This window comes from Ovis aries, chromosome 14 (genome assembly GCF_016772045.2).
Source record: "Ovis aries strain OAR_USU_Benz2616 breed Rambouillet chromosome 14, ARS-UI_Ramb_v3.0, whole genome shotgun sequence".
Lineage (NCBI taxonomy): Eukaryota > Metazoa > Chordata > Mammalia > Artiodactyla > Bovidae > Ovis > Ovis aries.
Window position 1 is genome coordinate 3,960,632 of NC_056067.1, and position 288,358 is coordinate 4,248,989.

The following is a 288,358-nucleotide window of genomic DNA, read 5'->3' on the forward strand; positions in this document are numbered from 1 at the left end:
TTCTCTGCCTGACACAAGGGGCCATATTGGGGTCAGTCACTCAGTTCAGTTGCTCAGTCATGTCTGATCCCATAGACTGCAGCTTGCCAGGCTGCCTGTCCATCACCAGTTCCTGGAACTTACTCAAACTCATGTCCATCAAGTTGGTGATGCCATCCAACCATCTCATCCTCTGTCGTCCCCTTCTCCTCCCTCCTTCAGTCTTTCTCAGCATCAGGGTCTTTTCCAATGAGTCAGCTCTTCGCATCAGGTGGCCAAAGTATTGGAGTTTCAGCTTCAGCATCAGTCCTTCCAGTGATATTCAGGACTAATTTCCTTTAGGAAACAGAATTGATTTCCTTTGGCTGGTTGGATCTCCTTCCAGTCCAAGGGACTCTCAAGAGTCTTCTCCAACACCGCAGTTCAAAAGCATCAATTCTTCACCACTCAGGTTTCTTTATAGTCCAGCTCTCACATCCATACATGCCTACTGGAAAAATCATAGCCTTGACTACATGGACCTTTGTTGGTAAAGTAATGTCTCTGCTTTTTAACATGCTGTCTAAGTTGGTCATAGCTTTCCTTCCAAAGAGTAAGCGTCTTTTAATTTCATGGCTGCAATCATCATCTGCAGTGATTTTGGGAGCCCCCCAAAATAAAGTCTGTCACTGTTTCCACTGTTTCCCCATCTATTTGGCATGAAGTGATGGGACTGGATGCCATGATCTTAGTTTTCTAAATGTTGAGCTTTAAGCCAACTTCTTCACTCTCCTCTTTCACTTTAATCAAGAGGCTCTTTAGTTCTTCTTCACTTTCTGCGTAAGGGTGGTGTCATCTGCATATCTGAGGTTATTGATATTTCTCCTGGCAATCTTGATTCCAGCTTGTGCTTCATTCAGCCTGGCATTTTGCATGATGCACTCTGCATATAAACTAAATAAGCAGGGTGACACTATACAGCCTTGACATACTCCTTTCCCGATTTGGAACCAGTTTGTCGTTCCATGTCTGGTTCTAACTGTTGCTTCTTGACCGGCATACAGATTTCTCAGGAGGCAGGTCAGATGGTCTAGTATTCCCATCTCTTTAAGAATTGTCTGCAGTTTGTTGTGGTCCGCACAGTCAAAGGCTTTGGTGTAGTCAATAAAGCAGAAGTAGATGTTTTTGTGGAACTCTCTTGCTTTTTTGATGATCCAGTGGATGTTGGCAATCTGATCTCTGGTTCCTCTGCCTTTTTTAAATCCAGCTTGAGCATCTGGAAGTTCATGGCTCACGTACTATTGAAAGCCTGGCTTGGAGGATTTTAAACATTACTTTGCTAGCGTGTGAGATGAGTGCAATTGTGCAATAGATTGAACACTCTTTGGCATTGCCTTTCTTTGGGGTTGGAATGAAACTGACCTTTTCCCATCCTGTGGCCACTGCTGAGTTTTCCAAATTTGCTGGCATATTGAGTGAAGCACTTTCACAACATCATCTTTTAGGATTTGAAATAGCTCTACTGGAATTCCATCACCTCCACTAGCTTTGTTCATAGTGATGCTTCCTAAGGCCCACTTGACTTTGCATTCCAGGATGTCTGGCTCTAGGTGAGTGATTACACTATCGTGGTTATCTGGGTCATGAAGATCTTTTTTGTACAGTTCTGGGTATTCTTGCCACCTCTTCTTAATATCTTCTGCTTCTGTTAGGTCCATATCATTTCTGTCCTTTATTGTGCCCATCTTCACATGAAATGTCCCCTTGGTATCTCTAATTTTCTTGAAGAGATCTCTAGTCTTTCCCATTCTATTGTTTTCCTCTATTTCTTTGCATTGATCACTGAGGAAGACTTTCTTATCTCTCCTTGCTATTCTTTGGAAGTTTGCATTCAAATGGGTATATCTTTCCTTTTCTCCTTTGCCTTTTGCTCCTCTTCTTTTCACAGCTATTTGCAAGGCGTCCTCAGACAGCCTTCTTGCCTTTTTGCATTTCTTTTTCTTGGGGATGATCTTGATCACTGCCTCCTGTACAGTGTCATGAACCTCCATCCATATTTCTTCAGGTACTCTGTGTATCAGACCTAACTCCTTGAATCTATTTGTCGCTTCCTGTGTAAGGGATTTGATTTAGGTCATACATGAATGGTCTAGTGGTTCTCCCTACTTTCTTATTGGGGTAACGTCATCAAAACGGCGTGTCCTGCCCCAGAGAGGCTAGTGAGGAGTTTGATAGTAATACTTGAAGGAGGAGCGTGTGATCAGCTCATGGACATTGTTCTGAGTGGTTGGTGGTGAGGCAGTGGCAGTCAGCATCATCGACCTTCTGGTTCCAACTAGTCTGTTGTGGGCAACTTATGGTTAACTTCTCCCACCCGGTGGGGGTTTTAAAATCTGCAAAACAGCCCAAAGATACTGTGGCAGTATATCCCTTGGGGGGAGCCAGTACCCCGCCCCTAGGCTGCACCCTTGACTCTCCTCTGTTTCTGTACTCCCTCTCTTCCCTGATTAGCAACTGTATGAATCTGACCTTTGGAACTCAGGGAAGGTCAAGGAGGCTGAATCCTTTTATCTGCAAATTAGGGAGACATAGAAAGGGTTTGTACCAGGGAGGGCCCCACAGGGCCTTGCTCCATTTCAGTTCCCTTTATTTAACTTTTAGTAAACCTTGGTAGAATGAAAGTGTCATGTTTAATGCTGATAATTCTAAGGACATGCATGTTTTAATTAAATCAGCAAACTTAAACTAGCTTTTATTTACTGAAACTAGCTTTTATTTATTTTATATACAAACTTAGCTTTTATTTACTGAATATCATCCTGGATCATATGAACTTCTCAAATATTTGGGTTAGTTTTATATTTCTGAGCATATACTTGATTTATACACTTTTTTCTCTTTTAGACAATTAAATTGAGCTACTAACAAACTAATTTTAGTAATACCATCCAGAAGTACAAAAAAGAAAATCACACATTTTATAACATACATACAGAAACCAACAGATGAAAACAGATATTTTGTAGGTTTTGTCTTAAAATTTTAGCCATGAGACAGGTACAGTAATGCAAAATCCACTTTTTTAAAAAGTTGATCCTAAATTGGTTCTGGCAAAGAGAATGAGTTAAGATTATCTGCTCAGTGTAAGAAACGCCACGGGAAGAAAGAGCCACCTCTATGGACCGTTGGTGAAGGCCTTTATTGGGCGGTCGCTCTCGGGCAGAACTCCTGGGGGCGGGTGAGCAGGGAGACAAAGGGAGTCTGCAAGGTAGGAGGGGTGAGGAATGGTTTTATAGCTAGGGCCGGGTTCCCATATAAGGAAGAAAGCTCGGGTTTCAGCGGTGTCTAAGGGCTCCGTGTCGGCTTCCTGATTGGATGGCTTGGTTGTCGGCCCGCCTCCTGGGCTTGTCTGCGGCTCTCTGCCGGGACATGTCCCGACATGTCCGACCTTGCCCTTAACTTTCATCCCGGCCTTTTTGATATAGGACAAGGGGCGCCGATTCTCTCTGGCTACTTCCTGCTGAACGGGGGCGACGAGGGGTAGGGTATGGCCGGGATGACGGGGGCGTCTGCCGTTAATCTTGCGATGGAGTGCTTATTGGGAGCCCTTGGTACTGCTGTCGCAGCACCATCAGCTGGACCGTGTTGAGCCGTTGTTTGATGAAGGCCAAAAGCTTATTTAGGATACAGGGCCCGAAAGTCAGGAGCAGCAGGAGAATGATGATCGGTCCCACTAGGGAAGATAGCAAAGTTGTCAGCCAAGGGGAGCTCTGGGAGCTCTGGGACCAGGATTCGAACCAGCCCTGCTGGGCCTCTCTCTCTCTCGCCTTTTGCCTTCCTTCCTGGCAGTTTCCGCCTTCGTCTCTCTCTCTTTTCCTTCGATTCTGTCTCTCTCTTCTGCTTCTCTGCCTTGCTTTCCTTTCTCTTCTGTCACACTCTCTAACTCCTTTCTGTCTCTCTTTCCTGTCACTCTTTCAGTTTCAGTCTTTCTCTTCCTTCCTTCCCTCACTCTCTCCGCCACTCTATCTCTCTCTCCTACTTTCTTTTGCCTTCTCTCCTTTTCGCTCTTCAACTCTTCTCTTTCCTTTCTCTGACTTTCTTTTGCTTTCTCTGACTTTCTCCTCTTTCCTTCTCTGGTTCCATTTCCCTTGGTTCTTTCCTTCCCTTGTCTTCCTTCCTTTTTCTGCGTCTCCTCCTCTCTGTCCTACTCCTTCTGTCCTCTCTCTCTGTTGCTCTCCCTAATGTCTTCCTCCCTCTCCTCCTAATAAAAGATTTGGATGGTGGTTTCTCAGTCACTCAGGAATCGGCGACAGAGGGGTTCGGGTAATGGTCAGTTTGGTCGGCCCGGTAGGAGTGACCAGGAGAAGGGGTCAGGGCCAGGGCCACCCCTGTCTCCGGGAGACCCGGGGGAGCTCGTCTAAGTCAGGTCAGGTGGTACCAGGGTTCGTGTCCCAGGAGTTTGGCTGCTGTAGGAGTGGTGAGGATTACAGTATGGGGTCCCGTCCAGCGAGGCTGTAGTGGGCGGGGACTCAGGGTTTTAGCAGTACCTGATCTCCTGGTGCTAGAGGCCGGGTGGGCCCCTCGTCGTCTGTCGGTTGTGGCAGGACCCGATCTGCGTGTTCCCTCAGCAAGGATCGTAGGAGGGAGAAGAGGGGGAGGTACCCCACGAGTCGGGGAGCCTCTCCCGCGGGGAGGTGAGTCAGGAGATAGGGCCTGCCGTAGAGCAGTTCAAAAGGGGTCAAACCTGTTTTGGAGTGTGGTGTGGTGCGGATGCGAGTGAGCGCCAAAGGAAGGAGGTCGACCCAAGATAGCCGCAGTTCTGAGGCTAGCTTGGTCAGATGTGTCTTGATGATGCCGTTCACCCGCTCTACCTTGCCTGACGACTGGGGCCGATAGGGGATGTGAAGATGCCAGCCGATACCTAGGGCCGCAGCCACCTGCTGAGAGATCTGTGAGATGAATGCAGGCCCATTGTCAGACTGGAGAGAGTTTGGCAACCCAAATCTGGGAATGAGATGGGCCGTCAAGACCTCCGCCACTGCCGCTGCCGTCTTCCCGGCTGTGGGGAAGGTCTCGACCCATCCTGAAAAGGTGTCCACCGAGACCAGCAGATAGCGGTAGGTTCGATGTTTGGGCATGTGGGTGAAGTCTATCTGCCAATCCTGCCCGGGCATATGTCCCCTCAACTGGTGAGTCTCCTGTGGGGGTCAGAGTCCTCCTTGAGGAAAGGTGGAGGCACATGTTAGGCAGGATCGGTGGACGGCATATATGGTCTGTCTGAGATGTGGGGGAGAAAAGACAGGGCTGAGAAAGGAAAAGAGAGCTCTTGGTCCAATGTGGAGGGTATTGTGGATTTGGGATATTATGGTCTTAGCCTGGCGCTCAGGAAGCACCAGTTTACCATGGAGTAGTATCCATCCCCACGGGTGCCTCTGAGCCCCTTCTTGCGCCAGCAAGGCTCTGGCTTCCTTGCTCGAATAATCTGGGTTGAGGGTGGATCTCAAAGTCAGCAGGGGCTCGGGGGCTTGTTGTAAGGTGATTTGTCGAGCCACTTGATCTGCCATGTTGTTACCCAGAGCGACAATGTCATGAGTATTTTGGTGTCCCATGCAGTGTATGATAGCGACCTCTTTGGGCAGGGATAGGGCATCCAACAGTCGAGTAATGTGGGGGGCATTACAGATGGGGGATCCTTTAGTGGTCAGGAAGCCCCGTTCTTTCCAGATTGCCACGTCAGAATGGGCAATCAAGAAGGCATACTTGGAGTCTGTGTAAATATTGGCCTTCTTTCCTTCTGCCAGGTGTAAGGCTCTAGTTAGGGCTGTTAGTTCAGCCTTCTGAGAAGTCGTCCCGGGTGTCAAGGGCTGAGCCTCCAGGACTTCCCGGGTGGTTACCACAGCATAGGCCGCCCTTCGGTTTCCATTGGGATCTCGCTTTGAGCTCCCATCGACGAACAAAGTTAGCTCCGGATTTGGTAGAGGTTTGGAAAACAGGTTGTGGGGTGGTTGCATGAGGGACTCAAGGACCTCCGAGCATGAGTGGGTTGGGGGTTCTGAGGAGAGAGAGAGTGAGGGTAGCAAGGAAAGCGGGTTTAATTGTGGGGAGCGGCCCACAGAAACCTGAGGATTGTCCAGAAATAACAGGTGAAATTGTTGGAGCCTGGACTCGCTGAGTTCAGAAAGAAATCTAGAGGCTAAAAGGTCACCGAGATGGTGAGGTGAGAAGATGGTCAGGGGTTGGCCATGAATCAGCTTTTTAGCATCGGCGTACAACATTGTCGCCGCAGCTAGTGGCCGTAGGCAGGGGAACCATCCCCTGGCTGTGGGGTCAAGTTGTTTGGATATGTAAGCAATAGGCAGCAATTCGGGGCCAATCGGTTGCACCAAGGCTCCAAAGGCTATCCCTCCCTTCTCATCAGAGTATAGATGGTGCGGATAGTTGGGATTTGGGAGAAAGAGAGGGGGTGCAGCCAATAGAGTTGAGCGTAAAGCGTGGAAGGCCCGAATTACTTTGGTGGGAGAAGACAGCGGCCCTGTGGGAGTCTCTTTGGCTGCCGCATATAGAGGTTTGGCCAGGGTAGCGTAATTTGGGACCCCGTGTTGGAAGAATCCCGTCAGTCCTAAGAAGGACAATATCTGGTCTCCGTTGGCCGGAGGGCAAATGGACCGGAGGAGGCTACACCGGTCGGCTGTCAGGGCTTTAGAGGTCGGAGTGATTTGGAGACCCAGATAGACGACAGAAGTCCGAGTCAGTTGGGCTTTGGATTGTGAGGCTCTGTAACCCTGGGAACCAAGGAAATTGAGGAGAGTTGTAGTATGTTGTCGGGAGGTCTCTTCTGAGGGGCTGCAAAGGAGCAAGTCATCTACGTATTGGAGGAGGGTGCTAGGGCGAAGCGGGCATCTGGCCAGGTCCCAGGATAGAGCCTGCCCGAAGTAGTGGGGACTGTCTCTGAACCCCTGAGGGAGTACGGTCCATGTGAGTTGTGTGGTCAGCTGGGTGTCGGGGTCAGTCCAGGTGAAAGCAAAGAGGAATTCGCAGTCGGGGTGGAGTGGGATGGTAAAAAAGGGCATCCCTGAGGTCAATAATGGTGAAATGAGAAGTCTGAGGAGGTATGGAAGAAAGGAGGGTGTAGGGGTTAGGGACAAGTGGATGGGCAGGGATCACCGCCGCGTTGATCAGGCGGAGATCCTGCACTAGCTGGTAGCCTCCTGAAGCCTTCCGAACAGGGAGGATAGGCGTGTTACAGGGGGAGGTCGTGGGGATCAGGAGACCCTGTCCCATGAGACGGTAGATGATGGGCTTTAGCCCTCTGAGGTTGCGAGTGGATAAAGGAAACTGGGACCGGGCTGGGAAACAGGTGGGGTCCCTTAGCCGGATGAGGACTGGAGGGTGGTGTCGAGCCACCACCGGGACTCGGGTGTCCCAGACCTCAGGATTAACAGAAGGGGTTGGAGGGTCAACAAGTAGCATTAGGAAGGCCCCTGACGTGGGAGCCGATCCTGGAGCTAGCTGAAGAGTGGCCTTCAGTTTAGCCAGTATATCTCTTCCCAAGAGAGGAGTAGGGCAGGAGGGGATAACCAGAAAGGAGTGGGTAAATAGACAGGAATCTAACCGACAGGATAGTGGCTGGGTTTGGAGCGGACACGAGGGTTGGCCGTCAATGCCCATAACCGAAACCTGGGAAGGACGTAAAGTGCCTCCGAAAGAGGGAAGGACCGAATAGGTAGCCCCCGTATCAACCAGAAAATTGATGGACTTACCCGCTACCTGGAGTGTTACCCTGGGCTCGGCTTGGGTTATTGGGGTCCCCGAGTCTGGGCGGCGTCAGTCACCGTCGAAGTTCAGCAGCTCCAAAGCCGGAGGAGGGCAGGAGGTCTCCCTGGGGCGCTCTGGTCCCTGGCCCCTAGAGGTCGAGGCCCGAGAGGCCTGGGGACAGTCACTAGCCCAGTGTCCTCGTCGTTTGCACAATGGGCACGGCTTGGAAGGAGGTCGCGGATTGGGGCACATCCTGGCCCAGTGCCCTTCTTGGCCGCACTTGAAGCAGGCCCCCGGAGGGGGGTTTTGGGGCCCCGAGCCCGCCACCGGCCGCAGGGCCGCTACCAAGGCCTGGGTTTGCTGGTTTAGGAGGCTTGCCTGAAATTCAGCCTTTTGCTTGAGCCTTGCCTTCCGGCTGGCCTCAGCAGTTTCCTCGCGGGCATGGTAGACCTTAAAAGCCATTTTTACCAGGTCTCGGATAGGGGTCTGAGGGCCGTCCTCAGCCTTGGCCAACTTTTTTCGGATATCGGGGGCAGACTGGGAGATAAAACGATTGGCCAAGGTGGCCGCCCCGATGGGGGACTCAGGTGACAGCCTGGTGTATTGGACGAAGGCCTCGCTCAGCTGATTAAGGAACATGGCTGGGTTTTCGTCGGGCCCCTGGGTCACCTCATCTAGTTTGAGGAGGTTTACAACCTTATGAGAGGACGTTTCCATCCCATCGAGGATACACTCTATCATATAGCGTACTTGCAGCTGGCCGCCACCCCTCTCCTGGTAGTTCCAATCAGGGTCAGTGTCAGGAACCGCCTGAGCCCCGGGGGGCGCTCGGGGGAGGGGTTGGCATAGTGCCACTGGTCGCCCTGAGCCTTGGCTGCCATCCAGATAGCCTGCCTCTCTTCAGGGGTGGTGGTAGACCCCAGGATGACATATATGTCCTGCCATGTCAAGGCGTAGGCGCGGGTCAGACCAGTAAACTGCTTAATGTACTGAGCGGGGTTGGAGGAGAAGGAACCCAGTTTGGCCTCAATCTGTGCTAAGTCTTGGAGGGAGAAGGGGACATGGACTTGGGCTAGACCCTCAGCTCCGGCTACTTGTCGGAGAGGGAGTAGCGGGGCTGGGGGAGGGGGAAGGGAGGCTCCGGGAGGGTTGCTGTGGGAGCGAGTGTGGGAGCTAACCAGGGAAGGGGAGTGACGAGGGGAAGAGGAGGATACAAGATAGGGCTAAGGGCCGGAGGATCCGGGACCGGCTGTGGAGTCTCGGGGGCGGGAGCAGAGGTTGGAGAGTCCGGAGTGGAGGGGGTGGTAGCAGAAACCGGAGTGGAAGGGGTAAGGGCCGTGGGAGAGGTATAGGGAGGAGGGGCCACCAGGTCTTCCGGGGGAACAGAGAAAGCAGAGGACTCAGAGACGGGAGGAGCTGGTTTGGCCCGGGAGGGTGGAGTCGGGGGAGCCATGGTGAGTAGGATTTGGCTGGGAGCGCATGTGGTGCACAGGGTGGGGCAGGAGCGCAATGCCCAAAAGGCCTGAACATAGGGGACCTCAGACCATTTTCCCGTTCTCCGGCAGTAATTATCCAAATCACGGAGGACGTCAAAGTCAAATGTCCCTGTGGCTGGCCACTGTGAGCCATTATCTAGGGGATACTGAGGCCAGGCTTGTGAACACAGAAAAGTGAGCTGCTTGGAGTGGATATCTCCCTTTAGTTTTAGGGTCCGCAGGTTAGCCAGCAGGCACTCTAAGGGGGTGGAATATTTGGGATCGGGTTTGGAGGCCATTGATCCCATGGCGATCACCAAACGGAGACTAACCCTCGCTGCTCGAACGTCTTCGGGTGCCAAGGGAAGCCGGGGATCCGCACAGCCTTTCGGAACATCTTCCTCCCGTACTGAGGGACCGAGGAAAGCCGAAGCTGGAGGGTCGGTACAGCCGTTCGGGACGTCTCCCTCCCGAGCTAGGGACCGAGGAAGGCCGAAGCCGGAGGTCTACACAGCCTTTCGGGACGTCTCCCTCACGAGCTGGTGACCGGGAGGACCCAGTACGTGGCCACTGGTTACCGGGTCCTAGGAAGTGGCCGCCAGGGAGGGCGGGCTCCAAAGCCGAAGGGACTTACCCGGTATCCTGCCGTCCGGGGGGTTGGTCAGCTGCCTGGGTCCGGGGGGGCTACCGCGGCGGTGGAGCTCGAGGGGGCCTCTACGGCGAGTGCCAGAAGCCCTCACCTCGAGCCCCACGTTGGGCGCCAGATGTAAGAAACGCCGCGGGAAGAAAGAGCCACCTCTATGGACCATTGGTGAAGGCCTTTATTGGGCGGTCGCTCTCGGGCAGAACTCCCGGGGGCGGGTGAGCAAGGAGACAAAGGGAGTCTGCAAGGTAGGAGGGGTGAGGAAAGGTTTTATAGCTAGGGCTGGGTTCCCATATAAGGAAGAAAGCGCGGGTTTCAGCGGTGTCTAAGGGCTCCGTGTCGGCTTCCTGATTGGATGGCTTGGTTGTCGGCCCGCCTCCTGGGCTTGTCTGCGGCTCTCTGCCGGGACATGTCCCGACATGTCTGACCTTGCCCTTACCTTTCACTCAGGTGGTTAAATATTTTTACTAGTATGTGTGGAACAGAAACTTTATTTTTCACTTTCTTAATTTCCAAATAGCCTCCTCCCACTCTTTACTCTTTCTACTTAGAATTACCTTCCTGAAGTTTGCATTTCAAAGAGATGGCCTAGATCAGAGTGCTTGGAGAAAATTGGTAGAACATTTCCAACTCTAAGGGGCATGGAGTAGTAATACAATTCTTCAAAGAAGGACTTCTCCTCCCTAAGGCCAGAATTTTTACAATATCTACAAGACTTTGGGGAGGACAGAGGAGCCTGGGGTGCTGCTGTCTGTGGGTTCACTAAGATTTGGGCATGACTTAGGGACTGAACAACAACAAGATGACTAGGGGAGGTTGGCAGATTGTGGCGCGAGTGTTAAAGAACCCACCTGCCAAGGCAGGAGACATAAGAGATGCTGGTTTGATCCCTGAGTCGGGAAGATCCCCCAGAGACGGGCATGGCAACCCGCTCCAGTATTCTTGGTTGGAGAATCCCATGGACAGAGGAGTCTGGAGGGCTACAGTCCACGGGGTCACTAAGAGTTGGTCATGGCTGAAGCCACTTAGCACGCACACACAACAGGATAGATGGGCGTTGAATTGCTTTCCGGGCTGCATTTCTTTTACTATAAAGACTCAGTCTTTAAGACAAGGACAGTTGTTTTTAATTCCTCAAAGAACATGGAGGACTTCAAAAGCTCCCTCTCCTTCCCATTCTAATTACTTCAGGTTGCTTCTTCATATCAAGCAGAAGATACATCAAGCTACTTACAAATGGAACTAAAATGGAACTCAACTAAATGGAACTTCAACTAAAATGGAAATCAAAAGATTGCCATGTTTTAGATTTAAAGTTTTGTCTTTGAAATGCTTTTCTTCCCCCTTTCATACAGTTGGATTAGGAGAGAAAACTTAAAACAATTTCCTGTCAGGCTCTCCTGCCGATTTTCCCAGGATCATGTCTGCAGGCTCTAGAGTGAGTGGAGTTTAAAGCAGAAGATAGCTCTGATATCTTCTAGAATTTGGCAAGGTTTTCCTTTAATTTTAATTTTAGTTTCCCCTCTGCCAGCAGTTTACCGGAGGATCCCTTGGTGTTCCATCATCTCTGAGCAGCCCATATGGAGCTCTCTGCAACGGTAGATAGGGGCTTGTCTGTAAGGCCACTAGCTTGGTGGATCTTTTTTAATGGCCTTGTAGTTTCTTCAAAGTGTAAAAGCAATTCAGGGAGAGGATTCATGGACTCTGGATATTCAGGTAAAGGAGACTAGAGGAGTATAATATAAGTCCTGTAAATCTGAGTCTTTTGTTTAAGTACCTCTTCTGTCTTCAGTTTTCTATTAGCATTTGCAATGAATCTTTCAATGAAGCTACTTTGGAATATTGAAGACTTTCAAAGCCTTTTGCATGCCAATTAAAATAGGTATCTTATGCTATTTGTTTGATTTGGGAGCCCTTACCTTTCAAGTGCACTTTTAAAATTGTCAACTTAAAAATATTCACAACCTAAAGGAAAGTTACAACCAACCTAGACAGCATATTGAAAACCAGAGATATTACTTTGTCAGCAAAGGTCCATCTAGTCAAGGCTATGGGTTTTCCAGTAGTCATGTATGGATGTGAGAGTTGGACTATAAAGAAAGCTGAGCTGTGAAGAATTGATGATTTTGAACTGTGGTGTTGGAGAAGACTCTTGAGAGTCCCTTGGACAGCAAGGAGATCCAACCAGTCCATCCTGAATATTCACTGGAAGGACTGATGTTGAAGCTAAAACTCCAATACTTTGGCCACCTGATCTGAAGAGCTGGCTCATTTGAAAAGACCCTGACACTGGGAAAGATTGAAGGCAGGAGGAGAAGGAGAGACTGAGGTTAAGATGGTTGGATGGCATCATTGACTCAATGGACATGAATTTGGCATGGACAGGGAGGCCTGGCATGCTGCAGTCCATGGGATCAAAAAGAGTCAGACATGACTGAGTAACTGAACTGAACTGAAAGGTTGAGAGTTATGTTTCATATGGTGGGGATTTTTAGGACTTAAGCCTGAGAGTAGCAGAAGTAACCCTGAGAGAATTGCTCTGAGGAGGTGAAGTGGAGGGGAGACAGGTTATATAGAAATTTTACAACAAAGGGCAGGTAGTCTGAACATCAAAAGATTATTGCTAATTAATGGAAATCAGATATCTCAAGTTAAGGAATTTAGCGCTTTTCTGTATATGGGAAGATGCAAGAGTCTAGGCTCACTGAAGTCATCCCTTTGATAGGCACCTCATCAGCATCCTGTGTTTTCACATCCCGAGTTCCCCCAGGGCTCACCGTAGGGAGTGGCTGCAGTCTGGTGGCTGCTGGTTGTCAGGAACTCTTTCCTCCCTGAGTTTCCCCAGGGCTCACTGTAGGGAGTGGCTGCAGTCTGGTGGCTGCTACACAGCAGGAACCCTTTCCTCCCTGAGTTCCCCCAGGGCTCACCGTAGGGAGTGGCTGCAGTCTGGTGGCTGCTACACAGCAGGAACCCTTTCCTCCCTGAGTTCCCCCAGGGCTCACTGGCTCACCATCTGTGGTGGCTGCAGACTCTGACGTCCTTTGTTTACTGATAACTCACTGTAATTCTAGGTTGTTTCAGTAAGGTTTTGTCATTGCTATAGACATCTAAGCTTCTAGGGCCACAGCTCTTAGATATAAAAGGAGCAATTGTGCCAGATGGTGCCCTGCTCAGTTCTTTGAAACTTGAGGATTCTGTTTCTGTAGCTAAGTCTTAAGTCTCTCCTAAGACAAATTGTTACCCGAGAGGGATGTGCCACTGAGCTCGGGATTGTTTTGATGTTTTACACTGTAGCTCATGGCACGGATGTTTTCATAAGGCAGTAACCAAGTGTCAATCCAACCTATCCCATGACTGACTTACTCTAGCATGGGAGTCGTAGAGTCTGGTGGCAGGTGCTACAACAGCTTTTACCTGTTCAATCCATGCCCACTGATTCTGTGGCTTTGGCTGCCGAGATTTCTGCTACAATTAGTGTGTTATTCATGCACCTCTTGTGCCCATAAACAGAAGTCAAGAGTAACCAAGGAAATGGAACTGCGGACCTCAGCAGTAGCTGAGGGGATGGCACTGTGGACTGGCCAAGAGAAGCCCTTATGTGCTCACCACCAATAGTTCCCAAAGTGGGACTATGGACTGAACCAACAGAACCCAACAGATGGGAGCTGTGGACCAGCCAAAGGCAGGGACACTTAGGTTCTGGGCGGAACGGTCTGCTAGCTCAAGCTCCCCCCACCCCCGAGCCCTGGACTAGGATGGTGCCCTAACCCAGGGCTAAGGACTGGTGCTGGATTAGAGCCGCCTGTCCGTCTAGACTGACTGGTTAACCCTGGACTGGAAAGCCAGATAGGTCAGGAACTCAATACACAGACAGCTGAGCTCAGCTCTAAGAGGAACTTACCCTCAGTCCTTGGACATAACAAAAAATACAGAAAGCTCAGAAGGTCCACTGGTACCAATGCCTGCATTTCTTGTTGTCCTCAAAGCCATCAGAAGTGTCCAGATCCCATCACTGCCACTAAACTGTTAAAAAAAAAAAAATCAGCCGAGTACATGTGAAGATTAGCTTTGCTCAGTGATTCTTGAGTCAGGTAGCATCTGATCTAGCAGACAGGAAGGAACTTCAGGGAGCTATACAAAATGAAAGACTTTCATAGGCAGAAGGGAGTGGGAACAAGGAAGTTCCACAAGACAGAACCGCTGCTTATTGGAGGGCCACTTTCCTTTGGTTACCCAACTAGTGCCTGTCTGTCAGGGTGACCCCTAACAGACTGCTGTAAGAGTCCAGTTCTGGGAGAGCCACAACTGTAATTAAGTTTCAGTTTGGTGCTGTGGGGCTTAGCGTAAACAACTGTGTTGAGCTTGTCTTGTCACAAGCTTGTGAGTAAAGATCACAATCCAGTTGACTTAGTTCTTCCAAGTTCAGTGGTTCAGCTTGCACTTGTTGAGTCTCCGCTACATCCCTCGCACATTGTGAGTCATCGGGAAAACAACAGAACATGTGTTAGTCACAAGTTCTGCTTTCAAGGAACTTACAGACTCACTGGAGGGAGCAAAGACTCATACAGTCAACAGTAGCAAACCCCTGTGGGGCAGAAAGGATCGTTGTTCCTCTTCCCTTCCAGGTTCTTGGCTGAGACACCCCCTGTAATAAAAGATCAACAGAAGAGAAAGAAGACGTTTAATAACATGTGTGCCTCCTGTATACACGGGAGATAACCTGAGTATCTCCTATAAATGGCCCATCACCACCACAGCATCTCCAACTAAAGACAAAGAAAGGAGATAAAGATTTTGTCTCTTACAAAAGGATAAGATCTACTCAGTTTCCAGAGCATCTCCTATTGATGATGAAGCTAGGTCTCTGGGTGCCGAATCAAATCTTAGAGTTTTGGGTGAAAGTAGAACATAAAAGCTTTATTGCTTTGCTGAGCAAAGGGCAACACAGCAGGCTTGTGCCCTCAAAAACTATGTGTCCCAACCTGGCGGGGCTGATTTGGTGAGGAGTTTTATAGTAATGGTTCAAGGGTGGGGTTGCTGATAAACTCCAGGGTGTATGCAGGGCCCGTTCTCCTTTAATCTGGCCTCAAGTGGTTTCCTGATGAGCTTCTGTGGTTCCTGCAGTTATCAAACTGTGACTTTCTCTGGAATGAGGAGCAGACAGAAAGCAGATGAACAGTAACTCATCTTCAAATGGTAGGCTTGGCAGCACCATTTGTCCCATGTAAGTCGACCTAAATTCATTTGGTGGTTGGAGTGACCCTCTTGTTAGCTAACTGGATTTATCCAAAGGGAAATCAAGTGACCGTAGGTTGTTTTGGAACAAGGCACCTGCTGAAGTCAGGCTTTAACCTTCTCACAGAAAATGGGAGCTAGAAGTGCTGTCTTCCTTAATGGTGATATTTCAAAGGGATGGTTCCTAGGTTCTTGAGAAAGACATTCCTGGGTCATAAAGGTGGTAAGAGTTTCTAGTAAGATATATATGCATTGCAAAGAAACAGAGTTAGAATGCACAAGTTTCCTAAAGTAGATGCTGAAGGAAGAGGCACGTGAAGTCTCTTTTCTTATTTTCAACAGGAAGACCTGAGCCTCTTATTTATTTTTTTATGACTTTCATGTTTATTGTCTGGAAGGATTGAGAAATAAAAGCAAATATTAAAAATAGGCTTCTGGAGGCTGATGCAGCCCAGAGGAAGCTGCTTGCTCCAGCACCGCAGGAAGGCCGTGTTCTCTCCCGTGCTCTCTTCGAGAAGACCTTGTGTGTTATTGTCTGAAGCGTTTACTGTGAAAATTTACAGTCCAAACTGAACTACGACAATGACTGGAATTCTGCCAAGATGTTTGCTCTGAAATGGTCAGAGCTATGCATTTACTCATAAGCTGGCGGCATCAACTTACATTTTTTAAAATTGTCGTCATTCCTCAGTCATAGGTCTTCTCCAAGGCAGGAAAGGCCTAGAGGGAATAATAACCGGCTCTGTCCCCGCCTTTGAGATTCATACATTATTGGCGGTGCCTTCCTGACAGGGAGCATCTGGATGAACGAGGACAATTAGGCATCCAGCTAGATTCGCAGTCAGTCCCCTGTAGGTCTGACTTTCCTTTTCCCGAGCCCTCTGTGTGCAGATGCATGACTGGCTGTTGGCTTGAGCGACACACCCAGCTTCGGGCTCTCAGGCGTGGAGCTGCCAGCTCTTTTTACCTGCTCTGTGGGCCGCCACGGGCTTAGCTATCTGGGTGATGAGCAAACACCCATCTCTTCCGTTAGAGCCTCTGGTTTTCAATGCATATTTTCCCTTACAACCTTTCATCAATCACTTCATTTTTGTCCACTTTTTCCTCCAATGTAGGAAAAAGGGAGGAATGCATATCAGCATCTGTAAACCACTTGCCCACCAAGTTTGAGAACTAGTGTGTTACCACAGGAAGAACTTCTGAATCCTTGTTCTTTGTGTATATTTTGTGGCAGGATGAATCATGATCATAATGATAGTGATATTAATAATGATGGCAGCCTTTGAAGGCAGAACATTTCAAGTCCCAACCTGGAATCCTCAAAACGAAAAATGTGACCCAGGAAAAATTATCTTCCTAATTTCTGATTGCCTCACCTATAAATTGAGATAGTGGTTTGAATAAAGTTCTTGTAAGGATGAGGTAGTGTCAGTTTACCTTCTATCCTTATCAAGGGGATCACTATTTCATGCAGGTAGATACGCAGTCTGTGTATTAATGGGAATGATAGGCATTTCTGTACTGCAGCTGTGAATACTAAACACATTGGTTAGGATGTAATACATTTATGTTTTATGTTTTGGGTAGCTCTTTTGATTTTTAGTTGAAGTATAGTTGATGTACAATAATGTGTAAGTTTCAGGTGTATAGCACCTGAATATATATATATGTGTGTGTGTGTATATATATATATATTCAGTTATATTTATATATATTTCAGGTTGTTTTCCCTTATAGGTCAGAATATAATATTCTTTATTCATGGCTGAGGTCAGTGTTTCTCTGACATGTGAGACTTACATTACCTGTGATCTGTGTGGCCCAGGTGACCCATTTAATAACATCGAGTCACAGGGTGGGGATGTTATTCCTTGCTTAGATGTGTTCAGAAGAGTTAAATACATTAAGGGAAAAAAAAAAACTCTTACTTTGGTTTAAAATGCCTAAAATACATCTCTAAAATGTCTAATGCTCCCCTCTTCTTCAATCAAGCCTTTGAAAGCAACTACATTGTTCTAGAACTTAGCATTTGTTTAGTTTCCCCCCTATTTATTTTTGTACTTTGTTTCTAAGGACAAATAGTGCTAGGTTTTCATTCATGATAGTAATAAAAAAAAGAGGTTCTTTTAAAGAATATTTGGGTTTCAAATTATATGTGGAAGTATATTTAAGATATATACATCAAGGTATATTTAAGTAAAAAAATGAATGTAAAGAAATATTTTAAGTGAGTGGGTCTACACTCATTTTCATGAGTTATGACCAATGAAGGCATGCCTGAAAATCAGCATTTTCCATACTTCAGGGATGGGAAACAGAAACCACAGCCTTTAACTTACAGTCACAGAGGAAGATGAGTAGATGGGGACTCTGAAAACAGAAGCCAGAATCAACCCCATTGTGGCATAATTGTGAATAATTTATATTCTGGCTGAAAGACCAGGGTCAGAATATAGAAAATTTCGTAGAAGTTCCTAAGGAAGAGATCTAGATTGCATAATAATGTTTATTAACCCTTTCAAGCCACACTTTTGCTTCTTGAAACACACTGATACAACTCTGGTGTACAGAAAAAGGAGACTGCTTATGCGGGTTTAGCCCTGCTCAGGGCATTTTCTAAAATTCTGATAAACTCAGTCGGAGATGTTATTAAGAAATAACAAAATTAAGCACATCTGAATAAGGAGAAGTACGATACAGATTTGAAATCTACACCATGAGAGTTGAGACTGGAGATCTTAAGAAAATTTACCCTGGTGAACATGGACATGGGAATTCTCTTTGACCTTCTCAACACATGATACATGAAAAAGGAGCCAGCTAGGCAAATGAGGACTTGAGAACAAACCATGTCCAACAGTGATAAGAACCCACTTGTCAACACAGGAGCTGTAAGAGATGCAGCTTTGATCCCTGGGTTGGGAAGATCCCCTGGAGGAGGGCATGACAAACCACTCCAGTATTCTTGCCTGGAGAATCCCAAGGACAGAGGAGCCTGGCAGCCTACAATCCATAGGGTTGCACAGAGTCAGACACAACTGAAGCGACATACCACCACCACACCAATGTCCAGCAGCAGAAGCAACATACACCTTGGGTAGTGAGCGCTCCATCTGCAGAGGTTATGAAACAGGTTAGGCAGTAGCTGATGAGTTTGCAGTCACAGATGTGTGCAGTTGGGGGATGTTAAGGTAAAATGCCGGTTTGGGATATGTTGTGTTGAGGGTGGGGGTTAGAAAGGGAGTTTGTAAGTGAAAAAGAACAGCTATGTTACAAGTTACCAACCAGTATTTTGGATCACCTGTTTTAGTGTATGAAGAACATTTCAAATTTACTTTAACACATGTTCAGTTCAGTTCAGTCACTCAGTCGTGTCTGACTCTTTGCCACCCCATGAATCGGAGCCTCCCTGTCCATCACCAACCCTTGGAGTTCACCCAGACTCACGTCCATCGAGTCAGTGATGCCATCCAGCCATCTCATCCTCTGTCGTCCCCTTCTCCTCCTGCCCCCAGTCCCTCCCAACATCAGAGACTTTTTCAATGAGTCAACTCTTTGCATGAGGTGGCCAAAGTACTGGAGTTTCAGCTTTAGCATCATTCCCTCCGAAGAAATCCCAGGGCTGATCTCCTTCAAAATGGGCTGGTTGGATCTCCTTGCAGTCCAAGGCACTCTCAAGAGTCTTCTCCAACACCACAGTTCAAAAGCATCAATTCTTTGGCGCTCAGCCTTCTTCACAGTCCAACTCTCACATGACTACTGGAAAAACCATAGCCTTGACTAGACGGACATTTGTTGGCAAAGTAATGTCTCTGCTTTTCAATATGCTATCTAGGTTGGTCATAACTTTCCTTCCAAGGAGTAAGCATCTTTTAATTTCATGGCTGCAGTCACCATCTGCAGTGATTTTGGAGCCCCCCCAAAATAAAGTCTGACACTGTTTAAAACCCCTTAATTCCCACCCCCAACAGCAACAACAAAATATTCACATAACATCAAAGCTTCAGAATCATGCCTCTTATACAGGGTTTTCAAAGATCAGTGGAAAAGCTAGGAGCACCAGCCATTTGCAAAGCGAAAGAGCAGAGGTTTGGGAAGGGGTAGGCCAACAAAGAAAGGCAATGCCCAAGAATGCTCAAACTACCGCACAATTGCACTCATCTCACATGCTAGTAAAGTAATGCTCAAAATTCTCCAAGCTAGGCTTCAGCAATACGTGAACCATGAACTTCCAGATGTTCAAGCTGGTTTTAGAAAAGGCAGAGGAACCAGAGATCAAATTGCTAACATCCGCTAGATCATGGAAAAAGCAAGAGAGTTCCAGAAAAACGTCTATTTCTGCTTTATTGACTATGCCAAAGCCTTTGACTGTGTGGATCACAATAAACTGTGGAAAATTCTGAGAGATGGAAATACCAGACCACCTGACGTGCCTCTTGAGAAATCTGTATGCAGGTCAGGAAGCAACAGTTAGAACTGGACATGGAACAGACTGGTTCCAAAAAGGAAAAGGAGTATGTCAAGGCTGTATATTGTCACCCTGCTTATTTAACTTCTATGCAGAGTACATCATGAGAAACGCTGGACTGGAAGAAACACAAGCTGGAATCAAGATTGCTGGGAAAAATATCAGTAACCTCAGATATGCAGATGACACCACCCTTATGGCAGAAAGTGAAGAGGAACTAAAAAGTCTCTTGATGAAAGTGAAAGAGGAGAAAGAAAAGGTTGGCTTTTACTCAACATTCAGAACACGAAGATCATGGCATCTGGTCCCATCACTTCATGGGAAATAGATGGGAAACAGTGGAAACAGTGTCAGACTTTATTTTTTTGCGCTCCAAAATCACTGCAGATGGTGACTGCAGCCATGAAATTAAAAGACGCTTACTCCTTGGAAGAGAAGTTATGACCAATCTAGATAGCATATTCAAAAGCAGAGACGTTACTTTGCCGACTAAGGTCCATCTAGTCAAGGCTATTGGAGAAGGCAATGGCACCCCACTCCAATACCCTTGCCTGGAAAATCCCATGGACGGAGGAGCCTGGTAGGCTGCAGTCCATGGGGTTGCTAAGAGTCGGACACGACTGAGTGATTTCACTTTCACTTTTCACTTTCATGCATTGGAAAGGAAATGGCAACCCACTCCAGTGTTCTTGTCTGGAGAATCCCAGGGATGGGGGAGCCCGGTGGGCTGCCGTCTATGGGGTCGCACAGAGTCAGACATGACTGAAGCGACTTAGCAGCAGCAGCAGCAGCAGTCAAAGCTATGGTTTTTCCAATAGTCATGTATGGATGTGAGAGTTGGACTGTGAAGAAGGCTGAGTGCTGAAGAATTGATGCTTTTGAACTGTGGTGTTGGAGAAGACTCTTGAGAGTCCCTTGGACTGCAAGGGGATCCAACCAGTCCATTCTGAAGGAGATCAATCCTGGGATTTCTTTGGAAGGAATGATGCTAAAGCTGAAACTCCAGTACTTTGGCCACCTCATGCAAAGAGTTGACTCATTGGAAAAGACTCTGATGCTGGGAGGGATTGGGGGCAGGAGGAGAAGGGGACGACAGAGGATGAGATGGCTGGATGGCATCTCTGACTCGATGGATGTGAATGTGAGTGAACTCCGGGATTTGGTGATGGACAGGGAGGCCTGGCGTGCTGTGATTCATGGGGTGGCAAAGAGTCGGACACGACTGAGCGACTGAACTGAACTGAGGCCAACAAAGATCCATCTAGTCAAGGCTATGGTTTTTCCAGTGGTCATGTATGAATGTGAGAGCTGGACTATAAAGAAAGCTGAGTGCCAAAGAATTGATGCTTTTGAACTGTGATGTTGGAGAAGACTCTTGAGAGTCCCTTCGACTACAAGAAGATCAACCAGTCCATTCTAAAAGAGATCAGTCCTGAATATTCATTGGAAGGACTCATGCTGAAGCTGAAACTCCAATTCTTTGGCCACCTGACATGAAGAACTGACTCACTGGAAAAGACCCCGATGCTGGGAAAGAATGAGGGCAGGAGGAGAAGGGGACGACAGAGGATGAGATGGTTGGATGGCATCACCGACTCAATGGACATGAGTTTGGGTGAACTCTGGGAGTTGGTGATGGACAGGGAGGCCTGGCATGCTGCGATTCATAGGGTTGCAAAGAGTTGGACATGACTGAGTGACTGAACTGAATTGAGATGGTCCCGGAGTATATTTGGAGGTAGTTGTGGGCCCTCTCAACAGCCAGCTTGCTTTTCCTTTGTGTTTTCACGCCTTTCAAAAGCCGACTTAGGGGCTTGAGATGAAAGGCCCAGCCCTTGCCCTGATGGCCTCTAGCCTGACTTGAAACATTCAAGAGTTGCAAATTGTGATTTTAACCAGCAGATGGCAGCATCTGCCTAGAGATGCACCAACCCGTGGGCCCCGCCTCACTACACCATGCAAGGCGTTTACGGAGCACTAGAGGGCGCTGCGCCCTCACCTCTGGTCAGAGACGGCTGGTTCAGAGCATCTCCTGTAGGGAACAGACTCCCCCAAGCCTCTACCCTCCTTTCCTTTCCCCCACTTACACCTGCTCACAAAGAGGGTTCTGTGGCTGTCTGCTCAGGAGTGACTATTCCACACACACACAATTTCCAACAGGACCAGAAAAGAAAAGAAAGAATGTGAAGTCACTCAGTCGTGTCCGACTCTGCGACTCCATGGACGGTAGCCTAGCACGCTCCTCCGTCCGTGGGATTTTCCAGGCAAGAGTACTGAAGTGGATTGCCGTTTCCTTCTCCAGGGGATCTTCCTGACCCAGGGATCGAACCCGGGTCTCCTGCATTGTGCAGACTCCTTACCGTCTGAGCCACCAGGAAAGTCGCCACAGGACCAGTGAGCCACCAAATCTGATCGTTCGGAGGAAGCCGGCACGTCTTCTTTTACACTTTGGCAATCACAGGAAGTCTACATTAAACACCTGTTTCAGTGGTAGGATTTATTAGAGTGCAAGGTCAACCAGGGCACCAGATGGCAGAAATTGCACCCCAGGAGGAAATAAGAGCAAATAAGGAGCTAGACTCACGGGTGCTTCCTTGTTGTGAAGGTATACCCGCCTAAAACGTCAGTTACTACCTGCAGTTTGACTCTGTGAGAGAAGTAACTCTACCCCTACTTTAACCTTGGGCAGCCGATTCTCAGTTACTTCTTAGCTGTTTCTCAGTCATTTCTGCATTGTCATAAGCTCCCCAGTGGTGGAAAAGAGATTAAACCCCACATTCATCTGATGGCAAACACTCTGTTCTTTCTGCACCCTCTTTCTACTGTTTCCCCCTGCAACACAGGGACGACAGGAAATATTCAGTTCCCTGAAAGGAATTTAGTATCACTTCATTTGTTTTCCCTTTTCCAAATAGAATGCAGGTGAATTAAACAAAGCCTTCTGCCAAGTGCTAAATAGAAACTTTTCTACCAGAGAGGCATGTTCTCGTTCAATGGAATGTAATATAGGATTCCGCTTCACTTGAATTCACAGGAACGTCACATAATATGCAAGTTTCTGTGATCACAGTAGCATCTGAAAAACCCAATTACCAAACAAATGTTAAAACAGGGCTAAATGAAAATTGTTCTACTTGCGTCAAAATTTTTTTTTTAACTTTATTTTACTTTACAATACTGTATTGGTTTTGACATATATTGACCTGAATCCACCATGGGTGTGCATGGGATCCCAAAAATAAACAAATGGGATCTAATTAAAATTAAAAGCTTCTGCACAACAAAGGAAAATATAAGCAAGGTGAAAAGACAGCCTTCTGAATGGGAGAAAATAATAGCAAATGAAGCAACTGACAAACAACTAATCTCAAAAATATACAAGCAACTTATGCAACTCAATTCCAGAAAAATAAACGACCCAATCAAAAAATGGGCCAAGAACTAAATAGACATTTCTCCAAAGAAGACATACGGATGGCTAACAAACACATGAAAAGATGCTCAAATGTTAATCAGTGAAATCAACTGTATGCTCTCAAGTCAAGGTGAGATGTGAGTGAACCCTCATCCAAACATCTTTTTCACACAGGCTGCTGAACACGGCAGGCAGAGCTGCCGTAATCTCCACAGTGCATCCATCCAGTAAATCCGTAGGGGCCTAACCTGGCATTAGCAAAAGAATAAGGGTCTAAGGGACTTCCCTGGTGGTCCAGTGATTAAGACACCACACCTCCACTGCAGGGGCACAGGTCTGATCCTTGGTGGGGGAATTTACGTCCTGCATGCCTTTGAGTGGCATCCGGTTCTAAATAATAGATGTGGTAATTCTCTTCTATTCTGCGTTGGTCAAGCCACTCCTGGTGGTGCTAAATTCTTGTTGCAATATTTTGGCAAGAGGGAAAATGTCAAGGGAGGAGAGATGGAGTGGTCAGGTAATACCCTGGCCGAGACCTTTGCAGGGCTCTCAGCTGTTTCTTAGTCTGTGGGCTGGAGAAAAGATGGTTAAAGACAGCAGAGAACTCATATTCAAATATGCACGCACGCAGGGGATGTTGGGGGCTCGAGCTCTCAGTGATGACAGGTAAGCCTGTAAACAGAAGACAAACATAGGGGCAGAGTGTGCCCCATTTAAAGAAAAACCTTATCACATGGACCACTGTCCTGAGTGGAATATGTGGCCAGGTGAACTGACGAGACACACAAGCAGAAAATCCCACGCTTGGCACTTGCTAAACCAAAGCTGGCAGTGCAGCAGTGGCCGAGACAGGCTCTGCGCTTGCCTTATGGAGCCTTTGGTTGGATGGGCAAATGGGCACTGCAGCCTTAGGGTGTGAAATGTACTCAGTAGGATGCCAAGGAGCCAAGCAGAGAAGCACCTGACCCCATCTCAAGGGAGCTGGAAAGAAGCCCCACAGAAGTGTTGTCTAATTTGAGACCTGAATAGGGAATAGGAGTTAGTTGGATAAAGAGAGTGGGAGAGAGAGAAACTTCCTATGGAAATAACCCACCTTCCCCAAAACAAAGTTTCCTATGACTTCCTGTAGGTTCTTGAACCTTTCCGAAACACCTAGAAAAAATATTTTATCTATTATCTGCTGCTGCCTAATAAACTACGGTAAAATGTTGTGTCTTGAAATCATGACTATTCTTTTTTTTTTCCTTAACCTTTTAATTTTGTTTTGGGTTTTTTCATTGATTAGCAAACAATGTTGTGATAGTTTCAGGCGAACAGCAAAGGGACTCAGCCATACATATACATGGGTTCATTCTCCCCCAAAGCCCCCTCCCATCCAGGCTGCCACATAACATCGAGCGGAGTCCTCTGGGCCGTACAGTAGGACATTGTTGGTTACCCATTTTAAATATTGCACTGTGTGCATGCCCATCCCCAGCTCCCTAACTACCCCTTCCCCCATTCTTCCCACCAGCATCCATAAGCTGGTTCTCAAAGCCTCTTTCTGGTTCGTGAGTTCACTGGCATCATCCCTTTTCAGATCCCACATATAAGGGGTGTCGTGCGATATTTCTCCTCCTCGGTCTGACCCCTTCCTTCAGTGTGGAGTCTCCAGGCCCAGCCGTGCGGCTGCACGTAACACTCTTTCACTCCGTCCAAGGTCTGGGCAATATCCCGTTGTATGTGTGCACCACATCCTCCTCTTCCGCTTCTCTGTCCAGGGCCGTCTAGGTTTCTTCCTTGTCCTGGCTTTGCAAACAGCGCTGCAGTGAATCCTGGGGTGCATGCATCTGCTTGGATTGTTTCTCTGGCCGTATGTCCAGGAGTGGGCTTGCAGGGTCTTATGGTAGCTCTAGTTCCAGTTTTTAAGGAACCTCCATACTCTTCTCCATAGTGGCTGTACCAATCTGCATTTCCACCAACAGGCAGGAGGGTTCCCTTCTCCCTACGCCCTCTCCAGCATTTGTTGCTTATGGATTTTTTGATGATAGCCTTGTGTGAGGTGATATCTCATTGTCATTTTGACTTGCATTTCCCTAATAATTAGCAATGTCTGACAGCTTTTCCTGTGCCTGCTGGTCACTGGTATGTCTTCTGCCCGTTTTTTGAGTGGGAAACCTTTCGTGTTTACTCACTCATGTTTCTGCAGTCTGGGCTGGGCTCCGCTGGGTGGTTCTTCTCTCACCTTCTCCGGGATCCCTCGTGGGGCTTCTGTCACTTGTTGGTGCAGGTGGGGGTGGTGGGCCAGATGGCAGTTGATGTTAGCATTCTCTGGGAGTACTTTGGATCTCCTCAACATGGATTTACAACCTCCAGTAGGGACTGATTTGTTGTTGTTGTTGTTGTTGTTGTTGCTATGGCGAGCTCAAGCCAGTATTTCCAGACACCAAGAGAGGACATTTCAAGGCATCCTGAGAACTGGGTGGCAGAACTCATATAGCGTCACTCCCACCACATCCTATTGTGCAAAGCAAATTTGAGGCTAAAGCATGAGGAACTAGAATCCTACTTTTGATGCAAAGCATTGCAAGGTACTGTGGCCATGCTTTCCCACTGACCACTAACACGCTGGGCAGACCCAAAGTAGACTCAGTTAAAAGCGAGTCCAGAAAGGTGAAGTCTGAGCTCAGTCTTTAAGGATAAGAGTTTATGAAGCAGAGCAGAGGTGAGCAGGGCATGGCAGGGAGAGGCTGGAGCCCCTGCCTGGACTGTCTGGAGTTCACAGAATGGGGCACCAGAGTCCGGGGCCCACCGTGGGGAAGGCACCTCAGGAGGGGAGTATCCTCAGGTCTCAGCAATGCCCCACAATGCACTGGGATGCCTGTGGAGTGGTCCGTCAGCATCCACCCTATTTGGAGAAGCATCAGATCATGAAGGACCTTGTATGATCCAGGTAGGCGCTCAGCAAGGTAACGTTGTCACCAGGAGACTTAGATAAGTCTTGTTTGGGCTTCCCTGGTGACTCAGCTGGTGAAGAGTCTGCCTGCCATGCAGGAGACCCCAGTTCAGTTCTCTGGGTCGGGAACATCCCTTGGAGAAGGGATAGGATGCCCACTCTAGTATTCGTGGGCTTCCCTGGTGGGTCAGAAGGTAAAGGATCTGCCTGCCATGTGGGAGCCCTGGGTTCGATCCCTGGGTTGGGAAGATCCCCTGGAGGAGGGCATGGCAATCCACTCCAGTGTTCTTGCCTGGAGAATCCCCATGGACAGAGGAGCCTGGCGGGCTACAGTCTACGGGGTCAGATGCAAAGTGTTGGACACAACCGAGCAACTAAGCACAAGCGTGAAGCAGCCTCAGAATCCTTTCATTCCTATCGATTTGGTCAGAACTGTAATTACTAGCACTAGCTGTGTCTCCTGGTTCAATTGTGTGTTTGACTTCTGTTTCCTTGTTTTGGTCGTGTTATCTCGCCTGAAGTAGAGGACAGATGCTGTTTCCTTAGCTGGCTGTAAAAGCTCCATTTGGCTTCCTCGTGGACGCTGACTGCAAGGACCATTGCGAAAGCACGTGGACTTTAGCACATGAAGAGAGAAGCCATCCAAAGCAACACACCTACTCACAGTTGTTTCTCCGCAGGATCTGCCCCACCCCTCACCATTTTCCTTTAATTGGTGGGGAGACCCCTCACCGTTCTCCTTTAATCTGTGGGGAGAAAGCGTTGCTGAACGGGCAGTGAGACAGGGAGAACTGAATAGCAATCAACTTTTTTAGCAAAGCCAAGAGAGAGGTGACTCAGATCACCGAAGGTCATATGATAGCTAAATGATCTAAACCACAGGGGGTGGACTGCAAACAATTTCCTCACATTTTTGGTTGCCCTGTGAGCAGAAACACAAGCAAGGTTTAAAATTAAAGCGCAAGCTCTCTGTTTTGTGTGAATCCTTCTGTCATTTGGAGGTGCGCTGGCAGTCAGCTAGCCTTTATGCTCAGAAAGGCTTGTGAAAATCAAGCAGAGACAAGTTCTAGAAGCAATGGCAGGCACAGCAAATGTCTTCCACTTCCTACACATCTGCCTTTGTTCTTTCCAACCCGAAGGGGCACCTTTTGAAATAGAAATCAAGACTCCAGCCTAAACCAGGACTCCAGACTTTCTTAACAGTTATCAGTTGGAATTTATGTTGTTTGGTCAACCTTCAGGCTGGCAAAAGCTTTTCCTTTGTTTTGCTTTGGGGAGAAACAGAGGCTCTTAGAGGTGGCAGGAATAAAAACTTGATGATTCAAGGCATTTTGTGTTGGATTAGCTAGACTCTATAAAGTGACGTGCCCTGAGCCTCGGGTTGCCTATGTTTTGCTAAGATAGGAAGATTCCCTCAGGGACAGACAGGCCTGGGGTTAATTATGCTGCAGGGTGAATTCATCCTAAATCTTTTTTTTTTCTTTTCCCCTTTCTTTCTTTTTTAACCAACAAAGACAAATTGCCTCATATGTTTTAAAAGGCCCTAAAAAAATTAGGTGAGTGAATCTAACATCCAGCCAACACATGAACCCAGAGTCAGCGCATGGCAGCCTGCCAGCGAGACTCCTTGGTGTTGGTTTGTGGAGACGGGGGTGAGAAAAGGGAGTCATCGCTGGGCATACCGCTCACGCGAACTTTCACGTCCCCGTATCTGCGCTGCAGTCATGCAGAGGGTGGGGGGATGCACGTTACCTTCGTGTGTAAGCCAGGAAACTGTGGGCATCAGAATCACGGATGCAAACGGGCTTGGGTCTTGGCAGCCATACAGCTCTGAGCCCCAGTCCTGTTTCCACCGGTCATTTGCTGCAAGCTTGACGTTGAGCAGATTTTAAAATCTGTCTGATTCTCAGTCTCCTCATCTTTATAATCTAGTGGAGATATTAATACCGACCTCCCAGGCTTGTGCCAGCAGAGCGTCATCCACCTTACACACTCAGACACAACACATGCAACTCAAAAGTGTTTCCTCTGTCCAATGGTTGATAAGCAGTGGACCCTGGGGTCAAACTGTTTGTGTTCAAGCTAGATCTGCTGTCCACCAAAGGCCATAAGTTGAAGAACTGGTTTAACTTTTCTATGCTACGTTTTTTAATCTGGAAAATGTGGGCGTTATTACAGCTGTCCCGGTGGTTTGCTGCGACGCCTAAAGCCCTTAATGGTGGGGAGAGCCTGTAGTCAGCACTCAGGCGATGCAGGCGATAGTAGCGATCATCGTCCGGATGAACTGTCCGGGCTCACACAGCGGGTAAGGTCCAGAGCCCGGGTCCATTCGCAGGAATTCTCGCTTTAGCTGTAAGGTTTTGCTAATGTGAGACAGGAGCACAGAATTAAGGGCAAGGAAGGGAAACAATGTGAAATCCCATGGGATGAGGTTTCTGTGGTGGTAGAAAAGACTCGAGCAAATTTCAAGAGACAATGCAAGTGTGGGAGGGCTGGGCTAATGCCTTCCTTATGGGCAGGACGGGACCTCTTGGGCTTTGATTAAGGAGGCGCAGAAATGAGGCCATCCTGCAAGACCTACGTCCCCTCTGAAGTCTGGCACAAACTGTGTTGGTCGTGGACTGCATTGTGGAGCTCTTGGATCTGGGATGTGATCTTCGGCTCAAGGTTGGGAGAGGGGTCTCTGCTACGGTCAGGGGGAAACCGTCCTTGCCTTTTTTCCCCTCCCTTTGTCCCTATGACTTCCTCTTGCGGAAAAGAATCTGGGGTGGTCACTTACAGCTGTAGGGAGAAAGCGGCCTACCCTGTGTCACTCAGGCACCCACCCACTCTCTGTCTCACTCACGTGTTAGTCGCTCAGTCGTGTGCGCCTCTTTGCGACCCCGTGGACTGTAGCCCGCCAGGCTCCTCTGTCCATGGAATTCTCCCGGTAAAGATGCTGGAGTGGGTTGCCATTTCCGTCTCCAGGGGATCTTCCCAACCCAGGGACTGAACTCCGGTTGCTTGCATTGCAAGCAGATTCTTTGCTGTCTGAGCCACCAGGGAGCCCTCTGCCTGAAGTCAGATGGCCAGTATAGTAGGTTTCAATGTGGTCACCTGTAAAATTGGGAGTAAGAGTACCTATCCTTTAAGACCGTGTTCAAGACCATCCATATAAGCTAATGTAGATAAAACATTTAGCTCTTATTGATTAGTCATTGACTTTCTACTAATTTTTAAATATATATATATATTTTTTGGTGTGGATCGTTTTAAAACTCTTCATTGAATTGGCTACAAAATTGCTTCTGTCTTGTGTTTTGGTTTTTTGGCCACAAGGCACGTGGGAGACTAGCTCCTCAACCAGGGGCCTGCACCTCCTGCTTTGGAAGGTAAAGTCTTAGCCACTAGACCACCAGGGAAGTTCCAGCTTACTACTCAGTGAAAACCCTGTTAGAGATGCATCACGGATACAGCGGCAAGAACAGACTTGGTCTCTCTGCTTATCGTCTGCAGGTTCAGGTTTGAGTCCTGACTCTATTTTTTTTGCTGTTCAGTTGCTAAGCTGTGTCTGACTCTTTGTGACCAAGGACTGTGGCACACAGGCCTCCCTGTCCTTCACTATCTCCCAGAGTTTACTCAAATTCATGTCCACAGAGTCGGTGATGCCATCCAATCAGCTCACCCTCTGCTGTCCCCTTCGCCTCCCGCCCTCAGTCTTTCCCAGCATCAGGGTCCATTCCAATGAGTCAGCTCTTGGCATCAGGTGGCCAAAGTGTTGGAGTTTCAGCTTCAGCATGAGACCTTCCAATGAATATTCAGGACTGATCTCCTTCAGGATGGACTGATTGGATCTCCTTGCAGTCCAGGGTACTCTCAAGAGTCTTCTCTGGCACCACAGTTTGAAAGCATCAGGGCTCAGCCTTCTTTATGGTCCAACTCTCACATCAGTACATGACTACTGGAAAAACCATAGTTTTGACTAGATAGACCTTTGTCAGCAAAGTGATGTCTCTGGTTTTTAACACACTGTCTAGGTTTATCATAGCTTTTCTTCCAAGGAGCAAGCGTCTTTGAACTTTGTGGCTGCAGTCACTGTCCTCATTAATTCTGAAGCCCAAGAAATAAAGTCTGTCACTATTTCCATCTTTCCCCATCTATTTGCTATGAAGTGATGGGACAAGATACTATGATCTTAGTGTTTTTGAATGTTGAGTTTTAAGCCAGCTTTTTCACTCTCCTCTTTTACCTTCATCAAGAGCCTCTTTAGTTCCTCTTTGCTTTCTGCCGTTAGAGTTGTATCATCAGCCTCTCTGAGGTTTTTGATATTTCTCTCGGCAATCTTGATTCCAGCTTGTGATTCTGACTAGTGTGACCTGTTCCAAGTCACTCTTCTTTTCTGTGTTTTTTTTTTTTTTCCTCATCTGTAAAATTAGGATATTGGAAAAGGTCAACATTGAAAGGTTATTTTCTAAGAAACATTAGTCTCGTGAGATTGTCCTTAGAATGAAAAGGGGTTTGGTGGACATGCAAGATTGAGGAGGTTTATTTTAAAACTTTTTATTGTGTATTGGGATGTAGCTGATTAACACTGTTTTGATAGTTTCAGGCGAGCAGTGCAGGGACTCAGCCATTCATATAATGCATCTCTTCTCCAGCATTTGGGGGAGTCTGTACCCCAAATGAGATCATCAGTGCACACTGCCATAGTAAGGCCCATGCAGTGAAGGAGTCCTGTAATAAAGAATCCTGTCGGATTGGAAGCAAACTAAGGTTCCCCCAAGCCGCTTGATCACAGGACCCCTCTACATAAAAGCAGATCGCTTTCCTGTGGATTATTTTGGGACCTACTGAACTGGGTAGCCTCCTGAGAGCCTTATCAACTTTGACCATCCTTTCCCTCCACCAGCATCACCTACATCTGGTGTTTGTTCTTGAGTTTCAGCACCAGGCACAAGGGGGATGCTCTCCTTGTTGCTAGAGGTCTCATTTGTCAGTCCCAAACCATGCGGCACGGATGACTGACAGGTCCATATTCACACAGAGTTGCACAGGTGAAAAACACACCTATCAGTGCGTGGACAAAGATGATGAAAATGCAAAAAACCTAAAAATGTGTTTCACAGCGTTCCATTGCTGCCAGAACTGTTTGGTATTTATTAAAAAAATTCTTTGCACTGTTCCCGGGGCAGCCTTTTCTTTTGAATTGTGCCCAGTTTTGTGACCCACATGGAAGGAAAAGCTTGGACCTGGGAGTCTTTCGCTGCTTTCTGAATAGCTGAGGCCAGACCAGTGATGGTCTGGAAAGCGGAAGGCTCCGGTTCCAATTCTACCATGCCATGAACTGGATCTTGCTTTGGAGCGAGTCACCTGTCCAGTCAAGCTGGCATCTCTCTGTTTACAAGACGGAGGGGGCTGAACTTGATTGGCCCATGTGTTCTTGCATGAGATGGGGCTTCTTCTAGAAAAGTGTCATCTGAAGGCAACTTTTGGGTCCAGTTTGTCCCTTCTGATCCTGTGTGGACTGCAGTAACCTCCGTGCACCAATAAGGAATAGCAGGGAACAGGAGCAGCTCAAGTCCCTCTGGCCCTGTTCTTTATTTTCTATTTTAGAGTTTTAACTGAAGAATAGCTGATTCACAATGCTCTGTTGGTTTCAGGTGTGCAGCAAGGTGAGCCAGATAGAAGATACATGCCGTGTGCTCTGTCGCCCCAGTCGTGTCTGACTCTCTGTGACCCTGTGGACTGTAGCCCGTCAGGCTCCTCTGTCCATGGGATTTTTCTGGCAAGAATACTGGAGTGGGTTGTCACGCCCTTCTCCGGGGGATCTTCCCAACCCTGGGACTGAACCCGCGTCTCCTTGGCTCCTGCACTGCAGGCAGATTCTTTACCACTGAGCCAGCAGGGATGCCCCTACAGATATATACACAGTTTTTAAAAGAGTCTTTTCCCAATGTAGGCCATTCCTCCAGCTCTCTGAAAAGGGGCTTCACTTCACCCACCTTGTGTCAATGCCGGCATGATCTCATTCTTGGAGAAAATATCCTTTCTATTAGGACAGCCTGTGTCCACTAGATCAGTGGCCCAGATGGTAGTAGGGCTTTGGGTGGTTCTTCTGCTTTTTTTATATTGTAACAAAAGAAATCCTAATGCAAACCCTAATGTAAGTTATGGGAAGGATTTTGTTTAATCCACCAAAACAATGAGAACCAGACCGGGGCCTGCAAGGAGGGCCAGACACAAAGGCTTAGGTTAAGGCAGGGGGCTCAGCTTCAGTTCTGAGGTTAAAGATTGCTCTTTTGTGGCTTGGGCAGGCTCCTGACATCACTTAGGCATAGCTGACTCGGGGGGAACTGAATCGTGTGAATGTGCACGCTGGCTTCTGTTTCCCCTAAACTGTGCTTTCAAACAGTGAGCTCAAATTCCCTGCACTGCAGCACACAGCTCCTCTCCCCACAAAAGGCCTGAAGTGTCGATCCTGAGGTTGATTTGTCGATGCACTGGAAAAGATCCCGATGCTGGGAAAGATGGAAGGCAGGAGGAGAAGGGGGCAGCAGAGGGTGAGATGGCTGGATGGCATCACCAACTCCATGGACATGAATCTGAGCAAACCTTGGGAGATGGTGGTGGATGGGGGAGCCTGGCGTGCTGCAGTCCATGGGGTCACAAGGAGTCAGACACGACTGAGCCAGTGGACGACAGCAACAACTGTGTCCCTCTCCCTGCTCCACTGGCAATCAGCTAACTAAGCGCTGGTTGGGGCTTGTCTGGATCACCGTAGTAACTTCCGGTGGTGGTGGGGTCTTCATGCACTTGCCGGTGGAGGAGCATCAAAGATCTGGGCTGCCTCTGGGTGGTTGGTGACTTCGCCACCCAGGGACCATGGACCAGACCCTTAACCCCTCCTGGCCCTGCTCACCATCCTTTCCTGGGTAGCGGGTACAGAACCCCTGCCATGAGCCCCCCATGGATGGGAGAGCTCTGCTCGGGCCTCCTCCTCGCCCCATCTGCTCTATAATATCCGTGGAGCCTCGTGACTTTGTCTCACTCCGCCTTGCTCTCTGGCGTCTTGGAGACGTGGCAAGAGCCTCCCCCTCTTCTGACAACATCCTTCCTCTCTTGCTTCCTGAAATGTACTCTTTCTTCCAGGCGCAAATCAGGTATTTTCACCCTAGGTAGTTTTTCTTGATGTTCCAGGCTAGGTTTCCCTCCTCTGTGTCTCCCTTGGACACCCCTTATTTACATCTCTCATAGCACTTAGGAAACCCCAAGTTTCCACTCCCAAGACGCCCATAGACCTGTGATTTTTCTACAGTCATTTCCAGGATGCATTCTCCTTAGGATGGTTAATGTTTGTCTGTGAAATGGCAACCCACTCCAGTATTCTTGCTTGGAAAATTCCATGGACAGGGGAGCTTGGCGGGCTACAAAACATGGGGTCGCACAGAGTTGGACATGACCGAACTCACACGTGCATATTATAGTTGGTAAACGGATGTGGTGAAGAATGCATCTTGTTTTTTAAAATCTGTATTATATTTTTTAACACCAAAAACAGTTTGTACTGGGGTAGAGCCTATTAACAATGTTGTGAGAGCTGCTGGGGAACAGTGAAGGGACTCAGCTGTAAAATAAGAATACATCTTGTTTTTATACACCAGTGGTGGAGAAGTTCTTTCTGGTGAGTGAAGGAAAAAGTCTTGGACTCTCAGAGCCAGGACAATTCCCATATTCTGCTTCATCTCACCTCTTCATTTGGATGATGTATACGGTAACAATGTACTGGTTTTGGCTGTGTTATTATTGGAGTGTAGCTGCTTTGCAATCTTGTGTTAGTTTGTGCTGCACAGCAAGTGAGCCAGCGACACGGGCACACATATCCCCTCGCCAGCAGCCCTCCCCGAGAGCTGTGCCACGAGCACCGACCTCGGCTCCCTGAGCCGCGCTGCAGGCTCCACCAGCGACCCATTTCACACATGCTGGTGCGGACAGGCCAGACCTGGCCTCCCAACTGTGTCATCTGAAAGAGGGAAAAATGGAGCCCCAGAGGGTTTAACGGATGCTGTCAGCTGGATCCTTTGGGAAGGAGACACTGAGATGGAATTAGTAGTACAAGTGGTTTTGTGTGTGTGTTTACGTGTACGGTCTGCGGGGTGGTGCAGGGGCTTTGAGGAAGTATGGGCCAATTCACCAGGGAGCCGCAGAGCAATGATTGCCCATTAGGGATGCCCCTCGTTGAGCAGAAACGGTCCTCCCCCAGCCTCCCCGCTGTGCTCAGAGGCTGATGTGAGGAATGAGGGTCATCCTGCTGAACATCTCTCCCATCTGTGCTCCCGCCATGTTGAACCCAGATGTCCGAACAAAGCCACAATTTGCAACTGGGTCCTTCTGACTTTAAAGTCCTTTTTTTTCACACTATACTCCTGAAATTTAAGGGGCCTCTTATTACATATTCTGAAACAAAGTTTAAATAATCTATTGGTTGACCAACATCTGCACAATACCAGCAACAAACATGACTCCCAAGTTTAAGTGCCCGTGTAAAACAAGAGATGGGGTGACCTTCTTGTTCACAGTCTTGCTTCCCCTGCTGAGTTTCTTCTGTCTTGAACCTGTGTCTTGGCAGGACCTGCAGGGATTGTATAATACCCTGCATGCGTAAAAGTTATTAAAACTCCAGATGATTGAACTGACTGGTTAAGCAACTGTATGGACATCCAAAGCACTTAGCAGGCCTCTCTTGGTGGCCAAGTGTTGCAACCCTGGGTGGGAAAGGCAGGGGGCTAAACAAAAGCTGGGATGCTTCCTGTGCTTCCCCTACCAGGGCTTGTCCGAGCCAAGCCCTGATTAACCATGACCTCATCTTCATCACAGGCATCCCGGGACTACAGCCTTCCCGCTGCCTCTTTGCAGGCTCACGAGGGCCATCAGAGTGAAGGGCACGCGAGCTGTTACAGCGTGAGCTCTCGGGAGCCCTCAGAAAACCACACATCGATTCAAAGCCTCATCTTTCAATCCAGTGCTTCAAAACAGCTGCAGAGTCAGATGTGGACTTAGAGGGAAATGGGCTCTGCTTTCCCTCAGAGGGTTCTATTGCTCAGTCTGGGGAAGTCAGGTCTAGAAAGGGTAGGCATGGCAAAGTCTCCATCACTCTGCTTCTCAGACCCCAACCTAGAGTTACTGATTACTTTTATTACTGATCTGTCTCAGCTCATCTCAAGCTTCCCAGGTGGCCTCACTGGTAAAGAACCCGCCTGCCAATGCAGGAGACATAAGAGATGTGGGTTGGATCCTTGGGTCAGGAAGATCCCCTGGAAGAGAGCATGGCAACCCACTCCAGAATTCTTGCCTGGAGAATCCCCAGGAACAGAGGAGCCTGGCAGGCTACACTCCATAGGGTCGCAAAGAGTCAGACATGACTGAAGCGACTTAGCATGCACACACACAGGAGAAGGAGCAGGCTAACGGCAGGTCCTAGAGTCTTGAACACCATCCAAGTCTACACTGATCCTAAGAGTTCTAGCCCCCAGGTCACCAGTTGTTCAGTGGGAGAGACAAGCCTAAATCCAAGCCCAGTAGTCCACTAGAATTGGACTCTTCACATAGGGAGTCAGAGCTCTTCAAAACACGTTGGCAGCTGACTCAGCTGGTGGTGAGCTTCCCATCACTGGAGGTAATAAAACAGATATAAGGAGGTTATCAACAAAGTAGGCTATAGATAAGAGTTGTGAAGAGGGAAGGAGGTGGGACTCTCTAAGTTTGCTTGCAACTCCTCTGGAAGCCAAACTCATAAAATCCAGTAGGAAAAAGTCATCGCAGTAATTCAAGACTAATACCATATCTGCTATCACCTTTCTTGAGTTCACGCTCTGGTGCCTAGGCATTTATTTATTTTTTTCTTTTCATCATCTTTTGGCTATACTGCACAGCATGTGGGATTTTAGTTCCTTAACCAGGGATGGAACCCATGTGCCCTGCATTGGAAGTGCAGTCTTTTTAAAAAATTTTTACTGGGGTGTAGTGGATTTACAGGGTTGTAATAGTTTCCCTGGTGGCTCAGTTGGTAAAGAATCCGCCTGCAATGTGGGAGACCTGGGTTCAATCCTTGGGTTGGGAAGATCCCCTGGAGGAGGGCATGGCAACCCACTCCAGTATTCTTGCATGGAGAATCCCATGGACAGAGGAGCCCATGGGCTGCAGTCCATGGGGTCGTAAAGAGTCAGAGACGACTGAGCAAGTAAGCAGAATGGTTTCAGGTGAACAGAAAAGTGACTCAGTTATGCGTACACATATATCCAGTCTTCTTAAGATTCTTTTCCCATTAAAGAGCATTGAGTACAGTTCTGTCTGCTATACAGCAGACACTTATTTATTTACTTCCGGCTGTGCTGGGTCTTCACTGCTACACAAACTTTCCTCCAGTTGCAATGCACGGGCTTCTCACTGCGGTGGCTCTTGTGCTGTGGGCCACGGGCTTAGCTGCCCCGAGGCATGTGAGATCTCCCCAGAGCACGGGTCAAACTGGTGTCCCTTGCCTTGCAAGTGTGACTCTTAACCACTGGGCCACCAGGAAAGTCCCTAGGCATTTACTTTCTAACTCACAAATCCAGTTGCCTCACTTCATTGCTAAAATCAACAACAGCTCCCTCTTAAATTTCCCTGTGCTCCACCCCGACTGTAAAATCTTTCCAATCAGATCATCCCCTTCACTTTTGGACTCTGTCCTTCACCATTCCCCGTCTTATCTTAGAGCATGACGCAAACTTGGATGCCACCTAAATGAACTGTCTATTACAGTGAAGCAAATTACACCCAAATAAAGTGCCTCTCAGCAATAAACACGTATTATCTCATAGGAATTGAGAAGTGGTCAGCAGTGTGGTCCTGGTTTGAGATCTCTCATGAGGTTGTGGGAAAGAGGTCAGGCCATCTCAGTAATGTGAAGGCTGGGCTGGGGAATCGGCCTCTCAGACGGCTCACTCAGATGGTTTGGGTTGTTAACAGGAAGCCTCGGTCTCTTCATGGGGTCTTCTCTATGGGCTGCTTGAGCATGCTTGCAACATGGTTACAGACTTCCCTCAGAGTGGGATCTCCAGGAGGGACCAAGACAGACGAGACCATAGCTCACATGGTCTTGGAAACAGGGCTTCCCTGGCGGCTCAGCAGCAAAGAACCTGCCTGCTGGTTCAGGAGATGGAGGTTTGAACCCGGGGTTGGGAAGATCCCCTGGAGAAGGAAATGGCAACCCACTCCAGTATTCTCGCCTGGAGAACCCCATGGATAGAGGAATCTGACGATTTACAGTCCATGGGGTTGCAAAAGAGTTGGACGTGACTTAGCTATTAAACAACATAACAACAAGCCTTGGAAACACGCATCATTTTGGCAATAACTCATAGGCTACACAGGTTGCCTTTTCTCGGTGGCAACCTGCGTAGCAACTATAGAAAGGCAGGAACACCAGGAGGCAGGGCACTGGGAGCTTTGCTGGAGGTGGCCCCCGCGCCCACAGCGCTGACTCGCGGGTCCTCTCAGCTTACTTCCTTGGCCTCTTCTCCACCTATTTCTCTTCCAGCCATCCTTCTGGAAAGATCTCAGATCTCATCACCTTCGTGGACTCTTTTCTGAATCCATTCAACAAAACCCCCAATTTTTCTTTTCTGTTTTCCCATAACTTCTGTGTTTTCTCTCATAAAAAGATGCATTTTATTGTAAAGTATTGTTTTCTCTCTCCACCAAGAGATATATGAAAGATGGAACCAAAAGCTATGTAAAAGAAAGGGCCGTTTCTTATCTAGTGTTTCTAATGTTGAGTCACATTTTGGCAAGTAATGGACGTCTATGGAATATGCCAATGAATCTGTAGTCTTTCCTTCATCTCATCATCTCTAACTTACTTTTGGGGACAAAATTAATACTAATGGAGGAAAGTACAAAATAGCACCTCATGCACAGTAAAAGGCACCACATATTATTTTTAAAATGTAAACCCTAAACCTAAGTGAAAGTGAAAGTCGCTCCATCATGTCCGACTCTTTGCGACCCCATGAATCGCAGCACGCCAGGCCTCCCTGTCCATCACCAACTCCCAGAGTTCACTCAGACTCACGTCCATCGAGTCCGTGATGCCATCCAGCCATCTCATCCTCTGTCGTCCCCTTCTCCTCCTGCCCCCAATCCCTCCCAGCATCAGAGTCTTTTCCAATGAGTCAACTCTTCGCATGAGGTGGCCAAAGTACTCGAGTTTCAGCTTTAGCATCATTCCTTCCAAAGAAATCCCAGGGTTGATCTCCTTCAGAATGGACTGGTTGGATCTCCTTGCAGTCCAAGGGACTCTCAAGAGTAGTCCATGGAATTCTCCAGGCCAGAATACTGGAGTGGGTAGCCTTTCCCTTCTCCAGGGCATCTTCCCAACCCAGGGATTGAACTCAGGTCTCCCACATTGCAGGCAGATTCTTTACCAGCTGAGCCACTAGGGAAGCCCAAACCTAAGTGTAGTTTTAATAGGAAACAACTTTCTATAGGGAAAAGTTGAGGTAAAATGAAAATTAACTGTTATAGCATGAAAAAGCCTTTTAACTTATAGTGTCCAAGTTTGTCCTTTTGCGAATGGGAAAAGTTGAGGCCAGATTTTTCATGGCAGGAACTAGAGAAGAGGGTTAACTAACCTTGATGAAAAGAGAGTTAAATAACTTGAGTAGATTTGGTTTTTATCCCTTCATTCTTTTCATATCCAAAATCTCTAATTTCATCCCTGTAAGTTATCCTTAAAGAAGAGAAACAGAGAGTGAATTAAACTGAATGAGTCAAAAGGGACAGGTAAATCACTTCATGGGAAATAGATGTGGAAACAGTGCCAGACTTTATTTTGGGGCTCCAAAATCACTGCAGATGGTGATTGCAGCCATGAAATTAAAAGACGCTTACTCCTTGGAAGGAAAGTTATGACCAACCTAGATAGCATATTCAAAAGCAGAGACATTACTTTGCCGACTAAGGTCCGTCTAGTCAAGGCTAGTTCTAAAAGGTCTTGTAGGTCTTCATAGAACCGTTCAACTTCAGCTACTTCAGCGTTACTGGTTGGGGCATAGACTTGGATTACCGTGATACTGAATGGTTTGCCTTGGAGACGAACAGAGATCATTCTGTCGTTTTTGAGATTGCATCCAAGTACTGCATTTTGGACTCTTTTGTTGACTATGATGGCTACTCCATTTCTTCTGAGGGATTCCTGCCTGCAGTAGTAGATATAATGGTCATCTGAGTTAAATTCACCCATTCCAGTCCATTTTAGTTCGCTGATTCTTAAAATGTCGACGTTCACCCTTGCCATCTCTTGTTTGACCACTTCCAGTTTGCCTTGATTCATGGACCTGACATTCCAGGTTCCTATGCAATATTGCTCTTTACAGCATCAGACCTTGCTTCTATCACCAGTCACATCCACAGCTGGGTATTGTTTTTGCTTTGGCTCCATCCCTTCATTCTTTCTGGAGTTATTTCTCCACTGATCTCCAGTAGCATATTGGGCACCTACTGACCTGGGGAGTTCCTCTTTCAGTATCCTATCATTTTGCCTTTTCATACTGTTCATGGGGTTCTCAAGCAAGAATACTGAAGTGGTTTGCCATTCCCTTCTCCAGTGGACCACATTCTGTCAGACCTCTCCACCATGACCCGCCCGTCTTGGGTGGCCCCATGGGCATGGCTTAGTTTCATTGAGTTAGACAAGGCTGTGGTCCTAGTGTGATCAGATTGACTAGTAGTCTGTGAGTATGGTTTCAGTGTGTCTGCCCTCTGATGCCCTCTTGCAACACCTACCATCTTACTTGGGTTTCTCTTACCTTGGGCATAGAATATCTCTTCACGGCTGCTCCAGCAAAGTGCAGCTGCTGTTCCTTACCCTGGATGAGGGTATCTCCTCACCGCTGCCCTTCCTGACCTTCAACGTGGGATAGCTCCTCTAGGCCCTCTTGTGCCCGAGCAGCCACCACTCCTTGGACGTGGGGTTGCTCCTCCTGGCTGCCACCCCTGGCCTCAGGCGTGGGGTTGCTCCTCCCAGCCACCGTCCCTGGCTTCGGACGCAGGGTGACTCCTCTCAGCCGCCACCCCTGACCTCGGACGTGGAGTGGCTCCTCTCGGCCGCGCTTAGTGCGCTGGTCACAGCCGCCAAGAGCTCCCAAGCAGGAAGTCAAGAAACACCTGGAGTAACAGGCAAATTTGGCCTTGGAATATGGAATGAAGCAGGGCAAAGACTAATAGAGAATGCACTGGTCATAGCAAACACCCTCTTCCAACACCACAAGAGAAGACTCTACACATGGACATCACCAGATGGTCAACACCGAAATCAAATTGATTATATTCTTTGGAACCAAAGATGGAGAAGCTCTATACAGTCAACAAAAACAAGACCAGGAACTGACTGTGGCTCAGATCATGAACTCCTTATTGCCAAATTCAGACTTAAATTGAAGAAAGTGGGGAAAACTGCTAGACCATTCAGGTATGACCTAAATCAAATCCCTTATGATTATACAGTGGAAGTGAGAAATAGATTTAAGGGCCTAGACCTGATAGAGAGAGTGCCTGATGAACTATGGAATGAGGTTCGTGACATTGTACAGGAGACAGGGATCAAGACCATCCCCATGGAAAAGAAAGGCAAAAAAGCAAAATGGCTGTCTGGGAGGCCTTACAAATAGCTGTGAAAAGAAGAGAAGTGAAAAGCCAAGAAGAAAAGGAAAGCTATAAGCATCTGAATGCAGAGTTCCAAAGAATAGCAAGGAGAGATAAGAAAGCCTTCTTCAGCGATCAATGCAAAGAAATAGAGGAAAACAACAGAATGGGAAAGACTAGAGATCTCTTCAAGAAAATTAGAGATACCAAGGGAATATTTCATGCAAAGATGGGCTCGATAAAGGACAGAAATGGTATAGACCTAACAGAAGCAGAAGATATTAAGAGGAGGTGGCAAGAATACACAGAAGAACTGTACAAAAAAGATTTTCATGACCAAGATAATCACAATGGTGTGATCACTCATCTAGAGCCAGACATCCTGGAATGTGAAGTCAAGTGGGCCTTAGAAAGCATCACTACGAACAAAGCTAGTGGAGGTGATGGAATTCCAGCTGAGCTATTTCAAATCCTGAAAGATGATGCTGTGAAAGTGCTGCACTCAATATGCCAGCAAATTTGGAAAACTCAGCAGGAGCCACAGGACTGGAAAAGGCCAGTTTTCATTCCAATCTCAAAGAAAGGCAATCCCAAAGAATGCTCAAACTACCGCACAATTGCACTCATCTCACACACTAGTAAAGTAATGCTCAAAATTCTCCAAGCCAGGCTTCAGCAATACGTGAACGGTGAACTTCCTGATGTTCAAGCTGGTTTTAGAAAAGGCAGAGGAACCAGAGATCAAATTCCCAACATCCGCTGGATCATTGAAAAAGAGAGTTCCAGAAAACATCTATTTCTGCTTTATTGACTATGCCAAAGCCTTTGACTGTGTGGATCACAATAAACTGGAAAATTCTGAAAGAGATGGGAACACCAGACCACCTGACCTGCCTCTTGAGAAATCTGTATCCTGGGCTCCAGAGGGTATGAAAATAAGTTCATGGAGAGAATTAACACAGACTAAAACCTAGATTTTCTGGCTTCCAATATGGTCTTCCTTACAATGCACTATTGTAATATATTAGTAATTAATGCATTTATTCAGTTCAGTTCAGTCGCTCAGTCATGTCCAACTCTTTGCGACCCCATGAATCACAGCACACCAGGCCTCCCTGTCCATCACCAACTCCTAGAGTTCTCCCAGACTCACGTCCATCAAGTCAGTGATGCCATCCAGCCATCTCGTCCTTGGTCGTCCGCTTCTCCTCCTGCCCCCAATCCCTCCCACCATCAGAGTCTTTTTTTTTTCCCAATGAGTCAACTCTTCTCATGAGGTGGCCAAAGTACTGGAGTTTCAGCTTCAGCATCATTCCTTCTAAAGACATCCCAGGGCTGATCTTCTTCAGAATGGACTGACTGGTTGGATCTCCTTGCGGTCAAAGGGACTGTCAAGAGTCTTCTCCAACACCACAGTTCAAAAGCATCAATTCTTCAGTGCTCAGCTTTCTTTATAGTCCAACTCTCACATCCATACATGACTACTGGAAAAACCATAGCCTTGACTAGACAGACCTTTGTTGGCAAAGTAATGTCTCTGCTTTTGAATATGCTATCTAGGTTGGTCATAACTTTCCTTCCAAGGAGTAAGCGTCTTTTAATTTCATGGCTGCAGTCACCATCTGCAGTGATTTTGGAGCTCAAAAATGTTAAGTCTGACACTGTTTCCACTGTTTCTCCATCTATTTCCCATAAAGTGATGGGACCGGATGCCATGATCTTCGTTTTCTGAATGTTGAGCTTTAAGCCAACTTTTCCACTCTCCACTTTCACTTTCATCAAGAAGCTTTTTAGTTCCTCTTCACTTTCTGCCATAAGGGTGGTGTCATCTGCATATCTGAGGTGATTGATATCTCTCCCAGCAATCTTGATTCCAGCTTGTGTTTCTTCCAGCCCAGCGTTTCTCATGATGTACTCTGCATAGAAGTTAAATAATCAGGGTGACAATATACAGCCTTGACGTACTCCTTTTCCTCTTTGGAACCAGTCTGTTGTTCCATGTCCAGGTCTAACTGTTGCTTCCTGACCTGGATACAGATTCTCAAGAGGCAGATCAGGTGGTCTGGTATTCACATCTCTTTCAGAATTTTCCACAGTTTATTGTGATCCATACAGTCAAAGGCTTTGGCATAGTCAATAAAGCAGAAAAATATGTTTTTCTGGAACTCTTGCTTTTTCAATGATCCAGTAGATGTTGGCAATTTGATCTCTGGTTCCTCTGCCTTTTCTAAAACCAGCTTGAACATCTGGAAGTTCACGGTTCACATATTGCTGAAGCCTGACTTGGAGAATTTTGAGCATTTATTAATGTCTGTTTAATTCAGGGAATTAATACAGTAAATATTAAGAACTCTTTCTTAAAGTAGTGAAACTCAGGGCTTCAGAATCCTCAGTCACTAGAATATTGGATTCCATTACTTACAGTTGAGAATTAGACTGAATTTATTTTCAGAGGCAGCAGGAACGCTTAGGAAGCATGTTGGGCTGCAAGTCAGGTAAACCAATTGCTATTCTCTGGTTTTTCAGTGACAACTGCTCCATGTGTAGATGTATTTTTGATGTTTAGTGTGGGGAGGTGAACTGTGTCCAACTTTGCCACCTTGATCTCTTTTCACCAGGTCAAATTTGTTGTGTTTCTCTACTATCAACAAACTATCTGAAAAAGAAATGTAAAAAAACAGTTCTATTCACAAAACTGTCAAAAGCAATGAAATACTTCAGTCAGTTCAGTTCAGTCAGTCAGTCGTGTCTGACTCTTTGCAATCCCGTGAATCGCAGCACGCCAGGCCTCCCTGTCCATCACCAACTCCTGGAGCTTATCCAAACTCATGTCCATTGAGTTGGTGATGCCATCCAACCATCTCATCCTCTGTCGTCCCCTTCACCTCCTGCCTTCAATCTTTCCTAGCATCAGGGTCTTTTCTAATGAGTCAGTTTTTCACATCAGGTGGCCAAATTATCGGAGTTTCAGATTCAATATCAGTCCTTCTAATGAACACCCAGGACTGATTTCCTTTAGGATGGACTTGTTGGATCTCTTTGCAGTCCAAGGGACTCTCAAGAGTCTTCTCCAACACCACAGTTCAAAAGCATCAATTCTTCAGCGTACAGCTTTCTTTATAGTCCAACTCTCACATCCATACATGACTACTGGAAAAACCACAGCTTTGACTAGATGGACCTTTTTTGGCAAAGCAATGTCTCTGCTTTTTAATATGCTGTCTAGGTTGGTCATAACTTTTCTTCCAAGGAGCAAAGGACTTTTCATTTCATGGCTGCAGTCACCATCTGCAGTGATTTTGCAGTGCAAGAAATTGAAGTCTCTCACTGTTTCCACTGTTTCCCCATCTATTTGCTATGAAGTGGTGGGACCAGGTGCCATGATCTTAGTTTTCTGAATGTTGAGTTTTAAGCCAACTTTTTCATTCTCCTCTTTCACCTTCATCAAGAGGCTCTCTAGTTCTTCACTTTCTGCATAAGGGTGTTGTCATCTGCATATCTGAGGTTACTGATATTTCTCCTGACATCTGGATTCCAGCTTGTGCTTCATCCAGTTCATCATTTCTCATGATGTACTCTGCATAGAAATTAATTAAGCAGGGTGACAATATACAGCCTTGACGTACTTCTTTCACAATTTGGAACCAGTCTGTTGTTCCATGTTCAGTTCTATCTGTTGCTTCTTGACTTGCACACAGTGATCAAGACCATCCCCCAAAAGAAGAAATGCAAAAAGGTAAAACGGTTACCTGAGGAGGCCTTACAAATAGCTGTGAAAAGATGAGATGCAACAGGCAAAGGAGAAAAGGAAAGATATACCCATCTGAATGCAGAGTTCCAAAGAACAAGGAGAGATAAGAAAGCCTTCCTCAGTGATCAGTGCAAAGAAATAGAGGAAAACAACAGAATGGGAAAAACTGAAGAGCTCTTCAAGAAAATTAGAGATACCAAGGGAACTTTTCATGCAAAGGTGGGCTCGATAAAGGACAGAAATGGTATGGACCTAACAGAAACAGAAGATATTAAGAAGAGGTGGCAAGAATACACAGAAGAACTGTACAAAAAAGATCTTCATGACCCAGATAATCACGATGGTGTGATCACTCATCTAGAGCCAGACATCCTGGAATGCGAAGTCAAGTGGGCCTTAGGAAGCATCAGTATGAACAAAGCTAGTGGAGGTGAATAGAATACTTAGGAATAAATTAAACCAAGGATGTAAAAGACCTGTGTATTGAAAACTGTAAGACATTGATCAAAGAAATTGAAGATACAAATAGAAAGATACCCCATGTTCATGGATTGGAAGAATTAATATTGTTAAACATGTTTATGCTACACAGAGTAATCTATGGATTCATTGCAATCCCTATCCACACTCCAATGGCACGTTTTTCCCTACAGAAATAGAAAAAAAATTTAATATTCATATGGAACCAAGCCCCCCAAAGAGTCAAACCAATCTTGAGAAAAAAAGCACGAAGCTGGAGCCATCAGTTTCTGACTCTAAAGTATATCACAAACTACAGTCAGCTCAATTGCTTCCTATTCAAGTTTTTTGCTTCTTCCTTTTGCCCCCTCAGATTTGCTTCTTAGCCCCTCTAGTAAATTGCTTTTCATTTTGGTTAATGGACTTTTAAAATTCCAGAATTTGTTTCTTTTCTGGTAATTTCTATATCTTTATTGACATTCTCTATTTGGAAATTGTTCTCTTAACCATCACTCTTATGGTTTTCTTTAGTTCTTTCGGCATAATCTTCTTTGATTTTTAAAAATATTTGAAATAGCTAATTTAAAGCTTTTGTTTACTAAAGTGAATATCTGCGTTTCTTCACAGAAGGGAAAGAAAGGAAAAGAAAAGAAAGTTATTCCTTGGCTATTAGCTTCTTCCTGCTCGTCTCTCGCTGACAATGTGCTTGTTTGTGTTTGCTCTCAAGATTGGCAGGCAACTGATCTTCCTATTTCATCCAAAAGTTTTCTGATTGAGAGTTAGTCTTGAGGAGACATATCATCACCTTATAAGTGGAAACCATAGAACAATTTTAAAACAAATCTTATTATTGTTTTTTTTGTTTTTTAAAAACAACACTCCTCTCTTTTCTTCCCAGGTGGTGCTAGTGGTAAAGAACCCACCTGCCAGTGCTCAAGACATGAGAGGCAGGTTCGACCCTTGGGTTGGGAAGATCCCCTTGTGGAGGGCATGGCAACCCACTCCAGTGTCCTTGCCTGCAGAATCCCATGGACAGAGGAGCCTGGCAGGCTACAGTCCATAGGGTCGCAAGGAGTTAGACACGACTGAAGCGATTTAGCATGCACGCACCTCTCTTTCCTAAGTGGAAAGATTTTTATTACCTGAAACAGACTTGTATTCTACACCCAAGTAATATCATGTTTTGCTCTGTGACCTTAAGAGAATTATTTACCTTTATCGAACTTCAGTTTCCTCATCCTTAAAAGGGAGGAAGTGATAATAAGGGATTTGCTGTGAGGATTAAAGGAGAGAATGCAGATACAGAGCCTGGGACAATATCTGGCACATGGTTGGGGCTTGGCAATGATCAACCCACTCTTCTCTGGGCAGCATAAAGGCTTTGGAAAGGAACTGAGCTGGATGGCGATGATTATCTGGCTACTGCATTTGAAGGCTGTAAAACCAACATCTGAGTTGATAAGATTAAATCGATTACTGCTAAATCTCCCTGCCACTTGGTACCAGGGAAACTGAGACACCTAACTCATGAACACCATCTTCCAAAAAGCAGGTTTCCACAGGGTAACTCTGAGAGACGCTTTGTGCTCGGAAACAATACCCAGAGTGTGCCTTCCAGACAGACAGTATGGCAAAGGAACACATTAATCTGCCCCCAAATCCTATTTCATGTCTTCCGGACCTTGCAGAGGGGAGATAAGTGGAAACAATTGATCCATTGAGAATCGCAGGCTCACCTCCAACTCAGCCCTCTACCTGGGTGAGTGGATTTGGATGGGGAACAAGTGCTTTGGCCTCAGCCAAAGGTGGTTTCCTGCTCCTTGGCTAAGGCTGGCCGCGGTTCAGTGACGAGATCTCGTTAGCAAGGCTGCCGCTGGAAAAGACGTTAGCAGTGCCCACCCGGTCAGGATTTAATTAATAATCACACAGGAACTGACTTCCTCCCACTCTGGGAGAAGGAGGAGTTGGGCAGCTGGCCATCCGCAGGCTGCCAGCTCTCAGCATTTGAGGGCCTCAGCTGTGCACTTGTGCCAGGAGGCAGGCAGCTGAGGGTCAAACAACCCTGGGCCTCACGAAATCTCAGTCCTGAATAAATGTGGTTCTCAGGTTGTTTCCTGGAGAGCTCAAAAAACCATAAACCTGTCTTTTACACTTCAAATATCCTTTGCTCTGGCAAGAGCATCTGTGGCCTTTATACTGATTTCGTCCTTTTTCTTTTCTTAAATTTTACTGAAATATAGTTGGTTTATAACGTGTTAATTTCTGCTGTACAGCAAAGTGATTCAGATACATACATATAGATTCTTTTTTAAAATATCCCTTTCCATAATGGTTTATCACAGAATACTGAATACAGTTCCCTGCGCTATTCAGTTGCTGTTTAGTTGCCAAGTCATGTCTGATTCTTTGTGACCCCGTGGACTGTGTAGTCAGCTCGGCTCCTCTGTCCATGGGGTCCTCCTGGCAAGGATACTGGAGTGGGTTGCCATGTCTTCTTTTTCTTGATTGTCATTTGTTTAGGTACCAATTTGTTGAGTATTAGGCTTCCCTGGTGGCTCAGAGGTTAAAGCTTCTTCCTACAGTGTGGGAGACCCGGGTTCGATCCCTGGGTTGGGAAGATCTCCTGGAGAAGGAAACGGAACCACACTCCAGCACTCTTGCCTGGAGAATCCCATGGTTGGAGGAGCCTGGTAGGCTACAGTCCACGGGGTCGCAAAGAGTCGGACACGACTGAGCAGCTTCACTTTGTTGAGTATTATGGTCCGGGCACTCCCATTTGTGCTGTGGGAGTATTGAGGGCACAGTACTTAACCGAGCATTCAAACCATTCTAGTTGCTGCAGTTCCTCCTGATTAGGTCAGTCACCAATGAACGAATGGACATATGGGTTGAGAGTCTGTGCAGGGTTGACCTGGGGAGTAACTTTCCAGTGGTTTTCTGTACTGGCAGGCAAGGTGGGCGCAGATTGTGGGAACATGATCTTAAAAGCAAGAACGCAGGTGCTGGCTTTGGGAATAAACTCCCACCACAGACTGGTGTGGAAGAAGATCTCAAGTACTGGCTAGAGCAGCATGTGGTCTCTGCTACAGCTCCCTAACCGTAACCCTGACCCCGACCCCGACCCCGACCCCAAACCTACCCCTACGCCTAACCCCAACCCCAACCCCTAACCCTAAGCCTGACCTTGACCCTGACCCTAACCCTAAGCCTAACCCTAACCCTATGCCTCTTTTGCTGAGCACTTATCCTGGTTGTAATTTTTTGGGTTGGTCTGTGGGATGCCTCATCCTGCTGTCCTCATCCATGAATATAAACCCAAAGAGAGCAGCTCTCTGTTTCTCTTCAACCTTGCCGGATCCAGCACGAGTGGTGCCGACTTTCACTGAACACATGATTCAGTGCCTATTCCTAGATATTGAAATGAAAGCACAGATGAAATCAAGTGATGCGGCCAGCAAGCAGGCGGGCACTCAGAGGGAATTAAAGATTAGAATTTGAGGTGTGTGTGAATGCAAGTCCTTTGCTCTTAATCAACATAAGGGCGTCCTTGTGAATATATCGCCTTTGTACAAATTGTCTGTGAGCCTTGGCTCTTATGAAAAACTAGAAGAGTTAATAATAATTATCTTCCACTGTTGTTTTAAGATTCAGATCGCTCTAGAAATTGAGATTAATATATGGAAAATACCGAGCACGCCCCTTGCACGCAGCAGCTGCGCGTTAATGTTAGTTGCTGTCCTCATCATCACCGCTTCATCATGGCCTCTCCCTGCTTTCCCACTTGGTCGTCTTATCACATTGTTGTTTTTGGTTTTCCAAGTAGGCCCTAGGAAAATTTTATGAAAATAAGCAAAACATTTACTTTTCATCAATCACTCTTAACACATTATGGACCAGAGACGTATTACTGCTACAGGCATTAACTTCTGCAAAATCCTCCAGTCAGTAATGTGTTAAAACAGTTTAAAAGATCTGTTTCATGGAAAGCACATGATATGAAAGAATACTGTGTCCAAAATACCTTCCCTGGGGTATACCTCTTCTTCTCTTTCAATGTGTAGGATAGAAGGGAGTAACATAAAATTCATTTTTTTTCCTTCCTTCCACTCTCTCCAGCTCCAGCCTTATCATAATTCCGGGGGGAATGGCTGGAAGTGCCAGATGTAGACACGCCTGCCAGACTCTTAAAGAATAGATTGAATGAGTGAGGCAAAATGCCATGGGCAGCCTCCATCTCCCTGTTTCTACAACCAGATTTCAGAACTTAGAAAAAAATATTTATTTATATGGCTGTGCCAGGTCTTAGTTGCTCCATGTGGGATCTAGTTCCCTGACCAGGGGTTGAACCCAGGCCCCTGCATCAGGAGTGTGGAGTCTCAGCCAGGGGACCACCAGGGAAGTCCCAGATTTCAGAACTTCAGCAATGCTCCCCACCTTACTCTTGTCCAGCAGAAACAGACTAGCTCCTTATAGGTCCTTGTCCTTGAGTGACATCCCAATAAAAATGAAGGGCTGACTTCCAGTGTGCTTAATTTCCTCACACAATCCAAGCAGGGACAGGAGGGTTTAACTACGGTTACTTCAGTTCTATGTGTATCAACAGGTCAAACACCCTCTCAGCATATATGTCCATTTTAAACATATTGACTCATGATATTTCTTGGGTCCAAACATGCTTACTCTCTGTGTTCTAAATGTTGATACTGTCAATGTTTCTCCTTTTGGAAAGAGTATAGGGAATCCATTTAGAAAATGTTTAAACATTAACATTGAGCTTATCCTTTTCGTCTCAGTCATCAAGGTAAACAATCACAAAAAAAAAAACCCTTTAGAAACAGTCTGATTTAGTTCTCTTATTCTGGCTCCACAGAGTTCTCAGTCATAGGTTATTTCAATTCTATAATAAGAGTCCTATTGAATTTTCTAAATCCCTAAAAAAAGAAAAAAAAAAACACCTGGAGGGTGAAGGGTGAAGAGGCAAGAGACTATGTCTGTCCTGTTCCCCCATATATCAAGAAATGGTAGGTAAAGACAATACCACACTCAACAAGACAGAAAAATCCCCTACCCTCATGGACCTTCCATTCTAATTGTGTCTTCAGTACCAAGGACAGTGGCTGAAAACGCCTGTTCTCTGGTTGAGTGAAACAGCAGATGCGTGAATGAAGTTGCCCCTTGTGTACACAAAATTTGCTTGGGGCACTCTTGAACCAGGTAAATGGGGGTGTGAACAGTACAGGAACAGTTAGTGCCACATAGCAAAGTTCCTAGGTGATCATAGGTGTGATCAAAGACCGTCCCCAGTTCAAGCATATCATTATTCAAACATATTTTTATATCTCAACAAAGAGGTATAATCTGCATGCCGTGAAAATCCACCCATTTAAAGTGTCCTAGAGCATGTATTTTAGTGTATTTATAATACAAGGTTTTGTCACCTTCAGCACCCTTCCTAATTTATGGCTCAAAGCAAAGTCCCTGAAGATAGCACCCTTTGGAAAGGTAAGGGGTCAGATATTTTAAAGAACTGGATCTTTCATGAGGTCACCTTTGCCTTGTGTAGAGAAAGTATGACAACATTTTCATGCTTTTTATCGTCCCAGAGTATTTCTTTTGAGGAAGAGGAACTTACTAGCATATGAACTTGGCAGTGTTTATTAGGCTTCTATTTGAAACACTACTCATTAGAATGACTTCTTCCCAGGTGGTGCTAGTGGTAAAGAACCCACCTGCCAAAGCAGACAACAGAAGAGACGGGGTTTCCACCCCTGGGTCGGGAAGATCCCCTGAGGAGGGCATGGCAACCCACTCCAGTATTCTTGCCTGGAGAATCCCCTGGACAGAGGAGCCTGGAGGGCTACAGTCCATAGGGTCGCCAAGAGTCAGACACGACTGAGCGACTTAGCACAGCACAGTACTCATTAAAATTCTCTGATGTCTCCAAATTGTCGATAAAAGCATTTGCTTATCAAGTGAAAAATCAAATATAATAGTTAAGAGAATACTTGACTGAAAATGATCATCTCTGACTTTACACTTGGACTTACCATTACTCACTAGGTAATTTTAGGAAAGGCCCTGAACTATTTGGGTCTCAGTATCCACATTTGTGAGGGAGAGAGAATGAAATGATAACTACCTTCTCTTCAAGGTCGTAACTTTTATACATTTATTTGAAAGCAGAGTACTCTGCTTAAATATAATTGGGTGACTTTATTATTTTAGAAGGACCCCCCTGCACATTCACATGATCCTGATTCGCATTGTGTGATATTGGCAACAATACAGGGAAAACAAGCATTTTCAAAGGTTGAGTGGGGTGAATGTAAAAGCGAAGAAGTTTTTAAAAAAATCCTAGGACTTTATGACTTTGGACTATTGCCAGATTGCTTCACAAATGAACGTCTCATATTATTTAAGAATCAGTCCCTTTGGGTAAAGAACAGGATCTGTTTCCATGCTCAGACTTTGAAATGCAGTAAATGCTCAATAAATGCTTGTTGAAGAATGAATATATTTTAGATAGCAAAAATGCAGGAGATAATGTTAGTTTAGGCAGAGCGAACTACGTAAGAGGGTCCATATGATGGTATGTTAGACTTGTGTGACCACAAATGCTAACTCCCTCGACAGCGTGAAAAGTTTGCCTCCTCACCAGACTTCTCTGCTTGTAATAAAAGCTCTGCATCGTGTGGGCATCATAACAAAGGTATTTACTGAATACAATTATTCTTTTACTGCTTTAAAAAATGCCAATAAATAAATAGATGTTCATTTTAAATATCTGGAACTAATCTTAAAAACCCTTAATTTAATAAAATTAGTCATTAAACCAGAAAAATCAGAGGCCCGGAACAGCACAAACCATAGAACTAACCTGTTTATTCTCTAGCACAGCCCCAAAGCATCTTCAGCAGGTCTTCCCTATATTACAAAAGATGCTTCTTTTGTCTTCCGTTGGACAAAGCTGAAGCTTCTCCTAGTTTCACTCAGTCAAGTCAGCCAGTAGATTTCTGGCAAGCTGTCAGGAAGTGACAGTTGGCCTAATTCATAGAAATGATTGATTTACCTTCTGGCACCTAATGACTGGGCAGGAAACAGGAAGGAAGGCTTCCTTCTCCCTTGATGCTGGCTCTCAGGAGTACCACTGTCTCCACGCACTGTGGGTTTCTAAATTCACACACAAAGGGCCCTGGGAGTGATTGCCAAAAGACACTTTCCGTTGGGGACCCAATGGCTTCTTTTAGGCACCCTCCCACCCATTTTTAAGAAAATAAACGGCAGTACCCTAGCTCTTGAATAAGGGTGCTTGGCTGAGAGAAATGGCTGATTTCCCTCAATCATGGTGTTCCGTTGCCCTCTGAACCCCTCCTAGACTGCTGACATGCTCAGGAACGGGAAGAGAGAGGAGGTGAGCAAGGACCTTGTCCCTTCCTGTAAATCCTTTTCTTTCTTGCTTGCTTTTTCTCTTTCTCTGTGCTGGGTCTCAGTCGAGGCATACGAACTTTTACTTGTGGCATGCTAGCGCTGAGTTGTGGGCTTTGCTGGTGGCTCAGATGGTAAAGATTCTGCCTGCAGTGCAGAAGACCTGGGTTCGATCCCTGGGTTGGGAAGATCCCCTGCAGAAGGGAACAGCTACCCACTCCAGTATTCTGGCCTGGAGAATTCCATGGACAGAGGAGCCTGGTGGGCTACAGTCCATGAGGTCACAGAGTCAGACACGACTGAGTCACACACACACACACACACACACACACACATGAGCCACACAGAGTCAGACATGACTGAGACACACACACACACCCCCCAGATCTAGTTCCCCGACACACACAACCCACACCACCCCCCACCCCCAGATCTAGTTCTCCGACCAGGGATCGAACCCGTGGTCCCTGGATTGGGAGTACTGCACCATCAGGGAAGTCCCCCAAGATATCTCTGCTTGACCCAGCATTTACCAACACAAGAGCTTTCCAGCAGAAACATACACTCAGAATACACCAGAGCCCTTCATTCTCAGCTGATTGTGGGCCACACGCTGCAGAGTTGCAGTGGAGGGCGTGGTGCCCAGGGGCCTCCTTTGCCTGCACAGGGCAGACAGACCCAGGGCACCTCTTTATTTGCCCTAGACTTAAACTAGCTCTTCCTTGAAGAAACATGAATGCCTTTAAAAATGTAAATGCCCAGGTCTTACCCCCAGGTTACTTAAATTTCTGGAATGAGGCCTGGGAAGTTTCTATGTAAAATACATCCTTAGGCGATGGTAACATAGCTAATTATTTAGAAATTCTTGTCCTGAGACTTATTTCTAGACACAACTTGACTTTCAAAGGAAGTGGGGCAGGGGAGAGTGGACCCTCTTTCCAAGAAATAGGAGACACTAGGCTCCGTGGCATATGAAATGGAAGTCTGCAAGAATGGAAGGCTTCCTAGACCTTCTGCCAAGGGCTGGGGGTGGGGGCTGCTCCATCCTTCCTCTGCTCCAGCCACGTGAAAGGAGAGGAGGGGTCAGAGAGAGAAACGTGTCTGGGCCTTGTCTCCACCGGAACAGCTCCTGGCCCTGGTTTATCTTCAAAGGCCATCTCCCCCAGGGCTCTGATCAGTAACAGAGAAAGGGCCACTCTTTGTACAGCATACCGCGTTTAGCAAGTCTGCCAGCTGAGAGGACGGAGGAGTCAGAGTACCAGGTGTTTACTTAGAGGAGTGCTTTCCAACCCGGGGTATGGGCGCTGCAGTGCTAACACCTGGTAAAGTCAGCTGATGTCCTAACCTGTTTGGGGCAGAGGGAGCCTAAATCGGGAGGCCAAGGTGATAGAAGAAAAGAGAGCTAGGAAGAATCTGGGCTGCTGGGGAGAAATGTCCTACAGGATTTCCTTTTCCTAGACCTGGATGCCTCTTTCTCATCCCAGTTAGCATGCTGGGAACAATTCTTGAACATCATTCATTTGTTCCACCAATCACAATTGTATAAATTACTAATTATGAATCAACTGTCCCTTATGAAACAGGGATTAGGAAAACAGAACTACTTTGCAAGTATCTCATCATAATGTTCAAAGAGGATGCTGGTTTTGTGCATGGGTAAGGCCTTTACTGTTGCTTTGCAGAAACTAACAAATAACTGGATACATTTAGAAAAATGCTTTCTGGATATTGCTCCTGATGGCCTCGCTGTGCACAAAAACTCACTGAACAATTCTAAATGTCTAACTCTATCACCATAGGTACAATCAAATGGGTATAATTTGCCTTTTCTATGTACAAATATGAATTGGTATTCAAGGCCAAAATCACCTTTTTGACACAGAATTTTATCTTAAGCTTAGTAATGCTACACGAATAATCCAGAGGGACTAGGTGCAGTTCACTTACTGAGAAATGTTTCTTCGGTATGAATTCTGTGAAGCAGTTGTAGTGACTGTATTTTATTTTTAATTAAAATTAAATGTGAATGCTATTCAGTGGGCTTTTACTTGCCTTCTATTATGGGAAATATAATTTTCCATTTACAGGAATTATAAAAAGTTTACTTTTTAAACTATTTTCTTTAGTTCACATCATTTTAAGTTGAATAGATACAGTTAAATAAAAAATATTTAACAGAGGTGTTTTGCATTTCCAGGGAAATTCAGGATTATAGTAAATGGATGACAGTAGGTGAAGAATCAATTCATTCTTGGTCCCTTCCGGAGGAGGAAGGTACAGCCACCCAGGTTGTACCGATGACGTCACTTCAGATGTTCCGAGCCTCAGCCTCAGTGGTAACCACACAGGAATTGAGGACTTAAGATCTTACTTCGGGAAAGGTAAGATGAGGCAGATGAAACATGGAATCTGCATACAGATTTTTACAGGTTCTAAAATAAACCCATGTGGGACATAACTAAGTAGCCTCTCCTACACTGCATTTAGCATTCATGGGTTCTGTGCTGTTAATTCTATAAACTGTCTCCTGCATGATGCACGCTGCTGTAAGATCAGCCTTCCCACGGCTGACATACAGAATCCACACTGAGACCACCGTTCCTCTCTCTCTCCATTCTAATGGACTTCGTGTTGCAGGCTCCCATACTCAGGTCCTGTTGCCCAGGAGACACTACCGTCCCACAGAGAAACGATTACTAGAGAAGAACAGCAGTCATCTTTGCGTGTCCTTTATTGAGAAGGCAGGCTGAGACGGAGCGTGTTGCCTCCATCCTCAACTCCCCACCTCGGGTCATCCCTGCTCCGCCCAGAATTCTTCTGCCCAGAATTGCTGGGTCATTTCTTGTCACACCCTCTTCACATGTGTCTTGGGGGCCATAATAGAATTCTAAGGCTCAGATGGCCTTCCCTGTCTTTTTAAAAAGGATACCATCCTGTGGTTGTTCCTGACTCCTTCCACTCCTGATTCGGGGATTAAAAAAGATAACATGATTGCTTTTACTAATAATATGACCAAAAGGAGGAAAGTAGGAAGGTACCTTTTTTGCCATCTATTCTGCTTTTCATTATTGACAATAATTTTTATGTTTGCAAAATAGCGATCATTCACTTTAAAATCCTCTTATATATATTTTTAAAATATGCATGCATTATATATATATATACACACACACACATATAATCTCAGATATGCAGGAAAAAATAGTTTATTCAGGTCATTTGGACTTACTTTGCCGAGAGAGTGTTTTATTTCCCTCTGGTCTGAAGATTTGAAATTTAGAAAATTTGAATAACTTGCTTTTTAATTTATTACTTAGGTTTTTTCCCTTTCCTTGCTCCTTTCCCTCCCCCTTTCTTTCTGCAAAAAGATTTTCAAGTAGGGAAAAAAAAAGATAGAAAACCCACTATATTTGTGGTTTATCTAATTTGGATGTTTTCCATAAATAAATGATTACATGACTAGTAAGAGTAGAAAAAAAATAATTTAGTATTTCCATGAGCTGGTAAATGTCACGTGTTTCATCTCAGTATTTAATGGTTTCTAATTTCCTCAAGCACAAGCAAGAAAAATGATTAATGTCTTCCCTCCAACCTTTTCTCACCTTTTCGAGAAATTACTGAGATTCTTAATCAACATGTATTCATTTAGATCACCTTGGTAATGACCAGCTTCTTGCTAACTTATTCAAGAACTTAACAAGTTTCAAAGGCAAAGAAACAGAACACTTTATTATAAAACTTATAAAATAATTAAATATTACACATATATTTTGACTTTTCTCTATAATCCATGTTTATTTATTCAACACTTTTCCTCAGAATTAATTCACTTCCTCAAAGAAGCAAGTGAGAACACATAAGAATAGGCTATTAATAAATTAATTTTCCATAAAATAATAAAATGATAAAGAAGTTGAAATTTTTTTCAGAGGGCAAGAGGGTAGTGATATGGAGCCCTATATTTATTTTTATGATAAAATGGCCACTATTCTAGGCCAAGTCCAGGAGACAGGATATTCTGATCATTTCTTTGAGATTTGAGAATGTATGATTTTAATTAGAATGGAATAAAGGAGGCTCTAAATTTAGCAAACCACTGTCTGGTTGGTTATGCTGAGTGGGCAAATCCCTGTTTGAATTGAGACTTTTAAAAGCAGTAAAACTGGGTTACATTCATCAAAGACATTGAGGAACAGAGTAGAATTATATAAATATGCCCTTTATAACCACATCTCAAAAAATTACAGAGGGACACTGTCTTGTAAGTTACTTTGGTTTTGGCAAAATGGGGTGGTGTCCTCCCCACGGAGAACAACCGCAAGCTCATGGTGCCTACCAACAGCTGGCTTCCGAAGACTGAACGCGTCACCTGGAAGACTACGAAACACTCGTTTGCTGAAGTGTCTTGGCATATTACGATTTATTAATACTCACATAGCGAGAAGGTGGGTGGGTTTCTCAGCTGCCACTGGGACTTTCCCCTGGTTAACCAAATCCAAGGGCAAATTTAACTATGTCAGTTGCTAGGGGAAAAAACCCCACAAGTGGCCTCTAATTTTCCAAGCAGCTCTGATAATACGCAGGGAGCACCATGACTGACATTTTCCTGTCCTTCCAAATAGGATTGTTTTGCTCTTTGTCTCCTCCTGGGCTTCCACCAGAAACGCACATGCTGATTCCCACTTGTTCGGCTAGCACCAAAAATGACGAAGTTGACAGAGTGTGTAGGGCAACAAGGCTTTGTAGTTTTTTTTTTTTTCTTTTTCTTTTCAGAGTGCGAAGTCCAATTAAGTGGAGATCTTAACTTGTCCACGTTGCCCTGTTTTCAGAATATTCCTCAGAATATTTTTCAAGTTGTGAATTTTAGTCTTGGAGACTCTCTTTATAAGCAGAATATACTTTAAACGAAGTAAGAAACAACACCACACACACACACACACGCACGCACACGCACACACACGCACACACACCAGAGAAACAGGACATGAAGCTTGCTAGTCCAGCAGCAAGCACCATCGTGAGCACCATTTGGCGTTTGTACAACTCCTGGTCCGGGGCGTCCACAGTTCCGGTCAAACTCTAAGCTCTGAGCAACAGTTAGGCAGCGTGTTCCACCCACATCGGATTACTCCAAGTCTCAGTCTGTGACTTGAAGTCCGAAAGGACATTTCCAAAACCCACACTCTGAGGTTCCCTGGGGTGGGGGTCTGTCCCCAAAGTTCACAAGCACCTCCCTTGGTCAAAATTCAAACCTGTTCTCTCTCATGGCAAGCCATCACCTCCTTCCTGTAACAGTGCAAAGCAAAGCTGGTCGCTTTTTGTTCTATGCTTTTGTGAGTCTGATTTGTCACTGCTTCCCATTTTCAAGTGCTTCCGAGTACCGTGTGTATTAGGGAAATGAGCAAGAAGGCTGTTCTCGAGAGCAGCCCCTCCAACGTGGTGGTCAGCTCACACGGGGTTTGCAGTGTTCAGCTTTCGATGGAAAGGGTGCACGTCTCTCCGGAGGCTGCGAGGTGAGACCCTGGCCCTGCCAGGAGGGGAGGGCGTCGAGATCAGCTCTTCCTGGCGCATGACTTGCAGCACTGCTTGCCGTAGAATTTGTGGTTGCAGACGCCGTGCTGAGGAACAAGATGACACCAGCCGAACAAGTCCACACAGGATGGATCCTCTAAGGTGGGAAGAGACGTTCGGCACATTAGGACGGCTTCTTAGCCTTTTCCTTAAGGTGAGGGCCTACAGACAGAGACTTGGGGTCGACTTGCCTATGGCCCCCCGGGGTTCTTACATGAGACATGAGGACTTTGTGGGGGGAAAAAGCAGGATGAAGGCACCCAGAGGCACCACGAAAGTGAAAGTGTTATTCGCTCAGCAGGATCCGACTCTTTGCGAGCCCATGGACTGTAGCCCGCCAGGCTCCTAAGGCACTGCAACCACTAACAAAATGTAAACAGGTTAGGGTTACTGGATTGCAAGTGGATGTTCAAAAAAACAAAAAAAAATGTCATCTCCAGCCTGAGCTTAAGGTCTGATCCTCCTGAATAAGTTGGAGACTACTGTTGTGCCTCCAAGGCATGTCCCCTAAAAACAACATCCCCGAGGGTGTTGTTAACCACTCGTTCTGTTTCGGAAGGCCTGGGGTGAGAACCCAGATTTTTTTTTTATTTCTAACTAACACCCCAGGGTTGTTGCCACTACTCCAGGCTCATTACTTTGGGGACCAACAAACCTCATATACTGGGGGTTCCACACCTAGATTGAAGGCCCAGCTGTGACACTCTGTGCAGGTTTAAATCAAATCTCATGGCCAATTTGTGTAGACATGAATTGAAGTCAGCACCAGTCTTTTTAAACTTGCTTCCTTGTGTAGGATAACAGGTGTGATTGCCCACTGGAGGCAGAACACGGGGCATGAGAGGCTTTCACCCCACAGGCCCTCAGGAGGTGCAGAGCACACAGGGCGGTGCACAGCGACTTTTCCTTCCGCAAGCATCAATGTGTGTTTTAGGGGTCAGGGCTCAGTCCTTTGCCTGGGTTTGCAAGGAATTTCTTTTTAACTTTAGAACTCTTTAGGGTCTACCCCTATACATGGGTAAATGCTGTCATTCAGAGCTGGAATTTCCTCCTCTAGGCAAGTCTTAAAGTCACCCTCACGTCCCCGCAAACCGTACACCACCCACGGGCACCCAGTCACGTCCCTCCTGAATCCACCCTCACGGCTCGCCTCTGAGCCCCGGGACACGGCTCACAAGGCTCTTCTTTTTCTGTTGCTTTGCCTGCTGCTCTCAATTTGTATCTGGTCTTCCTGTGAACTGCTGACAGCTCCTTCCTTAAGCCTTGGTTCTTCCACCTAAAGCTCCCTTTCACGCACACACTGCACTCCTCCCACCCCCCGCGTAGTCTCGGAATCCTTTTGAAACGGGCGCGCGTCCCTGGCACACCCCTGCCCCTAACCCTCCCCTTGGATCCCGCTCACCTGGAGTCAGAAGTACAGTCTCTACAGTGACTCACAGGATCTGGTCCCCAAGACGGCAGAGCCACCTCATCCTTTCATTTCCCTGAAGCCTCTGCTCAGACGTGCCCGCTCGGTTCTGCCTTCTCTGACCTCCCTATGAGAACGGCACGCCCCGTGGCCCCCAGGAAGGACCGCGTCTCCCTGCTTTGTTTCCCTATGTGCGATTTACCAGCATTTATCATGTCACGTGTTTACCTATGGCCGCCTCCTCTCCAGCGCAGCAGCCTCGAGCAGACATCTGACCGACTTTCTCTCACTGCTCTGCTCCCAACACCTGCCACAGCGCGGCTGCTCAAGAAGCACTTGAAAAAAATAAATTCCCTCCATCTCACAGCCGAAACAACCAGTTCAAGCCACACTAACTCTCCGCTTGGGTACAAGGATGAAATGGACTTGTTCTTTCCTTTCCTACTAGTAAGACCTGGTTATATTCTGAAGGTGGAGTCTAGAGGATTAGCTGACAGGTGGGTAAAGAGTGTGAGACAGGAGAATCAAGAATGGCTACGGGATTTTGACCTGGCCATCTAGAAGAACAGGGTCATGTTTACTGAGATGGGGGCGGGGTGGAGGTAGGCACCAGGAGACTAGTTTAGGATATATCAACAGAGATACAAGCGCCACATGAGAGGAAGACTTTGCCTATGTGTCTATATGTATATAATCTTCAAGTTCAGTTATTTTTCAATACAGAGTCTTACACCCAGTGCATTAGCACGTACCCTAATCAGTCAGAATGGATGTCTGGATCAGCTTCTATTTAGACAGTAGAGATGATTCTATTGATGCAGTGGAAGTACTGGAGGATACAAAAAGCATGGGCCTCACAGCACTATCACCACTTACCCCTCCTGAGCTAAGCATGGAATTTCAACACCTAGCTTCTGCTGGAAGCTAGATGCAAGTCAGGAATCAGACGTTCGGTGTCTCACGATGCTGTCAGAGTAAGTATGGCATTGGGTTATAGTTGTAATAATGATTACTAATAGCTGATTACTGAGTGTAATAGAGGATGGCATCACTGACTCAATGGACATGAGTCTGAGTAAACTCCCGGAGTTGGACAGGGAGGCCGGTGTGCTGCAGCCTGTGGGGTCGCAAAGAGTCGGACATGACTGAGCGACTGAACTGAACTGAATAGCTGATTATCTGAGCCTCTGTTATAAGTCTGCTTTTTGCTTACACTATTAAGGACAACCCCAGAGCAAGCTTCACATCCTACATGCAAACTAATTGACAAGTATCACTGGCTGGATCCTCACACCCAGCGACTCCCCCCACCACTACCCTTGTGGGACCTCGTCCCCTCACTGGACGTGGGACCCGCCTCCTGCAGAGAGGAGACAAGTCCTCGTTCTGTGCTAGGCCCCCTCCTCAGTGTAACTTCCAGGGATCCTCCCGTGCGATGGGGATGGGGATGGGAGAACTAGGAGGAATCCCCACCTGAGTAAAACTAGAGGCCCATGTTTGGTCAGGAAGAAATGCCTGGGCCTGTGTCCTGCGTGTCTGCCTTCTCATTTTACTCCTCTTGATACAAGGAGACCTGCCTCAGGCAGGAGGCCTGAGACAAGGCCCTCTCCTGGGAAGCCTTCTCCAGAGCCTCCTCACACCATCCCTGGCACCAGCTAGAGCTCACCACCATCAGGGACTGCCCTGGATGTGTATACCTTGCACACCTCTCAGGAGGGCTCCTCACATCGACTGTGATGTGAAAGGCACCCCCTAGAGTTTGGGCAGGAGCTGCGTAACTGAATACAGCAGGAAACCGACTTGTGCGTGGCGGGGTCCTTTACCTCTCTTGGCAGGAGCTGGACAGAAGTTGGTGTTACAGGCCCGCAGCACTGGAGGCTTCTGCCGCAGCAGGCAACTCGAAGAAGGCCGGCCCTGCTGGACGCAGTGGACCGAGCGTGTCTGCACCCCTCCGCCACAGGTAACGGTGCACTGCAGGAGAGGGAGGAAGTGGTCAGGAATGGGCCCTTCCCGATGCCACTCACAGCAGGGAAAGAAACCTCCATGCCTCGTGACATTGCCAAGGCACCTGTCGATGAAACAGGGACTTCCAGAGCTGGGCACAGGAACCCACTCTCCTAACACGTTTTGGGAGCCATTTGATCTGATTAGAAGGCTCTGAAGCAAATGCTATCTGCTTCCCCCGAGACCCTGTGTCTCCCAGTCAAGTAACTCAGGCAGAAGAGAGGTTCCAGGCATACAGAAGCTGCCATAGGAATGCGGAAGCGAACACACACACATCCAGCCAGTTCATCACAGTATTTAAAGAATTCCAGGCAACCTCTGCAGATACAATAGTGGAGGGGATGGTTCAGAACTTGGACAGCCAAAGAAATATAACGCTCTGAGACAGCTTAGGAATTATGTCCTCCCTGCCCAGCCAAATTCTGAGATAGCATGGTGGATATTGTGTTTTGGAAAAGTCAATTATCTCACTGTCCAACTGAAGGTAAAAAAAAGACTAAAAAAGACTGTCTAGTAATTTTTTTCCAGGCACACACATAAATATATTTCCTAACAAAAGAACAAATAAGAAAATATTATCAGAGAAAAGATAGCCCTTTAAATTAATCTTTACGTGTATTTTGCTTTAAAAGAAAGTTCACTACCAGCTCATTATCCTTATTATTTTTTCCTATTTTATTGTGGACAGGTGAGGACGTCCACCTGGGACAAGCATTACTATGCAGAATGGCTTCTGAGAGGAAAAAATATGTTGCGGTAAAAAGAGTATGAGTTTTGGAATTAGCTCTAAATTCAAAGATAGCTGGATCCCTGTTATCAAATCATCTCAGTCAGAAGATGGCTATTTTTGTGAAGAACAAGCCAGTAACTATGTTGTTAATTGAGGTATAGTTGATGCCCAATATTATGTCTCAGGTATACAACAGAGTGATTCAAAATTTGTATAGATTATATTCCATTTCCGGTTATTAGAAAATATTGGTTAATCCCTTGTCTTTGTAGATTATATATATATATATATACACACACATATATACATATCATATATAGTAGTTTGTACCTCTTAATGCCTCTCGCCCTGCAGTAATCACTGGTTTGTTTGCTACATTTTTTTCGATTCCACATAAGTGATAAACAGTATTTGATTTTCTCCATCTGACTAATTTCACTAGGCATAATACCCTCCTGGTCCATTGATGTTGTTGCAAATGACAAAATTTCATTCTTTATTACACCTGCTGATGCACACTTAGTCTGCTTCCGTGTCTTGGTTACTGTAAACAATGCTGCTATGAACGCTGGGGTGCGTGTGTCTTTTTAAATTAGTGCTTTCATCTTCTCTGGATACATACGACATAGGAGTTGGACCGCTGGGTCATAAGGTAGCTCTAGTCTTAGTTTTTTGAGGAACGTCCATACAGTTTTCCCCAGTGTACCAGTTTACACTCTCACCAACAGGACACAGAGGCTGGCTTTCCTCCACATCCTCACCAACATTTGTTCTTTGCGACGATAAACACTGAGCAGTATCAGGCGGTGTTTCCCTGTGGTTGTGATTTGCATTTCTCTGATGATTAGCAAGGCTGAGCATCGTTTTGTGTACTTTTTGGCCATCTGCATCTCACTGGAAAAAATGTTTATTCAGTTCTTCTGCCTGCCTCCCTTTTGATTGGGTTGTTTTGTTCTTTTGACACTGAGGTGTTTATATGTTTCAGATATTATCCCCTTATTTTTCACAAACATTTGCAAATATTTTCTCCCAGCCAGTAGGCTGTCATTTCATTTTGTCCATGGATTTCTTTGCTGGGAACAAGTCTTTAGGTTTCGTTAGACACCCTTTATTTAGTTTTGCTCTAGTTTCTCTTGCCAGAGGAGGCAGAGCCAAAGAAAACACTGCTCCACTTTATATTCACGGATGTTCCATGTCTTCTTCTAGGAGTTTTATGGTTTCTGGTCTGACAGTTCAGTCTTTAATCCATTCGAGCTTATGTTGTACATGGTATGAGAAAATGCACTCATCACTTTCCTTTACGTGCTGTGGTAGTTTCCCCAGTGCCACTAACCCCAATACTATTTTCTCCACTGTATACAATGGCCTCCTCCGTTGCAGATTAATCGCCCCTAAGTGCATGGGTTTAATTGTGGTGGGGCCAGTGTCAGGGAGATGCCGCCTCCTGAAACACTCAGCCAGGTCCTGGAGTGAGTGCCAACCCAGGGCAGGCAAGGCCGGGTCCTGGGTCCAGCGGCAGAGCGCAGAGTGGGTGGCCGGCCCTGGAGGTGGCAGTCAGGGGGCCATTTTCTGACACAGCTGCTGTGGGGTCCAGCATGTCCCGGAGCTTGTGTGGAGCTGGATCCCTGGGCTGCAGGCAGCCGAGGTGCCTCCAAGCTGGTGCGGGCCGCTGGTGGGGCCGCGGTTGTCCTGAGGCTGGGGTCCCTCTGCTGGTGGGAGAGGCTGAGTCTGCAGCTACAGCACGCTCACTGGGAGGCTGGGCTTGGCCTGGGGACTCCGGGCTAAGGAGCTGGAGTGGGGATTACAGAATGGTGCTCGCGGCAGGACGGGCCCCCAGAGAGTCTGATGCCACTGTCTCTGCCCCGGCGTGTGTTCCAACTGATGTCTTCTCCAGAAGACTCTGCAGGATCGGCGGCAGGTCTGTGCCTTTCTCAGCGTTGCTTTGCCCGAAAGCTCAGAGCACATCCTGCAAGAGCGGTGCATCTGTTTCCCACAGCGCGCTGGGACGCCTGAACGTGAGCTCCACTGGCCTGCAAGCCCAAAGCTTCTGAGGGCTCATCTTCCTCGTGCAGACCCCCTGCTCCTGGGGAACAAGCTCTGCAAGTGTGGTTTTTCTCTGAAATGTGCCCTCGGCTTTGTCTCTCCCACCCATCTCATCGTTGTTCCTTCTTATATCTTCAGTTGTAGAAGCTCTTTTCCGGTGAATGTGTTAGTCAGTCATGTCTGACTCTTTGCAGCCCCACAGACTGCAGCCCGCCAGGCTCCTCTGTCCGTGGGATTCTCCAGGCGAGAGTACCGGAGGGGGGTGCCGTGCCCTCCTCCAGGGGACTTGTGTCTTCTGCGTGGCAGGCAGACTCTTTACCATCTGAGCCATCAGGGCAGGTTCTGGTCTTGGTCCTCAATTGCTGTTCTGCAAATAGCCATTATTTCGGTGCGCCTGCAAACCCCTACTCTGCCATGTGGGGTCCTCTCGTCTCACAATGGTATTTTAGGCTTTATGGGCCATACGACCTTTGTTGTAGCCACTCACCTCTGCACTAACGCAGCCGTGGACAGCACACACAAATGAGGATGGCTGTGTCTAATGGAGTGTATCCACAAAATCGGCCGCAGGAGGGGGAGATTGGCCACTGGTAATTATTTGCTTATATCTGATCTAAATAATTCTGCACAGATCAGTTTCCAAGTCTGTTAAATGAGTAAAATAATGGTAAAAAATTTAAAAAGAAATCCAATTTCATGGTGAGGCTGGCAGCACCTCTCAAGCTAGAGTTGTGTTTTCTGAAGAGCTATGTAACACCTGTTAGCTATAACAATGCAAGGGTCAACCAAACCATAGCTTTGGATTCCTGAGGACATGTTGTTCTCTCAGACTCAGCATCACAAACCAACCCCATCTCATAAGCATCAAACCAATGCATCTAAAGTTTCTTCCAAGTCTTCTGAGGAAAAGGACACCTGTATCATCTGAGTTTAAAAGTTGTGTGTCCTTGGCTGATCAGCTGCCTAACTCTGAGCTTTACCAGCCTCATCCACAAAACAGGGACAATAAAACCCACAGATAAGACCACTTCCCCAGTGGCTCAGCTGGTAAAGAATTTGCCTGCAGTGCATGAGATACAGGACACGTGTGTTCCATCCCTGGGTCAAAAAGATCCTCTGGAGGAGGAGATGGCAAACTCACTCCAATATTCTTGCCTGAAAAATCCCTTGCACAAAGGAGCCTGGTGGGCTACAGTTCATGGGGTCATAAAGCACGACTGAGCAACTAGGCACACATCACCTCCAGGATGAAGGGAGGAGATAGGTGCGTGTATAGGACGTAACACAGTGTGTAGGAATGGCTTGACAAATGCCAGCCGTTACTGATATTACTCAGAAACACAAGAACCAAGTGAGTCAAGACTCTTAGCAGCATTTCTAAAACACGGAAGACTCTAGCGGTGGTTTTAATAGCAGCAACAACTACGGACATTAGCAGTACCTTGGGACTAACTGCTTTGTATTACTTATTCATTGAAAATAAAAGAAGAGAAAAAACCCAACTCTGCACAATATTATCATCTCAGTTTTGTAGATGTGAAAATGGAGGCTCACCGATGCTGGAACCTGCCCAGGGACTCAGGTCGTTCAGACAGGTCCTAACAGCAGCAGTTGTGAATGGAATCTCGCTTAACTTAGCCCCCCTCAGTCTCTGCGTGCTCACCTGTTGCCATGGTGATGAATACCACCCAGCGGCCAGACTGTACCCTGGCCGGGCTGGACACGGCCCCCGGTTGCAGGTTTCCTCCAAGTCCAGGTTTGGTCTCTTAATATTGCGGCACCTTCGCTCGGGGAAAGTGATCAGCTTGCCTTGGAAGGCCTTCTCGCTGCATTTCATCTCCCTCTTCCTCACTCCCAGACCACAGCTCACGGAGCACTGGGGGCCAAGAAAGGAGGCGTCAGGGTGCCGGCTCCACCGTCCACGTGTAGTCAGAAGGATGGGACTAGGGCAGGTCAGCCACAGCCCACCACCTCCTGAAGGCAGGGCCTCAAGTCCCGCACGCTACAGAAGCCGGAGGATTGCAGTCACTTTCCCAAGGTCACAGCATGGCTCAGCACCACAAAATAAAGGCAGGCCCTGCCACGACACAGCACACAGGAGAGCGAGACAGAGCCCGCGAGAAAGACGAGACCAGCAGACGATGAGGTCAGGGTCACCGTGTAGCGGTCAGTCCAGGGCAGGAGGCAGGGCGCAGGGACTGGGCTTACAGGCAGTTCAGGGCAAGAACCACAGATAACAAGCAACTGTCCTTCATCTTTACCTGCCTCTCGCTTCAGCTGGGATATACACTGAAGCTGCGTTATGGCAGGAAAAAACAAAGAGGATGGAGGCTGATGAAATAAGTCTGAGAAAACCTGTTTTGTTTTTTTATGTGACTGACTGCTATTTTATTTAAATTTTTCCTTCCACTATACACATTTTCTTTTTCAAAACTTTTAATTTTGTATTGGGGTACAGTGATAAACAATGTTGTGACAGTTTCAGGTGAACAGCAAAGGAACTCAGCCATATAAATAAATACAGGCATCCATATGCATACACGTACCCCAACTCCCCTCCCATCCAGGCTGCCAGGTAACACTGAGCAGTCCCCTGTGCCCTACAGGAGGTCCTTGTCGGTCATCTGTTCTCAGTACAGCAGTGTGTACAGGCTGGTCCCCAACCCCCTGACTATCACTTCTCCCCAGGCACCGATAAGCTTGTTCTCCAAGTCTGTGAGTCTTTCTATTTCGTAAGTTCATTTGTCTTTAGATTCCACATAGAAGGGGTGTTACAGGATATTCTTCTCTGACTTACTTCACTCAGCACGACAGTCTCTAGGTTCATCCGTGTGGCTGCAAATGGCATTAGGGAAAACCCGTTTTTCAATATTTTAAACGGCATTATGGGATACTGTACAGGGCCTTGATGAACTGCAGAAAGCAGTAAGAAATGACATCAGCGTAACCATCATCAATCACGAAGGCTAGGGATCAGATCAAGACGGCAGAGAGGCAGGACGTGGTCGTGCTCCCCTTCTCCCCCGAGACATCAAAACTAGAGCATCTAGCAAACACTGGCAGAAGACCTCAGACCCCCGAAAGGGTAAGAAAATCTGCACAAAACCAGGTAGGACAAAAGGGAGAAAAAAAAGAGGAATTGGCCAGGACCTGCACCTGGGGAGGGCGCTGTGAAAGGGGAAAGCTTTCTGTACCCTGGGAAGCCCCCCACCAGCAGGGAGGTCAACCAGGACCCAGGGGAGCTCTGAAGGAGGGCGCAGCAAGCCGGGCATAGAGGGCAGAGCGAGAGAGACCGTGGGGCTGGGCAGGCCCTGAGGCTCGGCTCCTGAGGGCAGACCCGCAGGAGGACCGGGTGGTGATGGGCAGACGGTAAGGGGACCGCAGCCACAGGAGGATGGAAGAAGCGTGGCTCACTGCCCGCCTTACACTGGAGAGGAGAGGCACCACCGCGGCCAGACGCAGAAGGGGGCGGGCTGCCGTCGGAGCATCCTTCTCCCCACTGTCTGCTCAGGCCGCAGAGTCCTAGGATCCTCCACCCCGCAAGGCTACCATTTCAAATTCAAAAGAATTTCTCAGATGAGCAAAAGCTACAAGGATACTGCAGTACTAACCCTCTCATAAAGGAAATTCTGAAAGGTCTTCTCTAAACAGAAAAGCAGCAAGAAGATACAGGGGGCAGGAAATCACAAACGGAAAGCAAATCCACCTAAAGTAGCCAGCATACAGATCAAAAGGGAAAAACTATCTGTGAGAGCGGCGACACGCACGAGCAACAAGAAAATGGGGAAAAAGGGACATCAAAATCGTAAAATGTGGGGAAGGAGAGCAAGAAGGTGATTTATTTATTTATTTTTTTTGGAATGTGTTTGAACCTAGATGACTACCTGTCTAAAGCAAGCAGATACAGGGAGGGGTTAACATACTTGAAAAACAGGGCAACCACAAATCAAAACCATAGTATAATTCACAGAAACCAAAAAGAACACAAGCATAAATTAAAAGGAAATCATTAAACCACCAGAAGAGAAGGACAGGAACAAAGAATGGATAAGCAGATGTGGTCATCTATGTAACAGAATACCACCCGGCCTTAAAGAAGAATGAGGGCAGGCCATTGGTGGCAACATGGGTGAACACAGAGATCACCCTACTAAGGGAAGCCAGAAAGACAGAAGCAGCCTACCACCATACAATATCATTTACACGTGAAATCTAAAATATGGCACAAAAGAATACCTACAAAAGAGAAACTGACTCACAGACACAGACGTGTGGTTGCCAAATGAAGGTGGGGGAAGGGGATGGACTGAGAGTCTGGGGTTCACAGATGCAACCTATTACATTTAGAATGGATAAACAAGGGCCTATGGTATACAGCACAGAAAACTGGACCCAATCTCCCGGGATAAACATAATGGAAAAGAACAGAAACGAGTGTGTGCGTGCTTACAGCTGCGTCACTTTGCCGTACAGCAGGACCCAGCGCAGCACTGTAGATCAACTATACTTCAATAAATAGAGGATGACACTGAGCTCCGTACTTGCAGCAGCTTTGTGAGGGAGCTGCCAAGTGCGCGCTCCACTGTGCGGAATAGGAAAGGGAGGTTTAGCTCAAGGCTGGATCTGTAGTCATCACTGAAGGCGGCCTGTGACTCAAGCCCAAGCCTTTAGCCATTTGGTTATAACGTCTCTTAAAGAAACTGAGAGGAGGGGAGAGACAGGCGCCCTGCTCTGCACTTAGCCACACAGAAGGGAAGGGCACTGATGGGAGAAACTCAAAGCTGCTGGGACAGCGCCGCCTCCTCCACTGGACGCCCGCCCCCAATCCCCACCAGCGACCTCTTTCTTTCTTGGCCACTGTCTTGCTCACTAGACGTGGACTCAGTAAGAGCAGAGACCTCGCCTTAGGGGTTACTGATGCATACTTCCGGTTTGACCTCTGCTCACCTTTCCTCTGCCTAAGAACTCAAATGAGTGTCCCAAGCTAGGAGTCTAGGAGGCATCTTCAAGACTTCCCTCTCCCTGCCCAACAGATGCCTGAAGGTGCCCGCCGGCCTCTTTAAGAACTCTCGGAAAAGACAAACACTGCACATTAACGCATATATAGGGAATAGAAAGACGGAACTGACCATCGTGTGTGCAGGGCAGCCAAGGAGACCCAGATGTAAGAACAGACTTTTGGACTCGGTGGGAGGAGGAGAGGGTGGGATGATTTGAGAGAACAGCACTGAAACATAAATATTACCATATGTAAAAGAGACAACCAGCGCGAGTCTGACGGATGACGCAGGGCACCCTAAGCCGGTGCCCTGACAACCTGGAGGGGTCGGGTGGGCAGGGAGGCAGAAAGGGGTTCCAGGATGGACGTGACACGTGTAACCGATGGCAGATTCATACTGATGTATGGCAAAACCCATCACAAAACTGTAATTATCCTCCAAAGAAGGAAAGAAAGAAAGGACTCTCCAGGACCCAGCTTTCCTCCATCCCTGAAACAGTTCATCTTTCGTTTGCATCCCTGCAATATCCATGCGGGCGCCTTTCCCGGCTCCGGGCTTGGGATCCTCTCTGAAATGAAACCCTGATTGTTCCACGGCTTTACTTAAAATTTTAATTAGCTCCCCCAATGTTAACAGGATATATTTCTAGCCTGCCACCCCACACAATCAGGATCTGTGCCTGATGAAGCTTCCGCCTTCCACCCATCCCCACTCATTTCTTCTGTGTCCTACTCTCCCAGCTCTGCCCGTACAGGGCGCACCCTCTGTCTGAAGAGCCCCGACTCCGTCTTTGCCAGATTCCTGCTCATCCCTCAGGCTCACTCTCCCTGGGAATCTCTTCTGCCAAGGTTAAGCTCTCCGAGGCAATCACAGACCCCATCACAGCACTCCGCTCGCCTTCCCTGTGTATTTATACACACACTTTCTTTAGTTTGGTACCTCCACCGTCCAGGCATTGCCTCATCACTGAGATGGGTGCTTTATAATCGGGATTTTATGGAGAAATCAGTGGGGAAGGATGAACAGTAAGTAGCTACCTGGTGTATGTGTGCAAGCCTCCAGATGCTGGTGGATGGGCTGAGCATTTCAGAACTCCCCAGGAGTGAATGTGACCTCCTACCTCACTCCACGAAGTGATGAGCCACTGGAGCCGGCTGTTCTTGGGACAGCGTCCGAGCACGCAGCCCTCCTGCGAGTCCGGTCTCGGGGCGCCGGCGCACGCGCTCTCCGGCACGGCCTCTGCCACGGCAGCGCGTCTACACGTGACTTCACGCTTCCGCACTCCTCGCCCACAGGTCTTAGAACACTCGAAATTAAAAAGGAAAAAGCCATTAGATGCCAGTCTCCAGTGACCGTGTTGCAGGTAAATGCTTGGAAAAGCACTGATGCAGGGTTTACAAAGCTATTTTTAAGCACCAGGACCAAATGCCCTGTAAAATTCCTTGTAGTCAGCAGAAGAAATCTCCTCCATCCAGAGATTCTGAGTCCAGATTAGATCTCCTTCAACAATCTGAACACCCAGGGGCTGCTGTGGTGTCCCAGGTCTGAAGACAGGTTTTAGTCTTCATGGAGAAGAGAGGGTTTCTGTGCATAGCACACATGATAACAACCTGGGAAACGGTCCAAGGCCTATTTGTTGCTGTAACTGTGTCTGTCCCTGGCACAAAGCAGAGTCAGTCTGTGCATTTGGCTAAAGAGGATTTTCAGTGATTTGGACAAGGGGAATCATAGAAGTATGCCTGACAGCAATGGGTTGGGGGTGTCCAGCTCTTGCCCTACTGTCTGTCTTGTCTATCTGTCTTGCCCTCTGTTATCTCTAGGCTGGGCACTGTGCTAACTCTCAGGGAAAATTAAGTCAACACTCATCAAATGTTTGGGAATAACTTTGCATGGCCGGCTAATGCTCTTCTATTCCTACCATCTTGACCTTCATAAGACCTGCGAAATAAGGAAGGCAGCAAATTATTCCCTGGTTTTCAGATTTGTGGTTCAAAAGTCTTCTAAGTGATCTCAACAGCTTTTGAACCACAGCTCTGAAAGCCAGGACAGAAATTATCTCATGGGGTGGTTAGAAGGTTATGTGATATAGGCTCTGGTATATACTTATGTGTTTCATCACGCAGAAGGCATTAAATGAATGTTCTCTGTTGTGGTTGGCTAAGTCTGATAATATCAGCATCCTGTCTCCATCTCCCTTACAAATACGAAGGATGAGACTTCCCAGTGGTCCTCTTGCTATTACCCCATTTTAAAGGGGAGGCGTCTGAGACTCACATGATGAGTCAGCCACCTGCCAAGTTGCGGAGATGAGCAGATATGTCTGACGTCAGACCATGCCTCTGCACCACGGAACACCATTCATCCATGGTGCTAACATCTAGGTGGTTAATTCTTATTCAACAGAATTCCTATTTATATTTGTGACTTTCTTTTACCAGAAAGGTAAAAATTTTCATCTGCTTCTGAATCCAGGGCCATCGTCTCTAATGGGTGGGTCCTTTACCACTAGCGCCACCTATCCGGCTGCATGACCGTCACCAAAAAGGCTACAAACCAGGAAAGATGCTAATTAAAATGCCCATTCACATGACTGGGTGTGATTCCCATGAAGGTGTAAGCGGCTGAGATCCTCTGGGGGGGAGCAGAGACACCACCTGTATTTTCGTCTCCCTCCTTTTTCTCAGGGAACAGGACTCACGACTCCAGTAATTCCCACTTACCTGAGACCAGGGCCCAGGGCTCCATTCCGGAGGGCAGGCATGGCTGTTGCAGGCTTGAACCTGAGTGGGCGTGCTCACCGGGCAGAGAGAGTGCAGGACCGCCTCCTCCTCCTGGAAGGGCTTCTTCTGGGTGCACTGCACCTTCCGGCTCTGCTGGCCTCCCGCACAGGACCTGCTGCAGGCGCTCCACTCGCCCGGCTTCCAGCTTTCAGGGAGAGACGGGATTACTTCCGGGGAAGCTAAGACTCTGCATCATCGATGCCAAAGCAGTTACTGTGAAAGATTAGCCACCTGCTGGAAGCCTTTACCGCAGAACCAACAACCAATAACTGATTCTTCTTCTATAGATTTGCAAGCCTACATGGTCTATTACCCCATAGTTCTGGGGAAAAATACATTCCTGCCATCAGGCGAAGAAATGTGTGCTGTTTGGAACTCTGAGGGATTCAGTCTAATTTACCGGGATCTTAAACCCTGTGCCAGAGACTCTCCCAGGCATTAGGGTTGGAAAAAATGAATGAAGCTAGGCTCTTCCCATGAAGTTGCCTGTGGAAGTGGTGGCTGTGTGAACACATCAAGGCAATACTTTCTGATCATTTCTATCAGAGAAGTTAATACAAAGTATATTAATGAGACTATTGACACAAGATCAATGAAGGAGGGAGAGGTGCGTGCGTGTGCGTTCACACGTGCAAAAGAGAGACACATTGAGAGAAGGTTTTACCAACAATGTTTCTAAATAGGCTGTTCCCCCAACCTATTTTACTGATTACCCTCAAACTCTACGGTTGCATTGGAGGAATAACCTCAAGTTCCTTTTTTCAAGATTTTGAGCTCACTTTTTTTCACAGCTGTTGTATCTGAGACTTGGTGTACGCTAAAGAGTGATCATCTGAAAGCGTGAATCCTTTTCAACAATCACCTCGGATTAATTGAAATTGTCTGACTCGAAGGCCTAGCATTAAAAAGATCCGCCAAATAAGATGGTGACACATTTCAAAGCAGCAGAGTCCAAAAACTGTTCACAAATGTTCTAAGCATTATTTGAAAACATAAAACATCACGAAGACCAAATATGTTTTTGTTATATCTCTGCATTACTGCATTTGCCTGCTGCTGCTAAGTCGCTTCAGTCGTGTCCGACTCTGTGCGACCCCATAGATGGCAGCCCACCAGGCTCCCCCGTCCCTGGGACTCTCCAGGCAAGAACACTGGAGTGGGTTGCCATTTCCTTCTCCAATGCATGAAAGTGAAAAGTGAAAGTGAAGTCACTCAGTCGTGTCTGACTCTTAGTGACCCCATTGACTGCAGCCTACCAGGCTCCTCCATCCATGGGATTTTCCAGGCAAGAGTACTGGAGTGGGGTGCCATTGCCTTCTCCATGCATTTGCCTAGTCCTGCGATTTTTGCTCTGGCTCCCCAACCCCAAAGCCCGAGCTGTGAGGTTAAACACCTTTCTGTTGGTCTAGAGAACCTGCCGTACAAGTTCTAGGATTACAAGTACTCTAAAACACTGCACGATCCATGTTATCTAATTTAGTGAAAAAAAGCTGATAGCAAATGGTTCCTTACATTTGTACAACACTTTATCTTCCAGTAAGAGGCAAAGAAAAGACATCTATTATCATGAGAGTATTGGTTTTAACATTTGCCTATAAGGGTGGCATTTTTGTCTGCCAAATTCAAGTTTCTTTCCTTATGTGGCAAATATGATGAATTTGGAAAAGTACTAGAAAGAGCGTAACACACTCTTTTGTGACACGCTTGGTTCTCCACACGCGGGCCCCAGGCTCACTCTCCATTTCAGGATCTTAGTTTCCCCAACCGGGGATCAAACTGTGACGCCTACTGCTTTCTCCACGTCTGCCGCTCTGATAGCGTGCATCTCACAGCATCTCAGTTATTTGCACATCCACCTCTTCCATTAGATGGTGGGTTCCCTGATGGCTGCTGCAGCTAAGTCACTTCAGTCGTGTCCGACTCTGTGCGACCCCATAGACGGCAGCCCACCAGGCTCCCCCGTCCCTGGGATTCTCCAGGCAAGAACACTGGAGTGGGCTGCCATTTCCTTCTCCAGTGGCAGCAACTACTAATTACTCATCTCCATTTTCCAGTCCTCAACTGAGGACCAGGCATGCTCTCAGGGCATATCACATGGTTGTTACAAGGAAAATAACGGGCTTAGATCAGATGAACGCCTCTGTCCTTAGAATTCTAATGGCCTAAGGCCTGACACCTAGTATATCCCTGCTGAAGAACAGTCCCTAAAAGATCCCATTACTCGACAGGAAATACTGTGATAAGTAAGAGGTGGCAAAAAGTGAAACTCAGTGAAAGAGCCTGTCCATTCCACTGTTCCAGCTCTATGGTCATTGCAGGGGAAGCTCTGCTTCCAAATAGCCAGAGAACTTGGTCACTGCACAGAGTACTGTTTCTGTTAATACATGGGGTCATCAGGAAAGTTCTAGGAGTTACGTATTACCAATGCTCTCCCTCTTCATGGATGTACATACAAACGGGGTCCCTGTCTTTGCTTGGGCTTCCCCTGTGGCTCAGCTGGTAAAGAATCTCCCTGCAATGCAGGAGACCTCGGTTCGATCCCTGGGTTGGGAAGATCCCCTGGAGAAGGGAACAGCTACCCACTCCAGTATTCTGGCCTGGAGAATTCCACGGACTGTATAGTCCATGGGGTTGGTCAACAATGGTGGAAAGGAGGCTTTAAATAAGAAGATAGTAGCTTGCCATTCAAGTGTTTTGACAATTCCTATCAATCAATCAATCAATTCAGTTGCTCAGTCGTGTCTGACTCTTTGCAACCCCATGAATCACGGCACAACCAGGCCTCCCTGTTCATCACCATCTCCTGGAGTTCACTCAGATTCACGTCCATCGAGTCGGTGATGCCATCCAGCCATCTCATCCTGGGTCGTCCCCTTCTCCTCCTGCCCACAATCCCTCCCAGCATCAGAGTCTTTTCCAATGAGTCAACTCTTCGCATGAGGTGGCCAAATTACTGGAGCTTCAGCTTTAGCATCATTCCTTCCAAAGAAATCCCAGGGCTGATCTCCTTCAGAATGGACTGGTTGGATCTCCTTGCAGTCCAAGGGACTCTCAAGAGTCTTCTCCAACACCACAGTTCAAAAGCATCAATTCTTTGGCGCTCAGCCTTCTTCACAGTCCAACTCTCACATCCGTACATGACCACTGGAAAAACCATAGCCTTGACTAGATGGACTTTTGTTGGCAAAGTAATGTCTCTGCTTTTGAATATGCTATCTAGGTTGGTCATAACTTTTCTTCCAAGGGGTAAGTGTCTTTTAATTTCATGGCTGCCGTCACCATCTGCAGTGATTTTGGAGCCCCCAAAATAAAGTCTGACACTGTTTCCCCATCTATTTACCATGAAGTGATGGGACCAGATGCCATGATCTTCATATTCTGAATTTTGAGTGTTAAGCAAACTTTTTCACTCTCCTCTTTCACTTTCATCAAGAGGCTTTTTACTTCCTCTTCACTTTCTGCCATAAGGGTGGTGTCATCTGCATATCTGAGGTTATTGATATTTCTCCCGGCAATCTTGATTCCAGCTTGTGCTTCTTCCAGCCCAGCATTTCTCATGATGTACTCTGCATATAAGTTAAATAAGCAGGATGACAATATACAGCCTTGATGTACTCCTTTTCTTATTTGGAACCAGTCTGTTGTTCCATGTCCAGTTCTAACTGTTGCTTCCTGACCTGCATACAGATTTCTCAAGAGGCAGGTCAAGTGGTCTGGTATTCCATCTGTTTCCGAATTTTCCACAGTTTATTGTGATCCACACAGTCAAAGGCTTTGGCATAGTCAATAAAGAAGAAATAGATGTTTTTCTGGAACTCTCTTGCTTTTTCCGTGATCCAGCAGATGTTGGCAATTTGATCTCTGGTTCCTCTGCCTTTTTAAAAACCAGCTTGAACATCAGGGAGTTCACGGTTCACGTATTGCTGAAGCCTGGCTTGGAGAATTTTACGCATTACTTTACTAGCATGTGAGATGAGTGCAATTGTGCGGTAGTTTGAGCATTCTTTGGCATTGCCTTTCTTTGGAATTGGAATGAAAACTGACCTTTTCCAGTCCTGTGGCCACTGCTGAGTTTTCCAACTTTGCTGGCACATTGAGTGCAGCACTTTCACAGCATCATCTTTCAGGATTTGAAACAGCTCAGCTGGAATTCCATCACCTCCAGTAGCTTTGTTTGTAGTGATGCTTTCTAAGGCCCACTTGACTTCACATTCCAAGATGTCTGGCTCTAGATTAGTGATCACATCATCATGATTATCTGGGTCGTGAAGATCTTTTTTGTACAGTCCTTCCATGTATTCTTGCCACCTCCTCTTAATATCTTCTGCTTCTGTTAGGTCCATACCATTTCTGTCCTTTATTGAGCCCATCCTTGCATGAAATGTTCCCTTGGTATCTCTAATTTTCTTGAAGAGATCTCTAGTCTTTCCCATCTGTTGTTTTCCTCTATTTCTTTGCATTGATCACTGAAGAAGGCTTTCTTATCTCTTCTTGCTATTCTTTGGAACTCTGCATTCAGACGCTTAATCCCTACATGTATGTAAACATACACAAACCCATCTAAAGGACAGATTATTCCACAAGGGTTGATATGGTTATTAGGGCCACTGGATATGTTTAGAGCCAGACATTTCTTGGCAAAAGATGAATCCACAGAAGCCCCTCAAATTTCTTTCTCCTTTTTGTGTTCAGGATACAGCTGGTTCCAAATTCTAAGAGAAAACCCGAGTTGACAGTTGGGCATAGGGGATTGGTGGGTAGCTGAAGCCCCAAACGATTATGACATACACTCTTTACAAGGAAAAACAGATTGCATGATATAATTGCATCACCACAAAGCAAACACTGCTTATTAAGATGACCAGGGAGATCAGTGAGCACAGTGTTGCTTCAGAAGAAACTCTGTCAACTCTACATAAATACATTTGGCAGGAGATAACTCAAACCAGAAGGACTCCATTTGGCTTGGGAACATTAACATTAGTGTTCAAACAATAGCGTGGCTAAAATCAATCCCATCGCAAACCCACTGAGATCCCCACAGAGTGTCCTCATCAAAAATGGGGTTACCACTCGGGCTGCGGTCCTGCCTTTGGACTTTGTGTCTTGCTACTGGGTAATTTGCATGTGAGGTTTCATGGGTTGCACAGTAATACAATTTTTAAATTCTTGGATGACTCTATAAAACTTGAGTGTACAACCACAGGGAAATTTAGCTAATATAGGTTTCTGTGTTATTTAAAGATCTGTTTGATTTAGTTCAGAGAAGAGGGGTCTCTAAAGGTTAAAAAAAGATTCCTTTATGCCTTTTTTTTTTTTAAACCCCAGGATTACACTGGCATAGACAGGGTCTGAACGTTTAAAGTAAATTTATGTTTTTTCAAGTTACATATTTTAATGCCAACTATCGTCTCTTTCTTGTATTGACTTTTTAGAGGGTGAGGGTTAGTCTTTCTATCTCTGAATCACTTTTGACCAGAGGCATTGACAGTGGCTTTGATCATCGCATATCAATAATAAAGCACATAAGTGCAAGCGCAACCAGAGAGACAGTCCCAGATGACTTACTAGGCAGGGCAGGAGAAGGCGTTGCACACTTTGGGTTCAGTTGCTGGCCTGGCTCTTGCATTGCAGAATGAGGAATTGACGTGAGTGTTTTGATCTCGTAAGCAAACAGCCTTGACACTTATGTAACCTAATAAGACATCAACAGTTACCAAGTGAAAACTACAGATAACCAATGCCATTTAGTTTCCAAATTTAGCTTCCCATGTACCAGGGTTCTGATATTTTACTGAAGACAGAATCCAAATATTGTGTGCAAACACTTTATTTGAAAACATCTACAACACACGTGAATCCCACTTCTATCTCCACCTCCCCCGAGATAACTGCTTACATAGTTTAATATTTTTAACATGCAGCTTCTTAGTTTTCAAGACCACCATGGATTCTAGAGTCATACAGTGATAAAAAACGACCTTTTGAAAACAGGGCCGCTGTAAAGGGAAATGTCTCACAAGCTTTAACTTCCATTGCACATATCTAATGAAAAATGTTCTTCAAAGAACAGTCACGGGTGAATTAATTGTGGAAACTCTAAGATTCTGCGTTTTCATGAAGCAACTTTTACTTCCATAAGACTGTGGTGCATATATAAATGGAAACTTGCACTCACCAATCATGTATTCATCCTTGTTTATACAACTCCGTTTTTTATTTCTGATGGTTTGCCCTACTGCCTGGCTTTCAATGTTCATTTTAGGACCCCTCATCGGAGGTGTACAGTTTTCTGTGAGTAACCGTATTTGACAGCTCCCCATATAGGAAGCCTGCCTCCTCTTTTAATTGTTTTTATTCACATGGACTTTTCCTTAAAATGGAATCTGAGCAACAATGAAAAGTCACTCCTGCTAGAATGATTAGGTTGAAGTGGGTTTATATTCAGGAAAAGGAAAGTGAAGTCGCTCAGTCGTGTCTAACTCTTTGCAACCCTATGGACTGTAACCTACCAGGCTCCTCTGTCCAAGGGATTTTCCAGGCAAGAGCACTGGAGTGGGTTGCCATTTCCTTCTGCACTATGTTCAGGAGGAACTGATCAAAACATCAGGACTCCCTACAGTTGAGAGTTTGCTTCTGGAGAATGTATTCATTTGGACCCCTCTTATGCCGCAGACACACCATGGTCTGTGAGTCACATGAAGGGGTTGCTAATTCAAGGCAAGGCAGAATCCCACAATGCATTTGTCCAACGTCATCCCTTTGATTGTATTTATTCCCTGTAAGTGGAAAATGGACTCTCTCTCCTTTCCAAGAAAGTCTGCATTCCCTGGACACCAACACATTACTGAAAATGATCTTAAAGGCCATTCAATGTATGAACAACTGATTACACTCAAACACTGCATGAAAAAGAGCATAAACATGGCTATAGCATGGTTTCTGTTCCTTAAAAAAAGAGCAAATGATTTGTGTGGCGTGTGTCTGAGGATGTAAAACACATGCATTTTTTATGTTTGCTTGAGAAAAAGAATAGAATGATATAGACCAAAGTATTAACGTTGGCTACTGCTGATTAAAGGATTGTGGGAGATTATTTTCTTCTTTATAGCATATTGCTTTTAAAATGTGCATTAATAAAAATATATTCCTGTTTATTAAGAATTATTAAAACATTAATCATTTATATGTTAAATATATGTATATAATATGCATATTAAATATATATTTATAAATATATCAAATATAGTTAAGTTATTCTATCTTTTATAAAAAGAAGTAATCCTCCTGCTTTGTTAGCTAGCATGGGCAGCCAAAACCCAGGCCTCAGAGACATAAGGATTTCTTTGTTTTCTCTATTTCTGCTGTCCCTGGTCCCAAGACGCCCTGTTTCGCCCAGTGGGAAGGACACCATAGAAAGCCCTGCTGTCCCTGGGCACTCTGAGCATGAGGAAGTGAGAGACCAACCTTCACGCGCTGGTTCCATGTCATGGACTTACTTACGACTTTCAGCCTTCTTCCCAAAGGGGCAAGTGTGACAAAGACTGACTTACCAACAAATATGTGATATTCTTAGGTCTAAAGAAAATGTCTCCCTTCTACTCACTGAGGGGGTGGCTGTGACTCTTCCTTCCTTACACGGGTTATTTCTCAGATTGAATCCACTTGCCTGCAGAGTTTCTGCTGACATCACCCCTGGGGGACAGACTACACCTCCTCCATGTGTTAGCTCGCTGCCTTAAGCCCTGCTGGCCTGTGTTTTCACTGCCTATCGCCTACCTTCTCCAACTCCCCCTGAAAAGTTGACAACAACAAAAAAGCCAGGACAGAAAGAAAGAAAACTGTTGGCGGACATAGCAACCCATCACTCCTCATATTTAGAACAAAGGGACACGTGTTTTATATTTTTCCCCCCTGGAAGTTTCAGATGCATCACTTTCGTGTCCTGGCTGTAGTTGACTTGAAATTTGCTTGAGTTGGTTCCTTTCTATTAATACATAGGAAAATCCCCAAAGAGTACAAATAATATTTGATTTTTTTCCCTCTAAATAGTGACAGTTCTCATAAAGATAGTTCTTTTGTCGCTTATTTCAACCAGACAACTGAAAGAGGTCTGGAGTGGAAGAACCTGTTTTAAGAGAAGACGTGGGAGACAGTATTGGGAAACCTACCTCCCCCACAGGAGACGGAGCAATCTGTCTGCACTGTGCTCCAGGCGTAGCTGTGTCTTTCTGAGGCTGGCAGAGTTCCATTCGTGACCTTGGGAAGTGCATACTTCCAAGCTATTCCTGGGTTTTTGCCTTGCATGAGAATCTGCACAGTATAAGATACAAATCAGAGATCAAGACGCAGGTCAGACCCTGGAATTCCAGACACCTCACTCAACATTTTAAAACTATTTATACGACATTTTGGAATCAAGATTGCTGGGAGAAATATCAGTAATGTCAGATATGCAGATGACACCACCCTTAGGGCAGAAAACGAAGAAGAACTAAAGAGCCTCTTGATGAAAGTTAGAGTGGAGAGTGAAAAAGTTGGCTTAAAACTCAACATTCAGAAAACCAAGATCATGACATCTGGTCCCATCACTTCATGGCAAACAGATGGAGAAACAATGGAAACAGTGACAGACTTTATTTTCTTGGGCTCCAAAATCACTGCAGATGGTGACGGCAGCCATGAAATTAAAAGATGCTTGCTCCTTGGAAGAAAAGCTATGACCAACCTAGAGAGCATATTAAAAAGCAGAGACATTATTTTGCCAACAAAGGTCTGTCTACTCAAAGCTATGGTTTTTCCAGTAGTCATGTATGGATGTGAGAGTTGGACAATAAAGAAAGCTGAATGCTGAAGAATTGATGCTTTTGAACTGTGGTGTTGGAAAAGACTCTTGAGAGTCTCTTGGACTGCAAGGAGATCCAACCAGTCCATCTTATGGGAAATCAGTCCTGAATAATCATTGGAAGGACTGATGCTGAAACTCCAATACTTTGGCCACCTGATGCAAAGAACTGACTCACTGGAAAAGACCCTGATGCTGGGAAAGATTGAAGGTGGGAGGAGAAGGGGACAGCAGAGGATGAGATGGTTGGATGGCATCACCAACTCGATGGACATGAGTTTGAGTAAGCTCTGGGAGTTGGTGATGGACAGGGAGGCCTGGCGTGCTGCAGTCCATGGGTTCACAGAGTTGGACATGATTAAGAGACTGAACTGCACGACATTTTGATCTCAGAGCTGGTTCATGTCATTGTTCCCAAGTACACTTTATGTTGACTGGAAGCCTGCCCATGACACTTTAAAATGTGTAGCTCCAGAGAGTCAAAGCTGTGATGTGGAAAGCTAGTAGGGGAACAGTACATTTGCTATAAGCCCATGACCCTCAGTTCTGGGTAAAACCAATTAAGAAAGCAAGAAAATAGATCTTTACATTATGTTGAAGGAGGCCAAACTATAAAGTTTTAACCTTCACATGAAACGTGAAAGCCTAGCCTGGTTTTCACACACAGTGGTGCCCACAAATAATGAAAGAGTTTTTCGTTCAGTCACATCTGACTCTTTGCGACCCCATGGACTGTAAGCCGGCCAGGCTCTTCTGTCCATGGGGTTTTCCAGGCAAGAATACTAGAGTGGGTAACCAACCGTTTCTCCAGGGTATCTTCCTGGCCCAGGGATCAAACCTGGGTTTCCTACACTGCAGGCAGATGATCATCTGAGCCACCAGGAGTTGAAACTCATCTACATATATAAGTTTTTATGATTGATTCTGGCCCACAACTTATAACCTGTCTCCAGGATGCCAGCAGGTGTTAGGCACAAAAGAAGCACACATAAAACCTTAGAATAAACACCCCACTTAGAATCACCTATCACCAACTCCAGAATCCAGGCAGATGTCCGATAGGACTTCCAAAGAGAATTTGCCCAAGCGTATATGTCTGTTAACTGTACTAGGATGAGCAGATAGGACAAAAAGAAACACGATCAGAAGTAAGAGTTGGTACTGGAATGGATTTGACCTCCAAGGGGCAAGGACCTGGGACAGATCTGACCCTAACAGGTGTGGCCACCAAAAGAGCCACCATTTATAGGCACTTTGCGGATGTCAGACACTCTGTTGGGCTTTTGCGCTGCATTATCTCAAGAGTCCTCTAACAACTCTGCTGCTGCTGCTAAGTCACTTCAGTCATGTCCAACTCTGTGTGACCCCACAGACGGCAGTCCACCAGGCTCCCTCATCCCTGGGATTCTCCAGGCAAGAATACCGGAGTGGGTTGCCATTTCCTTCTCCAGTGCATGAAAGTGAAAAGTGAAAGTGAAGTCTCTCAGTCATGTCCGACTCTTAGTGACCCCATGGACCACAGCCTACCAGGCTCCTCTGTCCATGGGATTTTCCAGGCAAGAGTACTGCAGTGGGGTGCCATCGCCTTCTCCAACTCTAGAATGTGGCTAATTTTTCACAGGAAAAAAAAAAAACCCGAGAAGAAAGGAGTTGTGCAAGATCACACAGGTGACTGGTAAATGAGTCTAAACTAGAACTTAGACACTCCAACAAAATGTGCCTAAAGGCGGCAAGACATCACCTTGTTTTGTATTTACTTTTCATTGAAGTATAGTTGAGTTACAATGTGGTATTCATCTCGGATGCACAGCAAAGTGACTTAGCCATACACACACAATACACACACACACATCTATCTATAACTTTCTGTGTGTGTGTGTGTGTGTGTGTGTGTGTGTGTGTGTATATTTTTCAGATTCTTTTCCATTACAGGTTATTATAAGATACTGAATACAGTTTCTGGTGCCATAAGTAGGTCCTTATTGTTTATTTATTTTATATATAGCAGTGTGTATCTATTAATCCCAAACTCCCAACTGATCCCTCCCCCCTTTCCCCTTTGGTAACCATACATTTGTTCTCTGTGTCTGGAGATCACTTTCTTTTTGGTGTGGGCAAACACATTATTGGCCTCCTTTGCTGATCCTCTCTTTTCCTAGCTATGCCTCTTTTTTTTCCTTCACATTCAGAGCATGGGTAAAAATAGCTGGTTCTCTCCCATCCCATGAGTCTTGCGGAAAATCTGTTACCACCAGAGCTGGGCATTCATGCCCTCAAAGCAGATTTCCAGTTAAAAATAGGAACCCCTGGCTCTATCTCTGTCTGGTGGGATCCCACCTCAATTAAAGCTGGGTGGGTGGCAGCGGTTCAAGGACCCCCATTGTGCCAGGCCACTGCCTGGGCTGCTACGAAACGGCTTCCACTTTACCATCAGCTTAAGTGTCTCCAGAAGTATCACGGCTTACTCTGAAGATTCCACAGTGCAGTCATCCTTTGTCAGCCAACAAAACAAAGTCTTGGTGCCTCCCAGCAAAAAACCAAACTGTTAATAGATGGGTCTTTGTTTCCCGCACCCCCATCCAAGGCAGAAAACAAACAAAGCACAACAGGAAGAACCATTAAAATGGACAAATGCCAAATTCTCACTAGTCACCAAGGAGAACCTTCTCAGAATCAAGGTCAGCAGGTGCTAGGCATAAAAGAAGCACACGTAAAACCTTAGAATAAATACTCCACTTACAGCCACCTATTACTAACTCCAGAATCCAGTACAGTGGAGTTGCATTACGCACGCATCTCAGACAAACGTTTCAAGTCCAGGTGCTCCAGGTAAAGAAATCCGCTCACTTATCTCCACTTTCTAGGACCACCCATTCCCCGCCGCATTCAAACTGGTTCCTGGCTTCCACTCCCATAGGGGAAAGGGATCCCCAATAGAAATGCAAAGAAAAGGAAAACTAACAAATGTATTGTTATTACAGTTTTACAGCCAACGGCCTATAGGACATACAGTTTATATTTTGTTGGTTGGACATGTTAATGTATTCACTGAACGCACAAATGAATATGACTCTCAACTTAAAAAAAAAAAATCAGGGACTTCCCTGGTGGTCCAGTGGTTAAGAATCTGCCTTGCAATACAAGGAACCCAGGTTCGTTCCTGGTTGGGGAACTAAAATCCCACATGCCTTGGACGGAGCAACTCGGTCCTGGCTCTACAGCTACTAAAGCCCGCACATCACAACTAGAGTGAAAGGTCCCGGGTGCCACAACCAAGACCCGAGGCAGCCAACTAACTAAATACGTATTTCAAAAAAACCCAAATCCAGGGGCTCACAGCACCATTATAATGTCTGTGCATCTGGAAGGTCGGGCTTCCCAGGCGTAGTGGTAAAGAACCGGCCTGCCAAGCAGGAGACTCGGGTTCCCTCTCTTATTTGGGAAGATCCTCCCCTAGAGAAGGAAATGGCAATCCACTCCATCCCATGGGCAGAAGAGCCTGGTGGGCTACAGTCCATAGGGTTGCAAAGAGTCAGACACGACTGAGCGACTAAACACCACCAATCTGGAAGGTCACAGGAGAATTGTGTGTGTAATCACATAGGCTAAAAGACAATATTCATATAAATCAGCAGAAAGCTGAGTATAGAATTTAACATCAGCTCATAAAGGCTTCTTAAAGTAATTATTTAAACAAATAAATGCCAAGATTAAATACATAAAAGATGAGTATTTGCCAATCATATTATTTGCTTCTCAATGATAATTAAAGCATTCTCTGCCCTTTTCTTTATCCTGTATGAGCAACAAAGTAACCAAGATTGAAATACACAGCAGTCATCTTATCTTTCACCATCTTATGCCTGTACTAGCCAATCCTTTAGAAACAGACTGTCTGGCTAAAACAATCTCTGTGAGTCTGTCCTTCACCCCATTCTAAAAAAAGACTAGACTTTGTTTTTAAAAAGTCAATTCCACCCTCAGGAATGGCTACATAATTCGTGGGAGGGGGGCGGGGAGTGTGCCCAGGGCAAAATGGAAATGAAAGGCCCCTTGTTTAAAAAAGTGATTAAGGATTTCAAGTTGGTGACAACAGAGCATTAAACCAATCACAGGGCCCTTCTGAGCCCAAGGTCCCCGGTGACTCTGCAGGGTCCACATCCACAAAGCCACCTCAGCCCAACCTTAAGGCCAAGGTTTTGTCACCTGCATCAGTTTAAGACACAATTAAAAAGGTTCCAAGTTCTAAATGGCCCTGTGGTCTAATGCTGGCTTTGATCACTCTTCTCAGAGGGAGAATGAATTTGGCAGGTCTGTCTACACCTGAGTGACGATGACCATCACCTCAACCGCAGACAGCCTGTCCCACCCGAAGCTCTGCAGCAAGGGGACCTCGGGATGACGTGCGATAACCACACAGCCCAGATTCTAGGTGCCTCTGAAAGAACACGTCATCTGGAAATGCTCATCCCTGTCACTGACATCTATTTTAGAATATTTTCAGCAGTCCTGTCAAGCGCTGTCAGTAACCTTCTTTGGCACTAGCGCAGAACACGGAGACCCCCCGGGTCCTGCGGATGCCACTCCCCAACACTGCTGCCCCCCACCACTGGTGGCATCACAGCACACCATCCCAGTGTGGCCCAGAGAACCGTGTGGCCCGGCTGTGAAGTGCACACATTCGGAAAGATCACCAGGAATTCAGTCTACTTAACTGGACTCAGGCCAGATAATTTTCCAGCCAACTGGCATTGAGTCTCTTAATTTATAGCTGGCAAGCAACCTCCTTAAATGCTTCCAGGTCCACAGTAGAACTGTTTAATGTCTACCTTGAACACACAAACCACCTGACTTCAGACACAACACTCCAGCAGCTCTGACCACAGGGTGCGGAGTGATAAAATTTACAGCTTAAGCTGGAAAACCACAGATGAGGCTGGACTCGACCAGTTCCCCTCCGAAGGAGGGCATGCAGGTTCTGCTTGGGGTGCACACGGGTTAAAATAAAGGACACACTGAGTAATCTTTGGTATATAGCTTGCTTTCACTCCCACTTTTATTTTTTAATATGCAAACTATAAAAGGCCTTCAAACAGCTTCATCTTTGTTTCATCATTGAAGACCTATGTTTTTCTTTTAAAGAAGTTATCCTAATCCTATGAAATTAAAAGATGCTTGCTCCTTGGAAGAAAAGCTGTGACAAACCTAGACAGCATATTAAAAAGCAGAGACATCACTTTGCTGACAAAGGTCCATCTAGTCAAAGCTATGGTTTTTCCAGTAGTCATGTATGGATGTGAGAGTTGGACCATAAAGAAGGCTGAGCACTGAAGACTTGATGCTTTCAAACCATGGTGCTGGAGAAGACTCTTGAGAGTCCCTTGGACTACAAGGAGATCCAACCAGTCAATTCTAAAGGAAATCAATCCTGAATATTCATCGGAAGGACCGATGCTGAAGCTGAAGCTCCCTTACTTTGGCCACCTGATAGAAAGAGCCGACTCACTGGAAAAGACCTCCGTGCTGGGAAAGATCGAGGGCAGGAGGAGAAGGGGACAACAGAGGTTGAGATGGTTGAATGGCATCATGGACTTGACGGACATGAGTTTGAGAAAACTCCAAGAGATAGTGAAACTCTTGGTGTGCTAGAGTCCATGAGGTCACAAAGAGTTGGACATGACTTAGTGACTGAACAACAAACCCTCCCGTGGAAACTAAAGAGTTACAGTTAGCTTCTAAAGACCAGCTTTTTATTTAGTGCAGGCTTGGAAGCTTATTTCTCATCTTCAATAATGTAATAATGTACCTGATAGCTTAAAAAAATAATAATAGCCATACTTATGGTGTTTATGCCAGGCAAAGCATTGTACAGCATTATCTCTTTTACAATTAATAATGACACCATGAGGAAGGCACAGTGCTATTAATACCCTAGTCTTGTAGATGAACGCAGCTAGAAAGTAGAAACCGGAGAAGGCAATGGCAACCCACTCCAGTACTCTTCCCGTGGATGGAGGAGCCTGGTAGGCTGCAGTCCATGGGGTCACTAAAGGTCACTGAAGTGACTTATTAGCAGCAGCAGTAAGTAGCCACATGGGGAACTCAAGTTTCTGATACTGCATGACTCGCAAACTTGACCTCTTAACTCTCAAGACACTGCACCTCCAGCTCTGAAATGTCCTGTCTAGGATTCTAATTTAAAATTCTCAAGACTGGAGGAACACTGAAAAGATATTGTCACTGGGATCCAATAACATGCTCTAACACATACATTGTGCTATCGGGTTCCAATCTGAAAATGTCGCTTCTTGAACATGCTAATATCTGAGTTAAGGATTTGTGATTTTTAATATCCTCAATCCACTTCCCCATTCATTTACAGAAATGTTTGTCTTAAATACTGTTTCAACAGCTGAAATTCAACCGACGTCGCAGATCGACCCCTTCTGATAAAGGATGGATTTCACGTACGTTACATGTTGCCTAAGTCAGGGGAGGAATCGTTTTTGTGGTGTGAGTTCATGATTCTGTATGATCCTGTGAGTTTCTGGGAAGCCTCGTGATGTGAAAAATCAGCCAGTTGCCCCCAGCTTCTTGTTTGCTTCAAAGCCTGAAGAACACGAGCAGGTATCATCTCTGGGATTAGGTGTGAGTGAGTCGGATTTGACAGGACGGAGCACCACAAAGACCCCGACCGGGGCCTTGGAAGTCCATCTACGAGGCGGCTTCAAAGGTGTGGGCTGACACACTGAACCTCGACTCATCCACATTCCTGGGAGTTTAGGGGAGAGAAAGAGCGCGCTCCAACCTGTCACAGAAGTATTTGCCGCGAATTAACTGGAGGCCCACACTTCAAACAGCGAATGGCAACCCGGGGAGAAGTGATGCGGCATCTCGGGAGCGCGTCTGGCTTGTCCTCCAGAACCTGGGGTTCCCCGTCATCTGGTCTCTATTAGTCCTCCACCGCTTCTCAGCCTCTCTCGTGAGCCGTGTCTTCACTCCGTCCCTGCTCCTTGGCTAATCTCTCTCCCCGACACTGATTCTATCCCGAGGCACATCTTTGCTCATCTCGGCCCCTGCCCCGTGGGGGAAGGGGTGCAGACAGCAGGGTCATGAGGAAGGAGCTGGATGAGAAGGGACGTCCCTGGCCATGACGCTCCCACCCTGTCAACTCGGTGATCAACGTGTCCGTCCACCTGGTCTCCCCCCAACCCACCCATCATCGCCTTTGGCCAAAGAGTGGAGGAAGTTGTTTATGGTAGTAATTTTCTTGAGATGTCTTTTTCTGCCTTGAAACTGGCCTGTGGTTAACCTATTTCTCACTTGCTGTCGTTACAAACGCTGCTGTAGGGGTCAGCGGCACTCTCCCTTGGTACATGATTAATTGGGAATGGGCTTTCAAAGAGTTAAACACTCCCTTCTGGCCTCTTAACAGAGAGGGGAATAAAAAACCCTTAAGGTGAAGGAGAGCTTTTATTTTTAAGACCTTTTTTTCCCAAAAAAAAAAAAGGAATGCTGTAAAAATACAGATGATCATATTTCAGTCTTAGACTAGCAACCCGTGTTATCATGTCAGCCTAAATCACTGTTTATCAGACGGGGATGAAGTTACTTTATAATGAAACACTCATGATGAATTTCCTCACCTACCCTCCAACTTCACGACAGTTTGATGGAGATTATGACTCATTCGTTGTTGTGTGTGCTTGTGTGTGACTGAGTGTGAGAGAGAAACACAGACAAGAAACAGAATAAAGCAGAGGAAGACGAGAGGGGAGAGGCAGCTGGGAGGGGAGAGGGGGGCAGAGGGGGCTCAGGGGCAGGGTCGGGGGAGAGAGCTAGCATGCAACAGCTAACGGAACGGCTGATCTTCAGTCACTTCTGCAGAGCGTTATCATCTCTAAGCAGACACCTTCATTAATCATGAAAAATAGAGAATTTTTGTTTTAATTCTCACTGCCAAGGCCCTTTAAAATTATATACTAAATGGGCCTTTTGCATTGTACTTAAACAAAGGACAAAATTACCGACTTTATGTTACCTATATCTCAATCTCGAAGTGGAAAAACATTAAGTTTTCAGCCATACTCCAAACACCCAGCACATATATATATAATATATATACATACATATACACAGATACATATACACACACATACGTACATATATATATATATATAAATATATATAATTTGTGTATATATGTATATATGGGCTTCCCTAGTGGCTCAGATGGTAAAGAATCTGCCTGCAATGCAGGAGATCTGGGTTCAATCCCTGAGTCAAGAAGATCCCCTGGAGAAGGGAATGGCAACCCACTCCACTATTCTTGCCTGGAGAATCCCATGGACAGAGGACCCTGCTGGGCTACAGTCTGAGGGGTTGCAAAGAGTCAGACATGACTGAGCAACTAACACTTTCACTTTTCACATATATATGTATGAATACACACACACACACTTCAGATTAAATGATTATTTTTCATAAAGGGAGGTGTCAATTTCAACTCTGAACTTTGGTTTTCATATTTATACCATGTCAGAAATGGTAAGGACCTAACAGAAGCAAAAGATATTAAGAAAAGGTGGCAAGAATATACAGAACTATACAAAAAAAGATCTTCATGACCCAGATAATCACATGGTGTTATCATTCACCTAGAGCCAGACATCCTGGAATGCGAAGTCAAGTGGGCCTTAGGAAGCATCAATATGAACAAAGCTACTGGAGGTGATGGAATTCCAGCTGAGCTGTTTCAAGTCCTAAAAGATGATGCTGTGAAAGTGCTGCACTCAATGTGCCAGCAAATTTGGAAAACTCAGCTGTGGCCACAGGACTGGAAAAGGTCAGTTTTCATTCCAAAGAAAGGCAATACCAAAGAATGCTCAAACTACTGCACAATTGCACTCATCTCACATGCTAGTAAAGTAATGCTCAAAATTCTCCAAGCCAGGCTTCAACAGTATGTGAATGGAGAACTCCAGATGTTCAAGCTGGTTTTAGAAAAGGCAGAGGAGCCAGAGATCAAAGTGCCAACATCTGTTGGATCATCGAAAAAGCAAGAGACTCTGTGGATCACAACAAATTGTGGAGAATTCTTAAAGAGATGGGAATAGCAGACCACCTGACATGCCTCCTGAGAAACCTATTTGCAGGTCAGGAAGCAACAGTTAGAATTCGACATGAACAACAGACTGGTTTCAAATCGAGAAAGGAGTATGTCAAGGCTGTATATTGTCACCCTGCTTATTTAACTTATATGCAGAGTACATCATGAGAAATGCTGGGCTGGAAGAAGCACAAGCTGGAATCAAGATTACTGGGAGAAACATCAATAACCTCAGATACGCAGATAAAACCACCCTTATGGCAGAAAGCAAAGAAGAACTAAAGAGCCTCTTCATGAAAGTGAAATAAGAGAGTGAAAAAGTTGGCTTAAAACTCAGCATTCAGAAACTAAGATCATGGCATCTGGTCCCATCACTTCATGGGAAATAGATGGGGAAACAGTGGAAACAGTGTCAGACTTTATTTTTCTGGGCTCCAAAATCACTGCAGATGGTGACTGCAGCCATGAAATTAAAAGACGCTTGCTCCTTGGAAGAAAAGTTATGACCAGTCTAGACAGCATATTAGAAAGCAGAAACATTACTTTGCCAACAAAAGTCCGTCTAGTCAAAGCTATGGTTTTCCCAGTAGTCATGTGTGGATGTGAGAGTTGGACTATAAAGAAAGCTGAGCACTGAAGAATTGATGCTTTTGAACTGTGGTGTTGGAGAAGACTCTTGAGAGTCCCTTGGAGTACAAGGAGATCCAACCAGTCCATGCTAAAGGAAATCAGTCCTGAATATTCACTGGAAGGACTGATGCTGAAACTGAAACTCCAATACTTTGGCCACCTGATGTGAAGAACTGACTCACTGGAAAAAACCCTGATGCTGGGAAAGATTGAAGGTGGGAGAAGAAGGGGACGACAGAGGATGAGATGGTTGGATGGCATCATCGACTCAATGGACATGAGTCTGAGGAAACTCTGGGAGTTTGTGAAGGACAGGGAGGCCTGGTGCGTTGCAGTCCATGGGGTTGCAGAGAGTGGGACACGACTGAGCAACTGAACTGAACCACTTCAAAATTTAATTCCTTATACAAGACACACACACAGAGAATTTAGCTATGTGGGGTGCACAAGTAACAATGATCCAGTTTTCCTTGTGTTCTCAAACCTAGTCAAAAAAATAGGGTAGGTCCATATATAATATACTGAAAACTACTGAAATATAAGCTGACTTTTCTATGTTTGAGATGACTAATGAGTGCACTAGTTCAATAAGAAATTCCTGAGCCTCTATGCCAGACCTATGCTGTGGGGGATAAGCGGACATACAGAAAGACATGGAAATTATCTACTTTATAATAGCTGTGTCTGTAGTGATCTCAGAAAGTGTGCAGTTGCCAAATCAATATTGATTTCTTTCTGATCTGGGGTGTGCATGTGTATGGGTTGTTTTCCCCTGGCTGAGGCAGAAACAGGATACAGGATCAAGAAAATGAACTCCGTTTCTCCAAGTCATTTACATGTAATACATGTATATTTGTACTTTGAAATAAAAATTTGATTGATGGACTTAAATAATGCCTAAAATATTTAAGAACTCAGACAATCATATAAATCCTTAATTGTCCTTAGGAATTTCCTCTTGGCCACCAAGGAAATCAAGAAGGCCAGCACAGTCTAAACTGACGTCCACCTGTTGCAAACGGTGGACCCTGTGGGATCTGGGTTCCAAGGAGAATGAAGATTCTTTCCAAGAGACCATCTGAAAACGGGGCAGGCACGTGATTCAATGATAAAAGTGAAAGTCTGTTTTCCATTTAAACTGAGCTTCCCTATGAAGGCATTCCATAAAGTTCTGACATATAAAGATAACCAGAAGCAGGGGACATTTCTATTTGATGTCAGGCCATGCACTTATTTCTTGGGGTTCACTGACAGCAGTCAGTCTTTCCCAGGACTATATTACTCCTGCTCTGTACCAGGAAACACTCAGAAATAAGTGAAAAGATCTAGTTAATCCCCTACCCTGGAAGGGCAAGTTGCTGTTCCCTCAGATCAAGGTGAGTCAACTGTGAGCTAACTGGACAGCAAGTTTTTATGCATAAATTATTTACTTTGGGAAAGGCAAGCCTTTTAGAAAGCAGATTGATTCCTCAAATGCAACTGAAGAGATAAAATTTCAATACTTTGAATGCCTTTCTCTGTACTTAACTTTCAATGGTACAGTTCTAAGACTAGTCCTAACAGATGAGGAAATCCAGTGGTTTTTAAAATGTGTACCGCAGAAGCATTTCAGAGAACTTCAGATTATGATGGTTGTTTGGGACAGAAATAGGGAGGAGAGGCTGGCCCTGTCACTCTTGACTTGGGTCAGAGAAAGTCACCTGTCACTTGATTTATTTGTTGTCTCCATGGATGATTTTTCAACTTGGAAAGAAGATTCTACTCTTTAAATGAATGAATGAATTTTCTCATCAGATGTCATTCATTAACTTTTTTTTTTTTTTTTTTTTGAGTGCCTGAGCTGGAATCAAGATTGCCGGGAGAAATATCAATAACCTCAGATATGCAGATGACACCACCCTAATGGCAGAAAGTGAAGAGGAAGTAAAAAGCCTCTTGATGAAAGTGAAAGAGGAGAGTGAAAAGTTGGCTTAAAGCTCAACATTCAGAAAACGAAGATCATGGCATCCAGTCCCATCACTTCATGGGAAATAGATGGGGAAACAGTGGAAACAGTGTCAGACTTTATTTTTTTGAGCTCCAAAATCACTGCAGATGGTGACTGCAGCCATGAAATTAAAAGACGCTTACTCCTTGGAAGAAAAGTTATGACTCAACCTAGGTAGCATATTCAAAAGCAGAGACGTTACTTTGCCAACAAAGGTCCGTCTAGTCAAGGCTACGATTTTTCCAGTAGTCATGTATAGATGTGAGAGTTGGACTGTGAAGAAGGCTGAGTGCCGAAGAATTGATGCTTTTGAACTGTGGTGTTGGAGAAGACTCTTGAGAGTCCCTTGGACTGCAAGGAGATCCAACCAGTCCATTCTGAAGGAGATCAGCCCTGGGATTTCTTTGGAGGGAATGATGCTAAAGCTGAAACTCTGGTATACTTTGGCCACCTCATGTGAAGAGTTGACTCATTGGAGAAGACTTTGATGCTGGGAGGGATTGGGGGCAGGAGGAGAAGGGGACGACAGAGGATGAGATGGCTGGATGGCATCACTGACTCGATGGATGTGAGTCTGAGTGAACTCCAGGAGTTGGCGATGGACAGGGAGGCCTGGCGTGCTGCGATTCATGGGGTCGCAAAGAGTCGGACACGACTGAGCGACTGAACTGAACTGAACTGAAGTTCTAGATACTACGCTGACTATGGAAGCTACAAAGATCTCTCAGCAATAGAGGGTTTCAGGTGCTTAGAAGTGCTTCAGGATAGTGCTACAGGACAGAGCAGAGGACGTAAGTTTAGCCTGGGGAAATTATCTCCCCAAGTATCATAAACTATCATCAGACAGTTTAAGTGCCTCATGCAGAGTGACACAGTAGTATCAGAGGGACCTGAATCACCAACAGTTTCAAGAGGTGCTTCCTGTTCAAACTCACGTTGCTTCAAAAAGAATGGGACTCACATAGCAAAACTCACTCTTTACATTCCTTAAAGACCTGCAACTATAATGATTTGGCGACATGTTCAGTTCAGTTCAGTCGCTCGGTTGTGTCCAACTCTGCAACCCCATGGACTGTAGCATGCCAGGCCTCCCTGTCCATGACCAACTCCCAGAGTTTACTCAAACTCATGTCCATTGAGTCCGTGATGCCATCCAACCATCTCATCCTCTGTCGTCCCCTTCTCCTCCTGCCTTCAATCTTTCCCAGCATCAGGGTCTTTTCCAGTGAGTCAGCTCTTCGCATCATGTGGCCAAAGTATTGGAGTTTCAGCTTCAGCATGAGTCCTTCCAATGAATATTCAGGACTGATTTCCTTTAGGATGAACTAGTTGGATCTCCTTGTTGTCCAAGGGACTCTCAAGAGTCTTTGTCAACACCACAGTTCAAAAGCATCAATTCTTCAGTGCTCAGCTTGCTTTTTGGTCCAACTCTCACATCCACACATGACCACTGGAAAAACCATAGCTTTGACTAGACATGATTTATGTCTTAAACATTTATGTATCTCCAATGTCTATATAGGGCTGGGCAGTGAATGAGCACTCAACAGAAAGTTTAGTGTTTTTGTGTTTTGTTTTGTTTTTTTTTTAAGTCAGACACTGAGAGGAAATAAACAGAGGAACATTGCTTTGAAGGTAGCTACCTAAATCAATACATGCCAAGGTAGTTGAAGATAGGAGTTAGCTAAGATATTAAGAGGATCTGATTAACATAAATGAATGAGATATAAAGAGGGACCTTATCCTTACACTGTCATCTTCTTGTTTTTTGGCAAACACACCCTTCTGCTGAATTTTACACTATGGTAAGAGCTTAGTGACCATGCAGTCATTTTAAGAGGCCAAGAGAGAAAGCGCTTTCTTTCACAGACTTGTACTTTCTGTGGGTAGCTCAGTCGGTAAAGAATCTGTCTGCAATGCAGGAGACCTGGGTTTGATCCCTGGGTTGGGAAGATCCCCTGGAGAAGGAAATGGCAACCCACTCCAGTATCCTTGCCTGGAAAATCTCATGGACAGAGGAACCTGGTGGATTGCAGTCCATGGGGTCACAAAGAGTCAGGCACGACTGAGTGACTGACACACACTTTCTGTGGGTAGAACAGCATTTTCCATTTTGTTGGGTTCCCACACTTCCATTTCAGCATCCCATGGGATTGTAAAACACATTCAACAATTCATATTGGAGTGAACATATTTTTGGCTCCAGAAGTATTCATTTTCATTCAATTCATAGTTGCATGGAAAGGCATACGAACTTGAACTTCGTTTCTTTAAAGAAGATGGCCGTGGATGGATGACTTGGATACTGATACGTAGTCTAGTTTTAGAAAATGTAATTTATTGCTTATTGTGATTTTTTCAGTTTTTAGAATCACTGTGTTCTATCAGTTTTGGAGAGGCATGAGCATGTGATAAAAACTGACCTCAAATTTGACCATATTCTTCTGGGAGCAATAACGTACAATTTAAATATTATAGTCATTAACCCAAATTCTTTTAAAAGATAAAATAGATATAATACTAGGTTACTGAGTTGGATTTTTAAAAATAGTTGCTAGTTTTGAATGAAACCATGCCTCCTTTAAAGAATACAAGCAAGGCATGACCAATTAATCATACAAGTTTCCCTGTGGATTATTTTCAGACAAGCCACATTCCAAGCACATCAACTGGATCTTTCACTGAATCTATAAGCAGAATGTGTACAGAAAGCTGTTGTAAAAACAATAGCTAGGCGAATGTGACCTTACTGCATTGTGGTAAAACTACCATTTTGTATTAATAGAGATCCTATTGTAGTTTTAATCGCATTTATATAGTAATGAAATTTTAGAAAACCATACATACCCAGTTGAATCTGGGAAAGGCTTTATGTTTTTATAATTGTATTCAGATCTGCCCAATTTTTCCGCTTACATTTTGGTTTCCACCCGCACCCAAGGATCTGTCTGTATTTGCGAGGACAATCCAGCTGTTTTTGTTGGTTTGTTTTTTAGCCATGCCCTGAGGCTGCTAGGATCTCAGTTCCCCAACCAGGGATTGAACCTGGGCTCTCAGCAGTGAGAACATGGAATTCTAACCACTGGATGACCAGGAATTCTATGTATTTGCAAGGAGATAGATGGTGTAGCTGACTGCTCTTGTAGAACTCCATCACCAATGAAGATCATTCTTTTCATTTCTCAAAAATAGCCAAGAATCATTAGGAAAATGTTTAGACCCAGTGAACAGTCCAAAGATTTAGTTTTAATCAGAATTAAATAACAGAGATAAATGAGATAAGAAGGGATGCTTAAATTAAGCAAAGCACAAATAACAATTCTCAGCTTGAGGCTGGCATAGTATTCAGTGACAATGTGTCCATTATCTGTTTAATTTGATCAACCCAGACAATGACAGGGGACATTCAGGTTCTAAAGATGAAAGTCAGAAGGAGCTCTGTGATTCTGCTTTGCACTTTCCATCACTTCTTGTCTCATTCTTTGTTGTGGTTTTCCTGAAGATAACTTATGGTTAACAGCAAACCTTAAATTACAGACAGAACTGTGAAAACCTACCGGAAGGGCTTTGTAATTATGAAGAAAATTGGACAGAGAAACGACAACAAAAAATGGTTGCTTGTCATTAAGCAGGAAAACACGTGTTTCTCATGAGGAATCATCTGGACTCGGTTCCGGTCGCTGGTGGCAGAAGCTGTGAGAGGTACCCACCTTCTGATTCAGTAATTTTCTAGCCACAGAACTTGGTTTGTGTACATTTGCTTAGAGATGGATCAAAGGCCTCATGGTAAAACTTAGGAAGCCATGTTGCTCTAAAACTGATTCCTTGCAAGCTAAATATATCTTTAAAGAAAATATACCTTTTCTAAAGAAAAGACATTTGCTGCTCAGATGCTTGATAGAAAAGAAAACAAACATATCCATCTAAAAAATTAGGACTGAAAAACAAGTCTCAAAATCTTTAACCAGAAAGTTCAATTCCTATGCCTTCCATGTAATTACAGGCTGATTTCAGGGGCTGGATTCATTGTTGAGCTCCAAACTACCCTACGATAAAACCAGTTTGATTTGGGGTTCCTAATTGCATCTTCTGAAATAAAAGACCTGACAGCTCTATGTCAAAAACACCAAAAAACCCTATCAAAAAATGGAGAGATCGAAAGCGCCATTTCTCCATAGAAAACATACAGGTCGTCAAAAAGCACAAGAAAAAATGCTCCACATTTAATTATCAGAGAAATGCAAACCAAAAGTACAATGAGCTATCACATTATACCAGTCAGAAAGGCCATCACCAAAAAAATCTACAAAAAGTAAATGCTGGAGAGTGTGTGGAGAAATGAGAACGCCCCTGCACTGTTGGTGGGCATGTAAATTGGCACCACCACTGTGGAGAACAGTACGGAGTTCACTTAAAACACTAAAACAGAGCTACCACGTGACACAGCAGTCCCACTCCTGGGCGTTTATCTGGAGAAAACCATTACTTCAAAAAGACACACGCACCCCAACCTTCTCTGCAGCGCTGTTTACAAAAGCCAAGGCGCGAAACGATCTCAGTGCCCACTGACAGAGGCATGGTGCCTGTAAACGGTGGGATATTCGCCACAAGAGAGAGTGAAATGATGCCACTCGCAGCGACAGCAACGTGGACTGACCAAACAATGATCGTGTAAGTCAGGCAGGCCAGGCTGAGAAGGGCAAATGTCGTATGCTATCACTTATACGTGTCACCTTTAAAAAACGATGTGAATGAACTTATTTACATAACAGGAACAGATTTACAGATTTAGAGAATGAACTTACAGTCATCAGCGGGAGTGTGGTGGGGAAGGTTGAGCCGTATGTTTGGGAGTTTGGGATTAACATGCACATACTGCTATATTTAAAATATTCAGAGATACCAATAAGGACCTACTGTATAGCACCGGGGCTTCCCTGATAAATCAGCTGCTAAAGGATCTGCCTGCATTGCAGGAGATCCCAGTTTGATTCCTGGGTCGGGAGGATCCCCTGGAGAAGGGAAAGGCTACCCACTTCAGTATTCTTGGGCTTCCCTTGTGGCTCAGCTGGTAAAGAAAATTATACCACAGGGAACTCTACTCAATACTCTGTAATAACCTAAATGGGAACAGAATCCAAAAAAAACACAATAGATATATGTATAACTGAATCGCTTTGCTGTACACCTCAAATTAACACATTGATAATCAACTATACTCCAATAAAAGTAAAGAAATTAAAAATGCATCACATAGCAAAAGCAATAAAAATAAAATAGGTCCTTCCAAGGTGGGGGGAGTTACATGTAGTCATACTTTTAACCTCTTTTTAAATTCATCTTTCTTAGTAAATGTTTGATTAGTACCTGAAATAATAATAATAGAAATAGTTGAATTAACTTGTTTCTTTGATTTGAAAAGAGCAGAGCAATATGACTAGCCTGAGAGCAGATATCATACTTGTAGATGGAAAAGATTTGGACTCCAAGTCAACTCTGCTTTTTTCCTAGCTACGTGAGCTAGGCAAATCTGTTAACATTTCTTCATCACACTTCATTGCTTATTTTTCTGGCAAGTCAGTGAGGCAGGGTTCCTGTCCCAGTTTTGCAAGTGAGAGATTGAAGCTGAATGACTAACGGGAGTGCTTGGTTACCTAAGTCCTCGGTACGTGGTGGCCACAGGGACTTCTATACACCTCAGACATGCCACATGCCTCTGAAAGCACACGATTGGCCCTGTTTTATAAACTGGAGGAAGCAAACCTGAGATGTGATGAGGACCAAAGACAAAGTCTCCGTGACAATTCTGTTACGGAGTCATTCGCAGTTATGGTGGCTGTTTTCACTCTCCTCGTTGTTATCCATTCATTTCTCTTCTCACCTCTAAAGAAAACGTCAGCCAAAAGAGTGAGTTGGCTTGCTCTATAAAACTGTCTTGCTGCTGCTAAGCTGCTTCAGTTGTGTCCGACTGTGTGGGACCCCATAGATGGCAGCCCACCAGGCTCCTCTGTCCACAGGGTTCTCCAGGCAAGAATACTGGAGTGGGCTGCCATTTCCTTCTCCAAAACTGTCTAGCCATCAAGCAAGTGTTCTTTCCACTATGCCACTCTGCCTCCAAGGCCGGTAGATCTATGTGATGAATAACTATGAACAGACTATCCAAACGGCAGACGCAGACAAACTGGAATCATGTAAAAAATGATCCCTGGGATATTCCTCAGCAAACTGAACAGCCAGGTGGACTGGTGGAAGGCTGGCATCTAAATGTGAAAGTTGGCACTTTCTCCCGGGGACCCACTGGATCCCTCTTCCCCTAAATGAAGGGGCTGTCTTTGCCCTTTGAGCTTTAGCCTGTTAGGATACAGTGTGAACTAGTGGTTCTTTAAGCTAGCTTAAATGGGGGTCGTCACTAGACATGCAGCAAGAGCCGAATAAAGAGAAGGGGCTTACTTCAAAGACCAGCGTCTCATTGATGGGGCCCGGGGCAGACAGGCATTCAGGGCGGTTGAAGGCACGCTGGTACTCAAACACGGTCCCGGCAAAGGCAAACTCCCCTGGCCAGTCGACGCTCCAGGCCCCTGTGAGGTAATACTTGTGACTGAGGCTTCGGACTGCGAGGTAGCTGGAGGATATCTGCAGCTCCTGGACCTCAATGCTGCGGGCGCCCGCTGGGATGGTGACCACCGGATAATACTCTAAGTGGAGAGAGCAGAACATTTTTGTCATCCACGTCACACGCGGGAGACCCCGTCAGAGAGACGCAGTGGCCCTCCTTACAGAGTGCGGCTCATTTCTACTCCTACGCAGTGAAAACACTCAGTTATTCCATTTTTCAAGTGGTAGGAACACCCGAGAGAGAAAATGATGTACTTTCCCCAAGCACATGCGTGTGGACAGAAGACACGCTTCTCTTTTCCTGAACAACAAGGGCCACGAAACTCAAAGATGCTTTTTATTTTTAATCAATCTGGAAAAAACTTGGAGCTGCCTAGTCTCAACTGTGGTGTGCAGAAGACAGGGCTCGAAGCTCAGTTCTACTCAAGATGGTGAGATAACTGCTTCAAGTATGCATCTTACGTTTTAAGTGTGGACCATCTAAGTTCCATAATACAGGGACTTCCCTGGTGGTCCAGTGGCTAAGACTCTGCACTCCCAATGCAAGGGGCCCAGGTTTGGTCCCTGGTCAGGGAACTAGATCTCACATGCCACAGCTAAGACTGGTACAACCAAAAAAATAAATACATATATTTTTTAAAAGTTACAATACGTTCTTTGTTTAACAAATACAGGTGTCACAGCATATTGAAATTGCTCAGCAGAAAGGCATTTGTTGAACACACCTCTGGATGTTTGTATTGCTAAGACTTCTCATCCTCCTTTGCTCTTGCATAAGTAACAATACGTGAACCGACAACTTCCAGATGTTCAAGACAGATTTAGAAAAGGCAGAGGAACCAGAGATCAGATTGCCAACATCCACTGGATCATAGAAAAAGCAAGAGAATTCCAGAAAAACATCTGCTTCATTGACTATGCTAAAGCCTTTGACTGTGTGGATCACAACAAACTGTAGAAAATTCTTAGAGAGATGGGAATAGCAGAACACCTGACCTGCCTCCTGAGAAATCCGTATGCAGGTCAAGAAGCAACAGTTAGAACTAGACATGGAACAATGGACTGGTTCAAAATTGGGAAAGGAGTACATCAAGGCTGTATATTGTCATCCTGCTTATTTAACTTGCATGCAGAGTACATAATGCGAAATGCTGGGCTGGATGAAGCACAAGCTGGAATCAAGACTGCCGGGAGAAATATCAATAACCTCAGGTATGCAGATGACACCACCCTTATGGCAGAAAGTGAAGAGGTACTAAAGAATTTCTTAATGAAGGTGAAAGAGGAGAGTGAAAAAGCTGGCTTAGAACTCAATATTCAAAAAACAAAGATCATAGCATCCGGTCCCATCACTTCATGGCAAAGAGATGGGAAAAACTGGAAACAGTTACAGACTTTATTATCTTGGGTTCCAAAATCACTGCAGATGGTGACTGAAGACATGAAATTAAAAGACACTTGCTCCTTGGAAGAAAAGTTATGGCCAACCTAGACAGCATATTAAAAAGCAGAGACATTGCCAACAAAGGTCCATCTAGTCAAAGCAATGGTTTTTCCAGTAGTCATGTATGGATGTGAGAGTTGGACTGTGAAGAAGGCTGAGCACCGAAGAATTGATTCTTTTAAACTGTGGTGTTGAAGAGACTCTTGAGAGTCTCTTGGACTGCAAGGAGATCCAACCAGTCCATGCTAAAGGAAATTAGTCCTGAATATTCATTGGAAGGACTGATGCTGAAGCTCCAATAATCTGGCCACCTGATGTGAAGAACTGACTCATTAGAAAAGACCCTGATGCTGGGAAAGATTGAAAGCGGGAGGAGAAGGGGACAACCGAGGATGAGATGGTTGGATGGCATCGTTTACTCAATGGATATGAGTTTGAGCAATCTCCAGGAGATGGTGAAGGGCAGGGAAGATTGGCGTGCTGCAGTTCATGGTGTCAAGAGTCGGACACGACTGAGTGACTGAACGATAACAAAGCATCAAAAGCCATCATCTTCCATGCATCATAGGAGCTAGTGAAAAGCTGGATCATATTTAGCAAGTCTCAAATTCATTTGGCAGCAAAGGACATGTCCCACCGCTCATAGCACCGAATCTGCAGCATTTCTTACCATTTGCTTTGTGCTGGTTGAGGTACAGGCCTTTATAAAACTTGCAAGTTGAGTTATCACCTTTGCAAACACCACAGGCATCTGAAACTGCTTTAGAGCCAAGTTCATGATCACATCCCACTGGCTGTGACCAAAAAACAAAAAAAAAGCGAGAAAATCAAACATTTGAGAAGCCACTGGCTTAGAATAACCAAAACGTATACATGGTTTTCTGTATTTACTAAATATTAGGAAGGTGGTGCAGCTTTATGATTAAGAGCAGAGTCTCAGGTTTGACTAGGGATTCAAATCCTTCCTCTGCCATCACTGGACATATGATCAGGGAAGTCACAAAACTCCTCTAAGGCTTAGAGCCTTCATCTGTAAAACTGGAATGAAAAGCCACTACTGCTGTTAATGGGAGAGGAATTTATTTAGGCCAGTTCTACCAGTGAAACATAAAAATGCTGGGACTGCCCCCCTCCCCCCAACACCAACCCAAGGACACTCACACTCCCTTAAAAGATGACGGAACTCACAATCAAATTGAAAAGAGAAAGTAGATACCGGAAGAAAAAGAAAAACTCACCCCAAGTAAACAGAAATGCTATTTCCAAGCACATTTACAAAGTCCTAAGCATGTACTGCGTGTACTTAGTGAACACACAAGCAAAGTCTCCCGCCACTGTTAGCTTCATTCTTATCTTTTACAAACTTTCATGTAAAGTAGCACATATCAGCACCTCCGTATGTGGAAAGGGAGTGAAAGAGAAATTCAAAACACAGGACAGGGGTCATGCAGAAAGTGAGCAGGGACTTGGAGATAAAAACTCACATCCAACTTGAAATGTTACCCTCTTCCCTTCACCAGCTGCTCTTATCCAGACATAAGAATCTCCCGCCATAAATTTAATAGGAGGCAGCACAAGCATGACCACATGTTCCAAAGCAGAAGTGTTCTCTTACTTCACAGATCCCATCAATGCAAACGTCGTTCTTGTTTGGGGAACAAGGAGTCCCATCTTTCACCTTGCTGGACATGGCGAAAAAGAATTCAAAGTTCTCAGCCTTGCAGTACAGTTTACATCGGTCTTCCTCTAGAAGCAAAGAGATCAAACGAGGTCACGGTCAAGAGGAAATCCTAGGACAATGACGTGATTACCGAAAAGATGAGTTAAATTTATTTAGAAAGCTACTATGATCAAGGTTAATAACCTCAGATATGCAGATGATACCACCCTTATGGCAGAAAGTGAAAAGGAACTAAAAAGCCTCTTGATGAAAGTGAAAGAGGAGAGTGAAAAAGCTGGCTTAAAGCTCAACATTCAGAAAACTAAGATCATGGCATCTGGTCCCATCACTTCATGGGAAATAGATGGGGAAACAGTGGAAACAGTGTCAGACTTTATTTTTGGGGGCTCCAAAATCACTGCAGATGGTGACTACAGCCATGAAATTAAAAAGACGCTTACTCCTTGGAAGGAAAGCTATGACCAACCTAGACAGCATATTGAAAAGCAGAGACATTACTTTGCCAACAAAGGTCTGTCTAGTCAAGGCTATGGTTTTTCCAGTGGTCATGTATGGATGTGAGAGTTGGACTGTGAAGAAGGCTGAGCACCGAAGAATTGATGCTTTTGAACTGTGGTGTTGGAGAAGACTCTTGAGAGTCCCTTGGACTGCAAGGAGATCCAACCAGTCCATTCTGAAGGAGATCAACCCTGGGATTTCTTTGGAGGGAATGATGCTAAAGCTGAAACTCCAGTACTTTGGCCACCTCATGCGAAGAGTTGACTCACTGGCAAAGACTCTGATGCTGGGAGGGATTGGGGGCAGGAGGAGAAGGGGACAACAGAGGATGAGATGGCTGGATGGCATCACGGACTCGATGGACGTGAGTCTGAGTGAACTCCGGGAGTTGGTGATGGACAGGGAGGCCTGGCGTGCTGCGATTCATGGGGTCGCAAAGAGTCAGACACGACTGAGCAACTGAACTGAACTGAACTGATGATCAAGGTGGGAAATGTTACAGTTTTCCATGTGGGTGTGTGTGAGCATGTATGCCTGAGGGCAGATGTGTGTGACTTTTTAACACATGAACTCCTTTTAGTAATCCATATAATACTTTAACATTAATACATGAGAACTTTATTTTCCTAATCCTAAGAGCCACAATACAAGTGATTGGTGGCTTGTGTCCCTACCCTCCTTGGATAGTAAGTATTTAAGATTTCATAGACCCTGAGGTCAGCTATTAATAGCATGTGAACGAAGCAGTATTGCTGGGTCACAATAAAACAATATTTGATAAGACGGGTCAGGGGCTTCCCTGGTGGCCCAGTGGTTGAGACTTTGCCTTCCAGTGCAGGGGGTATGGGTTCGTTCCCTGGTCTGAGAGCTAAGATCACATGTGCCTTTGGGCCAAAAAACCCAAGTCATAAAGCAGAAGCAGTATTGTAACAAATTCAGTAAACACTTTAAAAGTGGTCCACTTTAAAAAAAATATGTTTTAAGAAAGGGTCAGATTTGGCCCATAGGTCATAATTTTCTGATTGTGATTTAGGACAGGCACACTGATTTTACATATTTATTCAGTCTGTTAAGAGGGAATGTTTTAGGCACTTTGGAAAAAAGGCATATGGTCAATAACATTTACAAAACATACAGAAAAGAGTCAAATCATGAAAAGGCAGAGGAAGCAAACAAACTAAACATTAAGACTAAAACTATGTTAGGTCTCTGAGAAGTGTTTGGTATCACACGCAAAAATAAAGTATTATCTTTAGAGAGCTCTTGTTATCAGAAAGGCGTTATTGTGCCAATTTCTCCCATAGAAAGAGTCCTTTTCGGCCAGGAATTCCACGTGACGCTGCTCACATGAGACTTGATGTGGGCGATGCTGTGTGAAATCCTTGACAACAGTTTGACAACAAACGTGTGAACAGTTCGCAAGTGGATGCCTTTCACAAACCACTCAATAAAAGACAGAGTCAAAAACAGGAGAGAAGGGAAGTCACTATGGCCCAAATGTGCAGCCATATGGATGGATTCCATTTTTTTCTCACCTAGGAATTTTTTCTAATAACATTTTTATTTCGTGAGTCCTACTCAGTGCATGTGAGATTAGGGAGCTAGAAAACATATACCCTCTCTTTTCTCCATCATTCCTAAGAATTAACAAGTTCTAGAAAGTTCAGTGTTTCCACACAGGTTCCTGAGAAAGTTTAGGAACTAGTCTATTAGAAACACAGAAGTTGGGGTAGGGGATAAATTAAGATAAATTAATTTAATAAATTAAATTTGGGATTAACAGATATGAACTACTATATATATAATAGATGGAAAAGGCAATGGCACCCCACTCCAGTACTCTTGCCTGGAAAATCCCATGAGTGGAGGAGCCTGGTAGGCTGCAGTCCATGGGGTCGCTAAGAGTCAGACACGACTGAGTAACTTCACTTTGACTTTTCACTTTCATGCATTGGAGAAGGAAATGGCAACCCACTCCAGTGTTCTTGCCTGGAGAATCCCAGGGACGGGGGAGCCTGGTGGGCTGCCGTCTATGGGGTCGCAGAGAGTCGGACACGACTGAAGCGACTTAGCAGCAGCATATAAAATAGATAAACAGCAAGGTCCTACTGTACAGCATAGACAGCTGTACTCAATATCTTGCAATAGCCTATAAGGGGAAACAATCTGAAAAAGAATATATACATATATAACTGAATCATTTTCCTGTACACTTAAAACTAACAGACATTGTAAATCAACTATACTTCAATTTAAAAAAAGGAATACAGAAGAAAAAGCTAATCAGTGTAAGACAGAGACTGTCTAGATTTATGAAAAGTCTTTCCCTGATTCTTCCCAAGCAGCATGAATGTCACAGACCTTCAAATCATGGTCTGTCTTCTATGATTTTAAGTAAGTATCAAAGAGAGAAGAGGAAAGGATGAGAAAGCCTAAACTTTTGTGTCTCCTGCGGTAGGACGTGAGACCCTATGGCTGGGGTCTCTGTTTTATTCAATGTACTCGCCTCTGCATGGAGCAGAGAGTCTCCCAGGAGGAGGTTCTCAATCAGTATCTGTTGAATGAATGAATGAAATGGCAAGTTCTCTACCTTGTAAAGCTGCAATAATATTAGTGACAGAAATTTGAAATCAGAAAATATTTTGTAACATTTGCTGATGTTGAGCAAACTTGTAGTATCACCTCTGATTCGTAGAAGCTACTTAATACTTATTATAATGAGGTCTGATTACATCAGTTCCTTTTGGTTATTGATAATATAGGTTCATTTTGAGCTTTTGTTCAGAAGCAGCCCTCTGTCTTATTTCCCATGAATTATCATTAAATCTGGTTTCTTCCCATTCTGCATATGTCTGACTGGGATTTACATTTATCCTTTTCCAAGGGAGGGTAGATGAGTTCTGATAAAGTGAGTGAGTGAGTGGAAAAAATTTGATAGGAAACAAACAGAATGGTCTCAGCTTATTTTGCACAGAATTATTCTGTTTCTGTAACAGAAAGTACGTTAAATCTGGTACTTATACACATGGTAACTAAATTTCGATGTTGAGCTGAAAATCAAAACTAATCAATGTAAAAGTTCAAATACAAGGTATTACTTTGCTATAGTAAGTACCAAGAATTTAATATAGAGATATTTCTTATTCATGGTGTGTGTGTGTGTGTGTGTGTGTGTGTGTGCATACACTCTGAAAATAGGTTTTCCCATGTCTGTTATCATCTACCATGTCAGTTACTGAGAATGGTGTCTCCATGGGGCAGATATGGTTTCATGAGTTTTTGGTCTGGACAGTTCATACCAACTGCAATTAACATTCCTGGGAGACTTAATTGCTGAAATGTCAAAAGTAAGTTTAGAAACATAAGTACATTCCAAACACATGACCTCTTCAACTTATACATGTGGGAGGCAAGGGATGTCTTATGAAAAAAAAAATGTTGAAAAATAAACAAACCCACAGAACTGAATGAAAACCTGGGCCAGGATGGGCCCGGGTAATGAAAGGTAAACACTGAAACTCTTTTATACAGGCAACAATTTTTTCTGCGCTGTTCATTCACATTCCTGTTCACATGGAGATATATTTGTTTGAGGTTCATAGAGACCAAATTACCTTCCACTTTCATATAGGGCTTCCACTGGTAGAACCATCCACGGAAAGGCTTGCTGTTATACTCTGCACACTGCTGGGCTCGGAAATCCAAGCTGTTTTTATCACAAGGGTTAATATTGCACAGCTGATAAACACGGCTAGAGCCAGGACAGAACTTGCCGCCATACTGAGGCCTGCAAAGAAGATTAAAGCTCTTTAAATACTGGCAAGCAAAGGGCTCACTATTAGTCACAGGCAATATTACAGGGAGGGACCATCATTATGGTGGCCACAGTGTATGGCAGTGGGACCAGTCGATTACAACAGTGGAAATATGTGGCCCACAACCCTTCTTGTACCCATGGCAGACATAACTAATCAACCAACAATTTTTCTTGTTCTCTGCTTTCTTTTCTCTACATGGCCCTAGGGTAGATACAACCACTGTTCATCAATTGCCATGTTAGATGGAGTATATTTGCTACCTCTGAATCCAATTTGAACATTCTGGCAACTTCCATAAAGACTGGCGGAGGCATATTCTTGGCACGCATCCTCTTACCTCATGTGTTAGGGAAGTCTGGAAGCACGCCTAAACGCTCTTGCTCAGTGTGCCACGCATGCAAACACACAGGCCCCATGTGCTGGCGCCAAAGCTCTTCCAGCGCAGATCCAGCGTCCTCCCCAGCTTGGCTCCCACCTCCGACCCCTCTCCTCTCCCTACAGTTTGTAGACACCTCCTGGGGTGTAGAAGGTCCATTAGGACACTGAGCGCATGACTTGCCATATTTTCCAATCTAGCTTTGTCTGACTCATATGCGCTTTATTCCCAGGATTCTAAACTCGGGGGTGGGGGGAACATGCCCTTGTTTGTATCTGCATAATTACTTTTTAACATTGCAGGTGGCCTGCGCCTTTCCTGCCAAGCACAATGGGAAATGGGTTTCCAGAGTAAGGAATCCCATTAGAACATAAAGAATTATGACCTAATGGCAAGCTCTTTAAGATCTTGCTAGGTAGACTGCAAAAACCAGAAAGCAAAATAAAAAGGAGTGTCAACCCCACTGAAAAAAGTTACCAATAATGTCTTCTCCGGCATACTCCAGGCACAAAGAAATTGCCTCTTTTCAATTTCCATGAAATGGACTAAAAACCATGTATATATCATCTCTTAACAAAAGCTCAATGCAAACATGTAACATAGAAGAAGGATCCAAGTTAATAAATACATGTGATTAAAATTCCTTGTCTCTTTAGGAAGCACAGGAATGCTATAAAACACCTCTGGATTTGCTTCGGCACATTTGATCAAATCCTCCTATGCGACAATGGATTCAGCAGAACGGGGAGGCGTCACATCGCCAGAACGAGATTTTTAAGCTATTTCAAAACACTCTGGAACAACTACTAAAGCATTTAGCAGTTATTGTGCTAGATCGAATCCCCCAAGAATTCTTCAACCATTATCCAAAAAAGCATTTAGAAAAGTCTGAAAGCACCTCCTGAGAGCCTTCCTCTGTTCCTGGTCATCTTTACAAGTCGTGCGTAATTAAAATTGTCTCAGCATAAGCCTCTCTAGTCTGAGATTTTACAAATAAGCTTCATTTAGACTATTCAAATTCAACAAAGTGAAAGAGGACCACCTGTGAACTCTTCAATTCAGAAAGTGTAACATGGAAAAGACCTCAAAACTCATACAGGGATTTCCCTGGTGGTCCGGTAGTTAAGAATCCGCCTGCCAATGCAGGGGGTGTGGGTTGGATCCCTGGTCAGGGAACGAAGATCCCACATGCGCAGGGCAACCAAGTCCATGTACCACAACTACCGAGCCTGCGTGCCACAACTAAGGCCCAAGGTAGTCAAATAAAAAACCAGCTAAAAGCCTCACATAGCCATCCCCCCAGTGTACAGATGAAGTGAAAGACGGCCGGCAGCGCTTCTCAGATGTGCTGAGTGGAGGTCACACAGCTAGAAAGAGCCAGAACAGAGCTCCACCTCACACCTTTGGGCTCCCCAGGATGAGGGTCCAGCTCGGTGGTGCCCGCACGGAACTGAGGTCGGCAGGCAGGCTGGGCACGGGAAGGCAAAGAGGGAGACGAGGACGCCCAGTGCTCCGGGGGCGGGCTGCAGACAGCGGAGCAGATCTGAAGGGAAGCGCACTCTGCTCCTTGCCAGCTTTTCTGCAGGCAATTTCAGTCAGCCTCCTGACGTGTCAAGTGAGGACGGCTGTGATGATTACCTGAGAGACCGCCGGTAGAGAGTTTTGGGCAGAGGACAAATCAATTGTAACTATTTTAAAGGGCTTTCTACTTTTAATGACTGGCAAGAATTTGGACTTTGCCATCAAATCTTCAAATACAGATATGTTTTTTCTTGCAACTTGGAACATGAGTATTAGGATAAATTAACAGAAAATGCTACCATGATGTCCCGTGGTACAATGAGTTCTTTATGATTAAAAACAAAAAACTCCCAAATATCTAGGTGCATGACTTTGTCTTTATATTAGATTACTATGAAGTATATACATATTTGCTTCTGAATAATTTAGTCAGTCCTGACTACAAATGGTTATACTGTTGGTTGATCATTATATATTGCAATGGCTGAGCATTACAAGCAGTTGGGAAGCTGTTTTTAAGAAGTATTTATATATGTAACTCTCCCTCCATATATACACATACACACACATATATTTATATAACATATTTATATATGTATACATACAGACACATATACACTATACATGTACAAATACATATTTATATATGTATTATGTGGTTATATGTGTATATATAAATATAAAATACATACTTAGTGACTGAACAACAATGTGTGTATATATATGTAAATATATGTATATATACAATATATTACATGTATATATGTGTATATGTATATTTATATACAATCGATCACACGTGTAAATATACACAGACACAGATACATACATACACACACACACACACACACACAAATATCCCTGGACTTCTTCAAAGGCTTTCTCATGATGAGGAGTATCAAGAAATCAGTGGGTTTTTTTTTTAAAGCACAATTGGTGATTCTGATAATCAGCTGAGTCTGGAATTTACTGGTTGGAAAATGGGCCAGAGATATGACTCAATATTCTTCTGTTGGTCTTTCTCAAATGGACTCATATTTTAGGAGAGTTCGAGAATGTTCTAGAGAGTTCTAGAATGCCTTCCCTGGTAGCTCAGCTGGTAAAGAATCTGCCTGCAATGTGGGATACCTGGGTTGGATCCCTGGGTTGGAGATATCCCCTGGAGGAGGGCATGGCAAGCCCACTCCAGTATTCTGGCCTGGAGAATCCCATGGCCAGAGGAGCCTGGGGGGCTACAGTCCGTGGGATGCAGAGTCAGACACGACTGAGCGACTAAGCACACACAGAATGCTTTAGCAAGTTTACTTATCATGATTTGAATTGTTCCACTTGAATTTTCATTATCCATTTTCTTGAACAGAGTGTATAGGAATTTCACTAGGCTCTCTTCCAGGAACCAGGAAAAAATGTTCCCAGTGAGGATGAAGACAGTGGGATCTTGGTTAGACTCCCCCACGCCCAGCCTGGTGACCGGAACAACGGCTGCCACTCTGAGTGGGAGCCTCCGTCTCCTCTGGTTACCCATTTGCAGAACCATCAGATGAAACAACAGGTTTCAGCTCATGCATCTGTTCTACCCTGATTGACAGCAAATGCCTGGAAAAGTCTTTTGAGAAGGTTCCTGAGGCAGAGTAGAGATCAGCAAAACACCGGGGCGTTGATGAATGGGTCTCTCACAGACATGGGACAAAGACGAAGGGCCGCATGTGCTGGGTCTGGCCGTTCCAGAACCAGATAACCTTTCAGTCTTTTTGAAGCTGAAAAGTTTGATAAACCCATGAATCAACCAGAAATAATTCATTTTTTATGAAACAAAAGATGCTCTGGGAAAACCATCATTATGTGAAATAAGAAGCTCACATTGCTTTTCACAGGAAAAAATGAAAGTGCTCAAGCTGAGTGACCTGAACAGACCAAAGGTTTCAGCGGAATCGAGAAAGAAATCAGTAACCTGAAAGAGGAGTAAACCAGCTTTACGGCAACAACATGATCTAAGGATGGAGAGCCGATTCAACCGTTTCAAAACAGCCTATCATTTACTTGCTTTATTTATGGCTTTGTGCATCAGTTCAGCTCAGTTCAGTTGCTCAGTCGTGTCCGACTCTTTGCAACCCCATGAATCGCAGCACGCCAGGCCTCCCTGTCCATCACCATCTCACGGAGTTCATAACTAACCAAAATCCTGATTAGCCTCAATCTTATTTGAGATGATAAAATTGCACCAAACCGAACCACTTGACTGACTAATTCTTGTATTAGGTGTTTCTAAAATTACAGTATGCTATTTCCAAGAACAATGTCTTGTTATAATGAGAGCTCTCCATCCCACAGATAAGAGAGAGGCTTTAATTTAAATCTCAGGGGCGTCATTCATGCACTTCACCAGCAGAGCTATTGACTTAGGTAATCTCTTTCGTTCTTGGGAAAATATCGAGATTGTAAAATGTTGCGATGTACGAAAACCAGATCCACGAAAAATGCTTCAAAAACGGAAAGTAATAGAATGATTCTAACAACTCTATCCAAGACATGGGCTACACGCAGTGTATGCGGAGGGTGGTTTTAATACTCTGGTCTAAACTGAAAATGCATCTCAAGTCTTCCTTTCATGATAGTGAGTTACTGGGTCTGATTAGAGCAGTACGACTTAACCGGGAATGACTGTGCCCCCTCAGGATGCTGGGCCACATCTGGAGATACTTTCACTGCCATGACTTGGGGGTTGAGTAGGGAGGGGGAGTCATCTTCCTGGCATGGAGTGGGTAGAGCTCAGGACTGTTACTAAACACCTTGCCACGTACAGGACAAACCTCCACAACAGAAAAATTTTCAACCTAAAATCAATGCGAAGAGAGCCGAAGCTTAGAGATCCTACACCAGCCTCTGAGCTTTCCCAAATACCACCTAACAAACCCTGGTTAAAGAATCGCCAAACCCCTCCTTATACTGGGGAACAAACTGGCCTCTTGATCCAGCTCAGGTGCTGACTTAGGTGACTATTTGTCTTTTCAAAAATTTCCCTTTACTGTCGTTTCATTATTTAGGTACGTTCTCAACCTACCAAACACCAGTGCTTACAATGTGCCAGGCACTTGATAAAGACCAGCACTTGTAAATACCAGCTCATACGAGGCAGAGCCTGTCATTATCTCATTTTTTACAAACGAGGGACGTAGGGCAGGGCAGGGAGAGTCAGTCATCCAAGGCCACCCAGCTAGGCAGGGGCGGACTAGGAGCCAAACTCAGGCACTGAGCCTAAGAGCCTCTGTTCTCAACATCCATATCAAGTCATGCTGGAAAATTAAATCCACCGTTTTCCAAGGTCCCATCACTTTCTTCTTACTCCACCACCTTCTCCCACGTCTAACTTCATCAGGAAGCCCTCTCCCCATCGCCTCTGAGGACTGACCCTCTGTCACCCGTATTCCTGGTGAGTTTAGGACATGTGTGTGTTTGTGCCCAATCGTGTCCAGCTCTTTGCAACCCCATGGACTGTAGCCCACCAGGCTCCTCTGTCCATAAGATTCTCAAGGCAAGAATACTGCAGTGGGTCGCCATTTCCCCCTCCAGGGGATCTTCCCAACCAAGGGATCGAACCCAGGTTTCTTATGTCTCCTGCACTGGCAGGTGGGTTCTTTACCACTAGTGCCACCGGGAAAGCCCCCAAGTTTAGGAGGAAGATAATGAAAAACCACATGGACCTCAGAACCTTTTGCTGAATGTCCCCTGGATGCTCCCCAGTGTGCCAGAAACTCTACAGACACAATTTCTAATCTCCCCAAACCATCTGAAGTGGGTGTTGTCATCTCCATCTTATATGTCAACCCAACTTCCAAGTTAAGCGACCTTCCCAGAGCGACACCATTAATACGTGGCGGACCCAGAAGGTGGAGTCAGATCTTTCCGTTTCCAAGTCCTGAGCTCTTTTGGCATCATGCAGCCCATCAGGAAACATACATCTCACACACACTGCAGGCGGGAATTAGGGCCGATGAAAGTAACATGAAACCACCTTCACTGCACAGAGACAGACAGCTCAGAATCTCAAGGCCACCAGATCAGAGGGCGCCCATGAGGTATTTGATGAGTCCTCCCAGCCTTTTATTTTTCTAAAGAACACTGAATGTGTGGTCGATATTTTACAAATTGGGAAATTTCACACAACATTTTTTTCAGATTTCTGGTTTCTCTTTAAAAGTCAGGCATATCTGTCAACACGTGTTGATGTACACTCCTGCAGGGCAAAACTCCACAAGCTTTCTCCAGGTCATCAGTTTCTCACACACACACACACACGCTCACACACACACTGTCTACCAGCCAAGCTTCTATGTTCTCCAGTATCCCAGGCACGCAGCTCTAATTGAGATGCCGAAAGTAATCCGCTCCATTACTGGAATCTGTGATCAGCAGAGTCACACAAAGAATAAACTCCTCTGCTCTTTTCAGGTTTCTGCCCAGCACACCTCCCCCAGTGGATCTGTTGTTTAGTCGATAAGCTGTGTCTGACTCTTTTGCGACCCCATGGGCTATAGCCCCCAGGTGGTTCAGTGGGTAAAGAATCTGCCTACAATGCAGGAGACACAAGAGACATGGGTTTGATCCCTGGTTGGGACGATCCCCTGAAATAGGAAATGGCAACCCACTCCAGTATTCTTGCCTGGAGAATCCCATGGACAGGGAAGCCTGGCAGGCCGCAGTCCATGGGGCTGCAAAGAGTTGGACACGACTGAGCAACTAAGCAGCAGGGACTGTAGCCCGCCAGGCTCCTCTGTCCATGGGATTCTCCAGGCAGGAATACTGGAGTGGGGTGCCACTTCCTCCTCCAGGGGATCTCCCCAACCCAGGGATCAAACTTGAGTCTCCTGCATGGGCAGGTGGGTTCTTTACCGCTGAGGCACCAGGGAAGTATATACAGTGTTTATATACAAACAGTAAAGCCCTCGTTGATTGCTATTAACCAGACAGAAGAAAACCACCCTTAAAAACAGGCATCAGCAAGATAAACAAATAGGCAAGATGGAGCAGGTTGAAAGTTTGAGTCTTACAAACACGGACTTTCTGTCGGAGCCTTACTTGGGGTTGTTGCAATGTCTCTCCTGATACCTGACGCCTCCACCACACGTTCGGGAACACTCTGACCACTTCGACCAGGCAGACCACTGGCCATGGATGGGCCGGGGCCCCAGCTCCCCCAGCTTGACACACTGGCCTTGCCGACACCACTGTGAAAACAATATGTGACATTCAGAGACCAGCTGGGAGAGCAGGCGGAGGTTAGACACCTGCGGGACAATGGGGAAAACCCATCTGGTGGCAAACAGGAGGCTGCAGATGCTGTCAAGGCATTGCTAGCCACACCTGCCGTGTTTACCACGTGCAGTCTGAACGGCTGACATCTACGGGAAACAGCATCTGTCACCAGCAGGCTGCGTAGGGCAGGCTTTGTGAGCCGTCCAGGGGACTCGTGCAGATGAGGTGCACCCAAGAGCCCAGGGAGGCAGCACAGACGTGACCACGGAGCCTGCCTCGACACTTGCAAACAACGGGGTGCATGGCTTCCAAGGGAATCAGTTTTTCAGACAGGAACACAGAATTTATCATGATGATTATTGCATCAGAGAGACAGGTATAATTACGCATACATTTTTATTCCAAACCATCCCCGTAAGAGCATTTCTGATGAAACCAAGTAGCTTTCGGGCCACACAAAATGTGCGTCTAGGTAACACGCTTTGCCCTTCCATCTGGATGAAAGGTCCGGCTGATGACTTTGGGCGGAGTGTCCTTTCCAAACTAGCTCTGGGTGTCTCCTGGGCTGGTGATCTGCTCAAGTTCAGGAGCAGAATCTGTGCTGATCTTTCCGTCTGCATTCTCCTTTGTCCTCCAGTCCAGTTATGCGGGTTGCCTCTGTCCTTGGGGGCCCCCAAGGAGAGGTTTTCTTCCTGCTGTGGTGATTTTATTATGAGCAAGTTCTGCATGACTTAGCATGACTGCACACTTGCCCAAAAGCCACTGCAATGAGATCCAAAGAGTCAGGGTTTGGATCGTGCCAGGTTCTACCGAGGAGTGGGGGTTCGGTTACAGAATTAAGGGGAGGGAGTTTTCACTTTCAAATCTCCACTTTTCCCTCGTGACACCTTGGCTTCGTGGCTGTTTACTGTTTGGAAGGCTTGGTTGCGAGTGTATTGTGATGAGGTCAAGCGAGGACTTCCTCTCAATTCCTTGCCACATGCTGATGAGCTCCCCTAGTTTTCTTTCCCCAGATTCGTTGCCACTTCAGAGTTTGCACGAAATCATGCAGCATGCCTCAGAACTTTGAAGGGGGGACGATGGGTCATTTGAGGATTCTGTCAACCATAAGCATGAATCTGAACCTTCCCCACCAGGAATATGATTTTCCTGGGCTAAGCTCAGTGGTTGTGACAAAATTACAACAGCCAACGGCAATAACAGAAGCAGCTACAGTTTATGAAGCTGCTTATAGGCCCACAAGGATGCCACAGAAGGGTGGGGGAAACTTGATCCACAGTAACTAATACAACTCTCACAAAGCATATAGCAGTGACTAAATGAGTGAGAGAAGTTTAGCAAAGAAATACTAACTTGCTCAAACTACCCAACTAGCAACACAATTAGCAGAGACTGGGGTTAAACCCAGTCGCCTAAGCTCTAATGGCAGAAAGTAAAGAGGAACTAAAGAGCCTGTTCATGAGCGTGAAGGAAGTAAGTGAAAAGGCTAGTTTAAAACTCAACATTCAAAAAACTAAGATTATGGCATCCAGTCCCATCACTTCATGGCAAATAAATACATGGAAGCAGTGACAGATTTTATTTTCTTGGGCTCCAAAATCACTGCGGACAGTGACTACAGCCATGAAATTAAAAGACTACTTGCTCCTTGGAAGGAGTTATGACAAACCTAGACAGCATATTAAAAAGCAGAGACATCACTGCTGACAAAGGGCCATATAGTGAAAGCTATGGTTTTTCCAGTAGTCATATACTGATGTGAGAGTTGGACTGTAAGAAGGCTGAGCACCAAAGAATTGATGCTTTTGAATTGTGGTTCTGGAAGAGTCCCTTGGACAGCAAGGAGCTCAAACCAGCCTATCCTAAAGGAAATAAACTCTGAATATTCACCAGAAGGACTGATGCTGAAGCTCCAATACTTTGGTCACTTGGTGGAAAGAGCCAGCTCAATGGAAAAGACCCTGATGCTGGGAAAGATTGAGGACAGGAAGAGAAGGGGATGACAGAGGATGAGATGGTTGGATGGCATCACCGACTCAACAGACTTGAGTTTGAGCAAGCTCTGGGAGATGGTGAAGTACAGGGAGGCCTGGTGTGCTGCAGTCCATGGGGTCACAAAGAGTGGGACACAACTTAGAGACTGAACAACAACTATCAGAACATTTAGGTATTTCTAATCTAAGAGGATTTGCTATAAGGGACAGAATGCCGCTATTGGGCATGTCAGAAGCTCAGTGATGGCCCTGGGAGGGGAGTCTCAGATGTGCTGTATGGAGGGACAGTCCTCTCTTTGTTACTAAAGGAAATACCTGCTTCCTGAGACTTGTCTATACTGAATCAAGTTTAAAAACCAAACAGTTGAGGGACTCCCCCGGTGGTCCAGGGGTTAAGAATCTGCCTTGCAATGCAGGGGGCGTGGGTTCAATCCTTGACTGGGGAACTAAGATCCCACATGCTGTGGAGCAACTAAGCACATGCGTTGCAACCACTGAGTCTGAGCACCTCCACTAGAGGGTCCGTGTGCTGCAGTGAAGAGCCCGCACGGCCCAAAGGTGGTTCTGTGGGCTGCAGCTAAGAGCTGACATAGCCAAATAGATAAATACAATTTGTTTAAACAGCAAACAGACAATGAAACCCTTCAGCTCACTGAAAGAGAAACACTTGAGCCCAAGCCTCCATCTAAAAATGGAAAACAAAGGCAAAAGGAAAAACCCCTTCTTAAAAAAAAAATGGAGCCAACTCGGTTATATTAGCATTGAGTTTTGGAAGAGCTGCTAAAGAATAGCTAGTTAATTTAAAGCGAAGTCAGAAAATAGACGCAGCCAAAGCATCCCATTCTGAGGTCACGGTACCTCATTTGGGCCCACTGCATTATTAAGTCTCTAGAACTAAAAACTAGCAAGTATGCAGTTTACCATACTCAAGCCACAAACGGTCCCTTCCGCGGCAGGCATGAACTTGGTCTCACACCTGTGGCCCACTCGGTGACACCAAAGAGATTTGCAAATGTCCTGAAAGGAAAGAAGGAGCTGGTAAGTGTGATGATACAATAAAAATGAAAATATCCAAAGCTGTTGCACACCATATTCTGTCTTGAGGTGGCTGAAATGGGATGTTATCTGGAAAGGAGAGGCAAATGAAGTTAGCGGCAGCAAAGTAACTGGTAACACGTCCTAGCAAACGTAGAAGCAGGAAATTTCTACATTATCTGTATATTCGTATGTGTTTAGCAATGACTAAGAGGTAACAATAGTTAATTTAGACACTTTTAACTAAGAGATTCGGCATACCACCATCATCCCCACTATCATCGTCAAGACTGGATTAATGCAACTCTGATTCAAAGCCTTGTCCTGCATTTCCCGGGTTGCATGACCTATGAATAAGCTATAGAAGCCCTTTAAACGGCAGTTTCCTCATCTATGAATAAGTGGTCAAATCGGCACTCGCCTCAGAAGGGTTATTCCCAAGGATAAAAGTGTAATCACCATTGCCTTCTTGACCTTTATAACTTTCAAGTATTTCGACAACTTCATTCTTACACCAGACCTATGAAATCAATTAACTCTCAAGCTAATTTATTTGCTTGAGAAGGAAATGGCAGAAGATGGGAGAAGGACATGGCAACCCACTCCGGTATTCTTGCCTGGGAAATCCCATGGACTGAGGAGCCTGGCGGGCTAACAGTTCATGGGGTCGCAGAGTCGGACACAACGGAGCGACTAAAGAACAAGCTGGATTGTACTAGGCAGAATGATGCCCTCCCCCCAAGCAAACAACCACATCCTAGTTCCAGGAACCTGTGACTGTCCTAGGTGATAGAGCAAAGGAGAATTAAAGTTGCAAATAAAATTGATGGTGTTAATCCATTGCCTTTGGGATGGAGATGGTCTTAGATTTTCCAGATGGACCCCAGGTAATCACAAGGGTCCTTAAACAGAGAAGAGGGTGCCAGAAGAGAACCAGAGAGATGGCTCTGTGGGGAGCACGCAGGGAGGTGTTGCTGGCTTTTGAAGAGGGAGGAGGAGGCCATGAATCAAGGGGTACAAGCAGCTTTGGGGGGCCGGAGAAGGCAAGAAAATGCCTGCTCTTCTAGAGTTTCCAGAAGGAGCACAACCTCACCAACTCTTGACTTCAGACCAGCGTGATGCATTTGAGAGGTCTACCTCCAGAGCTGCAGTGAAATACATCTGAGCTGTTTTAACTCAGTCAGTTCATGGAAACTGATTACAGCAGCCGCAGGTAATGAATACTGTCATTAACGTCGTTTAGTGGCGGACATTAGTCCTTCACATTGGGACCCCCAAGCCCCAGGGCATGGACCAGTACAGGCCTGTTAGGAACTGGGATGCACAGCAGGAGCTGAGCTGCGGGTGAGTGAGCGAAGCCTCATCTGTGTTTACAGCTGCTCCCATCATGCTCATTACGGCTTGATCTCTGCCTCCAGTCAGGTCAGTGGCGACAGTAGATTCTCATATGAGCACAATAAATGCCATGTGCTTGAATCATCCTGAATCTACTCCCTTGCCACTGCCTTGCTCTATGGAAAGACTGTCTTCCACGAAACCAGTCCCTCGTGCCTAAAAGCCTGGGGGCCATTGCCTTATATCAACTCGTTCAGATGAGGGCACTGAGTAAGATGCTGACACTCTCAAGCTGCCAAGTCACCAAGCTGGTAAGTGGCAAAGGGGCGAGATTCCAGAGCCTGGGTCCTTGCCCACCACACTGGATCTGCATTTACTACCAACGGATGTCAAAAAGCTCTCAACTTCTCTGCCCCTTAACTGCCTATTTATAAAGTAAAGTGCCTGAACCAGGTTCCTTCCAGTTCAAAAGGTAAACTTGCTTTTCAGAATGACATCATAAACGGAAGGTCAAAATCACGAATCACCAGTCATTCTGTTTCATTTGCCACATTCTATTGACCAAGGTCCATTTTGGGGAAAACATTAACAACGAGGGAGGAAACAACCTGATTTTTATAGTCATTTGTTGGAGCCCTGAAAATTCAGTGAACCAGGCACCTAATTCTCCAAGCATTCCAGTTAACAGAGATTCCATGGTTAGAAAAACATGGCAAGAACATACTTAGAAATCTTTCGCAACAAAAGTGTTCCATTAGACTGAAAACATAGGGAAACAGGAGGTGCAGGGGGTAAGCCTCGTCTTATGGGTTGTATAATGTGTCTCTTAAAATGAGAAGGGAAGGACCTCTTGATCCCTGGGTTGAGAAGATCTTCTGGAGAAGGGCATGGCAAACCATTCCAGTACTCTTGCCTGAAGAATCCCATGGACAGAGGAGCCTGGCGGGCTACAGTCTGTGGGGTCACAAAGAGTCGGACACGACTGAAGTGACTCAGCATGCTTGCACAAAGTATTTCCAAATCCCAACACAGCTCATAAGACACAACATGGAAACGTTTCCCATGGACATGGACCTGTCACTGACATTAGTAGAAAGCGCAAGGCAGCCTTCCAACCAGATGAATGAAGTTTACCATCTCCGTGCGTTCCCACCTGGGTCACCCTGGATCCAAGAGGGACCAGTTTAGGTGGAAAAAACCTGTCTCTATCAAAACGGAGGGATGGGAGGTCACCACAGAAACAAAGCTGCAGTGAGAAAGGCTTTCAGAATTAAACTGCTTTCTGTCTTACAGCCCAGGTCAAGCCAAAACCCACATCCACAGCCAGACACCAAAATGGCCCCAGAGTGGACCAAAGCAGTGGAGGCCCCATTCCCTGGCCAACGCCAAGCCACAGGGCCGAGGAAAAGGGGCAGCTGGAGGAGGCCGGGAAAATCAAGCCAGACACAGAGAGACAGGGATTCCAGAGTGAAATACGACAGGCTGTGCGAACATGTTATTTCTTTTGTGGTGGAGCACAGAAGTCAAGTGTAATTATAGCCAACGATGTGCTCTGACGACCCCAGAGCCTGCGGAGCAGGCTTCCTTTCAAGAGAAACAGAAATCAGAGTCTGCACTTTTTTTTTGTTCTTGTTCTTACCTCTTTTTATTTTTTTAGCCTATTCATCTAACTTTTCCTTATCTATAATTCCTTAGACTTAAGTCATAATTTAAGGGAAAAAAATAACCATGGAGACCCCAAAGGCCTTGTGTTGCCTAGATGTGACCTTTAAGGAAAGAGTCTCAGCGCTGTCCGTTGTTCCGTCTGGTCCCTGCGTGCCCACCTTCTCCTACTGTTTCTAATGATCAGATGCCCCTTTAAGGGAAGTATGAGATGCACAAAGATTAAAGGTCTCTGCCAATCCAACTTTATCAAGCATCTCAAATTTAATACAACCAAAACACAATTCCCCAGCTGTCCCCCCAAATCTGTTCCACGTTCAGCCTCTGCAGCTCATTTATGACACCCTCATCCTATCAGCTGCACAAGCCCCAAGCCCCAGAGTCATCTTTGGCTCCTCTCTTTCTCCAAGAGGCCACTCCTGCTTCCTTGAGGAGTGATGAGAAAGAGATGGAGGCAAAATCGTCCATGTTCTGAAAATGGGAGTGCTAACAATACGTGGGCTTTGACCAGACTTCCTTGGTAGTCCAAGGGTTAAGATTTCGTGCTCCCAACACAGAGGACGCAGGTCCGATTCCTGTTCAGGGAACTAAGATCCCACATGCTATGTGGAACAGCCACAAGAAATATGTGGACTTTGATTATCACTGTAAATCCAATAAGCAATTACTGGGAATCTGTTAATACGTCAGGTACATGACAGGCATTGCAGATACTCTACCTATTGAGGCAAGAGATATACACAGAGAGTTAAAATATTAGCATCACAAGTCTATGGAGGTGACATAAAAGGTGAAAATAGAGCTCAGGGAAAGTGGAGTTTAAGTTTCCTTGGGGGAAAAACAGAGGTAATATTTGAGCTGAATCTTTAACAATAGTAATAAAAAAATGAGAGATACTTGTCCTCATGGCCATGCAGCATTTCAGGATGGAAAGCATGCAAAGACCTATGGACACGGAACCAGGAAATGCCTGAGAAACTTACAAGCTCATCAATGCAGCTGGAATCTAAGTCCCTGCGAGAGCTGCTAGAAGTTGAAATGTGATGTAGTAAATTTAATAGATTGCAAAGTAGCTGTATTTAGATACTAGGAAGTTTCTCTTTATTCCTCCCAATGTCAAATTCTTTTTGAAATAATTTTTTACTGGGGGTATAACTTCACGGCAAATAGATGGGGAAACAGTGGAAACAGTGACAGATTTTATTTTCTTGGGTCCCCAAATCACTGCAGATGGTGACTGCAGCCATGAAATTAAAAGACGCTTGCTCCTTGGAAGAAAAGCTATGACAAACCCAGACAGCATATTAAAAAGCAGACATTACTTTGCCAACAAAGGTCTGCCTAGTCAAAGCTATGGTTTTTCCAGTAGTCATGTATGGATGTGAGAGTTGGACTATAAAGAAAGCTGAGCACCAAAGAATTGACGCTTTTGAACTGTGGTGTTGGAGAAGACTCTTGAGAGTCCCTTGGACTGCTAGGAGATCAAACCAGTCAATCCTAAGGGAAGTAAATCCTGAATATTCATTAGAAGGACTGATGCTGAAGCTGAAGCTCCAATACTTTGGCCACCTGATGCGAAGAGCTAACTCACCAGAAAAGACCCTGATGGTAGGAAAGACTGAGGGCAGGAGGAGAAGGGGACAACAGAGGATGAGATGGTTGGATGGCATTACCAACTCAATGGACATGAGTCTGAGCAAACTCCAGGAGATGGTGAAGGACAGGGAGGCCTGGCGCGCTGCAGTTCAGGGGGTCACAAAGAGTCGGACAGGACTGAGTGACTGAACAAGTACAGAATAACTGACATATGGGATTCCCAGGTGACAAGGAAGCCGCCTGCCAGTGCAGGAGACACAAGAGACGTGGGTTTGATCCCTGGGTCAGGAAGATCCCCTGGAGAAGGAAATGGCAACCCACTCCAGTGTTCTTGCCTGGAGAATCCCATGGATACAGTCCAGGGTGTCACAGTCAGACTCGACTGAACACACATACAACACAATGATTTGACATTTGTATATCGGATCTTCCGACCCCTCCAGACACCCCTACGTCTGTGCCTTTCTTCAGTTTCTGCAGTCTTTTAGTCTAGAACTTCCACGTGCCTCTGCACCACTTCCTAGGAAACACCATCACACTGAGATGCTATCTTTCAAAAATATGGTTTGGTTCCAGAGAAAGATCTATAACTTCAGGACAGTTGTTTAAACTTTGCGCAGGCATCTGACAAATGCTTGTGGAATATATGATCCTCAAGTAATGACAGTTATTATTATTATTTTTTGTTTGGCTGCATAGTGTGGCTTTCAGGATCTTAGCTCCCCAGTCAAGGATTGAATCCACACCCTTGACAGTGAAAGTGAAGAGCTCTAACCGCTGGCCCACCAGAGTTCCCAATAGCATTTTAGAAGTTCACTGTGTATTTCTAAGGAAAATCAAAGTCATTACCATTTGTGCGTTTGTTGCATATTTAGCGCTGCACATATGAGTCGCAAAGGAATAAGCTAGCAATACCTTTAAGAATGGAATGACAAGAGACAAAGTTAGCCGATAAGCTTTTTCCAAGAAAAGAATGGCTACTTTTTTCTGCCAAAAGCTTCACCTTAGTTAGAAGTAATTGTGAATTTGTTAACTTATACACATGATAGACTAGTGTTTGCCAAATTAAGATCCAGGCACCATGGAGGATATACCAGATAAATGTGGATGGTGTATGCATACATTTTTCTAATAGCTATGCACTTAAGTTGCATTAGAAACACACATAATCCCATATCAAACCGGTGATTTGGGGGTTATTATTCCTCAGGACTGGACTTCTGTTTTTTTTTTCAACTGGGTTGATTCATAAAAAAGCAACAAGTGAGTCATCATACAGAGATATGGCACAACTAATAAAAGTAGTTCTTACGGACTGAACGTTAATGCTGAAGTTTAGGAAACACTGGAATTACCTAATGAGGAGGAAGCACCCATACTCATCAGTATGGGTGAGGAGATGTTTAATCTCTACCATCTAAAAGTTGTGTGGCTTTGGGCAAATGGAATTCTCTGAGCCCCAGTTAAAAAGCAGGTGATGATTCTCCCTTCAAAAGGCTTTTGTGAAGGTTGAGGAAAAGTGAAATATGTCTCTAAGCAGAACGCCATGTGTGGAGCAGAGGCTAAGCAGTTGCTATAGGTAGATGGGCGGCGGTGGTGCTGCTCATGGTGGGAACGGTAGTAGGGAAAAGGGAGAGAGAGGAGGGGAGGGAAGAGACACAGAGATGGGAAGAGCAGCTGCCAATCTCCATAATTTCCAGGTCTCCAGACACTCAGGATTTCCACATTTCTCTTTGGATACTAGGAAGCAACCAGCTTAAAAATGATTCTACTTTTTAGTGACATTGAGATGGTCAGTGGCGTGGTTGTTGACCAATCAGAAGAATGTTTCTCCCATTTCTACCTCCTGGACTTTTGCTTTTTCCCATGTATCTTTTTCATAGAAAGATATGTCTTCCTTTTTTTAATTTTAAATTTTATACTGGTGTATGGTTGATTAACACCCTGATTCGATTCCTGGATCAGGAAGGGCCCCTGGAGAAGAGATAGGCGACCCACTCCAGTATTCTTGGGCTTCCCTGGTGGCTCAGCTGGTAAAGAGTCCGCCTGTAATGCGGGAGACCTGGGTTCAATCCCTGGGTTGGGAAGATCCCCTGGAGAAGGGAACTGCTACCCACTCCAGCATTCTGGCCTGGGGAACTGCATGGACAGAGGCGCATTCCATGGACTGGACACAGAGTCGGCCATGACTGAGCGCCTTTCACTTTCATAGTGCAGCAAAGATGAATGGATAAAGAAGATGCAGTGTATGTATACATAATGGAATATTACTTGGCCATAAAAAAGATGAAGCAGTGCCGTCTGCAACAACACAGACGTGCACTGTGCTGTGCTTAGTCGCTCAGTCGCGTCCGACTCTTTGTGATCCCATGGACTGTAGCCCCCCAGGCTCCTCTGTCCAAGGGGATTCTCCAGGCAAGAATACTAGAGTGGATTGCCATTTCCTACTCCAGGGGATCTTTCCGACCCAGGGATCGAGCCCATGTCTCTTGGGTCTCCTGCATTTGGTAGGCAGAGTCTTTAACACTGTACCACTTGGGAAGTTTATCATTCTAAGTGAAGTAAGCCATAGAAAGACAAATATAATATGATATCGCTTATATGCAGAATCTAAAAGAAATAATACAAACTTATTTATAAAACAGGGAAGTGTTCCTTGAAAGAAAGACTTCACACAAAAATCTTGAGTAGTCTTAAAATTCCTCAAGATACACCTTGAATTTTTACATACCAAAAGAGGTTAGCTGCCAAAGATCGTGTTCATATTACTGTAAAAGGTATGTGTGTGTATTTTGAAAGGGTGATGGTCTTATATGAATTACATTAGAGGCGAGGGTAGTTTTAAGAGAATAACACTGAAACACGTACATTACCATACGGAAAAGAGATGACCAGAGCAAGCTCTGTGCGTGCAGCAAGGCACCCAAAGCTGGTGCTCTGGGACAACCCAGAGGGATGGGGTGGGGAGGGAGGTGGGAGGAGGGGTTCAGGACGGGGGGACACATGTATATCTGCGGCTGATTCATGCTGATGTATGGTAAAACCCATCACAAAATTGTAAAGTAATTATCCTTCAATTAAACTAATTAATTAAAAAAATAAGAGTATGAAACACAACAAAATGAACAGAATTAGTTACGAGCGTTAGGTGAAAGCCATTGTATCTAGATTTACTACCTGTGATAAAATCGTTGTCTACAGAGGAGGAATTCGGTATTTAAACCAGGCATGGTCTATGGGGGATAAGTCTGGATAATTCATTGACAGTAAAATTGCCACTTGATTATCACGCCAAACAAATGACATTTCAGAGGTAACCCAGACTCTAACCCTTGGCCTTAGCAAACCAAATGTTTATCCTTGTGTTAGGTACACAGACACACGATAGAATCTTAGCAAGTTTGAAATCACAAGCAAACATACCTTCACAAAACCGAGGCTGCATAACTTGGCTTTGGCTCCAAACTGCCACTTGCACTGTGTGTCAGCATCGTAAATCTGTCCTGGGAGTTTGTCTGGATATTTATACTGTCCTGTTTGCTTGGGCTCATCCACCAGACACCCAGCCTGAGGTGTGCTGCAATAACACATCCTTATTAGTTACCATGTTTCTCTGCGGTCTTGCCACACAGAACACTATACTTCTGAATGCATTCATGCAAAGGAAAACGTAACATGGCAAAGCAATAGGCTCACGCTTAAAATTAAGAGCGAGTCCTGTCCTGTCGAAGAAAATGAAATTTACAGGACCACAAAAGTGTTTACGTGGGACTGGAAGTTACGGTTATCTGATTGGTTAAACTTGACCTGCAAGGAGATGGGAAACGCCAACTTTCCCCAACAGTCTCATTCAACAATATTCAACAAATTTTTACTGAGTGCCTGCTCTGTGGTGAGTACTAAAGTCATAATTTAACACATGTACGAATTAAAGATTTTAAAATTAAAAATAAAATTAAAAATAAATAAATAAATAAACTAGAGACAATTACCTGTCTCCACAAAGTTGAAAGTCATGCTATGTTTGTTTGTTTTAAACAGATAATGGGGTGTGGTCGAAGATATATTTTACCTCCAGTAATCTTTATGAGCAACAAATGAATAAGGCTTTTGAAAGAAATCAGGAGAAAGGATATAATGGGAACAAAGCAGAACAATCTCCCTGAGGTATACTGAACTGGGATGTGTTGGAAAAACACACAGTCCAGATGGGATGGATGTTCATGCACCTTATCTCCACTTATTTAAATAATTAAACTAGGGTATCAGTGAGAGATAAAACAGCATGGTGGTTACACATGACTTTGGAGTCAGACAGATGGGGGTCCTAGTCAACCAAGCCGATATGACCAACTCCTACGTATCTGATTACTAACATAATCTGACTTCTGTAAGAGTTGTTCACAGATCAAGCAAGACACAGTAACACGCTCAACACAGCACAGGAAGCATTCAAAGTTAGCTTTTGTTGTTCTTATTGTCCTCATCAGCCAAAACGATTAACTATATCATATTCGTGACAGTCAATTTATAGTAAGAACTTCAATTTATACTAAGTTGACCTTGATTTGTCATATTTATTGATTTCATTCTCACATGAGATAGGAAACGTAACTTTAGGCCCCAGACCATAAATTGAAAACTAGTAAGAAAATCTCCTGTGTGACAAAGTCACATAACAAAAGCTTTGTCAATATTTCACTGTCCTTTGGGGCATCATTTGGCTTGACATCCTTCCACTGAATCATCCTTGCCTGTGTGTATGGCTAAGTCTGTAAACATCTGCAAATAATAGGCAATGGTACAGGTTAAAGAAAAAGTATTAAGAATATCAATTCCCAAAGAAACTTGGTTAGTTTCCCTAATACCTGGTCAAGAGGCGATGCCTTTAGAACCTGAGTGGTCTTGTGCATCAACATAGATTAACAAGGTATATCTACACACGTATGAAAAATGAGATACATACATACATGTCTAATGCCTCTAGTGTTGCATAGTGTCCAAATGGTTAAATATGTATTATATTCCATAAAATCAAAGGAAACTTCAAAGCGTTTCAAGCTGGTGTTCATCATTTAATACGAATCAAACAGATTCCTAACTCGCTAGCTCCCATTTTACTAATGAAATAAATCTAGGAATTCTGAGTTACCAGAGGAATTTTACATAGCTTTCATGCCCTTTGGATGTCTTTTGGACACCGAGTTAGCTTCTGGCCATTTCAAACAAAATAGCCAATCACCACAATGCTCCATTCATTGTAAAACAAACACTCTATTTTAGTACTCTTACTACTCTTATGACCGAGTTGATTGACTAGATTAAAATAATCAGTCACAATAAAAAGATAATATACCCAGCAACCTCTGGATGTCTTAGAGCAGACAGTTCTAAGCAGAGATTTTGGAGACATCACAGATCTAAGGGTGTCTTTTGTCCTCAACTTACCAGCTGTAGAACCTTCAGGAACACTATTAACCAGCCTAAGACTCAATTTCCTCAACTCTAAAACGAGGATAATAATAGGACTGATGTGAGGACTGACGGCAGCATTATGTGGAGAACATGTAACACAGTATTAGGCCTTCCATGTATTTTTTTCAGCCACAGTCACGACATCATCATCATCACCAACAACCCACCAAGTACTTGCTTTCATGTCTACTGAGCACCATTCACGGTCACTCCTGTGAACTGGGTAGTGCCCTTGGCCCTGGCCTGTCTTCTTACCTGAGGAATTTCTTGAGGTACTGCCGGCTGCAAGAAGACCATGAGAACACACCATTGTTTCCGGTCAGCGTGGGCGACATGATGCTGCCTTCCGTCTTCCTGCAGGGGTTGCCTTCTCCATCATGAACCATGCCAAAACTAGGACAGAAAGCAAACAGAAAGGCTTCCGGGACCCATTTTCCAAACTGTGAGCAGAGGACGAGAAAGGTGTACTGAGAATCAGGGAACCCAAGTAAGGGACAGAGTTACTGAAACTGCAAGAAGAAAAGAGAGCTGGACCGTAACGAAGACTGAGCACCGAAGAAGTGATGCTTTTGAACTGTGACGCTGGAGAAGACTCTTGGGCGTCCCTTGGACTGCAAGGAGATCCAACCAGTCCATCCTAAAGGAAATCAACCCTGAATATTCACTGGAAGGACTGATGCTGAAGCTAAAACTCCAATACTTTTGGCTACCTGAAGCGAAGAGCCTACTCATTGGAAAAGACCCTCGTGCTGGGAAAGATTGAAGGCACGAGGAGAAGCAGTTGACAGAGGATGAGACGGTTGGATGGCATCACCGACTCAATGGACGTGAGTTTGAGTAAGCTCCAGGAGATTAGTGAAGGGCAGGGAAGCCTGATGTGCTGCAGTCCATGGGGTTGCAAAGAGTCGGATATGACTGAACAACTACAACAACGATTCTGTTGTGACTCCCGTCTACAAACCAGCCATTTTCCCATCATTCCTCTCAATTTATCAGGTTAGTAACGGCAGGATGGCTGTATACTGTGAGCTGATCAGTGAGGGCCCCAGGGATTTTAAAAAAATTTTAAATTAATTTTTACTGGTTGCTTCACAATACTGTGTTAGTATTTACTGTATGGCAAAGTGAATCAGCTATACGTATACACATGCCCCCTCTTTTTCAGGTTTCCTTCCCTTTTAGGTCACCGTAGAGCCCTGAGTAGAGGCCCCTGTCCTACAGCAGGTCCCCTAGTTATCTGCTTTATCCACAGCGGTGTGCATACATCAATTCAGTCTCCCAGTTCATCCCACTGCCTCTTCCCCCTGGGTGTCCACACATTTGTTCTCTGCATCATCTATGTCTCACTTTCGGCTTTGTACAAAATAGGATCTATGCTACCTTTCTAGAGTCAACATACACGTGCTGATACACGGCATTAGAGGTGACGGACCCACACATAGGTATTTATTAACCTCAGCGTACACTCAGGGAAAGCAGTTTCCCAAGCTCCACTCTGCCCAATTCGCTTCTTCTTTGTACCTAACCAAGAAGCTAAGGGGTTTGTTTGGGAGACAGTCTTTCTAAATATATTCATGAAAGTCAAAAGCAGAGGGAAATTTATGTATAAAGCACCCAAGGAAAGAGTAAGAGTCACAGAAAGGGGGATAAGGTGGGGAGAGATCAAAGCCATTCCTCTAAGAGGGAACGGTCATTAAACCAGCACCTTAGTGTAGTTTTCCTGATATAAGAAGTCCAATTGAATTGGATTTTGAACTTCAATTATTTTTAATTTCCTAAGTTTGATTTGACAGCCTATAAAAAGATAATATACATTTTCTTTGGTACATGTCAAAAGTTTTATCAAAATCTTATGATTTGTCTCCTTCATAATTTAACTATTAGGCCATGTTACTTACAGTCTGAACAACAGCAGCCTCCATTTACACACACAATGGAATGCTAAGTATCCAACAACTATCACATGTTGTTCAATAAGAGCCTTGACAATGACTGGCCCTTGTTGGGGCCCTTCTTTCAGTAAAGTGTGATCTTCCCTGGTAGCTCAGCTGGTAAAGAAACTGCCTGCATTGCAGGAGACCCTGATTCGATTCCTGGGTTGGGAAGATCCCCTGGAGAAGAGATAGGCTACCCACTCCAGTATTCATGGGCTTCCCTGGTGGCTCAGACGGAAAAGAACCCGCCTGCAATGTGGGAGACCTGGGTTTGGAAGATCCCAAGGAGAAGGGAACGGCTACCCACTCCAGTATTCTGGCCTGGAGAACTGCATGGACTGAGGAGCCCACAGGCTCCAGTCCATGGGGTCTCAAAGAGTCAGACACGACTGAGCAACTTCCACAAATGGAAAAAACAGTCAAGTACTATTGTAAACCTTATATAAGATGCGTCCTATTTATTCCACCTAGATCGATAATAATCATTACAGCAAAGCCAATGAACCACCCAACTGGCTTTCATATAAAGCGGTGCATCGAGGGGTCACTTACTTGTGCCCTGACTCGTGAGCGATGGTGAAGGCCAGGCCAAGCCCTGTGTCCTCATTGATGGTACAGCTTCGGTACTTGCTGCACATCCCACTGATGGGGGCGAACCCTGTTGAGAGAGCAATTTCAAATCCAAAGGAAACACTCCTGATCATTTCTGATGTCCAAATGCTGTGCACACTTTTAGTTTAAAAGGTGATTTTTTTTTCTTGCAGAAAAAACGCTAAAGGTATATGGCTCTCTGTCCTCCCTTATAGATAAGAGTAGAACTTAACATTTTGTTTCTTTTTAAAGATACTTTCAGCTGAGTCCTTCAAAGTTCAAAAAACTTTTTAAAAAAAGCATGCTTACTTAGGGGCACAGTTGAATGCCACAGAGAGTAGGCAGGCTCTTTTCAGCTACCCAGCTCTGCACTCAAGACGCTTTGGGAATAACCTACAACTTGCGTAGTTAAATGATAATTGATCTCATGCCTGCAGGATCATTACAAAGTTTGATAAAGAAAAACACAACAGGAATAAAGTAAAGGGGTCCCCATTCCACACTGTTCAGTTAAACAGAACAATATTCAGAGAGGGTACAATGAGGATACTCCACAATTTAAAGATTATCTCCTTAATAAGAATCCCGAGAGCCACTCACCCAACAGAAAGTTTCCAGCCTGTGCTTTTAGCTGACATGGGTGTGTATGAAGGACGTGTTCATATCATACCTAGAGTGTCACATGGTTCATTCTTCCAGGAACAGATATCAAATCCTGTGAGTAAGATAGCATGGTCATGCCTCTTGCCGTTCTTTCCAACGAGGGCAGACTGCCACTGACAGAAGCTATTCAGAGACTGGTCTGCATGATGGTTGATCAGCAATCCTCCCTACAGGAAAACCGCACAAATCAAAGTGTGGATGCGTGACAAATATGAGAATGTCGCATCACTCCATTTGTACAGGCAAACACAGAAGCATCACGTTTCTGGGGGAAGGGTCAACAGGGGAAAACACCTGAGCTAAGGTTGGACGTAATTGGTGTTTAAAACGGTTGCAGGTAAATGTTCACAATATTGGAAGTAACCACAGAGTTTCAGCAGTGTGCTTTGTGACCAGTTGTATTTCTATAACAAATAAATTGGCATCAGTTAGAAGCACCTTTGTCCGTCTCACACTGGTACCATCTTTATAGAACCGTTACTGCTTTTACAACATAATGATTACTTAGTGGCGTAAAGTTCAGTGGATCCTTCAGTTGATCATGAGGACAGAACTGATCATGGCTTGCTCACTCCTCTGTCAAAATTTCCAGGAAAGGGCTCAGCACATCATAGTTACAGTCCATCAATCAATAAACTGAAAGCTCACTGGATGGATGAAGAAACAAATAATTACAATATTCTAAAGGGTAAGCAAGGACCTACTCTTTAAATAATTTTTCAATCAAATTTTTCCTAAGAACTATTAACTTGGGCCAAGTTGAGAGTTTTTAGACAAAACCCTTAATTATCAGTGAATTAGGATGCTGCTGACTTTGAGTCCTTGGGAACAGTATAAGTAGTAAATCAGAAGTATCTCCCAAACAACATACACCTTTTCTTCTTTTCTAAAATTCTAAGAATAATTTGATACATTGTTAACCTCTGGAGCACTAGAGATCTGGCAGTTATATTCATTTTTGCCTCACCTCTGACTTCTCTGCTTTATCCATTCATTACTGGGTTTACAGATGAAGAGGAAAAAGCCTTAGGGGACTTAAAAACAGTCAGATTGGTAACTCCCACCTTAGAAAATATAGTTGTATTCAAAACACCATGAAGCAGGAGATGCTGTACAAGTTAACACTTGTTCTGCTTGCGTCTCCCTGTAGCTAAGTCAAGGGCAGTTAAATATCCCTTGTTCATTTTCTGTAGTACCTAAGGTGGTGCTGGGAGACAGTAAGCTATTTACCTGAATTTTCAGATGACTTATTTTCAGCATATTTTCAAAACATCCTTTTGTAATTACCCAGAATCTCCAACTTGCCAAATCCAGCGAACATTGAAATCTCTTACCAAATGTACTTTCCTTGTGAAGCCTGCATAATATTTTATAATGTCTATATTCTACTTTTTATATTCATTTTACTTTTTTGTAGCCATATTACATATGCACTTTTAATCATATTTTATATCATTGCATATCTACACATATATTGTATGTTTATATATAAATTATCATTTTGTGAGGTTTTAGTATTTAAATACACAACCCTATTGGATTGTACTTTCCTTGAGGGTAATTTGAAATTTTCAAAGTTGAGTTTCTAATGACAGTTCCATGGGGTGGCAACACAGCAGGCGTTCGCTAAGTGTACCCTGAATGGCAGAATGAATGAAAAAAAAAAAAGAAATGAAGTGTGGCACCTACAGGATCTTGTTCCAGAAGAATGAGGCTCACCACGACAATGTTTATATCACTTCCAATGGTCCCATCTTTAAAGAGGCTGGAAACCTGTTGAAATGAATTGAAATCAGAGAAAAGTTAAAAAAAATTTTTTTTTTTTAATTTCCAAAACTGCAAGGGAAGATCAATAAGACATATTTATGAGCAAGTATGCATTGATTTGCCCAAATATATTTATGTAGGAAGCCAATTTCCTTCCGACTTAATTTTTTTCAGTACAGTCACGTGGCTGCGTCTGCTGTTTAACTCATGCACGGGAATTCCACGATTCTGAGCTGACTCAGGGAGGCAGAAGGCGGGGTCCTGCCTGTCTCCGTACCATGTTCATGACCGTGAGAATGTACGTGGTGACGTTGGCCTTGCCGTGCTTCTCCACCATCTTCTTGTCTGCCACCACAAGGGTTTCCACGTTGAGGCCCTTCTGTGACTTGCCAGCTGACCTTCTGGGCCGTCCCGAGCTCCCATATTCATCGAACCTGAGATAGGTGTCCTCTGTGGGAGGCTTAGGGGCATCTGCAAGGAACAGAAGAGCATTTGGAAGGGCCATCAGCAGAGACCAGCGGGGGAGACAGACAGACATCTAAACCAGGGGAGGAGGGAGACACGTAAGGAGCACTTCACTCGTCTCCTGGCAGATGATGCCGCTGCACCTGTTCTGGGACTTTGGACCTAATCTGTGGTCAAGAGAGACTCTTTCAGTAGAAGGTGCAATGGGTGGACAGGCAAATGGATTGAGCAACTCAAAAGTGCTCTCCAAAGAGTCAAAGAAAAGCAGCTACAATTCTAGCTGGAAGCGTGGGTCAAGAAAAATCAGTATTGTGGGAAGAATCTTTAAAAACATACAATGCGCATTTTATTTTATTGCTTAGAAACTGCGGACACAGACATTTTCCTTTGCTTCTGAATTCATTATCACACTTTGTATTGCTGTTGTTCTTGTTCAGTCGCTAAGTCATGTCTGACTCTCGGCAACTCCATAGGTTACAGCAGACCAGGATTCCCTGTCCTTCACTATCTCCCAGAATTTGCTCAATGTCATGTCCATTGAGTTGGTGATGCTATCCAACCATCTCATCCTCTGCTGCCCCTTCTTTTTTTCTATATACAGTTTGTATATTATTTTCTAACTGAAGCTTACAAATATGTATCCTGTAGAATGCTGCCCACGTTCTTGTTTCATCAAGACAAACTTTAATAGAGTACAAAATGAGTTGGTCAATAGGACTCTTTGACCCAATATTAATTTAGTTGCTGTGGAAACAGAATGGTCAGAAGTGATATTTTTAAATTCTATTAAATGCTTTGTAATAGATTAGGTGCAGGCATGGATATTGGCCATAGTGTCTGAGCAGAGACCTCAAAGTACCTGTTAGATTAGGCACTATCCCTTTAGTTAACGGACAGTGACAGATTCAAGGGTTGCTGGCTGGGAAAGCTCAGGACTGTATGTACTATAGATCCATGTAATACTGTAACAACTGGTACAGTCATTATAGTGAAGTCAGCTCTCCATAGAGAAAAATGAAATGATCAAATCATTTAGAGCTCGATTTAAAACCTCAGCTGGCCATTTTGATACATGACTCTGAGTTTCAGTTTCCTTATCTGTGAAATGAATATAATATCTAATCATAAAGTTGCTTTAAAGAATAGCTTTGATATTTCATATCAAGTGTGTGTCATTGCCTCTGTGAATATCATCACTATCCTTAATACCACTAGTATTACAAATTCATGCCAAATAGATGTTCCTTAAAAAGGATATTTCAGTAATACCAAATCCCCGAAACCAATTAAAGTGCTAGACAGTGTCTTTCACGACCTCTAGTGATCACCCGCTTCCTCTGCTCCTGGGTACCACCCAGCTGCCCTGTGCAACGACATAGTCACAGGCTGCTCACGGCTCCTGAGACTCTGAAATGTGGCTGGTGCCACGGAAGGAATGGGATTTTAAATTTTGTTTAATTTTTATTGTTTATTTTATATTTAAAAGACAGTATTTGATTCAGCTCTTGAAAAAACTATATATGGAACAACTTGACTGTGTATGTCTACTTTTCACCTTTAAGTTTTATAAAATCTAGATACAGATGAAGCATTTCTGGTGAGAATTTACTGTCTGATTTGGAATTGTTCTCTGTAAAATGAATAGATTTCTAAAGTTTAATATGAAAAAGAATATAAAATACATCATTTAAATTGGTACTTCATTGGTTATATTGATGACATACTGAGATGATATTTTGTATATATTGGGTTAAATAAAATATATCATTCATGCTAATTTACCTACTTAAGCATTTTTTAATGTGTCTATTAGAAAATTTAAAATTACATATGGGGCTGATGTTATATTTCTGTTGGACATTGCTGGTATGGAAAATGCAGATGGTTGTGCCCAGGTCACAAGCCAAGTCCAAGACTCCCTATGTTCCATCGCCACCTCCGATCAGGTGCCAATATTCTCGTTAACTGGGAAGGCTGTTGAGTTAGTCGCTCAGTCATGCCTGACTCTCTGCAACCCCAGGGACTGTAGCCCGCCAGGCTCCTCTGTCCATGGAATTCTCCAGGTAAGAGAACAGCATCTGGAGGGGGCTGCCAGTCCCTTCTCCAGGGCATCTTCCCGACCCAGGGATTGAACCCGTGTGTCTTGCATTGCAGGAAGATTCTTCACCATCTGAGCCACCAGGGAAGATTCAAATCTTCAAAAAGAATACCTAACCACACCTGGGAATTCACCTCTGATCTCTCTCATCATTTGGAAGACTAGGTCCCTTTCTCATACAGAAAAGATACAGAAACTATAATAATATTGGGACATACAATTAAAAAGATATTAAAAGAGGGGAAAAAAATCTTTCCAGTTTAACTGAAAAAAAAAAAAAAGGATCACCTAGTTTTTGTCTGACAGGAGTGATTTCTGGCTCATCTCCAAGATTAACTTCAGTGGGGGCTGAGCATAGCCCAGTTTTATCCTGCAAAGTCAGCACACCCAGTGATGCTTGGGAAAACCTGTCGAGCGCCCAGAGAGGAAGAGAACAAGAAAAGGTTTCCTTACATACATTTCTTGCGTCGTCCACAAAAATGCTGCGTTTGCAACCTTCCATGATGCTGTTCTCTCTCTGGACTCCAAGAGGTGTGGGGAGTGTGACTTGGGGGGTGACCCGCAGGGTTCCAGCCAGAGCGCAGGTAGCCTTGGCAACGCCGGACCTTCTCCTCCGCCGTCCTTTTGTACAGCACGTGAGGATGGTGGCCTGCGGGGGAGCTGTAGTTGTGTTCCTGGGCCAGGAGTTGAGGTAATGGCGAGATGAGGAATTCATTCTTGTGTGTCCTTATGAGGCCTGACTAAAACGCCAAACACAAAGGAAACATTAGGGATTCCTTGCATCCCTGTTTTGCGCGTGTAGATGCTCAGCAACTTCCTGTGTGCAGGCGTCGCCCTAAGTACTGGGCACAGGCTGTGTCATTTTATCTGCACCATGAGCAGCTGCAACTGTTCTTACCCCCATTTCACAGGTGAGAAAACTGAGGCTAAGACAGTAAGTAGGAAAGCTAGTATCGGTACCTAGAATTCTCTACTTAGTTGGCAGTGCTGTTAACTTCTATTCTAGGCAGCTAATCTCGATGTTTGGGACTGAAGGTCTGAGTCATGAGACATTCTGGGATTCTCCACACTTAGGACAGGGCAGATACCATAGTCAACACTGGACACAGTGGCGTATTTAAAAACAGCCCCACCCTCCAAGAGCTTATGGTATAGACAGTAAAAACAGAGACATTCCATCTTGACTTCATAAGTGCTCAAAAAAAGAACTAGCAAGGATGGGAGAGAGAGGAGTGAGTGACTCTTGGTTATCTTCAAGTGAGGGTCTGGGGAATCTGAAGGGTTACTCCAACATGGAGAGACAGACGAGCTAAATCAGGAAGAAAGAGGAGACCGGGACAAGCCCATCCAATCACAACGTCACTTTCAAGTTCACGGCACAATATGTCTTTATACATGAAATTTCAGACAATACACCCCTGCCTTTCCCCCCACATGCGCTGTACTCTCTCTTCTCTGCATTTGTTCAGAATTTCCCTGATCCCCAGGCACTGCTGCGAAAAGTGTGGTCTATGGACCAGCAGCTTCAGCCTCACCAGCACGCTGGTTAGAACTGTGGACTCTCAGGTCTCTCCCCAGACCTGCTGACTCAGAATTTCTATAGATCCCTGGGTGGTCTGTCTGCCTGGTAACCCTTGAGAAGCACCGCCACAGGCCAGCAGGGCTTCCCAGGTGGCCCTAGTGGTGAAGAACCCGCCTGCCGACGCAGGAGACATAAGAGCTGCGGGTTCGATCCCTGGGTCGGGAAGATCCCCTGGAGGAGGCGTGGCAACCCACTCCAGTATTCTTGCCTGGAGAACCCCATGGACAGAGGAGCCTGGCGGGCTGCAGTCCATGGAGTTGCAAAGAGTCAGACACGACTGAAGCGACTTAGCACGTATGCACACATGCAAAACACAGGCCAGGAGCTCTTAAACTCTGTTGAACGTAGGAATGCCTGCAGATCTTAAATATGTGCCCACACACATACCAGGTCACTCACTCCCAGGCGGAATGTCATCCTATCAAAGAGCGACTCTCTTGTGATTCACGCATCAGAATTGTTTAAAATGCCTCCCAACGTACAAACGAGTTTATGACCTAGGTCCTACCTTCCTCAGGTGCAAAACAGAGAGAAATTTTCCTGCCCAGACCACCTAATAAGGGGAGATAAAGTAACCACTGCAGAAACCCTTTACACAATTTCAGTCCCAGTTTAGATGATTGATGATGATGAGTGATTGAATTAACCCACATTCACTGAGCGCCAGCGAGGTGCTACACACTTGGGTAAGGGCTAACACGCACCTGTGCAGGAAATACACACGCACACCCACGCAGAGCATGCGGCCTACTGGGGAGTCAGGCGCAATATGTAAGGGGGTGCTGGGGTGAGGGCAGGTTACCAAGGGAACAGAGAGAGGTGTGGGGGGCATCACCAGGGGTGTCCCCAGGCCGTACTGTAACCCTCTGTTAGGATCCAGTTTCTCCCTCCTAAAAGGAGCCCCAGCATGTGTGTGTGATCCTGATTTTCCTTGCAGTTTAGGAGTCCGCTGCCTTCTTAAAGACTGTCTCGAGGGGACTTCCCTGGTGGTCCAGCGGCTAAGAGTCTGTACTTCCACTGCAGGGGGCAGAGGCTCGATCCCTGGTCAGAGACTAAGATCCCACCTGCCATGCAGTGCTGCCAAAAAATGAAAAACATCCCCAAACAATACAAAACAAACCCCGCCAACAGACAAAGAACAAAGACCGCCTTATGGTCTGCTGTGCCAGCATGTCGCTTTCCTTTGTTCAGCAGATACACGCTGAGTATCTAACTCATAGCCCAGATCCAGGCCTTGGCACGAACAGAAGAGGCAGAAAGTCAGGACACAGTCCACACTCATGCTCTCGTGGAGATGATGGGACAATTAATCAGCAACAAAAATTTGAGGAGGTAAAATCTCACGACCCCAGAAATCCTGCCCCCACGCTGCACCTTCACTCAGGATGGATCTCAGTGCAGTTAGCCCTCTCTGCCCAGCCCAGTGCCAGGCTGCAGGCGTGCTCCTCCCTCGTTTGCGCACTCTATCACAGCTTCCAAATGCCCCTCGTCTTCTCCACTACGGTCCCCTGACACCGGCCAGCATCCTCAGCCAAGAGCATCAGCTCACCTCACAGGTGCTGACATCCATCTCAGACCTATTCCCTTTCCCCGGGTCACAGACCCCTCTATCATCTGCCTCCTCTGGAGCCTGGCAGCTGGGTCTGCCCTCCTCTCCTTCCTACCGTTCTGAACAGGACACTTCTGTGACTTCTTGAATCAGCAAATGCTTTCACCTGAAGGGGTGAAAGCAGCATTTGCCACCCCCAAATGCACCTCCTGGGCATAAGGATTAGCTTGAGCTGGTTAAACAGCAGACATCAGAGGAGCTCTGGGCAGTGAGCAGATGGGAGCCTTTTCTGAGAGCATTTCCCTTCAAAGGGAAATCTCCATGTGTCGGGCCAGGGGTGGGGGCTCCCTCTTCTACCAGGAAGGAAAGGTTGACTGCAACTCCAGAAACTTTTATCTGCTGAGAAGGTTCCGCTTTAAATGTGTGTAATAACCATACCCTTACTTACTGGGCTTTGCCAGGCTCACGTAACTGCCACCCACCCTGTTCTTTCTTTGGTCTTTAGGTATTTAAGGGGGGTGGTTTGGGTCTTCTGGGGGAATTATTCAGCTTTCCTGGGTCTCTCATGCACACAGGAGGTATGTGAAGTGAAGTGTTGGCTGGTCAGCCGTGTCTGATGCTTTACAACCCATGGACTGTAGCCCACCAGACTCCTCTGTCCATGGGATTCTCCAGGCAAATACTGGAGTGGGTTGCCATGCCCTTCTCCAGGGGATCTTCCCAACCCAGGGATCGAACATGGGTCTCCTGCATTGCAGGCAGATTCTTTACTGTCTGAGCTACCAGGGAAGCCTATATACATGTTATTAAACATCTATCTGCCTTTTTTCCTATTAATCTGTCCTTTATTACAATGAGGGTGGGGTGGGGGGGGGGTGGTTGTTGGTCACAACCAAGAACCTAGAGGGGTAAAGGGAAAATTCTTTTCATTGTCTACACACTCTTAATCAATTTTGCATGTCCTTTTCCTTTGCCCAGCCACCTTCTTCCCCCAGAGACTCACTGGTGTGCCCTTCTGGTGCTTTTTGCTTTTGTCTCAGATTAAACAACATCTTCCCAGAGAGACAGGAGTCAGCACCCTATTGAAAACGACCCTTCCCCATTTCCAGCTACGGTTTATGTGCTGTGCATCCATCTTCAATGAAGGAAACAAAGAAGACGCAACCTTCCTATCACCTCTGACAGAGTTTTAACATCCACATTGTATATGGGCATTCCCGGTGTACGCCACAAATCATCAGTCAATAAATAAATGGCTATCAGGCCACAGACATGTGCGGAATAAGTGAACAAGTGACCTGAAAAATCTCAGAATGGAGCGGATGCTGAAGCTGGGCATGCCAATATCCTCCTCCCTTTCCAGTCAGGGAAACCAGAGCTAGGAAGTGACATGCTCAAACTCATAAACACCATGAACTCTTTCTCTATTGCAGATGTTGTAAGCAGACTGATTATGGGTTTCCCAGAGAAAGAGAACCAGGCGTGGCTTTCTTGACATAAGGGAAGCCATTTTGGCCTAGGGCATTTTGTGATCTAAGCCCAGTCACCCTGCTTGCCCTTGAACAGGTCTTGGTAGACAATGATCTTACAGGAATCAAGAAAGGCAGGCGGTCAAACAATACTGCAGTGACAAAGCAGGCTCTCAGCTCCTCCTCAAGGGGTATGTATAACCTTTATCTTTGAGGTCCCTGGGATTGAAGGCCCCCACCCAGGTGCAGGATGGAATGGTGACGTTGGGCCTCTTGACTTCAATCAACTAAAGCATGGACCTTGGCTTCAAGGTCCATGAATTCTTCTCTGCCCAAGCTCCCTCATGAATAAGCATGTACCATTAGCTTCTGAATTCTTCTCTGCCCAAGCTCCCTCATGAATATGCATGCACCATTAGCTTCAAATTCTCCAGTTTTGCTGTTCAGGGAAAGATCCCTGCAGAGAAGGCAATGGCACCCCACTCCAGTACTCTTGCCTGGAAAATCCCATGGATGGAGGAGCCTGGTAGGCTGCAGTCCATGGGGTCGCACAGAGTCGGACACGACTGAAGGAACTTAGCAGCAGCAGCAACAACAAAATCCCTGATGCTTTGGGAAAGATCCCTAGTGTGCTCCTTACTTGCTGCAAATAATAATAAATCCTTCCTTCTCCCCATCTTCTCCCAACGTGGCTGGGACTACTGGCTGGATATCCACCAAGAGGCAAACCCAGTTTTGGGGGAACAATGTGAAGCCAGGAGCCCCCCACCCCTGGAACCCCTATTTAAACCTCAAGGCCACCTATGGGGCATTCAGCTGGAAGTCCAGGTGGAATTCAGGCCCCCTTTCCGAGCAGGGCCCTCACATCTAAGCCCCGGCACCCAGTGAAGACAAAAGACCCCACTTACAGCCCAGACGACAGAGTGAACAGCTAAAGAGGAAAAAAAAAAATAGAGAACTATCCATGAAGGCCCTCCAGCCTTACTAACTTCCTGACTTGGTTCAACTCATATCAAAGGCTTAAGCCACTCAACTGCCTTAACTGGAGGAACCGGTTTGGAAGCTTTCTCTTTACTCTGTATTTCCTGAGAACTGTGGGCATCTCAAATGTAGAGTGACTTCTAAGAAAGCAATTTTAAAAAAAATAACCTCTTATATCGGGACCAACACAGCCCTCCATATTTAACCCAGTTTTGGGTGGCAAGAACAGAACTCCAGAGCGATTCTTTACAACAAAACAAGGATTTTACAGGGCTGCATGTTAAGGAAGACAAATATTCCTTTCTGGGAGTTTAGTCTCATGGAAAATAATGGAGTCTAACCAAAAATACTTTTTATGGTTTAAAACATAAACCTAGTACCTCGAAGAGGAGCCACCTATTTAACTATAGAATGTGTGAAGCATTTTGAGTGACTGAACACATGCGATGTTTTTGATGAAATGAGGCCTGGAAGACAAGACCTCTGGTCCCAACAGGCTTCCAATTAAATGGGCAAAGCAGGGGTGAAACGGGAAGATCACAAGCAAACATTCCGTCGTGTCCAGCGTGGAGGGAAAAAAAGCAGCATCCTGTGAGTGAGAGTCGCTCAGTCGTGTCCGACTCTTTGCAACCCCATGGACTATACAGTTCACGGAATTCTCCAGGCCAGAATACTAGAGTGGGTAGCCTTTCCCTTCTTCAGGGGATCTTTCCAACCCAGGGATCGAGCTCGGGTCTCTCGCATTGCAGGTGGATTCTTTACCAGCTGAGTGACAAGGAAAGTCCATGATTCTACGGGAGAGATAAGATCAAAGAGTGAGCAGAGAGGAGAGACCGATTTTGGAAGTTAAAAAAATTTTTTTTAATTGAAATACAGTTGATTTTCAATATTTTGGGTGCAGAGCAAAGTGATTGAGTAATATACATATGCATACACACACACACACACACGCACATATGTATGTGTGTGTGTTCAGTTGCTCAGTCATGTCCAACACTTTGTGACCCTATGCACTGTAGCCTGCCAGACTCCTCTGCCTATGGAATTTCCCAGGCAAGAATACAGCAGTGGGTGGGTGTCCAGTCCTTGGAGGAGGCACGGCAACCCACTCCAGTACTTTTGCCTGGAGAATCCTGTGGACAGAGGAGCCTGGAGGACTCCAGTCCATAGGGTCGCAAAGAGTCGGGCAGGACTGAAGTGAAAGCATGCGCCCACAGTAAATGCGAACACAAAAAAAGAGAGTCATGGCTTTTAAAAAAGAAAATTAGGGACAGAGAGGATATGAGGAATAGAAAGACAGGCTCCAGGTGAAAAGCTGTGGATCCGTTTCCGGTCCCGTGGCCAGAGAAGAGTCCAAGTCTGATGACACGATACGGAGAGCATATGGACCCTAACAACTTCCTCAGCTCTCTACAAAGTGCGTCATTCTAAGAAACTGAAATAGAATTTTCTGCCATCTGCCTCTACACACGCAGAGCTGATTTAACAGACAACTGGGACAAGCCCTCACATGTGGACACATTTTGAAAAAAGAATGTGTGTTCAGGATTCCACATTACTGTCAAAGGGGGGAAAAGTCTCCCATACTTTGGGACAAAAAAAAACACCCCAAAATAGTTATGTCAACAAAAATCTATCATTTCTCATCCATTCACTGATATTAATATGAACATCAGCAGGACTCCAACACAAATACAATGTGGAAGGGGATTTATGCTTTTCAGATTCGTATCCACAGCAATCTTTCTTCAGAAATCTGTAAAGCCCAGTCCATCAACATTTAATCAGATACCACCAACACCCTCACATTGCTCACAGCCTGGAGACGGGGGTATGAAGCTAACAAGAGCGCCGACACACAGTATTTTCAACCCGGTGAAGTGCCCTTTCCAGCTGTTATCTCCTGAGGAAGTTTACACACCTCTCAAGAACAAACCCCTCATTTCCCAAGTCCCAGATTTGTAAAAGGAGAGTAATAGCATCTCCCTTGGCAGGCTTTCAGAGAATTAACTGAGTTAATACTTTTAAAGTGCTAAAAGCAGTGCCTGGCGCAGAAAACACTCAAAGTGTGTTTACTGTTACAATGATTGTATTTGATCAGATGAGGGAAGAGAGCCTTTTTCTAAGTGTGTATTATAACTGTTCCCTTCAATTGGACCTGCAGTTCTGGGTGCTATCAGTGTTCTGCTGTTGATGGAAACAATGAAAGGACGAAACGCACACATGCTCAAAAACGCGCTCAGTTTGAGTGAGTAGTCATGATCTGCGTTTCAACATTTATACATTAATCCAAGTGGTTTACTCACGATCAGTAGACACTCTCCCCGCCACCCCATCAGCCTTTCTGGCCCCATCTGGAGGACCATTTCACCGTTTTCTGCATACCAGACACTCTGCAAAGCACTCTACCTGCAAAATCTCATCGCACTCCCACGACAGTTCTGTCTGATGGGTGCTTTACCTCTCGTATCCAGGGCTATCTGAGCACTCAACCTTTCCTCAGTCTTAAACACTCATCCTATTTGTGGCCGTTTAGTTCTTTCAGTCGTGTCCGACTCTTTGCAACTCTAGGGACTGTAGGCCACCAGGCTGCTCTGTCCATGGGGTTTTCCAGGCAAGAGTACTGGACTGGGTTGCCGTGTGCTCCTGCAGGGGATCTTTATGACCCAGGGATTGAAGCCATGTCTCCTGCATTGGCAGGAGGTTTTACTTCCCACAGAGCCACCAAGGAAGCACACACATCCTATTAGGAGTCAGGGAAAGTTCCAGAAACACTGAATTGAAATGTACTGAGAGTACAACTCAGATGCTCACACACACACACACACACACACACACAGGTAAACAGGTAAAGTGATGGGCATATAAACTTAATCGGGGGAACAACTACGGCACAGCCACGGATGTCAGGGTATGTAGTGCTCACTCTTTGGGAGAGGTATACACAGATTAATAAGGAAAAGAAACCATATCTTCCCAGCCCTTCAGACAGCTAATTGTGCTCAGTCGTGTCTAACTCCGTGACCCTTTGGACTGTAGCCTGCCAGGCTCCTCCATCGATGGGAATTTTCGGGCAAGAATACTGGATTGGGTTGCCACTTCCTCCTCCAGAGGATCTTCCTAACCCAGGAATCAAGCCCACGTCTCCTTCACCTCCTGCCCTGCAGGCGGATTCTTTACCCCTGAGCCACCGGGCAAGCCTATACGTTGACAAGCGACAGGAAGGACAGATGACGAAGCCGCATGGCCCTTACAAGCGGTCATGAAGATCAAGGCAGGAGCCATCTGACAGCCTCGCGTCACGGGACCCTCTGTTCCAGGCCGCCCTCAAGAATCAGATCATCTCAAAGGAAGCTTAAGGAAGCATGCCATTTGGCAAGCACGGGACTGCTGTAACGGCTGTTGGGGAATTGTGAGGGCCCAAGTGGAGAGAGCTGGCACGTGTGGGTTTCATAGAAACCAGACTTGCTGCAAACTTCACATGGGACCATGCGGCCAGCCCTTGCCCCACATCACCAGAGGCTTTGGTGCTGTGTCTGCTGGTAACAGTCCTCCTCCTTCACACATCGCGTCAGCATCCTCTGGAAGATGGGGGAGGAGAGTAGGCTAAATGTCTGGGAGGAGATGCTCAGAACTAACACCCAACTTGTGTTTTTAATGGCAATTTCAGAATCGAAATCTGTGTTCCCAAGCTCAATACTCCCTCTTCTTCAAACAGCACCCTATCGACCTGCACATTTCTGTCGCATTCACAATTCTCACAACACTGACCTTAGCACTCCAGCTCAGTCCTGTTTCACCCCAGGTGGAGAGCTCAAGCAGCAGTCTCCTATTTCACCACGCTGTTGGCAATCCCTACCCTCTTCTGTTCTGAACACACTTTTCTCAAGCATCAGTTTGAAGAGGTTCACATTCAAGCTGTTATCACAAGATAAGTGCTGGAACAAGGAATGTGAGATTCACACCACTTTAGTCTAGTCCACTCTAAAGAGCAAAGATGGACGGGTCATGGTGAAGAGGTCTGACAAAACATGGTCCACTGGAGAAGGGAACGGCAAACCACTTCAGTATTCTTGCCTGGAGAACCCCATGAACAGTATGAAAAGGCAAAAAGATAGGACACTGAAAGAGGAACTCCCCAGGTTGGTAGGTGCCCAATATGCTACTGGAGATCAGTGGAGAAATAAACCCAGAAAGGATGAAGGGATGGAGCTAAAGCAAAACAACACCCAGTTGTGGATGTGACTGGTGATGGAAGTAAAGTCTGATGCTGTAATAAATGTTAGGTCCATGAATCAAGCCAATTGGAAGTGGTCAAACAGGAGATGGGGGGGTCATGTTTGGGAACGCATGTAAGAATTAAAGATTTTAAAATTAAAAAAATAAATAAATAAAAAATAAAAAAAGATATTAAAGATCTCAATAAATATGCAAAAAAAAAAAAAAGAGTGAATGTCAACATTCTAGGAATCAGCGAACTAAAATGGACTGGAATGGGTGAATTTAACTCAGATGACCATTATATCTACTACTGCGGGCTGGAATCCCTCGGAAGAAATGGAGTAGCCATCATGGTCAACAAAAGAGTCCAAAATGCAGTACTTGGATGCAATCTCAAAAATGAAAGAATGATCTCTGTTCGTTTCCAAGGCAAACCAAGGTAATCCAAGTCTATGCCCCAACTAGAAATGCTGAAGAAGTTGAAGTTGAATAGTTCTATGAAGACCCAAAGACTTTCTAGAACTAACACCCAAAAAGGATCCCCTTTTCACTATACGGGCCTGGTAATGCAAAAGTGGGAAGTCAAGAGATACCTGGAGTAACAGGGAAATTTGGCCTTGGAGTATGGAATGAAGCAGGGCAAAGGCTAAGTTTTGCAAAAAAAAAAACAAAAAAAAAACGCACTGGTCATAGCAAACATCCTCTTCCAACAACACAAGAGAAGACTCTACACATGGACATTACCAGATGGTCAATACCAAAATCTGATTGATTATATTATTTGCAGCCAAAGATGGAGAAGCTCTATACAGTCAGCCAAAACAAGATTAGGAGCTGACTATGGCTCAAATCATGAACTCCTTATTGCCAAATTCAGACTGAAACTGAAGAAAGTAGGGAAAACCACTAGACCATTCAGGTATGACCTAAATCAAACAAACCCCTTACAGTGGAAGTGAGAAACAGATTCAAGGGGTTAGATCTGATAGACAGAGTGCCTGAAGAACTATGGACGGAGGTTCAAGACATTTTACAGGAGACAGGGATCAAGACCATCCCCCAAAGAGAGAAATGTGAAAAGGCAAATGGCTGTCTGAGAAGGCCTTACAAATAGCTGAGAAAAGAAGAGGAGTGAAAGGCAAAGAAGAAAGGAAAGATATACCCATTTGAATGCAGAGTTCCAAAGAATAGCAAGAAGAGACAAGAAAGCCTTCCTCAGTGATCAGTGCAAAGAAATAGAGGAAAACGATAGAATGGGAAAGACTAGAGATCTCTTCAAGAAAATTAGAGATACCAAGGGAACAGTTCATGCAAAGATGGGCTCAATAAAGGACAGAAGTGGTATGGACCTAACAGAAGCAGAAGATATTAAGAAGAGGGGGCAAGACTACACAGAAGAACTGTACAAAAAGAACTTCACAACCAAGATAACCACAATGGTGTGATCACTCACCTAGAGCCAGACATCCTGGAATGTGAGGTCAAGTGGGCCTTATGAACAAAGCTAGTAGAGGTGATGGAATTCCAGTTGAGCTATTTCAAATAAAAGATGATGCTGTGAAAGTGCTGCACTCAATATGCCAACAAATTTGGAAAACTCAGCAGTGGCCACAGGACTGGAAAAGGTCCATTGTCATCCCAATTCCAAAGAAAGGCGATGCCAAAGAATGTTCAAACAATTGCGCTCATCTCAAACACTAGAAAGGTAATGCTCAAAATTCTCCAAGCCATGTTTCAACAGTATGTGAATCAAGAACTTCCAGATGTTCAAGCTGGATTTAGAAAAGGCAGAGGAACCAGAGACCAAATTGCCAACATCTGCTGGATCATCGAAAAAGCGAGAGTTCAAGAAAAACATCTACTTCTGCTTTACTGACTACGCCAAAGCCTTCAACTGTGTGGATTACAAAAAACTGTGGAAAATTCTTGAATAGGTGGGAATACCAGACCACCTGACTTGCCTCCTGAGAAATCTGTATGCAGGTCAAGAAGCAACAGTTAGAACTGGACATGGAACAACAGACTGGTTCCAAATCAGGAAAGGAGTACGTCAAGGCTGTATATTGTCACCCTGCTTATTTTACTTATATGCAGAGTACATCATGAGAAATGCTGGGCTGGATGAAGCACAAGCTGGAATCAAGACTGCCTGGAGAAATATGAATAACCTCAGACACCACACTTATGGCAGAAAGTGAAGAAGAACTAAAGAGCCTCTTGATAAAAGTGAAAGAGGAGAGTGAAAAAGTTGGTTTAAAGCTCAACATTCAGAAAACTAAGATCATGGCATCCGGTCCCATCACTTCATGGGAAATAGATGGGGAAACAGCGGAAAGAGTGACAGACTTTATTTTCTTGGGCTCCAAAATCACTGCAGACAGTGACTGAAGCCATGAAATTAAAAGAACATGCTCCTTGGAAGAAAAGTTATGACCAACCTAGACAGAATATTAAACAGCAGAGACATTACTTTGCCAACAAAGGTCTGTCTAGTCAAAGCTATGGTTTTTCCAGTGGTCACGTATGGATGTGAGAGTCGGACCATAAAGAAAACTGAGCACCGAAGAATTAATGCTTTTCAACTGTGGTGTTTGAGAGTCCCTTGGACTCCAAGGAGATCCAACCAGTCTATCCTAAAGGAGAAGGACTGATGCTGAAGCTGAAACTCCAATACTTTGGCCACCTGATGCAAAGAGCTGACTCATTAGAAAAGACTCTGACGCTGGGAAAGATTGAAGGTGGGAGGAGAAGGGGACAACAGAGGATGAGGTGGTTGGATGGCATCATGGACTCAATGGACATGAGTTTGGGTTAGCTCTGGGAGTTGGTGATGGACAGGGAAGCCTGGAGTGCTGTGGTCCGTGGGGTTGTGAAGCTCAGCCCATGCCTGAGCAACTGAACTGATCTGAACTCTAAAGCCATCCCTCAGTGGCCTGTCTATTCACCTGCCACCCTCTTCTACTGAACTGCAGGTATGATGGCTGCATTGCTCATCCATCAACGAGACAGCCCACCCTTCCCAGGGCTGTGGTGAGTGCTGTCTGGTTTGTTTCAAATGATCTCTTCTCAGCTACTTCACTTCATTTCATGTTTTTTGCCTAAGGGTGATCTCTTCAAACTCTTCCATAAACACAAAGCCGACCTTGTCATTCTTCATTTCAGTTTCATTTTTTTGTACAGTCCTGATCCCTACTTGATGGTCCATCGTGTAGCTGTCTGTGTATCTGTTTATTGTCTGTTTTTCCTATTAGCTTCCTAAAGCCTAGGTCTTGTCTCTCTCTTGCTAATTTTCATGTGACCAGTGTTTACCACACAACTGTAACAGTGAAAGTGTTAGTCACTCAGTCGTGTCTGACTCCTTGTGACCCCGTGGACTGTAGCCCACCAGGGTCCTCTGTCTGTGGGATTCTCCAGGCATGAATACCGGAGTGGGTTGCCATTTCCTTCTTCAGTGGATCTTCCTGACCCAGGGATCAAACCTGGGTCTCCCACACTGCAGGCAGACTCTTTACCATATGAGCCAGCAGTGCTCAGTAAATACTGGCCAAAGATTTCATCTGGTTTTCCAGTCCAGTGTTACCAAAATCTGAATGAACTTTTTGGACAAGCCAATGGTGGCGTTAGTGGTCTAGAACCCACCTGCCAATGCAGGAGACATAAGAGACACAGGTTCTGTTCCTCAGCCAGGAAAATCCTCTGGAGGAGGAAATGGAAACCTGCTCCTCTATTCTTGCCTGGAGAATTTCATCGACAGAGGAGCCTGGTGGGCTACAGTCCATGAGACAGCAAAAAGTGGGACAAGACTGAGCACGCACACACAGCATTGTGGAACTAATGAGCTAGAAACAAGGCAACTTGCTTGGCACTGTGAGAGACAAAAGATAAATAAATAAAACAAGTAAGACACTGACGCCTGCACTCAAGGATGGGCAGCTGCAACAGGAGACAAATATGTCACCGATTACCTAGATGTGTCCTTTTCCTTATTTACCTCCTGGCTCGCCTCTCAAGCAGGCTTCTCGCCATCCTGCAAGGAATGAGAGAAGACAGAAAATTCTGTGGGAATAGAAAGTCTGGGGACACCAACTCTGAGGATAATATTCCAACTCTTGTATTGGACAGTGAGGGATGATTGAAGATTCTGAAGGAAAAAACTCTAAGGACTGATCTGTGGAATAGAAAACTGGCTGGACCCAAGACGTCAGGACTCTTGGCCTCGTGTGACAGCGAAGGGAAAACTGACTTGATCCGTTGTATTCTGCCTGGCATTATTGTGAAATATCCCAAAAATTTAGACAAGAAGTGAGCCCACGTTAGCTGACATCTACCTAGTTTGTCAATTCTTATTATACACCATCTTTGGCTTTGGATTCCTTTTTCATTTTTCAAAGAGCCTAAATATTACACCTAGAGGTATTCCGGTATTGAACCCTAAACTCTCAGGATCAATTAAGATGAATATTTTCATATAACGTTAGTGTCCCAGGCTATCAAAAATTTAATTCCTCACTATCTGAATATAACGAATATATTATTGGTATCTTTTGCTATTTAAATTATCACTATCCGAATTTACTTGGTTTCTGAGTTTGGAGAGTAATGCACTTATGCGGTGGTGGTGGTGGTGGTTTACTCACTAAGTCGTGGCCGACTCCTGCGGCCCCATGGATTGTAGCCCGCCAGGCTCCTCTGTCCATGGGATTCACCAGGCAAGAATACTAGAGCGGGCTGCCATTTCCTTTCCCAGGGGATCTTCCCGACCCAGGAATTAAACCTGGGTTTCCTGCATGGCGGGCAGATTCTTTACCAACTGAGCTATGAAGGAAGCCCAGTGTATTCATGTAGCTGGTGCTTAATACATGTTTGCTGCAAAACAGTGATTTTCCTACAAGGAACACTTGACAGGGGTCTCATGACTCAGCTGGAGCTGTATAAATAACGTCCACTGTATTGCAAGACAGCGGAGCAACCATTTCTGGAATAAGTGATGCTCCTCCATTCCCAAGGCCTGCTGATACACAGCATCAGGGAGACACATGTTTTTACTTGTTTCTATAGTGGTGATCGTTAATGTCAAGCTCTCCGCCCCACCTTTCCTTGCCTCCCTTGGAACTGACAGCATCCATTTGTTACAAAGACAGCTGGAGCTGGAAGCCATGCCAGTAACCAGCTGTTGGTGACAGTGATGAAGTCTGCCACGTAGCAGCATCCCATTGGACAGCTGCACAGAGGAGCCGGATGATTGACAGGACTTCCCAAGTTCCCCTGGCGGTGGGGTGTAAGAGCCAGGGGTGGACACCATATTGGAAACGCCTGGTCCCAATTCTCCTCCACTATTCATCTTCTCCTTTCCCTCCTCACCCCCTACCTTAAGGTAAAACCAAGGAAAATAACCACAGGGTTATGGGATGGTAGCGATCGTGTACTTCATCCTCCTGGATTTACAGGGAAAGGAAATGAGGTCGAGGGGGAACAAAGGGAGTACCCCAGATCGCACCACTTAGGAGCAGCATGTTTTTCTGCTTCTCATCACCTTCGCGAAGAGATGAGACTTAAGGGCCCTTCCACATCTGAAAGTCTACTCTTTTGATCAGTTGGTATGACACGCAGGGGGCTTCCCTGGTGGCTCAGCAGTAAAGGGTGAGCCTGCCGACGCAGGAGACGTGTGTTTGAACCCTGAGTCGGGAAGGTCCCCTGGAGAAGGAAATGGCAGCCCACTCCAGTACTCTTCCCTGGGAAATCTCATGGACAGAGAAGCCTGGCAGGACACAGTCCACAGGGTCACAAACGTGTGGGACATGACTGAGCAACTAAACAACATGTGTGACACGCAGGTAACTTACTGTCGTGCTGAAAACAACTTCTGCGTAAGATCGCATAAGCTGGCTGGAGAGCCTGGCACACACGGGAGAGTAAACGTGTTTACTGAGAGTAGTAATAGTTTAGTCGCTAAGCCGCGTCCGACTCTTGCGACCCCATGGACTGTAGCCCACCAGGCTCCTCTGTCCATGGGATTCTCCAGGCAAGAATACTGGAGTGGATTGCCATTTCCTTCTCCAGGAGACCTTCCTGACCCAGGAATTGAACCTGGGTCTCTTGAACTGCAGGCAGATTCTTTACCAACTGAGCTATGAGGGAAGCCCGTTTTCTGATGGTGCTAATATCAGAGCCCATTCACAGCCCTGAGATCTGATCTTCAACCTGGCTGAACACTCAGCTTAAAGATGTAGACACCTGTCCCCAACTTAGCCCTTCTATAGTCTAAATTTCTAGAGTCTGAAAAGCAATCTTCTAGAACACTTTTCCAGTTTATTACAGTCTCCATCATCCCCACTGTCCCATGTCTTGTAACACCAACAGCCTGGCTCCTGCGGGCATCTGGCTTTGTGACCTCTGCCCTAATCCAATTTACACTCAACGTGCAGCTTCTGTAAAGAGTCGGGCCTTGTTTTCCAAAGCACTTCTTTTTCCTTATTTCGTATCTGCCCAGTCCCCTAGCACAATGCTAACTCCCCATTCAAGCCTATTCAGGAAAACACCTGCTTATAAAGAGTCTGTGTCTGACTCTTTGCAACCCCATGGTCTATACAGTCCATGGAATTCTCCAGGCCAGAATCCTGGAGTGGGTAGCGTTCCCCTTCTCCAGGGGATCTTCCCAACCCAGGGATCGAACCCAGGTCTCCCGCATTGCAGGCGGATTCTTTACCAGCTGAGCCACCAGGGAAACCCGATAAAGAGTCTATATCGAGGAGAAAAGAAAAAGACCTGGGATTCTGAGTCTGGTCTGGTTACAGAGTTCTGAGTCTTATCTGGTTTCTGTAACCTTGGACCATTTGCATGACTTATCTTAGTCTTAGTCTCCTCATCTGTAAAATGAGAACAACACAGAATTCTGTTTTTCAGCATTGCCTGGGGTGCTGCTAGGAAACGCCTGGAGGGCACACTGCGTGCTGACAGATATCCGTGAAGAGACCAACGCACGGTCCCTGTTCACGCGAGGCAGGTAGGCAAACACGGCCTTCTTAGAAAACTGGAATAGAAGCCTCGTTTATTTACTGTGTGAGGTCTGGGAGTTTGCAAATACTTGGTGCCTTCATGCAGAAACAAACTACAGAAGCCGGCAACTGGGTAAACATTTCTGCTCTGTGAACCTAACTTGCCTTCCATAGCATCCAAATTCCTACTCTAAACACATGCTGGGGATGGAGGAGGAAGCCTGGGGCAAAAATAGCAAAGGACTGTTTGCCTTCAATTAAACGAATACCCTCCATCCAGACTCAGCTCCAGAGAGACGTAAACAAGACAGAATGGAAGGCAAACACATACGCTGTTAGCTCATTAATACAGCCTGGGGATTAGCTGAGTGTGCGCCACGAGTCCCAAGCTTTCCTCACGCTCCTGCAGACTCCCTTGGCTCACCCAACCATCATGCAGCTTCTCTTCCTGTTTCAAGCACAAGAGCGGCAGGAAGACAGGAAGCGGTCTTCTTACCAAAGGTTGGGTCACTTCCATCTACCGTCAGGAGTCACAGATTAGTCTGTCACGGGGCAAGGATCAGTTTACAAAGTTATCCAGATTGTCAGATGGCACAGGCTGCCCTTGAACTAAGATAAGCTGTATTTCAATAAACCAAGTATGTACGGGCTTCCAGATACCTGATCAAAACAGGTAACTAGGTTAGGCGACGCAAGCTATTATGTATAGAATGGATAACAGTGCTATACAGTCCTACTATATAGCACAGGGAACTATATTCAGTATCCTGTGGTCAAACCATAGTGGAAAAAAACATGAAAAAGAATATATATCTATGCCTAACTGAACCAGTTCATGGCAGAAAGGAACACAACGATGTCATTCTACTACGTGTGCATGCTAAGTCACTTTAGTCGTGTCTGACTCTGTGTGACCCTATGGACTGCAGCCCATCAGGCTCCTTTGTCTCAGTTTCCCAAGGACAAATGAAGGACACAGACGCTCTGAGCATCACAGACGACAATACAGGGAAACCATCTAGGACAGTGGCGGACGCAGGGAGGGCCTGGCTGGCTCATTTCAGGTGCCGCTTCACTCCTCAAAGTCCTGGGCTTCCCAGTGGGCTGGTTGGTTGTCTTTCCCACTAGCATGGGGGGTAGCAAAGTCGAGGGGCCTTGTACGTTCTTGTCCTGGTTTTCATTCCCTAAGCTTCCCAGCACCAAGAGTATCTGATGTATAAAAGCAAGCTAGGTATCCACCAACAGACGCATGGATTGGGGCAATGTGATGCACACGTGTACTCAACAAACTCATGACTATAACAAAGAACAGACTCACAGATATCGAGACCAAATTAGTGCTTACCCGTAGGAAGAGGGCTTCCCTAGTGGCTCAGATAGTAAAGAATCCACCTGCAATGTGGCAGACCTGGGTGCGATCCCTGGGTTGGGAAGATCCCCTGAAGGGAATGGCTGCCCACTCCAGTATTCTGGCCTGGAGAATTCCAAGGACGGTATAGTCCATGGGGTTGCAAAGAGTCGGACACAATTGAGCGCCCTGCACTTTCACTTTCAGTAGGGAGAGGAAGGGAGAGGGGAAACATACGGATTCAGAGGTACAAACTATGAGGTACAAAATAAGCTACAAGGATATATTGTATCATGCAGGGAATATCGCCAACAATTTATAATAACCGTAAACAAAATATAACCTTTATACTGTGTATCTATAACATATAATACTGTACAGCAACCATACTTCAATAAACCAAGAGCAGTGGCGGACACACGGCAGATTGTAAGTATTTGTTGACCGAATGAGTAATGTCCAAAGGATGCTCCTGCAGCATCCACGGATGAAGCTGGCAGGAGTCAACTGAGCAGTCGTTAGGTGGGGAGCCAGGGATGTGACTCGGTAACAAATAAAAACAAGTGCATCCCAGACTTTGTATCAGCTATTTCACAAAACGCATATGAGATTATAGCCTGTATGAGGAGCTGGGCTTTGCTGCGCTACTTTTTTGAGAGGTTGCAGGGTGGGGTCTGGATAACTCCCCACAGGACAGTGTGTGACGGTCAGATGAAGGCATTCAACAAATACTGAGTATTTACAATGGGTGCGATGCTGACTGAGGCCGTGGGGATAAGGAATGAAACGGTTCTGGCCTCTGACTCGGGTGCTTTTCACCAGGGAGACCAACAGCTAAAAGGACATCCCAAGACAGTCTCCTTATCCTCACCTGCTATGTCCCCAAGGAGCTTGGAAACCACTGGAGGGGCACCAACAAATTCTTAAGAGAGGTTTTTAAGAAGGGATTTCTAAGCTTAGCCTTTAATCTTATCGGAGACCAGATGAACAAGGTGGGGGTGGGGGTGGGGTGGATATTCAGGTGAGGGAGCAAAGGTGAAGGGGGGGTGGAAAGAGAGACTCGTTTGCCTGCAGCTATATGACAGGTCATGCATTAAACGGTCCTGCGCTTCAGCATGCCTATGCTTTTGGAAGTGGAAAGGGGCAGACTGTTTCAAGTCCCCAAACAGGAAAAAGCTGGCGTATACACACGTGTGATTCCAAACAAAAATAACACGATCAAGAAAACTTACATTCAGCTGACACAGAAAAAGCCAGAAATTTACAACTTGCAAAGGGAAAATGTCATTTGGCTCATTAAAGCTAAGGTCTGTGAGCTTTATCCTGAGGAAAAAAAATGGAGACTAATTGGGGACTTAATCCTAGGGGGAGTTAATGTGGCTGCAATGCGGAGGGTAGATGGAATGAAGATAGGAATGGAGACAAAGAAACCCAGCAGAGGGTCCTGTCTGGGGTTTTGCAAGAGAAAATGGCAACAGAAATGAAATCATGGTGGTAAAGACGGCATAAAGCAGACAAGTTAACAATAAGAACAAAAAAGAACGTGGACTTGCCAGGGTTTAATAATTGGGAATGGGTCGTTAAGCAAAGTGCTCGTAACTCTTTCGCAGGCAGCTGGGTAGATCAGTGGTATAAGGAGCCTTTGGTCTCAAGTTTTTAAGAGTCATTCAGCCCTGCTAACTTCCTACAGACAACCCCTAAAACCCGTCAAATCTATACTGCTCAATATGGGGACCACGGGCCACATGTGGCTATTTACAAGATGGCCACCCTTAAAGTCTTTACTGAATTTGTTACAATATTGTTTCTGCTTTACGTTTTTGGTTTTTTGGTCTCAAGGCATGTGGGATCCTAGCTCCCCAACCAGGGATCGAACCCGCACGCCCCACATTAGAAGGAGAAGTCCTAACCACTGGCCCACCAGGGAAGCCCCAGCTATTTAAACTGAATTCATTAACATGAAATAGAAGCGCAGTTCCTCAGTCCCGCCAGCACACTCTAAGTGCTCACTGATCACATGCAGAAGCGGCTACCGTCTGGGAGAGCCCAGGAAGATGTTGGACACACCACGCCACCATCCTTACGTTAGCATTATCCAGTAAATTTTCCTTAATCCCACACATTTATATTCTGTTTTCCTTTTTAATCTAAAAGATGTCAAGCGACTTCTAAAGACAAGAATCTCTATCTACCTACCTGCGTAAATTAAATGCCACCGCATCAGTACATTTGGAAGAGAACGGTGGCGAGATTAGACACCAACCCACAGTGAAGACTAGCACAGGCTTGCTCCAAACAAGCTGGGACCTGTAACATCAAACAACAAGTCATTCTCTGGGTGTTCCTGATAAAGTACCAACAGCCCAGGGAAGGGAGAAGAGCGGGATCCAGCAAGAAGACTCTGTCAATATCCCTTGTAATACCTGCAAAGAGCCTTATGGACAACGTACAACCTGCCGGGGTTAGAAATAACACGAGTTACAGCGTCTGAAACCAGTAACAAAAACTACGACAGCTGTATTTGATTTCAAGTTCACAGAAAGTGAAAGTACTGTTTTCCTCCTGCAGAGGGACAGCCAGAGGGACCCAGGACTTCATTTCAGGTCAGCTGACAGCTCAACCCTCTTGGGCTTCCAAAGAGCCTCACGAAGAGGTCAGTCCACATCGCTGGAGAAAGTGGCTTGGGGAACTGGACAAAGGTGGCTTCACTTTGAAAAATGTAAATTCACACTGCTGTTAACTAAGGAAATAGTTCCATTGAGTACCTACGTTCATGGAGACTTTACTACCAGGAAAGCAGTCCCTTCTACGTGAAGGATACTCAGTCACGCTAGAGCTCACGCACACATGCTAAGTCACTTCAGTCATGTCTGACTTTTTGTGACCCTACGGACCACAGCGTGCCGTGGGATTCTCCAGGCAGGAATACTGGAGTGGGTTGCATGCCATCCTCCAGGGAATCTTCCTGACCCAGGGATCAAACCCACATCTCTTGCACCTCCTGCACTGGCAGGCAGGTTCTTACCACTAGCGCCACCTGGGAAGCCCACTGTGGGACAGCAATCAAGCAAAACGTGAGAAGCACTTAGTCGCATTGCTGATCACATACCAAACGCCAGGCCCATCTGGTAATGTTATGGGAAAGGAGACAATCAAGGTCAAAACTCAAACGTTTTCTACTCGGAACACTTGGGTGGTTCCTGTTCGGCTCAGAGCAAAGGTCAAGGTACTCATCACAGCCTACGTGGGGGTGTCATGTTAATTCCATGATTTTCGTGATTCTCCTTTGACTGCATTTCCTAATGCTTGCCCTTCACTAACTGACCACCTGCCACTATACTGGGCTGATGGCTGACCCTGAAATATAAGAAGTATAATGTTCCTGTCGAGGGCCTTTGTAAATCCTGTTTATTCTGCCAAAACACTCTTCCCAACTTGGCGTACACCCTCATTTCCTTCCTGCTCACCTCAGTGTCAGCAAGACCTTCCCTGACCCCCGTGAATGAACTTCCTGCCCCACCCCTTCCCCACGGCCATCCCTCACCTTTACTTTCCTTCCTAACACTTGACCTGCTGCTAGATTATCAGTGCATTTACTTAGGGTCCATTTCCTCCCACTAGAGTTTAGGCTCCAGCGGGGAGAAATCAGCATTGGGAAAGCCCTTAGGCATATTTAGAACCATTCTAGAGAAATGTCACGGACAGCATTATGATTCCTACCACTGTTACTACAAGTACCAAGGCCAGCAGAAGTTCTTTTTATGTGGATGAAGCATTTATCACAATGCGCTAGGCAGGGTGCCAAGCTGCTTAATCTCATTTACTTCTCCTAACAGCACTCTTGGGTGGGAAGAATACCATTAATATTTTGTAGATGAGAAAGCCGAGCCTCAGAAAAAGTTTAGCCACTTGCCCAGGGCCACCCAGCTGGTAGGGGAAGGCAGGCTTTTCACTAGCCATTGGACCCCCAAGCTTGAGCACTAAACCACAATAATCTAGAACTTTCCACCACACTCCGTCCAAGTTTTACATGGAATCAGCGAGTTTTTAATCTCTAGACATCCCCATTGGGTAAATAAAGCTCCTGCCACTGGACAGCAAGAGAAGCCAAGAGGTTAATCGACATTCTGTGTTTGCCATAAAGAGAAATTTGAAATATCAGCAGAAAAAAAAAAAACCCATATCAATATGGCTTCAAACTGCTGCAAATTAAAAACAGATCACCGCCTTTCTACAAAAATATGACTACACTTCAGCATAAAGTCATTTAAAAATAACTATTTCCAGACGCCATATGGATTATGGACCAGTTTCACATTATTAGTGTAATTTTTGAAGGAAGTTGTTATCAGAACCGCAGGGTTGAAAAATCATTTTCGACTAAAACCGCAGGAACTACTCAAAGGGAAAAGTCTTAATGGGAAAACAAATGTTGAAGGCAAGGCAACAGGTCGAGAGAAAGCCTGCAAAGTGCAAGTTCTAAATTCCAGTGCACAGGGGAAAGCTGGATTCCGAGGAAGCGTGTCTGAAGCGGGGACTGGTTTATTTTGTAAACCAAAGTCAAAGACCAGGTGAATTCCAAAACCAGTATTGTGTTCAGGGAGTTCATATTAAAGGACACCCCCAGCTTTGCTCGCTAAGCCTGTGCCCATCTGCACTGCTTTTAAAATGCTCACATTATGCCAAATCTAATACTATTATTTCCATCAGCAGAGAAGAGAAAGTCTTTTTCAAATCTGTTTTGGGCTTGCGAAAGAAGAAAACCTGTCTGTGTGGAAAGGAGGAACTCTGTGCATATTCTGACACACTGTCGCGGCTTAGTGGTCAAGTCGTGTCTGACTCTTTGTGACCCCACGGACTGTAGCCCACCAGGTTCCTCCATCCATGGGATTTCCCAGGCAAGAATACTGGAGTGGGTTGCCATTTCCTTCTCCAGGGGATCTTCCCGACCCAGGGACTGAACACAATTCTCCTGCATTGGCAGGAGGATTCTTTACTGCTGAGTCACCAGGAAGACCTATTCCTGCATAAGTGAAATATAAATAGATAGATAGATAAATAAAGAGAAAGAGATATAAAGATATATGAAGGATGACAGGATCCTCATTTTCCAATTTACCCTACCTAAGTACAATTATAAAAACACGTCAGAGTTCCCAAATGCTGTGGCTAGGATATTACTGTATCATAGGCTCTCTTCTCTGTGATCATTTTCATCAACACCATCACCCAGCAGATTACATTCATGGAAATGCACAAGTTATCTCTATTCCAAAGAGCACCCTTTGACAAGCTGAATGAAATCATCGTTATGGGACATACAGGCCTTGAAGAATTTGGAGTCGTTAGTTTATCGATGCTAATTGAGTCCAAGAAACTCAGTAAGTTTGTGACTGCACAGAATACGAGAAAAAAACAGAGCTCATTGATTTTTTTGGCCACACTGTGGGATCTCAGTTCCTCGAACAGGGATCGAACCCACGTCCCCTGCAGAGGAAGCCCAGAGTCCTAACCAGTCGACTGCCAGGGAAGTCCCAACCGAGTTAAAAAAAAAAAAAAATCCCCAGGAAATTCTGATATTGAAGGCAGAGGAAGTTACATACTGATGATAGAGAATAAGTCGCCCACACTAAACACAGAAAGATTTCACACTATCCAGGTGCATGGGTTGTCTGGGAAACTCAAGGAAGCTAGCAACCCTGGGCCACCTTCCCGAGAAGCTAGAGATGACAAGGAGCTGCCTCTTTACCTGAGACCCCAGCCCCTCTGTGCCTCAGTCTCCCGTGTGGCTCCTCCGTGCACTGGGGCACTGAGCTTGCTTGCTTGATCTGTGCCTCCTGCCTGGGCCCAGGATTTGCACAGGGGACACCTGATATACAGAATGATAAGGGTGGGAAACTGGGAAGAAAGGGTCGAAAGAAGAGCAGGAAACCCAGGGGAGGGCGGTTACTAGCATTCAGTGGGAGGAGGCCAGGGATGGAGCTAAATGTCCTACAGCAGCAGCCCCACGGCAACAGCTCACCTGGACTGAGGTATCACGCAGAGGCTGAGAACCCAGGCTCTAATCAGAGCCTTAAAACCATGTCGGAAAAAACCGCTATGTCTAAAACATGTTTCCCGTGTCTCAAGCGGATTTGAAAACTCTTTTTTTCCTTCTTTACTGGTGGAAATAATAGTATTAGATTTGGAATAAAGTACCTTAAAAAGCAACGTATATTGGCACACGGTGAGTCAACAGTCACATACTCCAAGGCAATGGAGGGTTTCCAGATGGTCATGGTCAAAACTGCCAAACATTTTGGAAAGGCTGGATAATCTCAGGGCTGAGAGGAATGGGCCGGCTTCAGCAACAGGAAGGATGTGATCGCTTTGGTCATAAGTTGTTTTTTTTTTTTTAATTTTACTTTAACATAGTTGATTTACAATGTTGTGCCAATTTCTTCTGTACAGCAAGGTGACTCAGTTTTATATATATATATAAATGATAAGCATTTAGTTTTAGATAAATATACAGTATCATATATATACACACACGTTTATGTTCCTTTTCATATCTGTCCCGTTATGGTTTGTGACAGGATACTGAGCGTAGTTCCCTCTACAGCAGGACTGTGCTGTTTCTCCTTGCATATGTAGTAGTTGGCCTCTGCTAATCCCAAACCCCTGCTCCTCCCCTTCCCTGCCCCTCCCCCCTTGGCAAGCACAGGTCTGGTCTGTCCGTCTGTCTGTCTGTGTCCTGTAGCTATGCTGATGTGCATCATGTTTCATATTCTCCATGCAAGTGATACCGTGTGGCCTTTGTCTTTCTCTTTCTGGTTCACTTAGCACGGTCATCTCTCGCTCATCCTTGTTGCTGTGGCTGGCGTTAGGGCACTCTGTTTTGCGACTGAGGACCACGATTGTCTATGCACACCGCGTCTTCACCCATCCATCCGTCGACGCACACTTAGGTGGCTTCCGTGTCTTGGCTGCTGCAAACAGTGCTGCGGAGAACCTCGTGCTGCGTGCATCTTTTCAAATTGCGGCTCTGCCCGGGTGTTTCTATAAACATTTAATTTTAGTTCATTTGCAGTGCCGAGTACAGCAAAGTGAATCACTTACATGTGTCTGTATCATATATGTATCATTACATACATATGCCTTTTCCTATTCTCTTCCATCATGTGTTTATCACAGGATATTGAACAGAGTTCCTTATGCTATACAGTAGATCCTTGTTGCTTATCTATTTAATATATAGCAACGTCACAACAGTTTTAAGGCACTGACCTAGATCTTAGGTTCTCAGCCTCTGCCTTATTGCTATTCTAGACCAAGTGAAACTTGTTGGGGACTGTGCTGTGCTCTAAGATGCTGAGCCCCACCCCAGCCTCAGCCCACTAGATACTAATGGTAACCCCTTCCCCACATGGGAAAACCCAAAATGTCTCTGTGTGTGTGTGTGTGTTAGTTGCTCAGTTGTGTCTGACTTTGCAACCCCAAGGAGTGTAGCCTGCCAGGCTCCTCTGTCCATGAAATTCTCCAGGCAAGAATATTGGAGTGGGTGGCCATTTCCTTCTCCAGAGAAGCTTCCTGACTCAGGGATTGAACTGGGGGCTCCTGCATCTGCAAGCAGATTCTGTACCATCTGAGCCACGAGGAAAGCCCCAAATGCCTCTAGATACTGTCAAATGTCTCCTGGGGGACAACGTCTCTAGATACTGTCAAACGTCTCCTGGGGGACAATTTTGCCCATAGTTGAGAAGATGCAAGTGAGCTAAGGAGTAGAAATTCAAGCCTGAAGAGAAGGATGATTGAAAATATGCATCTAGAAGTTTGGATCTGATAAAGAAAGAGCAGGCGTAGAGCGACAGCCACAGGGAGGCAAGGGGCGTACAGAATGATTGCTTATTTATGTACGGATGCAAAGACAGCGGTGGCGGGAACCCGAGCAGCAGCCATCAGTGTTCTGACCCGCCTGGTGTCCCTTCATCTGGGCCAGAAGCCACACCTCTTCGGGGGCAAACGCCTTCCACACCCCGCCATTCCATGTGGTTCAGGTGCCAGGTGGCCCCACCACTCTCTTTGGGAGCTGCCACTTTACCTGGGTCCTGAGATGAATCCATCTTGATCCTGGCTGCGGACAGTCAGCCCGGGCGTGGAGCCGGATCTTGTGGGAAAGAGGCTGTCTCTAGTCGGAGATCATTAAACTGGTAGGATGTGAGACCAGGACTGTTCTGGCCAAACTTAGGGGGGTCCAAGCAAGAAGGCAACATGGAAGGAAGTGGACTCATGAGATGGAGAGGGACCAAGCCCTGATGATACTCTCTAGCACACGAACCCAGCAGAACCCCAAACCAGACACTCCTTGGTTCACTCAAATCAGGGCAGTCAAGCTTCTTGTTCTTGGAAGCTGCAGGAGAGTTAAGAGTTCTGAAATTTTCAACTTTTTGTTTTCTTTAAAAAAAAAAAAAACAACATAAACAAACTAAGTGGTATCTGTTGTTTCTTCTCACTCTAAATAAGGTGTTATGACCCTGGAAAGTTAGTTAATTTCTCTGACCTTCGGTTGCTTCAATTATCAAATGGGAAAGCGGACAGTGCAGCTTTTTTTTTTTTTTTACAGAGTTATCCTGGGCTGTAAGTAAGTTAACGCTGCCTGACACCACGCAGGTGATACCAATACTCAGCACGGAATACATGCTGATAGATACTACACAGCATTCGACCATGACTTAACTACTACTAGCCCTGGATGGGCTTCCCTGCTTGCTCAGTTGGTAGAGAATCTGCCTGCAATGCAGGGGACCCCGGTTCGATTCCTGGGTCGGGAAGATCCACTGGAGAAGGGATAGGCTACCCACTCCGGTATTCTTGGGCTTCCCTTGTGGCTCAGTTGGTAAAGAATCCGCCTGCAACGTGGGAGACCTGGATTTGATCCTTGGGTTGGGAAGATTCCCCTGGAGAAGGGAAGGGCTACCCACTCCAGTATTCTGACCTGGAGAATCCCATGGACTATATAGTCCACGGGGTCGCAAAGAGATGGACATGACTGAGTGACTTTCACTTTCACTTCAACCCTGAATATTCACTGGAAGGACTGACGCTGAAGCTTCAATACTTTGACCCCCTGATGCCAAGACCCTACTCACCAGAAAAGACTCAAAAGCCGGGAAAGATCGAAGGCAGGAGGAGAAGGGGGTGACGGAAGATGAGGTGGTTGGATGGCATCACCGACTCAATGGACATGAGTCTGAGCAAGCTCTGGGAGACGGTGAAGGACAGGGAGGCCTGGCGTGCTGCGGTGCATGGGGTCATGAGGAGCTGGGCACGACTTGGGGATGAACAAGAACAAAGGCACAGCAATGCGAGATAACCAGAGCTCCTGTGTTTACTGTTTCAGGTGCCAAGGCCAGAGCTGTGCTTAAATCAATTCACCAGCCCTTCGGAGCAGGTGACAACATTAACTCTGCTTTAGAGACGTGGACACGGAGGCCCACGGCATTTAAGTCATTTGCCACCACATAGTGGAACTGGAGTTTGTACCTGGTTTGACTCCAGACCCTTAATAACTGTGTTATACTGTTCCCATCAGACTCTAGAATTCACAAGTTCTGTCTTCTTCCAGAACAGTCAGAAAAAAACACGTAGAAAAGAATTTTAGTTATTTAATGAGATGTTCAGTTTCTTAAGTTTCCTGTTATAGCACAAAGTATGACCCAACACTTGCGTCCCATCCAAAGAGAAGGCTATTGCCCGGGAAGGTGCCTGCCGCTCCTCGTCTGATCACACTGGTCCTTTTCCTGGAGGCAGCCATAGGGACCAGCAGGGTTCATTACCCCGACAGTGCAGAGAACCCCTTTCTAAAGACATATTGTAGCAGAAAGGAGGCTCTTCAAGGTCCTGAAAATCCCAGAGTGTAGCTTGAAGCATTCAGGCATGGGGAGCAGAGAACAGAGCCCACTTTTGAGTGCTGGCTGAGGTTCCTAATGGGGCTTTAAGTTCTGAGAGTAAATTTTAAGTTCCAGATTTAAGTAGAATGTAAACAATGTTAAAAAGCAACCTTAAGTGGGAGAGTGTTTACATGCCTTCTTATCTTCTTGATATACGAACCTGCATTTGAGCAACAGGGATAATTAAACTAAAGACTGGGTAGAAAATACATTTTTATGAAACAAAGAAACGAAGCCTGGATTAGCACTCTTGGCTCCCCCAAAACAGAGTTTGAGCTTTCCAGTTCATATTCTTACAAAATCATCCCAACTCTCTGCAGTTTTAAGAGATGCCTGGCTCAAGACCAAGGGCTCCAGCCATGGATGAATGCCCCGAATTCTTTACCTCTGCAGCTGGCTTCCTCCTGGGAAATGTCCCAGGATATCATAAAAACATAGTCTCTATCAAAGCACATGAAGCAATCACTGGGCAGGAGTCACATGGTGATATATTATCAGTAATTATTTTTATCATAATTATTATAAATTATAACAAAGAAATCTAATACCTTAACTGCTTCTTATGTGCCAAGCACTGTTTAAAACTCTCTACAAGTATTAACTCCATCTCACATTCAATATGACTGTGAGATAGATAATAATAATCATCAGCTTTACAGTTAAGACAAATGATGCACAAAGAAGCTAAGCGATTTGGACAAAATCACAGTGATAAAGAGGAAAAGTAGAGGAATTTATCATTAAGAGGTGATGATACCATTAAGAGGTAGAATGGTAGATACAAGTCTAGAGAGATTTTATCCCTGGGCTAAAATTTGACATTACTGGGGATAATAGTGCAAGCACTTATTGAGTATGCTTTCTTTGACTCACTTCATTTAACCCACATAATATCTAGATGGAAGGAATATGTTATCCATATTTGGAGGTGGGCTGTGAGGAATTGAAGATTTAAGCCATTCTTCCAATGTCACAATTCTGTTAACTAGCAGAGACAAGATTTGAACTTAAGATGGTCTAAACTCAGAGTCTGCACTTTAAACCCACTACATCACACTACGTATGACATATGAGGAAATACATTGGAGGTCTTGGGGACCCATAGGTGTTAGAAGTCAACATTTCTTTCGCTTCTGGGCATCTGGATACCTCTGCCTGGAACACAGCCTTTTGCCATCTGAGCAGGTCCTCTGAACAATGTCTAAATGGTCTTCATGTCTCAGCCAGTTTATTTTCTATTACAGGACACAGTCATTGTTTCATTCAAAATATACATGTGGGTACCTGTATATGCCAGATAATATGAGTAAAACAGAGCGCTGCCTCACAGTTCTTGAGGTCAAGCAGAACAGGGAAACAATAACCAAAGGCTCACACAATGAAGAATCTACCAATTGCGAATGGAGACCAGGATTTTGGAAGGAAGAGACATGGAGGTGTGAAACAAAGGGACTTGAGCAAATCTAGTTTGGAAAGAAGGCTTTCCTAAGAGTGTGACCTGGAAAAGAGGAGGTCTGGAGGAGAACCGGAGTTAGATTTGCAGCCAGTTCTTCAGATGTTGGCCTCTAAGAAGACTGTGCCTCCTTGTGCGACAAAGAGGAGGAAGTAGTGGATCAAAGGGCTGGGAAGGAATGAATCAAGAGCTTGAGTTGAGTTCTGCATCACTGCAAAAACCATCATAAAGTTCCGTAAGACAACGGATGCCTGTGACCAGGGAGAAGGAAGTGCTTCTGAGGGACAAGAAGAGAAATTTGGAGGTTAACATGACCTCCATTAACATCAGGGTCACAAAATATCAGGTTTGAGAGAAAATAGATTTTGAGCGCAAACCTCCATTTCACCTGACTATATTATCAAATGGATCAGGGGCTTCTAAGTTAATAACAGAACCAGTAACAGCAACATAATTATAAGAAGACAAGAAACAAAGCCACCGAAAATCTACAGTAAACTCCAAGGCTAAGGATTGTTTAAAAATCAATTTGGGAAACAATAGTAATCATGCTTTGACTCTCAAATACATGTAGATGGGGCAGTTAAGAATGTTGGAGTTTCCTGTTTGTCCTGTTTGTGTAATGAAAAGCTATAATCCCTCAAAGCTCAATTCAGGTCATTCTGTCCACCTACTTTTCTACAGATTTCGTACCCAGTTCATTCTGTGTGACTGATTCTATGCAAAGATTATAATCTGGCCTTTTTCCTCAAAGGGTTACCTATCAGGGAGTAAACAGGTCATTGCTATGCAGCATGGTGACCAAGATTAAGCCCTGAGAGCACAACGCTTGAGTCCTTAACTCAGCACAGGAGCATCAGAGATTCTGTGATGAAAAGGATGTTTGAACAAAACCTTAATGAAAGACAACACCAGAGCCTCCAGAAAAACATTTTTAAACACAGCTGTTAATTGCCTGAGCCACGGGTGAGGACAAAATTCCAGCTGATTTTGGGCAGATCTGACTAAAACTGACGTTGAAATCCAGACAAGGGGAATGCAAAACAGAGACTTAAGATTTTGTCTTGAAGCAGCATTTGGCCACCCCTGTGCTGAGACTGGGAGAGAGAATCTGGGCATTCCAATGTTGTGTTGACAGCTAAGTGGACCGAAATTTATGTCCAGACAAGCAGCTCTTGGAAAAACATATCCAAAAATTTTCAGTCCTGAATGAAAATCAAACTTAAATAATGGAATTCTTTTCAATATCTTGAGCACCTCTCCAGTCCACTTGGGAGAACATCTTGCAATGCCCAATCCATCGTCCAATGCAGCCCCAGTTCCAATCATCAATAGAACAGATCCATTTCAATGCTCTCAATGAGCAGACAGGCTATAACCAGGTTTCAAGTTCACTTAACATTGACGTATACTGCTTAGGAAATGAACCCTTCCAGTGTGCTATTAACAAGAAGCCAGTATTATTCCTATGATGGTTATTCCTCTGCCTCAATAGTTGAGAGGCTCTAAGTGGTTAAGTCCTTACATTAGGCAACTAAGGCTGCCATAACAAAATAACTGACTGAGTTGCTTCAACAACAGAAATTTATCTTTTCACAATCTGGGGGGCTGAAGTTTCCAGTCAAGATGTCAGCCAGTTCAGGTCCTGGTGAGAGTTCTCCCACTGGCTTGAAGACAACCACTTTCTGCTTGGTCCTCATATGGTAGAAAAAGAGCTCTGATGTCTCCTCCTCTTTGTATAAAGGCAACATTTCTATCAGATTAGGGTCCCACTCTTATGACTTCATTCAATCTTCCTTACTTCCTGTCTCCAAACATAATCATTTATAGGGTTAGATCTCCAACCTATGGATCCTGGGATGCACGGAGTCACAAACATTCAGTTTCTAATGCCTAATGCTTCCTTTCTTCTTCTGTAAGAAACTTAGACCAAGAGAAACACTCTTTAAATTACTAGCTATATATAGAAGTAATCTGGATGAGGAAATGAAATGTCCCACTGTCTTATTAAGTATAACTCTTCATTATAAAAACAGCATTACATACCAAATAATTATACCTCTTTACAGTACTTGTGTGGCCTCTTTGTCTCTCAGTTCCTCATAAAACCAGCCTCAAAATAGGTATTAGGTAGAAATTTATGTTGTCTAGTCCCATCATACCCAAATTCTCCTTCTCTTTCTTTTCTACAGTGTCTTCAATAATTCAATAGAAAAGCAATAAAGACATAAATTGAGTTAATCTTATAGTAGAAAATCCTTTCCATTAAGAACAACTAGAAAAGCATTTTAAGATGTCTTCAGTTCAGTTCAGTCACTCAGTTGTGTCCAACTCTTTGCGACCCATGACTGCAGCACACCAGGCCTCCCTGTCCATCACCAACTCCCAGAGTTCACTCAGACTCACGTCTATTGAGTCAGTGATGTCATCCCACCATCTCATCCTCTGTCATCCCTTTTCCTCCCACCTTCAATCTTCCCCAGCATCAGGGTCTTTTCAAATGAGTCAGTTCCTCACATCAGCTGGCCAAAGTATTGGAGTTTCAGCTTCAGCATCAGTCCTTCCAATGAATATTCAGGACTGATCTCCTTTAGGATAGACTGGTTGGATCTCCTTGCAGTCCAAGAGACTCTCAAGAGTCTTCTCCAACACCACAGTTCAAAAGCATCTATTCTTCGGTATTCAGCTTTCTTTATAGTCTAACTCTCACATCCATACATGACTACTGGAAAAACCATAGCTTTGGCTAGATGGACTTTTGTTGGCAAAGTGATGTCTCTGCTTTTTAATATGCTATCTAGGTTGGTCATAACTTTTCTTCCAAGGGGCAAGCATCTTAATTTCATGGCTGCAGTCACCATCTGCAGTGATTTTGGAGCCCAAGAAAATAAAGTCTGCCACTGTTTCCCCATCTATTTGCCATGAAGTGATGGGACCAGATGTCATGATCTTAATTTCCTGAATGTTGAGTTTTAAGCCAACTTTTTCACTCTCCTCTTTCACTTTCATCAAGAGGCTCTTTAGATCTTCTGCACTTTTTGTCATAAGTGTGGTGGCATCTGCATATCTGAGGTTGTTGATATTTCTCCCAGCAATCTTGATTCCAGCTTGTGCTTTATTCAGTCCAGTGTTTCTCATGATGTACTCTGCATATAAGTTAAATAAGCAGGGTGACAATATACAGCCTTGACATGTTCCTTTCCTGATTTGGAACCAGTCTGTTGTTTCATGTCCAGTTCTAACTGTTGCTTCTTGACCTGCATACATTTTTCTCAGGAGGCAAGTCAGGTGGTCTGGTATTCCCATCTCTTTCAGAAGTTTCCAGTTTGTTGTGATCCACACAGTCAAAGGCTTTGGCATAGTCAGTAAAGCAGAAGTAGATGTTTATCTGGAACTCTCACTTTTTCGATGATCCAACGGATGTTGGCAATTTGATCTCTGGTTCCTCTGCCTTTTCTAAATCCAGCTTGAACATCTGGAAGTTCACAGTTGGTGTATTGTCGAAGTCTGGCTTGCAGAATTTTGAGCATTACTTTGCTAGTGTGTGAGATGAGTGCAATTGTGAGGTAGTTTGAGCATTCCTTGGCATTGCCTTTCTTTGGGATTGGAATGAAAACTGACCTTTTCCAGTCCTGTGTTTTCCAAATTTGCTAGCATGTTGAGTGCAAGCACTTTCACAGCATCATCTTTTAGGGTTTGAAATAGCTCAACTGGAATTCCATTACCATCACTAGCTTTGTTTGTAGAGATGCTCCCTAACCCACTTAACTTCTCATTCCAGGATGTCTGGCTCTAGGTGAGTGATCACACCATCGTGGTTATCTGGGTCACGAAGATCTTTTTTTGTACAGTTCTTCTGTGTATTCTTGCCACCTCTTCTTAATATCTTCTGCTTCTGTTAGGTCCATACCACTTCTGTCCTTTATTGTGCCCATCTTTGCATGAAATGTTCCCTTGGTATCTCTAATTTTCTTGAAGAGATCTCTAGTCTTTCCCGTTCTATCATTTTCCTCTATTTCTTTGCACTGATCATTGAGGAAGGCTTTCTTATCTCTCCTTGCTATTCTTTGGAATTCTGCATTCAAATGGGTATATCTTTCCTTTTCTCCTTTGCCTTTCGCTTCTCTTCTTTTCTCAGCTATTTGTAAGGCCTCCTCAGACAATCATTTTGCCTTTTTGCACTTCTTTTTCTTGGGGATGGTCTCGATACCTGGCTCCTGTACAATGTCACGAACCTCCATCCATAGTTCATCAGGCACTCTGTCTATCAGATATAATTCCTTGAATCTAATTGTCACTTCCACTGTATAATCATCAGTCAGTTCAGTTGAGTCACTCAGTCGTGTCCAACTCTTTGCGACCCCGTGAATCGCAGCACGCGATTCATATCCATCACCATCTCCCGGAGTTCACTCAGACTCACGTCCATCGAGTCAGTGATGCCATCCAGCCATCTCATCCTCTGTCATCCCCTTCTCCTCCTGCCCCCAATCCCTCCCAGCATCAGAGTCTTTTCCAATGAATCAACTCTTCTCATGAGGTGGCCAAAGTACTGGAGCTTCAGCTTTAGCATCATTCCTTCCAAAGAAATCCCAGGGTTGATCTCCTTCAGAATGGACTGGTTGGATCTCCATGCCGTCCAAGGGACTCTCAAGAGTCTTCTCCAACACCACAGTTCAAAAGCATCAATTCTTCGGCGCTCAGCCTTCTTCACAGTCCAACTCTCACATCTATACATAACCACAGGAAAAACCATAGCCTTGACTAGACGGACCTTAGTCGGCAGAGTAACGTCTCTGCTTTTGAATATGCTATCTCAGTTGGTCATAACTTTTCTTCCAAGGAGTAAGCGTCCTTTAATTTCATGGCTGCAGTCACCATCTGCAGTGATTTTGGAGCCCCAAAAAATAAAGTCTGACACTGTTTCCACTGTTTCCCCATCTATTTCCCATGAAGTAATGGGACTGGATGCCATGATCTTCATTTTCTGAATGTTGAGCGTTAAGCCAACTTTTTCGCTCTCTTCTTTCACTTTCATCAAAAGGCTTTTAAACTCCTCTTCACTTTCTGCCATAAAGGTGGTGTCATCTGCATATCTGAGGTTATTGATATTTCTCCCGGCAATCTTGATTCCAGCTTGTGTTTCTTCCAGATAATCATAAGGGATTTGATTTAGGTCATACCTAAATAGTCTAGTGGTTTTCCCTACCTTCTTCAATTTCAGTCTGAATTTGGCAATAAGGACTTCATGATCTGAGCCACAGTCAGCTCCTGGTCTTATTTTTGCCAACTGTACAGAACTTCTCCATCTTTGGCTGCAAAGAATATAATCATTCTGATTTTGGTACTGACCATCTGGTAATGTCCATGTGTAGAAGGCAATGGCACCCCACTCTAGTACTCTTGCCTGGAAAATCCCATGGATGGAGGAGCCTGGTAGGCTGCAGTCCATGGGGTCGCTAAGAGTCAGATACGACTGAGCAACTTCACTTTCACTTTTCACTTTCATGCATTGGAGAAGGAAATAGCAACCCACTCCAGTGTTCTTGCCTGGAGAATCCCAGCGACGGGGGAGCCTAGTGGGCTGCTGTCTATGGGGTCGCACAGAGTCGGACACGACTGAAGTGACTTAGCAGCAGCAGCAGAGTCTTCTCTTGTGTTGTTGGAAGAGGGTGTTTGCTATGACCAGTGTGTTCGCTTCGTAAAAATCTATTAGCCTTTGCCTTACTTCATTCTGTACTCCAAGCCAAATTTGCCTGTTACTCCAGGTGTTTCTTGACTTTCTACTTTTGCATTCCAGTCCACTATAATGAAAAAGACATCTTTTTGGGTTGTTAGTTCTAGAAGGTCTTTTAGGTCTTCATAGAACTGTTCAACTTCAGCTTATTCAGCATTACTGGTCAGGGTGTATACTTGGATTACCATGAAATTGAATGGCTTGCCTTGGAAGTGAACAGAGATCATTCTGTTGTTTTTGAGATGGCATCCAAGTACTGCATTCCAGACTCTCTTGTTGACTATGATGGCTACTCCATTTCTTCTAAGGGATTCTTGCCCGCAGTAGTAGATCTAAAGGTCATCTTAGTTAAATTCACCAATTCCCATCTATTTTAGCTCACTAATTCTTAAAATGTCAGTTTTCACTCTTGACATCTCCTGTTTGACCACTTCCAATTGGCTTCATTCATGGACCTAACATTCCAGGTTCCTATGCCATATTGCTCTTTACAGCATCAGACTTTACTTCCATCACCCATCATATCCACAACTGGTTGTTGGTTTTGCTTTGGCTCTGTCTCTTCATTCTTTCTGGAGTTATTTCCCCACTGATCTCCAGTAGCATATCAGGCACCTAACGACCTGGGGAGTTCATCTTTCAGCGTCCTATCTTTTTGCCTTTTCATACTGTTCATGGGGTTCGCAAAGCAAGAATTGGAGAAGGCAGTGGCACCCCAATCCAGCACTCTTGCCTGGAAAATCCCATGGACGGAGGAGCCTGGTAGGCTGCAGTCCATGGGGTCGCTAAGAGTCGGGCATGACTGAGCTACTTCACTTTTGCTTTTCACTTTCATGCATTGGAGAAGGAAATGGCAATCCACTCCAGTATTCTTGCCTGGAGAATCCCAGAGACAGAGGCTGCCATCTATGGGGTCGCACAGAGTCGGACATGGCTGAAGTGACTTAGCACTAGCAGCAAAGCAAGAATACCGAAGTGGTTTGCCATTCCCTTCTCCAGTGGACCACGTTTTGTCAGACCTCTCCACCATGACCTGTCCATCTTGGGTGGCCCTACACGGCATGGCTCATAATTTCATTGAGTTAGACAAGGCTGTGGTCCATGTGATTAGATTGGTTAGTTTTCTGTGATTGGGGTTTTCAGTCTGTCTGCCCTCTGATGGAGAAGGATAAGAGGCTTACAGAAGCTTCCTGATGGGAGAAACTGACTGAGGGGGAAACCAGCTACCTCCCCTTAAAATCTATTTGAAGACAGTATGTAACTATAAAGATACTCAGAATCGAAAGGGCAAAGATTCCAGAAGGAAGGAAAAGGCTGTTAAATGATCTCAGCATCCCACATTATTTCCCCCTCAAAACATTCAATGAATAGGCTAAAAACACAAAAGCAACTGGTAAGAGACAAAAGCTATAGCCCAGTTTCTGCTGCTTCAAGAAAGGAGGAGGACCGAAACTTGTGTTTCAAGCTTATGAATCTATCTAGGACCTGAGAGCCAGGATCCCACAGAGAAGAGGAGCACAAAGAAGAGAGTGCAATGGTCTGAAATGCTTATCTCTTTGAGGGATTCGCTATGTCATAAATGGCAGTGATTTAGAGAAACCAAAGAGAAAGTAACAACTCAAAGTTTGAAAGAGCTAAACCAAGGTCTTGGTAGTTTCATGGGGAGATAAAAAGAAGGCTGAGCTGATTAATCACCAAAGAAGATGAAAACTAGTGAAAACATCCAGTCTTCAGTGGAGCACCTGGAGGTTTGCCTCCTAGGTATAGGGGAAAACTGGAAGTACAGCTGACTCTAAAAGAGTGACAGTTCAGCCTCAAAACAGTTCATTGGATTAAATTAGTATACCCTCCCCTAACTGTTTCACGAAGTTAAAGGTTCACCTAGCATCACTGCTCATGTATGACATTCAGTATTTAATTAAAATCACAAGGCACAAGCAGCAGGACCAAAGAGGGGGAAACCCCAGAAACTAGAGAGAGATCCACAAGTGAGGTAAATATTGATGTTTTTAGCCACAGACTTTAAAGAACTGTGGATAACATGTTCAAAAAAAAAAAATGCATCAAGTGAGAAAATTTCCCTGGAAAACAAAAATTTATTTTAAAAATCAAATTTGAGAAGTTATGTTTCAAATTAAGAATTCAGATGTGTTTTAAAATGATTCAGATACAGCTGAAAGGAGGATTAACATTTTGGAAAACAGGCAAATAGGAAATGTTTAATATACATGTTATTGGTATATTTTAATGAAAATATATATGTAATATATATGCAACTGAAGCCTCAGAAGAGGAGGTGAGACAATAAGTCAGATGAAACATGTGAAAAGATAATGATCAGAAACTTTTCAAAGCTGAACATGACTTCAAACCACATATCAAGATGCATTATAAGTTCCAAGAGTTTAAACAAAAAAGAAAAAAGTATCCAGGCACATCATAGTAATACTGCTGCACACTAAAGGTGTAAAAAATAGTTTCAACAGCTAAAATTAACACAATAAGACATATTACCTTAAAAAAAGCAACAGTTAGAAAGACAGTAGTTGACTTGATAGAAACGATAGAGGCCAGGAGATAATGGATTAACATTTCCAAAGAGCTGAAGGAAAATACTGGCCACCCTAGAACTCTAGATCCACTGAAAACAAACAGAAATCAGACACATTTCCAGACAAATCAACACTGAGAGAATTATTTGTCTCCATCAGATGTCTACTAAAATAAATACTAACGCAATTTCTTCAAGCATATGGAGGAATGAATACATATACTTACGACACAAAAGCACACACATACACACATATTTATTCCCAGATGGAAGAATGGAAATAAGAGAGAGTGAATAACGCAGTGAAATGGGTACATGTGGGTAAATCTAAATGAATATTAATGTTGCAAGCAAGAATGATAATACCTTATTGGGTATAAAGTATATATAAAATTAAAATGCTTAATAATAACCTAGCAGAGGGCAGATGGATTTCAACTGCAAGATAACAGAAGTGCTAAAGGTGTTCATTTATGTTAGGCTCCAAGAAATCAAAGATGCATGTTGAAATCTCTAGGATAATACTATAAGAATTAAAAATAATTCACATCTAATAAGCTGAAAAAGGGAAAATAGAACAGTAGAGATAAAAATAACAACTGATCCAAAATAAGGTGAGAAAGAAGAAAAACCAAAGCAGAGAAAGTGCGACAATCTGAAAACAAATAACTAGTAACAAAATATCAGAATGGATTTTAAAAACTTTACTATGTGCTGTTTATAAATGATTCATTTTATAATAAAAGATACAAATTTCTAGTTAAAAAATCAATGTCATGGGCAATGAAATGTACAGCATGGAGAATCTCTTAAATAATAGGATGCTGACACATGGTAACCAGCTTTATCATAGAGGTCATTTTGCAAAGCATAAAAATATCAAGTCACTAGGTTATATACCTGAAGCTAATATAATATTGTAATCCAATTATACTTCAATTAAAAATTAATAAATTAATACCTCACCTCAAAACTAAGGACAAAAATATGTAGAAAGTGAAAGGACGGAACAAAGTTATACCACAAAAATATCAAACAAAATAAAACTGCTGCTGTACTAATCAAAAATAGATTAAGGCAAGAAGCATTACTTATAGATAAAAAGAGACATTTTATATTTTGAAAAGCTTAACTGATCAGGAAAAGATAAAAAATTGAAATCTGTATTAGCCCATGCCAGAAATTCAAAATAAAGCAAATTTTGTGAAACTAACAAAAAACAGATAACTTCACAACCACAATGAGAGACTTTAATATACATCTCTCAAAAGCTGACAGGTCAAGTAACCAGAAAACTCAGCAATGACAGAAACGATCTGACTAGCAGGTTAATATGAAAGTGAAAGTGATGGTCGCTCAGTCGTGTCCGACTCTGCGGCCCCACGGTCTACACAGTTCATGGAATTCTCCAGGCCACAGTACTGGAGTGGGTAGCCTTCCCCTCCTCCAGGGGATCTTCCCAACCCAGGGATAGAACCCAGGTCTCCCACACTGCAGGCAGATTCTTTACCAGTTGAGCCACAAGGGAAGCCCAAGGATACTGGAGTGGGTAGCCTGTCCCTTCTCCAGCGGATCTTCCCGACCCAGCAATCGAACCGGGGTCTCCTGCATTGCAGGTAATTCTTTACCGCCTGAGCTGTGAGGGAAGCCATGGTTAACATACTTGACAGAACTGGTGAATAGAACACTGTACATGTAATAGAGTGAAGTCGCTCAGTTGTGTCTGACTCTTTGCGACCACATGGACTGTAGCCAAGCAGGCTCCTCCGTCCGTGGGATTCCCCAGGCAAGAGTACTGGAGTGGGGTTCCATTTCCTTCTCCAATGCATGAAAGTGAAAAGGGAAAGTGAAGTCGCTCAGTCATGTCTGACTCTTCGCGACCCCATGGACTATAGCCCACCAGGCTCCTCTGTCCATGGGATTCTCCAGGCAAGAGTACTGGAGTGGGGTGCCATTTTCTCCTCCAGGGGATCTTCCCAACCCAGGAATCGAACCCAGGTCTCCCGCATTGCAGGCAGATGCTTTAACCTCTGAGCCACCACGGAAACCCTGATAATAAGTGAATTCATATTCATTCCAAATACATAGGGAACAGTTATCTTGAACCCAAAAAATGACCACATCCTAGACCATAAAGCAAGATTCAATAAATTTCAAAGAGTGGAAAAGTGGATGGATGTTCTAAAAGTCACTGTGAAACTAAATTAGCAATCAAAAGCAAAAAGAAATTGAATACCTCCAAATGTCTGCAACTAATCAATTCATTTCTAAATTATCCTTGAGTTAAAAATGATATCCAAAGGGGGTTATAAAATATTTTTAATAAATGTCAATAAAGATTTAATATATTAAAATTTGTGATATATAGATAAAGTAATATTTATGTTAAATGTTTAGTTTTAAAAGCATATATTAGATTAGTTTTAAAAGCATATATTAGATTAGTTTTAAAAGCATATATCAGATTAGTTTTAAAAGCATATATTAGAAAAGGAAAAGGTTACAAAGCAATGACCTAAGATTCCCCATTACAAAAAAAATAGCAAATTAAACCTAAGGGAAGTAGTAGCAAATTTTTTCTCAATTCATTTTATGAAAACAGCCTAACTTCATTACCCAAGGATGTAATAAGAAAAGATACAGACTAATTTTTCTCACAAATATCCATAGGAAAATTAAACAAATACTTTGAGATCATATTCAGCAATGATTGAAAGGGATAGTACATCATGGCCAAGTATAAGTTTATTTCAGAAAAGTAAGGTTGACTTAATACTTGAAGAAATCAGTATGTTTAATTAAAAAAAGATTCATATGATCTCAACAGATGCTAAAATTAAAAAAAATAAAATTAGCAAACTACAAATAAAAGGAACATTATCAATCTGATGACGTATACAGACAAAGAAACCTACAGTTAACATCATGCTGGTGGAAGAGTAAAACTATTACCCCCTCAACATCAGAAACAAAGATGTTTAATACTATCACTTGTATTCTACATCATTCATAAGGTCCTTGACTTTGCAAGAGGCAAAATAATAATAAAAAATAATAAATTCAAAAAGATGGGGAGAAATGGTCAAAGACATGATTTCATATAAAGAAGTAAGAAAATTATAAGTAAATTTCTAAAATTGAGAAATGAAGGATTTCCAGACAAACTTCTATATGCAAACATCAATTTCACTTCTACTTATCAACAGCAGGAGTTTAGAAAATAAGTGCAAATATTAGTCAGCATTGAAAACATCAGTCAAGAAAAATAATCAGCAACCTCTATTATAACAGTTACAAACCATTACCGAAAGAACTTAAAGAGTTGAACAAATGAGACACACCATATTTATGCATTGAAAAATAGCATTGTCAAGGTTAACCTATAAACACAACATAATCCAAGCAAATATCCCGGTGGCATTCTAAGGGGAATTGGCAAACTGATCCTAAAATGCATATAAAGGTGCAAACAGTCCAAGCCAGTCTTGAAGTATAAAGATGTAGGACTCACACTATTATCAATAGATAGCAAGACAAGTTAGAGAGCTATAATAACTAATGAAGTGTGGTATTAGAAAAAGCCTTTTAAAAATAGAATAAAATAGAGAAGGAACAGAGCAGCAGATACACTATCACGCGATTCATAAGAAAGATCCCACTTCCACACAATCCACTTAAAGAATCATCTTTGAAAGAAACAGTGCCTGCTGATATCTCCAACTGGGAAGAAAAGGTATCTTGTACCACCCTTCATACCATTCACAAAAACAAATTCCAAGCAGAGCAGAGACTAAGTGTGAAGGTAAATAAAGCTTCTAGAATTTTACATTGGAAAACATCTTTCTGATCTTGGGTGTAGGAAAGGGGTCTAATATAGCATGTTGAAGAATGATCAATTGGGAGACATTAAAATGAAGAATGCTATTTGTCAAAAGAAACCATTAATGGGATGAAAAGAGGACCCAGAAAGGTGGAGGAAATACATTTATCCAAGAGAGTCCCATCTCCAGATAAACCAATAGAAAAATGGCAAAAAGAAAAAAACCAACCCCAAAGGAGATATTTGATAAAAAGGATATCTAAAGGTCTAAGGGAAATACAAAATTGCAGTATGATATACTCCACACACTCCAGATTTGTTCAAATGGAACAAGACAGGAAAGCCAAAACCAACACCAAGCGCTGGCAAAGATGAGGAACAAGGGACACATATACAGCTCGTGGGAATAACGTCGATCGGTAGGCCCACTGCAAAAACGGGCAGGTCCTAATGATGCTGAATTTGCACCTGCTATATATTATGACCCAGAAATTCCAGTTTTCTAGATGTCCAGCAGAAATGACTACACGTTTAAACCATAAGTCCTACAAAAGAATTCTGACAGCAGCATGACTTGTATAGCCCCAAACCAGAAACAACCCAAATGTCCCTCAACAATAAAGTGTGGTAATTAATATAATGGTATCACATACTGGAGCAAAGCAAGCGGATAATTGACAGCTGTGTACAACCAGATGGGTGGCTGTCACAGCAGACTGCTGGACAAAAGGAAGCTGGCCAACTAAGAACACTCCATGGAGTGTGTTTAAACAAGGTTCAAAATCAGGCAAAAGGAATCTTCTGTGATAGAAACCCTGATAATGATAGTGTTTGAGGAGTGAGGCAATTAGGTACCAAGGGGACAGATAAGGGCTTCAGGGGTGCTGGTGACCCTCTAAATTCCATTTATTTAATAGCTGACAGCTACATGAGTGTCCACTTTGCCAAATTTAACTAAACTACAAATTCATGATTCCTACATTTTTCTAATTTATGCTGTTTCCCCCCACACACACACTTTTTTTTTCATAAAGCAAAAAATGGAAACATTCTCTCAAGGAGAGAAGAGGCGTGCAGAATTTCAGAATCACCTTGTAAACTGAATGGCAATATTTTAGTAAAAAGCTACATGGCCTGAAGCCCTGTTCCTACTGACACAGACAACAGCAGAAAGCAGAGATAAGAACCACATTAGAGTCAAAAGGAGCATTTAATGGGGGGCTGGCTTAACTCTGCAAAGAGTAACACAAAACTGTTCACCTAAGCTGATATGACAGGATAAACAGCCCCACAGACACTCTGCCCTCAGTAGCTGACTCAACAGCCGAGGCTGACAGATTTACAATGGAGACCTGAATCCTCAGATCAAAAACTGTGTGCTCTGTTTGGGGCTTGATGACCTACGGTATACACTGAAACCCTTAAATCAACACGTTTATGGCATTTACAGCAAAGCACTCCGACGGGTCTTGCTTGGTCAAACAAGCCTTGTCTTGAATCTGAGCTCAGCTAAAAGCTGGGCTATGAAAGGCAAGCATTTGCTAACAGGAGAAGACGAGTGCTCCATTTCTGTTCAACTGCTTAATGGAAATCTTGCTTGCATGATGGGAGTAAAGAAAAAAATGGCATAAATGTAGAGAGATGAACTTAACTTTTCAGACCTATCATATCAGTGTTAGAAAAGACATTTATCCAATGACCCCATAGCCGCTGTTACTGTGGTGGTGGTGGTGCTTGGTCGTGTCTGACTCTCTTGGAACCCCTTGGACTATAGCCCGCCAAGTTCCTCTGTTATGGGATTTCCCAGGCAAGAATACCAGAGTGGGTTGCCACTTCCTTCTCCAGGGATCTCCCCGACCCAGGGATCGAACCGGCATCTCTTGTGTCTGTTGCTTGCCAGGCAGACCTTTCCCACCGTGCTAGCTGGGCAGCACCTCTGTAGATGTCACCAGAGCACAGCTCAGTGTCTGTCTGGGTCGGATCTAAGTGGCATCCATAATACTGCTTTCTTGAGGGACAATGACACACTATGTCACAGCCATTAAATATGAATGCTCTGTAACAGTGTTTTTAAACCATTTTGACTAAAAGCCATGTCTAAAAAAATTAGCATACACACCGCATGCACTTTATAACCTGCCTCACTGTATGCACACATACATGTCCACACCGCAAAAATTTTATGAACCACACTTCCTAGATATCGGTAATCTGGGATTGTCCCTTTACGCTAGTTTTATGCTACTCTCTAATATTTCCTTTCTCACTGCTGCTGCTGCTGCTGCTAAGTCACTTCAGTCGTGTCCGACTCTGTGCGACCCCATAGACGGCAGCCCACCAGGCTCCCTCGTCCCTGGGATTCTCCAGGCAAGAACACTGGAGTGGGTTGCCATTTCCTTCTCCAATGCATGAAAGTGAAAAGTCAAAGTGAAGTCACTGAGTCGTGTCCAACTCTCAGCGACCCCATGGACTGCAGCCCACCAGGCTCCTCCGTCCATGGGATTTTCCAGGCAAGAGTACTGGAGTGGGGTGCCATCGCGAGTGTTTGTTATAATAATTAAATTGATTCATGACCCACTAATTGATCACAACTCAGAAGTATGACAAAGGTATTTTCTCTAGGAAACAGAATTTTTTTTCCAAATTGGTGAGCCAGGCAATGTTTTTCTAAACTAATATATATAACTGACATATACCATTATGTTAGTTTCAGGTATACAACATAATGATGTGATCTATGTATATATCGCAAAGTGCTCCGCACAATACATCTGGTTAATGTCCATCACCACACGCAGCTACGTTCTCTCTTGGGATGAGATCTTTTGAGATTTACTCTGGGACTTCCCTGGTGGTCCAGTGGCTAAGACACACTGCTCCCGGTGCACGGGGCCTGGGTTTGATCCCTGGTCAGGGAACTAGATCCCATGTACAGCAACTAAGAATACATACGCTGCAAGTAAAGATCCTGCAGCTTCAACCAAATGATCCTACACGCTGCAACTGAGACCTGGCACAGCCAAATAAGTGATTTTTTTTTTTAAAAGATTTACTTTGTTAGCAACATTCAAAGACATGATATATATTATTAACTACATTATTCACTACAGCATACATAGGAACGCCGTACATTCCTATCCCAGGCTATCTTTTTTTTTTTTTTTTCCATTTCACTGATTCTGCAAATGTAGTGAGCATGAGAATTACTGAAACTGTAGATGTCAAGGATTCCAGTCTCAGAGGTTCTAATTCAGTAGATCTAAAGTGGGGAATTTGGAATTTTAGCCAACCAGTCAATAGAAAAGGAATCCTTTTGGTTTGCTCTCATTGTGTATGTTAGGAAGCTTCAAGATAGGAGACGAATAGACCTATCTTGTTCAATACAGTAGCTGTTACCGGCGCTCGTAAAGTAGCTGGTCTGAATTGAACATGCAGTAACTGTCAAATGCAAACTTGATTTTGAAGACGTGTGTGTGAAATAAAAGTAAAGTCTCTCATTAATCATTTTGGTATTGGTTATATTTTGCAGTAACATTTTTGATATACTGGATTAAATAAAATAGAATACCAACACTTGTATATTTTTGAGATTAGTTGTTTGTCAGTTGCTTCATTTGCTATTATTTTCTCCCATTCAGAAGGCTGTCTTTTCACCTTGCTTATATTTTCCTTTGTTGTGCAGAAGCTTTTAATTTTAATTAGATCCCATTTGTTTATTTTTGCTTTTATAACGACCCAATCAAAAAATGGGCCAAAGAACTAAATAGACATTTCTCCAAAGAAGACATACGGATGGCTAACAAACACATGAAAAGATGCTCAACATCACTCATTATCAGAGAAATGCAAATCAAAACCACAATGAGGTACCACTTCACACCAGTCAGAATGGCTGCTATCCAAAAGTCTGCAAGCAATAAATGCTGGAGAGGGTGTGGAGAAAAGGGAACCCTCCTACACTGTTGGTGGGAATGCAAACTAGTACAGCCACTATGGAGAACAGTGTGGAGATTCCTTAAAAAATTGCAAATAGAACTACCTTATGACCCAGCAATCCCACTTCTGGGCATACACACCGAGGAAACCAGAATTGAAAGAGACACATGTACCCCAATGTTCATCGCAGCACTGTTTATAATAGCCAGGACATGGAAACAACCTAGATGTCCATCAGCAGATGAATGGATAAGAAAGCTGTGGTACATATACACAATGGAGTATTACTCAGCCGTTAAAAAGAATTCATTTCAATCAGTTCTGATGAGATGGATGAAACTGGAGCCGATTATACAGAGTGAAGTAAGCCAGAAAGAAAAACACCAATACAGTATACTAACACATATATATGGAATTTAGAAAGATGGCAATGACGACCCTGTATGCAAGACAGGAAAAAAGACACAGCTGTGTATAACGGACTTTTGGACTCAGAGGGAGAGGGAGAGGGTGGGATGATTTGGGAGAATGGCATTCTAACATGTATACTATCATGTAAGAATTGAATCGCCAGTCTATGTCTGACGCAGGATACAGCATGCTTGGGGCTGGAGCATGGGGATGACCCACAGAGATGTTATGGGGAGGGAGGTGGGAGGGGGGTTCATGTTTGGGAACACATATAAGAATTAAAGATTGTAAAATTAAAAAAAATAAAAACTAAAAAAAAAAAAGAATACCAACACAAATCTCACCCATTTCTTTTGCTTTCTTTTTAACATGAGTACTAGAAAATTTGAAATGACACATGTTGACTTGCATTATATTCTACCAAACAGCACTGCGCCAGAGCACAGTTGGAATTCCATGCATCCAAAAAAAAAAAAAAAAAAAAGAAAGAAAGAAAGAAATAGAAGATTTTGTTGGGGAGAAAAATCCACTTCTGTCATCATCTCAAAATTAAAAATCCACTGCAGACTAAAATTAGATTCATCAAAATAAATATCTTCAAAGACACAAATGAACGGCATATGAACGTGGAACCATATAATCCATCAATAAGCAGCCTTGGTTTACAACATCGTCCCACATGTCATCATCCCAACAAATCACTGAAGAGTGGTTTCACAGTGTGAAGTCATCCTCTAAGCCAGCTGTGGAGGCTCTGTCTCCCTCCAGTTGCTCACTGACAGGCATTTAATGTGCTCACTTGTACTGGCTGCTTGAAAGCCATGTGCAGTCACGGTTGGCAGACACGGAGAGGTGCGTAGCAACAAGACAACTGACAGATAAAATAGTGAGTCAACAGCTAGATAATGCACCTGCATGCACTGTAAGGAACAAACATTGACTGCTCTAGAGACAGCCAGACCCTGTGCAGGGGGCACCGCACGCAATGAGCGCTGATCACCAAGTGTGTAAGGCAAGCTGCCCAGTCACTTCACGCCGAATGCCTGGTTGCCTTAAACTTGTTTTCTCTGGGAGTCTATGAGCTTTTCATAGAAAGTGTCCAGAATTTGTTCATCCCTATTGTAGTTAGGACTTTCAGTTCAAAGTGAGAAGAGTGAAATCAGATTAACCAAAAAAAAAGAAAGAAAGAAAAAGGGGGGTGGTAGGGAGTTATGGCTCATGGAAAGGCCAACATACTTTCATTTCAGGCATAACTGGACGTCAAGGCTGTGATGACCTTATTCTAGGTGACAAGACGGCTGCCCCTCCAGAGTTAGAGGGCATCCTCTTCGCTTTCCCCAGGCGTCCCAGAATTAATTTTATTGGCTCTGATGCTGTTAGATTTCCCTGAGCCAATCATTGCAGTCAAGGACAGATGATGTTCTGCCTGGGAAACAAAGTCACCTCCATCCAATTCCAAGGAGCAGGTAAGGAAGGTTCGTCCCCAAGGAAAACTTCAATGTTCTTACCAAAAGATTGGGGAAAGGGATGCTGGGCAGATAAGAAAGTATAGGTGGCCAGTGCTGTTTCTATATCCATATCTCTAATCTGATATAAGGATAAAAAGACATATAACTTATGAGTATTATCAACAACTGCACACATGCATAGTATCTAAGTCACGACGTGTGCCAAACACGGAAATGATGTATCTATTTCTAAATCACCAGCATATTAAGTACACACATTCATGTAATGAGTGGTCATCGAGTGTCTACTATTTGCCAGAGACTATTCCAGCCACTGGAGACACAGCTGTGCAGCAGCAGAGATGAAGCTGCAGGCTTCTGGAACCCAGATTTAAGAGGGGAAGGCAGAAATGCAAGGTAGTAAACAAGACAGTCGGGTAGTGATAACGAGGAGGAGTGAAATAAAGCAAGGTCAGGGGATGGCGCATGATGGGGTGTCTGGGAGGAGCTTTCTGCAATAATGACCTCTGCACAGAGAACGGAAGTGCCAGGAAGTGGTTAAAGCAACTGGGTGAGTGTCTGGGCGAAGAAGATACAAAGTGCAGGCACAGGAGTGGGGGCCTCTGGGAATGCTGAAAGGGCCCGGACATCAGAAGGGCCGGGGTGGAGCAGACGACGGCAGGAGAGACTGGACCTCGGGCCAAGGGTGCCAGACCACACAGGGCCTTGGTAAGACATTGGGATTACATCCCATGGGTCATGGAAAGCCATTCGCTGGTGGGGAAAAGGAAGGTGAAATCACCTGGCCACTTGAGAAAAACAGCTTCTAGGAATACGAGTTAAAAGAGCATCCGCAGGATGGAAGCTGCTGCAGGAAATCAGATGACAGTGGCTCAGGTCACAGTGGTGACAATGAAGGTGATAAGTGGCTGGAACTGGGTACTGAATTGACCTGTGAGCAATGACACTTACACGGACTTATGTATAAGATCACCAGCATGTACATATCCTCACAAACTGGTGGGGTCATTTAAATAGCCTGCCCATCACACTAAAAACGAGTCTCATCCCACTCCTGGGAATACACTCAGAGGAAACCATAATTCAAAAAGACACCGCCCCCCCAACCAATGTTCACTGCAGCACTATTTACAATGGCCAGAAATGGAAGCAACCTAAATGTCCATCAACAGAGGAAAGGATAAAAAAGGTGTGGTATATATATACAATGAAATATCACCCAGCCATACAAAAGAACAAAATCTGGTAGACAAGAATGGACCCAGGGACTGTCACACAGAATGAAGTAAGTTAGGAAGAGAAAAATATAGTATATTAACACGTATATGTGGAATCTAGAAAAATGATATAGATTATCTTATTTGGAAAAGACCCTGATGCTGGGAAAGATTGAGGGCAGGAGGAGAAGGGGACGACAGAGGATGAGATGGTTGGATGGCATCACCGACTTGAGGGATATGAGTTTAAGCAGGCTCTGGGAGTTGGTGATGGATGGGGAAGCCTGGTGTGTTGCAGTCCATGGGGTCGCAAAGAGTGAGACACGACTGAGTGGCTGAACTGAACTAATCTTATTTGCAAAGTGGAAACAGAGACACAGACATAAAAAATAAATGTATGGTTACCGATGGGCAGAGGGAAAGGGGTGAGATGAACTGGGAGACTGTAACTGACATATACACACTATGATAAGTTCTGTTCAGTTGAGTTGCTCAGTCACACCTGACTCTTTGTGACCCCATGGACTGCAGCACACCAGGCTTCCCTGCCATCACCAACTTCTGGACTTTACTCAAACTCATGTCCATTGAGTCAGTGATGCCATTCAACCGTCTCATCCTCTGTCGCCCCCTTTTCCTCCTGCCCTCAATCTTTCCCAGCATCAGGGCCTTTTCAAATGAGTTAATTCTTCACATCAGGTGGCCAAACTATTGGAATTTCAGCTTCAGCATCAGTCCTTCCAATGAATATATCAGGACTGACTTCTTTTGGGATGGCCTGGTTGGATCTCCTTGCAGTCCAAGGGACTCTCAAGAGTCTTCTCCAACACCACAGCTCAAAAGCATCAGTTCTTTGGCACTCAGCCACAGGGCTTCCCTTGTGGCTCAGATGGTAAAGCATCTGCCTACAATGCAGGAGACCCAGGTTTGATCCCTGGGTCGAAAAGATCCTCTGGAGAAGGAAATAGCAACCCACTCCAGTACTCTTGCCTGGAAAATCCCATGGACGGAGGAGCCCGGTAGGCTACAGTCCATGAGGTCGCAAAGAGTTGGACATGACTGAGCAACTTCACTTCACTTCACTTTCTTTATATTTCAACTCTCACATCCATACATGACTACTGGAAAACCTATAGCTTTGACGAGACAGATCTTTGTTAGCAAAGTAATGTCTTTGCTTTTTAATATGCTGTCTAGGTTGGTCATAAGTTTTCTTCCAAGGAGCAAGTGTCTTTTAATTTCATGGCTGCAGTCACCATCTGCAGTGATTTTGGAGCCCAGAAAAATAAAGTCAGCCACTGTTTCCCCATGTATTTGCCGTGAAGTGATGGGACTGGATGCCATGATCTTAGTTTTCTGAATGTTGAGTTTTAAGTCAGCTTTTTCACTCTCCTCTCTAACTTTCATCAAGCGGCTCTTTACATTTTCTTTGCTTTCTGCCATAAGGGTGGTGTCATCTGCATATCCGAGGTTACTGATATTTCTCCCAGCAATCTTGATTCCAGCTTGTGCTTCATCCAGTACAGCATTTCTCATGATGTACTCTGCATATAAGTTAAATAAGCAGGGTGACAGTATACAAACTTGATGTATTCCTTTCCCCATTTGGAAGCAGTCTGTTGTTCCATGTCCAGTTCTAACTGTTGCTTCTTGACCTGCATACAGATTTCTCAGGAGGTAGGTCAGGTGGTCTGGTATTCCCATCTCTTTCAGAATTTTCCACAGTTTGTAGGGATCTACACAGTCAAAGGCTTTGGTGTAGTCAAGAAAGAAGATTTTTTCTGGAACTCTCTTGCTTTTTCAAAGATCCAATGGATGTGGCAATTTGATCTCTGGTTCCTCTGCCTTTTCTAGCTTGAACATCTGGAAATTCATGTTTCACATACTGTTGAAGCCTGGCTTGGAGAACTTTGAGCATTACTTTGCTAGTGTGTGAGATGACTGCAATTGTGGAGTAGTTTGAGCATTCTTTGGCATTGCCTTTCTTTGGGTTTGGAATAAAAATGGACCTTTCCCAGTCCTGTGGCCACTGCTGAGTTTTCCAAATTTCCTAGCATATTGAGTGCAGCACTTTCACAGGATCATCTTTTAGAATTTGAAACAGCTCAACTGGAATTCCATCACCTCCACTAGCTTTGTTTGTAGTGATGCTTCCTAAGGCCCACTTGACTTTGCATTCTGGGATGTCTGGCTCTAGGTGAGTGATCACACCATCATGGTTATCTGGGTTGTGAAGATCTTTTTTGTATAGTTCTGGGTATTCTTGCCACCTCTTCTTAATATCTTCTGCTTCTGTTAGGTCCATACCACTTCTGTCCTTTATTGTGCCCATCTTTGCATGAACTGTTCCCTTGGTGTCTCTAATTTTCTTGAAGAGATCTCTCATCTTTCCCATTCTGTTGTTTTCCTCTATTTCTTTGCATTGAACACTGAGGAAGGCTTTCTTATCTCTTCTTGCTATTCTTTGGAACTATGCATTCAGATGCTTATATCTTTCCTTTTCTCCTTTGCTTTTCGCTTTTCGTCTTTTCTCAGCTATTTGTAAGGCCTCCTCAGACAACCGTTTTGCCTTTTTGCATTTCTTTTTCTCGGAGAATGGTCTTGATACCTGCCTCCTGAACAATGTCACGAACCTCCATCCATAGTTCATCAGGCACTCTGTCTATCAGATCTAATCCCTTGAATCTATTTGTCACTTCCACTGTATAATCATAAGGGATTTGATTTAGGTCATGCCTGAATGGTCTAGTGGTTTTCCTTACTTTCTTCAATTTCAGTCTGAATTTGGCAATAAGGAGTTAATGATCTGAGCCACAGTCAGCTCTCTGTCTTGTTTTGCTGACTGTATAGAGCTTCTCCATCTTTGGCTCCAAAGAATATAATCAATCTGATTTTGGTATTGACCACCTGGTCAATGGGCAGAGTCTTCTCTTGTGGTGTTGGAAGAGGGTGTTTGCTATGACCAGCCCTTTCTCTTGGCAATACTCTGTTAGCCTTTGCCTTGCTTCATTTTGTACTCCAAGGCCAAATTTGCCTGTTCCTCCAGGTATTTCTTGACTTCCTAAGACCTATAAGACCTTCTAGAGCAAACATCCATAAAAGATGTCCTTCTCATTATAGGAATGAAATTCTGGAATGCAAAAGTAGGAAGTCAAGAGATACACTATGCTACTGTGTACAAAACAGATAACCAGTGAGAACCTACTTATGGCACAGGGAACTCTATTCAATGTTCTGTGCTGATCTAAACGGGAAGGAGATCCAAGGAAGAGGAAATATATGTATATGTGGCTCATTCACTTTGCTGTACAGCCGAAACACGGCACTGTAAAGCAACTATACTCAAATTTCAAAGAAAAATGTCTTACCTTATTTGCACTCTCGTGGTTCTTTAAACACACCTTAGCAATTACATTAACTTGTTACCCTGTCCCTATGTGTCTATATATCCCTGCCACCAATCCTCCCCACAATGGCAACAGAATATCCTAGGATTAAAGGTCCACATTATCATTTTGGTATTTCTAAAATCTATGATAGGACTTGGGCACACAAAACATTTATTTGGAATAAATGTTTTGGGTCAGAAGGATGGGTAGATGGGTGGAAAAGAGGAAGGAAGAGAGAGAAAGAAGAAATACTAAAATAGAAAGAGGAGAAATACTAGTAATTCATTACTGAGAGCTAAGAATATAGGCCCTGAAGTGACCTTGGCTTTGCTTACCTGGTATGTTTATAAAGAGACTGAGTAATTTAAAGAATGTTGCAAATTATATAGGACCACTGTACTATTCACTCTTAGATGAAGGGTCTATTCAAAGAAGAGATGACAGAAACAGATTCAGTGCTCAGCTAAGCCGGTAAACCTCTGCATATGAGAAACTCAGGTTCCTCACCTAGCATTCCAATTGAAAGAGTCCCAGAGCACTGGCTTCGAGTGCTCTGCTTCCTGCATCAGACTTGCACTGGTCCCCCATTTTACACATGGTGATATAGATGCTTCAGTGCTCTTCTCTCAAATCACCCCACCCTCACCTTCTCCCACAGAGTCCAAAAGTCTGTTCTTTACATCTGTATCTCTCTCAATATATGGCAATATGGCAAAAATCACCATAATATTGTAAAGTTATCCTCCAATTAAAATAAATATATTTAAAAAAAAAAACAGAGCTCCAAACTTCCCTGAGTACCTTGCCTCTCCAAGTACTAAGAAATTAATGTATAATAAATCACCCAATTCCATGCAGGTGATAGAGAGATCTAATATATCTTTACAAGGTTCCTAGGTTGAATGTTATTGCTCAGTCACAAACTCATATCCAGCTCTTTGCGACCCCATGAACTGCAGCACACCAGGCTTCCCTGTCCTTCACTATCTCCTGGAGCTTGCTCAAACTCTGGTCCGTTGAGTCAGTGATGCCATCCAACTATCTCATCCTCTGTTGCCCCTTCTCTTGCCCTCAATCTTTCTTAGCATAATGGTTGAACACACAATCACAAAACACAGAGAACATTCCCACTTCATCCCCAGAATTGCCCACTGCACCCAACCTTATAGATCAAGAGAACACGCAGGATGTTTAACTTCTGTCTAAGCTCAGCTGCAAATTCAGAAACAGAACCCACATTTCTAACCTACATCCTCCATGGCTAGGTTCCCTCCTGCATAAGAATGCAAGTCAATTTTCTTATAAAGATATCTTTGCACCAACAGAGATCCAGCTATTTTCAGCAGGGTAGGTTGGCATTCTGTGAAATTCAAAACAAATACACATTTTTAAATGTATTTCCAGACAGTTTTTCTGCCTCCAGTCAGTTCACTCTCCAGCCCCCATACATCATTCATCTTGGTCTCCCTAGCTAAATTCCTCCAAAGTAAGTGAAGTAACTAACATCGTTATTCTTCATGGCATTGAGATCAACAAGTATACCCTGAAAAAAAAATAGACTTACACAAATGCATTCTGTTAAAGAGGCCAGTTTGTGATAGTTTAGTATCACTGGTTCTTCCTGGTGTCCCCAGGGAATACCTGGCCACGTCTGGAAACAGTTTTGGACACAGCCGGGGGGTACTACTGACATCTCGTGGGTAGAGGCCTGGGATGCTTCTGAGAACCCTACAATGCCCCAGACCGCCCCCTCCCCACCCCTGCAGTGAGCCCCAGGAGTCCATCTACACCTCAATGGCGCGGCGAGAAGCCCTGGGCTAAATATCACAATTTACTGCACAGCTGTGAACAGTGACCCCACTATCCCACGTGCTCCATGAGGAGCTGATGGATAATCTCAGACACCCAGATTCTACGATGGGCAGGGACTCATCACGTGTTCACACCAGCTGCAGAGGAAGCCCTCTAGATGTTTTCTGTCTTTGTTTTTCTTTCTTTTTTTTTATTGCTCTAGAAGAAATTACCACATATTTAGCAGCTTAAAAATAATCTCAATTTATTAGCTCACAGTTCTGCAAGTTAGAAGTCTGGGCACGGCGTGACTGGGTTCTAGGCTCGGGGCTCCTGCCCGAACCAGGCTGCATTCCTTTCTCTGGGAAAAAGCCCACTTTCCAGTTCATTCAGGTGGTTGGCAGCATTCAGTCCCTTCTATTTGTACAACTGAGGCTTCATTTCCTGGTTGGTCGTCACTAGACACCACGTGGTCCCCTCCGCCTCCAAAACCAGCCATGGAGAATTTCTCACAAATCCCTCTAGCTACGATGCTCTCTGACTTTCCTGACTCTGTGTGATCATAGGATAGCTCTCACTACCTGGACAATATCCCTGTTGTAAGGTCAAGTGATTTGATGCCTTCATTACATCTGCAAAATCCCCTCCCAGCAGCACCTAAATTAGCACCAGTGAGCAAATCACTGGAGGGCTGGGAAGCTTGGGGGCCCACTTAGAACTCTATCTCCCACAGCTTTTACACTTTATCATTCTCTCATTTAATTCTTACAGTAACCCTTTCCAAACAGGAGTAAAGGGGGCAGGGAACAAGAATGACACAGCCCTTGAGGATACAACATAACCTGGTTAGAACCAGCAAGGGCCAAGATGGCGGAAGATTCGCCTTCCAGTGGAGCCTGAGCCTCATCGGGGCTCATTGTAATATACTAGCGCGAGCTAAACAACACACCCACCAGCGCCACAACAGCTCCCAGGCCAACCATAAAAGTCCCAAAAATGGGCACTGACCCAACTGCTTAAGGGAAATCTCTGCCCCTTTCTCCAGACAGTTGAACAATCCTCCCACTCATTAGCCTATGAACTTACCCAACTCATAAACACTAACCGCTCTGTATCTCGGGGCCTCTTGCCTTCTGCGATGGCCCACACGCTGCCTGGTGTGTGTCTCCCAGGGCCGCTCACGCCTTTTGAGATGGTCTACACTTTGTCTATGAGGTATCTCTCTAAATAAATCCACTTCTTACCTATCATTTTTGTCTCTCACTGAATTCTTTCTGCGATGAGAGAAAGAACTCAAGCTTCATTAAGTCCTAAGGCCAGGTGTGTGACCTCAATGAGAAGACAGTGGGTTCAAGTCCCAACCCCTGGGTTCAAGTCTGAACCTGAGGTGTGCAATTTCACTTTGAAGTTGTTGTTGTTGTTTTCATCTCTGCTTTACAAAGAAACTAGATTTTCAGATAATTTGATGATGTCCCAAAGCTGGGTGAAGGATACATGGGAGCTCTCTCTTATGAATCTAAAACTATTTCAAAATAAAGCGTATTTACAAAGGATAATTTCACCAAGATCACATTAACTCTTAAGTGAAAGAGATAAACTTCCCAAATCCCATGCATTTTAACATACCATGCCGCCTTCTTAAACTACTGCACAAAGCATTTCTAAGGTGATAGCATCTCTAAAGCCTCTGGGGACATTTATCTAGAGCAGGGCTCCTCAAACTTGACTGCACATTAGAATCAACTGGGGAGTCTTTGAAAAACTAGGGAGTATTTTCAAAACATAGGTATCTGGCCCCCATTCGCAGCCATTCTGCTTTCAGTTGGATCTAGGCATTTGTATTTTTTAAAGCTCTATATGTTAAGACTCATTGATCTTGATATTATTTTAACACAAATGACAGTGTTAAATATATACCATTAAACAGAAATTAGCATTTGCTTCCCACAAGAGTAAAGCATCTTTTAAAGGGATTGGAATTCATCTTACTTCAATGTCTTTTACTGGAAAACAATGACTGTAAAACCCCGAGATAAGACTAAGCCTTAGGGAAATACATTAGCGTATTTAAAGAGTGAGAATGCATTTCAGCAATATTTTCTTTTGGCCCCATCTCTGTGCTGCCTAAAATAGACCTAAACTCGACAATTGAGCGGGAAATAAAAACTGTGTGCCTTATTCATCCACAGAGAAATTCATCTGGGGTAACTCTTCATTCGCCTCCTGCAAGTGACAGAGTAAAATACGAAAGGGGGTTGAACTGCGAAGTAGCAGAATGAACCCACAGACACTGCAACAGCACGGCGCTGTGGGAGAACTCGGTAAATCATCAGAGAGATAATCTCCTTTGACGAGCTTATCTCAATCCCTTTCAAGTGCTGGTTCTAAAGAAGGGTGTGCGCATAGCTGCCTTCTAGTAAATTAGTGATGTGCACTTTATAATTTATACTGGAAAGCATGCCCCCTTGACTTGCGGTGGTAATAAGGGCAGATAAGATATTCCAAAGCTCAGTGGCATGAATAAGCAATCAAAAGAATTCAGCTGAACTTGAAATCCTCCCATACATCAAAGGCATCCCTTCAGGAGAGGTGAGCATGTAGTCCAGACAGAACACGCTCACCAGACTTGCATTATGGTATTTGAGTGAACGCGGCCCTATAATTGGATAGGAAAACCGTGGGAACCGACTTCCACGGGAATGACTTGATCTCACCGAGGAGGAGCTCCCGGGTTTGTGGACAGATGTGTAGGAAGCCCAGGCAAATATTTTGGGTCCTGAGAGCCTTCATGTGCACTGTTAACATTAGTCCTGTTTATACTTGGCCTTCGGGAATTAATCAGTACGATTTTCTCTTAAATTGTTTACTGTTGACGGTGGGAAACTGTGCAGTTTCCCCAGCACGCATGCTCTGCTGGAGACAACTGGTTTCCTAAGTGACTGTCTTAGGCTCACGGAAGACAAAACGAAACAAGTTCTCATAATGCTGCATGTTATACAACCAAGGTGAGCATGGTATTGGGTGGATAATGTCAATATCAGTAAGTCCATCTCTGGCCATAGCTAATATCCTGCCTGTGTTTGGCATCCCAGCTTTTCACAAGGTGGGTCTTTCTGTCTCTCTCAAAAATATAGAATTGCATACAACTTAGAAGGCCCATATACATGCATACTTTTTTAGCAATAGCAAACAAACTAGAAACAAACATATTAATTATAAGGGTGTGATTAAATATACAGGAATTAAGAGAATAACAAGGAACTTCAAGACACACATTATTTTTAGGCACTCCATCAAAAAAAAAAAAAACAACTTCAGAAGAAGTATGGACTAACACAATGTGTGTGTATTTTAAGGCCACACACAACAGAAAGAATCAACTCTGGTTTCAAAAACAGCTTCAAACTGACAGGTAACTGTGAAGCCCTTGGCTTACTGTGCATCCCAGACCGCCTTTTATCCACTAATTCACAGGCCAATATACAATCCAAAATCTGATTTAGTCTTGCTTGGACACAGAGGGTTTGAGTGGGGCCCTCTGAGGCTTACAGACAGGTGAGGGAGCAAATAAAGCCAAGAGCCCCACGGGCTTGTTCCCACGTATGACGTCAGTTACAACCGCGGAGTCACTGCAAGTCACGTGTGACACCAGGCTCCCAGGGCAGCGTCTGAATCACATCTGGAATTCGGGGGTCCTGCACGCGAAGGCGCAACAAGCAGGAGTAGAAAGAGCCGAAAGGCTGACAGAAAGAGGACAGTGATGATGGGATTTGGGAGCTTGGGTCCAGCCTTGCTGGAAGCTAGTCATCCCAGTACAGGTGGGGAGCGGAAGAGGCGGGCGGAGGAAGGGGGTCGGTGGTGGGCAGAAGGGGTGAGGGGGGAGAAACAGGGAGGCAGAGAAACGGAGAGACAGACAGGAGGAGGAATGAGAAAGACTGCTCCAGAGCCAAAAATACATATTTTCTTACGCTTAAGTGAGTTCAAGATGGAGTTTCTGTACTTGCCACTGAAGAGTTCTGATACAGAACCAAGAACCCTCTGTACATCTGGATTCACCCCAGCAACCCCTGCCTGCCGCCTTGAGAGCACACACACAGGCTCACGCTAGACAGCGCTGATGACACTCGGAAGGTGTGACGCGTTCCAAGAGCAAAAATAATTCCCAGAGGATGTCCCACTGGTCTTCCCTTTCCTGCAGGCAAGCTTCTTCGCAGACTCCTTTAGGACAATGATTCACAGTCTTCGGTGCCCCCGGAACAATCTGTGAAGCTTTTCCTGCCTTTATTTAAGTAGACACCCAGGCTCTACCTAGGACCTTCTGAATTTTCAGAGGTGGAGCATAAGTATATGTAGGGTTTTTTTTTTTTTTTTCTTTCCTCCTGAAGTGCCCAGGTCTTTCCGAAGTACATGAAGTAAACTGCTACTTCAGACTTTGAATAGCAATATGCCAACTGATAGTTAAATATCATAAAGGTCTCGGTCTGTGTCTTAGCTGAATCTTCTACTCCACGGCTCCAGTTTGTTTAAAAATTCGATATGTGCTCAATCAATATAAACTGTTATTATTATCTAGGCTAAAACTTCCTTACCTGTGGGTGCTCAGGAGGACTGGCACTAGCCAATTCTGCTACTAATAATACCAATTACTGTTTGATATGTTATCACCACCACCCATGTTATTACTAAGTGCCTGCCACTGTTCTAGCATTATACACAGAGCATTATTTCTTTTGATTAAGCATCCATAACCCCCTAAGGAAGGAACTACAATTATCCTCATTTCGCCAGTGAAAAATCAAGCCCAGAGAGGGTAAATAGTTTGACCTGGGTCACATAGAAAAGGCCAGCACTGGGGTTTCAAAGTCTGAGCTCAAAGCCATTCCCCACTGCCCTGACTTATCGTGTGTGCCTTGATTCCAATCTTTATTGATTTCTTAGCTCCTTCCTCTTTGATTCTTTATCTTCCTCTCATTTTCTGATTTTATGTCTTCATCACTGATTAAGTGGTGGCTACCTTCCTCCATAAAATCCCCAGGATTCTCACCAGCATGACTGCCAACATCCAAGGGCTCATTTCCTGTTCTAAGGAGCCTGAAAAGGCTCCAGGCCAGGAGTTTCAATGACCATTTCCTTCCTAGATCCTCTCCTAGACCAAAGTCAAGAATCTTCAAGGAACTACCATGTGACCCAGCAGTTCTACTCCTGGGTCTATATCTGAAAGAAACAAAACCACTAGTGCAAAAAGATACATGCACGCCAGTGTTTACAGCAGCACTATGCAACTGCCAAGATGTGGAAGCAATCTAGGCGTCCATCAACAGATGACTGGAAAAGAAGAGGCGTGTGTATGTATGTTTGTGTGTGTGTATATATACATATAAACACACAACGGAATGCTTTTCAAAAAGAATGAAAGTTTGCTACTTGTAGCAACATGGATGAACTTATATGCTTAGTGAAGTAAGACAAAGAAAGACAAATGCTCTATGATATCACACAGGGAATCTGAAAAATACAAGAAACTAGTGAATATCAAAAAGAAGCAGGCTCACAGACATAGGGAACAAGCTAGTGGTTACCAGTGGTGGGGGCAATAATGGGGAAGGGGCGTGAGAGGTACAAGCTCTTATGGATAAAAGTAGCTGCAAGGACACTGCACGACAGGGGATGGAGCCTAGAGCCTTTTAAAATTGTGAATCACTGTCATATACACCTGTAACTTTATAATACTGTTCACCAGTGTGTGTGTATCAGTTGCTCAGTTGTGTCTGACTCTTTGCGATCCCACGGACTGTAGCCTGCCAGGCTCCCATGAAGACAAAGGGAGAAGGCAGCCATCAACAAGCCAAGGACAGAGGCCTCAAGAAAAATCAACCCTGTTGACACCTTGATCTCAGATTTCTGCCATCCAAAATGTATTAAGCCCCTCAGTCTGCGGTTCTCTGTTATGGTAGCCCACATTGTTAAGTCTCTAAGTCGCGTCCAACTCTTTTGCAGCCCCGTGGACTGTAGCCCACCAGGCTCCTCTGTCCATGGGATTCTCAAGGCCAGAATACTGGAGTGGATTGCCTCTCCCTTCTCCAGGAGATCTTCCCAATCCAGGGATGGAACCCAGATCTCTCACACTGCAGGCAGATTCTTCACCATCTGAGCCACAGGGAAGCCCCACTGTATGCCAACTACAACTCAATTTAAAAAAGCAAGCTACAAGTAAAAGAAGAGTAACCGAGGAAGGAATCCATCATAGACCATCACGATCCTGAGAGAGAGAGAGAGAGAGGCAGTCACCACTGCCCACTTTACAGATGAGAAAACTGAGGTGAGGCACACAAGATTCGCAGTTCCGGTGCTTGGGAGACTGATGCTCAGCAGCCATGCTTTAACAGGCTGAGCACACAGGGAGGAAGGATCAGCCTTTTGCCTTCCCATGAGAGCACCCTTCATATCAGTCTGGGGATCCTGCTCTCTGGCAAGAACCTTGGCAATTAAAAAAAAAAAGGAGACTGGCTGGCATTTTGCAAAAAGTGTTGTTCTGAGCAAATTATCATCTTCACAAACCATGTCTGAAGAGGGCCTATAGAAAAGAGGCCAAAAAAAAAAAAACAAAAAAACTTTTAGCCATTGATGAAACAAGTAAAAATCTAAGAAAACATCTCTGACTTGGGTCAGCCTGTGTTCAAAACCTTGTAAATAGAACCCAGTCTAATCCTTAATTTCACGTGATGCTCTCAAGCGACTGAAAAGTTGCAAGGGGGTGTGTGTCAGGCAGCAAACCTCTGCTGGTTAACAAGGCCTCCCAAAGCAGGAGAGTCTCCGCTTTCTTTCTGCCTGTCTGGACTAAGGTCATTTAACTTCAGCCCTTTGATGAATGGAAATCAGCTTTCTAAAGACTACCGGGCAGCCAGCAACAGCAACTCAATGGCGGAACTTTCTGAGTCATAAAACACTTCTGAAAAAGAGCGAGATCAAAGTGTCCCCACTGAAATCCAACTGCTTCCAAAGCTCCTTGCAGGGACCCAGGCTCTCCAAAGAATGGTCCCTTCAGTCATAGTCCAAAAAGACCACCACCAGGAAGGAGACAATGGGGACAAGAGGGCAGCCAGCCATGGAGGAGAAACACCACTTACGGTTTCACGGCTGGGGATAAAGCAACAAGAAACGAAAACCAAGTGACGAAATCGCAACCAAGGCTGGAGGGACCTTGTGGTACCCACTCCACTCCGAGCCCCTGACGTGATGCTGAGGCTAGAGCCGAATCCGAGACTGGATAGAAGACACCAGAGGAACAGCACAGCTCTCTACCATTCTTGCCAGCCAGGTCCACTGTGGAGGTGACTAGTCAGAGGTAAAGAATAGACCTGGGTGGAAACGCAACACAGGGAGCATCTTTGCATGCCTCTTCCCTGGATCTTCATGTGGTGAATGGAGCTGAGTTTCCAGACTCCTCAATCAAGAGGTGCATTTTCCCAACGGGTGGACATAGTAACTGGATTCATCAGGTACTATTAAAGGGCAAATCATCTTAGACCTAAGGATTACTCTTCCAGGGTGAAGCCTGGAACGCTGGCAAGTTGTTGATGGAAGTGTGGCTTAAAAGGGAGGTGGGCAGGGAAGTCATCAAGTTCGTCAAAATTTGACCTCTTGGAGCTGCACAATGCATGTGAGCACATTCAAAGGTGAGAAATGTATGAGAGCAAGGACATTTGCTTAAAGTTTCCCGAACCTTATGGGAATATATGGCCATGAAACCACCCTGTTATGCCTCAACGCCTCTCAAGAGTCAGAAATCAATACATAATATTACAGTATCTCTTTAGGAATCATTGCTTTGGTGATTTTCTTGCCACTGAGTGTTAGTTGTTTAGTCCTGCCTGACTTTTTGTGACCCCAGGGACTGTAACCAGCCAGGCTCCTCCATCCATGGACTTCTCCAGGCAAGAATACTGGAGTGGGTTGCCATTCCCTTCTCCAGGGGATCTACCTGACCCAGTGTCTCCTGCATTACAGGCACATTCTTTACCATCTGAGTTACCAGAGAGGTCTACTAGATTATGAAGAGAGGTTCCCTGAAAAACAGGTTCCGTGATCAAATTAGTTAGGGAAACTTTTAAACAGATTAGGCAAAACCTCTAATACAGGGTGTTTCTGACTTGTTAACATGCTAATCTAAAACCACACTCCATGAACCATTTGTTACAGGGCTCTGTTGAATAATAGCTTAATTCAAAATCAAATAGCAATTCCTGGGTCTCGCAACTCCACTCCATCTCTCCCTTGGAATGAAATGCTATGAAGCAGAATACAGCATCCACCTTTTCTCCCCTCATGGCATGCAGGATCTTAGTTCCCTGACCCGGGATCAAACCCATGACCCCTGCAGGGGCAGCATGGAGTGTTAGCCACTGGACCATCAGGGAAGTTCCTACAGCATTCCTTTGCTTGCAGCTCTCTCCACCCTGTGCTCCAAACAGTGCCTGACATAACAGAAGTTCATCAATAACTGAATGACATAATCTTTCCAGTCGGTTCTCCAAATACGACATTTCTACTAAGTTTTAGAAACAGGCTCACTCTGTCAGACCAACAGCAAATGTAAAAACGATTTGCCTACATGTTCAATGTCTTAACCCAATGGTTCTCTCATGTTAGTATGTATTAGAATCATTTGGAAAATTAAAAAACACATATTCCTGGGCTCAGTCTCGTTGACCTTCTGTTGTACATAAAGACATTGAAATTTTCAATACCTCAAGTGAAGCTGGGGCTTCCCTGATGGCTTAATGGCAAATAATCTGCCTGCAGTGCAAGAGAGGCAGAAGACATAGGTTTGAGTACTGGGTTGGGAAGATCCCTGGAGGAGGAAATGGCAACTCACTCCAGTATTCTTGGCTTGGAAATTCCATGGACAGGAGAGCCTGGTGGGCTACAGTCCACAGGGCTGCAGAGAGTCAGACACAACTGAACACACGCACGCAAGTGAAGCTAATGTAGCTGACCACACTCTGAAAATTATTGTCTTCCTGAAAAAAGAGCACGAAAGTTCCACTCTTGGGGGCAGATGTGTATCTCAGATCTCCTCATATGCAGGAAGACAGACACAGGTTTCTCCTAGCATCCCAGAAAACAAAACTGAGAAATACAGATGAGAGTCATAAGAAGACAGGTTGTATGTAGTTCAACATTAAGACGAAGGGTCTCCTGACAACGCATGGGCTTCCTGGATGTGCTAAGCATTTCATCTAAGTGGTACTCAGGGGAAGCTGGGTACAGTGTCAAGTATGCGCGTGGCAGAGGGCGATTAGATCCAGTTCATCTGCAACCCTGAGATTCTGGGACACAGTTTTGCAAACTCAAATAATGTTCACAGGCTGTAGGGCCACCAGGCATAAGGGGCGGTGATGGGCTGGAGAGAGTGAGATCCTGCTGAAATTCAAAATTTAAAAAACTACCACCTCCAGAAATAACGGTAGGCAGGATTCACAAATAGAAGTTTGGAACTCCTGTTTGATGGGTTATTCCAAGTAAATAAGAATTGATACTTTCGAATTGTGACTCTTGAGAGTCCCTTGGACTGCAAGGAGATTAAATCAGTCAATCCTAAAGGAAATCAACCCTGAATATTCATTGGAAGGACTGATGCTGAAGCTCCAATACTTTGGCCACTTGGTGCGAAGAGCCAACTCATTGCAAAAGACCCTGATGCTCGGAAAGACTGAAGGTGGGAGGGGAAGGGGGCAACAGAGGATGAGATGTTTAGATGGCTTCATGGACTCAATGGACATGCATTTGAGCAAACTCTGGGAGAGAGTGAATGGCAGGGAGATCTGGTGTGCTGCAGTTCATGAGGTCACAAAGAGTTGGGCATGACAGCAACTGAGCAACAACAACAAGCCGCCTACTGAACTGATGAATAAAATGAGGTCTATCGTGGGGGGAAGTGGCACCTCACTCCAGTACCCTTGCCTGGAAAATCCCATGGATGGAGGAACCTCGTGGGCTACAATCCATGGGGTCTCAAAGAGTCTGACACGACTGAGCGACTTCACTCACTATCGTGGGGGCAGGTACATTTTAAGACAACATTTTGAACAGAATTTAATTGTGAATTATTAAATTCCCTGCTTGAGAAATCCTTACTGGAGTAGGTGTACATGCATATATATTCATATATATTTCACTGTTAAAACCTTTGGGCTTCCCTGGTGGTTCAGTAGTAGAGAATCTGCCTGCCAATGCAGGCTCAATCCTTGGGTCGGGAAGATCCCCCAAAGGAGGAAACAGCAATCCACTCCAGTATTCTTGCCGGGAAAATTCCATGGACAGAGGAGCCTTGTGGGCTACAGCCCATGGGGTCACACAAGAGTTGGACAGGACTGAGGGAGTGTGTGTGCACGCACACACACACACACGCACACACGCACACACACACACACACTTTAACCCTTCCACCCTTTCTAAGCCACTCCCAGGATTCCTAGCCATCAAGAGAATGGTTAGCTTTCCTGTTGGTATTCTGTTATCTAAAGGTGACTTCTTACTTTTTTAATACACACTGATGCATACTAGGAAGTTGCCAGCACCTTGAAAGTCATTCTGATGCCAGTTGTCCAGCCCCACTCTCGGTGAAACTCTGATGTAGACATTTCAGGGGGAAAAAGAGTCATCTCTCTGTCTCCTCAGTGAAGTGATTCCTCAGTTGGAGCCTCAAGTCATCTCCCAGCACTCACTATTGCCCCTCAACAGTGTTTCATATGCAGATCAGCACTGTTAGAGGTGCACAGCCATGCTACCAAAGATACGTTGGCAAAGGTGTTTTTGCTCAGAATTCTTGCTTCTATTCACAAAGAAAGGGAAAAGGGCCACAATTTGGGCTGAAGACACTTGCAGAAATGCCCCACTTTCAAAAGCTTGCTTTACACCACTTTGCTTTTACAAAAGAAGTTAAAAAAAAAAACAAAAACCCAAAACAAAAATGGCAATGAGTGTTCATCTGTTGGTTTTCCAGTGAGCCCTTACAGAGGCAGCTCTCACCCCCAGCAGGGGAAGTGGCACCACTAAGCCCCCTCCAGGAACTGCACTCAGCACCTGTGCATCTGGCTACTGTAGCTCTGAACTGCGTCTGTGAGCTGTTGTGCTCCATGCCAGTTTCTTCTGTGCACTCACTGCCAAGATGTGTCCTAAGGTAACTGCTTCTTTGCTTTTGTCATTTTGGCTCACAGAAGGCTTCATAGAAGACTCTACTTTCAGATAACAGAGAAAACTTATATACGATTGCTTGTCCATATATGATCTATTAATAGAGCATAAAAAAGGGTATAGAAGTGGCCAGTAGGCATAAGAAAGGATTCGACTTCATTAACCACCAGAACAATTCAAACAAAACCCATAATGTAGCACTGCTTCACATCCATCAATGGGAGTGTCTCAAATGGAAAAGAGAGATAACAGCAAGTGTTGATAAGGATCTGAAGCAACTGGAACTTTCACACACTGCTGACGGCAGCGTCAATTAGTTCAACCACTCTGAAAAGCTGTTTGGCAGAATCTAGCAAAGGAAAGGGAGAAGGCAATGGCACCCCACTCCAGTACTCCTGCCTGGAAAATCACATGGACGGAGGAGCCTGGAAGGCTGCAGCCCATGGGGTCACTAGGAGTCGGACACAACTGAGCGACTTCACTTTCACTTTTCACTTTCATGCATTGGAGAAGGAAGTGGCAACCCACTCCAGTGTTCTTGCCTGGAGAGTCCCAGGGACGGGGGAGCCTGGTGGGCTGCTGTCTATGGGGTCGCACAGAGTCGGACACAACTGAAGTGCCTTAGCAGCAGCAGCAGCAGCAGTAGCAGCAGCAAAGGAGAACATATATATTTTACCCTATGACCCAGAAACTTCAGCCTTCAGTATGTTTCCAACAGAATGTGTCTGTAAGTTTACCAAAAGGCAGAGACAAGAATGTTTGGTAGTATTCTCACAACAGCCCCAAACTGGAAACAATTTCAACAGCCACCAACAATTAGAAACAACAGAGAACACTCAAACAGAGGAACACTGTATGAACCCCTCTTACGTACAATTGTTTTAAATAGATGACATCAAGCTGTGTTACAAATTAGGATAGTGGTTACTTCTGGTGGGCAGTGACTGGAAGGGGATGAGGGATGGGGAGTGGTCTTTCCAGGCACTGGTAATGTCCTATTTGATCTGTTGGTTACAGGGATGTGAACTTTGTGAAAATTCATTAGGCTGTACACCGTGATTTTTGCACCTTTCTGTATGTACACTATACTTCAACAGAAGTTACAAAGATCACTACAGAGCAGTGTCTCAGCTTTTTCTTTTGGGGTTTGAGCCTCTTCCCTGTTTTATTTTTCTTTTTGTTTGATTAAGGATGGCTGTATGGGTTTATATTTTGCAGTTCTTGGCAGGACATGGGGAGGCGTGTGATGCAAGAGAGATAAGCTTGATACCTTCCCCACCCCATACCTAGTGGGCCCTGATGGAGTAAACCAACTGATAATTAGACTCAGATGCCTAGAGATGGCAGTAGTGCTAGAAATCATTTCACGTGGTTCAGGAGAGGAAACCGAGGCCTAGAGAAGTAAAGTTAATTAAGTATATGTGGCTGGTTTGTTAAAAGAAACAATGTGAATTCCATGGTTTCAACTTATATTGGCATTATAAAAAAAGAATGAAGTAATACCACTCGCAGCAACACGGATGGACCTAGAGATGATCATAGTAAGTGAAGGAAGTCGGAAGGAACAAGGCAAATATCATCACTTATATGTGGAATCCAAAATGATACAAACTTATTTCCAAGACTCACAGACCTGGAAAATAAATTTATGGCGACCACAGTGGACAGGTGTGGAGAGGGGCAGGGATAAATTAAGAGTTTGGGATTAACATGTATATACTACTATGCATAAAACAGGTAATCAACAAGGACCTACTGTATAATACAGGCAACTCTACTCAATATTCTGTGATAACCTATATGGGAAAAAATCTGGAATAGAATGGGTTATACATATACAAATAACTTAATCACTTTTCTGTACACCTGAAATACAACATTGTAAATCAAATTATAGTCCAAAGGGGACAAGAGAGGATGAGATGGTTGGATGGCATCACTGACTCGATGAACATGAGTCTGAGTAAGCTCAGGGAGTTGGTGATGGACAGGGAGGCCTGGCGTGCTGCAGTCCATGGGGTCGCAAAGAGTTGGAAATGACTGAGTGGCTGAACACATAAAAATTGAATTAAAAAACAAAAACAAAAATCAGACTGGTATGCAAAGGAGAGAATGTATGGGCTTCCCAGGTAGTGCAGTGCTAAAGATTAGGAGTTTGTGATTAACATATATGCACTTCTATGCATAAAATAGATAATCAAAAAGGACCTACTGTATAGCACAGGCAACTCTACTCAATATTCTGTGATAACCTATACGGGAAAAAAATCTGAAAAAGCATGCGTGTGTATATGTGTGTGTGTGTGTGTGTGTGTGTGTGTGTGTGTGTGTGTGTGTGTGTGTGTGTGTGTGTGTGTGTGTGTGTGTGTGTGTGTGTGTGTGTGTGTGTGTATATAAACTCGATCACTTTGCTATACACTGGGAACTGACACAGCATTGGTAAATCAAACTATTGTCCAACATAAAATAAAAATCAAATTGAAAACATAGAAACAAACAAAACCAGACTGGCATGAAAAGAAAACAAACGAATATTGGCCTTACACACAGGCAGATGTGGTTTCCAATGACTTCTTTCACTTCCATCCCAAAGGACCCACTGCATAGCACAGGCAACTCTACTCAATATTCTGTGATAAACCATATGGGAAAAAACCTGAAAAAGAATGTGTATGTATATCTGTATGTGTGTGTGTATATATATATCAGTCAGTTCAGTTCAGTTGCTCAGTCGTGTCCGACTCTTTGCAACCCCATGAATCGCAGCATGCCAGGCCTTCCTGTCCATCACCAACTCCCGGAGTTCACTCAGACTCACGTCCATCGAGACAGTGATGCCATCCAGCCATCTCATCCTCTGTTGTCCCCTTCTCCTCCTGCCCCCAATCCCTCCCAGCACCAGAGTCTTTTCCAATGAGTCAAGTCTTCGCATGAGGCGGCCAAAGTATATATCTATATAAAACCCTCAATCACTTTATTATATGCCTGAAACGGACGCAACATTGGTAAATCAAACTACAGTCCAACATAAAATAAAAATCAAATTTAAAACATAAAAACAAACAAAGTCAGACTGGCATGCAGCAAAAAACTGTATATTGGCCTTATACACAGGCAGATGTGGTTGCCGATAAGATGAAACTGTGTAGCCTGCCTCATTCTACATATGAAGTAGCTCTCTGTTCCCTGTTCTAAAGTGCATCTCCTTCTTAAGAGAAACAACCCAACATCTATGCATATGGGATCAGATGAGCAGGGTCAGATTTCCTATCACTCACACAGAGTGGAATCCTGAGCTCATCCAGCATGAGGAGCCCAAGTGCCTTCCTAGACCTGCTGTAGCTCTTTGCATGTAGAAGTCACGTCACCCCCACAGCCCTGCAGTGTAAACCCTCTTGCCATTCCCACTGCAGAGATGAAGACGCTAAGACACAGGGAGGTTCCTAGCTTGCCCAAGGCCCTTCTAGTAAGGGCCAGTGTGAAAATGACCTTGGACAGACTGCTCCTAACCGCTGGGTTATGTGGAATGGGGTGGTGTAAGCCACCGTGATGGAGGGCCTGACCACCTTCTGAAGATGTCAGAATACTGAAATAGGAGAGAGGAGGATGCTTCCAAAAGGTCAGGAGACTCATCACGACCAAACCAACCAACCAACCAGCACAAGATATATTCACAGGTGTGGGTGCTGCCTGTGTGTGTGTAACCAGGTTAGAATATGTAGTCACCAGTAAGCCATATCGTTCATTTAAACAGATGCAGCTTAGTTGAGAACTGTTAAATCTTTGCTTCACTCTATAAAGACCATAACAAAACATTGTAACTCTGATTTGATGAACCGTTTTAGTTATGTGTCAAGCCACAACATGGTGGCGGGGGTGGGGGGGGGGAGCGGGGAAAGTTAACGTAATAAAGTTTCAGCTAGCCAAGAATATGGAAGTGCTCCTTAACCAGCGCCTAAGCCCCACCCTCTTGCTCGGTCAGAGCGTATCATGTATATTACTAACTACATGCTGAATTGAGGTTTCCTCCTGTTTTCCTTCTTCTAGCCACACCAGAGCGAGACCACTGTGCATCTCAACACACACACACACACACACACACACACACACACACACACACACTTCTGTCAGTTACAGACACTTCCCAACTGTAACACAAGATGGCATCAACCCAGATCGCCAGTTACTAATGCACAAATGCCCAAATCCTGAGACAAGTATCATTTATCCTAATATTACGGGTCTCGAGCTCAACAGTGAGGATTACACAGCAGGCAATACTGCTTGTCCCGAATGCTTTTAAATGCCCTGCCTTCCTGGATGTCACACTTCACCCCACCAGCCCGCACACACACCACATCACATTCTAAAAGGATGTCTTACTTGCAGGACAACACTAACGGATTAGTGGAAAGAAAACAGGAGGCCTCCCTTGCACAGGGAAGGTCAGGCTTCTCAGGGCTGTGAATGTACTCCTGCATTAAATAAGTTTCCCTTGTGTCAGAGCACTGTAGAGGCATGCAGCTTGCTAGATTTATATAAAGCCTGGTCTCTCAACTTTCCAAAGCGAATGGCATCCATCAAATTAATTTCCTCAGGGATCGCCTCAAACATGGAGAGTGAAGAGGCCCAGACCAATAAACATCAAAAGAACATTCTCAAATGGTAACTGAAGTTCTATTAGATTTTCTTTTCCTGGGAGCAGCTTAGATTAATTCAGCTGAGAAGATTCTACGTATCAGAGCTGACAGTGTGAATATGTAGAGCTGGCTGCAAGAGCGCTCGGCATTATAGACATCTGTTCATTCCAGTTACACAAACCGCAGGCGAGAGGGAGTCGGGGTGCTTACCAAGCCGGCGCACGTAGACACAGCGACGGAGGACGAGCTGTCGTTTCTGATAAATCCCTGATAGAAACATCTCGGCACCGCGGGTTCCCGAGTCTCTGAGGCACCATCTTTCCCAAGTACCTGGACAATAAAGTGACTGCTCAAGATCGCCGAGGGCTTAAGTTCTAAGTGTAGTTCCTGTCCAAATGCTGAAAATCGGTAATGCAGGGAGCTGCTGGCACTCTGCGCCGACCGCTTTTTCCTGCCGTTGTGCAAAATGTCGTGGGAAATATATGACCCGCCCGAGTCCACTTCTACTGGCGTGACAAAGACGTAATCTGCAATGGGAAAGGTTTGGCTGTCAGCACCCGAGCCCAGGACGCCCCGGGGGCCCCTTTCCCACAGGCTGGCAGTGAGCAAAGCACAGCTGAAAGATATTTGTCTCCACTGCCATGCACCTAGACGATATATCACTCAGAGCAGCTCATGACAGGGAGAATTTTGTGATCTTGACAATTAGCTCCGCCACAGTCATTCCTCCAGAAACTAAGAGTCAAGCACCGTCTTGCTGAACATCAAGAATGTTCGTGGAAAATGCCACGACGTCCACGGTCTGCAGAGAGAGGTGGATTTTTTATACATCCGCCATGGAGTCATCCACACATCAAAGTCGACTTGGAGGAGACAATATTATAACCATGGAGACATAAAGTCAAAGAAAGGAACTTTCCCCCAAGATAATACCTCTGTTTAAAATACACTGGGAGCATTTGTGTGTGGGGGGGAGGGGAGGGGAGGAAGATGGACAGAGCTTAAATTTCAAATATAACTCATGGCGCTGAGTAACTTGAGATGAAATCTCAGGTAATTAACAAGTAACTGCCATTTTATGCTTCCAATATTAATTATACGTGATAATAAAACTCCAGCATTCGTATCACAGCACTCGTATCACCGAATGTTTTACAGCGAGCTTTCTCTGGGACAATTCCATTTAATTGTAAGCATAAAATAGAGTGGATACATAAAAATGCCTCGGAATTGTCAGGACTTCCTTCTACAGTCTGATGTTGAAAACTGCTCAGACATGTTGGTGGGGGCGTGTCAGATCAGGGGACACCTGGAAAGACGTGTTTAAAAATACCTTCCCCATTGCTCCCTAGAGCAGCACTAATTGCTGCTTGTCCCGGAGAGCAGAAGTTAAACAACAATTTGCTGCTTGAAAAAAAAAAAAAGAGGCCAGCACACTGTTTTGTATCACAGGACATTGAAACTGAAAAGTATCGTCCACAAAGTGACTTGGAATATGCCCTCTGCGCATTAAAAAACACTCTGGGTTTCCACTTTCTAGGCACAGAATGGGAAACTAATTTGGATAGTGTTTAGAAAGATTCCAAATAACTAAGAGGCATGTTTGAGTCACTTGGGTCCTTGGTTACTGGAGGAGGAAAAGCAAGAGGAATTTCCCTTTTCCCAAAATAGTCAACAACTGAAAAGGAAAGAAAGAAAGCTAAAGAATGAACAGAAGCCCTGTAGCTAGCAGGGATCAATGAGTGATATTCTATTTGGTCCTATATTTGAATTTTAAAAAAATCCCAATATGGCAATTTTCAATGGTGTTCTTCTGTATATGAATCATCTGAGACTCAAACTGCTTGAGAAACCCATTCTTACAATGTTCTTGCCATCCTTCCCATTTTTTCTTCACTTCTTTAACTAGAAATACTATCTAATTGCCATGTGTAACAGAAAGCAATTGAAAAAAATGTTTTTCTCTTAACCTTAAAAAGTTGAGCAGCACACACACCACTTCCCTTCAAAACCTCTACTATGGTGCTTTCCGTGTACAAGACTTTTTGATGAAACACAGCAAGAAAACACCTCCTCCCTCCCTCCCCCAGGCTAAAACCTAACTGTCAAAATCACACACGCTCCAGACAGTCTCTATGCTATGTTGATTCTTACCTCCTTGTGCAAAGCCACCTGACGCTCTCTCTGCCTGCTCTTAGCTGGGAGAACACGCAGGAGCTTTATCCAGCCAGCCTTCCTCGAATCAGCCTGCAAAGCCCCCTACCCAGACACCTGCTGCTGGTTTGTTTGCAAAGGGGCTGATGGTAATATCCAGTGCCTCAAGCGAAGAGGGGCAATCAGAGCCCCTGCAGTGAGTGATCTGATTAATCCGCCCAAGGGCTGTCTAACACGAGGTGCTTACAGGTGCCGACTGGAATGGAGGGGATCTCAAGCCATTTGGCCGTGATGAAACAATGAAGGGTTGTTTTAGAAACTGCAGCCAGCTTTTCTGGTTGGACAAATGGTGAATTTCTCAAGGGCAAATTCCTGGCTCTCCTGGGTCCCCTCACTCACCCACTCCTGGGTGGCACAGCCTTCTCCATGACTCTGCCATCCTCTCCTCCCCAAAAGGATCCCTGATTCCCCCGAGAGGAGGAGATAAGGCTGTGGAAGGCTGAAAAAGCGATAGAACCCCAGCTGGACATCAAGGTCTTGCTGTAGAAACCTTGGGTCAGGAACTAGCTCTTCTCCAGCAGCTGATGGGAACAATGGAAACAAGGATTTTCCTTCCAGGTGCCAGGGAGAAGTTAATAAATAACAGAAGTAAAGCGTGCTCTGGATGTTTGCAGCCAGGAAAACCTCAGAAGAGGCACCTCCCTCCCCAGCCCCTTGCCCCCCAGAGAAGCCACCTGCTTTCCTCTGGTGATCTTTGGGAATCAATGATACAAGAGAAGAGAAAAGGGGGTAAGAAGATGGGAAAAGGATAAAAGGAACAGGAGTGGAGCGGTGAGGGAGGGAAGGTGGGGGAGAGGGGAGGTGGGGGGGGGTGTGAAGATGGAGGAAGAAGGGGACCTGTTCTTTCTCGAAAGAAGAAGGAAACCGAGAAAGCGCCTTTTGATATCAGCCACCTGGTCAATGTCCATTCATTTTCTAATTTCTCACCGCAGCACAGATTTTTTTTTTTTTTTTTTAAACCACGTCTGTGAACGAGGGAAAGGGAGAAAGGACTGCTTTCTCCTTTAGGCGACTTGCAGCTTGAGGCCCTGATTCCCATGATAAATTGAAAGTCCTGGCCACATCCCCCCCTCTCCAAACAGGACCCGTGTATCCAGGACACGCGCACACCTGCCACGTGGGGGAGAGGAGGGGAGTTCTCCTACTTTGTCTTTCTTTGGAAGGAAAGAAGGGACAAAGTGGCTGGAAGAGCTCTTCTGGGAGCGGGGAGGGGGCGAATACGAACCGTGATTTAATCCGCTGCCGTCCCCGCCGCGGCTGTCACTGGCTAAGGCTGCGGCGACCGACGCGCAGCAGAGGCAGCACAGCTGGAGCGCCTGCAAAGGAAAAGGCGAGCCGGCGCGTGAGGGCGCGGCGGGGCCGGCGTCCCGGGCCTCCCCGCCGGCGGCGCGCCCCTCGCCCGGCACCTGCCTTAGCCACGCGCCCGCGCGCCGCCGGCCCCCACGGCGGGCCCGAGCGGGCGGCGGGGAGGGCGCACGCGAGCAGGAGGGCGCACTCCATGGTCAGGGGCGGGCGCGGCGGCTGCGGGCGGCGCGCATTCTCCCCGCCGCCCCGGAGCGCGGCGCTCCAGGTGCGGCGCCAGGTGGGAGCCGCCGTCGGCGCTCACATCGCGGGCCGGGCGCCTCGGGACCCCCCGGCTCCGGCGCCCGGCGCCCGCCCGCCCGCCGCTGCCGGCCCGCGCCGCGCCGCCTGCTCCTCCCGGGGGCGCCCCGGGGCCGGGGCGGGCGCGCGCCTCGGAGCGCAGACGGCCGGGGCGCTGCGTCCGCGCCCGCCCTGCGGTCCGCGCGTCGCTCTGTGTCGCGGTGAGCGTCTGAGGCTCCCGGGGCCAGCAGCGCCAGCTGGCTCCCCCGGCGCGCCGGAGCCGAGCGCCCGCCTCTCCACCGCGCGGTGATTGGCGACCAGCGGCTCCCGGGCCCGTCCGAGCCCCCGGGCTGGTGCGAGGGCGTGGGATTCCCCGCTCCCGCTCCGAGGGAGGGGGCGCAGGGGGAGGGGAGGCTGGGGGGAGGGCGGGGGAGGAGGGACCGGCCGCCCAGGGAGGGAGGGGAGCGCCCTGGGCCGAGCGGGGAAAGCGTCGCCGGAGCGCGAGGACGGACGAGCCGAGCGCGGGGAGGGGGCCGCTCAGGTGAGGGGCGCCACTCCTGCTTGCCTGCGCAGACGTTTCTTTTGCGAGTCTGGCGAGACAGCCCAGGTACGGGGCGTCCTCAGAGCCTCCAGAGGGCCAGGGACCCCCCGCTGCTTCATCTCGCTTCCCACGGGCCCGCGCCCTGCACAGGTGAGACTTGCTAACCCCTTGATGGGCAGGAGGAACTGCCCGGCTAGGGTCACGACGGCCTCGCTCACCCAGCGAGTAGTCCCGGTAACTCGCACATTTCCGGCGGCCGGGAGGGCTGCAAGCAAGAGCCTTGTCAAGGCTGCGGCGTGTGAAAGCCCAGGCTGGCCGGCGGCGGCCTCGCCTTACCAGTGAGCGCGTTTCCAGCTCCTCAACCTGGCCCCGGACCCCACAGCCTCCGAAGTGGGCCGCTGCCTTCGCCACGGACCTGCAGCCCATCTGCGCTGGGCCCGTCCTGTACTCGCCACACTTATCTCATCTTTTGATCCCCACTGTTGGCAGGGATAACAAAATATATCCTCCTCACAGGCTAATGGAAAAGACCCTCGAGGGGTAACTCAACCATCTGAGAACAAAAATGATTACAGAGCCCCTACAGAAAAAGAATGGGCCCCTCAATTAGAGAGAAGACTAGCAGAATCTGATGTAGTTAGGGGATGGGAGAGCTAAAACTGTGTGTGTGACTGTGAGATGTCTGTGAGGAGCTGACATTTCAAGTAAGACCAAAGATCAGTTTTATAAAGAAAAGAGGAGTGCTGTCTTGCCTGTCAGCTTAAGAGAAGGTCCCCAAGTAGGAAATGTACCTGCCATGGTTTGCCAGGTGGCGCTAGTGGTAAAGAACTCGCCTGCCAATGCTGAAGACCCCTCCCGGGTCTGGAAGATCCCCTGGAGGCAGAAATGGCAACCCATTCCAGTTTTCTTGCCTGGAGAAGCCCCATGGACAGAGGAGACTGGTGTCCTACAGTCCATGGCATTGCAAAGACTCAGGACAGCAGCAGCTTAGCACACAGCACCTGCCTTGATGGAAGGCTTACAGGTCAGATGCAGGAACGTAGACTGTCAGATCAAGAGGACCTTGTTGGCCTGGGGGTGGCGGGGTAATGCACATAGGAAACTTAGATTTAAGGGCAGTATGTGTGTATCTTTGTGTGTGTGTTTTCAGAGTCCTGAAATGCATCAGTAAAAATCTAAACGTGGGGCTAGAAAAGCAGAGAAAGTGATACACCTTCTGCAGGGGGTGGGGTGGGGGACACTTTGGAAAGGGCTTCCCAGGTGGCTAAGTGGTTTAAAAAAAAAAAAAATCCTCCTGCCAATGCAGGAGACACAGGTTCGATTCCTGGGTCGGAAAGATCTCCCAGAGGAGGAAATGACAACCTATTCCAGTATTCTTGCCTGGGAAATCCCAGGGACAGAGGAGCCTGGCGGGATACAGTCCATGGGGTTGCAAAGAATCAAACATGACTGAGCACAGTGAGACAAATCCAGGTTAAATCACTGTGTTTCACAACAATCTGTTAAAGATCTTGTGGCCTACATTTTATAATCTGTAAAACATTAATACAGCCAAAGTTTCTCCCAAGGATTGAGTTCAGTCCAGTCGCTCAGTCGTGTCCAACTCTTTGCGACTCCATGGACTGCAGGACTCCAAGGCTTCCCTGTCCATCACCAACTCCTGGAGCTTGCTCAGACTTGTCCATCGAGTTGGTGATGCCATCCTCTGTTGTCCCCTTCTCCTCCTGCCTTCAGTCTCTCCCAGCATCAGGGGTCTTTTCCAACGAGTCAGTTCTTCACATCAGATGGCCAAAGTGCGGCCGCATTGGGTGGCCAATGCCAAGGATTAAGTGAATGTTTTTTCCTGAGCCCTTTCTAAGTGAGCTTTAAAAGTAAGATCAGGGAATTCCCTGGGGGTTCAGTGGTCATGGAAACCCACTCCATTATTCTTGCCTGCAGAAGTCCATGGACAGAGGAGCTTGGCGGGCTACAGTCCGTGAACTCGCAAAGCGTCGAACATGACTGAGGGACACTTCCACTTTCTTTCGTTTCCAGTGATCAAGACTCCGCGCTACCCAATCTAAACGTCCATGGACAGAGGAATGGACAAAGAGGATGTGGTACGTATATGCAATGGAATACTACTCAGCCATTTAAAAGAAGGAAATAATACCATCTGCAGCAAAACGGGTGGACCTAGAGAGTGGTATGCTGAGTGAAGTTAAGTCAGACTGAGAAGGAGAAATAGTGTATGACATCCCTTATATGTGGAATCTAAAAAGAAATGATATAAATGAACTTACCTACCAAACAGAAACAGACTTCAAGAATGAGCTTATGGTTGCTGGGCGAAGGATAGGAGGAAGGGATAGTTAGGGAGTTTGGGATGGACATGTACACAATGTTATATTTAAAATGGATAACCAACAAGGTCCTCCTGCATAGCACAGGGAACTGTGCTCAGTGTTATGCGACAGCCTGGATGGGAGGGGAGGTTGGGGGAGAATGGATACATGTGTGGCTGTTCACCTATCACAGTGTTGTTTGTTAATCAACTATACCCCAATACAAAATAAAAAGTAAAAAAAAAAAGACTCCGTGCTTTCCCTGCAGGGGGTGCAGCTTCGATCCCTGGTCAGGAAACAAATATCCTACAGGCTGTGCAGCGCAACTAAAAAAGTAAAAATAACAGTTAAAAAAAAAATAGATGATACTCTGTATTCCTGTTACTTCATCCATTCTATGTCAGACTGGAACACGCATGAAAATCATCCCTGATGCTGGCTGGAAACGCAGAGGCCTGGGGCACCAGCCATGGGCATTGTGACTGGGGAGACTTGGCCTTGGGCCCACATATGTGTTTGCAGCCAGCAGGTGCACATGATTCTGAGAGGTGACTTCAGTGCTTCTAAAAGTTTGAGGGGTATGTGGCTTGTCCACACTCAGCCCAATAAAACCGTGTCCCTCATCCGCATTTCTCCAGTGAGACATCTTTGTGCGAAGTCATACACACCCTCTTTGGTCTTGCTTTTTTGCAGCCAAGAACAGATGTTCTTGTCCACGGTCAGGGCTTGAGTCTCAGAGAACACTTTTTACCTGTGCTTCTCACCTGTCGCACCTTTGACCTTGGGGGCTGGATAATCCTCTGGGGTGGGGGCTGTGCCACACATTGCAGGATATTGAGCAGCACCTGTGGCCTCTACTCACTAGATGCCAGTAGCACTCCCACACTTAGGACAAAGTGTCTGTGCGCTTGCAGAAGACCGGGCCCACTGTCTTCTGTAGGGCCAACACACAAGACTGCAAAGCCACCACTTCTGGGCTGTTTCTATATTCTAGGAACTAGCCCTGCAATATGTATAAATTGCCTCTAGATGGTGACAGAGAGTCAGGAGCCATGGTCCTTTCAGCTCTGAATAGCAAAGGAGCATTTAACTTCTACGCAGAGTACATCATGTGAAATGCTGGGCTGGATGAAGCTCAAGCTGCAATCAAGACTGCTGGAAGAAATATCAATAACCTCAGATATGCAGATGACACCACCCTTCTGGCAGAAAGGGAAGGGGAACTAAATAACCTCTTGATGAAGGTGAAAGAGAAGAGTGAACAAGCTGGCTTAGAACCCAATATTCTAAAAACTAAGATCATGGCATCCAGGCCCATCACTTCAAGGCAAATAAATGGGAAAAAATGGAAACAGAGATTTTATTTTCTTGGGCTCCAAAATCACTTCGACAGTGATTGCAGCCATGAAATTAAAAGACACTTGCTTCTTAGAAGAAAAGCTATGACCAACCTAGACAGCGTATTAAAAAGGAGAGACATCACTTTGCCAACAAAGGTCCATCTAGTCAAAGCTATGGTTTCTCCAGTAGTGATGTATGGATGTGAGAGTTGGACCGTAAAGAAGGCTGAGTGCCAAAGAATTGATGCTTTTGAACTCTGGTGCTGGAAAAGACTCTTGAGAGTCCCTTGGGCTGCAAGGAGATCCAACCAGTCCATCCTAAAGGAAATCAATCCTGAATATTCCTTGGAAGGACTGATGCTGAAGCTCCAATACTTTGTCCACCTGATGTGAAGAGTCAACTCATTGGAAAAGACCCCGATGCTGGGAAAGATTGAGGGCAGGAGGAGAAGAGGGCGACAGAGGATGAGACAGTTGGATGGCATCACTGGACATGAGTTTGGGCAAGGTCAGGGAGACAGTAAAGGACAGGGAAGCCTGGTGTGTTGTAGCCCCTGGGGTCACAAGGAGTGAGACACAACCGAGGGACTGCAGAACAAGTCAGCTTCTGAAATATTTGGAAGCCTAAATCTGAAGTGATTTTAAAACTTTAATTCTAAGACACCGTAAAGAGTGTCTAAAGTTCATACTAATCCATCTCAGGCCATCTGAGCTGTTGTTACAGAATGCCACGGCCACAGTGCCTTAGAAACAACAGAATGTATTTCTTACAGTTCTGGAGTTTAGGGGGTTCAAGATCAAGGTCCCAGCAGGTTTGTTTGGTGTCTGGTGAGATCCTGCTTTGCTTCATAGACGGCCGTTGTTTTGCTGTGTCCTCACGTGGCTGCAGAGGCCAGGGAGCTCTCTGCAGTCTCTTTTCTAAGGGCACTAATCCCTTTCATGGGGGCTCAGCCCTCAAGACCCAGTCACCTCCCAAAGTTCTCACTTCCCAGTGCCTTCATGCTGGGTGTTAGGTTTCACTATGTGAGTGCAGGGCGGGGCACAAACATTGCAGGAACCAATGGGGAAGAGAGAAAGTAATCGCTGTCTTGGTGTATTCTGTCAAACAAGCCCAGAGCCGTGTACATAGCGGGCATTCAGTAAATACTTGTAAGAAGGACGGGAAGACGTGGTAGGGAAGTGGACACGAAGACGCACACCTAAGAACGTCCCCCCCCCCCCCCCTCCCCCCCTGCCCCGGCACCACTTCCATCCTTTAAAATCAACAGCACAGCTCTGGGCGTTGTTTTCTCATCTTTTTACACGGACATCAGTTTAACCTGTTTTCCCCAAGATAATATGCTTCAAGTCAAGCACCTCCTTCTGGCCAGAGCAAGAAATAAAGTGATCTCTGTTGGTGATTCCCTTTTCCCTTGATCTCTGGTGTAGGAGGATGCAAGGTTCTCCCCCACAGAAAGAAAGAAACATTTAGTCTCTACCCATTCCACTCCCCACTCAGCTGACTTCCAAGGAGGAACGCTGTCTCTCCTCTGGAGTTTTACAGCTGCCCTGAGTGGCCTGTAGGTTTGACTGAACAGGTTTCTGACAGTTCCCTGTAGAAAGTAAGATGTCCAAAGCCATGTGTCCAAACCTAGAGCAGGAGACGTGAGAAACAGAGAACAGGACTTGACTTATTTCAACAGAGTAGCCAGAAAGAAAAAGAAAGATGGACACGGATTTCAAGGCGTGAACCCTGAGAGGCAAGGGGGCCGCCTTCTGGCCAGCATCTCAGGAAACAAGGTGCAGCTAACCACACTGTCCTCAGAAGCAGTGGAGATGGGGAGAACCCAGAAAGATGGACTTCCCTGGGGGCTCAGACAGTAAAGAATCCGCATGCAATGCCAGAGATCCGGGTTCAATCTCTGGGTTGGGAAGATCCCCTGGGGAAGGGAATACCCACTCCGGTATTCTTGCCTGCGAAATCCGTGGACAGAAGAGCCTGGTGAGCTACGGTCTATGGGGTTGCAAAGAGTCGGATACGACTGAGCAACTAACACACACATCCAGATAGGTAAAGTGTTTCCTTTACTGCACGAAATAAAAAGTGAAATTCCAACAAATGACATGCATTGGCTGATTTTTGTTGGCAACAGGAGATTATCCACAAGCACAATTTAGGGATTACCAACTGCTCCCTCAGCTCAAATTATGTCCAGTCTTTCAGGGCGCTTTCCTGGGACGTTGGCGCTGATCTCTGCTCTTTGCCACGTGTGCCTGTCCCTCTGATGAGGTTCCTTTATTCATCTCAGCTTCCCTAGCTCTGCCTACACGAATTGCTCCCCAGCTCTATTTTCAGCCTTTTCCCAAGCCCTACAATTAAAAGTAGCTTGTCTGCCCCAGGCTGAAGAGGCAGTATTACAACTAGACTCCCTGTTCCCACGGGTGAACTCGAGGCTAAGTTCTGCACTCTCTGCGCAGCGAAGGGTGGAACATGTTCTTTGCAAGGGCTCTGGAAAAGCTCAGGCTGCATGAGAAAGGGAAATGGCTTTGGTCAACATGAAGTATTCGCTCCCGTCCGCCATCAGATCTCATCACACGCAGACTTAGACACCTGCCCCCCTGACTCCCGAACTCACGTCTTTAACACCAGCCCATCTGCCCAAAGCCTGGGACGGCCAAGACAGGGAACGACCCCGGATAATCAGAAACATCTGGGCAGCTGTTAGAACTGACATTCCTGGGCACCGCCATGCGTATTCCAATTACGCGGGTCTGGGACGCGGCCCAGACGTCTGTCATTGAACTAACACCTGGGTGTTTCTGATGTAACTAACTAGATTACAAGCCCGTAGCTGCAGCCCACTGTACTTACACCTCCACTGAATGCCAGTGCTGCTGCCTAGCCGACAGCACTGAGGGCTTCTGGAACGCCTGTGACTCAGTTCTTATTCATGGAGGAAGAAAAGAATAACAGAAAGAACCAAGGACGGGCTTGGGACTGGATCCTTGATGGAGGGATGAGCCGGAAGGATTGGCTGTTTGATTCAATTTTTGCATTTTGGAGATAGTGCTTTGCTTTCTAAACATCTGCATCTCTTCTTCGGGTTTAATCCATGATTTGTTGTTCAGCGGCTAAGTCATGCCCTACACTTTTGCGACTCCAGGGACTATCACCAGTCAGGCTTCTCTGTCCATGAGATTTTCCAGGCAAGAAGACTGGGGTGGGTTGCCATTTCCTTCTCCAGGAGATCTTCCTGACCCTGGGGTTGAACTCGTGTCTCTTGCACTGGCAGGCAGGTTCTTCACCACCAAACAACCAGGGAAGCCCCTGATCCATGATTTAGACAGGCCTGAACACAGTAACACTTTCTTTTAGGCAAAAAATCATTGGCCAAAAAGGTAGAGTCTGGACTCATGTGACCTGCTATCACTTCTGGTGATCCCCAGTTTGGGAGAACAAACCCATCTTCCAGCTGGGGTTGTCACAATATGTAATTAAGCCTGGGTTTGTCAACGGCCATCTTCCTGAGCTGTAAAAATGAACTCCATCAAGTAAGAAGAGGAAAATCAACATGCTCCAGTTTAAGATCAGGATTCTTGTACCTGCTCCTTTCATCCCTGAGCTCAGTTCAGTTTAGCTGCTCAGTCGTGTCTGACTCTTTGCAACCCCATGGCCTGCAGCTTGCCAGGCCTCCCTGTCCATCACCAACTCCCAGAGCTTGCTCAAACTCATGTGCATCGAGTTGGTGATGCCGTTCAACCATCTCATCCTCTGTCATACTCTTTTACTCCCACCTTCAATCTTTCCCATCATCAGGGTCTTTTCTAATGAGTCAGTTCTTCTCATCAAGTGGTCAAAGTATTGGAGTTTCAGCTTCAGCATCAGTCCTTCCAATGAATATTCAGGACTGATCTCCTTTAGGATGGACTTAAATCTCCTTGCTGTCCAAAGGACTCTCAAGAGTCTTCTCATACCACAGTTCAAAACCATCAATTCTTCGGCGCTCAGCTTTCTTTACGGTCCAACTCTCACATACATACATGACCACTGGAAAAACCACAGCTTTGACTAGACCGACCTTTGTTGGCAAGGTGATGTCTCTGCTTTTCAATATGCTGTCTAGGTTGGTCATAACTTTCCTTCCAAGCAGCAAGCATCTTTTTATTTCATGGCTGCAGTCACCAACTGCAGTGATTTTGGAGCCCAAGAAAATTAAGTCTGTCACTGTTTCCATTGTTTCTCCATCTATTTGCCATGAAGTGATGGGATCGGATGCCCCGATCTTAGTTTTCTGAATGTTGAGTTTTAAGCCAACATTTTTACTCTCTTCTTTTACTTTTATCAAGAAGCTCTTTAGTTGTTCTTTATTTTCTGCCATAAGGGTGGTGTCATCTGCATATCTGAGGTCATTGATATTTCTCCAGGCAATCTTCCTTCCATCTTGTGCTCTTCCAGCCCAGCGTTTCTCATGATGTACTCTGCATATAAGTGAAATAAGCAGAGTGACAATATACAGCCTTGATGTATTCCTTTCCCTATTTGGAACCAGTCTGTTGTTCCATGTCCAATTCTAAATGTTGCTTCCTGACCTGCATAAAGCTTTCTCAGGAGGCAGGCCAGGTGATCTGATATTCCCATCTCTTGAAGAATTTTCCACATTTTATTGTGATGCACACAATCAAAGGCTTTGGCATAGTCAAGAAAGCAGAAATAGATGTTTTTCTGGAACTCTCTTGCTTTTTTGATGATCCAATGGATGTGGCAATTTGATCTCTGGTTTCTCTGCCTTTTCTAAATCCAGTCTGAACATCTGGAATTCTCTGTTTACATACTGTTGAAGCCTGGTTTGGAGAATTTTGAGCATTGCTTTACTAGCATGTGAGATGAGTGCAATTGTGCAGTAGTTTGAACATTCTTTGGTACTACCTCTCTTTGGGATTGGAATGAAAACTGACCTTTTCCAGTCCTGTGGCCACTGCTGAGTTTTCCAAATTTGCTGGCATATTGAGTGCAGCACTTTCACAGCATCATCTTTCAGGATTTGAAATAGCTCAACTGGAATTCCCATCACCTCTACTAGCTTTGTTCGTAGTGATGCTTCCTAAGGCCCACTTGACTTCGCATTCCGGGATGTCTGGCTCTAGGTGAATGATCATACCATTGTGATTATCTTGGTCATGAAGTTCTTTTTTGTACAGTTCTTCTGTGTATTCTTGCCACCTCTTCTTAATATCTTCTGCTTCTGTTAGGTCCATACCATTTCTGTCCTTTATTGTGCCCATCTTTGCATGAGCTGTTCCCTTGGTATCTCTAATTTTCTTGACGAGATCTCTAGTCTTTCCCATTTTGTTGTTTTCCTCTATTTCTTTGCGCTGATCACTGAGGAAGGTTTTCTTATCTCTCCTTGCTATTCTTTGGAACTCTGCATTCAAATGAGTATATCTTTCCTTTTCTCCTTTGCTTTTCACTTCTTTCTTTTCTCAGCTATTTTTAAGGCCTTTTCATTTTGCCTTTTTGCATTTCTTTTTCTTGGGGATGGTCATTTTTAAAATTAATTATTTTAATTGGAGGCTAATTACTTTACAATATTGTGGTGGTTTTGCCATACATTGACATTAATCAGCCACGGGTGTAGATGTGTCCCCCATCCTGAACCCCCCTCCTACCTCCCTCCCCCTCCCATCCCTCAGGGTTGTCCCAGAGTACCGGCTTTGAGTGCCCTGTTTCATGCATCAAACCTGGACTGGCGATCTGTTTCACATATGGTAACATACATGTTTCAATGCTATTCTCTCAAATCATCTCACCCTCATCTTCTCCCACAGAGTCCAAAAGTCTGTTCTATAAATCTGTGTCTCTTTTGCTGTCTCGCATACAGGGTCATCGTTATCATCTTTCTAAATTCCATATATATGTGTTCATATATTGTATTGGTGTTTTTCTTTCTGACTAACTTCACGCTGTATAATAGGCTCCAGTTTCACCCACCTCATTCATTAGAACTGATTCAAATGTGTTCTTTTTAATAGCTGAGTAATATTCCGTTGTGTTTATATAGCACAGTGTTCTTATCCATTCGTCTGCCAATGGACATCGAGGTTTTTGGGGATGGTCTTGATCACTGCCTCCTGTACAATGTCATGAACCTCCATCCGTAGTTCATCAGGCACTCTATCAGTTCTAACCCCTTGAATCTATTTGTCATGCCCACTCTATAATTGTAAGGGATTTGATTTAGGTCATACCTGAATGGTCTAGTGGTTTTCCCTACTTTCTTCAATTTAAGTCTGAATTTGGCAATAAGGAGTTCATGATCTGAGCCACAGTCAGCTACTGGTCTTGTTTTTGCTGACTGTATAGAGCTTCTCCATCTTTGGCTGCAAATATAATCAAGCTGATTTCAGTGTTGACCATCTGGTGATGTCCTTGTGTAGAGTCTTCTCTTGTGCTGTTGGAAGAGGGTATTTGCTGTGATTGTGCATTCTCTTAGCAAAACTCTGTTAGACTTTGCCCTGCTTCATTTTTGTACTCCAAGGCCAAAGTTTCTTGTTATTCCAGGTATCTCTTGTGTTCCTGCTTTTGTATTCCAGGCCCCTATAATGAAAAGGACATCTTTTTGGGGTGTTAGTTCTAGAAGGTCTTGTAGGTCTTCATAGAACCGTTCAACTTCAGCTTCTTCAGTGTTACTGGTCAGGGCATAGACTTGGATTACCGCGATATTGAATGATTTGCCTTGGAAACAAACAGATAATCCTGTCATTTTTGAGATTGCATCCAAGTACTGCATTTTGTACTCTTGTTGACTATGGGGGCTACTCCATTTCTTCTAAGGGATTCTTGCCCACAGTAGTAGATACAATGGTCGTCTGAGTTAAACCACCGCCATTTCAGCCAAGAAAATACTTTCCACCTCCCTTCCTCTTTATGTTGGTCTGTATTGGGTTTCAAAGTAGTCCTGTATTTTTGTTATGTGACCTTGAATGCAAAGTCTTTACATGCTCATCTCTCGCAGATGGTGAACTATCCTTATTTTACATCTTTTTTTTTTCATCATGGACAAAATAAAATGTATAAAGTGTCTGAGACAGAACCCCAAACCTCCTGTGCTTGATAAATGAAAGCTGTTCTCCACCCCACCCCTCCCCCCCTTCCCCGCCACTTTTTTTAACTTCTCTGAACTTTATTGCTGTAGCCACTCCACTTCCTGTGCTTCCCTTGTGGCTCAGCTGGTAAAGAATCTGCTGCAATGTGGGAAACCTGGGTTCAATCCCTGGGTTGGGAAGATCCCCTGGAGAAGGGAAAGGCTACCCACTCCAGTATTCTGGCCCAGAAAAGTCCATGGGGTCGCAAAGAGTCGGACACAACTGAGTAACTTCCACTCACTCACATGCCACTTTCTGGGGCTGTGAACTGTGGCCCAGAGATGGATGCCATCTGAATATTCTTTCATCCAAACTCCAGGCTGGATCCCACTATCTTCCATTCAGCTTCAGGACTGCAGCTCCCAGACACAGTGCCTGGGTGTGCATTCAAAAAGAGTGCATCCGTAGGCTTGTTTTCAAAGTCTGTGCGTCTGTCTCGATTTTTGTAAATTCATTTGTATCATCTTTTCAGACTCCACATCTAAGCGATATCATATGATCTGTCTTTCCCTGCATATGTACCTTTCTGCACCAGCATTCAAAGCAGCCAAAATTTGGAAGCTATGCAAATTAGGGCAAGAGTACCCCTCTGGGCTATTGAATCCTTTGGGGACAGGATTAAGAAGTCTATAACCTACTGGATTTCATTTCAGCTCAAGCCCAGACAGGACATGACCATCCGCACTGCCAGGCGGGGTTGCAATCTTCTCCTAGGTCTTTTCTTCTCTTGGCTTGGGAAAGTGACTGGGAACAGAGATTGATTCATTCATTCATTCCACTGCTGTGTACTGCATTTTAATTTCTAAATTACTGATTTCGTCATTCCCCCACATCCATTTCCTCAGCATCCTTCCCATGCGTTCCCGTCTCCTGAGGTGCTCTGTCAAAAGGCTGGAGCCTGCAGGTGAAGGTACAGGCATGGCATCCTTCGTCACTCACCCTTCACTGCTTCTGCCCCCAGTCTCCTGAAACTGTCCCCACCAAGGCCAGCCTCCAAAGGGTAGTCTCATAATCATGAGATGACAAAAGCTATTTAAGAATACAGAGACATGAAATGTGTGGGCCTGTTCCTTTCACTCAAAGAGAAAGAGAACCCGAACCCTTGGCAGTGTGTTTTCTTTAAAGTGTTGTAGCATTTGAAATTCACGATCACCATCTCCTCAAAAAATCTCTCACCTGCTCAGCTTCGAGGTCATTACCTTGTCCTGTTTTTCCTTTTCTTACTTCAGATCAGATTCAGTTCACTCAGTCATGTCTGACTCTTTGCGACCCCATGAATCACAGCACGCCAGGCCTCCCTCTCCATCACCATCTCCCGGAGTTCACTCAGACTCACGTCCATGGAGTCCGTGATGCCATCCAGCCATCTCATTCTGGGTGGTCCCCTTCTCCTCCTGCCCCCAATCCCTCCCAGCATCAGAGTCTTTTCCAATGAGTCAACTCTTCGCATTAGGTGGCCAGAGTACTGGAGTTTCAGCTTTAGCATCATTCCTTCCAAAGAAATCCCAGGGCTGATCTCCTTTAGAATGGACTGGTTGGATCTCCTTGCAGTCCAAGGGACTCTCAAGAGTCTTCTCCAACACCACAGTTCAAAGGCATCAATTCTTCAGCACTCAGCCTTCTTCACAGTCCAACTCTCACATCCATACATGACCACAGGAAAAACCATAGCCTTGACTAGACGGACCTTAGTCAGCAAAGTAATGTCTCTGCTTTTGAATATGCTATCTAGGCTGGTCATAACTTTCCTTCCAAGGAGTAAGCGTCTTTTAATTTCATGGCTGCAGTCACCATCTGCAGTGATTTTGGAGCCCCAAAAATAAAGTCTGGTACTGTTTCCACTGTTTCCCCATCTATTTCCCATGAAGTGATGGGACAAGGAGCAGTGGCTGCGTGGGCGCAGGAGGGCCGAGAGGAGCTACTCCACGTTCAAGGTCAGGAGGGGCGGCAGTGAGGAGATATCCCTCGTCCAAGGTAAGGAGCAGTGGCTGTGCTTTGCTGGAGCAGCCGTGAAGAGCTACCCCACGTCCAAGGTAAGAGAAACCCAAGTAAGACAGAAGGTGTTACAAGAGGGCATCAGAGGGCAGGCACACTGAAACCATACTCACAGAATACTAGTCAATCTGATCACACTAGGACCACAGCCTTGTCTAACTCAATGAAACTAAGCCATGCCCATGGGGCCACCCAAGACAGGAGGGTCATGGTGGAGAGGTCTGACAGAATCTGGTCCACTGGAGAAGGGAATGGCAAACCACTTCAGTATTCTTGCCTTGAGAACCTCATGAACAGTATGAAAAGGCAAAATGATAGGATACTGAAAGAGGAACTCCCCAGGTCAGTAGGTGCCCAATATGCTACTGGAGATCAGTGGAGAAATAACTCCAGAAAGAATGAAGGGATGGAGCCAAAGCAAAACAACACCCAGTTGTGGATGTGACTGGTGATAGAAGCAAGGTTCAATGCTGTAAAGAGCAATATTGCATAGGAACCTTTCCATCAAATAATCCCCCTGCTTTTTTTATGTCCCTTCAATGTTGACAGCTCAGTTGGTGAAGAATCCGCCTGCAATGCGGGAGACCCCGATTCAATTCCTGGGTCAGGAAGATCCCCCTGGAGAAGGTATAGGCTACCCACTCCAGTATTCTTGGGCTTCCCTGGTAGCTCAGTTGGTAAAGAATCTGCCTGCAATGTGGGAGAACTGGATTCAATCCCTGGGTTGGGAAGATCCCCTGGAGAAGGGAAAGGCTACCCACTCTAGGATTCTTGCCTGGAGAATCCCCATGGACAGAGGAGCCTGGGGGGCTCCAGTCCACGGGGTCGCAAAGAGTCGGACACAACTGAGCGACTTTCACTTTTCGCTTTCTCTTCAATGTTGGTGTCCACAGACCTTCATTCCTCCCCTCGTCTTTTCTCTCAAGAGAACTGCTTCCATTCCTGGATGGACAAATCCTAAATGATGTGCTGGTGGCTCCCAGATCTCATTTTCCAGCCCAAATCTCTATTCCTAGCTCTAAATAGATACTCTCAGCCCCTTACTGGGCATTTTAAAGTGTGTGTATCAGAGGCACCTAAACTCAGCAATGTGCCAGACATAAACCATGAACCAGAACCCCAAGCTGGGGAGTCTGGGTGCCTCCCTCGGATGTGGGAGGCAAACTGAGGAGGAGGAGATTCTTTTTCCACTGATCAACGTTTTAAACTTTTTAAATACAATTTTAGAAGCTCACTTTTCATTTAAAGTTATTACAAAATATTGGCTCTCTTCTCCACATTGTACAATCCACCCCTGTAGCCTGTCTCACACCCAGTAGTTTGTGCCTTCATCTCTCCAACCCTTATACCGCCCTCCTCCCCACTGGGGACCACTAGCTTGCTCTCTGTGTCTGTGATTCTGCTTCTGTTTTGTTACATCCACAAATTTGTTGGGTTTTTCAGATGGGAAGGGGGGCATACTGGTCACCAAACCTGCTTTAGAAATGCCTCTGGATTAGCCCTTCATCCTCATCACAACTGCTTTAACTCAGGCCCTCAGTGGGTCACCCCGAGACTTAAAGAATGGGGTGTCTCATCCAGGACACACTCCCCTGATCACCCCAGCTGGGATGGGCTGGGCTGGGTGAGACCCACCTCCCTGTGTTCGCTCGGCCTCTGATTGGTCATTGAGACAAGCGTGGAGGCTGTGACCCCACCCCGACCCCCACCGCCTCTTCTGCTGCTTAGAGCAGAGATGACCCTCCTGTAATCTTTGTTTCCAGTACCAAGAACAGGGTAAACTCATGGGGTGTGTGTGTGTGTGTTTGTGTGTGTGTGTGTGTGAGTCACCCAGTCGTGTCCAACTCTTTGTGACCCCGTGGACTGTAGCCCACCAGGCTCCTCTGTCCAAGGAATTCTCCAGGCAAGAATACTGGAGTGAGGTGCCATTCACTTCTCCGGGGGATCTTTCCAACCCAGGGATCTAACCTGGGTCTCCTGCACTGCAGGTGGAATTTGCACTGTCCGAGCCACCAGGGAAGCCCAAAACTCACAATAACGCTGTTGAATTGAAATCTCTCCTGGAAGGAAAATGACCTGGCCTGCTGAGGCAGTCTCTCTATCCCACCTCCTGGGCCAGCCTGGACCAGGGAACCTTATCAACCCCACCTCCTGCGAGGAACAAAATCCACCACCCAACAGGCCTGCCTGCCGACCAGTGCCAGCTGTTTTGACTGATCTCACCCCGTCCCTTACTCCCCAGCTTGGCCTCATTTTCATTCCTTTCCTCACCTTCCAACACACAGCGGTCTTTCTTTTATCTCCCTCCCTTCCTAATCAGACCTGACGATTCTGTTGCCGATTGAGTAGGTCTAAAGGCCTCGAGACTCACCCTGATCGTTTTAACTGTGCTCAGCCTGGGGGCACACTGGCTGCCCCCGCCCCCTGCAAGGGATTCTGGGTCTGAATGTGCATCAGGAGTGTTTTTAAAGGCCCCTGGCTCCGGGTGAACCTAAAATCCAGCCAGTTAAGACTGCGGTCTGTTCCCTGCATACTCAGAGTGCAGTCCCCAGACCAGCGTCATCTCAGACCCAGCCTCGGCCCTGAATCGCATCCTGAACCAGTCGATAACCTGCGTGAGATCAAGGTCCCCAAGTGGCTGTACACACGTGAACTTTTCAGAAGAGTCAAACGGATACGACACTGACACCTGCTGGGTGAACTTAGGTAGTCCCCTGCCTCAGTTTCCCCATCTACATGATGGCACTAAAAATAGCTGTCTCCCAGGGATGGAGGAAGGAGTAAAAGGGGTCACCTTGGTCATCAGGGGAGGGGCTGGATGAAGCACTTGATAAGTGGCAGCCTCGTTATCATTCATCTCTCTCTGCCGCACTCCATGTCTCTCCCTGCTTCGAGGTTAGAGGAGGCCAAAGCAGGTCCACTCTCGATTTCTAGGATCCTTCTCTGTTATGCTGGGAACCAGAGCTGACAGAAGACTGGCAGATGACGTAATCACATCCAAATTAAACATTTCCCATTTGAAGCCCACAAAGAGGTGGCGGCTCCCTTGGTTCACCTGCGTCACCGAAAACCACCATGACCTGGGCCTCCTGAGGCCCTGCTGCCCGATGACACACTCACCCACCTGCCGAGAGCGCTCCGTGATGCCTGCACCCCGTTACACAGGCGTTCTGTTTCCAGAAGCTGTGTGGTGACTGGGCCCCACCATGCCTGAGGCTGGCGTGTCCGCCAGGCTGCCAGGCACCATTTCAAGAGGCAGATTGTTTAAAACCAGCGATTGGAACTCCACTAGCTTTTGCAAGGAATTAATTGAAGGAATCCAAGATGCCAGAGGGATCATCATAAAAAGGACAGGGAGGGGGAGATTTTGAATGTTTAAAGCCTCCTGGGATCTATTTAGGGAGGTTCCAAACATTGGGGTTGTGTCCAGTCTGCAGCCCAGCATTTTCTAGTGCTCTCTTTGGGAGAGGTCAAGCCTCCCCCACGATTGCATGGAGTCTCTTTGAAAAGCTGACATTGAACTGGGACATAATAACAGCCTCAGGACATCAGAGCCCTGGTGCCTGGCCTGCAGTCCTGGACGTTTTTATGTGCATCACATTAAGAGCCTCCATCTCCCTGGACAAAGCAGGGAGCTTCTCCATGGTGGGTGGCCCCAATTAAACCCTGTGCCTAGTGAGTTTCCGCCGAGGCTGACTGGAAGGTGGCCAGGGCTGATTAGAAAGCAGGCACCTCAAATGGCCCAGCGCAGCCGTAATGAAAAGCCCTGGAAAACTGCTAAATGACACAGAGGAAAATCATTACAGTTGAGTCCCCCCACCCCACCCCCATGCTCCCTCATGCCTTTAAAAAAAAAAAAAAAAAAACCCTTCTTCAGAATTGCCTAAATATTGCTTTGCCCAATGAGTTAGCTGTACAGTAAATGAAAGATCTCTCACAGACATACAGCTTTGAACACACTGCTCTCATTAGCAAACAGTTCTCTGGTCTAAAAAGCACAGAAAGGGAATGCAGACAAAAACAAAACAAAAACAAACCCCCTCTTAAAAAAAAAAGGAGATAAATTGCCACATACACCACAGAGCTGAAAAGCAGACTTAGCATGGAGTGTTTGCAAATCTTGATTTACATTAAGAACAGTAATAAGTGGTGTGATTTTTTTTTGAATAGTGACAAAACCAATACGAATTCTTTTTGAAAACCTTGAAAAAGAAAGTATGATGAGAGAATGAAAGTAATTTATCACCCGCCCCTCAAAGATGACTACAGATAACATAATAGCTTCCTGCTGAAAGCCCATTTTGCATAGTTGAGGTTGCATCTGATATAGTGAACTGCTTTGTGTAACTACTACTATATATGGCATACGCTGCAGGTATTAAAATGCTCTGGACCATCACTGTCAATAGCTGGGACGTAATCCATCAGAGGAGTGTAACAGCACACTTAGCAAAACTTGGAAGCTCTCTTGCTGTGGGGCAGCTGAGCTATAATAATCGTAGCAGTGGTGGGGATACTGACACCATCAGGCCCAGAATGGGGAAGGGAGTCAGGGACTCATATTCCTGAGTTACACTGGGCCAGACATTATGCCAGGGAATGTTCTATAGGGTTCCTCATTAAATCCTCCAACAACACTCCAAGGGGTTATTCCAATCTCCTCTAACATAGAAGGAAACTGGTGTTCATTGATAGGTGAGGTCACCGGCCGAAGTTCCCGAGCTAGTGAGACAGCTAGGAAGACAAAGCAAGTGCGTCAAGTTCTCCCTTCATCCCTGCCCCCCTTGTCCACTGGCAGATGAAAAGCAGTATCTCCTCAGAAAAGCATGAATTTGGAGTCTACTCCTTGCTTGTGAGTACCGTACAAAAGATAAGTACCCGTTGAACACATGTTCCATGGACAGCCTTCATCCTTCTTTGAATCTCATGCGTTCTCTCACTCACAAGTCTAGTGATTGAACCCACAAAACACGACATTCACGAGGCCACCTCTTTTCCCAGTGAAAACTGTGATTTTCCATATGAAAGATATCATACATTGTTAATAACGTACAACTAGGAAAACAGAAGAACAAAGGCGCACGTGTGTCTCAGAAAGTTCCACTGCAGTATACAGGGACTCGAGTGTGGTTCATAAAGAAATGGCAGGGATGATAACGATAATCAAAGTTACTCTCACTAACTGGTTGCTTACAGTAGGGCGAGCACCATTTCAAGCACAGAAACATCAGAGTATTCTGTAGTATAGTTGCCTAATCTAGAAAATGAAAGTGAGCATGTCCAATGCACAAAGAAATAAGTAATTCCCTACTGAGAAAACAGCAACCCACTCTAGTATTCGTGCCTGGGAAATCCCATGGCCAGAGGAGCCTGGTGGGCTACAGTCCATGGGGTCTCAAGAGAGCCAGACAACCACCACCCCCAGCACTGACAAAATCTGGGCAAGCGGCAGAATTTGAAAGTGAGTCTGCTTTCCAGAAACACATATGAGGTCCATCTCAGCGTCTTTTACTGGGTAGCATGAAGCATGAAGGGCTTCCCTGGGGTTCAAGCAGTAAAGAATCTACCTGCAATGCAGAAGACCTGGGTTCAATCCCTGGGTTGGGAAGATCTCCTAGAGAAGGAAATGGCAGCCCACCTCAGTGTTCTTGCCTGGTGAATTCCGTGAACAGGGGAGTCTGGCAGGCTACAGTCCACGGGGTCGAAAAGAGCCAGACATGACTGAGTGACTGAAAAGGAAGCCTTGGACCAGTGGTACAATATCGCCCCATCCCCATCATGCCAGTAGGAATTTCAGGTTCCAGGGGGCTTCAATGGAGGAAAGAACTATATTCCTGGGGTCTAACAGTAGATGTCCACAGACCCATCCCTGAAGGCTTAGCCAGACAAGATCGCAGCTGGGAATGGACAGCATTTCAAATTCATCTTGAACTTTCAGCAGCACATTGTAATACACACTCATAATTCACCCGGATTATCTCTGGGCACCAGAATACTCACCCAGGCAAGTCACGGGCCTGAGGCAAGATAGCATAGCTATGCTCAGATGAATGGGGAAAACCGTTGAGAGAAGCAAAACTTTGAGGCCAGCTGGAGGAGGGAGGAAACTGAGGACAAAAACACAGGGAACACAACTGAGGACAATATCTGTTGAACGGATGCAGTATAATGTAAAGACAAGGAAGCCCGAACAGGAGCAAAGAGAGGAAACGGTGTGTGAAAAGGCAGCCTCAGACGGCATTAGATTTTTACAGCTCTTTAACTTTGACCCTTACAACAGCTCTGTGAGGATGGTAATATAAATAGCAATTGATAAACTCTAAGCTAGCACATAGATTATAGTCTTTGTGAATCTTTTCTCTTTTTTGGCTGCACTGCCTAGCATGTGGGATCTTAGTTCCCCGACCAGGGATTGAACCTGTGCCCCCTGCATTGGAATGCAGAGTCTTAACCACTGGACCACCAGGGAATCTTTTTAACTCCATCTTTATGTTAAGCCAGATGATTAGACTTACCCTGTCCCCTAGAATGTGACCGCAGTGATGTGACCTGTGAACCCTCTGTGCTGAATGCTATTGGAAGTCGAGTGGTCTTGCCAGAACTGGAGAGACTTCTAGACATCTGCTCCGCACATTTCTTCTGACTCCTCCTGAACTCACCACATTCCCGTCTCTCCCCTCATCCACTGTCTTCTTCCCTGTCCTGCATTAACCCAGACGTGGAACCCAGCACCTCTTGGTTGCCCAAAACCACTCAAGAAAGGCATTTGTGTGTGCAGCAGCTGTCACTGAAGTTTGGAGACCCAAGTGCTTTTGATTTTTGATTGTGGAAAAATGCTGTCTTGGTCAGGGTTCTCCAGAGAAACGGAAGCAATAGGACTCAAACAGAAACACAGAAGGAGAGCTGGTACGAGGGATTGGCTCTCCCAGTTATAGAGGCTGAGGAGTCCCACCATCTGCCATCACAAGCTGGAGGCTCAGGAAAGCCATTGCCACAGTTACAGTTCAAGCCTGAAGGCCTGGGAACCTGCTGGGCATGGGTAGGCAGGCGGGCAGGGTCTAAGTTCTGGCCCAAAGGCCTGAGAACCAGGGGCGCTGATGTCTAAGTGCAGGGGAAGGTGCATGTCCCAGCTCAAGCACAGAGAAGGACTTTACCCTTCCTCCCACTTGGGGGACTTTTTCTTTTTTTTAGGCCCTTGGTGGCTTGGACAATGCCTACACACATTGGTGGGAGCTGATCTCTGAACCTGGGCTACCCAGGCAAATGATAATCTCTTCCAGAAACAGCGTCACAGACATACCGAGAAATAATGTCTTATGGCTTATCAGGGCATCCTTAGCCCAGTCAAGCTGATACTTAAAATTAAGCATCACGAGTCCACACAACGTATAATTGGCGTTTCAGCCACTTGACATTGTGCAGTTCAGCGGCATGCCGTGCATCCGCAACGTGATTAAGCCGTCGCCAGCATCAGCGGGGTTTACATCATGGAGGCCTAAGCTGATTTAAAGCAGATATTGTTTTCTTACAAGTCACCAGGTCACCCACCCGGTGGGGTGAGATCTCCCTAAATCCAAAGACTTCTCTCCTGGCCTTTCCTTTTCTCCCATCTCTTGTTTGGAATAATTCAGCCTCCACTGCAGGCCTGACCTACCCCAGCAGATCAAATAAGTCATGAATGGATCCTGCAGAAACAGAAGGTCCTTCATTCACTGCTTCAGTAGAACAGAATAACCAAAGTGCTGATGATACAGATGCCTTCTCTGCTCAAAAAGAAGCTGGAAAGAGGTGGATTTCCTCAGGGCTCTGAAGGGTGTTGTCTCCCTCAGAAGGAAGAAAGATTAATCATTGGTTTGAGCTTAAGATTAAAAAATTATTGTTGTTGTAAACTTTTAAATTATAAAAGCTGGAATCCATTCTCTCAACCATGGAGCTAGGAGTGAAACCAAGCCAGATCTTCTCATCTTTAGTTCAGACTGACTGAAAGGGTCCATTCATAAAGGTTGACCCAAGAGACCATGACTGACAGGAGCCTGAGCTCTGATTTCTCATTGGGAAGCCTTCCACACTATCCCCACCCCTCCGCAATGGACTGATGACCCTGCTCTTTGATCTTTAAACACTCAAGATTGTTATCAAACCAAACTTGGGTCCACTTGCCCATACACAGTGAAGCGAATCTACTGACATTGGATTGCGGTGAAGGAAAGTGCGGTATTTATTGCAAGAGAGTTGGACTATGAAGAAAACTGAGCACCAAAGAATTGATGCTTTCAAACTGTGGTGCTGGAGAAGACTCTTGACAGTCCCTTGGACAGTAAGGAGATCAAACCAGTCAATCCTAAAGGAAATCAATCCTGAATATTCATTGGAAGGGCTGATGCTGAAGCTCCAATACTTTGGCCACCTGATGCAAAGAACTGACTCATTGGAAAAGACCCTGATGCTGGGAAAGATTGAAAGCAGGAGAAGGGGATGACAGAGGATGAGATGGTTGGATGGCGTCACCGACTCGATGGACATGAGTTTGAGTAAACTCCAGGAGTTGGTGACGGACAGGGAGGCCTGGCATGCTGCAGTCCATGGGGTCACAAAGAGCTGGACACGACTTAGCAACTGAACAACAACAAAGAAGAAGAAGGGGTAGCTTGTGCTCTAAAACCCTGAACTCTCTGATGGATTTCAGCAAAACTGTTTTTAAAGGCCAGGTGAGGGAGGGGTATCCCAAGGTATCTGATCCGCTTGTGCACAACTCTCTGATTGGCTGATGGTGAGAAAACAGAGTGGCGTCCCTGGGGTTAATCTGCAGCAGCAGGTTTGGGGGCTACTGATCTGATCAGTCTCAGATCGTGATCTGGGTGCTCATGATTATCAAGTACCTAAACCTTCCACTTGGTGGTGGTTTTAGCATCTATAAAACAACTTAGGAAGGCGACATCAGATACTATTGTCTCAGTGCTTCCGAGAGGAGCTGAAGTAGAGGGCCTGGGAGAGGGGGCTCCCCAAGGAAGGTCCCAGGGGGTCATGCTGGGTTACAGCATTTCACTCTGTCAGGGCACAGAAAATTAAACCAAAAGCTAAAAGAAAGTGGGACGGTTAACCTACTGAGTTCAAGCCTCTGAGATCTAGGTGAAGGTGAAGGTGAAGTAGCTCAGTCATGCCCGACTCTTTGCACCTACTAGGCTTCTCCGTCCATGGGATTCTCCAGGCAAGAATACTGGAGTGGGTTGCTATTTCCTTCTCCAGGGGATCTTCCCAACCCAGGGATCGAACCCAGGTCTCCCGCATTGGAGGCAGACGCTTTAACCTCTGAAGGGCTATGCTAATTCTATCTTAAATGGTGGTTTTCAACTGAAGACATTCCCTCTACCCAGGGGACATTATGTGGCAATGTCTAGAGACATTGGGGGTTGTTATCACTGGGCTAGGGGTCGCTACTGGCATTTATTGTTCAGAGGCCAAGGTGTTGCTAAACATCCCACAGTGCACAGAACAGAACCTCCATAACAAAGACTCATCCAGTCCAAAATGTCAATCATGCCAAAGCAGAGAAACCCTGATCTTAAAGTTTATTCACCTAGCAAATATTTATTACACACTGTCTGTGTATCATACCTTGTGCTGAGGGTGAGAAAACCCATGCCTATTTTCTCACCATAATTATTTGTGTAATAATGGTCAACACCCAATGAACGTTAAAGGGTGTCGGGTCCTATGTTAACTCTTCACATATCTAATCTTATCTCCTACAGTCCTCACGACAGCTCTGTAATGTCATCATCTCAGATGACAGAGTAGAAGTCCATAGAGGTTAGGCTACATAATTTTCCTAAGGCAGCACAGCATCTGGCTCAGGTTTGATGATTCCTGACAATCGCATACAATCGCTACCAGAGAAAAAGCAGTTAGGAATCACAGTATCTAACTCATAGGGTTGTTGTAAAGATTATTTATGTTATCTTTTTTATTTAGTGACTCCACAAATACTGTAGGTTTTCAAGGCTAGAATCTTCAGGATGACTTTTGCTATGGTGGACGGTTTGAGAGGTGCTAGCCTGTCACTTGAGGGCGGAGAGAAGACAGGACATCTAAAAAGGGTCTGTGATTACAGGAAATCCTGAATACCAAATGATTCCCCAGGGGTGATAAACCTCTGTTGAAGATCCTTTTTAGGAGAATGAGCGTGTGTGTGTGTGTGTGTGTGTGTGTGTGTGTGTGTGTGCGTGTGTTGGAGAGGGGAGACTTAGCGGATGGCAGAGAACAAAGAATCCCGACAGACACTATTGATGAGGAGAGTGTGGACCAGCCTTCAACAGAAGCATCTCTACTTCTCAGAATCTCAATCCACCCCTTTCCAGTAAACGTTTCTCCCTCTCCACATGCGTGAAGAGTTCTCTGCACCCTCCCCTTTCACCAGGATCCTCTGAGAAGGAGGAAGTGTGCAAATATATTAACAGTCATGTTTGTAAAAAGAAACGGGGAGGAGCCAGGAGGTCAGGAGAGCCCCTCAGCCCCTGATGTGGGTCTGACACCCAGGGAAGAACAGAGGGAAGCCGGTGAGCGGCAGCAGCTGAGACCTCTGTGCAGCCTAAAGAAAGGAAAGGGAAGTTGCTCAGTTGTGTCCAACTCTGCGACCCCTGGGACTGCAGCCCATCGGGCTCCTCCATCCATGGAATTTTCCAGGCAACAGTACTGGAGTGGGTTGCCATTTCCCTGGATCTTCCCGACCCAGGGATCAAATCCGGGCCTCCCACGCTGCAGGCAGACGCTTTACCATCTGAGCCACCGGGGAAGCCCACTGTGCAGTCTAAGAAAGCTTCTAAGGAAGCCTCCAGAAGACCCTGGAAGAGGCCTAGAGCCAAAGCCAGCCATCAGAGGTGTGTCTCGTGTTTCCTAGGGATGAGCCTGCTTTAGCGTCATGCTGCACTGACTGCTGGCCATAGGCAGCCCGCCAGAAGCGTGGCCTTGGCAGGAAGGCAGCAAGGGGGTTCAGGGCATGGCGGCTGGGCCCTTGGTTGGCTGGTCCTCTTCCCTGCAGCGCAATGTTTGTGAGAGGTATTCCCATGGCGTCTAATAAATGTCTCATGAAACACCCGTGGGACGTCCCTAGTGTTCCTGTGGTTAAGAGTCTGCTTTCAAATGCAGGGAATGCAGGTTCAAGCCCTGGATGGGGAGCGGAGACCCCACACTCTGTGGGGCAGCTGAGCCCCAGGGCTACAGCTAGATAAGCTCGAGTCCCGCAACCACTAAGCCCACGTGCTCTCGAGCCATGCTCCGCAACAAGAGATGCTCCAGCACAGCCTCCCTCTCCCCCCAGAACACCCACAAATGCTCTTTCGATTCAACTAGACATGCGTGTCCTCAAACACACACCCTTCAGGCAAGCAGTGTGCCACCTGCCTGTCTTGGGAACTGAATGGGAGCATGTGTTTACCTTCCCGTCTTGGAACCAGTGCACTCACCTGCTTGTAGGACACGTGACACCTGCCCTTCTCCGTGTGCACGCCCTCTCACTCCACCCCAGCTTGCCCCTGAATGGCCTAGTCTGCGGTTTTGTTTCCTATTACAATCTGTATCTCCACTTCGATTGTCTGGCCCTTCTGTTTTTTTCTGAAGCCACGAGGCCCAGGATAAGAAGCTATAAACACCATAATCATGTGTAAACAACACCTCTCTGAGATGAGCTCCGAGCGAAGGAGGTGGTCCGGTTGTCTTCCCTCTCCTACGGGCCATGCCCACCCTCCTGGGGCATCAGGGATGATGGGAGGGGCGTGTCTGAGCTGCTGGACCCCGGCCAGCCAGCTGAGAGTCCTTTGGTGGGACCTGAAATGGGGATCAAGTGGGGCAGAGGGAGGTTAGGGGCTTTCAGGATCCTCCCTGAGCGCTCTGTAGGTGGCCGCAGGGCGCTTGACTCAGATCCAGGAGAGGCACCTGGCTCCAGGCTGGCAGGGAGCCAGAGGCAGAGGGTATAAGCTTGCTGTGAACGATGTTGTCTGGACTCAGAGCATGCTTTATTGTTGTGTGTCTCTTTAAAACTAATTCCTCGGTGAAAGATGTTTGAAACCTAAGCCTTCCCAACCTCCCTCTCCATTTTATTGTCAGTTGCAGACACTTGTCCCTGTTGAGAGTAAGGAGTCCTGCTAGCAAGCAAATCCCTGCTGGATGCTGTAGGCCTGGGCAACACCAGGCACAGCTGCTGAAAACTGGGGAAGCTTCTCCCAGATCTAGGAAAGAGCAAACCCGTCCACCCCCCAGAGTATCCCAGGCTGTGCTGTCTAGAGCAGTAAATGAAGAAAGGGGGATTGCTCAAAAATGTTTGGACTACGTGCAAGTAAAAACTGTCTTCTAAAAATGTATATAGGGTAGCACAGTGGCCCTCAAAGCATGGTCCCCAGACCACTACCAGCAGCAGCAGAATACCAGGAAATGCATTAGAAATGCGGGTTCTGGGGCTGCCCTGGTAGTACAGTGGATAAGAATCTGCCTCCCAGTGCAGGGGACACGGGTTCCATCACTGGTCCAGGAAGATCCTACATGCTGTGGGACAACTAAGCCCATGGGCCACAGCTACTGAGTCCACATGTTGTAAGTACCAAAGCCCACGGTCTAGTGCCCATGAGACACAGCTACTGAGTCCACATGCTGTAACTTCCAAAGCCCCTGATCTAGACCCTGTGAGACACAGCTACTGAGTCTATATGCTGTAAGTACCAAAGCCCCTGACTAGAGCCCGTGAGACACAGCTACTGAGTCCACATGCTGTAAGTACCAAACCCATGGTCTAGAGCCCATGAGACACAGCTACTGAGTCTATATGCTGTAAGTACCAAAGCCCCTGATCTAGAGCCTGTGAGACACAGCTACTCAGTCCGAATGCTGTAAGTACTGAAGCCCCTGATCCAGAGCCCGTGAGACACAGCTACTGAGTTCAGAGGCTGTAAGTACCAAAGCCCCTGATCTAGAGCCCATGAGACACATCTACTGAGTCCACAGGCTGTAAGTGCCAAAGCCCCTGATTTAGAGCCCATGAGACACAGCTACTCAGTCCACAGGCTGTCAGTACCGAAGCCCCTGATCTAGAGCCCGTGAGACACAGCTACTGAGTCCACATGCAGTAAGTACTGAAGCTGCTGATCCAGAGCCCGTGAGACACAGCCACTCAATCCACAGGCTGTAATACCAAAGCCCATGATCTAGAGCCCGTGAGACATAGCTACTCAGTCCACAGGCTGTAAGTAACAAAGCCCACAGTCTAGAGCCCATGAGACACAGCTACTGAGTCCACATGCTGTAAGTACCGAAGCCCCTGATCTAGAGCCCGTGAGACACAGCTACTCAGTCCACAGGCTGTAAGTACCAAAGCCCATGGTCTAGAGCCCGTGAGACACAGCCACTCAGTCCACAGGCTGTAAGTACCGAAGCCCTCGGTCTAGAGCCCGTGAGATGCAGCTACTCAGTCCACAGGCTGTAAGTACTGAAGCCCTGATCTAGAGCCTCTGGGACACAGCTACTGAGTCCACATGCTGTAAGTACCGAAGCCCCTGATCTAGAGCCCGTGAGACACAGCTACTCAGTCCAGAGTCTGTAAGTACCAAAGCCTCTTATCCAGAGCCCATGAGACACAGCTAATCAGTCCACAGGCTGTAAGTTCCAAAGCCCATGGTCTAGAGCCCGTGAGACACAGCTACTCAGTCCACAGGCTGTAAGTAACAAAGCCCATGGTCTAGAGCCTGTGAGACACAGCTACTGAGTCCACAGGCTGTAAGTACCGAAGCCCCTGATTTAGAGCCCGTGAGACACAGCTACTGAGTCCACAGGCTGTAAGTACCAAAGCCCATGGTCTAGAGCCTCTGGGACACAGCTACTGAGTCCACAGGCTGTAAGTACCAAAACCCCTGATCCAGAGCCCGTGAGACACAGCTACTCAGTCCACAGGTTGTAAGTACCAAAGCCCCTGATCCAGAGCCTGTGAGACACAGCTGCTGAGTCCACATGCTGTAAGTACCAAAGCCCCTGATCCAGAGCCCGTGAGACACAGCTACTCAGTCCACAGGCTGTAAGTACCGAAGCCCCTGATCCAGAGCCTGTGAGACACAGCTACTGAGTCCACATGCTGTAAGTACCAAAGCCCCTGATCCAGAGCCTGTGAGACACAGCTACTGAGTCCACATGCTGTAAGTACCAAAGCCCCTGATCCAGAGCCTATGAGACACAGCTACTGAGTCCACATGCTGTAAGTACTGAAGCCCCTGATCCAGAGCCTGTGAGACACAGCTACTGAGTCCACATGCTGTAAGTACCAAAGCCCCTGATCCAGAGCCTGTGAGACACAGCTACTCAGTCCACATGCTGTAAGTACCAAAGCCCACGGTCTAGAGCCCGTGAGACACAGCTACTCAGTCCACAGGCTGTAAATACCAAAGCCCCTGATCCAGAGCCCATGAGACACAGCTACTCAGTCCACATGCTGTAAGTACCAAAGCCCCTGATCCAGAGCCCGTGAGACACAGCTACTCAGTCCACATGCTGTAAGTACCGAAGCCCCTGATCCAGAGCCTGTGAGTCACAGCTACTGAGTCCACATGCTGTAAGTACCAAGGCCGCTGATCCAGAGCCCGTGAGACACAGCTACTGAGAGTCCACATGCTGTAAGTACCGAAGCCCCTGATCCAGAGCCTGTGAGACACAGCTACTGAGTCCACATGCTGTAAGTACCAAGGCCGCTGATCCAGAGCCCGTGAGACACAGCTACTGAGAGTCCACAGGCTGTCAGTACCGAAGCCCCTGATCCAGAGCCCGTGAGACACAGCTACTGAGTCCACATGCTGTAAGTACCGAAGCCCCTGATCCAGAGCCCGTGAGACACAGCTACTCAGTCCACATACTGTAGGTAACAAAGCCCCTGATCCAGAGCCTGTGAGACACAGCTGCTGAGAGTCCACATGCTGTAAGTACCGAAGCCCCTGATCCAGAGCCCGTGAGACACAGCTACTGAGCCATGTCCCACAGGCACTGGAGACAGGAGCCTTGGAACCCATGCTCCACACCAAGAGAAGCTTCCACAATGAGAAGCCCGCACTCTGCAATGAAGAGTGCCACAGCCTGAGAACGCCCACGTGCAGCAGTGAAGGCCCAGCACAACCAAAAATGAATAAATAAAATAAGTCTTTTTTAAAAAAGGGAAGAAATGCCAAGTTTGGACACACCCCCACCTACTAAATCAGAAACTCTGGGGATAGGACCTGGCACGCTGTTTTATTAAGATTTGCAGGTGATCCTGATCATCGCTCAAGTGTGAGCGTCCCTGCTCTGGAAACAGTGACTGTGTTTTCACCAATAACTAAAACACCAGACAGTTTCATTTGTAAGAACTGCTTCATCACAGCGTGCTGGTTCAAATAGTTATTGAGCTACCACTATGTTCTATGCTCTGGACTTGGCATGGGAAGGTGTCATGGTAATTCAAGACACACAGTCTTGTTCCCACATGTTCATATTCTAGCCAAGAGAGTGATATCAATCAAACACACAAGTGAGTGTATAAGAACCAGTTACTTAAGTTCCTATAAATAAAACTGACACGCCTGATTCAGCATGGGAGATGAAGAAAAGCTTCAGTGAGGGAGCTCTGCTTAGAAATAAAAAGGAAACACAGACATTAGGTTGGGAAACTTTGGGATGCAGGTGGCTTTATGGGCAAAGGAAGAAGCATCAAGGCATTGGGATGAAGGAGGGTCATTTAAGGTACTGACAGAATGTTAGGGCAACTGACATGCAGATGTCAAAGGGCAAAGGATGAGAAGACGGGATGCACAGAAGAGGCTTGAAGCTGTGCTAAGAGGCTGGTCTTTATTAGGAGATCCATGGCATCCCCCGAAAGGTCTGAAGACAGGTGAGAAGATCAGCAGTGATCGAGACATGGAGGACGGTGGGGTGGGGCGTGGGGTGGGGGTCCACTTAGGATGGCAGTGCAGCTGCCAAGGCCCCAGATGAGGTTGGGAGGCCACAGGGTGACGGCGGAGGTTTAGAGACAGGGAAGGAGCTGAAAGGCTCCTGGGAAGAGTTGATCCCAGGGGGTCGGGAGACAAAGGTGTTTACAAAGAGTCCCAGCAATCCCACTATCGGGCACATAGCCAGAGAAAACTGTAATTCCAAAAGACACATTCAGCTCAGTGTTGATTGCAGCAATGTTCACAATAGCCAGGACATAGAAGCAACTTGAAGGCCCATCAACAGACGAATGGATAAAGAAGATGTGGTGGAGATTTAAAATAGAATATTACTCAGTCATAAAAAGGAATGAAATTGTGTCTTTGTGGAGATGCGGATGGACCTAAAGACTGTCACACAGAGTGAAGTAAGTCAGAATGAGAAAAACAAGTATCATCTATTAATGCACATATGTGGAGTCTAGAAAAATGATACAGATGATATTTGCAAAGGAAATAGAAAGATAGACGAAGAGAACAAACTATGGACACCAGGGGGAAAGAGGGGAGGTGGGATGAATTGGCAGACTGGAATTGACATATACACACTGCTGCTGCTGCTGCCTCTGAGTTGCTTCAGTCGTGTCCGACTCTGTGCGACCCCATAGACAGCAGCCCACCAGGCTCCCCCATCCCTGGGGTTCTCCAGGCAAGAACACTGGAGTGGGTTGCCATTGCCTTCTCCAGTGCATGAAAGTGAAAAGTGAAAGTGAAGTCGCTCAGTCGTGTCCAACTCTTTGTGACCCCGTGGACTGCAGCCCACCAGGCTCCTCCGTCCATGGGATTTTGCAGGCAAGAGCACTGGAGTGGGGTGCCTCGCCTTCTCCGACATACACACTACTGTGTTTAAAATAGATAACTGACGAGAGCCCACTGTGTAACAGGGAACTGCTCCGTGCTGTGCGGTGACCTCAGTGGGAAGGAAATCCAAAACAGAGGGGGCTGGCTCCCTTCGCTGTTTAGCAGAAACTAGCACGACCTTGTAAACAACTCTACTTCAATAAAAATTCATTTCAAAAAATAAAGTTTAAAAAAATCCGTCAGTGATATGAGGGCGGGCAGGAAGAGTTCTGTTTCTGGCCTCACAGCTAGAGGAATGGGGTGTCATTCAATGAGGTGACAACCCTCAGGAGCATCAAGTTTCAGACAAGGTGAGGTGAGAGGCGAGACGCAAAGAAGGGAGTTTTTCGCATGTTGAGTCTGGGCTGTCCTTGAGACTGGCAGGTACACGCCTGGAGTAGAGTCTCAGAGAAAAGATCCGGGCTGGAGATATCAAAACGTGAAGTGACTCACACGTGTGTGTCCCCGGGGGAGGCCACGGAGTCTACAGCGAGAACACAGCAGGTCTCGGGACCCATCCTGCAGGGACTCCAAAGGTTTGTTTGATGACATGAAGAAGAAAGAAGAGGAGAGGAAAACGGGGAAGGATGTGGGTAGGGCAGATTGCACCGCTAATACGGCTCGGGTTCTGCCGTCTGACCCAGCTACTGTTTCCTTTCAAGCCTTAGTTCCTCTATCTGTAAAACGCTGGGGAAAGCAGTCCAAAAATCAGGCACTCTCTCCAAGAATTACTGATCTAATGTTTCATACATAGCATACATACATAGTGACCCTTGCCCTGAGCAAGGTACAGAGGACTCTTAATATTATTTTTGGAATTATTGACAGGAGTCAATCCATCCCTTTTCTCAAAGGATTATTTTGCTGAGATCCACTTCATAGTAATAGAATCAGGGGTTGGGTGGAGGGGAATGTGTTTGAGTTTTTCATTCTGACCAGTAACCTTGGGCATTCATTTTGAGCCTCTAATCCTCTTTGAAGAAATTGGGAGAAACAAACAAAAAACAACCGAGGCTTGATTTCAACATAGCAAGTATTTTTTTAAAGAGAGATTAGACTATCTTTTATGAGACTATTCTCTTAAGGAAGTATTGCTCTGTAATTTGTATGTCAGAAGGGATTATGCCAAGTGCTGTGCACAAGCTCATCACTTGCAAAGAAAAATCTGTACAGAGAAAGAAATTGAGGCACAGGAAAATCAAAGAACTTCTCAAGGCCACTTGACTAGTGAATGATGAGGCTGGGGTTCAGAAAAAGGCTTATCAGACTCCAGACTAAGCTCTTTTTTTAACATGAACCAGGAGCCAGTTTTGTAGGTCTCTCTCTCTCTCCCTGCAGTCAACAAATAATAATTCTTCATCCTTGTTGAAAAAAAAGTCAAGGACGATCGTGCCATTACACAGATAGATTTGATAGATATGAAACTTTTTATGAATTTGAAGGAAAATAAAGTGTTAGTTATCATCATTGTTAAGGACTAAGAAAAATGAGCTAATTACAATGATCCACTTTAAAGTGATTCTACCTAGTGTGCTAGTTTAAAGCTCAAAGCTGTACAGTTAAGAAATAATTCTGTGTGTCCGGGAACCTTCTGGAGCATGAGTGATGGGGTGCCTTTCCCACAATGCGCTCAGGTAGAATGACGGGGTGGGGGTGGGGTTTGGGGAGAAAGACAAAAGGAAGCAAACAATGGCTTCGAGACGGGGTGGCTCCAGGCCCCTCATCTCCAGCTTCTTTTTTTAGCTTCCCAAGGAATCCCCATGGGGCTTGATTCGGTTGCCTGGGAAACCCTGGTCTGCATAACCTGATCACATGGCATCCTGTGACATGTGGGAGGGCCCGCCAGCCACACCAAGGACCCATCACAGACATGTCATCACAGACATGTCCTCCTAAGTCTGAACATTTCATGTGCGGTGAGCTCGGAATTTAAAATTCAACAAGTTATCCATCAGGAAGAGAAGGTATCACAAATGAAACCCACAGTGCCCTCAATTCAACAGTGGATTTAGGAACATGTAACACTGTGGTCTCATGTATACAGGCCAAAAAAATGCAGCAAAGCCAAATGTTTCATTTCAAAATAAGGAAACTCTAGTCAGTTCTGCTCCAGTGTCTCCTCTGTGGTCCAATTAATCAAATCAGAATGGATCTCAATTTGGTAGCCACTTGCCAAGCCCACAAAAAAAAAAGTCTGATTCTGATTATTAAATAAACAACTCCCAAAAAAGGAGGTGTTATGGAGAAAGACAAATATTTTCTTCCCCTGAGTTGCAGTGTTTCGAACCCCTCCCACGAGCTGGTGGTAGGAAAAGACTAAACTAGCTAGAAATTGAGGATCTATCACATCACATTTTATTCCAAACATAGCATATCCAAATATCTAAATCACCCCTTAAAAAACTTTGTGTTATTCTTTGTCTTACATTTTAAAGAAAATAGTTATGACACATTCTTGGATGACAAAGCCTTTGGCTATACACTTCTTTACAGAGCTCTATAAATTAATTGTCTCGTCAATGTAAAAGCTTCAAAGCAAATACTAATGAATTCAATTTTGCTAACAATCTTTTTGATGATTCTTTATGCCATAAGCCAGAAGTCTTTGTTTCAACAACTTTAAGACTGCCTTTGTTGGGATAAGGATCAGCCAATTTAGAGCACAGTTTCAACCCTAATGGCTACTGTCTTTGGGAGACTAGCCTGCTCTGGTCTTTATAGTCATCATATGTAAAGGGGCAATGTTTTATGACTGTTGAGTATATAAATGAACTAGGAAAGGGGGAACTTTGTGGCTGAACAGGGAAAAAAATCTGGATGGGTAACACATCACATTCTCAACCAAGCTCTCCTGCTGGGGATGTGCACATGTGTGGAGGCGGGCTTTGGGGAATGGGGTGGGTCAGTACAGGGAGGACAGGGGGCTCCCACTCTGTATGTTACACACTTCCAAACCAGCTGAATATGTTAAGATGAGCATGCTTCACACACAAATGTCAGTGATCAAAAAGACACAAGAAGAAAGATACCAAGAAGATAGAAAGTGCCTGTGGAAGGAGATGCTGGTTCTTGACTTCTGTTCTGAAACACAGTGGAATTAAATGTCTGGGTCCCTGTCCAGAACTGCTGATCCTCTGCCTGTTGGAGGCTGGCTCAATTCTAAGATAAGCTCTGCAGTGGAGTAAGAGGAAAGGCAGAGCCTACTCTGGCCCATCTGAACCTCAAACTGCCTCCTCGAGCAGTTTGATATCCTCACTGGATGAAAGAGAAGATAGAAAAGAGAAAGAAAAGAACAAGAAAACGTAAACTCTGTTGATCACAGCTACGGTCACCAAGCTGTTACTATCTATCATTAACATTGACTGAGATTTTGCTAGGATCTGGGGGTGGTGGCTTACAATTTAAAAAAATAAATGTCTCGCTTGATGGTTGCACAACTGTTTGAAGAAGGCAGTATGCTTCTCCCCGATTGCATGTGGGGAAAATGATCCTGAAAAAGTTAGGTAACTTGATCTGTAGTCACAGGGCTAGCAAGTTGTAGGGCTGGAAATAAAATGCCAGCAATCTGGAATGTTACATGGGATTAAACAGCAGGAGCTCAAAAGTACTAAAGCAGAGAAGTTGGCAAATTGGTCCTTTCTGAGTATAGCTGCATTTCTTGTGGGCTTGGCTTATTCACTCAATGAATTTTTCGTGCTGGAAAGGATGGTGCAAGACTTTGAGCTCAGAAAGAGAGTCAGGAATCTTTTCCACATATCCATGACAGATGACTTTCTATTCTCTGCTTCAAGAGCTCCAGTGAAAGGAAATTCAAGTTTTATGTGAATGGGTCTTTGCATGGTGGGATAATTCTTGGTCATACTTCTTCCTTAAAGACAGCAGAAATTAGGGACTTCCCTGCTGGTCCAGTGGCTAAGACTCTGAGCTCCCAACGCAGGGTCCTCAGTTTGATCCCTGATCAGGGAATTAGATCCCACGTGTCACAAGCAAAATATCCCACGTGCTGTGACTGTGACTCAGCACAGCCAAATAAATAAATATTTAAAAAATTATGCAGGAATTAGTTGCTCCACAAAATTGCATCAAATACCTTAGTTCTCATAACTGGAAACCCACATCGTTCAGTTTGTTTCCTCTTCCATATGCTGAGGCTTAGAATATAAGTAGACAATGCTTGTGTCCTCAATAAATTTGGATGGCTTCTCTGGAGCAGAAAATAGTTTATAGTTAAGCAACTCATTAGCCCTAGATTCAAATCTCAGTTTGGCCCTTTGCTACTCTTTAATCTCTAAATAACTTCCTTAAATTGACCCTGTCTCCTCATCTGTCAATTGATGAACGCAGAACACACATCGTAGGGCTTTGAGGGAATCAAATATATAAAGTTCCCAGCATATTACAGAATAGCAAGCTAGCGCTGTCGGCTCCCTGCTGCCTTTCACCTTCCTCTGATTTCTCTCTAGTTTATTTAATGAACCCCTTGAAATGAGAGGCGCCCATCTGTCCACACAACTCCCGGGATGATTCTGACGCAGAGATAGAACCATCAGACCCCACAACATAAACGTCCCTGACTGTTTTCAGTTTAAACCCTCATGCCTCCCGTGGCAAACGTACTGGTCTGACGCATAGCCCCCAAAGCAAGATGCCCTTTTCTCCCAATCTGCCTTCCCTTTTTGAACAGCGTTCCCCCCTGTTGATTTCACTGTGCCTTGCTTCTGTCATCCGCGCTATTTGCAATCCCTCCCTGTTTTGTGGCAGCTGAAAATGTGATAAGCATACTTTCGACCCGAGTAACTGATAAAAAAATGACAAACAAGACGGAGCCAAGGGAGGGATCCCACGTAGCCCTGCTGCAGACCTCCTACCAAGCCGACAAGAAGTCATGAATCAACCTCGTCAGTCATCTGTGGTTCTATTCAGAGGCCCCGGCATCTCGCTCCCATGTCATAATCCTACACACACAGCCATCAGGGCAACTTTATCAAGCCCTTCTCTGACACCAAGACGCATTTGTCCCCCGATCCACCAGCCTCATAGGAAAACCACCGATATGTATGCAGAGTTATTTTGGTACAAAAACAGGCTGCTGTAGAATCAGCATACATTTGTAAATACTCACCGGTCTGATGAGAGGCACCTGGCTCTTTAGAGATCCCTTCCTTTTAAAAAGATTAAGTCGCTTCTTCGCTTTCGGGACATGACTTCAATAGATAGTCTCCCCTTTAGAACATTTGGATATTTCTAATCTAATGGCATCTTTCCTAGTTTCTACAAAAATTCAAAGGTTGTAGAAAAGTACGCTAATGAATTTTCAGATCTCAGTATTGTTTTCACAAGCCCTGAAGGAAGATACCTGCTTTTCTCTATGTGATCATTATCTTCTTCCCTATCAAGGAAAGTTTCCACTTTTCAAAAATATGTTTGATCTTTTCTTTGCTGTGAGAAGACAGATCCATGAAGCTTCCTTTCAGACCAGCATATTTTGTAATCACTGATACACTTTTACATTTGCATTTTTAAACTAGTATCAGAATATATCCCTGTTTGTGCTGTTTCACGCCCTAGCAGTAGAATTAAGCAAAGTTGGCTACATCAGCTACCTGGATCATAATGCAGGTCTTAAAACACTGAAAGACTAGCAATTATAATGTTTAAATTCAATTTTTGTATAAATATGAAAACCTCTTATCTGCACTAGTTAAGAATTACCTTATATCTACTTCAATTAATTATTTCCTTGATTTTAATTCCCTTGAGACAGAGAATTGGGTCTAAGTATTTTCATGAGTATCTTCATTCCTCTTAACGCACTGACGTATTACTGCATGCACGCATGCTAATTCGCTTCAATCATGTCTGATTCTGCGACTCTGTTGACCACAGTGCTCCAGGCTCCTCTGTCCATGGGATTCTCCAGGCAAGAACACTGGAGTGGGTTGCCATGCCCTCTTCCAGGGCATCTTCCTAACCCAATCAAACCCAGGTCTCCCGTGTCTCCTGCATTGGCAGGCAGGTTCCTTACCACTAGCACCACCTGGGAAGCCCCGCTGCATTACTATTTATATTTAAAATAACATATAGCGCTCATGCACAAATATATTGTTGAAAACTACTCTTGCATTATACATACTATTCTTTTTCAAATGCTTAATTCTAATAGAGACCCTTCTCTCTGTAGAATATTTATCCCATCAAGCCTTGGATTTGTGGCCTGTAGATGGCTAGACAGTAGACATTTCTTACATCAATTTCCCCAGTGAGTACATTTTAAAAAATTGTTTCACTTAGCTTTGTTCCTCTCATTTTCATATAGGGCAATTAGATTTTCTCCTGTGACAACCTTACACCATTCTTTCTACAGTATCTACTTTGTACATTTATCAGACAGCTGGTTTATGAGAGTTATGCAGAAACCCACAAGGGCAGCTCTCAATTTTTTAAACACAAACTGTGAAACAGTTTTAAAATTCACTGAATTTGTCTGCCACTAAAAAAAAAAAAAAACAAAAAACAAAAAAAAAAAAAACAAAGACAAATTATTGAGAATGTGTTTGTTCCTAGCATGACAGAGGCGGTGGTAGAGGCAAAGATGAGTAAGACATGGCCCTTATGTTCGGAGACATGTAATTGCGGAGGACAAGAGGGAAAAAAACCCACAGAGAAAGGAGGCAGAATATGGAAAAATGTCCTGAGTGTACAAAATGCTATGTGCAAAAGCTGGAGGAATGAATTTGGGATTAAAACACTCGGCATGGGGCAGGAAAGCAAGGTGGTGGAGTTCATGGTGATTAAGATTTAGCAAAAATCCCCAAAAGGCATTGTCTTTCCTGCTCAAGTTAGAAAATGGTGCAAATAAGACGGATTGCTAGGGAATCAAAAATAAACTCTCTCTTCCTCCCTCCCTCTCTCTCTCTCTCGATCTACGCCCACTCTTTGTTATTTGTTGTTTTCTGAAATCTTTTTAAATTTGATGTTGGAGTAGACTTGATCTATAGTGCTGTGTTAGTTTCAGGCAGACAGAAATGTGACTCAGTTATACACATACATAAATCTACTCATTTTCAGATTTTGTCCCATATAGGTTATTAGAGAGTACTGAGCAGAGTTCCCTGTGCTCTGAAGTAGGTCCTTGCTGTTTGTCTGTTTTATATACGGCAGTGTGCTAAGACTGTGCTGGGAAGTGCAGAGACTTGGGAGGTGAGCTGTGGGAGGAGGCAGCATGTTGCACAGATCTGCCTTGGGTGGTGCTTTCCCAGGGAGGAGAGTGTGGTCTGGTCTCAGAAGGATGCTGAGAACTGGGCTGGGGTCCTCGCAATCCTGAAAGAGTGCAGTGTGATTTCTGCACTGAGCTGCCGCCATGTTTTGCTGTCGGGCTTTGGGGACTAGAAGAGTCAACCCGTCCTTTTGGTATTCATCAGGCGAGTTCACCAAAGACCATGCGTTTGCATCTTCTCGTTTCTCCTCAGCCACCCAGAAATCCCACTGCGGCCAGCCCTCGGTCTGGAGCGTGGAGCGTATGCATTGCCTTCCTTTCCAGGATAGCTGATCAGCGTGCCTGCCACCTTCCCCAGCAAGGAATGTTGTTTATTGATTTTAAGTCATTCTGGGAACCTACATTCCACGCAGCTTGTCAAAATACTGTTCAAGTTAATATGTCATTTGATTACCCCCCTCACGGCTGCCAAAGATTCCTTAAATTTGATCCATAAATAAACAGAAATCACATCCCTTTTTACCTTTTACCTTTTCTCCTTCTAGTGATAAACTACCCAATTGTTCAAACTTGAGCGATTAATCTTGAAATGCATAATACAAGGAAGTTGGGAGACGTGAGTACAAATCTTGCTTCTGCTACTATGAGCAAGTGGTATGGATATGAGTGTGGTTTTCAAGGGAGTAAGACTGAATTTTCTCCTAGGGCTTGCAACCAAGGGTCCTGTCTAATTATTCAGGTGTGTGTGTGTGTGTGTGTGTGTGTGTGTGCGTGCGCATGTGCACTAAGTCATTTCAGTCGTGTCCAACTCTTTTGTGACCCCGTGGACCGTAGCCCGCCAGGCTCCTCCATCCATGGAATTCTCTAGGTCAGAATACTGGAGTGGGTTGCCATTCAGGTACCAGAGGCAGTATCAACTCAGAGTTGACACCTGATCATTCAGTTTAACTAGCTTCTCTCTTCTCCAGTCACTCTTTATCTTCTTATATTCTGGCATTTAATTTTTTAAAATGTATGTTTATTTTATTTTCATCATACAACTTGTTGCTGTCTACTGTTATTTATTTCCTGTTTCCTTTAACAGATTTGGAGAAGGAAATGGCAACCCACTCCAGTACTCTTGCCTAGAAAATTCCATGGATGGGGGAGCCTGGTGGGCTACAGTCCATGGGGTCGCAAAGAGTTGGGCACGACTGAGCGACTTCGCCTTCGCCCTAACAGATAAGTAAGCTTCACGTGGGCAGGAGCCTTTCTGTGTCTAGTATCCAGCGCATTATCTCCCATAGGCTAAGCAGTCAATAAATATCGGTTGAAAGTAAAATTCAATGAATGAGATTTGGCAATGAATTCTTAGTGACGGCTCTGTCACGGGATGGATTGTGTCTACCTCAAATCAAACACCGTTGCTCTAACTTCTGATACCTCAAAATCTGACTCTGTTTACAGACAGAATCTGTAAAGTGGTAACAGAGGCTAAATGCGGTTGTACAGGTGGGCCCTCATTCAATATGACCGGCATCTCTCCAAGAGAAGGAAATCTGAGCACAGAGAGACATCAGGATGTGTGTGTGCAGAGAAAAGCCAGGTAAAGAGGCGGCAAGAGGGCAGCCATCTGCAAACCAAAGAGAGAGATCTCAGAGGAAACCAAATGTGTTTTTGCTATGGCAAAACAAAAGGCCAGAGGGGCTTTGTTGCAGCAGCCCTAGCCAACTAATACAGACTCTGAAAGCACGGCAACATCCACAAATAGATAAATAGGACTTCATCAGAATTAAGAACTTCTGGGTGCCAAAGGATATTGTTAAGAAAGGGAGAAGACAATCTAAAAAATGGGGACTGGGGGATTGCAAATCATATATCTGGTAACGATTTAACATACAAAATATATAATACATACAATATATTAAATATATATTAAAATAAATATATAAAAATTCCTGGAGGAGGGCATGGCAACCCATTCCATAATTCTTGCCTGGAGAATCCCATGGACAGAGGAGCCTGGAGGGCTACAGTCTATAGGGTTGCAAAGAGTCAGACATGACTGAAGCGACTTAGCACTCACCATAAAGAATTTCTAAAACTCAGCAACAAGAAGACTGGCGAGGTCGTACTTAGTCAGTCATGTCCAGCTCTGCAATCCTATGGACTACAACCTGTCAGGCTCCTCTGTCCGTGGGATTTCCCAGGCAAGAATACTGGGGTAGGTTGTCATTTCCTTCTCCAGAGGATCCCTTCCCGACTCAGGGATTGAACCCGTCTCTCCTATGTCTCCTGCATTCCAGGCAGATTCTTTACCTGCTGAGCCATCGGGGAAAGGCAAGAAGACGAACAGCCTAAAAGAACAGTTGCTGAGATACCTGAGTGGAGGTTTCTCAAAAGAAGATATATGCATGGCTAATAAGCACATGGAGAGAAGTTCAACAGAGTCACTAGGGAAACGCACATCAAAAACAAAGATAGGACTTCATGTCTACTAGAATGGCTATAATCAGAAATGGAAAATAGTAAGTGTTGGTGAGGGTAGAGAGAAATTAGAACCTGCATACATCATCTACGGGATCATAAAATACTGAGGCTACTGTGAATAAAAGTGGTGCTTCGCCGAAAACCTGAACATAGAATTAAGATTCAGAGATTCTAGGGAATATATTCAGGGATATATTATGGCTTTGGGACTCACACACACACACACACACACTATATATATATAAAATCAACAAAGACCTATTGCATGGCACAGGGAACTCTACTCAATAATCTGTAATAGCCTATATGGGAAAAGAATATGAAAAAGGATGGATATATGTTTAGAATAATTGAATCCCTTTGCTTGTACACTTGAAACTAATAACATTACCAATCATCTATTCTCAGTCGCTCAGTCATGTCTGAGCCTTTGTGACCCCATGGACGTAACCTGCCAAGCCGCTCTGTCCATGGAATTTTCCAAGCAAGAACACTGGAGCGGCTTGCCACTCTAGAGGGTCTTCTTGACCCAGGGATCCAACCCACGTCTCTTGCATCTCCTGCATTGGTAGGCAGATTCTTTACCACTGTGCCGCCTGGGAAGCCCCAACTCAACTCTAATATAAAATAAAAATTAAATTTAAAGACCCAACATACCTTCAAGAGTTGAAAACAGGTCTGTGGTTTGGTCTATTTTCATATATGTTCCATAGACACTTGAAAAGCATGTGTATTTTTCTATCGTTGGGTAAAATACTCTAAAAATATTGATTAGACTAGGAAAAAAAAAAAAAAGAAAGATCCAGAAATTCCAAAAAGAATTGAAAAGTTGGCAGCCACAGTCCTGAAGACCCACATCCTTGCATTCCTGTTCACTGAAGTTCATTACCCATCAGCAGTATTTCTTGCCGTTATCAACAAAACATTTCATAGTATCATCCTCCTCAAGTGCCCACCAACACACTCTGATATTAAAGTGTACTATTTAGAAAGAATAACAGGAATTTTCCTATCACACCGCTCTGCCTCTAAGTTTCACTGCTGCGTATAGTATTTTGACAATTTGTGGGCTTTCTCACGTATGTTTTGTGTGATTAGGAAGGACCTGACTTCAGCAGGTATGTAGGAATATAAGCTCTGCCAGTTCCCAAGAAGCTTGATGAGTTTCCAAAATGGCTCAGAGGGATGGCTTGTCCAAAGCTTGGTCCTAGCGACTGAGGCTTCTGTTCTATCACTCTCCAGGAAGTATTGAACAAGACCAGAATTGTTTGAGAATAATTACTTTCTATGGAAGACCTGTATAAAAACCAAAGCAAATGGTGATAAGAGTACGGCATCCTGCCCTTTGCAAGGAAATCCTTCTAATGGCCAGGACTGATTTCACCCAGCAAGGCTTAAACTGTTGAATTGGACTTCTGCTTAGGCATGGGGGAACCTGCAGTCTCCATTCCCTAATGTGAAGAATGCTTTCTAGGCACCACTGGTAGTGATTTTCAGAATCATGATTTTCACAAGTACATGAACAAAGTTAACAGTAAAATCTCAAGGACTGCACAGAGCTGAAAAGGGACTCCTTTTCTCACTTGCTGGTTGCATCAACGGGAAGCTTTTTGGCTCAGAACTAGTAGAGTTTAATACCTCTCCATTAAAAAGAGAGATTAGCAAGCATTAAAGAAAGAACAAGCCTGGGGCTAGAACCTTTGGCAAGCAACATTGTCTCATCAGAAGGTAATGGTGGGGGCTGAGGGGGGGGAAGAAACACAATGAAAATAATACAATGTTTAAAATTTTATTATAGCAAATGATGTAAGTATTACTTTGTAAGTACTTCTATTGTGGGGGAAAATAGTGAATTGGTTTAAAGACAAATAGTAAGTAAATATTAGCACACAGGGTCTTCTGGACATATCCCGAGGGACTCTCTTGTTTCCCTCTCATCTGCTTTTTGCTCCTTTACTTCCAACCCGAGGGCAGAAAACAAATGTGGGGAATTTTGAATCTTTGGAACATTCTACACACAATAGAACAATGGTCTCTTGGCAGTTCTTTTCTCTCTCTCTCTCTCTCTCTCTCTCTCTCTCTCTCTCTCTCTCTCTCTCTTTCTCTTTTAGAATCATGGCCTGTTTTAACTAGAGCATCTCAAAGGTTTTTCTTCAGGAGGTACCTGCTCATTTTTCAGATGAGATTCCTGGGGCTCAGAGCGGTCATCAAATTTGCCCAGATTCACATAGTCAGCAGTGGAGCCAGCCCAAGGACTCAAGGCTCCCTGTTCACCGTCAGCCCAGTAGAGCTGCCCAAGCAGGTTTGGGGCACTGTGCCACTCTGCTCAGCTCCAAATCCACTCTCTTCCTGTGAACTCTAGCCTGTAGGTATTGGCCAGCTGGGATAGGAGGAACGCCAGCTTGCCAGCTCCGAGGCAGAGACCATCTGGTGTGTGAGAAAGACGCGTGACGGTGCACTCAGGGAGGAGGGGCCCCCGAAGCCACAGGAGACCCTGCAGCTCCGTTCTTCCCAAGTGCCTGGTGATGGTCTCTTCCTCCCTAGGACATGGGAGTCTCCGCTGTGTTTACTGTTCCCACAGCCCAGACCCAGGGTGGGCCTTCTGTGACTGTTCCCAGCCCCACCCCGTCTAAACACGCAGCCCCTACTGAGTTCTCCTCAGCTGTCCCAGCAAGACTTTTCTGAACCCTACTGCTGATAAAAGCCAAAGCCGTTGCAACAAATGCCGGAGGGGTCTGGGTCATTTTATTTATTAGATTTGGTCCCACTGACTGTTAAAAGTCCACTTACGTTTTCACCTCCCTCCAACTTCAATTTTTTTTTTTCCAGATGAGAAATGACCCTAAGGAAAATTGCTTCCCAGTCTCACTTGTCCAAACAGGCGTCGTTCCACTGAAAGTGACATGTATATGACTGACTCATGGATGCTGTGTATGTATTCAGACACGGAACACTGCAAAGACTGCACTGACCTCAGTGTTTGCCCTTTGGGCTCTTCTTTTCTCAGATGGTAATCAGGGCAACTGAGAATTTTCTAAAAATAAGCGCTTTGGTGTCATTGAAGAAAAAGCACATTGATTTGTTTCCAATTCGTTAGATCAGCAGGAATCACATGTAAATTCTGCCAGAATGACACCTGAGATGGGATAATACATCTTTCTGGAAGAGTATGTTATGAATATTCCCTTGTGTACCAGAGCTCACTCTCAGCCATCTTGACCGGCACTCTCTTACGTGACGCCAACATCTAATGAGGAATCATTTGGCTGAAGAGCTATGCAAAGAGGGGAGCAATCCTGTGTCTCTCTCCTCTTCTACTCTGATGTGAGACTTCCTCTTTCATTCTTCAAGGAAGCAATCTGGATGAAAGTGCCTGATACGAAAGAAAATTCCTACTAGACTGTTGAGCCAGAGATCACTTCCTGACGTCACCTGGTGCTCCAGCAGAAGGCTGCGGATACACACGCTCGGGGGCAAGAGAGTGCAGCTACCAAGAGCAGGGCTGGGAAGTCAGGCTGCCCTCACTCGAGAATCCTGGCTCTAACACCGACCAGCTCTGGACTTGAGGCCCTTCACCTCTTCAAGCCTCCGCTTCTTCATCTTTCAAAGGGAGACTATAACAAGATCTTCCCTACAGGTTGTGCAAGGAATCTTCCATGCCTTTAGCATGGGCTGGTACTAAGCTACTACGGTTCTGACATACACATGCCAACAACAATAAAAACCATCAGATTGTGTGCACGGGGCAGCCTTTGCTCACCCTGTCATAAAAAAAAATTAAAAAAAAAAAAAAGAGGTCCTAAAGTGTCTCTCTTGCCTAGTGTATTTGAAGCAGCAGTGTTCTCGTCCCAGCTCCCCTACTAATTCACAGTTTTTGAATGGAGTAAATTCGCCTTTGTATGCACAAAGACTCTCTTGGTCATAAGTAACAGAAACCTAGCAGAAACCAATTTAAAAAGAATAGTATTTACCAGATCATGCAACTGGGAGGTCCAAACACTGGCTGCAGGCACTGTGGGACCTGGAGATGGTGAACTGGTTAAACTGAGGACCTACATTTTCTGATGCCTTGCCCCCAAGCCCGCTGCACGCCAGTCCTTGGCTGTGCTTCTCTTGCCTGTCGTCAGATCCTCTCTACTGCACACAAGTTTTCTTTGCATGGTTTAAGAGACGGCTCCCAGATAACTCAGATTCATGTCTTCTAATTCTGTACCCCCACAGATAAAACCCTTTTCTTCCAGCCCTAGATGAACAAAGTCCTAGGGAGGAGCTTGGAATGTCTCAGCTAGGGGCATGGAACTAAAAGCCAGTGGCCACAGTTGGAGAAAAGCGGTTCTCGTGCTCAGCTGGGTCTGAAGGATATGCCTGACCGTATCTCAGCTGCCCCACAGTGAGGGAGGGGAGCACATCCACGGAATAAAAGAGAGTGTTGAGAGTAAAATTAATGGTACACCTTCACTTATACTCAAGTGTTCTTAGTTGCTCAGTCGTGTCTGATTCTTGTGACCCTTTGAGCTGTAGTCCACCAGACTCCTCTGTCCAGGGGGCTGTCCGGGCAAAAATACTGGAGTGGGTTGCCGTTTCTTCCCCCAGGAGATCTTTCTGACTCAGGATCGAACCTGCGTCTCTTGTGTCTCCTGCAGTGCAGGCAGATTCTTTACCTGCTGAGCCATTCATTGGATAATTTCACTCAGAGTATGAAATTCTCCACCTTGAAGAATTAATTTCTATATGCTGGTGGTTCTTACTGGGGGCACATGCCAGAATCAAGTATTTTAATTTTCAGTCTTTTCTTTATTTTCTCAGTTTTTTCTTCGTAACTCAAGACTTTGCATATTCTCTCCAGTCAAGAGTCCATTTGTTTGTTGGCAACTCTGAACCCACTGAGCTAGAAGATTGCTCTGAGAAAGGAAGAGATGATAGCCAGTGGTGTGGTCCCTGTGTCTGTATCATGTGTTCAAATTTCCATCCTGACTTGATGTCCAGGTCCTAAAGGATCAGGGAACTGGCCTCTGGGGTTCCAAAGAGTATCCTGGAGCCTATTTTCAAGCCCAATTCCTCTCCTTTCACCCTAGAGCATTTTAAGTGATGGGAATACACAGCACATGGACTTGTATAAACAACTCTTTCCAAGAGGCAAATGGGGTGAAATCCAGGCCCTGCCGCTTACAGATGGTGTAGGACAGGTTATGCCACCTGTCTGAACTTCGTATTCTTCTGGTAAATGGGGTGGGGTTAGCTCTTTCAGAGGCTCATTGATAAGGTTAAATAAGATCCTGGGAAGCATATCTTTTACTTCCAGACAAGATGGATGAACAAGATTTACCCACCCACCTGAAGAAAACACTGACAAACGAAAAGACAAAATACACGGAAAAACTATTTCCAAGGCATTATACACCAAGTGACCAAAGAGAGTGATCCCTGAGAAGTGCGAGATAGATGAAGCTCATGCTGTTATCGCCTCAGTTTGCCTCTGATGAAGGGGAACCCTGGAGAAACCTTCAGCTCTTTAGGTGAGCATTGAGCTGTGTCCAGGGATACTGAGGCAGCTGGAGTATGCAGACCACCAGACTAGTACATGCAGGGCAGAGTTTTGGGGAGGGAAGAGCTGCACTTAGAGAGAACCCCCAAAGAGACACTCATTCCTGCGTGTTCCACAGAGTAGAGCTCAGTACAAGCCTGTAAGGAAACTGCCTAAGACAGGCAAAGAACCACTGAAAGAAATAAAGGGAACATTGCCTGGTACTCACACAGAGCCAGGAATAATGGCCTTTTCCCCAGTGACAACTCATACTTCATGGGGCATGGGGGAGAGGAAGATCTTGCTTTAACACTGGGAGCTAATTAGCTCTAGGCCGAGTGCTGCCCCAGACCTGCCTAGGAAACCATCCATGCCAAGTTCCAAAGTGATCAAGTTACTCCCAAGCAACTTCACGGCGTCCTACAAAACTCTCAAAAACACTTAGAGAAGGACAGAACTACCTATCACCGAAGACGGTGAAATTCACAATGGCTAGCTTCCAAGCATCCCCAGGCCCACAATGAAACCAGAAAATAGGGCTGGAATTGAGACTAATCAATATGCTGAAATGGATCAAGAACCAACACAGATGTTTAACACTGGCAGACACAGACACTAAAGCAGTTATAACTGTAGATGTTCAGAAGGCAGGTTTTAATTGAAGACGACTCTGACTGACAAAGACATTTTATATATATAGATAAATGACCCACAGTGAACTTGTAGAGATGCAGTCTATAGTATATAAGACAAAACAAACCCTGGATGAGATTGATTTCAGACTAGACGTAACAGGAGAAAAGATTAGTGATCATGGAACTCTAGTGATATAAACTCTTCAAAATAAAACTCAGAGAAAAAAAAGAGACAAAGAAAAGATTATCAATGAACTGAAGGACAATTTCAAGCAGCCTATTTGATGTGTGATTGTATTCTGTAAAATTAACAGGATAGGTGGTAGAAGAAGATATTTGAAGTGATCATGGCCAGTTGTGTTCTTATCCCAACTTAATCCAGAAAAACATCTATTTCTGCTTTATTGACTATGCCAAAGCCTTTGACTGTGTGGATCACAATAAACTGTGGAAAATTCTGAAAGAGATGGGAATACCAGACCACCTGACCTGCCTCCTGAGAAACCTATATGCAGGTCAGGAAGCAACAGTTAGAACTGGACATGGAACAACAGACCGGTTCCAAATAGGAAAAGGAGTACGTCAAGGCTATATATTGTCACCCTGCTTATTTAACTTATATGCAGAGTACATCATGAGAAATGCTGGGCTGGAAGAAGCATAAGCTGGAATCTAGATTGCTGGGAGAAATATCAATCACCTCAGATATGAAGATGACACCACCCTTATGGCAGAAAGTGAAGAGGAAATAAAAAGCCTCTTGATGAACATGAAAGAGGAGAGTGAAAAAGTTGGCTTAAAGCTCAACATTCAGACAACTAAGATCATGGCATCTGGTCCCATCATTTCATGGGAAATAGATGGGGAAACAGTGGAAACAGTGTCAGACTTTATTTTTTGAGGCTCCAAAATCACTGCAGATGGTGACTGCAGCCATGAAACTAAAAGGCGCTTACTCCTTGGAAGAAAAGTTATGACCAACCTAGATAGCATATTGAAAAGCAGAGACATCACTTTGCCAACAAAGGTCCGTCTAGTCAAGGCTATGGCTTTTCCTGTGGTCATGTATGGATGTGAGAGTTGGACTGTGAAGAAAGCTGAGCACCAAAGAATTGATGCTTTTGAACTGTGGTGTTGGAGAAGACTCTTGAGAGTCCCTTGGAGTGCAAGGAGATCCAACCAGTCCATTCTGAAGGAGATCAGCCCTGGGATTTCTTTGGAAGGAATGATGCTAAAGCTGAAGCTCCAGTACTTTGGCCACCTCATGAGAAGAGTTGACTCATTGGAAAAAACTCTGATGCTGGGAGCGATTGGGGACAGGAGGAGAAGGGGACGACCCAGGATGAGATGGCTGGATGGCATCACTGACTCGATGGATGTGAGTCTGAGTGAACTCCAGGAGATGGTGATCAACAGGGAGGCCTGGCGTGCTGCAATTCATGGGGTCGCAAAGAGTCGGACACGACTGAGTGACTGAACTGAACTGAACTGAATGAAAACTATATTCCACAGATCTGAGAAACTCAGTGTTGCCCTAGCACAATAGACATGAGAATTATACAAGGGCACATCTCAATCAAAACTTGCTTAAACTCATCAAAATCAAAAACAAAGTGTGCTTATACCAGAGATAAACAGAAAATCTTAAAAGCAGCCACAAAGGAAATGCACTCTGTATGGACAGAAAAACTAAGATAAGGATGTATCAGATTTCTCACCAGAAATAATACAAGACAATGAGGCTTCCTAGACTGGTAAGTAGGTCATGCTGCCAACTTGACATTCTGCCATCTGCAAAGTTCATAAGGTTGGAGCTGTTTTCCCATCCACCGGGAGAGTAGAAAAGGAAGCAGATCTTGCTCTAAGGAGGATGACGTGAAAACATGTCCACGTGACCTCTGTTCACACGCCACTGGCCAGAACTGAGTCCCAGGGCCAAAACTGGCTGGTGATGAAGCCTGCAAGTCTCTAGCCTCAGGGAGGACCACTGCTCAAAGGAGAGGCACCTGCTTATTGTGGGGTGATTTCCAGTAGCTACAGTAGAATCATGGTCCTGTTCCCAGTTTTTCTTTTTAAAAAATTTATTCCACTGAAGCATAGTTGAGTTACACTCATTTATTCTCTATCCAGCCCCCTCTTTATGTGGCCAGTTAGCAAATGTGTGGCTGGTCCTTAAGACGTGATGCTCCATAGGGATAGGGACCAAGCCAGTTTGGTATATTCCTGCCCAAAGCTTGATTGTGGTTGGTTGTTCGGTTCTTGTTTCTTTTAGCTTTATCCTGTTTCTCTACATTGCTTTTGAACATCGTTATTGAGATATACTCCACATACCGTCCTGTGTACCCACTGAAAGTGTACTGCTGCTAAGTCACTTCAGTCGTGTCTGACTCTGTGCGACCCCATAGACGGCAGCCCACCAGGCTCCCCCGTCCCAGTGTATTTAATTATATTTGGAGGATTATGCAACCCATACCATCACTTAATTTCAGACTTCTTTTGCTACCCTCAAAGAAGCCTCCCACCCTCTATTAGTACTCACCCTCTATTTTCCCCTCCACTGTTTCAACCTGGGAAACAAGTAATTTTCTTCTTATTCTTTATGATGCATGAAATAGCAAGAAATCTTAGTCCCCAGGGCCTTGTATATATATAGTGGAAACTCAGTAACTATGTCCTTGGTTTATAGTTATAATCTTTTTGCTGTTATTATACCTCCTAAGGATACCATATGTGAAATAGATAGCCAATGGGAATGTGCTGTATGACTCAAACAGGGGCTCTGTGGCAATCTAGAAGGGTGGGGTGGGGAGGGGATGGGAGGGAGCTTCAGCAGGGAGGGGATACGGGTGTGCCCATGGCTGATTCTTGATGATGTATGTCAGAAAACCACAGCATTCTGTAAAGCAATTATCCTTCAATTAAAAAAATAAGGTGGTAAGAAAAAGGCCAAATAATGACACTAAAAAAAAAAAAAGATTCCTTCCAAAGATTTTTTCAAACACATAATGTTACCTAGTGGACTTTATCACTTTTTCTAGAAGCCCTGAATAAACAAACAAAATCCCACTGCCACATGACCCAGCAATCCCACTACTAGGCATATACTCAGAGAAAACCGTAATTCAAAAAGATACATGCACCTAGTGTTCATAGCAGCACTCTTTACAATAGCTAGAACGTGGAAGCAGCTTGAATGTCCATCAAGAGAGAAATGGATATAGACGTGGTACGTGTATATACAATGGAATATTACTCAGCCATAAAAAGGAATGAAGTTGGTTCCTTTGCAGAGACATTGATGAGCCTAGAGACCGTCAGACAGAGTGAAGTAAGTCAGAGAAAGAAAACCAAATGTCGCATGCTAGCGCATATATGTGGAATCTAGAGAAATGGTATCGATGATCTCATTAACAGAGCAGAAATAGAGATACAGATGTAGAGAAAAATGTATGGATACCAAGGGGGGAAGGGGTGGGTGAGAGGAATTGGGAGATCAGGGCTGACAACGCATACACTATTGGTACCGTGTGTAAAATAGACAGCTCATGAGAGATCCTGCGCAGCTGCTCTGTGTACTGCTCAGCGGTGACCTGGATGGGAAGGACGCCCAAAAGGGAGGGGATACATGTGTGCAGATGGCTGGTCCATTTCACTGCACAGTAGAGACTAACACAGCATTGTAAAGCAACTGTGCTCCAATACGTTTTTTAAAATCCCACTGTTGGGCAGCTGGTAATTACCTCCTTTTGCCTCCACCCCAGACCTCCGTGGAGGGAACAAGGATGGCTCCCATTTGACAGATGAGAACACTTGAGTCTGGCTTTTCTCTAGAGCTGGCTGATTTTGAGAATTGTTAACCCAACTCGCTCAACACAGGTCTGTCTGAATCCTCAGCTTGAAAGTGAAAGTGAAAGTCACTCAGTCATGTCCGACTCTTTACGGCCCCATGCACTGTATAGTCCATGGAATGCTCCAGGCCAGAATACTGGAGCGGGTAGCCTTTCCCTTCTCCAGGGGATCTTCCCAACCCAGTGATCGAACCCAGGTCTCCCGCATTGCAGGCGGATTCTTTACCAGCTGAGCCCCAAGGGAACCCCAAGAATGCCAGCGAAAAATGCAAAAACTGTTAAACTGTACATCTTGGCAACTGTCGTCCTAACAAGGCTCTTTTGGCCTGGGTGCACGGCCTGTTACATAAACAGTGTTCGTTTTTCAATTGAACCATTACAACCTGCTGTCTGATCCACCCGCCAACCACCCTCCTATCAGGGCTTCGGTCTGTGCCATCATTTTCCCCAAAGTGACATAAATATCCACACCAACACTCAGAAAAACTGGACATCGTCACAGACAAGAATTTTTCTGTTCCTTAAGCGGTTTCCCAGCTTGCTCTCACAGCTGGCAAGCTGCCTCTGTTCAGTCACTTGATATCCTTTGACTTTTCTTACAGTAAACTCCGCAAACAACCAGAAGCACAGACGCCCTGCCCTTCCTAACTGTGTCCGGCTCCGGGCGCATGCAAGCAGGAGGGCATTCAAGGTTCTGCTTCCTCACAGGTCTTCACAGTTCGGATCTATCTGCGTTGTTGTACTATAGCCACTTAACTTACCAAAATGAAAAGAGAACTTGTTTCCAAGTCTCTAATTCGTAGCTTCTGGTTCTCGCCCTGAGCCACAAAGTTGCCAGATGCTGCTGTCTGTGCCGTGTCTCCTTTCCAGCTCCTCCCTTTTCCGGGGGAACAATGGTCTTTCTTTCCAGACCCCTTGTGGAAAGGATGGGTGAAGCGAAGCTGTGGCTGGTGACGGCAGAAGCTGCCTCGGAGGTTTGGGATGAGTGACAGACAGGATGTTGAGAAGGTCTGGAAGGAGGGCCCTGCAGACCTGCTCCTGGAGACTTTGAAGTTTGGAAGGCACGTGGAAGGCAGCCAGGGAAAACTCAGATACACTCACCCAGTAATTGATTATTCAGCTGCATCTCAGAAACACACAGCTTGGTGGGGCTGACAGCTATTGTTTCCTTTGGTGGGGCGGGGTCGGGGGGTGTGCGGTGGAAGCTAAGGAAATTTGGGGCAAAGATGAGGTCTCGGGGGACTGGAGGTAAGCCATCCAGCTCACAAAGCCTATTGTTCAGGTATTTGCAAGACTCCTTTTTTTTTTTTTTAATCCAGTCTGAGATGGGCAGTGGTGTAAAGTAGATCCTGATAAGAAGGAAAAGTTGCAGCCATTGATGAATGGGTGGAGAAGAAGGAAAAATTAGTGCAGACACTACGGACAGATGGAACTTTTGTGGGCTAATGATTTTTCAATTCTTTGTGGGGTGGATGATATGAATACACCACAATACCGTGCATGCACAGGCTCTGTAAGATAATGAGTATTGATCATGACCCACCATGCTTTTATTCCTCTGCTAGTTGACTTTCACTTATTTTTAAATATACTACAAAAACAGCTTATGAAATTTAGCACCAGTGTTCCCACCAATGTAATTTTCTCGTGTAATTTTTTTAAACAGACGAACACGTGTCCACAATAATTTTTGAATAACAACTTCCATTGGTTGTTTTTCATGAGCATAATGAGGTGAACATTTCTAGCCTGGAAAAGAAAATTCAGAGCTTCTAGGACGGTGATTTTTTTTTTTTTTTTTGGAGGATAAGAGGTATTACTTTGCCAACAAAGGTCTGTCTAGTCAAGGCTCTGGTTTTTCCAGTAGTCACGTATGGATGTGAGAGTTGGACTATAAAGAAAACTGAGGGCCAAAGAATTGATGCCTTTGAACTGTGGTGTTGGAGAAGACTCCTGAGAGTCCCTTGGACTGCAAGCAGATCCAACCAGTCCCTCCTAAAGGAGATCAGTCCTGGGTGTTCATTGGAAGGACTGATGTTGAAGCTGAAACTCCAATACTTTGGCCACCTGATGCGAACAGCTGACTCATTGGAAAAGACCCTGATGCTGGGAAAGATTGAAGGCAAGAGGAGAAGGGGATGACAGAGGATGAGATGGTTGGATGACATGACCAACTTGATGGACATGAGTTTGAGCAAGCTCCGGGAGTTGGTCAAGGACGTGGAAGTCTGGTGTGCTACAGTCCATGGGGTCGCAAAGATTCGGACATGACTGACTGAACTGATAATCGCTCTACGATGTTGTGCTGAGTCATGTCATACAACAACATCAACCAGCCATAAATGTACATACAGCCAGCCCCTGTGCAGATACTTCTGAACCTCCCTCCTACCCCTCTGGGTTGTCACAGGGCGCTGGGTTGAGCTCCCTGTATTATACAGCGACTTCTCCCTCGCTATCTTCTTCCCACACGCTAAGGTATACGTTTCAAAGTGACTCTCGCAATTCCTCCCGGTCTCTCCTTCCCTTGCTGTGTCCACAAGTCTGTGCTGTTTCAGCACCTCTATTCCTGCCCCGCAGATTGGCTCATCAGTGCCATTTTTCTAGATTCCACATGGATGCATTAATACACAAACTCTGTTCTTCTCTTCTGACACACTTCACTCTGGATAACAGGCTCTACATGCATCCTCCTTACTGGCACTGACTCACAGGACAGTAACTTTTAGCTTGTGGTCCATGAGTATTGTGGGGAGGGTGGAAAATGGGAACGTGTAGACCAGATTTTCTCAGGGGAAATGCACACACACGCTTGGAATGATTTTTAAATTATCTTATGCTTAGATTTAGTGTTGTACAGCAACTTATTCTATATGGAAAGTTCAAGGTTCAAGCTGTTCAAGGCTGTTACAAAATGGGTAACACTGACCCAGTAACAAGTTCAGTTCAATAACTAGAAGCTCTGAGTTTTCTTTTCCAGCCTAGAAAGTTTCACCCATTATGATCATGGAAAACAAGCAATGGAACTTATTATTCAAAAATTATCATAGACATGCATTCATCTGTTTTAAAAATTTTTAAGAAAATTACATTTACAGGTAGACTGATACCCAGAATGACTGATGAAGGGCAACCCAGACACTGGGAGAGCTGAGACTTGGAACCAATGACTCTGATTCCAAATGCAACCCGCTTTTCACAGTCTTTATGCATGTGATGGCTACATATTTTGGTGTTTGTCTTGATCGGCTGAAGAAAGAAACATGAAGAGCCTCTGGAGGGCAGCTGATGTGCTACGAGAAGTGCTATGTCTTCAGTAAATGTCTTGGTTAATGCTAATCATTGCCCACGCACTTTGTATGCAGCATCTCATTCAAACCTCATACTGATACTACAATCACCCCCACTTTGCAGGTGAGAAAACTGAGGTCGAGCGAGGTTTAGCATTGTGCACAAAGCCACACAGTTGGCACATGGCTCGCTCAGCATTAGCGCTCATGGCAATTAGTGGCGGAACATACCCTTGTAACTGCTGCAGCATGCGAGTACCTAGGATCCCAGCTGTTTTCGCGCTCCAACAATGTGGGCTCCCGCTTCGGGAGAATTCGAGTAGAATTTGACCATCATTCCTTTGCAGTGTTTCAATAACTGCGTGGACTGCCTCAGCATGTAATGAGCTTAGCATCGCAGAGGGGAGCCAAGCAGGTACACAGTGTCCACTGGGAAAAGATGTCTGCTCCAGGGTGAAGCCACTGGCCTTAGGTCTCCTACAATATTGGATGCATATGAGTCTCAAGACTTGCTTCCCATGCCTTGCCCCTTGGCTCTCATTTTGGCTCTCCCACTTGTATTTCTCAGATTTTGGTGTCTGTTGGTATCACCAAGGTATACATGGTGCTGACCGTACTGTTAAGCTGCCTTCACAAGATACGCGAATTCTAAAGAGAAGGCTTTCTGAGAGTTCACTATTGCTTTTTCTCATCCCAGTGAACTAGGCAGTAAACACACATCATTGAAAGAGCCAGGTATTTTCTTGGGTCCCAGGTGGTATAACAGCATGGGCTTGTTGAAGGATGCTAAGACCATACGAAAGTGAGGAATCTTCGTTTGGAAGCTACCTGCCTCTTAGAAATTTAGTAGCAGGCTGGAAGTACAGATTATTTGAACTGGAAAGAACCTGACTATCAACTAAAAGCCACCTTCATTTTGACATATGAGAAAAACCAGAGAAAGCAAGCAAATTGCTCAGTGTCACACAGCAAGTTGGTGGTAAAGTCAGCCTTAAAACTCTGACTGGCTGAGATCTTCACAGCTCCTTCCTTCCAGACATCTGTCCATTCAACAAACTTTTGTGAAAGATCTTCTTGCTGTTGTCTATGCTAGATGATGGAGATTCAAAGATGAAGACTCCCCATTGCCTCTTTGCAGAGTTTATAGTGTAGAAGGGAGATAAACACAAACCTGATAATCACACTCATCTGCAAAGAACTATAATAGAGGCATATATAGATTCTATGGAAACACAGAGAAGACAGTGGTTGGATTTCTAGGGAAGGCATCCTGGCAGGAGTTACACTTTGTGGGATGAGTAAGAGTTTGTTAGGCAGCCTTGTAGGAAAGACAGAGGCAATTTAGGAAAATGGCCCAGACATGTGAGAGGCCGTGTGCAGATGAGAGAGAAAATCTTCCCTTGTTCATCTGTGTGCTAAAAAGAGATGGAAATAGCTGAAAAGGTAGGAACACTGATTACACCAGAAGAACATTTGGGATGTGGGATCTGTGGGAAACCTCCCACACAGCGGAATATATGGAAATGTGGTCAGTCTGGAATAACTGTCTTACAGCAACCAAAACTATCTAAAAACGTGTCTATCGAACTTCCATATCAGTCGCATCTTCCAAGATGGTTTTTGGCATCAAGAAGAGCCTGAAAATCCCTAAGAAGGGGGAGGGCCAGGGAAGAACAGCATTTCCTTCAACATATCTCTTTATGGAAGCCGCTCAAGGGTGTGGTCAAAGACATATAATTTAGTGACACCAAGAGACACCGTAATCTCAGACAGACAAGTGAGGAAGCCAAGATGAACGTCTCAAAAGCCAAGAGGCAAGTTATAGAGATTAAGACCCACAATACACAATGGCTTTGCTACGTATGTGACTCTATCAGAAGGTGTGAGAATCTTTCTGACTGAGCCTATTGTTATATATGTAAAAGGCTCATTTCAAGGGGGTCCAAAGACCACCATGATAGGAAAACACACGCCACGTGGTCAGGGTGGTAATAAAGTGGATAGCTCACTATCCACTCCAAGAAGTCCCATAGACCTCAAGGAACCAGCAAGCCACTTGGTCTCCCCATCAAAGCCATGGCCTGATGCCAACAAAGCCAAAATGAGGAGTTTACAGTTCCAGAACAATCACATGTCTCTTTGAGGAAAGAGTGGCTGGGTTTACTTTCTCTTCAGCATCTATCCCTGCCTAGACATGCTTCATTTTTCTGTTTTTTCTCCAAAAAAAAATTTGCTTCACGTCAGCAGGAGAGAGGAGATTTTGCTTAACTCAAGATTTGGCATGGACAAACCAGACAACCAGAGTGGAATAAATTTTGAAAGATCCAAAATGTGGGGTCAAATGACCGGCCAGAGTTACTGAAAAAAAAAAAAATATTTTTTCCCACACAAAGTCAGTGACTACTCTAAAGCTATTAGGAAGCCTATGAGTATCTGATGCATATAATTATTTGATGCATTTAAGGAGCCCTACGTGTCCTAACTTTAAATACACGTGCACTGTGATTGTTAACTTCGTTTGTCAGTGTGGCTGTGCTATGGTGCCCAGATATTTGATCAAACATTATTCAGGATGTTTTTGCAAAGGTGTTTATGGGGCAAAATTAATAATTTAAAGTGATGGACTTTAAAGCAGATGACTTTCCATGATGTGATTGGGCGTTGAAGGCCCATCTGTTGAAGGCCTTCATAGAACAAAGGCTGTCTTCCCCCAGGAAAGCAGGAACTCTGCCAGAAGGTCTGTGTTTGGACCCAAAGTGCAACTCTTCCTGGGTTTTCAGCCTGCCAGCTTACCCTGCAGGTTTTTGATTCGCCAAGCCTCCACAATTGCATAAGCCATCTCCTTAAAAAAATACCCTGATGGATAGATGATAGTTTAGACTGATAGAGGATAGATTAGGTAATTAGGTGACAGATTAGACAGATGATGAGAAGAAAAGAAAGAAGGAAAAGATGTCAACTACAGATTGGCACTTGCCGTCTGCCTCTGCCAGGATTAAAGATTAAAAACTGCAGCTGCTGACCTTCAACAACCCCTGAAAGGAGTTCAGGGTGGAAAGCAGAAATGAGGCACTCTGTGCATGTGGAAAAAGCGGGCAGGACAGGTCTTCGGATGGGTAGTTTCAGGAGCTGATTTTATGAGCCCAATTCTTGTGTCTCCCTGTATCTAGAAAAGCACTGAAATCCTTTGCAGTAACAACTGTTCCTCTTGACTAGCCAAAGCCTCACAAGACTAGTGGAAACTGTCTGGAAAGATATATGCTTGATTGCATGCATTCCCCCTTCACCAAAATCACATGTACACTGATCTTTCCCCCCTGCCTCTTTGGGACAGTTTCTCAGAGATATCTGAGGTGCCATCTCTTGGGCTGCAGTCCTCATTTTGCCCCAAATAAAACTTAACTCTCAGCTCTCATGCTGTGCATTTGTTTTCAGTCGACAGACGGAAGATACTCACATCCCATTGGTTCTGTTTTTCTGGAGAACCCTGACTGATGCACACACACACGCGTGCCCACACACACGCACGCGCACACACACAGAGTCATATCACATACCTACTGAATGTTGAGCCACACACCAGATTGTTTATATCTGCTGAATTCCCATAAGTACATTACAAACTAGCTATCAGGATCTGCATTTTATAGGTAAGAGAATTGAGACTCAGAAATATTAGCTAACGTGATCATAGCTCGCAAGAAACAGAGCTACGACTTGAACTCATCTGACCAAGATATTCTGCTCAGCTTCTGAAGTGATGACAAGTAACCAGGCAAAATGAAGCAAATTAAGAGGCAGAATATGTGAAGGGAGAAGACCCACAAGTGTGGAATCATCTCCCAATAACCATCACCGGTGAAATCATTCACAATTGGAAACGACAGGCTGCTGGAAGAGACGGGGCTGCCCTGGCAAAGGCAAGTGCACCCAGAGGCCTATTCTCTGTGCCTCTGCCCATCTCCTGAGCTGCTGTGATGGGTTTTAGTGGGTGCCGGACGTGCCCTGGAGGGAGGGAAAATTCATGGCAACCTAAAAGGAGGACAGTTAGGTTTCCCGTTAGCTCCCTTCATGACTTCATCATTGACTGTTTCTTTTTGTTGCAGTATTTTAGAAAATTACCCCAGACAGATTTCTGGAATAGATGAGACTTGGAGATTTTATTTTAATGAAGTACATTCCACTGGAGAGCAAGCCTCAAGACTGACTCACCAGAGGAAATGGGTTCTTGGGGCAATGCTGATGGATGCTGGAAGCTGAATCCCAGCTCTGCAATTTTAATCTGGGTGGACAAGGATACGGGGCAGTTCTCCCAGTTCGTCCTCAGCTCTCCAAGGCCTAGCTTAGAAAAGGGTGGAGGACTATTGGTCAGCTTCACTTCCTCTAGCCCACTTCCTTCCTCTTAGCTTTCTCCCAACACGCTTTGCTGCCAAAGGGAAACCTTCACCCAGTGTTGACTGGGAGCTAATCTTGACTGCTCCCTGGCTCAGAGCCAGTGCAGAGTGCCCCAGGACGAAGTCACGGGGGATAGCTTTGTACCTAGAGATGAGCATTCGATCATCTCAGCACTGGTGTGAACCCCTTCGTTCTCCGTTAGCTGAGATAACCCAGTGTTGACCAAAGGATTGCCCTCCTTGCTCTCTGCAATGCGCACATTTATTTCCAGCCTCCCCCAGATTTTCCACTCCTGTGTTTTTGCATCCCATGCTTGTCTCAGAGCTCTCCAGCTTTGACTGGGTTTTGTTTTCAGCTCTCCCTCTGTGTAGTGTTTAAGTGGTCCCCGATGGTGCTCGGATGTGATTTCATGTCATGAGAATGGGGGGGCCATATCAATGGAGCACTAGGGTGTATCATAAATCAACTCGAGTTTGGGGAAACGATGACAAGTGTGATTTATAGGCTGTTTTAGCTCTGATTTCCATATAGTTATTCTCTGATTCACAACTATTCCTTGGAGGAATAGAAAGTGAAAGAAAGTACAGCGTGGGTGGTAGATTCCCACCCCAGAAATCCAGGATAGTCATGATCTCCATATAGGAAAGCAGATACTCATGTTTTTCAAAGGATGAACGCTGTCCACGGCAACTGGGAAACAGTCCGAGTTGGAAGAAGTGAGCCAACTAAATAGCAGTTTCCCTTGACCTAGGTAAACCAAGACTAATTTTACATATTGGTCAAGAGTTAGAAAATTGTCAATAATAGATGGCAGGGTAAAACCCTCTAGAATTTAACCTAAGCTATCAATATGTAAATTAAGCAGATAAATGCTGATGATCGGCTTTTGTTTACATTAAATGGAAGCAGAAAATGTGACTAATTTTACTAAAAGCCACTTGCTCAGATGGTGAAGAATCCGCCTGTAGTGCAGGACACTGAGGTTTGATCCTTGGGTCTCAAAGATCCCCTGGAGAAGGGAATGACTACTCACTCTAGTATTCTGGCCTGGAGAACTCCATGGACAGAGGAGCCTGGCGGGCTACAGTCCATGGGGTTGCAAAGAGTCAGATGCAACTGAGCTACTAACAGTATACAGTAAACACTTAATAAATTATATTACTAAGTATACTTTAAATATTAAGTTAAGTATACTCCATCATGGTATAAAGGGCCCACACCTTTTGCAGATGCTCAAAATCAGTGGTTTCGGGAGCACTTTAAATTTTATTATTATTCATGTCTTACTATGAGTCTTTTTGCGTTTTTAAAGTGTTATCTTACCTGAAACCCTAATATATAAAAGCGATCAAAGCAATTACATATATGCTATATGGGGAAAAGCTCCCCAGCACGTGCTCCCAAACACAGGTCAGAGCCAAATACTTCACTTGGAGCGAAATTCAAACTCTATGACTCTAAATAAACTCCAACTGAAATGTTAAGGTATCAACTAGACATGATTTGGATAGAGAAATTCAGCCTTTTAGGCAAGTTCAGAAGTGCATTAAGGGCGAATCAGGAAGAAACACTTGGCATCCACTAGGTTTTTGGTTTTCTTTCAAGTTCAGGCCATACTATACAGTAAGCTGAGTCCTGAGTGATCCCTTCCACTGAACTTTAGAGATAGAACAGAAGCGAAAGAGGAAAAGACCTTTGCTATTTGCATTTATCTTCAGATTCTTTCAGACCCAAGAAAAGAGTCACTGGAAAACTGAGTTTCTGTATGAGTTCTGTGATATTTTTCTTAAACTTCTTCTATCTGGTCTTGCCAAGTTCTTGCTTCAACCCTCTAGGCTAGGTTGACAGCAGTTGCTTTCTTGTTATGTTGGCTAAATGTAAGCAGGTGCCTCCATTCCAGTGTGATGCTAAAAGATCCCACAAGACATCCTTATTAGAGATCATGAGAGTTGGAGCAAAGATCTGGAGTGGTTGACTCATTCTAGGGGAAGCTTCTTTCCCAAGTTCCACAAAGCCAGAGCTGTCTGCTGTGGGTTTATGCTAACATCACAACAGGGTCACACCCAGAAATTTGCCAGGCCCAGAGCTGCTGGAAGCTGCTGATGAATGGCTAGGCCACCCTGAAGCTTGTATCTCATCCCATAAACTCCCTTCTGTCTCAGTGGACCTTGAAACATCACTGTGTGAAAGTCATCTATTGTTACATAACAAATGACCACAAACTTAGTGAAACAACAGTTTGTATAGATCAAGAATCCAGGCCCAGCGTAGCTGGGCCTTCTGTCTTAAAAGCCTGCAGTCAAGGAACCAGCCAGGGCTGGGATCTCATCTGAAAGCTCAACTGGAGAAGGACTGGCTTCCAAGCTCATGTGGTTGTTGACAGAATTTAGTTCTGGAGGATGGTGGATTGACGGCCTTTAGTTCTTATCTGGCTGTTGGCAAGAGGTCATCCTCAGGACCTTGCCATAAGGCCTCACCATGAGGGTAACTCACAACAGAGCAGTCTGCTTCACGAAAGCAAGGAAGCAGATCAGAGAATGTGAGAAAGCAATCACAGTCTACTTATAACATCACCTTGGTAGTGACCTACCACCACCTCTGCCAGATTCTGTTCGTTGGAATAAAGTCATTAGTCCTGCCCACACTCAATGGAGGAATATCATCCAAGGATGTGAGTCCCAGGAACTGGGGACCCTAGGGGGTCATCTATAAGGCCACCTGCCACAATCACTATTTGCTGTAGGAATGCATTTGAAGCAAAGGAAGAATCTGAGATCAATGCATTTCCATATAAAGCATTCAAGCCCCATATCTCCAGCCTTCCCATAGACCACTCCCCTTCTATAAGCCTTCTCTGTCTTCAAACACATTGTCTGCATCTTTAAAAGACTGAAATCAAAAGCTAAGCCTGCTTTGGTCTGCTGAGGGGGCAACAGCACTGTAGCATAGACTGGGTGGGCTAATCAACAGACAGGCATTCCTCGTGGTTCTGGAGGCTGGGAAGTCCAAGCTCAAGGCGGCAGTGGATTTGATCTTGGTGGGGCTCCTCTTCCTGGCTTGCAGACAGCAATATTCTTGCTGTACTACCTCTGGCAGAGAGAGGGTATTCTGGTGTCTATTCCTCTTCTCGCTGCTGCTGTGTTGCTGCTAAGTCCTGTCCGACTCTTTGCGACCCCGTGGACTGTAGCCCACCAGGCTCCTGTGTCCGTGGGATTACCCAGGCAAGAATACTGGAGTGGGTTGCCAATTCCTTTTCCACTTCCTCTTCTTAGAAGGACACAATCTCATCATGAGGACTCCACCCGCATGACCTCATCTAAGCCAAATTACCTCCCAAAGTCCCTATCATCAAATATCATCCCACTGGGAGCGGAGGCAGGGCTTCAACATACATTTGGTGGGGGAACACAGGGATTCAGTCCATCCATAACAGCTCTTCCTTTTAAGAGCCTTCTCTGAATCCTTAGAAACTTAAGCAGCTACATACACTGCTTCTGTAGCCCTTGGTGCTTAGCTGTGTTTTCTCTTTTGTGGGTACAGCAACAGGGCCCCCCAGCAATGGTCAGTGAACACTTGGAAAGAGTACATGAAAGAGCAGAGAAGCCCTTCCCTAGTGCTCAAGCTAGTCCCGATTCACCTTGACCTTTCTTTTCAGCTCATGCAAATGCCAACTAGCTGCCTGAACCTCAGCAGGGATATCTGCAGCACCCAACCATCCTATAGTTGGTGAGACGTTCCAACACATTCACCCAGAAATTAGAAACCTGAACACCTTTGACTCTTCAGAGTGTTTCATGTGTTAGAGTCTTTGAATCCCAGTCTGAATTGGATACATCTGTCTTCAAAAGAACTTCAATTTCAACGTGAGAGGCAAAGAGAAAAATGGCATCCTTGCAATCGGAAGGTGGGTTCCCAGAGTGTGAACTTCGCTGTCTGGTTAGGATGGCTTCCCTATGTTTAGGGAAGCTATCACTTCCCTAAGCTAAACACTCAGGCCAATGGTGTTTCGATTCATTATCATTATGCTTTAAAGAATTGCTTTCTTGCCAAGTTTCTCTGTAATCGTTAAAGCACAAACTTACAGAACAATGAATCATCTTGGAAATGGAATCTCCAATGTATCTCAGTGCATATTTCACCTCATCCACTATTAGAAAATGACCCAGACAACTAAGCTTTATTAGACCGAAGATGAAAGCGAATCAATAACTGGGAACTTCTCCTATAGTCTGGTCCTGGTATTCATTCCTTCAGCAAGTACTGCTGTGACTGTCTATTGGACAGCATTAGATAAAACACCTAACGTAAAAAAAAAAAAAAAATACCCCTGGACATCTCATATGGATGTTTCCCAGAAATGAAGTGCTTCAATAAGTCACCAGCAACTTATTCTGTTTCTACACTCAGGGCTTAAAATCTCTCTTGATATTATTCAAAAAACAACAACGAACCCATGTAACAATTCTTAATTTTACAGTGCCCAAGGGCAGATCTGCAGCCTCACACCTCTAAACCTCATACCCCTTCTCTTTGTGTGACAGGGTCGCTTGAGCTACCCTGGGTTCTTGCGCTGCTCCAGAAGCAGTGAAACCAGGATTTCGGGCAGCTTTAGTTCAGCACTTGAGATCTGACTCTGCTCAGAAAGGGAGCCTTCTGCCCTGCCCTGCCCCGTGGCCCAGCACTCCTCCCTAGTGCTGCTCTGATAAAGGCATGGCGCCTCCACGCCGGCTGCCGTTCCCTTTGCTTTCCCTATGCTGCTCTGCGGTGGCTTCTCCCACTTGTTGCTACCCACCCCTAGCATGTCTCGATTCTGCCTCTTCTCACAAGAACTGCAGTGATGCCAGAGCCTTCATGCCACCTCTTGCTTTCACTGACAAAAGAATGGAGAAATACCCTGACCTCAGAACTGCTTTGTACAGTTCTCCAAAGCAAAAATGACACTTTCTTCTTGAAGTGGAAAAGAAAAGCTTCCAGTTAATAGAAGGTTCTGAATGAGACTCCTAAGATTCTAACACCAAAACTCTCCTAAGATTCTAATACCAAAACCCTGACTGGCCAATGACTGTTTGTTAGTGTTGATCTGAATCCCACAGGATAGATAGTCCATGTTTGGTAAAATAGCAAATGCCATGAATGCCAGGAATTTCTAGAAGCTGGAAACTAATGAATGCCCATAAAACTTTGAACCATACACATCTCCTCATCAAGAAATAAAAGAACAGAGTATACAGACATTCATCCTCAATGCCATCGTTTCAATCAGTAATATTTAGGTCATCTGAAATAGAATGTCCAATACACAGATACAATAAAGGCACAGAAAGGACAGAAATGATATGGACCTAACAGAAGCAGAAGAGATTAATAAAAGGTGGCAAGAATACACAGACGAACTATACAAAAAAGATTTCCATGACCCAGGTAAACACGATGGTGTGATCACTCACCTAGAGCCAGAAACCCCAGAGTCTGAAGTCAAGTGGGCCTTAGGAAGCATCACTACAAACAAAGTTAGTGGAGGTGAATTCCAACTGGTCTATTTCAAATCCTAAAAGATGATGCTGTGAAAGTGCTGCACTCAATACACCAGCAAATTTGGAAAACACAGCAGTGGCCACAGGACTGGAAAAGGTCAGTTTTCATTTCAGCCCCAAAGAAATGTTCAAACTACTGCACAACTGCACTCATCTCACATGCTAGCAAGGTAATACTCAAAATTCTGCAAGCCAGGCTTCAAGAGTACATGAACCGAAAATGTCCAGATGTTCAAACTGGATTTAGGAAAGGCAGAGAAACCAGAGGTCAAATTGCCAATATCCATTGGATCATCGAAAAGCAAGAGTTCCAGAAAAACATCCACTTCTGCTTTATTGACTATGCCAAAACCTTTGACTGTGTGGATCACAACAAATTGTGGATAATTCTTAATGAGATAGGAATACCAGACCAGCTGACCTGCCTCCTGAGAAATCTTGATACAGGTCAAGAAGCAACAGTAAGAACCGGACGTGGAACAATGGACTGGTTCCAAACTGGGAAAGGAGTATGTAAAGGCTGTATATTGTCACCCTGCTTATTTAACTTATATGCAGAGTGCATCATGAGAAATGCTAGGCTGGATGAAGCACAAGTTGGAATCAAGATTGTCGGGAGAAATATCAATAACCTCAGATATGCAGATAACACCACCCTTATGGCAGAAAGTGAAGAAGAGCTAAAGAGCCTCTTGATGAAAGTGAAAGAGGAGAGTAAAAAAGTTGGCTTAAAACTCAACATTCAGAAAACTAAGATCATGGCATCTGGTCCCATCACTTCAAGGCAAACAGAAGGGGAAACAATGGAAACAGTGAGAGACTTTCTTTTCTTGGGCTCCAAAATCACTGCAGATGGTGATTGCAGTCATGAAATTTAAAGATGCTTGCTCCTTGGAAGAAAAGCTATGACCAACCTAGACAGCACATTAAAAAGCAGAGACATTATTTTTCCAACAAAGGTCCATCTAGTCAAAGCTATGGTTTTTCTAGCAGTCGTGTATGGATGTGAGAGTTGGACCATAAAGAAGGTTGAGTGCCAAAGAATTGATGATTTTGAACTGTGGTGTTGGAGAAGACTCTTGAGAGTCCCTTGGACTGCAAGGAAATCCAACCAGTCCATCCTAAAGGAAATCAGTCCTGAGTATTCACTGGAAAGACTGATGTTGAAGCTGAAGCGCCAGTACTTTGGTACGTGATGTGAAGAACTGATTCATTGGAAAAGACCCTGATGCTGGGAAAGATTGAAGGCAGGAGGAGAAGGTTATGACAAAGGATGAGATGGTTGGATGAAATAACTGACTTGATGAACATGAATTTGAGCAAGCTCCAGGAGTTGGTGATGGACAGGCCTGGCGTGCTGCAGTCCATGGGGTCACAAAGAGTCATATATGTCTAAGCGACTGAACTGAACTGAATACAGAGACAGATAAATAGATTGATAGACAAATAGGTAGATAAATATATAAAATGATAGATGGATGGATAGAGATGATGGATGAATGGATGGGCAGGTAGACAAATAAGTAGTGAGATACATAAATTGAGAGATGGAGAGAGAGATAAACTGGCAATTAGTTTTGTTGAATAAACTAACACTTTCCTTTCCCATCACTACCAATACTCATAAGTTGTCAGAAAAAAGGATCTGACATGACTGACCAGCTAAACACAAAAAAGGAGATTTCAGGCTGAGAAGCTGTGTCATTTTCTCCTTGCGCAGTCACCAGCCAGAATGGTAATGCCCCTAAACTCATGGGGCAGGGCCACTCCTCATGAAGGTGAGGGTAGGGCCAGAGCCCTGGCCAACAGCAGCCCTCTAAGTCTTCTTGACTCTGGACCCTTCAAAGGAGCCAAAGGTTAAATCTGCTTGCCCTGCCTGAGAAACAAAAGACAACAGGGATCGGCAAAGCAGAAGCAGGCCTATGGAGGAGAGTCCAGGAATCTCCATTCTGAGAGCCAGGCCTGGAGCCGAACGTCCGGTTTCTCCGCCTCCCGCTCCGCCCAGCCCTCCAAAGCGAAGAATGACGAGGCGTCTCTGGGAAGGAAGGCGGGGGAGGCACCGACAGTGACTGATAAGTTGCGGACACAGTAAAGGTGGCGGCAAGTGGGAACCATCTGAGGGCCAGGCCCGGGGGAGGCGCAGACGGGGAAAGTAAGTGAGGAGGAGCAGACTGGGAGTGCAGAGCGCGTTCTGCATGAGATGAATGGAGACCTAGTGCAAAAGAGAAAGGAATACCCGGGTCAGAGGATATTAGCTCCACATAAAAATCAAAGAAATTACTTGACTTCAGGAAGAGGAGAGGTTGGCCAGCTACGAGCCTCCCACCAAGATGACATGTGAGCTTCCTCCTTAAGGAGCCCAGAGGGAAGCTTGGGGAAAGCCAGCTTCTGTTTGTGCAACTTTGCTCAAAATATTACATGTCACTCATGCTCAGGCCAGCCTTTGCTCTCTGAAGAGATGCGGGCCACACGAGAAAACGTCTGGTCCTCTTTTGACTGACCCAGGGCCAGAGTGCAGTCACACGCCAAGGCAGGTGATAAATACAGGCAGGATTCTCTCAGCACCTATTAGATGGACACATCTATACCCTGTGAGGTAGGCACTCTTAACCCCATTTGACAGATGAAAACACTGAGTCTCGGGGATAATAAGCCATTTGCTCTTGGGACTTGCCTGTGGTCTGGTGACTAAGGCTCTGTGCTCCCCCCCCGAAGGGGGTCCAGGTTTGATCCTGGACAGGGAACCAGATCCCACATGCCAGAAATGAGAGTCCTCATGCCACCACTAAAGATCCTGTGTGCCACAACCGAGACCCAGCACAGCTGAATAAACAAATAAAATAAATAAATATGAAAAAATAAGTCCCTCGCCCGAGTTTCCATCGTGAATCAGAGGCAGATCAAAGTGTGAACACCAGCAATCTCAGCTGCACTAAGTTCCAAGGACTGTGTTCTTTCCACCATACTCTTGTCTCTAAATTAAAAGCCGGACAGGGGCTGGGCAAAAGGGAGGAGAGCAGAGTAGTTCAGTGGTCTCTAAACTACGTCTACAGTGCTTTACAGCTTCCCTGGTGGCTCAGGCCGTAAAGCGTCTGCCTACAGTGTGAAAGACCTGGGTTCGATCCATGGGTCGGGAAGATCCCCTTGAGAAGGAAATGGCAGCCCACTCCAGTACTCTTGCCTGAAAAAATCCCATGGACGGAGGAGCCTGGTAGGCTACAGTCCATGGGGTCACAGAGAGTCAGACACAACTGAGCAACTTCACTTTCACTTTCATAGTGCAGGAGTAGGCAGTCCGTTAGGAGACAGTCTTCCACGAGTCTTACATCTTGTGAGCAAGGGCACTGGCTGCCTTTCTTATGCGGCATCTCCTAAAGGATGTCCAGCAGACAGACTCAGAAGACACAGATAATACCTCCCGTGGCAGCAAGGGGCAGCTTGCTTACTATCCAGCAGAAAAGATCAGCTTCTGCTTCTGTGACAAGCCCTACAACTGGCGTACGTGTCACCTGGCCCTCTCGCACTGCCCTGTGAGTGCCAGGGCGAGGGACGTGGACACAAACACAGAGCTCAGACAGCTTGCTACGCCGGGAGTCGTGAAGCCCTTGGTCACTGACCCAGGAATACCACGTTTGCTGCCAACATCCATGAAGCCTTGACAGACTAACGGGCAAGTAGGGTAACATCTCAGCCCCCACAACACTGAACAGAGGGGTCTAGATGGACATCTTCCTTCTTGTCTCCTGGCCCCAAAACGAAGTCTAGATGCTCCCATGTGGTGCATCAGAAAGCGTTCTGGTACCTCATGCATCCTCAGGCAATGCAACCTGGGAAACATCTTGAATGCTAATAAGCCATTCCCACCAGGTCCCAGTTACTGAGGTGACACCTTCAACTCCCTGGGTGAGTGAAAGTCACTCAGTCATGTCCGACCGTCCGACTCTTTGCAACCCCATGGACTATACAGTCCATGGAATTCTCCAGGCCAGAATACTGGAGTGGGTAGCCTTTCCCTTCTCCAGGGGATCTTTCCAACCCAGGGATCGAACCCAGGTCTCCTGCCTTGTAGGTGGATACTTTACCAGCTGAGCCATATATCTGTAATACAGTGAGGTACTTGAGCAAGTGCTTAAGGATGGCAGACACTTCTGAGAGACTTAGGAACATCTTGAAAAGGCCTCTATGAATTAGGAGTTATGGGTCTTAGAAAGGACACTAACTCATCCGGATCACATAGCTGGTGCCCACATCTGCCAGTGCCCATGCCTGCAGTTCCCATCCAGGATGACTGTCTTCTGCTAACAGTGAATTCACCATTATTCTTGAAATATATTCCCTTTCAATTCTTTAAAACACTTCTTTAGATGAGGAACTCTGTGCTAGTGTGAAGAGGCAGTTGCCATTCAGGGTGAAAAAAAATTAGTTAACGAGGAACACTTGTTCAAGCAGAGAAGTACGCTAGGGCAAATGAAACTTTATTTTTTTGTCCTTAATTATCTGAAGTCCATGTTAGGGTAATCCAAACCTCCCCACAGAGAGGATGCAGTCTGCATAACCACCACACCCTCCCCCCCCCTGTTTTTTTTCACCCTTTTGGAGGGAAAGAAGTGGTGAGGCCAACAATCTTAGGCAGTGAAATACCTTTTGCTGGGCCAAGAGATATAACCACCTCCTCAAGCCCATGCTGGAGTCAGGACCAAGGCCAGGCTGCAAAGACGGCCCTGCCTGCTGCTTACGTGGCCGAGAAGATAGGTGTCTGACAAAGAAGAAGCGTGGGGACAAAGCAGGGCGGTGTTCACTGGGGGGACACGGAACCCCTACAACATGCCTGCCGTGTTCTGGGGTAACCCTTCTGTTGCCTGTGCCACACCATCCGCATGTCTTGGGGTCAGCCACCAACACCCCCACTTTGCAGATACAGAAAAGGGATGCTGTGAGATCAGTGAGAATTCACAGGAATGATCGGCCACTAAAGTAGAGCAGGGGGTGGAGCTAACCTCTGTCCGGATTCCTCCTTCTTCCAACACTCCACAGCCCTCCTATATCCAAGATTCCTGGGTGGGGAGCTTTACAACCAGAAACAGGCCAAAGTTCTCATCGGGTTGTTCACTGTGTAAATGTCTACATGGCCAGTTTTTATTCTGTCCCTTCATAGAGGGCACAAGAGTCATTTGAGTTTATTGGTGCAGAGGACTTTCTGAAATGGCGCTGCCCTCTTACATGACTATACATGGTCTGAGTCACACTAATGAAATGCCATTTTATCTCTGGGGGCCAAGAAGGAAAGCTTTAATGCAGTGAAACCAGACCGGGGTTTCTGGACCTCGGCACCACTGGAGCTTGGGGCTGGATAATTCTGTGTGTGTGTGTGGGGGGGGGGGCTGTCACACACATCGCAGGATGTTTCGCCCCCTCCCCCAGTCTGTGATAATTAAAAATGCCTGCCGATACTGCCACAGCTCCCTTGGGAGGGGCTGCTGAAACCCACTGGATTGTGAAACAGTAAACTAGACAGACACGGGTCCAGATGCTTAAGCCTACATCTTTCGTAGCTTTGGGAAAGTTGCATACTCTCCTTGAGACACTTTCTCATGTATAGGATGGAGATATTAATTCCTAACTTGCAAAGTAATTGTGCCAAGATAATGCATGTGGGGGCTTCCCTGGTGGCTCAGCGGTAAAGAACCCACCTGCCGATGCAGGAGACACAGGTTTGATCCCTGGGTCGGGAAGATCTCCTGGAGGAGGAAATGACAACCCACTCCAGTGTTCTTGCCTGGAGAATCCCACGGACAGACGGGCCTGGTGGGCTACAGTCCGTGGGGCTGCAAGAGAGTCAGACACAACCAAACAACATGGGCTGCCGCAACAACCGCAGACTGAGGGGCTTCATGAAGTCTGGGTGGCAGAAATCTGAGATCGAGGTGTCAGCAGGCTTGGTTTTCCTTGAGGCCTCTGTCCCTGGCTTGTTGATGGCTGCCTTCTCCCTTTGTCTTCGTGGGAGCCTGGCAGGCTACAGTCCGTGGCGTCCCCAAAGAGTCACATACATCTTAGGGCCTGAACAACAGCAACAAATGCATGTGAAGCGCCTTGTATCTGGGTCCTCAGAAGACGCTCAGCAAATCCTTATAAAAATTATTACTTATTTTTAAGACTTCTGATTAACTTTTATAATGCCTACCTTTGAGGATCTTGTTCCCTCTATCCCTGCAGAAGATGAGGTAGTCTTTAAAACTGTTGCTGCCCATTCCACACAAATGGACCTTTAATATTTATGAATAATATCTACCCATTATATCATGTCCACTATCTCCTTTTACTATTTTAAAACCACTTTACTGAGGTATGATTGACATACAAAAAGCTGTGCATAGTGAATGTGTTCAATTTGATGAATTTGGAGATAAGTATATACCCAAGAAAACCATCACTGCAATCTACGCCATTAACATATCCATTGCCTCTTCAAGTCTTCCTTTAATCTTGACAACGGTCCTACGAGGATGGCGGTGCCATAACCATTCTGAAAACAGGGAAGCAGTTTTAGAGACGTGAAGTAATATACTCAAGCTCACACAGCAAGAAAACAGGGCTCAAATACTGACTCTATATCACAAGATATCTTCCAGTGTCTTATCTTACTTCCACACACACCCAAGAGGCACTTATTGAATTCTGCACTAAAAACAGTTGAGTTTACGAGGAAAAATAAGCAATTGCCTGAAGTGGGATGAAGACATTTTCTATCGGGAAGAACAAAGGGTTACGAGAGCACAGAAGAAGCATATTTATCTCATCTGAAGGGTTCAAGAAGGTCTGCAGAAAACATACAAAGAGAATCACGAGTTAGCCAGATAGGAAGAGGAAAGCAGTCCAGATGAAGCTAATAACACGTGCCAAGTCCTAGCACTAGAACAAACAAGATGGGCGTACGGTCAGCCCTCCAATCTGCGTTCTGCACAAGGGGTTCAACCAACTGCGGATCAAAAAATATCTTAAGAAAAATTCCAGGACAATCCAAAAAAACAACACTTGAATGTTCCATGGGCCAGCAACTATCTGCATTGTAGTTACAAGTACTTATATAGATGTGCATGTATTAGGTATTATAGGTAATCTAAAGATGATTTATAGTATACAAGAGGATGTGTATAAGTTATATGAAAATACTATACCATTCATACAAGGGACCTAAGTGTCTGTGGATTTTGGTATCCATGGGTGGAGGGGGAGGGACTCCTGGAACAAATCCCCCAGGGATACCAAGGTACAACCGTAGCTCAGGATGGAAGTTTGGAGAACAAGGAGAGGAGAAGTTAGGGGCGAGATGGGAGGCAGGCAGTGGGTAGACAACCAAGGGATGTGCCTGGCTGGCGTGTTTAGAGCTCTACTTTGGAGGCAAGGAGCTTCTTGCCAGCTCTCTCCTACATCTTATTTCTCCCATCAAACCCCTCCAGTCTCTCTTCAGTAGCTTAATGGGCTATACAGGACTCCATACCTTTGTGAAGGCGGCGGCTGTGAAGCTGACCTTCCACACGCTGGCAAGTGGAAATGCTCTCCTGGTAAAGCTGATCCCCAGTTACCAGGTCCTTTGGCCAAAAGACCTAATGGAGAAAAATGAACAAGGCTGCTGGACTTTCTCCAGGACCTGCGACAAGCCACACACCACCAGCCTTTTCCCAGAAGCCTGCATGAAAACAGATGCCTAGCTCAGCAGACAGAGGCTGTGTTCCCGGCAAGCTGATGGTGGGGAAGGAACACGGACCTGCCAATTTGGGGGGCCAGGGTGACGCTGGGAGGGTGACTCAGCACAGATTTATGAGATCTGATCTTGCTGATCTTGGCAGACACTCAGAGGCCAAGGCTCCTTGAAGAGGAAGGCTCCTCAGCAGGACTTCTAGCTTATAAGGGATTTTCATCATGACCAGCCGACAGGCCGCCCTGCTCCTCGCACTTTAAATCTTTCAAACAAGAAATGCTAATTACATTTCAGACTTGAGAAGCCTAAACCATCCAAGTCACCTGTTTAGTAACGTACATATGCAGAATAGGTGGCTGGGTTGAAGGCAAGGCGAGTGGAGTTTGTTTTTTTTTTTCTCATATCCCTAGCACCTTGAGCATACCCGGGTGCTTGGTGAATGGTGGGGGACAGGAAATGAACTTGTAATCCTTATGGAAGCCAAAAGCCATGTCTGGTCCATCTTTGTGTTTCACAGCTCCAGTCACTACCAATAAAAATATGAGGTCTCCAAAATCATTGTTGTTGTTCTATTACTCAGCCGTGTCCGACTCTCTGTGATCCCATGGACTGTAGCTCCTCTGTCTGTGGGATTTTCTAAGCAAGAATACTGGCCTACGTTGCCATTTTCTTCTCCAGGGTATCTTCCTGATCCAGGGATCAAACCCCTGTCTCCTGCTTTGGCAGGTGAGTTCTTTACCGCTAAGCCACCAGGGAAGCCCCCAGTATCCAAAATATCCATGGATTAATCATTCCCAAAGTATATCAGGTGGCATTGGTTCTTGTGTTGAAAAGAACAGGGCAAGTTGGATAAAGACTGCCCTAGGGGAGGAGACAGGAATAAGACAGAACATTGGAGTGGTCTGTAAGGTAAACTCACAAACACGCACACTGTGGTCACATATTGTTTAAGCGTAGAATTTTTAAATCACCATGTGAATAAATCATTTGTGATATAAAAATGCCCTTGGAAAACTTCCTGAAGGAGGAAGAAAAGAGAAGGCTGAGTAAGAGGGGAAGTAATGTCATGTAGCCAGAAGTGATGTGTTGCTGAAGACTATGGACAAGGGTCCTGGGATGGACCCTTGATCCAAGGTGAGGGGCAAGGTTCTACTAGATTCTTCTTTGCTGCCCAAGCAAACTTCAGGAGAGGAGATGAGTTACTGGGGTTTCCATTGCACATTTCCCAGTTCCCACTGATGACCACACACAATGAATTGATTTTAAGCTTGTCTAACAAAAACATGTCCAGAAGTTTCTCTAATTAAAAACAAAAGATATTCAAGAAATTGTCTCTTTGTTATCCTGTAGAACAGACTTTGAAGGAAGGTTATGTTTGGCTGAATCTGGGGGCTCTAGAATCTAACTGACCCTCTCATCAGGAAAAACACAGAAAGTTCTGCAGAGGTTTACAGTTCCCTAGAAGTACATCCATGCGCCTTCCTCTAGAAAGAAAAGGTTTGCAAAGTAAATTAACTGTGCTTAGCAATTACTCTTAGAAGTAAAAGTCCTGACTCTAAACTTCTTCTAAATAGCTTTGTTTCTTCTGGATACATTCCAATTTTGATAAAGTGATTAAAAAGGCTTATTAGATGATGTCAAAGAATCACCTCTGGGATTTTTATTCTTCATTATTTTTCCTCAAGTTTCAAGGGAACCAAAAGGTTGCATGAGTTTCTCCCCGGGTGAACTCAGACAAGACATTTCCCCTTCTCCAAGCGCAGTTTCTTCATCTGTGAAATAAAAGGACTGTGCCTTCTAATCTCTCAAACTCCTTCCAGCTCACGAGAGAAGGAACGCTTCCAACACAGACCCTCCAGAAATTCTGATAAGTCTTCCCTGGAGAGAAATCAGTGGTTAAATTTTGATCTTTACGTGAACAGAAGAGCAAAATCCTTCTGCAGACAAAGCAAGAAGGAGCAGAGGTGCTGTTTCAGTGGAGAACTGAAAACAAACCAGCTGTCTCATTTTTCCCCTCAGCCTCTCCTTTGAGAATTAAAAGCTATTCTTGCATCTTAACAACTCCTCAAAATTATCAACATTGGCAGAAAATAACCATAATAAACTGCAAAGATCTCTCAAAGCACCCGAGGAGGAGGCAGCAGCAGGTTCCCTCTTGACCCTGTTCCTCTCTCTCTTGACGATTACTTTTCTTGTAGGATGAAGCCTGGCCAGGAATGCGTAGGAAGGGAGGAAGAAAAGGTGAGTCATCATTTGTTGGCGATTATTCCAGGCCTGGAGTTGTGCATATGTTATTTCATTTCTCAATGGAATTTGTTTGAACGATGAGGAAAGGGAGATTCAGTGGTGATAAGAAATTTGCATAAAATTATCCAAATAGAGAAGTTGACTCATTAGAAAAGACCCCGATGCTGGGAAAGAGTGAAGGCAGGAGGAGAAGGGGACGACAGAGGCCGAGATGTTTGGGTGGCATCACTGACTCAATGGACATGACTTTGAGTAAGCTCCAAGAGTTGGTGATGGACAGGGAAGCCTTCAGTCCATGGGGTTGCAAAGAGTCAAACATGACTGAGCAACTGAACAGCAACAATCCAGATAGAGAACATGAGGACAGGGAGGTCGACCTGAGTCTGTCTGCTATAGCCAAGCCCCAAGCACTTTTCACCAAACCAGGAAGATCTGGTGTGTGAGCGCCACAAAGATGCTTCTGCATCTGAATGCAAAGATGTCCTAGTGTGTAACATGTGACTCAGACCTGTAATGTCCAACACGGGCCGAAGGGCCCTGGCTGATGACCACAAAGACCACAACAAGGGATGACACTGGAAATCCATGGTTGGCGGGACAGAGAGCGTTATTCAGTGACAAAGTGCTCAGTGAAGATGAGGAAACTGGGCCAGCCTTCTCCATGAACCAGTTATGAATCTTGTATAACTGCTTAACATACCGAGGCTCCTGTTACTTCCTTTAAAACAGAGATGAGTGTTATCATTAGATCCCTTCTTCAATGGGCCTTTGTGATTATCAGAATAGTATACATCAAGACACATTTGGAAGAACAAAGTAGTGCTTCATGACTGTCAGTTTTGAGAAGTGTTAACATACTTTCTGGATCTTTAGTTCCAGCCCAAAGCAACTAATCAATTACCTAACCTAACTATAATTCACTTTTGGTTGTGTCTGTATTACCTTAATGAAGAATAAAACAGGAGGGGAGTCCCTGGTGGCCCAGTGGTCAAAAAAAAAAAAAAAAATCCACCTGTCAAGGCAGGAGACAAGGGTTTGATCCCTTGTCTGGGAAGATCCCACACACTGCGGAGCAACTAAGCCCGCGAGCCACAGCTCCTGAGCCTGTCCTCTAGGACCCACTGAGCCTTCGTGCTACAACTACTGAAACCCACGTGCCCCAGAAGCCTGCGCATCACCACTAGAGAACAGATCCTACTGGCCACAATGAGAGAAGAGGCCACACAGCAATGAAGACCCAGCACAGCCAAGATTAAATAAATAAAAATGTAAAAAATATAATAAAAATACCAACAGATTCAGATACTATTCCTTTAGAATAGTTGGATGTCCCCGGACTAGTTAGCACCGCAATACGAGTTTCTAGTTTCACCCCGGAGACTGAGACTTCTCTTTATTTCACAGTGAACTTCTTGAGCCGAGCTCACATCTCTCTCTCAGGCTTGGTTTCCAAATGTCAAGTTGTGGTAAGAATGCAAAGTTCAGAGCTCCCTGTCACTTAGCTAACAAGCAGTGTTATGACTCAAACTGAGGTCTGCTTGACTTAAAAGGTGATGTTCTTTCCACAAATGCTACCCTCCCTCCTATAGCAACAAAGAGCCAACATGGGAAATAAAGCCTGAAATTCCACTTGTCTGATTAATACAGAGTGCCTATCTGGAGATTTATGTTTGTTTTTCTACTAAATAAATGGTTACATTTCCCCAGCCAAGAATACATTGGGCTAATTAATAACAGCCCTCTTTCAAAGTCTATGACATAGAAAAAAATTCTATCCCCAGGGACCAATCCCTCACAAAGGCCACAGAGAGACCATCTCAAGAGTTCCTCATTCAGAGACCCTTGAGAGCAACCGTACATTGACACCCTGTTGGCCATTCACACCTTAGCAAAGATTAGCACTGGTGAATTGTCAAGCAGAAAATAACGTGGGGTGGATGGATGGATGGAGCAGGGAAGAGGCAGGAAGAACACAGAGAAGGAGGGGCGCGGGAGGCTGGCGGGACCACGAAGGAAAGGGAAGACAAGCTGAGAGCCTGCAACCTTCCAGGTCCTTTCTGGGTAACATGTACACAGCCTCCCTGAACAAAAATACACTATTAAATTTTTTGTGTATTGAATACTGTTTGTGCAAATATTCTAGATCATTTATGAGCTGCCACTTACAGGCCATAAAATGCAGAGTCTGAGTAGACCCCTTTCCTCCTGCTCCATTCACAGTTAGCCTTCCTAACCCCCAGTTCTGGCAAACACTGATCTCTATAGGAGTTTACCCTTTCCGGACACTTCACATAAATGAAATTAAACTGCAGGTAGCCATTCTCATCCGACTTTCACTTAAAATACTGCTGTTGGCCTTCATCCATGTTGCAGCGTGTCTCTGCTCCACTCTTCTCTCCTTTCTGAGTCATATTCCATTACGTAGACATTCCACATTTTGTGGAGCCTCTCACCTCTTAATGAATTATTTCCCTTTGCGGGGGGGTGTTTACTAGTAAAGTTTCTAGGAACCATTATGCACAGGTCTTTGCGTGCAGGTATGCTTGTGTTTCTCTTGGGTGCGTATCTAGGAGTAGCATTGCTGGGTTGTAGTGTATGTGACTGTTTAACTTTTCAACTAACTGCGAAACAGCTCTCAAAAGTGGTTGCACCATTTTACACTCCTAGTCTTCCTTTTTCAACCCACTAGCCAAAGAAAATATTTTGAATATCAGCTCAGTATCCTCCTCCCTTTTTTCTTGCTCACCAGAAATAAATTTGAGGTAAGCAACAAAGTGCTGAAAGAGCTAGAAAGAAAAAATTGCCAAACATTTTGGGGCTAGAAAAGCATACTTTCCCTACAGTGCTTGCCTTCCTTCATGTACACACACATAGACCTCCAACCAGGGGAGTTAAGAGAAGGATCCTAAAGTGGGCAAGAAATGTGACTGGAAGAGGAGGCAGGATTAATAAGTATAATTGTAAGCTGTGCATTTGGGTTGTGTTCAGCGTCCTTCACAGCTCCCTGGGGGCTCAAAGGTAAAGAATCTGCCTGCAATGCAGGAGACCCAGGTTTGATCCCTGGGTTGGGAAGATCCCTGGTGAAGAAAATGAAAACCCGTTCCAGTATTCTTGCCTGGGAAATCTCATGGACAGAGGAGTCTGGTGGGCTACAGCCCTTGGGGTCGCAAAGAGTCAGACACAACTTAGCAGCTGAGCACACAATGTCCGTAAGGTGATGCCAGTCATACCTGGGCACGATGAGCTGTGGTCTTGAAGGTGGTGCTGCCACAGGATGGAATCACAGGAGCTTCTGGATTGCGAAGGGCCTCACGCAGATAAAGGAATCCGAACTCAGTAGCCGTCTGACTTAAGCAAAACATAGCAGAGTCAAGTCTAAGTCCCAGGCTTGTCCCATTATAAGCAGAAGTTGGCAGTCTGGTCCCTGCCCTTCACAAGTCACCCCTCCCCCCACAGCAGCCTTACATGGACTTAAGCTCATACTGTGTAACACAGCACATGTCACAGGACTCTGATGGCACCTGGGTGGCAGTATTTTCATGATTAGTTCCTCTACAGACAAGGCTGATAGCCTATCAGTTCAGTTCAGTTCAGTTCAGTTCAGTTCAGTCGCTCAGTCGTGTCCGACTCTTTGCGACCCCATGAATCGCAGCACGCCAGGCCTCCCTGTCCATCACCAACTCCCGGAGTTCACTCAGACTCACGTCCATTGAGTCCGTGATGCCATCCAGCCATCTCATCCTCTGTCGTCCCCTTCTCCTCCTGCCCCCAATCCCTCCCAGCATCAGAGTCCTGTCCAAGGAGTCAACTCTTCGCATGAGGTGGCCAAAGTACTGGAGGTTCAGCTTTAGCATCATTCCTTCCAAAGAACACTCAGGGCTGATCTCCTTTAGAATGGACTGGTTGGATCTCCTTGCAGTCCAAGGGACTCTCAAGAGTCTTCTCCAACACCACAGTTCAAAAGCATCCATTCTTTGGCGCTCAGCTTTCTTCACAGCCAATAGGCACTGATAAGTCTGTACTGGTTACTTAAGGATTGAAATGCTTCTATATCTGATAGAAACCAAGTGGTTTGATGAAGAGTCATTTCCTCCAAGGCTTTTGCCCTCTCTCTAGAGCCCCTAATGCTCCTGGTGCCCCAACAACATCTCCAGGTGATCCCGAAACCGAAAGGTTAAAGCCTGGCCCGGATGGCCCCCAATTCCCATCCCCCAGAGATGTGAGTGGCATCCACTCTGAGCGGTGCCCACATTCTACCCGTTGCTAAATAGGTTACCATCAGCACTTTCTACAGAAAAGCTAGAGAAGACATTTGAGTTCATACAACCCACTTCCTTGACATCTCTGGCCCATGTATTCTTATCTATTCTTACAGACACTACCTTTTACCTAGAATACACATGAGCTGCTCATGGTTATAATAAAACATAACATCCACTATCATTTAGTAAGTATCTACTGTGTTCTGACTCTTTATGAGTACAATACCATTTGATCCCCAAAGAAACCTACAGGGTGGGCTTTTTGCCCTGATGTTTTTAAGAGCCTGAGACCTTTTTAAAGTATAAATATAAATAACATCCTTAAAGCTAACATTTGGGCTCCTTCATGGTGAGTCTTTCTACCAAGTCTCACTGTTTCTTTGCTGATCTAAGGTAATGGAAGATATTTAAAAATAACCTGTTGGGACTTCTCTGGCAGTCTAGTGGTTAAAACTCTGTGCCTCCAGTACAAAGGGTACTGGTTCAACCCCTGGGCAGGGAACTAAGATTCTGCATGCCATGTGGGGTGGCCAAAATAAAATAAAATAAAAATGACTTAACTAAAAATCTGAGACCCATTCTCAAGTGTTCTGATTCACTAAAAAATGCTAACTTTAAGATGTCATCTTTAATGGATTTGCCAACTCATTGTAAGACTGCGAAAGCATTCACACTCTCTCCCGGTGAGAGCCTGATGGCTCCTCACTATGATGGGGGCTGTAGTCACACGTGCTGGGAATGTGGAGCCAGCCTCTCTGAGCACGTGAATAAAATCATTCACTTTCACACTCCCACTCTTACATTTGTGTTTTTTATTTTTATTCCCAGCCATCATTTTTTCATGCTTTTACACTCTCGTTATAAAATAATACATAGATTTAATGGAGACAGGCTTTGTCACAGTAAGAGGCCTGGATTTAGTGGTTTCTAGGGGGGAATTATTTGGGATAACTAATTGAAACCAAAGTGCATTACCATTCCTTGCCTGCAACAATAAACACTAGGTCTTCAAAGGCTGACCAAGTTTCCAGTGATTCCTAACAATAGCAGTTGTCATTTTCAAATGATGGTCCTTTTGAAACGCCAAGTGGAGTGAAGAAAAAGTGTGTGCTATTGCTGATTAGACAGGAATATGACTTGCAGAGGCCTATGTTACTCTCTTGTCTGCAAATTTTCTGCCCTGATTAATTACAAAGAGTGCCAGAGTGTGTTGACGTTAGTTAAAAGCATTTGCTCTTTCTAGCCTGTCGTTATACCCGAATTAAGGATTTCTGTGTCGAGGTGAGGTCAGGAGGGTTCAGATCTGTTTTCCACTGATAAATCTTTCTGTCCCATAAGGATTAAAGGAACCCAAGGCTTTCATATGTAAAACTAATACATGATCGCCTGTGTGTATGTGTCTCCATGATCAAAGAGCGCTTAGCCAAGAGGGAATGCCTCAAAGAGATAATAAGTGATTTGTTCACTACAAACATTACAATTATCTATTCCTCTACAAAGTACTGAGAATAAATTCTCTAATCAGAGTTAATTAGCATCCTTGTTGCTCTGGGTTTAGCTGGCCAGCTCTCTTAAAGGTATATGAACGTAAAAAACTTCGTGCCTTTGCCGAGCCAACTTCTTAAACTCTTCCACAGTTAGTTGGAGGAACTGCCTGCTCATTAGCTTCAATCCATTTCCTTCCATTTGATGAAATCAACTGAACAGAATTCACTGGGACCATCCTCCATACTTACTCGTCCATGCTTTTATTGATGGACTGCCTGCTCTGTGCCAGTCACCTTTTACAGAGCTTCATACCCTCAGATCCATGGTCCAACAGAGGCTCCACAAAGAGCAATGAGCCCTGGGTGCTCTGGGAGCCAAAGGAGAGGGCGGTGGGGACAGAAATGACCTCTCTAAGGAGGTGAGAGTCAAGCTCAGTTTGGAAGAATGATAGGAATTTGGTAGGTTTCTGGGAGGAAGGAGGACATTCCAGGAACATGAACAACAAAGCGTGTGGAATAATCACAACAAACATTTATTAAAGGCTCTGTGCCATATACTATGCATATCTTGGTTCATTGAATCTTCCCCCAAAGTGCTATAATGTAGGCTCTATTAGTAGAGCTTTAGAAGGAAGAGGAAATAGAGGGTGAGGAAGATGAAGTAACTAAAACAAGACATGGAGTTGATAAGATGCAAAGTCGAACCCAGGCCATCTGACTCCAGGGTCTGTGTGTTATACCAACTAGATATGAGTGTGTGCGCACACATACACGCACACAGAGAATATTTGTCCTCAAAGGAGTCTATTGGGATAGGTGAGGATAGGTACTGAATTTTTCCTGTACTTCCTACGTTTTCTGCATCAAAGAGCTCTACAAAGAGGATACAGCCACCACCCAGAAGATGAAGAGTTGAATGCAGCTGACCACCCAATGACTCATTTTTGTCTGAAAAACAAGAAACGGCACATGGAAATGCTTCCCGGCCCACCTGATGCCTGGGGAGTGTTTGACTCAGGGCCCTGCCTCCCCTCACTGCCCCCCACCCCCGAAAGTCTCTTCCTCCAGATTTTCCAAAGCCCTCCCATCGCAGAGGCTCCTTCTCATCTTCGGTGCAACATGGGACATGGATTGTCAAGAGGCGGGTGGGCTGTGATTATTTTTCCACACAAGTGCAGTTAATAGTGATGAATGACCAGAATGGACTGTTTCTCTACTCTCTCAGTCACATGAAGGAAGTTTGGGGTTAAGAATAAAATGCTCGCTCATATTTGCCTTTACAGTTGTGTCAAGTTCAGAACCATGCGCTCATAGAACAGTCCAGGGCCTGAGGAGTACCTATTGTTGCATTAGTCATCTGCCTTTTAACGCTCTTTTCTCCTCTCATCCTCCCAACAGCTCCCCCAAATATGCATCATTACCTCCACGTAATGAATGAGAAAACTGACGGCTATCCAGTTCCCGTGACTTGTTCATGTTGACATCCTTCCAGGAGTAACAGAGAAACAGGATTTGAACCCAGATTTGTCTTTTTAAACTGTGAATGCACAGTGGTAACCATTCGTTCTCAAGAAGCTCTCCCTCAGCTTTAAATAGATGGGAGACAGCAAATTCCAGGCCATTTTCCCTTCAGTTACTTTGGAAGACAGCAGCAGAGACTACATTTGGAGTAAAAAGTCTTTAAAACAAGAAATCCCTCATGGCATGGGGGAGTTTAGTTCCCCAACCAGGGATGGAACCCAGGCCTCCTACAGTGGAAGTACAGAGTCTTAACCACTGGCCCACCAGGGAAGTCTAAAGACACCTTTTCTTAAAAAATTATACAATATTGTGTTAGTTTCAGATGTATAGCAAAGCAACTCAGGTGTGTGTGTGTGTGTGTGTGTGTGTGTATACATATACATGATTTTTCAGATTCTTTACCATTATAGGTTATTACAAGATACCGAATATTGTTCCATGTGCTATACAGTGAATCCTTACTGCTTATTTTATATATAGTGGTGTGTATCTA

At 45.2% G+C, this 288,358-nt stretch overlaps 1 protein-coding gene and 1 long non-coding RNA gene across 2 annotated transcripts; one reads left to right on the forward strand and one right to left on the reverse strand.

Annotated features, from left to right (window-relative positions):
• The first annotated feature begins 47,993 nt into the window (after positions 1–47,993).
• On the forward strand, positions 47,994–62,412 carry LOC105616812 (uncharacterized). Its single transcript, XR_006056048.2, has 3 exons — positions 47,994–48,251; positions 54,375–61,116; positions 61,849–62,412. It is a non-coding gene; the product is annotated as an uncharacterized LOC105616812 (long non-coding RNA).
• ADAMTS18 (ADAM metallopeptidase with thrombospondin type 1 motif 18) lies at positions 56,854–204,117 on the reverse strand. Its single transcript, XM_015100376.4, has 21 exons — positions 204,003–204,117; positions 134,559–134,845; positions 131,820–132,013; positions 131,465–131,548; positions 129,783–129,942; positions 129,074–129,179; positions 126,843–126,980; positions 124,536–124,689; positions 116,406–116,501; positions 113,314–113,462; positions 106,137–106,309; positions 101,959–102,089; positions 101,014–101,137; positions 98,735–98,979; positions 79,885–80,026; positions 77,282–77,408; positions 71,654–71,858; positions 70,054–70,239; positions 65,597–65,809; positions 60,980–61,127; positions 56,854–57,845 (listed from the first exon to the last, which is right to left on the reverse strand). Exons 2-21 carry the CDS (start codon positions 134,818–134,820, stop codon positions 57,730–57,732), a joined length of 3,153 nt encoding a protein of 1,050 aa, XP_014955862.3. The 5' UTR covers positions 134,821–134,845; positions 204,003–204,117; the 3' UTR covers positions 56,854–57,729.
• Between the last annotated feature and the right edge of the window lie 84,241 nt (positions 204,118–288,358).

What these genes read in the sequence shown, in the direction of transcription:
- ADAMTS18 (XM_015100376.4), bottom strand. Translation starts at nt 134,820, where the DNA reads ATGAATTCCTCATCTCGCCATTACCTCAACTCCTGGCCCAGGAACACA. An exon ending in TACCTCAAGAAATTCCTCAG is followed by an intron (nt 124,690 to 126,842) that starts GTAAGAAGACAG and finishes GTGTTATTGCAG; the next exon opens with CACACCTCAGGCTGGGTGTC. An exon ending in CTCCGTCTCCTGTGGGGGAG is followed by an intron (nt 77,409 to 79,884) that starts GTAGGTTTCCCA and finishes ATGTCTTATTAG; the next exon opens with GTTACATAAGTGTCAAGGCT.